Source organism: Capra hircus, chromosome 22, assembly GCF_001704415.2.
Source record: "Capra hircus breed San Clemente chromosome 22, ASM170441v1, whole genome shotgun sequence".
Taxonomy (NCBI): Eukaryota; Metazoa; Chordata; class Mammalia; order Artiodactyla; family Bovidae; genus Capra; species Capra hircus.
In genome coordinates this window covers 31,521,662-31,810,019 of record NC_030829.1, presented here as the reverse complement: position 1 = coordinate 31,810,019, position 288,358 = coordinate 31,521,662, and the positions used below count along the sequence as shown (strand labels likewise).

The window sequence follows — 288,358 nt, the reverse complement described above, 5'->3', positions numbered from 1 at the left end:
AAGCATTAGTAATTGGTCGGAGATTGGACAGTTAGAGAGGAATGAAGCTGGGATTCAGATCCAGGTCAGTGAACTAAAGCCCTTACAAATGCAAAAATGCAGGGGGGAACCCCAGGGTTCCTTATTTTCCTGGAAAATATGGAAACAGAACTTAAGATATTGCAGCGTTAATTTCAGCACTTTAGTTTAAATGAACCAATAATGTGTATCCCTCCCTATCTGTTTTCATTTCCCATCTTCAGTCAGTTACCATACTTTCTTAAGGACATATTCTACATGGATGCCCAGTCACAAGTTTAAATTTACTCACAAGGTATATCAACAACTTTACCTTATTATGTACTCTCAGGAAAAGAAAGGGAGCATTTTCAGACTATAGGTAAACCCACAGAGAGTAAAAAGGATGTGTCTTCAGGCATTGGATCCATAGAATCGAAGCATGTTCAGTCCTGGTTTGCACATTAAAGTGGAACAAACCCACTTTCAGATACAGCAACCATTTAATTTATCCACTAACTGGGACATTTTCAAAAGAGTATTGGACCGGACACTAGAACAGCAGGGCTGTCCAAGACAAATGAGGCTATAGGAACCTCTTATAAGAAGACTGAAAAGCCATCACTCCCTCAGCAAAGTCCCAAAGCAGGAGAGGAACAAAGTATATTAAGAAATAAAGGAGAAAGAAACACTTAGAAAACAGTAAAACTCAACTAGGAAAAATAAAGCCAAATGAAAAATCTATGAAGATTTAAAGTTACTTGATTGCAAAACAGTAGGGGGGAAAGGCGTGAAAAGTAAGAAAGTACACAAGAAAATACAGAGCTGACTAAGCCAAATGAATCTCACATCCAGCACCCATAAAACGAGCAGAAACAAAACTTCAGTCAGAGACAGTACCAGACCAATTAAGTCCAACGAAAACAACTTTAAAAGAAAAAGAAAATTCATCGTGAAGCTGGAGCAGCATCTAAATGAAAATCAGATGACTTGGGAGAAGGCAAGCCAGCAAATGACTCATAAAAATACCCCTTGAAAAGGAAAGTTAACAGAAAAACAGAAACATCCAAGTAATATGAATTCTACTAGTTCAGGATCTGGTCCAGCAGAAAGTTTCTTGTGGCCTATGGAATCTCAGACATAGGAAAGAATTGCCAGCCTTGCTTCCAGCCCAACTCACTGCATTGGATTGGAAAGGTTAGGTAGCTGGCTGGGGGGACTGTGTAGTGTGTGTGTATGTAGAGGCAGCTAGCTGGGGGGAATGTGTACTCCGTGTGTGTGTGAATGTGTGTGTGTGTGTGTGTGTGTTTGTATGTATCTAGAGGCAGCTAGCTGGGGGGAATATGTGTGTGTGTGTGTGTGTAGAGCTGAGCAAAATTTAGCAAATGAGTTACCTAACTCCCAGCCTCCCTGAGTCCATCTCAGTCCTTCTGCCTGCCAGACCCTTCTTCCTGGGCCCCTAAGGTGTTAAGGGCCTCAAGGCAGCATGGACTTAGAGTAAATAGCACCTGCTTCTTGACTGCAGATGTTACAAGGAGCAAAGATGGACAGAGACTGCACTCAGCACAGTTAATAAGGAAGGTAGGCAATACAGAAGGGCGACTGCTTTATTGAGCACAGCAACAAATCTGCACCATTTTGAGAGAACTTTTGCTTGCCTGGTGTTGCAGTGTTCTGTTGTGTATGTTCAGATTGTGATGGATTTCCCCATTTCATATTGGATGACTGCAAGAGCAAGGATTTGGGAATTTTAAATGCCTCAAAGCTTAGTTTTTTTCTGTAGTATAGCTGAGTGACCTTGGGCATATATGTATATACCTTTAGCTCTCCTGGTCTTAGTTTTCTTGTCTGTAGAACAGAGAAAAATATCTTGTCTTATTACTTGTGTAGTTCAAGATCCCCATCAGGAATTCCCAGGGGATTAATTCATCTACACCCAGTGTGTGTTCACAGTGGAAGTCATTCTTTCTTCTTGCCCATAGTAGGACAGAAAAGGTGAAGGGCGCAGAAGACTCAAGTTCTTAGTCAACAGTACTTAGCAGCCACGTCCGGACTGAGATCCAGGGCTCTTGCCTTTCCCTCCCAGCACAGATACTGTTCTCAGCCCTCTCTGCCTCCCTGTGCCCACCTCTGTATTCCCCCGCACCTGGGGTAGAACAAGAGCTCCCGATTCAAGTGAAGGAATGGCCCTCCCCTTCCCCTTTGGACTTGTCCACAACAGTGGCAAGGATTCCACGTATAGCAAGGCAAACCTGTAAATGCAGCATGAAAGACAGGTTAATGTGCCCCAGAGGCAGACTCTAATCTGTGAAGGCCGGGAGTCATGGACAAATGGCCCCTGATCTCTGTCCTGCTTCCTCCAAGGTTCCCCAGTGTGATGGAGCCCCTTGGCCTGGAGCACTCACCCACATCTTCAAGGCCTATTATTAGCTTTTCCCACTTCCCCCTTCTCTTCTTCCCCTGCTTCCTGGCTTCCACATAAACCACCTGCTCCAGAGTCCTTATCTCAGGTCCTGCTTTGGGAAAACCCAGGCAAGACGGCATTGATTTCTCTATCTCAGGTTTTGCTTTCTGCCTTCTGCTCTCAGAGCTGCAAATATCTCAACCCAAGGAAAGCATCATCATAAGGGCTCCATTTGCTGAGCACCGACCATGTGCTTAGCAAGGTGCAGAGGAGGGAAAAAGTGTAACTGCAAAGAAACTTTTCTTCTAATGGTGCTGCCATAAGTGTTCTACCTTCTTCCTCATACTGAGAGCAAAGATGTTTGTACTCGTGTTAAACAGTGGATGTATGTCTCAGGTTCTGTGGCTGCTCTGCTATGTGAGGAGGTGAAGGTCCTCTGTGAGATGGCTTCTTGTAGAGCAGAGCCATCTCTTGTAGAGCAGATACTCTTTATGGGTGTCTGAAAATGCAGACACAGATTCAGTGTTCACCTAAGGTGGGTCACGAGAGGCTAGAAACACAAACATTCAGGGAGAGGTTATAGGTGGCCGGGAGAAAGAAAAAGTAGATGAGGCTAGGGGTGGGAAGATGGGAGCTGGGAGGGGTTTACCCCCAGCAAAACACATCCGGTGACAGATTTCCATGAGGGATGTTTAATAAACCTTTAAGAACAGCTACGTTTACTCGGCAGCTGCCTTTCGCTGGGAGGTGGGTCCCTTCTGCTCCCCCCAGTTTTTACTGGACATGAGCCATACAGTTGCCCTGTATGGGGGACAAGTGACAAAATATTCCATATTTCTTTCAACATGGGACAGAGAAAAGAAAACAATAGCCAAAGACCAGTCACAGTCCATTGGAAAAGTGACCTCTTCCTCCCACTTGAAAACAGTCCAGGGAAGATAGACTTAATTTCACAGTGTAGATGGGAAGGTGGACTTGAGCCAGTTTTTTTTTTTTTTAAATAATTAGGGAGAAAAAGAGCTGTGTCTCGGGGTTTGGGTTTCACCAACGGCTGATTTACAAATTCACTATCTCACGTATTTCTCAGTGATTAACTGGTAATACGCATTTGATGGATGAGGATACTGAAGTTCAGGGGTGGTGAGAGTGACTCATATGAGGTCTGAAAGGTGAGATTTCAACCCAGGCCTGACTTTGAAGCCATACATCCTGGACTTGAATTATGTTAGACTAGAAAGGAATTCATATCTCACTGAGATTTGCCTGTCCCCTTTCGGATTGTGCTTTTTAAAAGCCAGTTTCATATGTTTTTCACATTGGCTAAAAGTATAAGATAAAAATGTTGAAGATTTATGAAACTCCCGCTTCTCTCTTCTTACCCTCTAATCATCATGGAAGAAATTAGTTCTTCCTTTCACATTTTATTCATCTTCAAAATCCTGCATGGGTCATAACACACACAAGCGCACAAAGCAGGGTCTGCTTGGGGGAGCAAAACCTGAATACGTGTCACTGCTTTTCTGCTGCATTTCCGTGGCTGATCACTATATAGTATGGATTGTATTAGAAACTACATCTGGCCCCATGGACTGTGGCTTTCCATGCACATATGTTCACTGCAACTAAAACACTAAATAGCTTCAAAGTTCCCAAGCAATTCATGTCATGGTCCAGGAGAAGACATTCATTCATCCTTTCAATCAAGAAATACTGAGTTCCTTTTCTGCAGTAAACAGTATAGAAGGCAGTATTTTGGGCACTTGGAATCAAATTAGACCAAACAAACAAACTCCAACAATCTCTGCCCTTGTGAAGTTAAAGGAAAAATACAGAAAACAAATAATAAGCATAGGAATAAGTAAATTAGGTAATATATTGCGAGGTGATATATGCAACAAAAAAGGGAAATGCTAGAACAGTGTGAAAGATTACAAGCAAGTGGGTCTAAGTTGCCCTTTTACAGAGGAGGCTGAATAGGATTCATTGAGAAGGTGACAATTGTGTAAAGACTTAAGTATTAATAACCCACAAACAAGACAGTCTGAAGCCCCCGGGGGGTCTTTCTGAGCTTGGCTTGGTGATGAAATCCCAGTCCAGAAGCCCTGCCTGTCTGATGACTGTGTCGTCTATGAAATTCCACAGGGAGGCAGCAGATCCTAGCCTTGGCAGCCTTGGGGACGGCAGCCTTGGGGAATTTGGACAATGAATCCCTTGTGCTTCCCAGTTGCACAGGAGGGACTCAAGAAATCTGTCTTTGACCTGCATGCTTGTCAAAGTATTTCTTATTTAGTATGTTTGCTGGATTTGGGTTCACGGCTCTTTGTAACAAAAGCAACAACAGTAGCTTTCACATAGTAAGATTTAGCTGTGTACTAGTGGCTTGTTGCAGTTACAGCCTTTGAGTTTCATCTTGTCCCCATTTCTCAGAAGGGGACTGAAGCTCAGAACCTCATCACAAGTGAAGGTAGGAACCAGGATTTGTCGTAGAGTTTTTGTAAAATCTTTGGCCCCTGAGTTGATAGAAGGAAGAAATTTTTTTTAGATTTGTTTCTGAAAGTTTCATGTGGGATGCTATTCAGTTAATTGAAAACTAGAACCCCAAAGATCAGCAATATCAAGATAACAGTAATAGCCATGTTTACTTAGTGGCACCAAGCTCTGTGCTAAATGCCTTACATACATTGTGTCATTTACTCCTTAGCTATTTGCTCACTTCATGATGGGCATTGTCTATACTGCTGTATCAGAAGTGATGGGCATTGTCTATATTGCGGTATGAATTTCCCTTCTAATAACTTTATTCATAAATGTCATACCTGATCCGCATCAATATTCAAGCAACCAAAAGAATAAAACGTGGAACAGAACTTGGACAAAACCTCCCCCTGGCATGTTAACCAACATGAGACTTTATGTAGTTTTCCATAATTTAAAAGGTAATTATCTATATCTGAAGCTATAGAAACATAATATCTGAGTATTACAAGTTTTTACTAAACAATGTAGAATAATATACTATGAAAACTTATGTTCCTCCTGGTCTTACTACTTAGAAAAAATTGCCAAAACAATATTTGGGATTTTTTTTCCCCTGGCATTTACCATTATAACTTCCATATTATATTTATACTATTAGTTTTTCACAGCATAGCTGTTGTCTCCTTGCTAGCTTGTTATTGCCCAAGACACTCCCAATTTTTGTTAACTTGACATTTTTGATTTTCTTCTACTGATTAATTTAGGGGCTTTGACTAATAGTATACATAAGTTTCCATTGTTAATATATCAAATTTTGAACATGTTTAGTAACATTTTCATACTCAGCAGAAAAGAAAATTCATGAACTCATTTATTGCATGTTTATTATTCTCATTTTTGTGGTCCGACTTTCTCCTATCTCTTATCACTCACTGGTCGAAGTTTACTCCACTGGAATTAATTCACCTCCAACACTAGTTATACCATCCATCCCTTCTGGGGAAACCAGAATGCACACCATTTCCAGAAATGGCGGGAGAAGCCAGAAACCATGGGCTGCGATTGGCTGACCTCACATGGTGTGATTGCCTGGCAGTTGCTTTAAAGTTCAGTGGGCTGAGGCCCAGGATGCCGCTGTGAGTCTGTGGAAATGAGGAAGCCTGGAGAATCTGAGTGTGTTGTATTAGTTGTGTTGCAACGAACACACATACTGTTGTGTTGCCCCTTTCTATGCATTTATTTATTCTTTTACTCATACCATATCTTCTTGAATATTATTAAGGTATTTACTGAAATTTGCTAATCTAATCTACTCCCTGAATGAGTCTCTAAATGTCTCTTGGAGATTCAGTTGTTCTGTTTATCTTGGCTCTTCCGTTTATTGGTTTTTCTCAGATATCACAGGCTTAGGTGCTTGTTTATTTTCATAATTGTGGAATGTTTATGATAACACAACAAGCAAACACTAAAGGAATGTTTACCATATGCCAGCAACTATTGTAAGCACTTTTTAGGATCAACTCCTTTAATTGTCGGCTCAGATAAAAAACTGGAATGCTAAGTGGACAATATAGGATTCAGTCCCCAGACCTCTGATCCTAGAGCTTGAACCCTTAACTACCACATAACACATGGTGTAGTATTTGGTTTGCTTTAGATTTTATTTAAAGTTTCAGAAATTTAAATTAGTCTGTAAGTGCTTGTAGGAACAACTAGTTGTATTCCATATCCAATCCCCTGTTCTTCCGTAACAGGAAATCTGTAGTCAGGCATGTGGCTGTCTCCGATAAACACTAATAACTGTGCTTAAGCTTCCTTCACAGCTCAATGTGGGCATGGAATAGGTTCTCACCAACAGGATGCAAGCACAAGTGTGACTGCTTCCAGGAGCCTTCCTGAAAAGACTGCAGGCCCTAACCTGTCATGTCTCTTTTTCATCCCTTCCCCACCTTATTGCCCTGGAAAAGGAAATGGCAACCCACTCCAGTATTCTTGCCTGGAAAATCCCATGGATGGAGGAGCCTGGTAGGCTACAGTCTATGGGGTCGCAAAGAGTCGGACACGACTGAGTGACTTCACTTTCTTTCTTTCTTTCCACCTTATTGGGAGAAAGGTGGTTTTTGGATTGCAAAAAGGAAGGCTGCTTCCTAGGGGTGGTGAGCTGGGAGGAGTTTTGCTCTCCTAAGTTTTATTCATGGAATGGAGCTCCCACACCAGAACTGAGGTATACTCCTATGAAATTTCACCTGAGCAACAAATAGACTTTCTCATATTTAAGTGATTGTTACCTGCATACATTCTGTTTCTGGTGTGAAAAATAGACTTTCTTACATTTAAGCATTGTTACTGGCATACATTTTGTTGCTGTTGGTGTTACTTGCAGCCTTGTACAATCCTAACTAATATTGTGCTGTAAGGCTAATGATGAAAAAAATAGGAGCTGTCTGATCCGTGTCTAGCTCACCAGCCATGTGCAACACTTTCTGCTATTTCTTCCTGTGTTTCCATCCACCTTTCTAAATGATTTGCTTTTGCTGCTTTTTCTATTTTTAAAAAATAATGGTATTTATTTATTGTTGATTATGCTTGGTCTTTGTTGCCGCATGGGTTTTTCTCTAGTTGCAGAGTGGAGGCTGTAGTTGTGGTTCATGGGTTTCTCACTGGTGACCTCTCTTGTTGCGGAGGATGGGCTGCAGGGCAGTCTCCCCGGATCAGGGATTGAACCCCTGCCTCTTGCATTGGTAGACAGATTCTTCACCACTGAGTCCCCAGGGAAGCCATGCTGCTTTTTACTGATGAATCAGTTTTGATATTTAATGATTGCCTCTTATGGCACATATGAACTTCGCTCTGTTAAAATTTTCCTTCATTCACCCTCCCAATATAAATCTATTACAATGTATTTAGTTAAATTGATATTCTGTAATTGTCTTGATATGCTGAACTGAATATTATCTACTGATAAGGCAAATTTTAAATTTTGGTTACATTTCTTCTTCTCTTTGGTGTAATTTTCCCTTTTATAATGGTAGGTTTTCTCCACAACTGTTAGGTTTTCCTTTAATCCTTCTATTGGACAGGTTTTTGCTCATCATTTTATACCTGAAGACTCTGAGGGTTTTTCTTTTTACTTTAATGATAATGGCAAACGTGTACATTTTGCCGGATGCTGAGCTTGATGCTCATTTAATGTCCAGGAGTGCCTGCTGTGGTCCCTACTCTACAGAAGTGGAGGCAGTAGAGCTTAAGTAGCTGAGATCACAGAGCTGGTGGGATACAGAGTCAGGATTCAGCCCCAGGTCATTCTGACCCCAGAGTTCACATACACCTTAACTCTCTTAATTAGGGAGGGGAGGAGGAAAAGAGGGGTGTCACCAAAATATATAAAATTCAGGGCAGGGTGAGACTAAGCAGACAGCAGAGATGCTGGCCTAACCAGAAAGGAAGACAGCTGTTATTTACCAGTACATACCAGATAAATATCAGCTCCATCTTAACCAAGAACTCCTGACTCAGCCCAAGATGGAAACACAGCATTTTCTTCTGTGTTTGTTTTTCTGTTACTAGTTTATAGAGTTACCTGGACATTTTGCTTTAAAGTAGAAAAAGGGCAAAGGGCAGGGGCCTACAGACCTTCATTTTCCAAGTTGAAAACTTGAATTAAGCAATTTGCTTATGGTCCCTCAACTAACCAGCCAAGAGAGTCTCAGCTTCCATAATCCAGACTCTCCTAACACTGGGACATCCTTCATGATTGCTCTTAAATTTACTGCCTCAATAATTTATGGGGCCTGGGGTGGGTGTTTTCCAAACTGAAATCCATGCACACACTGTAAAAAGATGATTCTACTTGTGTGTGCCTCTATCAGTCTCGGAGATGACTTGAGATGCTCTGATACTGGCACTTTTATTGAGAGAGATTTTGATGATTTGAGGGAGAACACAATAGGATCTTTAAAATTAGAGCTGTCTCAGAAGATCTGGGGACCTGTCTCCAAAATAGAGATATTGGAAGTAATGAGATTAATAATGAGACATTAATGAAGTAATGGCTTAACTCCTGCCAGTTGAGTCAGCCCCTGCCCAAGTGTAAATAAATAATAAATTGCAGGAATAACATTACCTGAGCCTCTAGACTATCCTCCAGCTGTTTGAAAAAGCTGTCTCTCCCTGAGGATCAGTCAGAGGGAAAATTTTTTTTAATTATCTTGAATTACTAAGATTACCATTTATTAGTGAATAATCATCCCTACTGGACTCTCAAAAGTGCTTAATTATACTTAGAGAATAATTTGCTCCAGCTTTAAAAATAAACTTGGATATTGCCTAAGTCCCTCTTAAAAAACCTCTATGGGAATTTGGTACCTAATATAAATGAAATCAATGTCTACACAATTCCCAGAGTAGCAGTATATCCTCACCCCAGTCTATAAAATGATATTATAATGCTTACCTCTTGGGGTTTTGGTGCAGACTAAGAGATGATAGTCAGCAACTGGCTACATAGCAGGATGTTCCCAAAGCTTCGCATATATATGTTAACACACTATCCTTGCAATGGCCCTACTGTGTGCATGTCGCTTCAGCTGTGTCAGACTCTTTGCAGCCCTATGGACCCTATTATGTGGGTAAAATTGTTATCTTTACAGATCCAGATACTTAGGCACAGAGAGGTTAAGTGACTTGCCTAAGTCACACTGCCAGTAAGAAACAGATCTCAGATTTTAACTCAGGCTGTTCAACTCCAGAGTTCATGCTCTGGGAAAGAAGAAGAAGGTTGGATTGGGATAGAAGCAAAAAGTGTTTGATGAAATCCCATGGGAGGTAAAAGCAGCCAGACACAGCAGAGAGAATAGTTAGGTTATGACTAATTGATGATACTAGGTGCTAGGAGTGTTTAAAAAAATGAAAGAGAGAAGGAACAGGATTTTCAACAGCTAAGGATCTGTGTGTCCCATCAGTACCTCCAGAACCCATGCTCACCGACGGGCCACACCCTGGGTGGGGGGTGTGGAGCTGGCAAGACCTCAGCAAGGAATGGCTCTATGGGGCCTGGGAGGCACCAAGTGTACCTTGACACTTCGCCCTGGAGCTCTGGCGACAGCAGATTCCTCTGCCTTGCAACATAGCAGGGAAGCAGAAAGCCTCTGACTTCAGCTCTTAAAAGAGCACTTCATTTGGCATTGGTTGTCCTAAATTACAGAGTTGATTTGACTTCTGTTTGAAGGAAACCAAAGAGCAGCACTCTCTTCCTACTTTTGTTCCCTTCAATTGGTAAGTAAGGAGAAGATGGACTCCTGTGAGAAAGAAGTAAATCTAAACAGAGTTATTTTTGTTGGTAAAGGTTAACTGAAGAAAGTAACCTGATCTGTAACCACTTATAGACTTCATAAGTATTCTGTTCAAGTCTAGACCTGGATGCATCTCATCAAGCAAGAATTCGCATTCATGGAATTACTGCTTTGCACTTTTCCTGGGACAGAGAAAGAACTTCTGAACCTGATTCCTGAAGCCAGTCCTGGGCTCTTCTCTTACATCCCTACTATCTGGTGGTAGGAACAGAGCTTAAAACACTCATTTCATCCCAAGTGCAGGTTGATCTAGAACCAGAAGGAAAAAAAATAGTTGAGAAGCATGCTGCTCCAGTCCTTCTCCCAACATTTATTGAGTGCTTTCTATGTGCCGGCCAACCTTCTCAATGCTTTCATTAGTTAATTCATTGAATCCTTGTAGTGACTAAATGAGACAGGTATAGTTATCACTAAGGCTTAAACTTTGAACTCTGTCTGGCTCCAGTCCCCACCCCACCCCCACGCCCCCCGCCGCATGCCCCCCACTTAACCATTTCCCAAAACTGCTTCAGAAATCTTACCTGTTTCTTGGGGTGGAAGGAAGAAGGGCTGGATCTGTTGCCTCATTACTGTTGCTGATACAACTATCGGGACTGGAGATTAAAGTTCTTATTATCAACCCTGATTGTGGGGCCAAGAAAGATCAAGTCATGACTCTCCCATCTTCAGTTTCTTCATATGTTAAGTGAAGAGCTTGCATGTAACAGGATGCTACATTTGACACTATTGCTGATCAGTTACAGCCAAGGTCTGCGGGGCCTGAAACTTGTACAGTTGAGGTACTCCTTTAAGAAAAAGAATACAAAAATCGCAAATAGAAGTATTGTGTATGAAAGGGAATACATACATGGAATGAGGAAAGGGAAATTTAGGACTCAAATTATGTTTCATTTATGGTATGCTCAGCTTCTCTGGATGATCTTTCTCTCAAAGCTTGTTTGGTTCTTTTCCTGCAGATATCCTAGGCTTTATGACCAATTATCATTCAGCCAGTCAGCATCTATCTTATACCTACTTATTAGATAAGCTGAGTCCCCTCTGAGCCTCCACCTGTCATGCACTAGAGTTCAAGACAAACTCTGTGGTTTAAGAAATAAATAGTCTTTGTTGGAGAAAGGAGCAACTTATACAAGATCAGCAAGAGAAGAGAAGGCCTGAGTCCCCACTCTCTCATTACTCCACAGAAGTCCACACCAGATCAGGGTATTCCACTGTATTCTCTCCTAGGGGGCAGGGAGCAGGTTTGAAATCACAGATTTTCTGGCACGGTGGTCTCAATTTGAGGATCAGCTATTCAGAAGGAGTGTTCTGGCAATACCAGGTGCCCAGCACCTGGAGACCTATGGGATGTTATACTTGGTTTCATGGGAAGCTGAGCTTGAGTGCAGCCCCTTGTTGCAGAAGAAAGGGGCATCTCTGATCTGATCCCAGCTAGCCCATTGTCCACTTAATCTGGAGTGAATATATATGATCTCCTCCAGACATTTTCCCTCCTTGCACCATACACTTGGTTCACACTAACTGATGCTTCGAAATGGTTTACTATACACTCTAGCATTTATTGAGCACTTAATACTGCTAATTGAAAAGACTCCTGCTGCTGTTGCTGCTGCAGTCGTTGAAAAGACTATGTCCTGGATAATTTCACTAACTCTGTGGGATAGGTGCTGTTATAAATATCATTATGATCTCCACCTTGTAGAGAAAGAAACAAGGTTTAGAATGCTCATGTATTTCATCATTATTCCACCTAGCACAAGGCAGGTGTAGAAATCTGCCTCTTGATTCCAGAGCCAGTGTCCCAAAAACTTTTTCCCATGGAAGGGAGGAAAAATCAGGATTAAGAAAATCAAGCTCAGAGATTGTCTCTAGAAAATCAAGCTCAGTCTTAGCTCTGGGACTAGCTCTGGCCTTGTGGTTCAGTTACTTCCAGCATTAGAGCTGGCCTTAGAGCTAGCATCATACCTGGGGGCAGGAAGGACCCCTCCTGCTGGATTTGGAGAGTGAATCAAAGGGGATAAATCTATAACTGGTAGCACCATAAAATGTTAATAAAGCAGAGCTTGTGTCTTTTTCATTTTTGGATCTTTGGTGTCTGTGTGGGTACTCAAATGATGGCTGTTTAATGAATGAATGAAATGAGAATTCCTGTTGGATCAAGATATAGAACTTTAACATGGGTTGGAAAACACAGGGCTTAAACAGATAAAGTGGACTCAATAATATCCTATTTTAGTTCACACGTCTTTGATAATAAGCCACTGAGGAGAATATACACAACAGTGTCACACATATTCACACACACACACACACACTCACACACATAGCACACCACACACACCATATACTGCAAATGATTCTCAAAGCTAAGTGTGACTAAATTACCTGGCAAAGCTTTCAGTGAGGCTCAAAAGCTTCCTTTCAAGTTGTTGCTAATACCATGCTACCAGATTAATTTTTGTAATTGATATGTCTTGGGTGTATCTTAGAGGTAAAAATCAAGAACTATGTTTCTTCCTTTCTCGCCTTTCCAGTGTAACTTTCAGGTACAAATATAGATTGAAGTGTTGCTGTTGTTAAAATGACACACTTTTTCACAAAGGCTAAGATTAGAGAGTTTCGGAAGAGAAATTTGCAAGCCCATGGTCCAGCCTAGGAACAGTGAGACATCATTCAGCACCCTTGAGTTTACTGAGCACCTACTATGCACTATGGATGAGTCAGAGAGGCATTATGAGGATATTCTTGTCTTAGTGTCTTTCCCAATGTCTTTAAAGAGACAAGGCCTAAATATAGGCATGTTTACTAAGGGTGCAGTTATTGCCTAAGAATTAACACTGCAACTAGTATTATAACTAATAGGGGTTTAAATAGTGTAACAATGTAATTGATCACATACCAAGATGTCTGGGCATTAGTAGTCTCCCATGGACGGAGGAGCCTGGTGGGCTGTGCAGTCCATGGGGTCACCAAGAGTCGGATATGACTGAGCAACTTCACTTTCACTTTTCACTTTCATGCATTGGAGAAGGAAATGGCAACCCACTCCAGTGTTCTTGCCTGGAGAATCCTAGCGATGGGGGAGCCTGGTGGGCTGCCGTCTATGGGGTCGCACAGAGTCAGACACAACTGAAGTGACTTAGCAGCAGCAGTCTTAGGATTGATTGAGTGGTTTAACCATTTCAGGGGTAGGAGTTTCTGAGATAGTTCTGGTTTTTCTTTTCCTTCAGCATCATGAGATATCTGCTACACATTTAGATAAATCCTCACATGGACATGTCTAAAAGCAATGAACAGGATATCTAATGAGAGAGATCTTCTTAAAGACTTCTCTCTTTGATCATATAAAGAACTTGTTGCCCTCCCAACAGGCTTTGGCCAGATCTGGACAAGCCTACTTGAAGGAAGTCTGAAAATAGAAGTATCTAGTTTTTTCAGGCTGTATGATAGGAGGCAACAAAGCAGTAAGGCAATTGGAAATTGGCCCTGGAAAAGACAACCCAGAGTCAGAAACAATGACTAAATACTAAATAACTAGAATAAACTTCAGTTCAGTTCAGTCGCTCAGTCATGTCCTATTCTTTGTGACACCGCAGACTGCAGCACACCAGGCCTCCCTGTCCGTCACCAACTCCCGGAGCTTACTCAAACTCATGTCCATCGAGTCAATGATGTCATCCAACCATTTCATCCTCTGTCCTCCCCTTCTCCTCCTGCCTTCAATCTTGCCTAGTGTCAGAATCTTTTCCAAAGAGTCAGTTATTTGCATCAGGTGGCCAAAGTATTGGAGTTTCAACTTTGGCATCAGTCCTTCCAAAGAATATTCAAGACTGATTTCCTTTAGGATTGACTGGTTTGATCTCCTTGCAGTCCAAGGGACAGTCAAGAGTCTTCTCCAACACCGAAGTTCAAAAGCATCAATTCTTCAGCATTCAGCCTTCCTTATGGTCCAACTCTCACATCCATAAATGACTACTAAATAACCATAGTTTTAACTAGATGGACCTTTGTCAGCAAAGTAATGTCTCTGCTTTTTAATATGCTGTCTAGGTTGATCATAGCTTTTCTTCCAGGGAGCAAGCGTCTTTTAATTTCATGGCTGCAGTCACCATCTGCAGTGATTTTGGAGCCCAGAAAAATAAAGTCTGTCACTGTTTCCATTGTTTCCCCATCTATTTGCCATGAAGTGATAGGACTGGATGTTATGATCTTCATTTTTTGAATGTTGACTTTTAAGCCAACTTTTTCACTCTCCTCTTTCACTTTCATCAAGAGGCTCTTTAGTTCTTCACTTTCTGCCATAAGGGTGGTGTCATCTGAATATCTGAGGTTATTGATATTTCTCTTGGCAATCTTGATTCCAGCTTCTGCTTCATCCAGTCTGGCATTTCGCATGATGTATTCTGCATATAAGTTAAATAAGCAAGGTGACAATATATAGCCTTGACATGCTTCTTTGCCAGTTTAGAACCAGTCTGTTGTTCTATGTCCTGTTCTAACTGTTCCTTCCTGACCTGCATATATAGATTTCTCAGGATGCAGGTAAGGTGGTCTAGTATTCCCATCTCTTGAAGAATTTTCCAGTTTGTTGTGATCCACACAGTCAAAGACTTCAGTGTAGTCAATGAAGCAGAAGTTGATCTTTTTCTGGAACTGTCTTTCTTTTTATATGATCCATCGGATGTTGGCAATTTGATCTCTGGTTCCTCTGCCTTTTCTAAATCCAGCTTAAACATCTGGAAGTTCCAGGTTCACATACTGTTGAAACCTAGCTTGGAGAATTTTGAGGATTACTTTGCTAGTGTGTGAAATGAGAGCAATTGTGCAGTAATTTGAATGTTCTTTGGCCACCCTTTTTGGGCTTCCCTCATAGCGCAATTGGTAAAAAATCTGCCTGCAAGGCAGGAGACCCTGGTTTGATTCCTGGGTTGGGAAGATCCACTGGAGAAGGGACAGGCTACCCACTCCACTATTCTGGCCTAGAGAATTCCATGGATAGTCCATGCGGTCGCAAAGAGTCAGACACGACTGAGCGACTTTTACTTTCACTGTCTTTGGGATTGGAAAGAAAACTGACCTTTTGCAGTCTGGTGGCCACTGCTGAGTTTTCCAAATTTGCTGGCATATTGAGTGCAGCACTTTCAAAGCATCATCTTTCAGGATTTGAAATAGCTCAACTGGAATTCCATCACCTCCACTAGCTTTGTTTGTAGTGATGCTTCCTAAGGCCCACTTGCCTTTGCATTCCAGGATGTCTGACTCTAGGTTGGTGGTCACACCATCATGGTTATCTAGGTCATGAAGATCTTTTTTGTATAGTTCTTCTGTGTATTCTTGCCATGTCTTCTTAATATCTTCTGCTTCTATGGTTAGGTCCATACCATTTCTATCCTTTATTGTGCCCATCTCCGCATGAAATGTTCTCTTGGTATCTCCAATTTTCTTGAAGAGATCTCTTGTCTTTCCCATTCTATTGTTTTCCTCTATTTCTTTGCATTCATCACTTAGGAAGGTTTTCTTATCTCTCCTTGCTATTCTTTGGAACTCTGCATTCAGATGGATATATCTTCCCTTTTCTCCTTTGCCTTTAGCTTCTTTTCTTTTCTCAGCTATTTATAAGGCCTCCTCGGACAACCGTTTTGCCTTTTTTGCATTTCTTTTTCTTGGGGATCATTTTAATCACCACCTCCTGTACAATGTTACTAACCTCCGTCTGTAGTTCTTCAGGCACTCTGTCTATCAGATCTAATCCCTTGAATACATTTGTCACTTCCACTGTATAATCGTCAGGGATTTGATTTAGGTCCTATCTGAATGGTCTAGTGGTTTTCCCTACTTTCTTCAATTTAAGTCTGAATTTGTCAATAAGGAGTTTATGATCTGAGGCACAGTCAGCTTCCAGTGTTTTTGCTGACTGTATAGAGCTTCTCCATCTTTGGATGCAAACAATATAATCAATCTGATTTTTGGTGTTGACTGTCTGATGATGTCTATGTTTAGAGTCTTCTCTTGTGTTGTTGGAAGAGTGTGTTTGCTATGACCGGTGTGTTCTCTTGGCAATAGCCTTTTCCTTGCTTCATTCTGTACTCCAAGGCCAAACTTGTCTGTTACTCCAGGTATCTTTTGACTTCCTACTTTTGCATTCCAATCCCTGTGATGAAAAGGAGATCTTTTTGGGGGTGTTAGTTCTAGAAGGTCTTGTAGGTCTTCATAGAACCGTTCAACTTCAGTTTTTTGGCATCGAACCCAGGTCTGCCACACTGCAGGAGGATTCTTTACCATCCGAGCCACCAGGGAAGCCAGCATAAACTTAGCTTTTCAATAAAGCTTTCTGCCGTGATTGGAAACACTTTATATTTCTGCTGTCCAATATGGTGGGTACTAGTCATCATGGTTACTGAGCACCAGAAATGCAGCTAGTGTGATTTAGAAACTGAATTTTAGTTTTCTTTAAATTTAAATAGTCACACAAGACTAATAGCTATTCTATTAGACAGCATAGTATTACAGAGAGTATCTTCTTGGAGGTCAGAGGCAAAACAGACACATTATTATGGATCAGAATAGTCCAGTGGCCTTCATGGAGGATGAGGAACTTGAAATGATTTGAAGGATAGTTGGGGTTTGGAAGTTTTCTAGGAGGGTAGACTTATCCTGAGACAGGGAGGCAGAAATAATAAGGCATTCTTAGAAGATGCTAAGTCAATCCACTTGTCAGAAGTGTATTTTTTGCAGAGGTCTGGGCAGAAAACTAAAAAGCAAGTTTAAATCAGGTGGTAGGAATTTTTGGACTGTGTACAGTGGGAAACTTAAGATGTTGAGAGAAGAATGAAATATGAGGTAGTTTTCTAAGCAAGAAACCATTAGCTTTGTGAAAAAAAAAAGAATTAGCCTGGTGATGGTAAGAAAGCTGGATAGAAGGCAGTTACAGCTGTGTTTCCCAAATTTTACATATTATGGCACATAAGAAAAATGGTGAGTATATTGCTCACTGGAGCAAATGGACAATACAGCTCCTGGTGGGGAGTAATCAGTCCAGAGACCCCAGCTCCAGTGAAGTGATCACTGAAATGTGACAACAAATGAAATAAGTAAAGAAGCAGGTATATAGACAGACAAGCTCTGAGGCTGGAGAAGACAAATAGGGAGGAGAAGAAAGAACATGATTTAGAGAGAGATACAAAGCAAGAATGAGGGCATGACAGGAGAGGAAGCAGACCAATTGGACAGATAGGAAAAGAACCAAGGTTGGGTCCATTTTTTTGAAAGAACATGTTTATTTTTAATTGGAGCATGGTTGTTAGAGATTTTCAAAAAAGAGCAGAGATTTTAAAGAAATACCCTAGTCAACCCTGCTACAACAAATGGTTATATTTTATAGGGTTTTATGTGTTTATTAAATCTCAGACTTTGTTTCTGGACTATCACTAGGGAATTCCCTGAAGAAAAACATTAGGCTGTCTTGAGTGATATAACTGTATTCTTACTGAAAGCAGTGGATGAAACAGCATTCTGAGGTCTGTTCTTCTCTTTATTATACCCACTAAATGCCTGCTAGTTGATCAGAAAGCTTAAACTTTCTGTGGTTGAGCTTTCAGTGTCTATTGGACTTATTGGAAAGAAGGAAGTTGTTGAGAATAAAGAAATGGTGCAAGAGAGGAGAGTGCTATTCATTTTAGGCCTCTTGGGAGAGATTAAACCTTAGCAATCTAACTCTCTGAAGTCATTTCTCTTGGGAGAGACAAACAACTAAAGACCGAAAAGACACAGTTCTTTGAAACATTGCAAAACACCCAATAAAATTGACAACTACAAAAACAGAATCATCAGTTATGCAAATATCTCTCATTTCATTGCTGTGGCGTTGGCAAGAAATTAGGCCAGACTCTCAATGATATCAGAATCTGTGATTAAAAACTCTGAACTTTATATTTGTGAGTTTTGCTGCCCAAGTCCATTTTTCTTTTTTTTAATCAGATAATAGCATGGTAATTTTGTTTTGGAGAAGCATCTTCTTCCCACTCTTAGTTTGTGTTGTTGAATGGAGCTGCTTTCACCTCGCCTTTACCCTTTGCTCCAGGAGTAGATGTGTGACAGAGACCCTAACCACAGAATATCACATCCATGCAATCATGGTAATATAGTCAAAGGTGAATATTTATCCTATGTCAGGCCAGTCTGGCTCAATCATAGCTAATTCTGACATTTTGCTTGAGCACCTGAAGAAGAGACATGATCCTTTTACATTGAATGGAAACTTGGGATGATGTAAGCCTGGAGCTGCCAGATGCCATCCTTGGAAGAGAAGATGTCTGACAGTACGGTCAACAAGGAAGAAAACTGCATGGAAGGATGATGGAGAGGGATCTCTTCTCGGTGACTTTTCCTAAACCTCTGGGTACAGCTGTGTTTGAGCTTTTTGTTTATATAAGCTAACAGTGTAGGGAGCAGTGTTAGTCGCTCAGTCCTGTCCAACCTCTTTGCAACCCCATGAACTGTAGCCCTCCAGGCTCCTCTGTCCATGGAATTCTCCAGGCAAGAATACTGGAGTGGGTTGCCATTCCTTCTTCAGGGGATCTTCCCGACCCAGGGATCAAACCCAGGTCTCCTACATTGCAGGCAGACTCTTTACCGTCTGAGCCACCATGGAAGGCCCATATAAGCTAACAGATATTCTTTATTGTTGAAGTCAGTGTGAATTGGATTTTTATTACCTGCACTTGAAAGAATCCTAAGTCATACACCCCTAGAGTTAAGTGTCTCCCTTCTAATCTGTTCATCTGTACCACGGTCTTTTCTCTTCACACTCAGCAGATTCATATGGTTATTTGCCTTTAGTGATTTCATTTTCTTACAGTATGAAATGAAGTTTGATAAAAGGAGAGATTACACTGAAAAAAAAAAAAAAGAACAGGAAAGCAAAGCTAAAAGAAACAGCAGCTCTAATTTATTTCTTTCTGAGAGTCTCAGGTCTCCTTGAGTGTTTTCCTGTTTTGGCTCTTCAAATCCAGCCTAAGCTAAAATGAAGCAGTATGGTAGATGCTGTTACACATACACACAGTTCCCAAAGACCCTAGAGGGTAAAGACCAAAAGGAAGCAAAACTAAAAAAAGATAAAACAGGGAAGCTGGGTTTGATCCCTGTTTTGGGAAGATCCCCTGGAGAAGGGAATGGCAACTCATCTAGTATTCTTGCCTGGAGAATCCCATGGACAGAGGAGAGCCTGGTGGGCTTACAGTCCACGGGGTCGCAAAGAGTTGGACACGACTGAGCGACTTTCACTCACTCGCTCACTTGAAAGAATCCTGACTCATAAAACACCAAGAAAATGTGCATGTATTAGTGTATGGAGATGGAAGAGCACCATATAGATCTTTCAACATAATTCTCAAGCAGTTGTTATATTGGGTCCACTGACCATTCCATTTTAAAAATGAGAACTCTGATGCTAACATGAATGTTTGTCTAATGACGAAGAAGGAAAAGAAGAAGTCATTTAAATTAGATGACAAAGGAGCTGTCAACAAATTAGTCTAGGATAGGCAAATCCAGTTCACCACTAGTTTTTGTATGTTATACAACTAAGGAATGGTTTTTGTATTTTAAATTGTAGAAAAGAAATTAAAAGTTGACTTTGATTTCATGATAATGCAAAAATTCTCTGAAGTTGCCACTTTGGAAGGCAGTTTGGTAGTTTCTTGTAAAGCTGCACATACCCTTACCATATGATCCAGCAGTCATGCTTCTTGGTATTTACCCGAAGAGACGAACACCTGCACACGGCTATTTATAGCAGCTTTAATCATGATTGCCCAAACTGGGAAGCAACCAAGATGTCCTTCAGTGGGCAAATGGAAAAATAATAACCTGTGTACATTCAGAAATGGAACATTATTCACCACTAAAAAAAAAAAGAGTTTTTAAGCCATAAAAACACTATTTTTCTATTTTTCAGAGCCAAAAAATGTGCGTGGAAATTGTATTAAAAAAAAACACCCTACCTAATAAGAGTTCTACTTTCTTAATTTAAAAAGTTTACCAGCCACCTCCTATGGACAGCCACTGGGCTTATGTGCTTATCTAATTTAACTTTTAGAAAGTTTTGTGAAATGGATGTTCCTTTCTTTGCTTTACAGAGAGGAATCTGAGACTGAGAGGGGCATAAGCTACTCCTATTCCCATGTGTTATAAAGCAGCAAGATGAGACCTGGAACTTTGTCTTCCATTTTTAAAAATCTAGGGTTCTTTCACAAAACGTGGTTCTTGATCTTTAAAAACTAATCTAGTGAAATGCTGTCTACATGATTTTAGGTTTAGATTTTTTCAACCCTCCAGAGACAAGGAGGAATAATATCCCACAAATTTCACTTCTTACCAGTGTACCACTGAGGAAGAAGGAGGAGAGACAAAACCCTCCAACATGTGAGCAGAGAGATGGGAGATGTATTATATAACAGGGCTATGACCAGAAACAATAGAAAATAGTCATCCGAACTGAATTCAATATCTGCTTATTATCTAAGTCTTTCTAAATTTCTCTCCTTGACAGTACCAATTAGCTACATCTCACGGAGAGATTTATAATCTGACAAGCTTGCAACCCTGGTAATTAGGAAACTCCTCATTATCACTCATCTTTTGAACAGTGCAGACTGGCAGGCAATTGTCAGGTTTAAATTGGTCAAGCTTTAAATTGGCCAAGGATTCCTGAAGCCTCTCCCTCATGTCAGTAGAAGAAGAAAAAAGAAAAAAAAACAACACCAAAAAACCCCCCTGCAGAATTGGGGGCCTCTTTCTTAACTCATTGAAATGGGATTCAAGCCACATAAGGGGATCATCTTACTAGCTGGGGCTAAACATCTACTCTGACCTCTGACATCCATGGTTTTTAATTGGTAGTCTCCATATAGCAGCCTAGATTTTTCAGTTTACATCACTCATGTCCTATCTTAATAAGTAATGAATTACTCAATGTATTGTAACTGTGAAGCAAAAAAGACAGCCACACTTTTAATGAATAATAATGGTGGTTAATATTTATTGAATTAAGCACTGTGTGAAGATCTTTCACATGAATTTCCTCAGCTAACTTTAGCAACCCCTCTCTAAGGTGGGTTCTCCAACTCTTCCCATTTTCAGATAAGAAAGCTGAAGCATAGGAAATGAAAAATAATTGTCTCAAGGACTCACTGTTCGAAAGTTACATGGCTGGAATTTGAACCCATTAATGACTGATTTCACAGTCATTGGCTATAAATATTAGGCTCTAGTACATCGGAAAACAAATCCTATGTTCCCAATGGAGCCATTTTCTGTTTGCAGGAGATGGACACTTGCCATTATTTTGTGGCTAAATGTCCCTTGGTTAGGGGGAAAACATTGATATACAAATGTGATGGAAGACCCTTCCTGGAGGGTCTTGAGGATTTTAACTGTTCTGCAGGAGAACATATAAGACTATCTTTTTCAATGAAAATCTTCATCTTTGCAGATTATGCTTCCTATAATGTCTATGTATTATTGCTTGGTTTTGGAGTAGAGTGGGTATAAGTGTATGTGTGTATAAGTGTAAGTATGTGTGTATAAGTGTATAAAAGTCAGTGGATACCTTAGTACATGCAAAATTCTAGAAATAAGGAAGTAAGTATTGAGGGAGGCAGCTAGTAGAGTTAAGGAGGCATTGCTTCTGGGGGTCAGAAATGAAGGACAGTGCAAGGAATAACTTAAAATTTTTAAAACTTTAAGGACTACCTTTGTTAGACTTTTCAAGTTATGTACATGTATTCACTTAATACACAATTTTCGAAGTCATGTAATAAAAAAGTTAGAAGTAGTAGAAAACGGCCTTCTCCATCATGGTAGTGGCAAGTGGTGAGTGCAGACATTCAGAACTGGATGACTAATGGAGATGGCATGCATTAACCAGCCCAGACTCGTGGAACATGAAAGCATTCCGAGAGTTGCTGGAAAACCTTGACAAAGAAACCCTGGTGAAGGAGTGAACCTCCCAAAGTCAAACAGTCATCACACACCACTTTCACATTTAGGTTCTGCAGTCAGGTCTGAAGCATAATGACAAGAGCCTGACATCCATAAGCACTTGTGCTGATGGCTGATTGCTCACTCAGCACTGCTCTGGTTCATAAGTACATATGATCAATTAGTGGTATCTGTCATGGGTACAGAAAGGAGGAGTGGCTGCGCATTAGCCTAAAGCCCATGTCTTCAGAATCCTTCTCAACTCAAGGCTCTGAGAGCCACACCGCCAGGGCAGGGGGCAACTCTGAAAGGCTGTTCTCATTCCAGAACTCCTCATAAGATTGACATCCCCACATACAATTTGCCATCTTAATGTAAAAGCCCACCTTCAGTATGTCAGCTTAGGTCCTTTCAGAAACAAGTACTAAAGCAGGATTAAATGGACAAAGTTCATTAGGAGAAATGTCTATGAGAGAGAATGGAGAGGATAGGTGACCTTGTTGCAAATCTGGTCCCAGTGAAAAAGAGAAAGAGGTTCTAAATGCAGTTCCAAGGAAACTTTGGCAAGACCATCAGGAGCCCTTGAGCCAAAGTTGCCCATCAAAGAAGCTCTGTGGCCTCCATGAACAGACCTGCCTCAGTATCCCTCCACACTCGGTCCCTGGCCACAGGAAACAGCATCAGCCCAAACACAGTGATGCGTGTCAGATACAGTGGCTGAGGCTGTGGCAACAATCCGCCCTCCACTTGGAGGTCTGTGGGTCACACTCCCAAGGGCAGCACACCCCACGCTGGCAGATGAAGAGAGCTGAGCAGGTTTCAGACTGGCTTGTGGAACTAGGTACATGAAATCACAGGTGTGGCTATGGAGTCACAAGGGAAGAGTGATGAACTGGAGTGTGGGCCAGGCCAGACTGGAGGGAATGGCTTACCGGTGTCTGCCTCCCAGAAGACTCACGATGGCCACTGCACGGGGAGAGTGGGACAGGAACTTTGTCAGCCTGGAGGAGGGCAGAGAGCTGAGAGGAAGGACTCAGAATCAAGGCTAAGAAGACTGGTAGCAATCCTTCCATGTGTTTGTCAAGGACTCCAGACCACTGACCCAGCATATTTCTGTTCAATGGCTCAAAGCTGCTCTACACAGTAATTATGTTAAAAGCTGCAATTAGTTTTTGCACTAACAACAAAACCCATTAATAAGCACCCTCTGAGTACTTATTCCTATGTAGTGGGCATTAGAAACACAGTTCTTGTCCTCCAGGTATCTACAGTGGAGTTGTAACATAAGCAAATTCAACCTGTGTACACAGCAAACATAGACACACAAACACACACACACGCCCAACAAACAGAAAATGATCAATTCCCTTTACTTCAAAGAAAAAGTTTTGCACAAGATAGCCCCTAAAAATTTGTTGTTTAATCTGCTATGCCATCAAAGAAACTGACTTCCAATGTTAGATAATACATTTTCAGACTCTAGTTATTGTTTTCCTCAAATTCATGACACAAGAAGCTTCCTATTTTGAATTCATATATGTCATCATATCTATAGAACTACACAGGCCTAATCACTTAGGTTATCAAAAAGCATCATTTGTTCCATCAAGGGCCAGCACTGGTCATTAAGGTATATCTGTTGTAGTTGATTCTCATTAAAGGTTATGGTCATTGATGCAACTGTGAAAACACGTAAGACTATAAACAGCCATCATAATTTGCTGCTGCTGCTGCTAAGTCGCTTCAGTCATGTCTGACTCTCTGTGACCCCATAGACGGCAGCCCACCAGGCTCCTCTGTCCACGGGATCCTGTAGGCAAGAATACTGGAGTGGGTTGCCATTTCCTTCTCCACATCGTAGTTTGAGGTACTTGCAAAATGCTTAAGGTTCTTTGTCCTATAATTCAGAATGTGGTGGGATAGAATGTCTTTGCCAGCTTCCAAATCTGAATATCTGATGAACAAACATTGCTGGAACAATTCTAAGTTCATCTTATAAATTAATAGAGTTTCAGTACTCTGTGAAGTATGAATTTGTTACCCATTGGACAGACAGAGCAGCTGTGTTGGAGGAGTTATTCAAGGTCACATCATGAGTCATGAGGCCATATCAGAACATGAACACTTGGCTTCATCTGTACTTTTTTTTTTTTCTTTTTTTTCATCTGTACTTTTATGTCCGATCTTATGTGTCATCTGGTCCAACCTCATGTTGCCAGCAGTGGTCTCCACCAAATCTAGACTCTAGAGATCAGTCAAAGTCATTGGCAGAAGAATTGTGTTTGTCATCGACTTTCTAAAACAAAGTCCAAGTGACTCTGCTATTGGTTCTTTAATGACACCTTTTTTTTTTTTTTCCAAACCTGCCTTCTGAATCTAAAAGGAATACAGAAAGGACTCAATTTTTTCACCAGTCTGGTAATTATAGTAAAATAATCTACCATTTTATTCATCTCTGGAAAAGTATTTTGCTTTCAAAAAAATATGAAGACCAGTTAAAAAAATAACAGGAATATATTCTTTGAAAAAGAAGAAGTCCCCAGATGACAAATGCTAAAGGTGCTGATCACTCAGATGCTTCTTATCCTGTCCAAATAACCCAGCACTTCCAGAGCCGCACGCTGACCCTGCATGCCTTGGCCACGGTCCTCCCATTAGCGCTGATGAACATCTGAGGGACCTGCCTGGCTGCATTCCCTTTGTATGTACTGAGCGAAGGACTCACAAAAAAAGGGAAACTCAAAGTCTTTGCTTTCCCTGGGAATTGTTTTATCATGTTTCCTTTGGAGTATATTCCTAACTATTGTATCAATAATAAAAAACAATGAAGTTTATAACATGCTACATTTGGGAGGATTATTCAGGGTTTGTCTAGGTTGTAGCACTTTGGGTTTCTTTTTTGTTGTTTAAATATTAAAAATAAGAAGAAATATTTGACACAAACCCAGTCCCTGAAGATATTATATCATTCTAACTATCAAATATAAGCAAGTTTAATATATGCTTCTTAACTATTATTTTTGTAAAATGTGTAACTCCTGAAATTTTCCCCACTAGCCTTAGCTATATTAATTTTATTCCAGCTATAAAAAGCAGAAAGAAAATCATGCTATAATTCCCGCTTCCCCCAAGCAGTTGTTCTTAGGTTCATCTTTAAGAATTAAGAAAAATATATACTGAAAATTGGGCTTCCCTGATGGCTCAGCTGGTAAAGCACCCACCTGTAATGTGGGAGACCTGGGTTTGATCTCTGGGTTGGGAAGATCTCCTAGAGAAGGGAACAGCTACCCACTCCAGTATTCTGGCCTGGAGAATTCCATGGACTATTCCTTGGGGTCACAAAGAGTCGACATGGCTGAACAACATTCACTTCACTATACTGAAAATTTAAAGTATTCAGAAAATCTGAAGAACGTAATTTTCATGAGGAAATAGAGTAAATAACATTTTACCTTAGAAAGTATCATGATGGAAAAATAAAACTTTTCAGTTTAACTCTTAAATAATGCCCTGCCTGTAAGGCAAGGGTTAATATGCCCATTTTATAAATTGAGATCAAATAATGGGCCCAAGGCTGCAGAGTTAGAGATAAGCCTTTAGATTTTCCCATAGCACTCTGTTTACAGCACCATCAAATTTGGAAATTAACGAAATCAATTTGAATTTTGAAACTAAACCAGATTCAGATCATTTTCTACCTTCCTCAGAATTCCTCTTCATAGTATGAAATGGCACATTATTGCATTTAGATTCCTAGCCAAAGGTGCTCAAATTGACCTCTGACATTTTAATTAGACTTTTTACTTACGAGGGGGAGAAAGGATACTTTTTCTTCTCTTTTTTCATGTATATCAAATATTAAAGTGGGTTTCCCTATTTTCTAGGGCTTCCCCTGTGGCTCAGCGGTAAAGAGTCCACCTACAATGCAAGAGACACAGGTTCAATCCCTGGGTCTGGAACCCACTCCACCCCACAGACAGAGGAGCCTGGTATGCTACAGACCATGGCGCCACATAGAGTCAAACATGTCTGAAGTGACTGAGCATAGCACAGCACTCTGTTTTCCAACCCTGAGCCGCACCCTTCTGCAGGAATGCTCTTTTCCATGGAGCTGGCAGGACTCTATAAAGGGTTCATGTCAGTGGTGGCTGCATGACTTCAATGGACCACCTGTAGTTCTGCACAGCCAGGGTTTGTAAGAGGTTGCTGTTCTCATTGTGCAGAATTTTTAAATTATTCATTTTAATCCTTCATTCTCCAGACCAGATCCTCATCCCTGGGTAGAGGTATAGATTTACACTTTCTGCCTTCCATCAAGGAAGTTAAATGGAGGCATACAACTGTATGAATGGATGTGTGTGTGTGTGTGTGTGTGTGCACACGTGTGTATGTGCATCTGTGTGTAGGGGATTTGAATCCTGGGCTCAGTTTTGCTTTTTGCTGACCCATTCAAAAGCTCAGAGGTCCTAATTTTGAACAGGTGCAATTAAAATTTTAAAAACCTTTAGCAGATATCTGTATAGGAAGATGATCTTACCTATCACGCTGTGAAAACTGTGTATGTACTCTTTTCAACATGTCATGCAAGAAAGATCACTGCAATGCACTGGGCTGTGGTTAGGAATGCAATAAAAATAACCCAAATTGTTTTTCTATACATTTTTTTATGGAGGAGGAGGTAGATGGTAATGAGTTTACTTCAGGAGAGTGTGATTGTTCAGTTTCTAAATTTGGTAACTTTCCTTTTTTTTTTTTAATGATGGGAATTGTCAGTGGGCTTCAAATAATTATGCTCATGTGGAGACTCTGAACACAATATTAATACTGTTTATTTTAAATAAGAGAAGGTCTTCAGATCCCTCTAGAAGTAGGCCAAGGCCTTTCTTATAAAAGGAATCCAAACTGAATCAGTTGCTACCACCTACAAAGGCTTCCCTGGTGGCTCAATGGTAAAGAATCTGCCTGCCAATGCAAGAGATGCAGGTTTGATCCCTGGGTTGGGAAGATTCCCTGGAGAAGGGAATGGCAACCCACTCCAGTATTCTTGCCTGAAAAGATCCCGTGGACAGTGGAGCCTGACGGGCTATAGTCCATGGGGTCGCAAAGAGTTGGACATGACTTAGGGACTAAATAACAACAAAGATTATGCTTTATATTAACATCATCCCCTTAGCAGAGAATCCAATTTTTAAATGTACCTCCTGAGCCTTATTTGCAAAATTTTCCACAGCCAGGCTCCCTCCTCTGAAAGTGAAAGTGAAAGTCGCATAGTTGTGTCCAACTGTTTGCCACCCCATGGACTGTACCTCCTCTAGATCCGCCACTATTCTCAGTATCTTCTGGAACCTTCCCTCCCTTGGACTTCTAGGAGGAGCAGGACCAGTGAAGGTGCAATCCTCCCTGAAGATGCAGCAGTAGACAACAGTATTCAGAGACGGCGTGTTTAATTTCTAAGTCTGGAAATCCCCCTCTTAAGAGTGGAAATAATAGTACCTACTTTATGAGGTTGTGAGGTAAAATAAATGAGGTAACTGATTAAAGGTTCCTTACCCAGACTTACTGTTCAGTGCATGTCAGGTAGCATTATTGTTGTGCTCAGTTCTTTTGGGGCCAGAGCTGACCAGACCATGAGTAAGGGAAAGCAGCATCCTGTGCCAACAATGTCATAACTTAGTAAGTCCTTAGAAATTTGGCTGACTCATACTAAGAGGAAAAGACCATTCTTTGTAGGCACTGAAGCTATAAGGTCAAGATGTAGAAGAAGGGTCACACTAGGAACTATGATGCACCACAGGAAAACTTAATCTTTAGACTTCTCTAGTTTCTGCCTTCTGTGAACACTTTTTGGACTATCCAAATTACTCCTTTAATCATACAGTTTTGTTACTTTTGACTTTTGAATGCATGCATGTTGGTTTTGTGTCCCTGCGTCATTTAGGGTCTAGACAAGAAAACTGAAGTTATTCTGGGTATATCCATTACCACCAATACCCTTACCTCAGGCCAAACTACAGGGAGGGAACACAGCCCCACCCATCAGCAGAAAATTGGATTAAAGATTTTCTGAGCATGGCCCTGCCCACCAGAGCAAGACCCACTTTTCCCCACAGCCAGTGCCTCCCATGAGGAAGGCACTTCCATAAGCCTCTTATCCTCATCCATTAGAGGGCAGACAGAATGAAAACCACAATCACAAAAAACTAACCAAACTGATCACATGGATCACAGCCTTGTCTAACTCAATGAAACTATGACCCATGCCATGTAGGGCCACCCATAAGGATCATAAGGATCCACATAAGGATAATCCACATAAGGATCCACATCCACATCCACATAAGGATCATGGTGGAGAGTTCTAACAAAACGTGGTCCACTGGAAAAGGGAATGGCAAAACACTTCAGCGTTCTTGCCTTGAGAACCCCATGAGTAGTATGAAAAGGCAAAAAGATATGATGCTGAATGATGAATTCCCCAGGTCAGCAGGTGCCAAATATGCTATTGGAGAAGAGTAAAGAAATAGCTCCAGAAGGAATGAAGAGACTGAGCCAAAGCTAAAACAACTCCCAGGTGTGGATGTGTCTGGTGGTGGAAGATAAGTCTGATGCTGTAAAGAACAATATTGCATAGGAACCTGGAATGTTAGGTCCATGAATCAAGGTAAATTGGAAGTGGTCAAACAGGAGATGGCAAGAGTGAACATCAACATTTTAGGAATCAGTGAACTAAAATGGAACAGAATGGGTGAAATTTAATTCAGATGGTGATTATATCTGCTACTGTGGGCAAGAATCCCTTAGAAGAAAAAGAGGGGTTAGTAGCCCTCATAACCAACAAAAGGGTCTGATGCAGTACTTGGATGCAGTCTCAGAAATGACAGAATGATCTCTGTTCATTTCCAAGACAAACCATTCAATATCACAGTAATCCAAGTCTATACCCCAACCACTAATGCTGAAAAACCTGAAGCTGGACCATCCTATGAAGACCTGCAAGACCTTCTAAAACTTAACACCAAAAAAAGATGTCCTTTTCCTCATAGGGGATTGAAATGCAAAAGTAGGAAGTTAAGAGATACCTGGAGGAACAGGCAAGTTTGGCCTTGAAGTACAAAATGAAGCAGGGCAAAAGTTAACAGATTTTTGCCAAGAGAGAACACTGGTCAGAGCAAACACCCTCTTCCAACAACACAAGAGAAGACTCTACACATGGACATCACCAGATAGTCAATACCGAAATCAGATTCATTATATTCTTTGCAGCCAAAGATGGAGAAGCTCTATACACTCAGCAAAAACAAGACTGGGAGCTGACTGTGGTTCAAATCATGAACTCCTTATTGCCAAATTCAGACTTGAAGAAAGTAGGGAAAGGAAAACACTAGACTATTCAGTGTTCTTCAGATCCCTTACAGTTATACAGTGGAAGTGATAAATAGATTCAAGGGATTAGATCTGATAGACAGAGTGCCTAAAGAACTGTGGACAGAGGTTAGTAACATTGTACAGGAGACAGTGATCAAAACCATCCCCAAGGAAAAAAAGGCAAAACAGTTGTCTGAGGAGGCCTTACAAATAGCTGAGAAAAGAAGAGAAGCTAAAGGCAAAGGAGAAAAGGAAAGAGATACCCATCTGAATGCAGAGTTCCAAAGAATAGCAAGGAGAAATAAGAAAGCCTTCGTAAGTGAACAGTGCAAAGGAATAGAGGAAAACAATAGAGTGGGAAAGACTAGAGGTCTCTTCAAAAAAATTAAGGATACCAAGGGAACATTTCATGCAAAGATGGGCACAATAAAGGACAGAAATGGTATGGACCTAACAGAAGCAGAAGATATTAAGAAGAAGTTGCCAGAATACACAGACGAACTCTACAAAAAAGATGTTAATGACCCAGATAACCAGGATGGTGTGATCACTCACCTAGAGCCAGACATCCTGGAGTGCAAAGTCAAGTGGACCTTCGGAAGCATCACTACAGACAAAGGTAGTGGAGGTGATGGAATTTCAGCTAAGCTATTTCCAATCCTAAAATATGATGCTGTAAAAGCGCTGCACTGCATATGCCAGCAAATTTGGAAAACTTAGCAGTAGCCACAGGACTGGAAAAGGTCAGTTTTCATTCCAATCCCAAAGAAGGGCAATGCTAAAGAATGTTCAAACTCCCACACAATTGCACTCATTTTACACACTAGCAAAGTAATGCTCAAAATTCTCCAAGCTAGGTTTCAACAGTACGTGAACTGAGAACTTCCAGATGTTCAACCTGGATTTAGAAAAGGCAGCGGAACTAGAGATCAAATTGCCAGCATCCGCTGGATCATATAAAAAGGAAGAGAGTTCCAGAGAAACATCTACTTCTGCTTCATTGGCTACTCTGAAGCCTTTGACTGTGTGGGATCACAACAAACTGTGGAAAATTCTTAAAGAGATGGGAATACCAGACCACCTTACCTGCCTCCTGAGAAACATGTCTGCAGGTCAAGAAGCAACAGTTAGAGCTGGACATAGAACAACAGACTGGTTCCAAATTGGGAAAGGAGTAGGTCAAGACTGTATACTGCTACCCTGCTTATTTAACTTATATGCAGAGTACATCATGCAAAATGTTGGGGTGGATGAAGCAGAAGCTGGAATCAAGATTGCCAGGAGAAATATCAATAACCTCAGATATGCAGATGACACCACTTATGGCAGAAAGTGAAGAGGAATTAAAGAGCCTCTTGATGAAAGTGAAAGAGGAGAGTGGAAAAGTGGGCTTAAAAACTCAACACTAAAACAACTAAGATCATGGCCTGTGGTACCATCACTTCATGCAAATAGATGGGGAAGCAATGGGAACAATTACAGAATTTATTATCTTGGGCTCCAGAATCACTGCAGATGGTGACTGCAGCCATGAAATTAAAAGACACTGGGAAAAATTGAAGGCAGGAGGAGAAGGGGTGACAGAGGAGGAGATGGTTGGATGGCATCACCGACTCAATGGACATGAGTTCGAGCAAGCGCCGGGAGATGGTGAAGGACAGGGAAGCCTGGTATGCTGCAATTCATGGGGTCGCAATGAGTCAGACACAACTGAGTGACTGAACAACAGCAACTAGGTATATCAAACAGAGGAATTAGTGGAGGGGATTGGTTACACAGGTGATGAAATAACTGAAAAATGATAGAGGGGACACGAGTTTAGAAATAGGTAGGAAGCTAGTCCTAGCCTTAGGACTGGAGAGAGAAAGTTTCCACATAAGTTATTTGGTATAAGTTAGTAGAACCCAATATCTGGGGCCTTATACTGGAAGCTGGAATCATAATAGGCTGCCAGGCAGGAACTAGGGTCAGGGATAGAGAAGCTTTCCTGTAGAAAGGAAGCTATAGAGCAGACACAACCATATCAGAGGTACCCTGTGACTCAGAGAGTCCAGGGAAAGAATAGCAACTTAGCTCTCCTCTAGTCCTTCGGCCTTGCGCCAGTGCCTCCCATTGGCCAAACTGCTTGAAAGCCAGAGGGCAACAGAGCCTGAGGAATGTTGTTGCCTAAGGAATGGAGCTGAGAGCAAAAGGCACAGGACCAACAAGAGCCCAGCCATCTACTCAGTGTCATCTCTGGTGTCTGATGAGTGTTCCCTCTCTGGTTAAGCATTATCCTCGTGGTGTGTGGTAGTTGCTTAGTCTTGTTTGACTCTGTGGCCCCATAGACTATAGCCCACCAGGCTCCTCTGTCCATGGGATTCTCCAGGCAAGAATACTGGAGTGGGTTGCCATTCCCTTCTCCAGGGAATCTTCCCGACCCAGGGATCGAACCTGGGTCTCCTGCATTGCAGTTGGGTTCTTTACTGTCTAAGCCACCAGGGAATGCGTGAATTATTGCTTCTGATGTGGTGCGATGCTCTCTCTACAGATAAGAGCCATGAGAAGAGGAGTACTGAAATTCTTTAGTCAAATTCAAGAGGACAGGCTTAAAAGTAAAAAGGATTATTTTTAAACCCATAGAATTCTGCAGCTTATGTCTGATGTTTTCCAGCTACAACCTGATGACTCAGAAGATTTGGGGAGGTTTTTCTTTTAGCAGTCTTTATTATTGATGTGATCAGCCCTCTTTTGAATCTGGAGGGGATGATTAGCAAGAGTCTAGCTGTGAGCTGAACACGATAACTTTGCACTTGGGAGGGATTCATTTTGCATCCTTTTTTGAAAAATTTAATTCTAACGTCCTACTTACATTTTATTTATTTTTGTCTGTGCTGGGTGTTCTTTGCTGCACGGGCATTTTTTCTCTAGTTGAGACTAGAGGGTGATGCCCGTGGACTTCTCATTGCGGTGACTTCTCTTGTTGCTGAGCGCTGGCTCTAGGCACTTGAGTGTCAGCAGTTGCGGCACATGGGCTTAGCAGTTGTGGCTCCCCCACTCTAGAGCATTGGCTCAGTAATTGTGGTGCACAGCTTAGTTGCTCCATGGGATGTGGGATCCTCTCAGACCAGGGATCAAACCCGTGTCTCCTGCATTGGCAGGCAGATTCTATACTATTGAGCCACAAAGGAAGCCCCTAATTTTGCATCCTTTATCTCAAGGATATTTTAAACAGTCTTGAAATAAGTGTTTTCACACAACCTGTGTTTGTGATGGATTCTGAAATTTGGATATGTTATGTATTTTCCAGTTGCTCTGATGTATGTGTGTGTTAATCATATCTATATTAAAATATCAAAGCAATTGAAAATCCCAGGCAGTTCTCACATTGTAAAAGCTAATTTTAGTATTTCTGTGCAGTGTCAGAAATTGTATTTTCTTGTAGACTGTTACTTTATGACACAGCTTTTGCCATTTCCATTGCCTCCTGGCAGAGAGCTAGATTTCAACAGTACTAGTCATTAATATCCTGCTGTTGCTGGACCCCAACTAGTAAAGTGAGCTAGATGTCTTCAACATCTGGAAACCCTAAGGGGCCTCCTTCCAAGCCTAGTATTAACTCATCCGGACACTTGTTTCTTTGTTCACGCTTTGCCTCAAGCAGTTCACCCACAGTGTATTTATTTTTAAACCAATCCTTGGAAGAGCTCTCACCTTACTGACAAATCAAAGACTTACTGAAAATATCCCTGGATGTCCACGGAGACGGAGGTTACATAGCTGTGAACTCCATTGTTTATAACATAACATGCTACAATTCACACATTTGTCTCTGAAGTCATCCCTTTTTTGGAAGGATCCTTCCTGCCATTTCTAGGTGGAATCAGTCTAGCCATGTGGATGTAGGTATAGCCTATTTTGGAAGAACCTGAGGAGGTTCACCAGCTCTGCACACTTTTGTCTCTCATCATCAGTTCCTGAATTTGGGGTCCAGAAGAAAACGTATATTTTATCTCTCACTCCTTTGAGAGTGTGAGGCAGGTAGAGTTGGATGCTGGAGGTGTGTCTGCCAGGGCCATGTTAACCCTCTTCCTCTGAGAAGTGTCTGTCTCCATACACGCAGCAGCTTGGACCCCAGGCAGCCATGTTTCTACAACTTGATTTTATCCACGTGAGGTGGACCAGAGTGGTCAGTCACATGACCCATCGAGGGTCAATGGGTTTCTCTGTCCCTAGAATTTACAACTGAGAGACTGTTCTTCAGGGTGGTCTGGTGGCTTGAGGAAGATGTTCAGGGGCCATTTCGGCCAAGGGCAAGAAGTTGAGGAATGACATGAAATGAGAGGAAAGGACAAAGAAGATAAGGCTAGAAAAGCCAAAAGAGGTGAAAGTATTTTCGGTGAGCCCATTATCTCTTACTGTACAATAAGTCACCCCCAAATGGCCAGCATTTATTAGCTCACATAGTTTCAGGGTTCAGGAATCTGAGACTGTATTTGTGACTCAGGATCTCTCACGAGTGTACAGTCAAGTTGTCAGCAGGGACTGAAGAATGCACTTTCAAATTCACCCGTATTGGCAGAGGGTTCAGTTCCTAGCCATATGACGCTCTTCACTGGGGTGCTTACTCGATGGAGTAACTCATCCCCCCAAAGCTGAGAGAGAGAGAGCATACAAGATGATTGTTGTTGCCGTTGTCAGTCGCTAAGTCATGTCTGACTCTATGCCACTCCATGGACTGCAGCCTGCCAGGCTCCTCTGTCCACGGAGTTTCTCAGGGAAAAATACTGGGGTGGGTTGCCATTTCCCCCTCCAGGAGATCTTCCTGACCCAGGGATTGAAGCCGGGTTTCCTGCATTGCAGGCAGCTTCTTTACCACTGAGACACCAGGGGAGCCCCACCCAAAATGATGTTGGACCTTAATTCTCCTTTAGAGTGTGTGATAGAGTTGGTGCCTCTTTCGAAGAAAAAAATATGGAAAGGGAAAAATAGTAACAATACAGTGAAGAAATATGGTAGACATCAGCTTAGCCAAGCAATCACGGTTGACATTACTAATGATCAATCATATTGATGTCGTATATTCCTGATGTGGTGTGATGAGAAGCTTATCTCACCTTGTCATATTCTTCCCCCAAATCCATAATCCCAGACTAGTTCTGAGAAGACAGCAGACAAACCCAAATTGAGGGACATTCTACAAGATACCTGACTAGTACTTTTCAAAAGTTATAAGGTCTTAAAGAAAAGAAAAGGACTGAGAAGCTGTATAGACTTTAGGAGATTAAGGAGATTTGATGAGTAAATGCATTGTAATATCCTGAATTAGATCCTGGAACAGAAAAATAGCATTAGTAGGAAAACTGGGAAAATCTGAATGAAGTCTGTGATTTAATTAATAGTATTATATGAATGTTAATTTCTTAATTTTGACAAATGTACCATGGCTATGTTAACATAAGAGGAAGCTGAGTGGATGCAATACGGAAACTCTAGGTACTATGCAAAAATTTTTTTAAAAAGTTACCTAAAAAAGTTCTCCAAAACCAACAAACCAAACAAAAAAATGTGCAAAGTGACAAGCCCTGGGTGACAGCAGACATTTTAGGAAGGAGATCTAGGTTAGGCTTACATATGGGTAGATGGAATAGTTCAAGAAGGCTGCTTTTAAAGGGAAAAAAAGGGGAGCTGGTTGCCTACAAAAGAGAGTGAAAAATATAGCTGTAGCATCATGAAACACTCAGACAACTTCTAATAGAATTGTATAAGCTCAGCAGAATGGGGTGGGTGTGGTGGTAGTACATGAGGTGAGAGAGAGAATGGCACAAGCAGTGCTAGAGAAATAGCCCTGGACTCTTTGCTTAGCACTGACATAGCACTGACTTTCGGTAGGAGACTATAATAGTAATCTTGGACTTCAACAATAAAATACCATAGACTGGGTGGTTTAAGCAAAAGAAATGTGTTTCTCATAGTTCTGGAGATTGATAAGTCTCAGATCAGGGTGTCAGCATGGTTGGGTTCTGATGAGGATTCCTTTCCTGGTTTACAGAAAGCCACCTTCCTGCTGTGTCCTCGCATAGTTGACAGAGGTGAAGAGAGGGCTGTCTTCTCAGAAGGGCACTAATCCCATCATGAGGCCCCCACCCTCACAGCCTCATCTGAACCCAGTTACTGCCCAAAGGCAGGACATCAACATAGGAATTTGAGGTGGAGGATGGACACAAACATTCTGTCTATAACAGAGATCTCTTATGCTCCATATCCATCATGGGTTGGAGTTGAGGGGAGGCTGTGTTCCTGTCAGCCTCACTTGGGGACCCAGGCCATAAGGAGTGGCTACCATCAGTGATTCCTATAGATAAGGGGAAAGCATGTGATAAATCACTTACCATTAAAAGCTTCTGCCCTTGGGGGAATCTCTGTAGCAGGAACCCATGGGTTGATTTTGTAGGGTACTGTTATTGGATGACTCAGCTCCAATTCCCCTCCCTCCTGGGGTTTCTGTAGGAGATTCAGCTTTCTGGATGAGAGAAGCTTTTTGGTCTAGCTTGGGTCAGCAGTTCACTTCCTTTGACCAGAGGGAGCTGGGTACTGTGACATGACTTGCTTTCATTCACATTTCTTTGGCCAAAGCAAGACAGGTGGCTCAGTCTAACTTCATGGGTGTGGGAAGTTCAATCTTACCACGTGCCTGGAAGAAAGAACTCTGCATTCAGATGCTTATATCTTTCCTTTTCTCCTTTGCTTTTCACCTCTCTTCTTTTCTCAGCGATTTGTAAGGCCTCCCAGGCAGCCATTTTGCTTTTTTACATTTCTTTTCCATGGGGATGGTCTTGATCCCTGTCTCCTGTACAATGTCACGAACCTCATTCTGTAGTTCATCAGGCACTCTTATCTATCAGATCTAGGCCCTTAAATCTATTTCTCACTTCCACTGTATAATCATAAGGGATTTGATTTAGGTCATACCTGAATGGTCTAGCGATTTTCCCTACTTTCTTCAATTTGAGTCTGAATTTGGTAATAAGGAGTTCATGATCTGAGCCACAGTCAGCTCCTGGTCTTGTTTTTGTTGACTGTATAGAGCTTCTCCATCTTTGGCTGCAAAGAATATAATCAGTCTGATTTTGGTGTTGATCATCTGGTGATGTCCCTGTGTAGAGTCTTCTCTTGTGTTGTTGGAAGAGGGTGTTTGCTATGACCAGTGCATTTTCTTGGCAAAACTCTATTAGTCTTTGCCCTGCTTCATTCCGCATTCCAAGGCCAAATTTGCGTGTTACTCCAGGTATTTCTTGACTTCCTACTTTTGCATTCCAGTCCCCTATAATGAAAAGGACATCTTTTTGGGGTGTTAGTTCTAAAAGGTCTTGTAGGTCTTCATAAAACCGTTCAACTTCAGTTTCTTCAGCGTTACTGGTTGGGGCATAGACTTGGATTACTGTGATATTGAATGGTTTGCCTTGGAAACAAACAGAGATCATTCTGTCATTTTTGAGACTGCATCAAGTACTGCATTTTGGACTCTTGTTGACCATGATGGCTACTCCATTTCTTCTAAGGGATTCCTGCCCACGGTAGTAGATATAATGGTCAGCTGAGTTAAATTCACCCATTTCAGTCCATTTTGGTTCACTGATTCCTAGAATGTCAACGTTCACCCTTGCCATCTCTTGTTTGACCACTTCCAATTTGCCTTGATTCATGGACCTGGCATTCCAGGTTCCTATGGAATATTGCCCTTTACAGCATCAGATCTTACTTCTATCACCAGTCACATCCACAACTGGGTGTTGTTTTTGCTTTGGCTCCATCCCTTCATTCTTTCTGGAGTTATTTCTCCACTGATCTCCAGTAGCATGTTGGGCACCTAATGACCTGGGGAATTCCTCTTTTGGTATCCTATCATTTTGCCTTTTCATACTGTTCATGGGGTTCTCAAGGCAAGAATACTGAAGTGGTTTGCCATTCCCTTCTCCAGTGGACCACATTCTGCAGAGTTCCAAAGAATAGCAAGAAGAGATCAGAAAGCCTTCTTCAATGATCAGTGCAAAGAAATAGAGGAAAACAACAGAATGGGAGAGACTAGAGATCTCTTCAAGAAAATTAGAGATACCAAGGGAACATTTCATGCAAAGATGGGCTCGATAAAGGACAGAAATGGTATGGGCCTAACAGAAGCAGAAGGTATTAAGAAGAGGTGGCAAGAATACACGGAAGAACTGTACAAAAAAGATCTTTATGACCCAGATAATCATGATGATGTGATCACTAATCTAGAACCAGACATCTTGGAAAGTGAAGTCAAGTGGACCTTAGAAAGCATCACTACGAACAAAGCTAGTGGAGGTGATGGAATTCCAGTTGAGCTGTTTCAAATCCTGAAAGATGATGCTGTGAAAGTGCTGCACTCAATATGCCAGCAAATTTGGAAAACTCAGCAGTGGCCACATGACTGGAAAAGGTCAGTTTTCATTCCAATTCCAAAGAAAGGCAATGCCGAAGAATGCTCAAACTACCACACAATTGCAATCATCTCACATGCTAGTAAAGTAATGCTCAAAATTCTCCAAGCCAGGCTTCAGCAATATGTGAACTGTGAACTCCCTGATGTTCAAGCTGGTTTTAGAAAAGGCAGAGGAACGAGAGATCAAATTGCCAACATCTGCTGGATCATGGAAAAAGCACGAGAGTTCCAGAAAAACGTCTATTTCTGCTTTATTGACTATGCCAAAGCCTTTGACTGTGTGGATCACAATAAACTGTGGAAAATTCTGACAGAGATGGGAATACCAGACCACCTAACCTGCCTCTTGAGAAATCTGTATGCAGGTCAGGAAGCAAGAGTTAGAACTGGACATGGAACAACAGACTGGTTCCAAATAGGAAAAGGAGTACGTCAACGCTGTATATTGTCACCCTGCTTATTTAACTTCTGTGCAGAGTACAGCATGAGAAACGCTGGACTGGAAGAAACACAAGCTGGAATCAAGATTGCCGGGAGAAATATCAATAACCTCAGATATGCAGATGACACCACCCTTATGGCAGAAAGTGAAGAGGAGCTAAAGAGCCTCTTGATGAAAGTGAAAGAGGAGAGCTAAAAAGTTGGCTTAAAGCTCAACATTCAGAAAATGAAGATCATGGCATCCGGTCCCATCACTTCATGGCAAATAGATGGGGAAACAGTGGAAACAGGGTCAGACTTTATTTTTTTGGGCTCCAAAATCACTGCAGATGGTGACTGCAGCCATGAAATTAAAAGACGCTTACTCCTTAGAAGAAAAGTTATGACCAACCTAGATAGTATATTCAAAAACCGAGACATTACTTTGCCAACTAAGGTCTGTCTAGTCAAGGCTATGGTTTTTCCTGTGGTCATGTATGGATGTGAGAGTTGGACTGTGAAGAAGGCTGAGCGCCGAAGAATTGATGCTTTTGAACTGTGGTGTTGGAGAAGACTCTTGAGAGTCCCTTGGACTGCAAGGAGATCCAACCAGTGCATCCTAAAGGAGATCAGTCCTGGGTATTCATTGGAAGGACTGCTGCTGAAAATGAAACTCCAGTACTTTGGCCACCTCATGCAAAGAGCTGACTCATTGGAAAAGACCCTGATGCTGGGAGGGATTGGGGGCAGGAGGAGAAGTGTATGACCGAGGATGAGATGGCTGGATGGCATCATGGACTTGATGGACGTGAGTCTGGGTGAACTCCGGGAGATGGTGATGGACAGGGAGGCCTGGCATGCTGCGATTCATGGGGTCGTAAAGAGTCGGACACGACTGAGCAACTGAACTGAACTGGAAAGAAGAAAATGGAATATAGGTGAGTAATCCTGAGGATCAGCAAGGAGTCCATGGCAGAGTGCCCGAGGGAATGTCACTGTCCTTCTGCCTTCTAATCCTCTTCTGTTTCCTCCTTTTTACTTTCTTCCTTCTCATCTTTCTTATCCTTATGTCTTTTTCATCCTTTTTTGTATCTTTTTCCTTATTCTCTTTCCTGAATTTAAGCAATTATTTTCTCATCACAAAGTGATATATTTAAGTTGCAAAGATTCAAATAACACTGAAACATTTTTTTTTAAATGCTTTTTTCCTTTCTTCTGCCAGAGATGACCACTCTTAACAGAATGGGGGAGCCTAATTCCAGGTAATTTTTTTTTTTTACACAATGCAATTATAAATATTACAGTACATTTTCAGATGACAAAGATAAGATCACACAGTACATAGCATTTTGCAAAGTGTGTTTTTATATTTAACAGTATATCTTGGACACTTCTCCTTGTGTTTAAGTCAAGAAACAAAAACAATGACTACCCAACAGTAACAGCATTCATTTTTTATTGAATAGCTAAGTTGTCCACCACACTGTTTTACGGATGGGGTTCTCACCATGAAACAAGATCCTGTTTCTGTTCCTAAGACTTTTATATTCTATTGAGGACAGATCTGTGCCTCGTCCTGCCTCTGTCATCAATAGCTGTGAGACCTTAGCAGGTGTCTTGGCATTATTGGGCCTGTGTGTGTGTTTGCGTTTTAAACAGCAAAAAAAAAAAAAAAAAAAAAGGGTGGGCCATGGGCCATGTATTATCACTGTGTCCACGGGTCTAATTCTAACTGTATCAGGACTTGTGTTTTCACTGTTGCGAACAATAGACACCGACTCTCACTAACTAAAGCAAAAAGACGGAATTAACTGGAAGAATATTGTTGAGACTTGGAGACCAGAAGGAAGAGTCAAATAATCATATCTGGGGAAGGGCAGGAACCTGGGGTTCTTGGGGGAATCTCTGTAGCAGGAACCCATGGATTGATTTTGTAGGGTACTGTTATTGGTTGACTCAGCTCCAATTGTCCTCCTTCCTGGGATTTCTGTAGGAGATTCGGCTTTCTGGATTTGAGAAGTTTTTTGGCCTAGCTTACAGCACTTCACTGCTTTGACCAGAGTGAGCTGGGTACTGTTGACTGACAGATGTACCAATACCACCTGTGATGGAGGTGGGGCAGTTCCCCAAAGGGAAAGGGAGGTGCTCTTAGGAGAAGAAGGTAGAAAGGAAGGAAGGCTGACTCAGTCAAAAAACGGTTGTAATTTCAAAAAACTGCACTAATTTCTTTTCCCCCATCCTGTGCCTATCTTTTTTTCCATTTCTTTTTTTTTTTAAAGTACAGTTGGTTTACAATGTTGTATTAGATTCAGGTGTACATAAAGTGATTCGCATTCTTTTCCTTTATAGGTTATGATAAGATATCGAGTATAATTCCTGTGCTATACAGTGGGTCCTGTTGATTATTTGTTTTGTATATAATAGTGTATATGTGTTAATCTCAGACTCCTAGTTTATCCCCCATCCCTTTCCACTTTGGTAACCAGAGGTTTGTTTTATCTGTCTGTGAGTCTGTTTCGGTTTTGAAAATGAGTTCATTTGTGTTACTTTTTAAGATCCCACATATAAGCAATATCATATGATATTTGCCTTTCTTTTTCTGACTCACTTCACTTAGTAAGTATGATCATCTCTGGGTCCATCCATGTTGCTACAAATGGCATTATTTCATTCTTTCCCTAATGGCTGAACTGTTCCTATCTTTTTCTCTCTTCTTTTCTGTTGTGAGTTTTCTGCTTTTCTTCTGCCGATCACTGTCTTAGGTTTGGCAGTCAGTGACAGGCTTTGTATAATTGAGTTTGTTGGGTTTCAGTATCTAGGGGTTTCTAATCTCTACTTTGAGGACTCTAAGAAAATGTCTTCTGTATTGATGTTTGAACTGGAGCACATTCAGCTGTTTTTCAGCACAAGGAGTCTCAATAATATTGCAGTACTCCAGGTCAGGAGGCAACAGTTAAAACTGGACATGGAACAACAGACTGGTTCCAAATAGGAAAAGGAGTGCGTCAAGGCTGTATATTGTCACCCTGCTTATTTAACTTATATGCAGAGTGCATCATGAGAAACACTGGGCTGGAAGAAGCACAAGCTGGAAGCAAGATTGCTGGGAGAGATATCAATAACCTCAGATATGCAGATAACACCACTCTTGTGGCAGAAAGTGAAGAGGAACTAAAGAGCCTCTTGATGAAAGTGAAAGAGGAGGGTGAAAAAGTTAGCTTAAAGCTCAACATTCAGAAAACGAAGATATGGCGTCTGGTCCCATCACTTCATGGCAGATAGATGGGAAACAGTGGAAACAGTGGCTGACTTTATTTTTTGGGGCTCCAAAATCACTGCAGATGGTTATTACAGCCATGAAATTAAAAGACGCTTACCCCTTGGAAGGAAAGTTATGACCAACCTAGATAGCATATTGAAAAGCAGAGACATTACTTTGCCAACAAAGGTCCGTCTAGTCAAGACAATGGTTTTTCCAGTGGTCATGTATGGATGAGAGAGTTGGACTGTGAAGAAAGCTGAGCACTGAAGAATTGATGCTTTTGAGCTGTGGTGTTGGAGAAGACTCTTGAGAGTCCCTTGGACTGCAAGGAGATCCAACCAGTCCATCCTAAAGGAGATCAGTCCTGGGTGTCCTTTGGAAGGACTGATGGTAAAGCTGAAACTCCAATACTTTGGCCACCTCATGAGAAGAGTTGACTCATTGGAAAAGACCCTGATTCTGGGAGGGATTAGGGGCAGGAGGAGAAGGGGACAACAGAGGATGAGATGGCTGGATGGCATCACCGATTCGATGGACATGAGTTTGAGTAAACTCTGGGAGTTGGTGATGGACAGCAGGCCTGGCGTGCTGCAGTTCATGGGGTCGCAAAGAGTTGGACACGACTGAGTGACTGAACTGACTGACTGACTGATGCCTTTCATGTTTTCCTAAACATCAGAATTGAAAACTCCTAGATTTACTTATAGCACTGTTTGTAACAGTGCAAACTCGATACAAAGAAAATGATCAAGAAGGAGTTGTTTATATAGTCAAGACATCTCTTGTATAGCTATAACATAGGGTCACTCAACTCTGTTTTTTCCCTCTTTAATTATTATTTAATCTTTGGAGGACCTGAGAATAATTGCTGGCTCCCTTTCTGGAAAAATGTGTGTACATTGTGCATATAATTTCTCATAAATGCTTTGGGTATTTTGTAAACCAAGTAAAAATTTACCTCTAAATCCAAGAATTGTTATGAACAACCACTTGATATGTTCTTGATGTAATGGAATACTGTTTAGGTTTAATCATTATTATGAGTTTATTTTTAATATAAAATGCTGTTCAGAATATACTGAAGAGAAATTAGCTACAAAAGAAGAGGCTAGCATGTGTGTGTGTGTGTGTATAGTAACATTTGGACAAAAGTTTGGACCACTGTCCAGGCAAATGATAAGTGTATTTCCCTCTGGTAGATCAACTACAGATAATTTGTTTAAATGATTATTGTAGTCTCCTTCTAGTCTTCAAAAGTGAAAATACATTACTCATGAAATTGTTAAAAAGGGACTATGATAAAGGAAATATATACTTTAATCACTTATGGCTCATCTGTTTCATGCTGTCTGGTTTTCCTGGCTCTTTGATTAATGGTAGAAATAATTGGGAGGCGTGGGTAAAAGAAGGTCCTATGTCAAGCACTAAAGATAATCCAAAATGTGTGATTTTGAAAGTGAATTTTTTAATAATTCCTTCTTCAGCCCCAATAATAGCTGTTAGTGGTTTAATTTATGTACACCATTACACACACACAGTTTGTGTCTTAAATGAAAATAGAATTGACATATATTGATTGCAGTGTGATTTTTTTTCATGTAAAATTTATGTTGGACCTCTTTCTCTGTCTGCTCATAGTGCTCAGTCTCAATTATTTTTAACACTTGCCTAGAATTCAGCTGTAAGAATCATCATAATTTATCTACCGCCCCTTTGCCATAGTCCCGGTTTTTCAAAATAATAAGAAACATCTCAGTGAAAATTCATGTGTACACATCTTTGCACCTTTGTGAGAGTATTTCTGTAATATAGATTCCTTGCCATGGAATTTTTGTTCTCAGTTTCCCCCCATGTAACAGGTTTGCAGAAACAGTGGCAGAGTACAAGGGGCTGAGTCATACCAGGTGGCTGGGGGTTGGAGGTACTTAGGATTCCTGCTTGGTCAACAGCCCAACTATTAAGAAAACATGACTTTCTGAGTCTGCAGCAGGTTGAAAGCGTGTCTGCTTTACTTTAATTGTCAGAGGAAAGGATATTACAGGGGGTGCAAGCGTGCACACTGTCCTTTCCTCTAGCTCGATTTCAGAGGCAGAGGAGCCTAGAGTCGATGTCAGACGATATGAAGGACAAGAAAGGTTGTCACTCAGAATGACTGTGTTTATAGTGCAAAGAGATAAGATCATTCCAAAAACTTCTTGTTTTGAGTTATTCAAGATATTTGGATTCATAATGGTAAATTTGGCCTCAAAGGTGCAAATGCTGTTTTATCCTCCGTTCCCCTAACTGCAGAGCTTTTTGTTTGTTTGTTTGTTTAGTTACCAAGTAGTATTTGACTCTTTCGCAACCCCATGGACTATAGCCTGCCAGGGTCCTCTATCCGTGGAATTCTCCAAGCAAGAATACTGGTGTGGGTTGCCATTTCCTTCTTCAGGGGACCTTCCCTGGCTCAGGGATCGAACTCGCAGCTCTCGCTGCATCTCCTGCATTTCAGGTAAATTGTTTACCACTGGGTCACCAGGGATGCCCATGAACTATCTCCAGATCAAAAATTACCACTTCTCAAGCCCTACAGAATCTTCCCCACCACAACAAAAAATGTTTATAAAAACCAAACTAAAATGTATCCATACAATAAGCCGCTATTCAGCCATAGAAATAAAGTTACACACAGTACCATTTAAATGAATCTCTAAAAAATGTTGAGTAGAAGAATCAAGATACACAAGAATTCACATTGTATAATTTCTGATTATTTATCTATCTATTTATCTATTATTTATTTATCTGTAACAAATGGCTCCAAAACCTCTTGCTTTAATACAACAGACATTATTACTGCTCATGGTTTTGTGGGTCAGAGCTGTAGGAGTGGCTTGGAGCGTTTCTGGCTCAGGGTTGCTCATGATGTTGTGGCCAAAGTCCTTTCGGTCTACAGTCTTCTTCAGGCTTGGCTTGGGCTAGGGATCCACTTCTAATGTGGCCCAGTCACAAGTCTGGCTAGTTGGTGTTGGCTCATGGTGGGAAACTTCAGTTCCTGTGTACATGGGTCCGTTGTACTTTCCTCATGGTCCGCACAGATTCAACAATCTGAAAGACCTAGATACAAGTTGCAGTTAACTTTTTTGATAGCCCCAGAGATGAATCACACAACCCGCCGTGATTCAGTGTAGGGAGAGATCACCAGGAGACCAGAATCACTGGAGGGCCATCTTGGAAGCTGCCTAGCCTAATTTCATATATCTAAAGCCCCCAAATAGACAAGAATAGACTGTATGGCTTAGGGTGGCATATTTAGGTGTTAAAACTGTAGAAGAAAAGAAGGAATGATTACTATAAAAGTGATTACCTCTCTGAGGGTAGAAGATATAAATGGACAAAGATCATTATTTGTAAAAGAATACATTTGTGGTTTATGTACTTTTCCAAACTGTAATTTATTTCATAATTGCAAGAAGAGATCTTAAAACAGAAACAGAAAGTGTTCTGTTCTCTTTGGACTGTACCCTACCAGGCTCCTCTGTCCATGGGATTTTCCAGGCAATATTACTGGAGTGGATTGCCATTTCCTTCTCCAGGGGATCTTCCCAAACCAGGGATTGAACCCTGGTCTCCCACATTGTAGACAGACACTTTACCGTCTGAGCCACCAGGGAAGTCCCTAAACAGACATCAGTGGATTCCTAATAATATAAAGTTAGCCAAGAATTCTTATGAGCTCCAGACAATATAAACCAAAGAGTATTATACTGATGCTTATTTAATTCTCACTACAGTGTCAGACTTTATTTTTTTGGGCTCCAAAATCACTGCAGATGGTGATTGCAGCCATGAAATTAAAAGACGCTTACTCCTGGGAAGGAAAGTTATGACCAACCTAGATAGTATATTGAAAAGCAGAGATATTACTTTGCAAAAAAAGGTCTGTTTAGTCAAGGCTATGGTTTTTCCAGTGGTCATGTATGGATGTGACAGTTGGACTGTGAAGAATGCTGAGCACTGAAGAATTTATGCTTTTGTGTGGTATTGGAAAAGACTCTTGAGAGTCCCTTGGACTGCAAGGAGATCCAACCAGTCCATTCTAAAGGAGACCAGTCCTGGGTGTTCATTGGAAGGAATGATGCTAAAGCTGAAACTCCAGTACTTTGGCCACCTCATGTGAAGAGTTGACTCATTGGCAAAGACCCTGATGCTGGGAGGGATTGGGGGCAGGATGAGAAGGGGACGACAGAGGATGAGATGGCTGGATGGCATCACCGACTCGATGGACCTGAGTTTGAGTGAACTCCGGGAGATGGTGATGGACAGGGAGGCCTGGCATGCTGTGATTCATGGCGTTGCAAAGAGTCGAACATGACTAAGTGACTGAACTGAACACCAATTTGGTACTATCACCCCATTTTTACATAAAACAAAATTGAGAATCAGGGTGCTTTAGGTATCTTACTCAAGGTCACACAGCTGGTTACTGGTGGAGCCAGAGATCATAGCCAGCCAGTGGCCCTTCTGATGCAGAAAAGGAGGTCAGAGTATTTGTTGTTGTTCCATCACTAAGTCCTGTCTGACTCTTTGCAACCCCCTGCACACAGCACGCCAGTCTTCCCTGTCCTTCCCTATCTCCTGGAACTCACTCAAACTCATATCCTTTGAGTCAATGATGGCATCCAAACATCTCATCCTCTGTCGCCCTCTTCTCCTCTTGCCCTATTTCTTTCACAACATCAGAATCTTTTCCAATCAGTCAGCTCTTTGCATCAGGTGACCAAATTATTGGAGCTTCAGCATCAGTCCTTCCAATGAATATTCAGGACTGATACCCTTTAGGATTGACTGGTTTGATCTCTTTGCAGTCCAAGGGACTCTCAAGAGTCTTCCCCAGCACCACAACTAGAAAGAGTCCTTTCTTCTGCCCTCAGCCTTCTTTATGGTCCAACTCTCACATCCGTACATGACTATGGGAAAAACCATAGCTTTGACTGTATGGAACTTTGTTGGCAAAGTGATGTCTCTGCTTTGTAATATGTTGTCCAAGTTTGTCATAGCTTTTATCCCAAGGAGCAAACATCTTCTACTTTTGTGGCTACAGTCACTGTTTAGTATACATTTAAACCTGTTTTTGTCTAAGTTGAACAAACTTTGGAAACCTTTTGTGAATCAGTCAACCAGTCTTTCTCAGTATATGAGTGGCACAGAGTAAGTACTACAAAGATATTTTTAAAATGAATAAAGAAATAAAGATTTAGTTATTTTACTTACTATATAAAAGTCTTATATGGAGTATGTCATATGCTAACCACTGGTTTATGTATTTTACAAGTATTAATCCCTATGGAATTAATATTAATTCCTTTCCTCATCTCTAAGAAATAAGTCCCTGGGGACCTCTTCTTCTTTATTTGCTCCTAGGCTGGAAGTTTTCTGTTTTTTTTTTTTTTTTCCCCAGCTACTTGACCTTTGATCCCCGGGGCTTAATATTTTAGCACACTACTTTTGACATATCAGTTCAGCAACAGCACACTGAGTCCTTACTCCTTACTGAGTTCTAGGAGGAAATAAAGACGAATATATTTTCATTTGCAACCTGACAAATGAGTCCTTGTCTTTTAAAACTTTTGACAATGTTTTGTGTTAACTTGGTTGGGAACATCAGATCCCTTGAGGTTTACCCTTGCAACCCTCACAACAGGAAATGTGCATGTATCTTGGCTTATTTTTATTTCTGATTTTAGTTCCTTTAATAAGTGCTAAATATGATTCATTCAGTTATTTTCCAGCATATTTTTCTAAATCTCCCATGAGCAAGTCTAAACGTGTTTGCTTGTTGCTCTAATGAAGAAATCTCAGTTTCCTTATCAACCGTGCCACTGGGATACAGGGTAAATTCTGCTTTGATAAATCAATTCAGACTAAGATAGAGCATTAGTGTTGGAGAAGAAATTAGTTATTTTGTTCCATCAATATTTGCCTAAGTACAAATGGACACTGTGGAAAACCTACTAAAAATTCTATTTTCATTTGCAATATCCTTGCTATCATTACAAAAAGGAACAATGTGTGTTTGCTAGAAAACATTTTTTTTTCACATGATAGGTAATCCATTCATTTATTCAATCAGATCAGATCAGATGAGTTGCTCAGTTGTGTCCGACTCTTTGCGACCCCATAAATTGCAGCACACCAGGCCTCCCTGTCCATCACCATCTCCTGGAGTTCACCCAAACTCATGTCCATCGAGCCGGTGATGCCATCCAGCCATCTCATTCTCCTGCCCCCAATCCCTTCCAGCATCAGAGTCTTTTCCAATGAGTCAACTCTTCGCATGAGGTGGCCAAAGTACTGGAGTTTAGCATCAATCCTTCCAAAGAACACCCTGGGCTGATCTCCTTTAGAATGGACTGGTTGGATCTCCTTGCAGTCCAAGGGACTCGCAAGAGTCTTCTCCAACACCACGGTTCAAAAGCATCAATTCTTTGGCGCTCAGCTTTCTTCACAGTCCAACTCTCACATCCATACATGACCACTGGAAAACACAGCCTTGACTAGATGCACCTTTGTTGGCAAAGTAATGTCTCTGCTTTTCAATATGCTATCTAGGTTGGTCATAACTTTTCTTCCAAGGAGTAAGCATTAGACAATTTTTAAACATTCATCGTGGGCATGGACCCAGCGTTCTGGGAGCTCATTGTCTGGGCAGGGAGAGGAGTGCACTGGGTGTGTGTGTGTGTGGTAGGGGGGTGGTGGTGATGGAGGAAGGAGGGGTTTTAGGGTGGTGGGAGCTGTGTACAGAAGTTAAGCAGATGACTACAGGACTGGGTACTGTAGATAGCGTATCTCGTAAACTTAGGGATGGGACCCTTAAACCAATCTGGGAACTTGGTGAAGGTTGGTGAAGGAAGCGAGGCTTCCTGGAGAAGGTAATATTTAAGCTGAGTCTTGAAGGAGTGTGTTGGGCAAAAGGGGAGATAAAGGTACTCCAGACAGAAATAGCCTGGCATATTCAAATTTTAAAATAAGGAAAAGACCAGATGAGATTTGTGTTTTAAAACGATTCCTCTTGGAAAAATTTCAAAAGCACACCTGCTTTTTGGCCTAGCAGTTTAATTTCTAGGCAATTATTGTGGATGGGAGCAAAGATTTAGTTACTTGGATAGGAGTGAAATTACCTAAAATAGTGAAAAATTGAAAACAATCTAAAAGTCCAGCAATACAGAAATTAGAAAAATAAGGTCTTGCAAATTTACTGAATGGAAAGTGTATTTTAAAAACATGGAAATGATGTCGTGGGCAAGGAAAGCTACTTATATTACATGAAAGGGAAAAGTATGTGATGAAATGGTATATTCAGTATGATATTTTTCTGAATATTTTTTGAAATTAAATATGTAATAATAACATGGTCGTGGTTGTTTAATCACTAAGTTGTGTCCAACTTTTGTGACTCCTTGGACTGTAGGGGCTTTGGGGCTCATGAGCTTCAAAAGGCATCCTTTTTTTTAAAAATAATTAAACAATTTTTTTATAATTAAACCATTGAAGTACAGTTGATTTATATTTTATTAGTTTCAGGAGTACAGAATAATGATTAAAAATTTTTAGAGATTATACTCCATTTAAAGTTGTTACAAAATATTGGATTTATTCCCTGTAAAAGGCACTTCTTTGCTTTGAATCTCTCTCCTGGACTAAACTTTAGTTAGTTGCCTCTGAATTCTCTTCCCAGTTAGACCTTGACTTTTGGATTTCCACTAGCATTGACCAGTTTTAGCAAGAATCCAGTCAAGTCAGTTTAACCAGCAGCCCCAACCCTGATATCTGATCACCTTCTTCATCCCTACCATCCCCTAGGAAATATCTGATTACCTAGCCTGCCTTCAGCAAGAATCCTGTTAGGTCAGTTTAAGCAAAGAATTACACTACCTTTTTAGTGATTTACTACCCACTGACCACCTTCTACACCCCAATACACATTCTGTTTCTTGGATATAAATCTCCAACTTTTTCTTGTTGTGTTTGAAGTTGAGTCCAGTGTGTTTCCTCTACTGCAAAACCTCACCCATTGCTGTTGTTCCTACACCTATGGCAATAGTCCCCCTGAATCATGTTGGGCTTATTATTCTTTAGTAAGTGCCAGAATAATTTTTCTTTAGAAGTTCTTAACAAGGTAAAAGTGAGAGTGGCTTGGTCATGTCTGACTCTCCGTGACCCAATGGACTACACAGTCCATGGAATTCTGCAGGCCAGAATACTAGAATACTGCAGTGGGTAGTTGTTCCCTTCTCCACGGGATTTTCCAAACCCAGGGACTGAAGCCAGGTCTCCTATATTGCAGGGGGATTCTTTACCACCTGAGCCACCAGGGAAGCTTCTCTTCAAACTCATTGCTTAGCTCTTAACCCTGGTGGCTCTTCAACTGCTGCACGGCAATCAGCTATTCTTGAGACTCATTAGATTTCCTTTCCTAAATTCATTTAAATCGCCCTTCATACCTCAGCCAGTCTTTTCCTAATCCATTTATGTTGCAATTTATATTCAGACCTAAGCTTCACAAATTTTGCCTTGGATTTTTTATTAATCATCTTCTTTGCTTTGTTCAAATCAGAACTCAGATAAAGCCTGCAAAATGTTTGAGTGATATGTCTCTTTTTTTCCAAAATCATTTTTAAAATGAGATTTAACTCATGTACCTAATATGTCTTTTAAATATTTAAAAATCTGTATAGCAGTTCCTCCTTCCCCTTTATTTCATGCTGTTTGTTTTTTTTTAAGATTTCTCAATGTCTTGTAGATTTCTCAATTTCTGAATCCTTGTGGTATTATTAACATATTTCTCTCTTTTTTTCCCCCTGGAAATTGGTGGTAGTTTTCATAGTTTATACATAGGTTTCTTTCTCTTACTCTCTCCCTTCCTTTTTTTCTTTCTCTTCTGTCCTTCTTCTCTCTCTCTCCTCCTCCTTTTCTTTTCTCTTTCCTTCTTCCCCGACTCTTTCTTTCTTTTGTTGCTTAGTCCCTTCTCCTCCAAGAACTATCTCTTTTTTTGCCTTCAGTGGTTGCTTCTTTTTCAGACACTTGTAGAATTTACCTATCACTTTATTTATCCATGAGATCATTTTCACTACTATTCCTAAAAAGTCAGGGACCCTATCCTGAGTACAGGGGATACAGGTGGCTCATTACTGCCGTTTCCCCCATAACTAGCATATAATGTGGTTGGCTCCACAAATAGTTGTTGGGATAAATGAGTATAAAGTATAAATCACACACCAGTTATCTGCTGCCTAACATTTGCCACCTTGGGTGTGGCTTCTCATTGTGCTACAAGCCCCGACTCAGCTCCTGAACTTTGAGCCTCTTGAGGGCAGGAAGTCAGATACATTCTTGTAGTCTGGGTACCTAACATAATACCATGTTCATAAGCAGTGCATTTTACTTTGAACATTTTTAACAGTTACAGCAAAAAGAAAGAAAAAATTTGGTTCATATATCTGAAAAGTCCAAGGATATCTGACTTCAGATGTGGTTGGAATGGGGAGCTGAAACGATGTTATTGTTATTTTCTGTTTCTCAATTTTGCTTGTTTCTGCTTCTTTTTGTTGATCTTGTCTCATTTTCTCTCATTTTTTATCAGCTTCACTGCTGATTAAAAATGGCCATTATTCTGTGACCATAAGTAATAAGCTCTAGATTTCCTTACCTCCAGCACTATGCTTCCAAGAATCAGACAGTCTTCCCAAGATGCCCCAGAAGAAAAGTCTCAAGGAGGACTTCTAGTCACGGTAGGACACTGTGTCCATCCCTCCAGGAATCACCATGGCTAGGAAAATGGCCCCCCTGATGGGCCAGGAACAGTCTCATAGCTACTCCTACAGGGTGGCAGATGGCACTGTCATCAATAACCCAACCATAGGTGATGAAAAGAGTCATCTTCCTGGACCGAGTAGGATGAGATCAGAACAAAAAATGAAGGAGAAAAAAATAGCAGCTATCTGTGTGTACCTCAGGGCAAGCTTACTTAGTTGGAGCTAAGTTCAGGTGTCTTAGCTTTCCTGACAGTTTATTCCCTTTTGGATTAGATCCCTTAGGTCTAGCAGGTCACTGTGGGATATAATGACAAAATGGACTATTTCATTATAATTCAAAAAGACCCTTGATCCTTGGAAGAAAAGCTATGATCAACCTAGACAGCAAATTAAAAAGTAGAGACATTACTTTGCCAACAAAGGTCTGTCTAGTCAAAACTATGTTTTTCCAGTAGTCATGTGTGGATGTGAGAGTTAGACTGTAAAGAAAGCTGAGCACCGAAGAATTGATGCTCTTGAACTGTGGTGTTGGAGAAGACTCTTGAGAGTCCCCTGGACTGCAAGGAGATCCAACCAATCTATCCTAAAGGAAATCAGTCCTGAATATTCATTGGAAGAACTGATGCTGAAGCTGAAACTCCAGTACTTTGGCCACCTGATGAGAAGAACTGACTCACTAGAAAAGACCCTGATGCTGGGAAAAATTGAAGGTGGGAGGAGAAGGGGATGACAGAGGATGAGATGTTTGGATGGCATCACTGACTCAATGGACATAAGCTTGAGTAAGCTCCGGGAGCTGGTGATGGACAGGGAACCCTGGCGTGCTGCAGTCCATGGGGTTGCAGAGTCGGACATGACTGAGCAATTGAACTGAGCTGAACTGAACCCGAAGTCCTTGATAGCCTTTGAAGGTCAACGGACTAAAATTAGGCACAAGAATCTTGTTTTCATCCACATTTTCTGTGGAGCAGATCAGTGGCTTTCCTCATATTAAAAGGTTTCCAGTGAACCAAATGATTAAGAAGATTCCAGTGTTTCTCAATACAGGTATGGATGATATTTAGATAAGAAAGTTTGTCATTGTGCAAGACATAAAGAGTCTCTAGACCATACCCCTTAAATTCCTGTAACACCTCCATGTTATTATGATATTCATCCCCTTCTAGTAGCAGTAATGTTAGTTGCTCAGTCTTGTTCAATGCTTTGAGACCCCATGGACTGTAGCTCGCTAGGCTCCTCTGTCCATGGGATTTTCCAGGAAAGAATACTGGAGTGGATTGCTGTTCCCTTCTCCAGAGGATCTTCTCAACCCGGGGATCAAACCCGGGTCTCCTGCATTGCAGGCAGATTCTTTATCATTTGAGCTACAGGGAAGTCCATATTCCAGTCACCTATAGTTGAGAAACAAGATGAGACCACAAGTATAGTCTCAGTGTTTCTTGCATGTTTTACGTTTCCTCTTTTTTCTGGCAGAGAATAACTTTTTTGTTTTTTTAACTTTAATGTCTAATTTCCAGTAGTATCTATCATGGAATCTGGGATCCTATTTCATGAGCACAAAATGCCTATTTTCCACAGGAGTGTTCAGGTTCTGTAATATTTTACTGGTATGGACCTAATGTGATGTTTCATCCAAGGCGAACTAGCAAACAGCCAACTCCTGGGAGGTACCAGTCATTAGTCTAGCCTCCTTAGGATTTTCTCACAGGATGATGATTTATTACTTTTGAAAGGACAAACTCACAAATGAAGTGTTAGTCTACGAAATATCTTCAAGATCTGGCAAATAAAACAATGACCATTGAGCAGCATTTTTATAGATTACAGATCATTCTGTTGCATTTGACCTCGAAACATCTTCAAAAAACAGATTTTGCAATCTCCTCTTTTATAGTTGAAGAAATTAAGGCTTCTAGGAATCAAGTGACAAGCTCACGATTACACAGCACTTTAGAGAAGTACTGGGGATTTCAACTGTGGGTCTTAGAACTTTAAAAGCCACCCTCTAACTCTCTACTTCCTCCCTGATACCTCCAAACACTTTTAAAAGAAAGAAAAATACCCTCCTGGAACTAATCAGAGGGAAAGACTGGAAGTTCAAATGAGCCATAACAGTGTCTGTTAATCTGTTACCTAACTGAGTGCCGGGAAGCTGTGGTGGGGGTGGGGGGAGTTGACACTTGTACATTTTATGTGCCCTACAGCTTCACTCCTGTAAAGTTAAGACGATTTCATTTGAAGTCCCAGCCAACTGAGAAATTAAAAGCAGACAGTGACGACGCCGTTTTGTAACTTTGTGCCTTTTAAAATTAACTGCACCTTTCAAGTGCCGCTTTGGATTAGAAGTGGCTAATTCGATAAAGGAGAGTCATTCAGCTGGATGAAAAGTATTGTAAAAGCCCTGACTGAGTTAGTTACAGGAAAGGGACGCACAAGAACAGTACTATTTTACTTAGAGAGTGAAGGAAAGTTCCTCCACGCAGTTCCAAATCGAGGACAGGTTGATTTGCCGCAGCAGCGCTGTAATACATGTAGCCTAATATAAAGTCTGTTTAAGAGAGACTTGAAGGCTGAAACTTTCTAGTGCCAAAACCCTTTACTATATGTATATATATTTTAACAAGGACTTGGCGTGCCCTCGCGAATGTGTGAGCTTGGAGGAGTGATGGTAGGAGAACACAGCTGAGTCCATTCTTATTAATATTAAATGGTCAAGTCTGTACCCTTGAAGCTAGTGGAGAGAGAGAAGGGAGAGGAGCTGCTGACATTGACAATGAATCCAAACAGGAGTTGCACTAGCGGTGTCTACCACGTTGCCTCTGCCCTCGCATAGCCTTCTGGGAATTGTAGTTTTGTGGCGAGCAGCTCCCCTGGCAAGTCGGGTATACTCGGCCCGGCTGTGACTACAGATCCCAGACGGCGCCGGGCAGCCGCCCCTCCCGTCCCGGTTCGAGTGTAAACTCCCGGCGCCGGGGCGGGCGGCCGCGCGCGGGCCAGCGGGCTGAGCTCTGCAAGGCTTGGGGGCGCACCGCTCGGGGGACCCAGGCCCCGCCACCTCCACTCCGACCCCGGGCTCGGTTCTCACTTTGGAACAGTGCGAGGACGGGAAGCTGGAGCCATGCAGTCGGAATCGGGGATCGTGCCGGATTTCGAAGTCGGGGAGGAGTTTCACGAAGAGCCCAAAACCTATTACGAACTCAAAAGTCAACCTTTGAAGAGCAGGTGAGTGGTGACAGCTGGAGGGAGGCGCGGCCCGCACCTGGGGGACCCGTTGCCGCCCACTCTGAGGCGAGGAAAGCAGCTGGCTCGGACTCTGGGACAAGGACCCCGTGCCCTTGCCCCGGGGCAGAGGGCGAACTGACCCCCGCAGTTGGGGGCCGTGCCGGCCGGACCGGTGCACCAATGAGGGTCTCCGCCCGAGCGCATTTTGGGGGTGCGGCGGACAGCCCCGGACAGCCCGCGAGGGCAAGGGGATCCCTCGGTTGGGGATACCAGCTGCGGAGAGCGGGTGGGGGCTGGGGAGTGCCCCGAAGCGGAGGTGGGGGAGAAGGAGCGCCGGGCCGGGACGCGGTCAGTGCTAGTTTCGAGTGAACCCCTTTTCTGAAAATCCCAGCGTGCTGAGAACTTGGGGGAGGGAGAGCTTACGGTGGATCGAGCGCGACGTTAGAGACAAGCAATTAGCTCCTGTGTTGTTGGCGGCTTAGGAGTCGGGCCCCTCTGGGAAAACCGACCTCGGGCCGCCTCCAGGTGAGGTTTCCCCAGCCCCGCCCCTGACCTTCCCGGCCGCGGCACCCCTGTGCGGGAGGGGCGGGGTGCGAGGTGGGGGGGTGTGTCTCCTTGTCCCGGGCTTTGGGGTCCCATTCAAATGCAGGCCTTCCCTGGAGGGGGAAAAAAAAAAAAAACCTTGAGACGGAGATTTGGCGAGTGACCGCTGTTGGGCCGCGACGTGTCTTTAATTCTCTGGGCACTTCTAAAACTGTTTGGGAGGAGAGTAAAGACACCTGCTGGTCTGGCATCCCATCACCCCTAGTGCTCACTTCTTACGCTGCCTCCACTCCCACTTGTCCGTTGGAGCAGTTTGGTTGTCTTTCTTCCTCTCTGTCCTGTGGCCACTCAGGACATTTCCAGTGTTTACTAAGAGAGAGGTGGTCAGTTGAGGCGCTGAGAGTAGAGAGGGTTTAGTTCCATCCCTCAGTTGTGAGGTAGCATGAGGCTGGAACTAGAAGCTTCAGCAGTGCTTCTGCATCCGTTTCAAACCTTCCTGCCGGCCCCTCACTGTCCATAGTGTTTGGGTGAAGGGGCCTGGCTGGCAGAGGGGGAGAGGGTCCAGAAATCATGGTGAAGGAAGGACTGAATCCGGAGTGAAGGGATGTGAGCATAGCTGCTGGGGCATGGGGGATTGGTACTTGTGCAGTTAGGTTCGTTTCCTTCAGGGCTGTGTCAGACTCTGAATCCACTTTGGAGAAGAAAATCTGCGGAGAGCACACCGACTGACGGGGTGGCTGAAGCAGCCTCTTGGCAGATGCTTCAGGGAGATTGGAAGGAAACCTCCTATGCAGTTAGTTGCCTAAAACCAGCCTTTAGTTAGTGGTTTCTCTTCATAATGGCTGTTTTGTGTGTGAGCCTAGATTGTGTGTGTTGGGGGTTGGGGGTGTGGAGTAATAGTGTGTAAAGGGTATTGTTGGTTATGCTCATTGGGGCTTTATCTGTATTCGGCTGAAGGGACCAGTGTTTTACCGAGCAGTCTCTGCTTTTGCTTCTATAAGCAAATGCTTACATGGCCAGAATGAGGGAGGGAGTGTGTGTGTGTGTGTGTGTGTGTGTGTGTGTGTGTGTGTGTAGTCCTGAAAGAAATGAATTAACCGGACTGTTTGGAACATTTTTGATGGTAGCTGATACATAACATTAAATAAATTTGAGAGAGTGAGGAAAATACCATCTGGAAAAACCCAAATGAATGCCATGAAACTCACGTTGGAGGATTTGGGGCCTGTTCTTTTTCAGAGTTGGCAAAAAAAAAAAAAAAAGACTTGCAAGGGTTGAGCATCCTCAGGAGCTAGCTTGCACGTGTAAAGAAAATTTCGGGGACGTGGGAAGCGCTGGTTTCACACGTTGAAGCTGGAAACAGGTGCAGGATGGAACCGGTGCACAGAGAAAGGCTAAATGAAAAAAGTTGTAAAACTTGTCTGTGGAGCAGACACATGCTCTTTGAAATAAACCAGTGAAATAAAATCTGTGAATAAATATATGGGGTTGGCAAAATTTCCCTATAGTACAGTTTTCCACAGTTTTCTGATGTATTGTCATCGACATCTGTTGTGTGACTTTGCAAGGGCTGCATGTTCAGGGCCTCCTCCTCGTGGCTTTTTGTCTTAAGTCTTTGCCTGGGCACCTCCCTTCTTGTAATCTTGGTTGGAAAAAGTTGAAATCAGAAGGGGAAGATGGCTGCAACTGCCTTGTCTATCAGATGTATTTTCTGGATTGTCTTTTGGAGTTGAAGATATCTCTAGAATCCTCCTGAAAAAGAAGACTGTTAATTGCTCAGTTGTGTCCAACTCTTTGCGACCCCATAGACTGTAGCCTGCCAGGCTCCTCTGTCCCTGGGATTCTCCAGACAAGAATACTGGAGTGGATTGCCATTCCCTTCTCCAGGGGCTCTTCCCAACCCAGGGATCCAACGTGGGTCTCCTGCATTACAGCCAGATTCTTTACCATCTGAGCCACCAGGGATGCCCCTAGAATCTGCCTACTTGTTACCAACTCCTCTGCTCCCACTTTGGTTCAGACTGCCACCTGGCCTCGCTGGCTAATTTTCTCTTACCTGTTCTCCTGCCTTTTTCCTTGCTGACTCTCAGTGGATTTTTCAACACAGGAGCCACAATGTCTATGTTAAAACTGGTTTTCAACCTGAATGGTGGCTTGCCCCACTCAGGGGTCATTCAGCAATGTCTGGAGACATTTTTGGTTGCTACAATGGGTGAGAGTTACTACTGGCCTCTAGTAAGTAGAGAATGGAAATGCTGCTGAACATTCTCCAGTGCTCAGGACAGTCTCACAATGAAGAATTATCTGTACCCAGATTGTTACTGCTGAGGTTGAGAAACCTCATGGTAAATCTATCACATCATGTTCTCTCTTCAGAACCCTCCCTGGTATCAGTAAAACTCGAGACCCTTAAAGTGGTCCAAGGCAGACCACTTTATGGGCGGGCTGCCTGTCAGCGCTGACTGTGGGTCTCCTGTTGCTGTTCCCCTGGCTCCCTCTGCTGCAGCCAGCCTCCTCACCATTCCCGGAACACTCCAGACCTCTCCACCTCTGGCCCTTTGTAAGCTGCACTTGCTGGGGCCAGCAAGTGCACTTTCTGTCTTTGTCCGGAGAGCAGTAGCGTTCATTCCCTCCCCAGCCGACTTCATGTCTTCCCTTAAATGTCATTCCTGCCTTGAGCACGCTCTGTGCTGTGGCTCTCCGTCTAAACTCTCAGTGTCCCTTGCCCTGCTCGGTTTTTCCCACAGTACTTACATTATGACCTAGTCTATCATTTTCTAATGGGTTCCAGTTATGCTATGTTTCTCTGTACTAAATTGCAGGGTCCAAAGGGATAGGGATTTTTGGGTCTTCCTGGTTTACTGTGATGCCCCCAGGACCTAGAACAGAGTTTCATCATCAGTGCTGTTGACACTTTGGACTGGATAGGTCTTTGGTGTGGGGGCTGTCCTGGGTGTTGCAGGATGTTTAACAGCATCCCAGGCTTCTTCCTGCTCAAGGCCATAGCATCCCTCCTCAAGTTGTGACATCCAAAAATATGTCCAGATGCCACCAAATGTCCATGGGACACAGACTCACCCCTGTTGCAGATGAACAGGCCTAGAACAATGCCTGGCACAATAGTGTTTTGTTGTTTGACTATGTGTTATTTTCTCCCTTTGTATTTCATTCTGGATGGGCCATTTGATTCTGGTTTTTGCATTTAAGGCTGCCTTCCTTTTAAAATAGGTATCCACCATGCTGTCTCCAAAGAGGAGTTTATATATTCTTCATCTGGACTAGGCTTAGATGTGCAAGTGTTTGATGAGGAAAGACAGTTTCATTCCTAACCCAGACCTCCTAGGCTTTAGGAATGTGAAGCCAGTGGATTTAGGTGATGGAACCCCACTTTGGTCACAGTGACTGGAGAAGCGGTGTCATAGAGAGACACAAGAGAAAAGGGTCTCCTGAAGAAATGTTTGCAGTTTGGTTCCTCCCCAAAGGTTTTTGAAACCTTGGTATATTCTCCTGGAAATGAGCCGCGAATGGTGGGTGGCAGAGGAAAGGTGCCAGATATGAGAGGATGAACCTAGATATCGCACATGGGCACAGTCAGGTCAGGGTCAGATGTGGAACCATTGAACCATCAGGGAAGGGACTCTCTGTAGGGCTTTAGGTCCCCCCAAAATTAAAAAAAAAAAATGTTAGCATCTTTCAGGTTCATAGTTCTTTTGTTTCGTTTCAGTTCAGTTCAGTTCAGTCGCTCAGTCGTGTCCGACTCTTTGTGACCCCATGAATCGCAGCACGCCAGGCCTCCCTGTCCATCACCAACTCCCGGAGTTCACTCAAACTCATGTCCATCGAGTCGGTGATGCCATCCAGCCATCTCATCCTCTGTCGTCCCCTTTTCCTCTGCCCCCAATCCCTCCCAGCATCAGAGTCTTTTACAATGAGTCAACTCTTCGCATGAGGTGGCCAAAGTACTGGAGTTTCAGCTTTAGCATCATTCCTTCCAAAGAACACCCAGGGCTGATCTCCTTTAGAATGGACTGGTTGGATCTCCTTGCAGTCCAAGGGACTCTCAACTTGGTGCTAAATTCTGTGGCTTTGTAGCTGCTAATGCCCTTTTCCTAGACGGACTTCAGAATTTATTTAATCTAATTCCAGTTTCTCCTCTTCTCAAAGTTTTAATAATGGTTTAGATAATGGTTCTTTAACTTCCCACAAATTAGAAATGGGAATGAAAATGAGTATTAGGTTTATATTGGCAGGATGAGATAGAGCAATGGTTCCCAGATGCTGATTCAGAGAGAGGTGTGTGAAATTGTTGTAGATTTGTATTCAGATGAAAAGAAAAGATGGTTGTGTCCAACTCATGCTCACATGCATGAATTTCCATGTAAAGTCACCACCATTTCTTGGATTTAGTCTGAGATTTTTCCTGGGCTTCCCAGGTGGCACTAGTAGTAAAGAACCTGCCTGCCAAGGCAGGAGACATAAGAGATTCAATCCCAGGGTCAGGAAGATCCCCTGGAGGAGGGCATGACAACCCACTCTGGTATTCTTTCCTGGAGAAGCCCATGGACAAAGGAGCCTGGGGGGCTACAGTTCATAGGATCACAAAGAGTCGGATACGACTGAAGCGACCTTGCATGCACCCACATCTTCCTATTAAAAATACCCTTTCATTTATAAAATGAGATGAATGATTGTTCATTCTTGGCAAGACGGAACTGTCCATCTTGTATTGATTTCGGAAAGTTTTCTTGATTTTTCTTTCTGTCTGATCTGTAGAGAATTACTTTACATGGAGATTTAAGAGGATTGTTCTGTCATTTCTGTCTGTCCCTAACAAGCTGAGTGACCTTGGGGAGGCTGGATGACCTCTAAACTCAGTTTCTTCATCTGGCAACTGAGGGGCCTGCCTCCTAAGGGTCTTAAGGACATTAATTGTGACATTGACTATGGAAACGTATTAGCATGATGCTGGGCACATATTTAGTGCTCAGTAAATGTTAGCAGATGTTCTTGTTACTTCTCTATTACTTAGCAGTGAGTCCTGACCTTCCAGAATGTGTTTGCATTTGGTTGACTCTGGCTTTCTTCTCTAAGGCCAGCGTTGTTATGCAATAAAATTATCCCAAGTTTAGTAAAATCTTTTTGCTTCCCCCTCTAATGAGGTGTTGCAGATAAATCTTTTGTGTTTTATAATTTTGATGCAGTCCTTAATAGTTTCTTTATGCTGGTTAAAAAAAAAACAAACAAAACATCTGTGGCATCATCACATACATACAGATTCATATTGTACACGTATATATTGAGTACCTGCAAATTCATACCGATGAATGCTATTAACATTTACTGAGGCTGCACTGTGTGCCAGCCCCCGTCCTAAGTGGTTTTACATGTGTTAACTTGCACAACCTGCTTGAGATGATAATAATAAATAAGAGCAATAATGTTGTGGTTATAATTTTAAAAACAAGTAACATGCAGTGGTTACTACATGCCAGGAATGATTCTGGGTATTTTACTTCTGTTAACTCAGTTAAGTCTCACTTCTACCTTGGGTGCTTGTATTTTTGCTGTTGACATTTTAAGAGAAGGAAACCAAGGCATCATGATTAGATGGGCCTGGTTCTGGCTTTGGTCCTGTGTTCCAGTGCACTAGTCTGGGCTGCCCTGTGAAAGGCACGGGGCCTGCCTGTGCTGCGCCTTCTCCAAAACTCGCCTCTGTAGTGGGAGGGAAGGGAACACACAGATCCAGCCAAACATACAGGACGGAGTGTGATAATCAGGGGCATGAGCCATGGGAACGTAATAGAGGAAGGGAAACTGGGGTGGAGTTTTGTCAGTAAATAAGGGGATTCGATTTTGGCATTGAATGTCAAGCAATACTCAAAGCATAGTTCTTTATAACATTAAATAAAATGTTACATGCCTTAAGGCATGATTTTTTTTTATATGAACCATTTTTAAAGTCTTTATTGAATTTGTTATAATACTGCTTCCATCTTAGCTCCCCGTTCAGGGATTAAACTCGCACCCTCTGCATTGGAAGCATGGAGTCTTAACCACTGCACCCCCAGATACATTCCTGCCTTTATACTTCTCACCAGAGTCCCAGCTCTTCCTCTTGCTCTGTGGTCACCTGGGGTGGCAGAGAATGGATGCACATAGACAGGTTCAGAAGTAGCCATGCTTAATTAATCACAGTGCCCGCGGCTTTGCCACTTAACTGATGTGTCTGTGTTCACAGCTGGACTCTTAGCCTCCTGGACTCTCAATTTCTTTACCTGTGAAGTGGAATCTACAGAAGTGTCCTCTTAGGGTTGGTGGAAATTTTAAAACTGAGATAACATGTGTAAATGTGCTTTGTAGCGTGCCTAGCATATGCTAGTAATATCAATTCCTTCTCTTCTATTTTACCATGATTACAATTTTCCCCCTCCGCATCAACACTAAGGCAAGTGCAGAATTATGTATCTGAAGCAAAATAGACAAGATTGAAGTACGTTAACCTGGCAGATGTTCAGATCTTATTATGCAGATTGCTTGTGTGGTATGATTAGATGGAAAACTTGATTAAAGTGGGATTCTAAGTGTTGGTTTTGTGTGTTATTGGAGATTTCCTTTTCCCGAGTACTGCTATTTATAGAATTATTTAAGTGTGTGTATGTGTGTGTGTGTTTAATTCCCTTTGAGTTCTGCAGTGCCGTTTGCACAGGCTGATGTTTATATCTGCTCCAGTTGTGCAAGAAGTGGAAAATATCCTTTTTTTAGAACAGGTCACATGTGCTTACTGTCAGGAATAGGACCTCAGTGTAAAAAAATGTATCTTGGGACAAATCAAAGTTACTAAATTTCCCCTTCCAACTGCTTTGTTTCAGAACTGGCAGTATTAGGATAAATAATAGGAGAAAATTTTGGCTAAATTGTGTTTTTTTGGTCATTTTTCAAGGACGGTAAGCAAGAGTTTCATTTGTTTTGTGTGTGTGTTTTAAGTATGAAATGTACTTTGCTGTTAGGTCTGTCTCAATCAAAGTAAATTATAAAAATATGTTTGACTCATCTCCAAATATGCATTATTTGGAGAAAACAGTCAGGAAGGCGGGTCAGAGATAGTCAGTGTAGTTGCCCCAAGCTTTTCATATTGTAAAGACAAATGTAGCGTTTATAAGGAGGTTTTTGTGAGTCTGGTGAACAGTGTGTACTTGAGGGCAAGGAATTACAGCAAGCCATGAAGGCTGCATCTTTCCTGAGCCAGCTGAGGGCGAGAGGACCAGCAGGCAGATCTGGGATCTCTGTTGAAACACCCACACCCTATTTCTGTTCCTAAGGACTGGGGACCAGGCCCCTTGTGTCTCTAGGTCTGGTCTTAAACATGGCTTCTTTCCTTCTTTGCTGCATCTTCCTTCCTGTGGCCTTTCAGGCATGCTCTGAAGGTTAAAGACACACACCTTTGGAGTGTTCGCACAGAGGTTGAACCAGGGCAGGCTGAGAGGAATGCAGTGCTTCAGGAAGTGGAGACAATGGTGAGAGAAAGACCCACTAGGAAGTAAATGATACCCCAAAGTCATGAGCCCCCGTTGTCCTCCCCAGGTCATTTCTCAAATGTCACTCAGTCGCTTTCAGCAAAGGCAGTATAACTTTGGGGTCAGAAGGACGTAGATTTGTTTTTTTTTTTCTTTTCTGTACCTACCTCATTCTCTCCTTCCTTACAACACTTATTTATTAAGTGCTTATCTTATGACAGCTCTTTGCTGGTGTAGGGAATCAAAAGTAGAATCAGATAAACTAGATGGCGCTGTCATCTTGGAGGTGGGAGATATAAACTGATAATGAAGCAAATAGATGAATAAGACAAGTTTTCATGCTAGGAAAATGAAATAGAATGTTATTGATAGACAGGGCCTGGGAAAGAAGGTGCTTTATTGGATGGGTCTTTAGAAATGACCTCATAGAGGAAGTGATTTTTGAGGCACCAAATGTCTGGGTTAAAAGCGCAGATCTTGCCGCTGCCATTCGCTAGCTGTGTGACTTTGGACAAGCTCACCAACCTCTCTGAGTTCCCTCCTCTGTAAGATGGAGTGAGAACTACTTTGCAAGGCTGCTGTGAAGATGAAAGGTAATGCATGAAAAGAGTTACTAAATGAACAGTGGAGAAAGACATGCAGGCATTAATCTTTACTGTAAATAAGTGTTTATAACTTAGTCTTAAATGTTTTTCTAATGTCCAGGGAGTCAGAGATTTATGCTTGTCTTTACAAATCTACCCCCGGACTAAACGTGGAGATGGGTCTTGATATTTTTATTATCCTTCCTTTCTTCCAGGATCGCCTTACTTGAATGGTCCCCTTGCTCATTTCACTTTTGTTGCATTGAGATCATTCTGGTCGGGTCATTCTTCCTTTATGTTTAGTTTAGGAACAGTTTTTGGCTGCATCTTTGGTGCAAAGGAGAGGGCCAAGTCACCTAGGATTAAGAAGTAAAGCCTGAGATCGATTTCAGCAAATACACATGCCCACCACAAAGAAATGACCCACGTAGAACTCCTGACTCCCTGGGCTGTTTTCAGCCCCTGGGTCACACACTTCCTGTCTACACTGATGTGAAAATGTCAGTGTTCCTGCAGAAAGTAAAAGAAGAAGCCTCTCCTCCCACACACTACTTCTAGCTTCCATCAGAGTTGACATCCATAGGCAATGGCGTGTTTTAATTCACTCCTTTACGAAAGAAATCTTCAAAGCATTCAAATGTCAGTAACTGTGTTCTTTGATTCAAGTGTCCATGGGAAAAAGGTCTTGGGTTGTGTGGGAGCAAATATTTTAAATCCAAACGTGGTAAGTTGAAATTTTAGGGAAGGCACTGGTAAAATCGTGTCTTTCTATAAGAAAATTGTGGGCTATTGAGCAATTTCAGGAAGGCTTCTGTGGCCTGCGCCCTTGCCACCCCCACCCCCGAGTGGGAGAACTTGCTGACACATTGACACACATTCCCCTACTTTCCCGCAAGGTCAAGAGCCGGTGGGAAGGGTGGTCGTCCCCACTGATGGGACCGTGTGTAGCTTTTGTAGGACAGGTTTTCTTTCTGGGAAGCTTAACTTGCTTCCATGGGAAGAAGATTTGAGGCAGAGAAAAGTTATTGAGCCCCGTGGTTGAGGTTGTATGTCAGATCAGGATAAAATAGACAGGAATGCTGTGCTTACTTCGGTACCTTTTCTGTGATATGTTCCTGAATATTAATTGGTCCTAAAAAAGCATGCTTTTCAAAACATACATTTTATTTTTATAACTGGAGATTGGAAACTTGATGAAGGGAAAAGCACACAGAAAACATAAGGATGATTTTCCTGTTTAACTTGGAACCTAGCGCAATCTCTATAAAGTCTACCTGTGCACCTCAGTGAGATGTGGCCACCTTGAACCTCTTGCCTGAACCTAAACAGTTGGAGGTGGTATTCACAGGCACTCCAATATTGTAACAATCCTTCTCTGTCAAGAGGACTGAGTATACTTCTGTTTAATTTTTTTTTGCATTTGAAATCTTTTAGCAAAAAATGAAAAGGTATTATTTCAGGGTCAGTTTGCTCTGTGTAAACTGCAAATAACTTGAGAAATAACTCAAACTCAAATAACTCATAAGTCTCAAATAACTGTATAACTTGAGAAAATTGGCATCTCAGCCAATAGAACCCTTTGCAACAAATTTATAATACTTGGGGCAGAGAATGGCTGTGAATAAGCATAATGACTGTGAATAAACATTAAAATAGTATTGGCCAGTTAGGATCATTTCCTTTTAAGGGAAAAGGATGACACCAACTATGCATTCTTGAAAAGTCTGTTCATTTTCCAAGGTAGAGTTTACAATAGCTTATGTAAAAGAGCCTCTAAAAATATAAACAGCTGGCACGATTCCTGGTGACATTCCAAATAAAAGTTTGCCCATTTGCTCAAAAGAAGCATGGTTAGAGAGTAACCTGTGAGAGAAACTGGCCCCTGGCTTGTGGTGTATGGGACAATTGATGGTAGACTTTCTGGAACCACATCTTGCATCACCTTGGCATGGTCATTTATCCACTGGTGTTTAGGTAAATAAACACTAATCACATCGAGATGAAGGCTAGAGGTATAAATGCTAAATGACGGGGTTGTGAAATGCAACTCTGTCGATATTGATAGCATGTGGATGCTTTATATCACTGTTGATTTAGAAGTGAATGAGAGAGAATTTGATGCCGTTTGCTTGATCATAGTATCGCAGTTGCTAAAATGCATGCTTTAATGGCAAGGGGCTGAATGGCAAGAGCAATTAATTGGGATTTGTTTCTGGAGTCAGTGATACACATGTCACTCTGCTGGCCGAGGTATCCCTCTTTCTCACTCTTGGTTTCATACACCTGTCATCTTTCTAATCAGATTTCACTGGCAGCCAGCTCCCTTGTCCTCATGTGTTTCCCCTAATGGGCACCTTTATTTTGCCTGCCCATAGTCACTTTTCCAAATTCTTGTAACAGCCCCTTGAGTTTCATGGCTTTGGGGTGGAGAAATCGATACAGGCTCGCCTCTCTTCTGTATCACAGGGATCAGTTTCAGGGAGTTACATGTGAAAGTGAAAGTGAAGTCGCTCAGTCGTGTCCGACTCTTTGCGACCCCATGGACTGTAGCCTACCAGGCTTTTCAGTCCATGAGATTTTTCAGGCAAGAGTACTGGAGTGGGTTGCCATTGCTTTCTCCAGGGAATCTTCCCGACCCAGGGATCGAAACCGGGTCTCCTGCATTGTAGGCAGACGCTTTACTCTCTGAGCCACCAGGGAAGCCTAACGTAATGAATCCCAGGATTTGCTTGGATGCTCACAGAGAGTCTCCTTTTATTTCCATTGATCTTGAACTTGGGAAGGTTGTTGTGTTTTAGAATGAAGCCCTAACTTGGAGGCAGGGAAAACTAAGTCCTTCTTTTGGGTTAATGTTGGTTGCTATAACAAAGTGGCAGATGATAATCATATAAGTAGTAGTTCCTGGTAGGCAGACAGCTTTCCTCCATGTGACAAATCAAGAACCCAGTCTCCTTCCATCTTCTGATTCTGTCATTGCCTAGAACCCTGGCATCTTTTGTGTCTGGTGGTGGAAAGGAAGAGGAGAAGGCGTAAGTTAAGTCCCAAAGTGACAGGCATCACTTCTGCTCAGATTCTCTGGCAAGGTCCAGTTTCATATCTAGGTCTGGATGCTGGGGTGGGAACTGGGAAAGAGAGACCCCAGCTGAGCAGCAAAACCTCTAACTTAGAAAGGAGAACCCACTTTTGGTGGTTAGCTAGCCATCATCACCATGGTCCTAGTAGGAAGGTTTTGGCTTCTGAATCGAGTTGTGCCTATCTTTGCTTAGGTTTATCCTTGGTCTTTTCTATTATTTTATTTTATATCTTCTTTTTCTGATTAAACGTGGTTAATTTAAATTTTCTGTCACTCCAATGAGGGCCACCCACGCTGATTCATTGTCTGAGCCCCACCTCTCTGTATTGATTGCTTCCTATTTCCAGTTCACTGATTAAAATCACCACCCCATTTCCGAACAACAACAGTACATCCACCACTACCACCATCACCTTAGTGCAATCATTTTCAAAATATGGCCTCCAGACCAACAGTTTCAGTGTCCCTTAGTAACTTGTTCGAAATGCTTATTTGCAGCCCCTACCCACGACCTTCTGAATCAGAAACTGTGGCTGGGGAGTCCCAGCAGTCTGTGTCTTTCAGTAAGGCCCCCAGGACATGCTGATGTGCACACACTTCCCTAATGCTTTTACCATAAGTCCTGTGTCTCCACATAGGAAAAATACCCTGGATTGGAATATATTTTGTTAAAAAAAAAAAATAGGGTGTTGCTTGTTATGGTCAGGCTAGAGAGGGTCATTGATAATAATCACATACTGATTTTAAAAAAAGAAAAAAGGAAAATTCCCTCTAGAATGTTAGTGATCAGATGTATATCAGTGAAACCTGGTAGGGTGCTGGGTTGTCCAGATGAGAGCTCTGAGTGACTTGGAGTTAACCTGGCTGTGCTTCCATAAGGAGCCCTCTCCCAGGTCTCAGAGGGCTATAGTTTATCAGAGATTTGCAAAGTGTGAAACTTGAAGCACACTGCAGTCACTTGACTGAATGATTTGGTTGAGAAACAGTGATGGTGGTTTTGAGTGTGCCCGCATGACCAAATTGTTTTCCACAGAACTTCTGCTGAATAAAATTTGAAATACGACTGTCAGCCTGTTTTCCTGTTGTAATGAATTCCAGACAGTTTGTAGAATGTGGGAGCTTCCAAAACAGAGGGGCGGGGTGACTGCGACCAGCCAGCCTCTGTTTAGTCGCATGTTAGGGTGTCCCGACATAACAGATTGTCCCCCTCATTCTGAATCTCACCAGGCCATCCTTCTCTCTAGAGGAGAGGGCATGGTAAGGCCAGTGTTATGTCAAATAAGCAGGGCCTATAGGGTAGATCTGGACTTCTTACTTACCAAGAAATTCAACCTCTTCTTATTTTTAATCCACTTAAACCCAAGCATTCTGATTCTTTTGTTTTTTTTTCTTTTGCTGCATGCTGACCTTCTCCAGACAAAAAGCCCTGATGCTTTTTTGGCAAAGAATCTCTTCTTATTGTAAACTGGTTAAGAGCTGTAAACAGAGAAGTCTTGAGTTCTGGGTTCAACCTTCAGAGTAAGAAGGATTTTTAACTTAAATTTCAGTTTGACCAGCTACTAGTTTTTTTTCCTCTTTGAACAAGTTATTCCTGTAGCCTCTGTTTCAACAGAGGACTAAGTGGGGTGAGTGGATAATAGTATGATCTAAGTTGTAGGATAATTGAGTGAATTACAAAGAAATACTTGACTTAATTCCCCAGCCCAAAGCCTGTGCTCAGTAACCAGGCTCTCACTGTGATTCCATCTTTGTCCACAGCACCAGCAGGGTGCAATGCAATGAATTTTTGACTTGAAATGAATTTTTAGTTTGAGACACTGCACTAAGGTAAAATGACTCAAAAGCAATGAGCAGGAAAACAAGAGGGTTCACAGAACAGAAGGGGAGTGGGGCTAGATTATCTCTTGGTTAGATGATCCAGAACCATCATTCCAGCCCAGGCCAACTCTAGCCAGATTCTTCTGTAGGGTTCTTCTGCCTTTTTTTGCTCTTCAGAGTCTTATATTGGCTTGACCCTGGGCTTCTAAATCTACTAACCCCGTGATTCTCAAAAGTGAAAAATTAAAAATGTTAAGTCTCTCAGTCATGTCCAACTCTTTGCGACCCCATGAACTTTAGCCCACCAGGCTCCTCTGTCCATGGGATTCTCTAGGCAAGAATATTGGAGTTGTAGCCATTTCCTGCTCCAGGGGATCTTCCCCACCCTGGGACTGAACCCTGGTCTCCTGCATTGCAGGCAGATTCTTTGCTGTCTGAGCCACCAGGGATTAGCATGAGGAACTTTGGGAGTAGCTGCAGGTTGAACAGTGGTAAACTCCGGGATGCCTCACAGAGAGGTATTTAAAGACAGCACGTGCTGTTTACGGGTTAGGGATTACTTTTGTTGCCAGAACAATCTTTGCCTTTATCAACATGTTTCCTTTCATCGTAATGATAGGCCAGCGAGGTGGAGGAATAAATAATGAGGTGCGCTAACTTAGGTTTCACAACGCTGTGTAGGGCAGCAGCCGAACTCCACGGTTGTGTCCACACGGGCGTCTGTCATTCCTAACTGTCACGTTTCGACTTGGCCTGTAGTGAGTTCCTGCTGTAGCTTTTCACATTTCACAAGAGCCTCGTTATACAGTTACCTTTATCCAGTAAAAGCTGTAATACCTCATGTTCTCAAATTTCAATATCTTTGTATCTTTCACTCTTCTAGAATTTTTTCTGTCCTAGTAGCACCACGTAGCTATTTTAGAGACTAAATATCCACACCAACATGATAGCTTGCTTTTCTTTTCTTTTTTCCAGCTTTATTGCAGTGTGATTGACAAATAAGAATTTTATATATTTCAGGTGTATAACATGATGCTTTGGTCTGTGTATACATTGTGGAACAATCAACCACGGTCAAATGACACGCTTTGCTTGAGCCTCACAGAGTTTCTCCCCCAAACTTGTGGCTAAACCAACCACTGGGAAGCAGAAAGGGAGATTAGCTTGAAGAACTTCCATCTTTCTCTGGAGGAGAATCACCATTATCTCGTCCACATAAGTGGATGCCTTCATCAGTTACAGCTTAGACTTGTTACCTGGGTAACGAGGGTCCCGGCTTCATTGGCTGGCTGGGAAGGTTTGGTGAGGCAGTGAGAGTGCTTACCTGTAGTAATGGCACAGTGGATGCTGGCTGTACCTGCTGCTGTACCTGCATTACTGTTACTCTCTGCCTCCTGCTCCACCCGAGTGCTGCTACTGGTGTCATTGCCATTATAATTTAGGAGTTTACACAGGAAACAGAGAAGTGGTTCATCTGTACAGGTGCTGCTGACACTACCATCATTTTGTCACCATTAAGCACATACAGTCAGTTTTCATGTGTTTGGGATTCTTGCAGTGAGTTTTCAAACCTAGACTTGCATTTGGTTGTCACCCAACAGTCTTTTTGACCCCTTACCCCAGCTGTTGTGTGTGTGCAGAGGAATGGGAATTAGTTTGATTCGCAATCAGTGGGAGACATTTCCTACCAGAAACCAGACATATATTCATACAAACACATATGGAATTCTCAAGGCAGCATTTTTCAGGGTATTTGCAGCCTTTTTGTGGTATTGTCTGGACTGTTTGAAATTTGGTTCTCTGCTCAACAGTCCCTTTCCTGAATTTTATAAAGAAACAGGGAAAATGACAGTTTCTCTCTTTCCATGTAATTGAAATCCACGCCCCCCCCCGCCCCCCCGCACCACATCCATACTCACACCCCCGCAGAAGTGAAAGAGGTGGTGAGTTGGATACTTGAGGGTGAGATCCAGTGTGTTTGGGGAATTCCTGAGCATAGCACAGGATGAAGCCTGAGAAGGATGGCCAGAAACTGCCCAGCCTGATGGATTTCTGAGCGCCTCATTTTAGTGAGCGAACAGGATGAATCGGCTGTGTAGGCTGGAGTGGAAAATGAAGACATGCATAACTAAAGGGAAGAGGAAATGGGCAAGGCAGTTTGGGGAGTTTTCAGAGTACATTTATGTCTTGGGTGTCTCAACAGATGGATGTGAAGAGATCTAACTCTTCCTCTATTTTCTTAGAGTCATGGTTTGGGAATGATTTGGAAGATCCTTGGGCAAATTTTCCTTTCCCATGAGGTAAAATGATATTCAGTAAATATTTATTGAGTCCACTGTGGAGTCTAGAGATGATGGTGAACAAAGAGGGTCAACCTTAAACTGCTGTTGCTTTTGGCACATGCATGGCTGCCCAGGGCTAACACGGAAGCCACAGCAGATCATCCTCGGCCAGAGGATCCCTTCCTGGCGGGGAAGAAAGGAGTGTACTTGGACTCAGTTACCCTGTGAAAGAAATATGCTTAAGTGACATATTTATTAAAGGAGAGTAGTGTGTTATTTGGGGCTTCTCAGGTGGCTCAGTGGTAAAGAATCTGCCTGCCCCTGCAGGAGATGCAACAGATGCAGGTTTGATCCCTGGGTCGGGAAGAGCCCCTGGAGAAGGAAATGGCAACCCACTCCAGTATTCTTGCCTGGAAAAATCCCGTGGACAGAGAAGCCTGGCGGGCTACAGTCCATGGGGTTGCAAGGAGTTGGACGTGCTGAGTAACTGAGAACACACACACACAATATGTTATTTAATCCAATATATCCAGTTATTACCAAGTCAAAATGTAGTCAATATAAATATTATTTTTTGATTGAGGTGTAATTGACTTATAACATTATATTAGTTTCAGGTACACAATGTAATGATTCGATAATTGTGTATATTGGAAAATGACCACCACAAGAAATCTAGTTAATATCCATCACTATACATAGTTACAAAATTTTTTTTTCTAAAAATTTTTTTCTTGTGATTAGAAGTTTTTAAAGATTTATTCTCTTAGCAACTTTTAAATATACAATACAGTATTTTTTGTTTTTTTCTAATTTTTATTTAAAAATTAATTAAAATTGAAGTATAGTTGATTTACAATATTGTTAGTTTCAAGTATACAGCATTATGATTTATTATTTTTGCAGGTTATACTCCATTAAAAGTTATTATAAGATAATAGCTATAGTTCCCTGTGGTATGCATATATCCTTGTTGCTTATTATAATACAGTATTATTAACTCTAGTCACCATGTTGTACATTCCATTCCATGACTTACTTATCTTACAACTGAAATTTTTTTTCTTTGACTGCCTTCACTCTTTTTGCCCACCCCCACAACCCCTGTGTCTGGCAGTCAACATTCTGTTTTCTGTATCTGAAGCCACCCCCCCTTTTTTTAAGGTTCTGTATGTAAGAGAGATCATAGATAATGTAAGAGATCATGTATAGTGTAAGTGAGAAACATATTTTAAACTGATTTCACTGAAGACAGGCTTTAGCTGTCACCTTGTTTGAAGCCCTTATTTAAAAAAGGACGTGTATTTTAAGAAATCAACCATCTTCTACCTATAAATATGTTGATAGGAAATATTTATTTTATTTCTGTCAGTTGTCACCTGAAAGAGGCCCCAGGAAACATGTAACTTGTAAATTCCCTGGGCACCTACAGAATAGTGAATGTCCAATAACAATTTCTTGAATAAAGAACGACCAATATAAATGGGCTTCCCTGGTGGCTCAGATAGTAAAGAATCTACATGCAATATAGGAGATCCAGGTTTGATCCCTAGGTCGGCAAGATCCCCTGGAGAAGGGAATGGCAATCCACTCCAGGGCATAGCCAAAAAGAAAAAAAAAGATAGATTCATTAACAGAGGAGCCTGACACGCTATAGTCTGTGGGGTTGCAAGAGTCGGACATGACTTAGTGACTAAACCATAGCATTGAACTAAGGGCTAACAGAGTCATGTCTGAAATGAGATTATCTAATACCTGTGCTTTCTCCATAAGATACCTCACAGTCTTCTCATTCTCAGCACCACTAGAGGACACCTCGGCCCTAGCAGGGGCTTCCCTGGTGGTTCAGATGGTAAAGAATCTGCCTGCAGTGTGGGAGACCGGGGTTCAATCCCTGGGTTGGGAAGATCCCATGGAATAGGAAATGGCAACCCCCTCCAGTATTCCTGCCTGGAAAAATCCCAGGACAGAGGAACCTGGTGGGCTACAGTCCATAGGGTCACAAGAGTTGGACACAACTGAGGGATTAAACCACCACAAAACTTGGGGGTTGTTGGTAAAGTTACCAACAGAAAACAAAAGAATGCAAATAGCGTAGTGCTGAATGAACCCCACCCCCACCCCAAGACACTTGTGAAAACTGAAACGAGGAGGCCAAGTGTTGCCTTGTTTGACCTCAGTTGGAAATGCATGTGTGCGTGACTCAGATTTCTCACTTCTCTGTCCACAAATGACTGTAAAAATGCTGCAAATATTAATTTTGGGGTTACAAGTAAGTTTTTGTGAGTCGGTAAATTTGCAAATAGGGAATCCGTGAATGATGAGGAGTGGTTGTATTAAAAACTGTTTTCTAGTGGTTCTTTCTCTGATCTAAAAAGCATCTCACTGGGGAACATATTTTTAAACACTGTCTGCTCTGAAATTGTTGTGGACTAAACTTGAAGCCACAATAATGAAACTTTTCCAGGCACCTGATCTTCTCTTTTTATGAGTTTATTTACAATAAAAATGGTTTATCACTTCCAGATCTTTAAAGTTGGGTGGGGCTGTTCAGATATGTATTTTGATATAATTTATTTTTATATAATTTCTGTTGTTCTTTAGAAGATGAAGAGTGAGAATAGGGACCAGGGAAAAGAGTACAGAACAATGGTGGCGACCACTGCTACAGAATCCAGCAGAAGGCAATAAAGATGGCTTAGAAATTCTGCAGGCAGTTTTTGAAGTAACCAAGCTCAGTTTAGTCATGGCCTAGAAGATAAAGGTGATGCTTTTGACTTCCCAGTGTATTGGAAATTAGCATATTTTAATTATAAGCACCGTCACTATTGTAAACATTAATTGAGTGCTTGTTGAGAATGCTTGGAATTCTTTTAAGAAGGGGGGAAGAAAAGAATTGTTTTCAGTAGGTCCAGTAGTTTCGAGTGGCACAGCAGATAGATCATACAGTTTAATAACAACAAAGAAACACAAACAAAAACAATAATAGCAGTAGCACCTAGCATTTTCAAAGTCCTTACTACAGACTGTGTCTTGTGTCAGTGCTTTAATCTCATCTGCATTTTGGAGACTGAAACCCACTGGGGTTAAAGTGAAAGTTCTAGAACAATAGAGTTAAAGTGTTGAACGTTGCTATCTTTTTCTGTGTTCCATCTGTACCTTTTGCACTTTTATAATGTATCCTTGTGTATTATAAAAAGAATGGCTTTCTTATTAATAGTTTGTGTGTGTGTGTGTATGTGTGTGTCTCCCTTTGTCTCTCTGTCTTAGTCCTGGGATAAGGAAGTTACCTGTGTAATTTTTTTTTTGTATTTTTCACATATTAGAAAAGTAAGAAGCCGAACTAGCAGTAATGAATAGCTCAGATCTAGTTTACTTACAAGTTTATTGAGACATCTACTAGCTCCATTTCCAATGCTTTGTATAATTTAATTCTGTGAGGTAAGTGTATGTGTGTTTAGTTGCTCAGTCGTGTCTCACTCTCTGTGACCCTATAGACTGTAGCCCACTAGGCTCCTCTGTCCATGGCGTTCTCCAGGCAAGAATATTGGAGTGAGTTGCCATTCCCTTCTCCAGGGGGTCTTCCGAACCCAGGGATCAAACCCAGGTTTCCTGCATTGCAGGGAGATTCTTTACCGTCTGAACCACCAAGGGAAGTCCCATGAGATAGGTAGGATCCCATTTTATAGATAAACTTAGGCTTGGCCATTGTAAGTCACTTGCCTGAAGTCGTTGAAATAAGGGCAGAACCAAGACTTAAACTGGAGGACTGTTTGACTTCAAAGCTTCCCCTCTTATCTGCCCTGCTACAGTAGTTGTTCAGTGTGCTAAGTCCTGCCTGACTCTTTGCGACCCTACAGACTGCAGCACGCCAGGTTTCCCTATCCTTCACTACCTACCAGAGTTTGCTCAAACTCATGTCTGTTGAACTGGTGATGCCATCCAACTGTCTGTTGTCCCTTTCTCCTCCTGCCGTCAGTCCTTCCCAACATCAGTGTCTTTTCCAGTAGGTCAGCTCTGCTCACCCTGCTGCAGTGGTTACTGTGTATATTGAGGCATGGAAGGGAAGGCTGGATAGGAAGAGATCAGGGGCAACAACTCATGTTGACTTTGGAAGAGAAACAGGACTAGGTGTCTGATGAAGTAAAGAGAGACTCTGGGTGTGGTTGGACATCTTAATCCAAGATAAATAGATCTATTTATTAAAGGTGCTCACCGAATGCTTGGCTGCCTTGTCCTTTGTTTTCAAAGCTGTTTCTGATGATTGAAAAGAGGTAGGCTGTGAAGGCTTCAAGAAAGGTAGCAAAAGATGGGATGGTGTGTACGTAGTCATTCACAGGGCTGTGGTGTGTAAGTTGTAAATTTTTATCATTCCCCACTAAAGATCTTCTTTGAATGACCTTAGTTGGTGACAGCAAAAAGTCTTGTCTACATGCCCATCCTTGTGGTCTCCCACTGAACACATATAGTTCCTAACATCTTGGTATTTTCTATTTGTCTCTCTCTCTCTTTTCCCCCTCTAACTTGACTTGTGAATTGCTTTTCGTGTATGTCTTTATGAAGTTGTAGCCAGTCTATTACGTTCTGGACTGTTTATCTTTGAATGCCAAAGGTCTTGAAACATCATAATATTGTGTAATGAACATAACTTCTGCCTTGACATGTGGGTGTTAAGAACATTAGTCATTGCAAAGTATTGAGTTAAATATTTTCAATAAAAGGATATAATGATCTAATAGAGAGGAAGATGTTATAAAAATTCTAATTGATGGCTTTAACGATGAACCATATACACAGTGGGTTCCAGCAGCAATGGGTTAGAGATTCTCAGAATGAATGTAAAGGCATTTTTATTTTTTATTAGTGGGAGAGGAGAAAGGCCAACAATAAAAGGAAAAAGCACTTAATGCTCATGTATACTAAGAAAAATGAAAACCATTTGAGTTTTCAGTGCTTCTGCTCCTGATTCAGTACCTCACATGTATCTTTAACTGCCATAAAAAGTGTTGGAGATTTCCATGAGATGTTATCAATAAGGACTTCTGGGCTGCGTCTTGTCAGGAAGCCCGTATTCTCGCAATGATCTGTTTTCTGGAGAGTGTCAGGTCATCCATTGCAACACCATCAGAGAGCCAGGGTTTTCCTGAGCAAATGAGCTAGGTAGGTCTTTCCTTGTTGAGTTGATTTTATGAAGAGTTTTGGTCAACATTAGTCATTATGAAACTATGTGCCTGCTGCCCTGATTTATCTCTGTAGACATCTCTCCATGGCAGAAGATGGAATCCTTGTCTCTTCATGTCTCTGGGCATCAGAAGATGTTAGAGTTATATTTGTCTGTTTCTTGCTAGAGAGTGTTGAGTGTGTGCTGGTCTTCTCTGAACTGAACAGGGGAACATTGTTTAGTAGAGTGTTTGGTTATCAGCACTCTCTTATTTGAGATCGAGTGGTTTAAATTGGAGCCACTGTGTGCTACCTGTCCTTTGCCTTGCCAGAAATGTTCAGTCATTCTGGTAAAAAACTTCTGAGCTAAATACCTTTTCTTTCCTAGAGAAGTTACATCCAAGACCTTGTTTTAATTTCAAAATAGAGAGCATAAATTATGTCTGTGGCTGCTGTTGAAAGTTTCTCAACAGACTGGCTATCCTCAAAGGGTGTCCGAGTCAACTGTAGCACTTATGGGAAAAATGTTCATCTCCAGTGTGATATCATTTACAAGTCGATAATTGTCTTCAAGATCAATATATGATATTTTGGGTGTTGGAGAGTGTGTGGAAGGGAAATCTCACATCTGTGGTAATATTTCTGGAAGGATTATTGATCTCTAGTCCTCCTATATGTGATTCTCAATTTATTTGCTATCATTGTTCATTGAATGTGTAGATAAGGAGGCTGTTTTGAATGGGAGCCAAGCAACCTGTTGATGTAAAGTCTTTTTTTACCTTTTATGATTCCCATTGTTAGCACCTCCCTCCTTGCTGGCTGGATTCCCTGTCATTTTAAGCAGGCAGCAATTACTGGTTTGTTCAAGAAGTTGGCTTCTGCTGCCAACAATCCTATTAATTATCACTTCATCTCTCATTTAGTCTTCTTGGTGTTGAGAGAGGGTGCATGTAAGCGTGTGGCCAAGCAGCTACAGTCACATCTCCGTAATCATCTCCTTTTTGCGACAGTTCAGCAGACTCAATGTTCAGCCAAAGGGCTGAGGCAGCCCTGGTGAGTCTTTTCAACTCTTTTGTAGGTTGTTCGGTCAGTTGAGTTTGGTGTGGTTTTCTTCTCCCTCTGACTCTGGCCTCAGTAAAACCTCTTGGTTGGCATTTGTGTGGGGAGTTCAGACCTGTTCCGGATCCATCTGTGAAGTCAGATGGGACACTGTGAAAATACTGGGATGATTTTCTCAGAAGCTGTTTTCTCTCTCTGGGGAAAAGGCGACCATGGAATTGACTCTTTGTCAGTCTTCAAAGAAGGTAATGTAAATAATAACCAAAGTGACTTCGTTTTTACAAGTTCATGTCGTTCATGAATGTTTTTTGAAAAGTGACACTCTTTGCGTAATGTTAAATCTTTGGTTCTTGTCACTCATGAATAGTTAAATTACTTTCTGTTTGTTTCCAGAAATGTTTACTTCACTTGTTTCAGTGATTTTTTTTTTCAGATATTCCACTGGATCGTTTGATTAGATTTGGAGTGCTTTTGCTTCCTTTTCCACTTTTTCTGTTATTTTTGGCAGTGATGGTGTTTGAAGCTGTTGAAGTGATTCATTGCAAAGTGAATTAATTTTCCACATCTTCAGATGTGTTTTCCAGTTGCCCCCAAGTTTCTTTTCCCCCCTCTCATATGATTCCCCATCCGCAGTTCTGTCATTCTTGCTGGATCCATTATAAATGCTGATGTCACTGAATTTCTTAAATTACAGCTGGTGGGGATTAACAGAAATTGTAAGCGAATACCACTTCCTCATTTTGCTATTTTCTTAACTAATTATTGTCCTTTCAAGTTCTGTAGGAAGATGGGGATTTGGAATTAAGTTCTCTGTCTTGATGTTAAAACAGCACTTTTCTGTTTTTGTTATTTTTCAAAGATAGTTTGATTTTTAGGATACTCCCTACCTAATGGTACTCTTTCTTAATCTCAGATAGACTTTCCCCACTTAGGATTTTGCACATCGAGTTGTCTTCTCTCCTGGGTAAAGGGTTTTGAATACTTCCCTTAAGTTTCCTTATATAGAATATTTTTACTCAACAGTCCTTCACCATCTACAGACTGTTAATGGTACTAGGTGAAGGGTTATGATGCATTGATTTTTCTTTTTCCTCCAGAGTCTTTTGTCCTTTAAGGAATGCCTGCCTCTGTCCCCATTCTTTTCTTATTTAGAATCTGAATGTTCTTGGTAAGCATTCTTGGTTGCTCCTTACCTTCAAAGATGAATTTTTCTGGCTTTGCAGTACCTGTTCTAGTGTTTGGAGCCTGGAGTCCAGAATGTCTTGTCACTCTGTGGCTTGATTGAGGGCTCCCTGAACCTTGTCTAGGAGTCTTTGGGGCGGGACTTTGGAGGCCACCTGGATGTGTGCGTAAATGGTGCTGGAGCTCTGCAGGCGGCAATATTGATCGAATTGCAGTCCATGGAAACAGAAATAGAAAGGGTTCAGCATTTGCACTTTCCTCTGGTGGTGTTTTTGCTTATTTTGTGTATTTAGAAAAGGCAGCCGTATGCAAACTGCTGACTTACTATTTTCCCTGGAATGGAAACCATTTGGATTATTTCAATGAGTTTTAGCTAAGATTTGTTTGTTCATAGTATTAGTTTTGATTTCTGATGTCCTTTTTATAATAAGACCCAAATGTGTCTTTTTACTCTATGGAAATAACGTGTTCCTTGGAGCCTTGGGATTTTGCAAACCATGAATTTGAAAAATCATGTGTTTCCTTCATAGTCAAAATGGAAACTCTTTAGTGAAAATTATAGGTAGATAATACTTCTTTTTGGGTCAATTACTTTCCTTGAAGAAAAAAGAAAATTTTTGGCTGAATTATTTAGGATTTCAGAGCAGTCATTTTTGCTGCTTAACTTTCCCACTAATTTTTTTTTTTCTCATTTTTAAAGAGAAAAAGATTAAACTGAGAAATTGCAGACCCAAAGCACATTAACTCCACCGTCTTATGTAAGATGGTGACTGGTTTTTTTGTTGTCTTTGATGATACAGTGGATTTAGTTTAACTTTTAGTGGTAAGATTTGGACTAGGTTTAAAAATAGAACTTCCTTACTGTAAGAACTATTATGCACTGGTTTGAGTTCCTGAGTATTAAGATAATTGTTTAACCTCTGGAAAACATGAATTATAGGGTCTCTGTAAGCTTAACTAACATTTCCTTCTAACATTGTGATAAGTTCTTTGATGATAAGATTTGGGAATGATATAGCTATCTGAAAAATATTTCAAATATCACTGTGGGGTTGTTGGTTAAATATGAGTTTTTAAAAGTTTGGATAAATAGAATAAAGAGACAGAAAGAATAGTTATAATATGGGTGAAATATTTGGAATTAGGTTTTTGGTTTTTTTTTTGGTGCACAGCATGTGGGACCTTAATTCCTCAACCAGGGATTGAACCTGCACCTCCTGCGTTGAAAGTGTGGGGTCTTAAACACTGGACTGCCAGGAAAGTACCTGGAGTTAGGTATTTTTTTTAAAAAGAGTTTTTATATTATCAGGGCAGTGTCACTACATATAATGGGAGTTTTCTAGTGGGGAGGTGGAAGTTGAAAACATTATGAAGTGGTAGGAGGAGTCACAGATTAGGCGTCGAGGAAACTGAATTTCACTAGGTTGATAACTCTGAATATTTTTGTTCATCATTTTATCTCAGCAAATGGCACCATTCAGAGCCTAACAGTCACTCAATAAATGTTGACTGAATGCCCGTATTAGGAGGCCTGGTTCCAGGCCCAGCTGTGCCATTCATTAATCACGTGACCCTCAGCTAACCATTCGTGAGGAGCCATGGCAAATATTCTGCCTACTGGTGCAGGAGACACAAGAGACGTGGGTTTGATCCCTGAGTCAAGAAGATCCCCTGGAGTAGGAAATGGCAATCCACTTCAGTATTCTTGCCTGGGAAATCCCATGGACAGAGGAGCCTGGTGGGCTGCAGTCCATGGGGTGTGCAAAGAATCAGACACAACAGAGTGACCACACACACACACACACACACACACACACACACACACACACAGTCTCCTCTTATGTTTAATCAAGGGGAAGGACTGGACAATGGTAGCTGTGTGGTGCTCTGTTGATTCCTTCCCCCAACTGCACCTCAGTAGATGTTACTTACAGTCACCTTTCTTTGTTCCATGAACCTAGAAGGAGCCTTGGGCCCTTCTGAATTCATTGCTCTAGGCTTCCATGTTTCACCATGGACACTAGAGGCGAAACTTATTTGCTCTCTCAGAAGTATCTTCTGTCTGAGGTCCCTTTACTATGGCTCCTGATTTGGGGCTCCTTGGTTTGTTTTTGACACCTCAATCCCGAGTACAAGTAGGCAACATTCTGTGAAGTTTCTTGGTCAGCAGGTGTTCACTTAAACAATGAAAACAACAGTAGCACACACCATTGTCCCTCCTTTCAATAATTGTTCTGGTAGATTTAGCAGATAAATATAGAACTTAATGAATGAGTCTGGACAATATTCCTCCAGTGGAATAAGAGATTAAGAAATGATTAGCTTAACAGAGTTTTCCACGTTTGTTTTCTACAACCCATTTATCCCTTGAGGAAGGGTTTGTTCGGTACTGACTGCCTTCCAGGCACTGTGCTAGGGTTACAATGGCTAGTCCATAAGACATGGGTTCTACCTTCTTGTAACTCACCAAGGTGAATGTGATGTTAGGTCTGTAATTATAGCTTTAGGGACAAAAGATGGAGGGGTCAGTTCCTCTGAAGGGAGAAGGAAAGAGTGAAATCTCATAGAAGAAAGGAAGTTTAAGTTTGTTGTCGAAAGATGATGGCCGAGCAGATGAGAGGAGAGCCTTCTAGACAGGACGCTTGGAAATACAGCCCAGCATTTTGCCTTTTGGACGTCGTAAACTTTTGAGTGTGGCTGGAGCACTAGGGAGCATGGGTGGATTTAAGCAGACGGAGAGCACTGTGGCTGCCAGATGAAGAGTAGGCTGGAGGGTGGCCAAGGTCTGGTGTCACGGAGGCCAGTTAGGATGGTTCCAGCTTAATAGCCTTTGTGAGAAATGGTGATGCACACGCACCATTTAACTCTGAAGGGAGGTCATGATTGTGAGAGGATACATACCTTGGTCACAGATTTTAAGGGCAATGAGGACAGGAGTAAGATTTGTGTGTACACTGTTTACTGGTGACAACAGTGACTGCTCATTCATTCATTTATCCATCACATCACTGGGTGCCTGTTTTGTACCATATACCCGGGAAGCACCATAGCGGATAAAGTAGACATGGTGTCTGTCCTCAAAAAGTCGATATTCTCACGGAAGACACAGTCTAGTATTCAGATGGTTATAGATTATTATGTATTTATAAGTTAAGTGAGAAAAATTCTGTGTCAGTTCTTTCCATAGACACCCTCTCCTTTTCCTGCAGCCAACTCATATTCTGATCAACATGTTTTCTGTTCCCTGTAGGAACTTTTGAGGGTAAAGTTAGATAAACATTGTATTATATATACCTTGTATCGCACATGCTTACACACACACACACTCACACACTCCCTCTCTCTTTCTCTGATTTAAGACATCTGTCTTCATTCCAGAGGTAGACAAACACTTCAAATAAGGCATATGAGAGTTCCCATAGTAAGTCTGCTACAGGTAAAGTTCTGGATACATTCTGATATTTTCTGAACTCTGATGTTTTACATGTGGTAATCCTGTTTGTTTAGTTCTAGATCCAAGCAGAAAAGTCTTCGCTCTTGTGATCTCTCCACACATAATTGGATCTTGAAGCTGGCTCTGGTGGCTGCTTCGTCTGTGTTCCAGGTTATAGCCTGTGTTTGGGATTCATGTACAGGAGGAAGAATTTGCCTCTAGGCAGCAAGACTAGTTGACATCAGATAAGTGGCTTCTTTAAAAGAGATGTTTTGGTACAGAAATGACAGTAACAACAAATTCTTCTCCAATTAGAACTCTTCTCTACATTCTCCATCTAACTCAGGATAACATTTAAGATTATAAGGAGTCAAAATTCAGCTGGATGGGTCTGATAAGAATTCCGAGGAGGCCATTCTGGGTTTAAGCACTCACTGTTCTTTGAAGATGAAGCATTCTGACATGACAGTGGTAATTGCAACTGGTTTTAAGTGGCAAAGGGATTTTCTCCATTTTGCATGAGTTGGAGAGGTTGTGTTTTGTTAGGGCTAAGACTGAATACAGACACTGCGAGCTTTAAATCCCAGCCACACTGATGAGCAGCTGTGTGAGTTTGGGCAAAATGCTAAGATTCTTGGTTTCTTCACCTGTAAAATGTGGCAGCTATTAAGCAGGTAAGACCTTTCATTAAACCTGTCTGTATTTGACTCTATGTCTACTAGTCTGTGACACTGAGCAACTTGTTTACCTTGTATCTTGCTTTCATTAATAGTAATAATAGTAATAGTTACTACTTCTTGAGGAGGGAGTAAGAATTAAATGAGATAAGGATTTGGCATAATACCCAACACATAGTACTCAGTATAACTTACTTGTTATTTTTCCTGCATCATTATCTCGAGTGTTCTGAAATGTTCTGTAATGCTATTTGATGACTAACTGTATTCTTTCTGAAAATTAAGCCATCACCAAACACATTCATTGCTCTGTGGTTTCTTCTTTCTTTCTATCTTTCTCTCTCTCTCTTTTTTTTAAAATTAAAATAAAATACCGTTTCTGAGTTTGGAGTAGGATTGCCAGATAAAATTCTGGATGTCCAGGTAAATTTGAATTTCGTACAAAGAATAATTTTTAGTATAAACTTTCTGCCAATATTTCATGGGATGCTTATACCAAAAAGTTATTATTTGATCACTCAATTTACATTTAACTGGACATTCTATATTTGTATCTGTAAGATCTTGCAACCCGAGTTTTGGGGTAATACCCCTTTTATGCTGTCATCCTTTTTTTTTTATTTTAACTCACTGAAAAGTATATGAATCCTTATGCAAACATAGTGAGTTTACTCACTTGGAACATGAGTTTAGAACTAGTTACGCAAATCTGATGGGACATTTCCTGTCTGTAGTAAACTCTCTCCTAATTCTTTAACAGTATGGGACCATCACATTGAGATTATGGTGACTCCTGAGTAGTCTGTAGTGAGGAGTTGCTTGAAAATTCTGAAGTGCTCTTGTGTCATTTCTCCCCAGAGGGAACTGGGTCTTAATCATGACACACTAATGGGGAGGTGTGAATTCCAAAGAATCCTGAAGACCTCATCATTGAAGGAAATTACCTCATTAGTCTTAGAGTTGCCTACCTAGGGATGATCATACCCAATGGCTGGCCTGCTTTTACAAAATAGGAAAATAAACACATGGAGTGGTTGGGTTAATAACTTAGAGTGATTTCATTATACTTAAAACTGAAGTTAATTTTTAAGTAGGTTTGGTTCTTAAGCTATTAGACTAGTTGGAGATGTTGAGAAAATTAAATCCAAGACTAAGACACTTTCCGTTCAACCAGCATTTATTTATAGTATCTCTTGGTTGTAAAGCAACTGCATAGGGGTAGCAAGGAATTGAAAAAGTTCCCCCAGATCCTTAGTGTTGAGTGGAGCAGTAACCATTATGACACAAGACAGAATAACTAAAGCCAGGATCCGGGCTAGTAAAGCCAGACCTCAGATGGCTGAATGTAAGCAGTGATTAAATCTGAAAAGCAAATGGAGTAGGGATGGATCCTGCTGTACTAAGAAGGGCTTCTTGGAGGGTCATACTGGAGAGAACTTTTCAAAGATGAGAATGATTTCATTTGGGAAATGAAGTGTTCTAGGTGTAGTCTTAGCATGAAGGCGGCTCCATTTTGAAAAGAATGTATTATTTGGACCTGACAAAAATATACCTAGCACCGCCACTGGCTGTGACCTCTTCTCTTTTGTGAGACTGTTTATGGTCTAGAATTTCCAGATCAGGAACTTGACTTCATGTAGGAGGAGCTGGACACAGTCCATGAGGGTTCCCTAAATATTTTTCTGTGCACCTGCTGTTGCTATGAGTGAGGTGGCCTGAGAGACCCGGGCAGCACTTAGCAACTCTTGTGAGTCACTTCAAATGCGCCGCAAGTCACTCCAGTTAAATGTGGGTTTTTCCTGACATGAGCATTTCCAGCGATATCTCTGGTTTCAATTGGGCAAAACCAACAGCAGAAGAATTCAATGAGAAGCTTTTTGTGAGGCCCTCTGACTTGCGGGAATATTTGCTTATGTGATTTTGGAGGCCAGCTTAACTCATTTCCTATTGGGATGGCATTTGTTTACTAGACTTGGCCATAGTCAGAGTTAATAGCCTTAATGGTTTTGAATGGTCCCAAATGGTTCTCCAGCAGTGCACCATTAGCAAGTGGGGAGGTTTATACAGATGGCATATTATAAACACGCACCTGCTTCAGCCTTTGTGGGTTTAAGAGAAGAGCTATCCCCATCTTAGATTTAACTATGGAAATATGGGGAACTGGAAAGTAAGAGTTATCATTTCAGTAAATGCTAGAATCTTTTTCAACAGTTCTTTTCTCACAATTTTGCCTTTTTTTTTTTTCTTTCTCTGAAATGATTCTGAAGAAATTAATGCTATTAAAAAATGGCTCTCCCTCATTTGGTGATTATAGAGATCACCCCTGATTCTCCAGGAAATTAATTAAAGCATAACAGGGGATTCACATTGGTAAACAGATCATAAAAAGGCGTTTCATGAAGAGCATTGGATTGGGTAGCTTGTCCAGCACACAGGAGGGCCCACTGAGACTGGGGATGGAAAACTTTAGTTTTCAGTTTATCTATTTGTTGGGCTGTCTAGAAATTAGCAAGGTGTTTAGTGATCCCTGGGATTTCATGTTTGTGAATTAGGGTTAGCCTGTGTCTTTCAAGTTCAGACAGGTAGTTCTTGGTGGATGTTTTTGCTATTTCAGGTTCTAGTGGGTAAAATACAGCCTGGATGCAAACCTTTATTGGATTCTTAAACATGAAAGACCATAACTGCTTACGTTCGCTTGAGTCTGTCTGAATGTTGTCATTGTTATTCCTTTCTTGATGAGTGGGCCAGATACTATGCAGTTTTAATATCTCGCCTTGATTCCTATTGCCTTGTTTTTGGCTGTTCTTAGTATCTTCCTTTATATATCTGTCATTAAGTTATAATTGAAGCTTGATGTTTTATATTTAGAATGATGCATGGAGGTTCAGCTGTGCCAGCCATTCAGGCTTCATGGCAAATGTTGGTTCACGCCAGAAAGTTTTTGAAATATGGTCTCTTTTTTGGGACGTCCAATCTGAGCAAACCATCCCCTTCTACTTAAGCTGAGGGGCACAGGGAAGCAATTCAGAGGTGATTTCAGCATCTCTCCATGTAAGAACGTCTTGTTGCTGATAAAAATTCTGGCTTGTTAGTTGCCTTTCTAACCAGGAGTCATGCAGCCTCACAGGGACTTGCTTTGACAAGTCTTCGTGTCACTTCATTCGTTTACCGTCCTTCACCCACAGTATCAGCGGATGCCAGTTCTGGAGTGGGTACATAGTGATGGTAGATGACACCCAGGCCACAGGCTGTTGCCCAGGGGCTGCCAGACCCTGTGAGGCATTTCACAGCTCTTGAATTCTCTGAATTTGAGCTTCTTTTGAACTCCATCCATCAATCCATATAACCAGTTATTCAACATATGTTTATGAGGTTTTTACTGTGTGCCAGGCACCCATCTAGGTTTGAAGAACAGAGCAGTGAGCCAAATTGTTGAAAATCCTTGTATTCAAGGAGCTTACATGTCAGGGAGGGGAGAGCTGTAGAAACAAATACATAAGTAAGTAAAAGACAAATGTTAAATGGCAATGCATGCTATAGAGAAGATACAGCATGGGTGGGTTTAGGGTGACTTGTAATTTAGCATTGTGTGGGCGAGGAAAGGCCTCACTGAGAAATGGCATTGGAGGAAAGATCTGAAGGAGATAGAGAGAATGGATCATGCCAGTATCTGGGGGCAAAGCTCAGCAGACAGAGGGAAGGATTAGGATGTAGGCCCTGGGCAAGAGGGTGCCTGATTCAAGGACAGCATGACTGTCCTCTTGGCTGAGATTGGCTGAGACTGGCTGAGCAAAGGGGTAAGTGGCTGAAATGGCACTAGAAGAAATGGGATCCAAATGGAGGAAGACCCTGTAGACATTTGTACACACTTTGCCACTTACTCATGAAAAATGGAGAGCCTTTGCCGATTCCAGCTAGAGGAGTAACATGATGTGATTTCATTGAAGTGGCAGCCCAGTGTGCTGGGGAAAACAATGATCTAAGAACTCAGAGATCATTTAAGTCATGGTTTTGTCACCAGGTAGGGGCATTTTCGTTCAGCATTCTGAGCTTCAAAATTTTTTTTTCTCTCCTTATGAAAACAAGGCTGGTGGAGTAGATAATTGCAAATGACCTTCCCCGGTGGTTTGATATAGCTTCTCTACGTTCATCGATTTTCTCCCCCTCCCCATCATCTTCATGTGTTTGCGTATTTCCTATTTGTGGCTGATTACATTTCTGTATATGCAGAGCAGGAAATTTTTCTATAAGCATCTCACACTGAAAACCTTGCAAACTATGAAGTAGTTTTATTTATTGAAGTTAAAGATGGCTTGCAGACTTCTTAGCCTGAATTAACACTTCAGGGTTATAATGCTTTATCATATAGCCTTAATACTAGTTTTTGGTTACACAGCATAGAGCTGATTTATTAATACCTCACTGTTACAGTGACCTATCGATTGAGGTAGAGTGATTAACAGGAGACAGTTTCTGTGCTCACTGAGTTGAGGAGGAGGAGACAGGTCTGGTTAAAAAAGTACCGTGCAAGGCGGTGTTCATGAAAGAGGGCAGGAAGTCATGGTCAGCCTGAGGCCCGTGGGAGTCCTCTGCAGACTTACCAGGTGAACTTTCACACTAGTATTCTTTCAGTTTGTCTGCACCATCCAGTTAGACTTTGTGCTATGCAAGGTGGGAGGTGCCAGAGGCCAGCAGCCTCTCTTCTACAGCCCCAAGCAACTTGTTTCTGCCCCAAACTTGCATCACACTGTTTAAGAGTTTCAAGGTCTTACAATTAACCCCCTTTAGGAGGCAGTATAGGAACCGTCTTTTATGACTGGAGAATGTCCTTGGGGCATCTCAACCTCCTCCTTTCTACCAGAATATCTCTTCCACTTCTTTTGTTGTTTTAGCATCTTATATAGACAGGTTCCCCTGCGAGGTGCATGGCTGGTCAGTTGCTCTGTCTCCCTTGTGGGGAAATATCGCCCCAGCCTTGGCTTATCTCAGGCCTCCCATTTGAACTCTTTGTCGAGTCAGTTGGAGCCCCAGGCATTTTTACCCACTGACACAATGTATTCCTGGTGTTCTATTAACTGCCCTTGTCTTGGATAGTCTAGGGATATTGTAAGTTTCCAGGTTGAGGATTCTGGATGCAACTTCCCAGGAGGCAGCAGGGCTGCTGCTTGGCCAGAGTGGTCCTTCGATTGAGGTCTCCTTGTGCGTTTTTGGGAGTGGGTTGCTGGAGGCGCTTCTGCCACCGGGAGTTAGCATAGTTACCAGTGCCAGGACTCTGAGAAGAATGAGGCCATCTCTTTAGCAACTAAGCTGTCCCTATGGTGGTGCTTAGGAGGCCGCTGACTGTGCCAGTGAACACTTTTGGAGCGACTGAGGCCCAGAAGGGTGAAACGACTTTGCCAGGTTAGTGGCTGAGCTGGAACTAGAGCCAGGAAGTCTTGACCCCCACGGCACTGTTTCCTTTTCGTCTTTTCTGCCTTATGTCTTTGCACACATTCTTTCTGCCATCTTGAACACTTTCTGAGCACTCTTTTGCCTACTGTCTGCTCCATTGTCCAGTCTCAGTTCAAAGGTTGCTTCCTGAGCCACCTCCTTGCCCCTCATCTGAATTAGCTTGCTGTGTTATTCTTTTATGGCTTCCTGATCTTTTCCTTCATACTAGTTACTTACATACTCAATTACTCACATAATGATACTGTATTCATCCATGTCTTCAATGTCTTGTCTTCCCAGTCCATGAAGTCAGCGAGTGCGGCTCTTTTGTTCATCATTGTGTTCCCAGAGATTAGCCCATGAATAGACATTGTATAAATATTTGTTGATTAAATGAGTCCATAAATGAAAGAATGATTAAAAGGCAGACTGCATTTTCTCTTGTCTCTTCATATTAAATGTCTGTGCCTATCCTGGCTAAGGGTAACAACTGTTATTGACTTTGTATATTATTGAGGATGCTGAGGATGTGATTTTTGTCTCCAGATGAGTCTGTGGCCTTGTGGAATTTTATTAAAGTCGTCTCTACAAAAACCAAAAACCCAGTGACACACACAAATCAGCTTTCTTTAATTTGTGTGGGCCTGACATGTTAGGCCATGATTTATCAGTTTATTTTGCTGTAGTTGCATTTTTTATTACTTAATTCTGTTTCCAGAAATGAGGTTTAATTTTTTTTGATACTACTCCTTTCATTTTTTATTAAAAATGAATAATGAAACAATTGCTTTTTCTTAATAAGATTCATAATGTGTTTTTTGGAGAGATTTGTTTGGGTTTAAATGATGGAACTTTTAAGTGGATAGGAATGGAACACCAAGAGGTACTTTCTGTAGAAGAAGGAGTAAAGTTTCGAACTGTACAGAAAAAAAAAAAGGCAACAACAGTAGACTTTCTCTGTTTTTAAAACCAAATTATTCCTAGTGTTCGTACTGAAAAGATGGTCTTTCCCCAAGCTAGGCTGGGGTGTGTAATTTATAGAGAAAGCATGCATTGTTCTGTAGTATGATGCACTGTGGTTGCACAGGCTCCTAGTAGATTAGCTCAAAGGTACCTATGAATAGTCACACCCTAGACTATACGAACTGAATGGTTTTTTTACAGAGGCGGAAAGTCTGATGCATACTGTTTCCCAGCCATTCATGCCTCAGGAAAGGAACTGGAGAGGTGGGGAGCAAAACCCAGCCGTTGCCCTTTGTATCCTCCAATGTGGCACTTGGCTGCATGACCCTAGACAGCTGAGTTAACTTCTCTGAGCCACAGAACCTCCATCTGAGAAGTGGGGATAAAAATACCACTTACTTCAGAATTATCTGAGGATTTCATGAGATCATATATGGAAAGTTTCACAATGCCTAGCACGTGATACATGCCCTGGAGATGTCATTACTTGGGGGACAACAGAGGACATGGTGATGGTTTAAAGGTTTATACCCTGGAGGTGCTGGCCTGGGTGTGAATCCTGAATCTCTGCAGCTTATCCTCTGGACCATTTTGAGCTAATAACTTGACCTTTCATGCTAAAGTTTCCTCATACGAAGAATGAGAATATAATAATACCTGCTATTTCAGGTTGTTGTGAAGATGAACTGTTTGTCAGCTCCTGCTACACGATAAATGCTATGTGGATGTTTGCATTTGTGATCAAGAAATCTGGCTTCTGCTGACGGATGGTCTAGGGTTATAAGTAAGGTTCCATCGTGTACCAGATATGCGACTATGAAGAAGTTACTAACTTCTCTGAGCCTCTGTTTTCTCTTTTTTTTGTAGTATATGGATGATTCTAATTGCAGTCTTAAGTTTTGTTAGAGATCAGTGAGATAATGTATGTACATAGTGCTTAGCATAGGGCCTGGACCATGGGAGTTCAGTTCAGTTCAGTCGGTCAGTTGTGTCTGACTCGTTGTGACCCCATGGACTGCAGCACGCCAGGCCTCCCTGTCCATCATCAACTCCCGGAGTTTACTCAAACTCATGTCCATTGAGTCGGTGATGCCATCCAACCATCTCATCCTCTGTCCTCCCCTTCTCCTTCTGCCTTCAATCTTTCCCAGCATCAGGGTCTTTTCAAATGAGTCAGTTCTTCTCATCAGGTGGCTGAAGTATCGGCATTTCAGCTTCAACATCAGTCCTTCCAATGAATATTCAGGACTGATCTTAGGATTGATTGGTTGGATCTCCTTGCAGTCCAAGGAACTCTCAAGAGTCTCTTCCAATACCACAGTTCAAAAGCATCAGTTCTTCAGCGCTCAGCTTTCTTTATAGTCCAACTCTCACATCAATACATGACTACTGGAAAAACCATAGCTTTGACTAGACAGACCTTTGTTGGCAAGATAATGTCTCAGCTTTTTAATATGTTGTCTAGGTTGGTCATAACTTTTCTTCCAAGGAGTAAGCGTCTTTTAATTTAATGGCTGCAGTCACCATCTGCAGTGATTTTGGAGCCCCCCAAAATAAAGTCTCTCACTGCTTCCATTGTTTCCTCATCTATTTGCCATGAAGTGATGGGACCTGATGCCATGATCTTAGTTTTCTGAATGTTGAGTTTTAAGTCAACTTTTTCACTCTCCTCTTTCACTTTTATCAAAAGTCTCTTTAGTTCTCTTTCTGCCATAAGGGTGGTGTCATCTGCATATCTGAGGTTATTGATATTTCTCCCGGCAATCTTGATTCCAGCTTGTGCTTCCTCCAGCCTAGCATTTCTCATAATGTACTCTACATATAAGTTAAATAAGCAGGGTGACAATATACAGCCTTGACGTACTCCTTTCCCGATTAGGAACCAGTCTGTTGTTCCACGTCCAGTTCTAACTCTTGCTTCCTGACCTGCATACAAATTTCTCAGGAGGTGGGTCAAGTGGTATGGTATTCCCATCTCTTTAAGAATTTTCCACAGTTTGTTGTGATCTGCATAGTCATTCTTGAGAGTCCCTTGGACTGCAAGGAGATCCAACCAGTCCATCCTAAAGGGTATCAGTCCTGGGTGTTCATTGGAAGGACTGATGTTGAAGCTGAAACTCCAATACTTTGGTCACATGATGTGAAGAGCTGACTCGTTTGAAAAGACCCTGATGCTGGGAAAGATTGAGGGCAGGAGGAGAAGGGGATGACAGAGGATGAGATGGTTGGATGGCATCACTGACTCAATGGACATGGGTTTGGGTGGACTCTGGCAGTTGGTGATGGACAGGGAGGCCTGGCATGCTGCGGTTCATGGGGTTGCAAAGAGTTGGAAATGACTGAGCAAATGAACTGAACATAGTCAAAGGCTTAGGCATAGTCAATAAAGCAGAATTAGATGTTTTTCTGGAAAAAAAAAAGGCAAAATGATTGTCTGAGGAGGTCTTACAAATAGCTATGAAAAGAAGAGAAGTGAAAAGCAAAGGAGAAAAGGACCATGGGAAATACGCAGTAAATAAGAGGCACAGCAAAGATTTTTGTTATTGTTATCACTGTCACTTGATTGTTTCCATTAAAAAGTTTTTATGGCTAATATGTTTCTGTCTTATATAAAATGTTTATTCTAAAATGAATTCCACAAACCCTCTATGGAAATCAATGTGATTAACATGTGGAAAATGATGTTGAGGTCTCTTGTTGATATATTTCTATAAGTGGAGCTATTTCAGCAAATTGAAAATACTCAGTAAAAGCCTCGTAATCGTGTGTTTACAATTTTCTGGGTCACGAAAGGTCAAAGTTAGTCAGGGTCAATGTTAGGTGGACAGTTTTATATTCATGGAAAATGACTCACAGGAAACGTCAGGAACTAAAATTTCCATAATAAAAAGACAAAAAAGCCATCTCTTAAACCATGTTTAAATTGAGTCTGTGTCTATTTCATATCCTAACTGGCATTGTGTTCATAAAGTTTTGACATTGTGTGAATTTCTGTTGTTAAATCTCATTTAGGGCTGATAATCATACATTATAACACACGTCACCGGAAATAATTAAGTACTGATTCCAGTGCTGGTAACATTTTCCACTTTAGTCATCTGGGTCACTGTGTCTACAGTATCCATATTTACACCTTTGTGTTGTTTTGCAATAGATCTTTAAGTTCAACTTCCTTTTTTAAAAAAGAAATAAAACCTAAAAAGGTAGGGAAGCAACAACATCATTTGTAATCCAGAACTATAAATGGGATTTGAGAAAAGCAGGGTGTTGTGTTATGTTTGACCTGGGAGTGCCTGGTGTTTCAATGGAAGGTGAGAACTTGCTCTGAGCAGTCAGATGCATGGAGAAATGCAAATGGTTGTACCTAGGTTGTAGATACTCTCAAGTCAAAGTATGGAGGTGCTAATAGAATTCCTAGATTCTGGAAGGATGAGTAAAGCTATTCAATCAGAAATACGTGGGAGAACTTCTTCCAGATGTGTGCGGATATCTGCTGAGAGTGTTGGTTGGTTTGAAGGATGCATTCTGGAGAGAAAGTTAATTTGAGTTCAGTGTCAATGGAGGATCTTTTAAGCCGTAATTAGGAGGGTGGTCTTTATTCAATGGCCAGTGAGGAGGCTTGGAAAAGTTTTATTTTATTTTATTTTTTTGGAAAAATTTTAAATAGGAGCCAAAGGATCTTGTTTGTGTTTCTGAAAAGGCTCTGTGGCAGGGCCATAGAGAATGGATTGCAGAAGGTGGTGACAAAGAAGACCAACTGAGAGTCGTGTACGTTGGGGATGATACAGCCCTGGACTAGCGTGGCGGTTGTAGAGATGGCTGGGGCTGAGACACACTGGGGATGAAGAAGCACAGCCCTGGGTGATCAGTTGGACATAAAGTGGAGAGAGTGAGGAGGAAAAGATGGCTTTGAGATTTCTCACATGGGCAGGTGGGTAGAACACTAGGGCTGTTTACAGAGATGAAGCCCTTGGAAGAGAAAGAGTTTGGGGAGAGTGGATATTCTTCTTTGTGCATGGGGTATGAGATAGAATAACTGACACTTGAGAGAGCACTGAGACAGGCATGATTCTAGGGGTAGAGTCAGTATTTCAGACAGGTTTACATTTTCATGCATGAAACGCAACAGCCAGCCAACATTCACCTAAACAGACGGGGATCCATTTGTCTCCCATACAAGAAACCCAGGCCTCTGTGACCCCTGCCATTCTTTTAGTGGTTCCATGATGTCAGAACCATCCTTGTAGTGATTTATCTTGGCTTTTCTTCTGTTGCTTTTCTTCTTGTGACTGCAAGATGGCTGCTTCTCCTCTGGGCATTCAGAATGAATGCCAGAGTGCTCAGTTCTGTCCTACTCTTGTGACGCTATGGACTGTACCCTGCCAGGCTCCTCTGTCTATGGGATTGTCCGGGCAAGAATACTGGAGTGGGTTGCCATTTCCTCCTCCAGGGGATCTTCCCAACCCGGGGACCAAACTGGGGTCTCCTGCATTGGCAGGCGGATTCTTTACCACTCAGCCACCTGGGAATCCCCTGGTGGTTTATGGGCAAGTTCAAGTGCCAGAAATTATATTTTGTTTGGATGCTTCTTGTCTTTCTTGCCCATCTGTACAGTATTAAATTGCAGACATCGTTAGAGTCTGCAATAGAGTCATCGTTTTAAAAATCCTGGTTATTTTTGACTAAACAGTTCAGTGGTCAGGTAGGAAAGATGAGATGCTCTATTTAACTACAGTATACCTAGTCAAATATGTACATAGACACGCCCACCGTTTCCTATTAACATGTACATTATGAAGTGTGTTTCAGCTTTAACTATATTTTTGTTTGTTACCTTCAAACACATATAACTCTGAATTGTCTTTAAAACATATAAACAAACCTTTTCCTTATCTGATTAAAATTCTTAACCTGTGGAAGACTTTTGTTCTCAGATTTATTCCATATCTTCCTAATTCCTTAAGCTCTCTCTCAGTGGACCCCTTTGGGATTAGAGCCAATGAGGAAAATTCTGTTTGGTATTCACTTACTGATATGCATTGCGTGTAAAAGCAGGGAGTGCGTGATGCAAAATGTCATCCCCTTTACTATGACTTTTGTATCTGTGAAGGATATAATTATTCTGTGTTTAAAACTAGAGAGAGGAAATGTTTGTTCACTCTTTCTGAAGGTAAGGTTATTGAGGGTATCGTAAGATGCAAATATTTGTCCTCTATTCTCTTCCCGTTTAACTCAAGAGAGTCTCCCCGTCTAATATATGCAGAGTTCTCCTAGTGACTGCTTTAGCTCAGAGTGGTTCTGAGAATAAGGGACTTTTCTGTCCCTGAAGTAGGGCAGGAGGTGCAGAGATTTTGGAAAAAGGCTTCTCAAGCTTACCACTATGCCATGTGATGTTGAGAATAGAATTTAACCTCTCTGAACTGATAGATGCTATGAAATTTGGGATGAGAGCAGGAGATAGTTGTATGGTCCCTACCACGTAAGTATAGAAAAAACAGCTGCAACAAGGATGGCTGGGTACCCTGAAGATGCAAGTAATATCTAGTGGGGAGTAGGATAAGGAAACTGGGAGACTGCTGGGAGACTCTAAGAAGGCCTTTTGGAGGAGAGGACTGGAAGCTCATGTATTTAATAGGAGAATGCAGAGGGATTACAGGATGGTGGAGGATGGCCCCAGGCTGGGCACATAGACATGGTGTGCAGCGTGTGTTTGATGCTTTCAGAGACTTTCTGTTTTCAATGATGGACAGATTGAGAAGAGCCTTGGAAGTCTCTCTGAGTTTGGACTTTGCTTTCTAGGTAATGGGGAACAACCACAGACACTTGAAAAATTCATACAAGTTTAATTTTGATAGAAGTGGATTTTGTGGGTCAAAGAATCTGTGCATTTAAGATGTCCATAGATTTTAAAAATTAAATATTTTGAGATTGTGGTAGATTCCTAAAATGTGTGGTTTTAAGAAATAACACCCAGAGATCCTGGGTGCTTGCCCAGTTTTCCCCAGTGGTACCATGCAGTATAATATCACAGCCAGAAATCCACTGAAGACTTTTGAGAACAGTCCACGATATGTCCGAATCTGTGTTTTAAATGGGTGATCATGGTAGTGATGGCCTGGAATGGATTGGAGGTACAACGTGGAGACTAGGAGATCCTTTGGAAGTTAATGATCTAAAAGAGGACGTAAAGACCATGGTGAAAGGATCGGATGGGAAGGGATACCTGAAGTAGTAATAATAGGATTTGGCAGTCATATGGGGGTAATAAGCGCATTTGATGCCTTGTGCAATTGCTCAGCAAGTAGGTATTGAGGACTAATTGTGTACCAGTCTCTGCTAAACATCGGGTTGAAAGGTGAGCTGACAAGAGAACAGGCACTGTGACTGAGGGGAGGTGGGCTGGTGAAGCTGTGTTGCTTGGGACAGGATAGTGAGTGCTTTGCAGAGGGGATAACTGCCACTCTGCTTCTGCTGGTTATGACCACGTGGGAATGTAGGTCCATTGTGATTGATAATTCTGGTTTCTCAGAAGCTAGAAATCTAGATTTTTATGTGAGATCTCCCAATTTTTAAATATTACCTAGTACAACTTGAAAAAAAAAAAAAACAATTAGCATTCACCTGTGGGCTTGATTGACTTCATTATTGCCAGTTCCTAGCCTCTCTTTTCTCAGTGGGATGTTTAGAGCTTATGTCAGGAATGTCTAGGGTTTATTTCAGTTATCCACTGCTGTGTAACAAAATCACCCTGTGTGTTAGTTGCTCAGTTGTGTCTGACTCTTTGGGACCCCATGGACTGTAGCATGTCAGGCTTTCCTGTCTCCCACTGTCTCCCAGAGTTTGCTCAAACTCATGTCCATTGAGTCAGTAATGCTCAACCATCTCATCCTCTGATGCCTCCTTCTCCTCCTCCTCTCAATCTTTTTCAGCATCAGAGTCTTTTCCACTGAGTTGGCTCCTTACATCAGATGGCCAAACTATTGGAGCTTAAACATCAGCATCAGTCCTTCCAGTGAATATTCAGGGTTGATTTCTTTTAAGATTGACTAGTTTGATCTCCTTGCAGTCCAAGGGGCTTTCAGGAGTCTTCTCCAACACCACAGTTCAAAAGCATCAATTCTTTGACACTTAACCTTTGTGGTCCAACTCTCATATCCATACATGACTACTGGAAAGACGATAGATTTGACTATACAAATGTAGCAGTTTAAAACTATGGCTGTTTTATCTCTCACACTTCTAAGGGTTGACTGGGTTTACCTGGGCAATTTTTCTGCTGGTCTTACTTGGGGTCCCTCATAGAGGTATTGCTTAGTTGTAGGCATATGATGGTCAGGGCTGGAGCAATCTGGAGATCTGTCTTGGGCCCTGATACAATTGGAATTTTGTCTTCCTGCCTATAGTTTCAGGGCCTCTGGTAGCCTTTCCCTGTGGTCTCTCTAGCAGGGTAACTGGATTTCTTACATGGTGACTCAGAAGATCTTCAGAGTAAATGTTCCAGAATTGAAAGAAAGCTAACAGTCTCACCGAAGTTAGGTCCAGAATTGCCAAAGCATCACTCTTTTTCTTAGTTAATGCAAGTCTCAGGCCAGCCCAGGTTTTTTGTGGGAGGAAACTACACAGGAGCATGAACACTCAGGCCTGTTTGTTCACTGACTATGGTTTTTAGAGACCACCTACAACTGAAGTCTCGATACCCAGATACTGGGGATTGTGTTGATCAAGATAAGTTGGCAGATCAGGGCAAATTCTCCTGCTTACCAGCCCCTATTCCTCTGAAGTTTTTGAGAATTTCCTGATACTAAGTTTCTTTTATGGTATCGGTGATTCTGGAGAAATTTAATTTTCAGTATGACATACTTTGGAACCATAAGTCATTTGTAGTTATTTGCTTTCTAGCCCTTTAAAAATACTACTACTACTAAGTGATGAGACAGGCTGATTCTGGTTTTGGTTGAGCGTGTGCTTTTCAGATATGCAGCAGTTTATTAATTAATGTTGATTTTCTGATCATGTATCCTTTTAGGAAGGAGGCCCTCAAATAAAGTCCATTGAATAAGAATCCCAAGTCTTTACTGTCCACCAGTAGGGACAGCTGTCCATTATTATGACACTTTTGAGTATTCCTGGAAGCAGCAATACAATTTGCAGGACCTAATACAAAATGAAAATGTGAGACCCCTGGTTTTAAAAGTAAGAATTTTAAGATGGTGACAGCAGATCATGAAACTAAGCCCAGGCCCAATGCACTGCGTACCTGTGCACCAGGCTGGCCTTGTGTAGCCCCTTGAACATGTGTGCAAATGTTGCCTTAAAGTATGTTTTCCCAGAAGAGAACCATTGACTCTAGTCAAATTCTCATTCAATTCTGACATGCAGAAAAGTTTTAGAAGCACTGCTTAGACAAATCAGAAAAAGTGGAAGCTTTGTGTCTGAACAGCCCTCTGCTCCCAAGCAGGCAGTATACCTTTTGGCCACAGCAACTGGTCTTGGCTGACATTAGGCTGAACATTCTGCCATGCAGATTCCTGAATTCCCGGGACACCAGCATTGTGGGGATGGTCTATGTGGCTGAGCGTTTCACAGGTTGTCTCCCTTTTTACTGAACTCTGTTTCTGAAGCATACAGAATAGATTACCTGTGCAAGCGATGGGCATTTACATTCCTTTGAAACAGATATTAGCCCCATTTGTTATGCTGGGGATTTGGGGATCAAGATCTCTGGGAGGCAGCCGGTGGACTCCAGATAAGGCTGCCGCATTGCCCAATTTCATAGGGTTTATGCCTTTATGAGAGCTGCCGAAACACGGTGCCATGGACTGAGTGGCTTTAACCAGAGAAATGTGTTGTCTCTGTTCTGGAGGCTGGAAATCTGGAGTTGAGGTGTCAGCAGGGCTGTGCTCTCCCCGAACGCTCCAGGGAGGGATCTGTTCCCGGCCCCCCTCCTGTCTTCCGGTGGCTCCCTAGCTTGTGGTGACGTAATTGCAGTCTTCACCTGGCTTCTCTCTGTTCACCTTTCCCTTCCTGTGGAAGGACACTGGTCATATTGGATTAGGGACCCATTCTACTCCCGTCTGTCTTCATCGTAACTAATGGTATCTGCAGGGATGTTATTTCCAAATAAGGTCACATTTGAGGTGTTGGGACCTCAACATAAAACTTTGAGGGGCACACAGTTCAACCCATATAAGGGGTATTTTCCAGTTGTGATTTAGGAATGGCAGCTCTAGGCATTCTGTACCGCTCAGCCCAAGTGGCCCTACATGGAGGGCTTGCCCTGGAAGAACCTCAGTAGTTAAGAGAGGTGTTTGCGAAGCTGACTTTTAATAATACATGAGCCACTTTGAATTACTTGTTTGGGCCCTTGACCGGGAGCATCATAAGCTCTTAAATTTTTTTTTTTTTAATCATCCCTGTCAATCAGTAGATGCGAAGGTCAAATTATTGTCATGCCTACATTCCTGACCCTTACAATAGAATAATAATAAGCTAACATTTATTGAATGCTTATTATGTGCCAAGAATTGCGTGTGTTATCTAATTTTATCTTCACAACAACTCTATTAGATAGTTACGGTTATTCTTCCAGTTAACAGGTGAGGACGCTGAGATCAGGTATGGTTGTGTGACATGCCCATAGTCACATAGCTAATTAAATGACAAGCTGAGATTTCAATCCAGTTCTGTCTGATTTCCAAATCCAAGCAACATTGCAGGGGGTGCACCCTGTATTTTTAGAGGAATGTTTGCATGTAACAGTTCACCATTTAAAGCCTGTTTTATCATGGGCCTTTTCTTTTTTCTAGATCATCCTAATGAAATATTCTCCATCTATGTTTGTTTGACTCAGGATTCTTAACCTTTTTCAGAGTAACCACCGGGCCTTCCATAGGTTTTATTTCTATCTACTTCAGTAAGTGTAGGAATTTTCAATTTGAATTAATTGAAATTACAAATGGTAAATGGTAGAAGAGATTATATTTTAGCTATGTTTTTTAAGAGATCCTTAAGAGAACATAAAAGTTAACTCATTTCCTTGACATTGGTGAGAATAGAGCCCTAAACCTCACTAGAGAATTCCCTAGTACTGATAAGGAAATTTATTCTCATCTCATTTATGCTGCTTTCAGTATAATGTGCTATATGGTGAGAGTGGAGACCAGTTCTCTCGAAAAACACATTTTTGCTTTCTTCCTTCTTTCCCAGGTAGCAACTACAATTTCTCTTTCTCTGTCAGAGTGATAGTCCAGTTAAATCCATGCATGTAGATAGATGGGTTCTTTCCTCCAAGTATGAGAACAGTGCTGTTTTGGAAGCAGAGACTTGGTATCCTCTGATGGTTTATTTTATTCTTGTTTAGTTGTTAAGCTGTGTCCAACTCTTTTGCAACCTCATGGACTATCGCCCACCAGGCTCCTCTGTCCATGGAATTTCCCGGGCAAAAATATGGGAGTGGGTTGCTATTTCCTTCTCCAGGGGATATTTCCGACCCAGGGATCGAACCCATGTCTCCTGCATTGGCAGGCAGATTCTGTACCACTGAGTCACCTGGGAAGCCCCTGTTGGTTTTTGGCAAGTTCAAGTGCCAAAAATTATATTTTGCTTCGATGCTTCTCATCTCTCTTGCCCATCTCTACTGTATTAAATTGCAGACAGTATGATAGTTATCTTTTTTTTTTTAATCCGTGTTATCCTTGACTGATAGTTCAAGTCAGGCAGGTAGGAAAGAAAGATGAGGTGCTTTATTTGCTTACAGTATTCCTAGTCATCTGTTTACATAGAAACACATATGTATATATGTATTCACACATACATATACATACACACATATCCGCATAAGTCTTTGTTAAAATGGCATGTCAGCTAATGTTGCTTTCAGACCATAAGAACTGAATATTTCCCGACTCTAGTTGAAGTATTTGTCAGGGTCTGTGGGATAACTTATTATACTTATCTGCAAGTTTCTGATAAAGGCTGTCTGGACTAATCCAGAATATGTTTCACCCCATGTGTCTAAAAGCAACGTTTCACACAGTGTATTCCCAGGATCACCTGCGTCAAAATCTCTGGGGGCATGGTCAAAATATGAATTCCTGGGTCCTGGTACTCCAGCCTCACTGGTCCTGGTACTGCAGCCTCACTGGTCCTGGTACTCCAGCCTCCACTGGTCCTCTGGTACTCCAGCCTCACTGGTCCTGGTACTGCCAGCCTCCACTGGTCCTGGTACTCGCCCCGGTCAGCCCGCCACTGGTCCTGGTACTCCAGCCTCACTGGTCCTGGTACTCCGGCCTCACTGGTCCTGGTACTCCAGCCCCACTGGTCCTGGTACTGCAGCCTCACTGGTCCTGGTACTCCAGCCCCACTGGTCCTGGTACTCCAGGCTCACTGGTCCTGGTACTCCAGCCCCACTGGTCCTGGTACTGCAGCCTCACTGGTCCTGGTACTCCAGCCCCACTGGTCCTGGTACTGTTTTGCAGGCCCTCCACTGGTCCTGGTACTCCAGCCTCACTGGTCCTGGTACTCCAGGCTCACTGGTCCTGGGTACTCCCAGCCCCACTGGTCCTGGGTACTGGCCAGCCTCACTGGGTCCCTGGTTAGCCCTGGTCCTGGTAGCAGCCCCACTGGTCCTGGTACTGCAGCCTCACTGGTCCTGGTACTCCAGCCTCACTGGTCCTGGTACTCCAGCCTCACTGGTCCTGGTACTCCAGCCTCACTGGTCCTGGTACTCCAGCCTCACTGGTCCTGGTACTGCAGCCCCACTGGTCCTGGTACTCCAGCCTCACTGGTCCTGGTACTCCAGGCCTCACTGGTCCTGGTACTCCAGCCCCACTGGTCCTGGTACTCCAGCCTCACTGGTCCTGGTACTCCAGCCTCACTGGTCCTGGTACTCCAGCCTCACTGGTCCTGGTACTCCAGGCTCACTGGTCCTGGTACTGCCCAGGCCCTCACTGGTCCTGGTACTCCAGCCTCACTGGTCCTGGTACTCCAGCCTCACTGGTCCTGGTACTCCAGGCTCACTGGTCCTGGTACTCCAGCCCCACTGGTCCTGGTACTCCAGCCTCACTGGTCCTGGTACTCCAGCCTCACTGGTCCCTCATGTTGGTACTGCCAGCCTCACTGGTCCTGGTACTCCAGCCTCACTGGTCCTGGTACTCCAGGCTCACTGGTCCTGGTACTCCAGCCCCACTGGTCCTGGTACTGCAGCCTCACTGGTCCTGGTACTCCAGCCCCACTGGTCCTGGTACTGCAGCCTCACTGGTCCTGGTACTCCAGCCCCACTGGTCCTGGTACTCGCACTGTCCCCCCCCACTGGTCCTGGTACTCGCAGGCCTCACTGGTCCTGCGCTCACTGTCCTGTACTGCAGCCCTCACTGGTCCTGGTACTCCAGCCTCACTGGTCCTGGTACTCCAGCCCTCACTGGTCCTGGTACTCCAGCCCCCCCCCCAGCCTCACTGGTCCTGGTACTGCCAGCCTCACTGGTCCTGGTACTCCAGCCTCACTGGTCCTGGTACTGCCAGCCCCTCACTGGTCCTGGTACTGCCAGCCCTCACTGGTCCCTGGTACTCCAGCCCTCACTGGTCCTGGTACTCCAGCCTCCACTACTGGTCCTGGTACTCCAGCCCCACTGGTCCTGGTACTGCCAGCCCCACTGGTCCTGGTACTGCCAGCCCTCCACTGGTCCTGGTACTCCAGCCCCACTGGTCCTGGTACTGCCCAGGCCGCCCACTGGTTCCTGGTACTCCAGGCTCACTGGTCCTGGTACTCCAGCCTCACTGGTCCTGGTACTCCAGCCTCACTGGTCCTGGTACTCCAGCCTCCACTGGTCTCTGGTACTCCCACGGCCTCCACTGGTCCTGGTACTGCAGCCTCACTGGTCCTGGTACTCCAGCCTCACTGGTCCTGGTACTCCAGCCCCACTGGTTCTGGTACTCCAGGCTCACTGGTCCTGGTACTGGCCAGCCCCTCACTGGTCCTGGTACTCCCAGGCCTTCCACTGGTCCTGGTACTCCAGGCCTCACTGGTCCTGGTACTGCAGCCTCACTGGTCCTGGTACTCCAGCCTTACTGGTTCTTCCACTCCAATCTCACTGGTCCTAGTATCCCAGCCTCACTCATTCTGGGTTTCTAGGAAACTGCATTTTGTTCGGCTCCTTTGTGATTCTTCACCACACCATCCTTTGAGATCCATGATGTGAAATGTATTAACAGGAGAATAAAGAGTAAATTTAATTTTCTCTGTCCTGGTTCATTTTCCTCTTTTTGTCTTCTTATTTCATGTCTTTTGTCTTCCGCCCCCTCCATCAAATATATTAAAAGTATTTCAAGAGCCATTCTAATGGTGTATTTTTAAAAATTGTTCATAAACGTCTTTTGTTTATTTTAGCAATATCATGATTCCATCTTTCCTTTTGTGGTGTGTACAAAAGGCGCCATTGGGGAAGAGTGTTGGTTTTTTTTAAATGCCCACTATTCTCCACAGTAAATCTCCAGGAAGGAACAACATGCTGTTTGTTCTTTTCTCAGGATGAACCGTGGCTTTCTTTGATAGTGGATATTGTCATCAATGGTTTCAGCAACTTATGACTCATCCTTTTTATAAATCCCAGAATTTAGTGCGTGCGTGCATGCTAAGTCTCTTCAGTTCTGTCTGACTCTGTGCAATCCCATGGACTGTAGCCCGCCAGGCTCCTCTGTACGTGGGATTCTCCAGGCAAGATTACTGGAGTGGGTTGCCATTTCCTTCTCAAGGGAATCTTCCTGACCCAGGGATAGAACCCGTGTCTCTTAAGTCTCCTGCATCAGCAAGAAGTTCTTTACTGCTAGAGCCACCTGGAAAACCCGAGTTTCTAGAGCCTGCTTTTTGGGGTGAGTGTAAGGAATCAGAATTCTCTGAGAAATGCTTTTGTGGATTTTCTGGGATCTCAGAATAGGCCATCACAACTCCCTCAGTGTATGGTGTCAAGAACTTAGGCCTCTAAGTATATGAAAGAGTCATAAAACTAGAGGTTTTAATGGATTGTTAGTAATAGGACATTTTTAACCAAAAGTATTCCTGACAGGTGAATTCCCTCCCTTCCTCTCCCGTATTAGAGAAATCCCTTTGTTGTGAAGCTGAACTAGCAAGATTGTCTCCACTTTAATCCGTAGTAAATAACTTGTTGGATTCCAAGAGAGTAGAAATTTTCCAGGTGACTCAGATGGATGCTTCTAAAGATATCCAGACAGTGGATTATCCACTGTCTAATCCACACAGTGATGTTAGAAGCAGATTCTTCTATAATATTCTTCTTTATTATAAAAGGAAAATCATCACTTCAGTGTTACAAAGTAGAGAAACTGTGTGGTGATTCCTTCTGAAGTGTCAGATTCAAGGTCTGTTTCCTCTTAGAGACCCTCAGGTTAATCTCCAGTATTTTGTATTCCAGCCTGGGAAAGACTGGCCTGGACTGTGGGCTCTTGCACCTCACTGTTTTTTTTTGTTTGTTTGTTTGGACTGGTTAATACAAGTGACAACCTGTTATTTTTTTGTCCAAGTGCTGTGGTTGGATTTTTTTCCCCCCCTAATGGTACAAATCTCTTATCTCCCTGCTGTGTCTCTTTGATGAAAGCTTTGTGCTGGCAGAGAACCCTTGGTGGCAGAGCTGGGCTGATGGACGTGGCCCTGACTGTAATTTGGGTTGTCCTGGGAGGGGTTTGAGCGTTTCTCATGAGGACTCAATGGCAGTGAGTCACGGTGTGCTGGGGTACTGGTGTCCTGAAATAACAGCTGTGGCAGCAGCAACAATTTAGTAGCAGTGGCTGGTTGAGCATTTATTGATGCTCCCACCTTGCCCATCACATGTGTTAAATAGCATTTTAATTGGCAGTAGTCCATGAACTAAGCTCCATCTTTCATCTCCATTTTACAGATAATTGTCTCAAAGACAGGAGACTAGTAAGAAGTAGAAGTGGAACTTGAACTCTGATCTCTTGGGTGGCCACACGTGTCCATTTAACAGCCACACTACATTCTTTCTGACTGAAGTACACATTGTTGCTAGCTTCCCCACCCCCTCTTAAATCACATCATAGTCAGTTTTTACTTAGCAACTTTTTTACTGAGTAATCCAGGGACCGATGACTCCCTTTCCTTATTTTTCATGAGTTTAGGTTTTAAGTGAGAGGGAAAGTGCAGCCTTGGGAAACTGAGCATGACCTTCAGCCTGAGACCATGTCCGTTTACTGAATCCTCGAGGGATAGAAGGAAGCTTGTCAGGGGGAGGGTTGGGTAAGAGAGAAAGAGGTAGACAGGTAGACACATCCAGGGAGATTTGTATCTCCTTAGAGGAGCAGGAGGGACATTAAGTAAAATTTAAGATTATAGTTCAGAGGTCAGCCAGGTAATAATGCTAAGGGACACTTTATGCAAAAAAAAAAAAAAAAAGTTCTCTGGTCAAGTAAATTAGGTAAACTACCTTCTAACATCCAGTTAAAAGGCACCAACAACCAAAACACCAAGAGCACCTCACACTTACTGAATGCTCCCTGTGTGCACTTTAAGCTCTTTGTTGTACCAGCGCTGTAAGATATTATTTTGGTCCCAATTTTACTGATGGAGAAAGGTCATCCTGCTATTGGGTGGCAGAGGTGGGAGCCTAACCGAAGCAGCCTGGCCTCAGGCACTGGACTCCCCCTCCTAGTGCCTCTTCTGGTGACATCTCCTGAGCGTGAATATATGTGCCAGGCCCCAGCCTTAGTTCTTGTGTGTGTTTTTGTTTACCTGTTTAACCTTCTCAAGCATCATAATGTGCATCAGCATATTAAAGGTTCTGAAGTGTCCAGCAGTCAACACACTTGTTAATCTGTGTCCAGTGTTTCTCAGAGTTACTTCACTACAGAATTCATCTGCCTTTGTCGAGGAGCAGGAGGAATGAAGGGAAAATACCTGTGTGTGTGCACTTGGGGAAATGACGACCAAGAGAATCATTTTATTCTGACTTTGCTTCCTCCCCAGTGCAGTTTTGAGACATGACTTATTTTCAAAACAGAGCAGACTCCCTGAGAATGTGGCTTTGTTCTGTAACTGCCCAGTGTTTGGTGACCTTCATCAGGGCTCCGTCTTGCTTCCCCCAGGGGCATGGATACCTGCTTCTGTCTACTTTATGGGAATCTTGACAGTAAATGACCGTAAAACTCTTTGAGCTGCTTTAAAGAAAGACACTATTGAAGTCCAGGGTCTTCATGATGTCACATCAAATATCCAGACTTCCTTCATTTTGGTTAACTTTGAAAAATAAATGTGTGTCCTAGCAGGACAGATTAACTAGTTTAGCGCATCAGAGGGAGGGAAGAAGATAGATCTGCAAAATGTTTATTACTCCCCAGAGTCAAATCTTCAGGCTCTTATAGCCTAGCGCAGAGATGCTTGGTTACAACAGGAGCAATGTTGATGTTGAGTTCCCCATAAGACTGTGGGAGCCTTATGTTTGTGTGACTGACTTTGTCCTTCCGAGATCCAAATATCTGAGGCCAGAGACCCAAATGCATATGTCTGGGCATGCATCCTTGCTAGTGTATGCTTTTTTAAAAGTTTTGTTTTAGCTGTATGATTGTACCAGTAAAAATCCGTTTTTATCAGTGTACTAGGTAAAAATCCGTTTAGCTGTAAATGACAAAATCCAGCTCAGGCAAGAAAGGAGATTTACTGGTTCCTTGAGGTGAAGAGTACAGGTCCTTTTAGGGTTGGTTTGAGCTTAGGGATGGTTTTGACCCAGAGGCCTGGTGTTAGTGTCATGGGCTTGATTTCTGTGCATCTACTGTGCCTTCATGGTGACATGTCACCTTTAGTCTTTTTTTGGTTCTATCTCATGTCCAGATGTCTACCAGATATTCCTGAGGCTACTAATTCCCTTTAGTTTATTTTTGGTTCTACTTCATGTCCAGATGTCTGCCAGATATTCCTGAGGCAGTTTATTCCCTCCACATCCAGAGATGAGAGAGATTGAGAGATTAGTTCTGGAGGCTGTTTCTGAACAGCAAGAAAGAAGATCAAACCTTTCTTATTACCCAAACTTAGATCATGTTCCCATACATCAGCCAATGCCTCTGATGAAGGAATGGCTTTAGACTGATTGTGCCATGTTCTGCTCCTCCATTCTGAGGTGGCATGTAACTTTGCAAAGGAGGTATGGAAAACCAGATGGTTTCCACATAAGTGAGAATGGACGCAGGGTTAAACTTTGAGACTCATGACACACTTTACCTGACAGTTTTCTCTTAGACACTCATGTTAGCAGTTACATGTGAAACTGGCCAGTTAATGAATAAAAGACCTAGGTCAAGATTTAACTTACAAGGGATTTAGTTTCAAGCTCTCTCTCTCTCTTAGTAATACAGGCTACACCAGACCAAATTGAGGGATTCTCTTCTTTTTAGCTTGTTGAACAGTGTGGTGTTTTGGTTTTTAATTTGTAAAGCATTAAATTGAGTCTCTGTCTGCCAGTGGTTTTTAATACCAAATGTGTTTTGGGTGAGTGAATCTGAGGTTTCATTAAGGCAATATAAATGACCCTAGCTTTATTACTCTCTTCTTCCTATTGATCTCAGTGTGACTGCTCCTTGCTTTTGACATTGAACTTCAAGCTTTACTAAATAAAGGATATTTGTTTCCACATTGGTCTCCTGGATGCCTGACATTACATTTTATTTCATAAAAATTATGCCACCATTAAAAATAAAGTCATTAATATTGAGAGGCATAAATTCCAAGATTGATAGTAGCAGCCGGAAGTGTACTGAGTGCTGACTGTGGGACAGGAAGGCACTGCGCTAAGGGCTTTATCTGCAATGTTCTGTTTGTTCATCTCAGTAGCCCTGGGAGATGCTATCATTACTTGCATTTTATAGTTGGGGAAACTGAGATTAAATAATATGTACAAGTTCACATAGAGAGAAAACTGTGGAGATAAAATATAGATCTTTTGACTCTGAGTCCTGTTCTCTTGATCACTGTTCCCTCCACTAGTTTCAAAGCCAGGATATTACATCCAATGTTAATTTGGAATGTTGGGAAAGTTGCATTATGTGTTTAAATCTTTCTGAAGTTAGTGCTTCTATAGACTAGTCGTGGTAGAGGATTGAAAAAGAGCATTTCCTAGCATGGATCTTGGAAAAACACCAGAGTTTTTCATAACAAATGTGCATTTTCCCTGATAGCCAAAACAATTTTGAAAAATAACACAATTGGAAGACTCATACTTCCTGATTTCAAAGTCTGCTACAAAGCTACAGTAATTTAAACAGCATGGTAATGGCATTAAGACACACAGATTGACCAGTGGAATAGAATAAAGAGCTCAGAAACAAACCCTCACATTTATGGTCAGATGATCTTTAACAGGGGTGCCAAGATTACAAAATGGGGAAAGGACAGTGTCTTTAACCAGTTGTGTTGGGAGATGTCCATATACAAAAACATGAAGTTGTGTTTTGCCATATGCAAAAATTAACTCAAAAACTAAGATCTAAATATAAGATACAGCACGGTAAAAGTCCTAAAGCAAAATATGGAGGAAAATCTTGATGACATTGGACTATACAATGATTTCTTGAATATGACACCAAAAGCACAGACAAGGAAAGGAATGATAAACTAGTTGGACTGCATCAAACCTAAAACCTTTTATGCATCAAAGGACATAATCAATAGATTATAAAGAGAAGCTATGGAATTATAGAAAATATCAGCAAATCATATATCTAGTAGAGGTCAATCCAGAATATATGAAGAATGTCTCAACAACAAAAATAATCAACCCAATTAAAAAATACATGAAGGACTTGAATAGAGATTTCTCTAAAGATGACATACAAATGACCAACAAGTATGGAAACAGTTCTTTAACATCATTAGTCATTAAGAGAAATGCAAATAAGTCACAGTGAGAGATCACATCTCACCTGTTAGGATGACTTTTACTAAAAACAATAGCGAACAACCAGCCACCCCTCACCCCTTAAAAAAAAAAACAAACCTCAGAAAATAACACGTGTTGGTAAGGATGTGAAGAAATTAGATATCTTGTACACTATTAGAGGGGGTTGTGAGATGGTGCAGATGCTGTGGAAAACAGTATGGTGGTTCCTCAAAAAATTAAAAATAGAACTGCCATATGATTCAGCAGTTCCACTTCTGGTATATATCCAAGGTAATTGAAAGCAAAGTCTTAAAGAGAGATTTTCACACCCATGTGCATAGCACTATTCACAATAGCCCAGAGAGAGAAACAACTCACATGTCTATTAATGGATGAATGGATAAACAAAGTTTGGTATCTACATAGAATGGAAGACTATTTAACCTTAAAAATGAAGGAGTTCTGTTACGTGCTACAACCTTGATGGCCACTGGTATGTGAAATGAGCCAGTTACAAAAAGAGAAATAGTATATGGTTTCACTTATATGTGATATCTAAAATAGTCAAATTCCTGGAAACAGAAAGTAGAAGGGTAGTAACCAGGGGTTGGAGGAAAAAGGGGATTTTTTTAGTGGGTATTAAGTTTCAGTTTTGCAAAATGAAAAAACTTTGGAGATTGGTTGCATAGCATTGTGAACATAATTAACACCATTGAACTCTTAAAAGATGGTAAATTTTATGATGTGTGTTTTTAAAATCAGAATTGAAAAAAATTGTATTTATCTTCTGGTACTGATTTAAGTACTTAATTGAGTTATTTGAACATCTTAAAGTGATAAACCCTGAGCCTACAGGCTGAATATGGATCACAGGTATTATTCATATCGACTCATAATCTTTTTTTTTTTTTTTGGATAAAATGTGAACCAGTGGTCATCATTTTAAAGAATTAGGAAATTTCACATTAAAAATCTCTGCTTCTAAGCTTCTCTTGGAAAATTGAAAAATCTGTACATTGGGCCTTGTCTAGTCAACAAATGATTGGAACTAAGGAGCAGCCAACCTCTATATAGACAGGGCATGAAACAGGCAACATTTTTTCTCATTCCCTTTTTTTTCCCCCTTATATCAAGTCCAAGGGCTCATGAACAATCCAGAGGTTAGGAGAGCCCACACTATGGAAAACCCATATATAACTTAAAATTGCCCCTCTGCACCTGCAGATTCATTCAACCGCATATAGTGTAGTACTCCAGTATTTACTATTGAAAAAAAGTTCAGGTGGACGCATGCAGTTCAAACCCATGTTGTTCAAGGGTCAACTGCTAACTTCCTGGTCTGTTTGTTGGTTTTAAATTAAACTCCTTAATCCCTAATGCCCTAGTACTACTGATACTGTACTGTGCGAGCTCTGCATGTCCTCCACTAATCAGTGTCTGCCTTTCCTAAGTAGCCTCTTCTGTTTTAGGTCTGAGAGTTCTGATCTCTTGTCTTTAAGAACAATATAGACTCAGTGCTTTTTTTTTTTTTTTTTTTCCCTTTTTTCCTTTAGCTGTTTTGCTTGCAGCAAATGTCCTACCAGTCATGTTCTAAATATAGATGTGTTAAATTTCAAATGTGAAAGTTTTTGATGGGTCTGAAGCCAGTTTGCTAATCAGGGCAAATGCTATGATTGGCGCCAGTGTTTACAGACCCTGGGGATATTGTGAAATCCGCCTTCGCCACTGTGATTCAGCTCGGGGTGGAAAGAAGCTCCCTGACCCCTGGAAAGTTCTCCAAGTTGTTTTTCTTCTCAATAGTGTGGTGATTCGTTGAATGTCATAACTTAGAAAAGTACGTGTTCCTTAGTTCATTTTACTAGTGCTGGATTACTATCAATAGTATGGTCATAAATAATTTTTGCAAGCAAAAACAAATCGTATTTTTTTCTGATCTTTTCATGTGCAATCAGTAAGGAAATGTCTGTCTATTGAAAGAAATCTAGAGACCCAAGGGCCTGCCTCTTTATATGAAATTAAAAATAGTTACTTGTGCAAAGTGTAAAAATTTTGGTTATTGGAAAGTTCAGACTGACCCAATTTTTAAAATCTTGTATCTTTTAAATCTAATTATTTACTCTTTAAAGATAGGGCTAGTAGTGTCCATTGTAAGGAGGGGCAAAATACTCGAGATGCATCAGTTGCCAAAATTTTCAAAGCTACTCCCTGCATAACATTCGTGTGTGTCTGTGTGAGTGTATATGCAGGGAGCATTATTAGAAATGCCTGTATGTTTCATGCTGGGTCTGTTTTGTTTGTGTCATAGAACTTGAAAAATTCATTTTCGTGTGTTGAATAATAGTGAGCAGCAGTGGAGGAGCCTTAGTCTCCAGTACCAGTAGAGTGGAGGTATTCGGAGAACTTTCTGATAATGAGAATTAAGGTAATTAAGTTGCTGTGCCCTGAGACTCTGAATCCTTATCTCCGCTTGCCAGAAGTGAGGCTGTCATTTAGAGAAGTGGGTGTCTCTGTTACTGAAATGAGATATGACTGTAGTTGATCCCATCACTCTTTGGTGCAGAATTTTTCACCCCGAGCAGCAGATCAGAGAAATCAAACAGAACAAGCCAGTTAAACCACACTGTTTTGCTGGCTGAAGGGACCCGAAAGTAAACAAAGTGACAGACTTTTGGAGTTCCTTTCCCAAATTTGATTTCCCTGTTTTTATCCATTAAATTGGTCAACAGCAGCACTCACTGGTAAAAAACAGGAACAACAGATTCAGGTTTTGCCATCAGCTACACTGTAGTGTTGTTCTCTCTCTTTTTTCCTTCCCCTCTTTTCTCTTCCTCCTCCCTTTCTTTGATCTTTCTCTCCCTCCCTCCCTTCCTCAGTTCAATTTTATATATATATATTTAAATTCAAAAGGAATAATAGCGTAAAGAAAAACATGTTAATTTTCTTCCTCACCATCTTGAATCCAGCCCTGCTAGAGAAATAATATTAATAATTTGTTGTGTATCATCAATCATTTCCTTGCTCAGGCAAACAAGATCCGTAGATAGAAAAGTTTGTTTGAATTTTTAGAAACTACTTAATCTGTTGATGTTTGGCTGCACTAGGTCTTTGGGACTTTGTGCAAGCTGTCTCTGGCTGTGGCAAGCAGGGGCTGCTCTTGTGGTGTGCAGGCTACTCTTGCTGCAGAGCACAGGCTGTAGGTGCATGGGCTTCAGTAGCTGCAGGATAAGGGCCCTAGAGCATAGGTTCAGTAGTTGGGGCGCAGGGACTTAGTAGCTGCGGGCAAGTGGGATCTTCCCGGACCAGGGATCTGAACTGATGTCCCCTCTGTTGGCAGTGGGATTCTTATCCACTGTACCAACAGGGAAGTCCTGTTTGTTAGAATTTTCACAGAAATGGCCTCATGTTGTGTGCTGTAACTTTACTCACCTGACGCTACTTTGTGGCTATCTCTCCAAATCAGTACCTTTACCTAAAAATCGTTATTTTCAGTGTGGTATATTTCATAGTATGATTTTATCATTCTTCATATAAATCCCCCGTTGATTAATTCAGTTTACAGATTCCTCCTCACCCCCCACTAAACAAATAGCGTTGCTTATTTTAACTGCATATATATATATATGTGTGTGTATATATATATATATATTTTTGAAAAACCTTTACCCTGTGTGATATTTGAAGAGGGAAGTTATAGGGCTTTTTGTTTTTGTTATTTGTTTTTATTGGGGTTATTAGTTACTTTACAGTGTTGTGTTAATTTCTGCTGAACAGCAAAGTGAATCAGTTATAGGTATACATATATCTACTCTTTTTTTAAAGATTTCCTTCCCACTTAGATCACTGCAGATCATTGAGTAGTGTTCTCTGCTATACAGTAGGTCTTTATTAGTTATGTATTTTATACATAGTAGTGTATATATGTCAATCCTAGTCTCCCAGTTCTTCTCTTCCACCATTGCTTGGTAACCATAAGTTTGTTCTGCACATCTTGACTCTGTTTCTGCTTTGCAAATAAGTTGATTTGTAACATTTGTCTAGATTCCACATATAGGTAATATCATATGGCATTTGTTTTTCTCTTTCTGACTTATTTCACTCTGTATGGCAGTCTCTAGGTCTATCCATGTGGCTGTAAATGGCATTATTTCATTCTTTTTATGACTGAGTAATATTCCATTGTATATATGTATCACATCTTCTTTATCCATTCCTGTGTTGATAGACATTTTATCTTGCTTCCATGTTTTGGCTACTGAAAATAATGCTGCAGTGAACATCAGGGTGCATGTATCTTTTTGAGTTATGTTTTTTTCCCCAGTATATGCTGAGGAGTGAAATTGCTGGATCAAATAGTAGCTATATTTTTGTTTTTTTAAGGAACTTCCATACTGTTCTCCATAGGGGCTTATCAATTTATATTCCCACCAACAGTGTAGGAGGGTTCCCTTTTCTCTACACCCTCTTCAGTGGTCGTTGTAGGCTTTTTGGTTATGGCCATTCTGACCGTGTGAGGTGATATCTCATTGTAGTTTTGCTTTGCGTTTCTCTAATAACTAGTGGTGTTGAGCATCTTTTCCTGTGCTTTTGGCCATCTGTATGTCTTCTTTGGTGATGTGATTTCTCTTTATTTTTGCTGATATGCATACCATACCATATTATATAGAACAGAGTTGCCTTACGTCATAAATCACATACATTTCATCACCTTTGTTTATGAAATAATTTTAATTATCTGTTGTTATTTTCTAAGGTTGAATTTAGTTGGTATTCCTTTGAAGAGTATGGCAGTCGTTCTTTTCAATGGAAAAAGGAGATATGATCTGACAGGATTTTTTCTTTCAGTGCCTTGAGGAATCTTTTGAAATGATTTTCCAGGTAGTAAAACCTTTAATGTCCTTTGGACTCACTGTAGTTTGTGAAGCTGACAAGCAACAGCTCTTTGGGATGGTTGTGAAACAAGTCCTGGGACAGACTGACTTGTTACTTAGTCTGCATCTGTTGCCTTGACAACAAACTAAACACTTAAAAATACTTCGGCAGATGCCATAAACAAGTGATGCTTGGGGGTTACACTATTAAAGCAGAAGCACCAAGACCTCATTTAGACAATAAAGGTTGCAGAAAAAATACCCACTTTTTAGGAGGTTTTTATTGTAGGTTTTTCTGTCTCTGATAAACACTAGATGCATTAGCAAAGAGAAAGTCTTCTGCTCTAAGTTGAGAAATTACTTTTAATTGCAGTATGCAGCAATTTGCACTGTATTTTGGCCCAAAGGATAACACATACCTCTTTTATTTGGCTTTCCTCAAAGCAGTTTAGTGCCATGCGAATGAAAACTGGATTAGATCTGTCACAGCAGCTGAAGGTTAGGGTGACACAGGGAAAGATAAAATGCCAATCTTTGTGCCTAAGTATTTTTTTTTTTTTAACCTGCGCTCTCACAGTCTTCATGTTCACAGAGGTACTTGTTGTCTGGGTGGTGATATCTACAAATCCTATAAATGAACATTTCTTATAGCATCTACTATTATACTAAGAATCATTCATTAAATAATTTGGGGGAGTGAATAATTTATAGAAAAAAAAGGATTCTTTTGGCCAAACAGGAAGAGTATTCAGTTTTGTTGGACTCAGTGGGAGGGAAAAACAATCCTGTTGCAGATTTCTGTATTTGAAGGGATACAGTTCATGATAGTTGAATAATTAGGAATTCAGGGATCCTCTCTCACACTTTTTTGTTTTCTTAAATTCTCATGATCTAACATTGTTCTGTTTGGCTATAAGTAACATTTATTTTCAGTTTGATTTTGAAATGCTGATACTTTCAGTGTAAGTGAAAGTCGCTTAGTTGTGTCTGACTCTTTGTGACTCCATGGACTATACAGTCCATGGAATTCTCTAGGCCAGAATACTGGAATGGATAGCCTTTCCCTTCTCCAGGGGGTCTTCCCAACCCAGGGATTGAGCCCAGGTATCCGCATTGCAGGTGGATTCTTTACCAGCTGAGCCACAAGGGAAGCCCTAAAATACTGAAGTGGGTAGCCTATCCCTTCTGCACTGGATCTTCCCCACCCAAGAATCAAACCGGGATCTCCTGCATTGCAGGCAAACTCTTTACTTTCAGTATACAAATAGTGAAAAATAATATAATTCCACATATCGCTTTAATTGTCAAGATCATTTCTTCTGCCTATCTTGGTGGAAATATTCAGTATTTTTTCATCTATAACCAAGGTTATCTTTATGAGCTGTCAGGGCTGTGGTGGCATATGTAATGATACAAATCTGGGACTCCCAGTGCTGTGGGTCAGAGATTACAATAAAAATACAAGTGTAAATTTCTGAAACAACGTGTACTCTATATTTTCCAGAGGCCTTTAAACAGATTATAGATACAGCAGTGACTCACAGTTTTAGTTTTTAATCAATCTCTATCTTGACTGAAAGACCCTCTCAAACTTGGCTGTCTTCATTACATTCAGATCCCACTTCTGCGGCTTACTGAGCTGGAAGCTGTTAATGGGTCTCGTTTATGCCCACAGCTGACAGGCCTCTGCCTCAGTTTCCCCATGTGTAAAGTGGTGATGCTGCTGCCCATTTGACACAATTGTTGGAAAGATTCAAAACCCAACTGCTTTTTAACATGCTAGCCCTGTTTCTGGCTCCTTAATAATGGATATTTTTATGTTACTTTTATGGTAAATAAACTGTGTTGTGTTTGTTAATCTGCCTATGGAAGCCAGGCAGATTTATTCAGTCCTTCTTGTATCACGTATCAGAGGCATGGAATCTCATCGAGGTCAGTGAACTCCCTCTGAGTCTCAGTTTCCTCAATGGTAAAATAAGAATACTAATATTTACCATTCAGAATTGTGAAGAAAAAAGACCATGTTTTTATAGTATATAGCACAGGTCTTGCCATGTCATAGCCATTTACCAAATGGTAGCTGCTGTTGTCACTGTCGTCGTTATTATCATTTTTATTATTTGACAATGTGTATATATTGCAGAATTTCTGCTACCGTTTCTATAGCCTAGCTACTGTTAGCTCTTCCTGGGTTGCTGTCATAGCCCTTTAACCCTTCTCCCGATGCTGGGATGAAGACCCTTCATCATAATCTGGCCTTGCCCTTCCCCTCCCACCTCAAATCCCCACTTGCTTTGCAATAGATCTTTCTGTGCTTTGGCCTCTACAGATTTTGTTTATTTCTTTCCACATGTTATACTACTTTCTTGCACAGGGCCCTTGCATAAGCTATTTTTCCTTCTTGAGCTAGTCCTCTCCTCTTTTCCCTTTCCCTTATTCTTCTTTACTTCCCTCCTCATCCCCTTATTAAATACCTTCATAGGTGCTTATACTTAATTCTTTAAGTCACTTGTCATGTTACATTTTGTTGTGCTCACTCAGTGAATTCCATCCCTCACCCTCATCCTCAGCTACAGGTTCTGAGAGAGGAGAGATACTGTCAGACTGGGATCACCACTGGCTCTGGATTTAGTTCCCCTTCATATGCATTTGTTGTGGGAGGGAGTGGATGACTGGATGCATGACTGAGGTGGGAATAGAAAATAACTGGGCAATATTTGAGGAAGCAGAGGCAGCCGTGGGGTGTGAGGTTCACCCCTGGGGAATTCAGGTTAGTTCACGGTCTGGCGTGCCACCGAGGAAGCGCAGTGTGTTTGTGCAGGGAGGAAAAACCGTGCAAATGAAGAAATGCAGAGAGGAAGGAAGAAGCTTAGCAGGAAATAGCTGTGGAGGATTGGAAAGAGGAAATAGCTGAGAAGTGACTTGATAGAAAATTGTGCATGTATTTCCTCTGCTGTATTTCTTATTTTTCTGGTTTATGCCTTTGGTTGTGTTTTTTGAGTCTGATTTGTAGCGTTCTCTTTTCTTTCCCCCTTAGGATGCCATATCAGTTTATTTACACAGACAAACCGATACACTAGAAATGAGCACAGGGACAATGGCAGTGCAGACTTGATGTCGTTTTCCCTTCATACGATGAACTCTTCCTCCTCTTTGTCAGTTTCTTTCTCTATCTTCGTATTTCTTCTGTCAAAAGTGCACTTGTGTGTGTGTGTGTGTGTGTGTGTGTGTGTGTGTGTGTGGTTCTCTACTCTGAAATGGATTTAAATCCCCTCCTTTGGCTCCCCTTACCCATTTCTAATGTTTAAAGATTCAGCACTGACTTCTCATTTCAGCTGTTCATGTCACTAATGACAGAGCGATTTTTCAGGGCAGAAAGCTCTGCTGAGACCACTGTCGGGTATTGGGTGGTTACAGGGATGAAGAACTAACTGCTTATCTTTGAGTGTTTTTCTTTTTTAGTCTCCAACCTTTTTTTCTAGTGTTAGGTTAAATTAACATATAATTCACAGAAGATCAAATTCACTATTTTAAAGTCTACACTTCAGTGGTTTTTAGTTTGACAACTTGTGCACTAGTTACCATTATCTAATTCCAGAATATTTCCATTATCTCCCTAAGAAGCCCTGTACCTTTCAGCAGTTAATTCCAACTTTCCTTTCCCCTGCCCCCTGGCAACCATTAATCTACTTTCTATGGATTTGCTTACTGGATGTTTCATATCAGTGGCATTAGGCAACATATGGCCTCTTATATCCAGTTTCTTTCACTTAATAATTAAGTTGTCAAGGTTCATCTTTGTTTTAAGTATGTGTCAGGACTTCATTCCTTTCTGTGGCCAAGTAATACTCCATCATAGGACTGTTCCACATTTTTTTTTTTTTTTTATTCTTCAGTTGATGGACATTTGAGTGGTTTCCACTTTTTAGCTGTTATGAGTAATGAGGCTCTGAGCATTTGTGTATAAGTTTTTGTATTGGAATTTATTTTTCATTTTTCTCAGGTAGTTACTTAGGAGTGGGATTGCTGTGTCATATTGTAAGTCTGTGTTAAACGCTTTGACGGACTCTTAGACTGTTTTCCACCGCAGCTGTACCGTTTTACATTCCCACTAACAATGTACTAAGTTTCCAGTGCCCAGTTTTTCCATATTCTTGCCAATGCTTCTTATTTTCAGTTGATTTTTTTTTTTAATTACAGTCATTTTAGGGTGTGTGAAGGGATCTTTGGACTTCCCTGGTGGCTCAGATAGTGAAGAGTCTGCCTGCTCTGCAGGAGACCTGGGTTCGATGCCTGAGTTGGGAAGATCCCCTGGAAAAGGGAATGGCTGCACACTCTAGTATTCTTGCTTGAAGAATTCCGTGGACAGAGGAACTTGGTGGGCTATAGTTGATGGGACTGCAAAGAGTTGGACACGACTGAGTGAATGTCTGACTTTTTAAATGGTAGTTTCTGTGGGACTTGATCATTTCCCTGACCCCCACACTGTCTCTTTCATTAAAAAAAAAAAAAGGTTATTGTTCTTGTCATTTTTATTAGGATTAGATTTTTGAAATGAACCTTTGCTAGAACTGAGGGAATCATGAATAGTATTTGAAATACTACTTTATAATTGGGAAACAGCATGCTTATAGAAGGTAACTGAACTGGAAAAGAGCAATTATGGCCTACAAATTAGGATTTTTTTCTACTAAAGTAAGCCTCAAGTAAATATTCTCATGTATAAATTATAGAAACATATTATTATACAGAAAAGTCAAAAAAAGAAATTTGGTAATAAAACTGCGTGTGTCTTCTGGTTTGGTTTCTTTTCTTTGTATAACTATTTTTTTAAACTTTAAATTCTTATTCTTCATATGCTCTTACTATGGTGATTTTTCATGTACAGACTAATCTTCTAAGATCTTTTAAATCCTACAGAAAAAGCTCTGCTAATATTAGCCAACCCGATTTTTTTTCTGTTGTTTCAAATGGAAGCATTATGGCCAAGGGCCCAGCATTGAGAAGCTTAAACAATTATAGATTCTCTTTCCTTTTATTCCTTAGATGTAATTTAGTATTTGAAAAAATAAAATTGCTCAATTTCAGTTGACATTCAGCTGTCTTAACCCCTTCTCATGTTCTCTATATGGCTTTTCATTGTAAACCTTGACAGTGTCAAATCAATAGAAATATATTTTTGTTATTCTCTAGTATAAGATCAAGACCATCACCCATAAACATGTAATGAGACTTCTTTTATGTGTGGAAACCAATCTCTGATCTTTAGGAACTTAACAGCTGAGTACAGAGCATTGATGCCAGTAGATGCTACAGACACAAAGTGTTTGCAGCATATATCAGGCAGGAGGCACTCAATAATTTTAAGGATGGAAGAGGCAGCTATGATATAATTGATATGGAAGATATAACTGACACAGGATTTTAAGACATCATTTCCAGATTTCATGCAGTAGGGAAACACCGAACTCTGATTATTCTGGGGAAAGAAAATTAGGAAAACACTGGAAGCGTACAGATACTTGTTAATGGCCTACTGAATGACAAGCTGTGTTTGGAGCTTGATTGCAGAGTATGGTAGGTGAGAGCTTGGGTTCGGGAAGTCAGATAGCTTCAGTTTGTTTCTTGGATGTGACAGCTTTCATTTCTGAGATTATGGTGAAAATGAGTGTCCACAGTCACTCATAGGGGTGTTGTGAGGATTGAAGGGGATTAATTTAAAGGACTCCCTCTATTTGGTTCCTGACACATAATGGGCACTCTAATAATATTTATAGTCTTCTTGTTGTCAGATTTTTTTGTAATTATAGTTATTTTACATATAATTATTACAACCATTACTTAAGAAAAGTGGTATTATACACATTAAAAAATATTTATTTATTTATTTTTGGCTCTATAACATCTTCGTTGCTTTGCATGGCTTTCTCTAGTTGCAGTGAGCAGAGGCTACTCTCTAGTTGCCATGCACGGGCTTCTCTTGTTTTTGGAGCACAGGCTTGAGGCATGCAGGCTTTAGTAGTTGTAGCACACAGGCTCAGGAGTTGAGGCTCGAAGACTCTAGAGTGTGGGCTCAGTAGTTGTGGCACATGGGCTTTGTTGCTACGTGGCATGTGGAACTTCCCAAACCAGGGATTGAACCCATGTCCACTGCATTGGTAGGCAGATTCTTCTCCACTGCGCCATCAGGGAAGTCCAACACACATTTTCAAATGAGAAAAACGAGGCTTAAATTATCAAGAATTTGCCTACAACAGTGGTTCTTACCTGGGGATGATTTTTGACAGCATCTAGAGACGTGACTTTGGTTGTCACAACTGGGGTACAGCGTGATATTGACATCTGGTGAGTGGAGGCTTAAGAGGCTGCAGAACATTCTACATTGCACAGGACAGCCTCTGTGACAAAGAGTTACGCAGCCCAAAACGTTGATAGTGCCAAGATGAAGAAACCCTGGCCAAGAGTCACGGAGCTTTTAGGAAGAGAAGTAGAATTTGAACCAACTTTTCTCAACCATATGTTTCTGTTTTCCCCCGAAACTTCTCTTCATGAGAATACAGGGAGTGACATAAAGTGAGTTTTGACAAGTCCCTTTAAGATGGGGTAATGGCTTGAGACTCAAATACAGCTTCATGAGAAGGTGACAGACCAAGTCCAAAGAAAGTGAGGTGATGTGGGAGGGAACCACCATCCGTTTATTCTTTCACTGTTCATTCGTTCAAGTATTGATTTGCTAGTCATGTTTTAATTCATGTGTCAGTCATTAATTCTCCACACGCTTACTGAGCACTGTGGGCTGTATTCTCATGCAACTTCTATTCCTCTAGCCAGACAGCTTGGAAATGGAAGAGAACATTTCTGAAATGTTGTATAAGAAGTGGAAAAAAAAAAGGTTCAGTATTAGAAAATCTAGTTTATGAACTTGTCTCACTTGAACCCTTACATTAATCTATTTGTTCATGGACTGCTCAAATAAATGCATGTATCCATGGTATCTTCTTGCTAGGAGCTGTGTTAGGTCCTGGTACTTATGCTCAAGAAAGTGTGTCTTCTGTTGTGTGTGTGTTAGTTGCTCAGTTGTGTCCAACTCTTTGTGACCCTATGGACTGTAGCCCTCCAGGCTCCTCTGTCCATGGAATTCCCCAGGCAAGAATACTGGAATGGGTTGCCATTCCCTTCTCCAGGGGATCTTCCTGACCCAGGTATCGAACCTGAGTCCTGCATTGGAGGCAGATTCTTTACCATCTGAGCCACCAGGGTGACCTTTCCATAAATCTTTATATAGCCTTCAGAAAGAAACTGCAGTTTTATCATTCTTATTACCAGTAAACATCTTTTTAGAAACAGAAGATGTATTGGTCTGTGTTTCAGACCGCTTTTGAATTGAGGTTTTTGCTGGGGGAAGGAAGAGTCTTTCTTGGATATCAAATGAGCCTTGTGGTTTACTCTTAATAATTATTTTAGTATGAAAGAGTTTGCTGGGCTTTGTGGGAAGTGTCATAAAATACCTAATTTCCCTCAAGAAAAAAAAAAAAAGAGCTGCCTGACTTCTAAAAAAGATTGGAATAAAACAAATGTGTCTTTTAAAAACTGCCTGTATTCTGAGGGAAATTCCTTTAATGACAGAAAACGAATGTACACACGTGTACACACACACACTCTCAAAGGGATACATCAAAAGCCTTGATTCTTGTTTTTTTTTTTTTTTTAAAGTTATAAAATAATAATATACTTACAGGAGACTTGGAAAACACAGAGCAAAGTTACACATAGTTCTACTATATATTACATACTGTTTTTAGTAGATGAGAATTTTTTGGAGTTTCAATATCAAGCTCTCAAAAATCAATAGAAAGAATAGAAAAGTAGAAGGATATAGTAGACCTGAAAAGCACTATGAACCAGTTCAACATAATTAAGATTTATACAGTTTTTTTTTTTTTCACAACAGCAGGGTACAAATTCTGTTCAAGTTCCCATAGACTATAAACGAGGAGACATTGAAACATATCCAGGGAAATAAAGCAAGGTGCAAAAGTTTCATGGTCTTAAATATATTGAAATCATACAGAGACTGTTCTTTCATTACTGTGGCATTATGTTAGAAATCAGTATCAAAAGATATGTGAAAATAACCCATATATTTTCAAGTATAATGTGACACATTTACCAAGAGAGATCTTTGACTTAGCCATTGAAAGCCTCAATAAAACAAACAAACAAGCAAACCTTGATTCTTAACAGTTTGTACTTTTATACCATGAAAAAGCAAGAATTACTGCTTGCATTATTATTAAGAATTTCATTGACTGAATAGCTCATTTTTTAAAAAGTAACCACAAATTTTCCCATAGTGATGAAGAGGCAGACAGTTTCTGGATACTGGGAAGTCCCTTCTTAGAAGTGTATGTTTATCATGGATGAGCTAGGCTAATTTTTTTTGTTTTTTTGGTTTGTTTCTTTTCTAATTTATATAGAAGAAAGAGTCTGTGAGGCAGATGTACCCTGTCCCATCCAGAAGGAAGGACTGAGTCAGCACCACGGAGCAGTTTCATTGGTCACTCCTTTGTAGTCTGAGCTGTTTAAACAGTTTAAAAGTATACGCACTGAACGGCTTAATTCTTCACTGAGATGGCCAACTCTACGATCTTTCTGGAATTCTAAAAATACATTACCATTTTTCATGACTACGGTATTTTATTTTGCTTCTTGATCAATTTTTGCTAGTTTGGTTTGTTCCTCCTGCCCCTCATGTCAATAGTTAATCTCTCTGAACTCTCTGCACAGTTTTGGAATTGAGCCCCCACCCACCACCCCCCTTTTTATTTTGAGTCCCCTCAGACCTTTCCCCATTATTTACCACTTACCTTTTTTTCTTCTGTGGTTCTTCCATTGTCTAACATTGAAAATGTTGTTGTTGTGTGTGTGTGTGTGTATGTTTTAATGTTTAAGTCTCTTAATAAAAAAATACACACTAGCATTTGATATTTTTGTGTATATTTTTTACCTGGAATTTTGAAAAGTTTATATACACGTGTAGTTAACAGTTGATCGTTTCAAAATGTGGTTTGCACTTGTAGCCTATGAGGGCAAGGTTTAATGGTATAATGCCGAATAACGTGTCTCCTTGCAAATTCTTTTTCTTCTGCGTTTCTAGAGCCCCTGAAAGCTCACGGGCTCCAGGCGCAGAGACCATCCTTGGGGAGGAAGTCCTGAGTCCACGAAAGACCCTGGGGTGTTGGCTGTCTTGTGGAGGGGTGGTGTGGTGTCGTCCTAAGACTTCACCATGCAAATCTTATTCCTTGAATTTGAAAACTTGTGAAGCAACTTTGTCCTACTTATTAGAACAGGGAAAGCACAGTGGGGTATGCATGGAGGCCTCAGAGCTGTAGTACATGTGTACTCCTGGTGATTCTAAATCTAGTTTTCAATTAAAGCTTGCCAGTTTCTGGGTGTATTGTAGAGACAGATGTTACCGGAATCACTCTCCGACTTTTCAAGCTTGTTTCATTTAAGCTACTGAGAACTGAGTCTATGAAATGACATAATTTTATCTTATACCTTTTTCTGACCTGATAATTTCCTTTTGCCTTCTTAGCTCACCAGTTCAAACTAAAAAAATCATTCATTCTATTGCCACACATGTAACATCCTCTGGATTTCTTCCCCATTTGGGATCTTTTTTTTTGTTCTTGTTTAGAAACTAGAATTTTAAAGTAATATTTTAACAAATATTCATGATTTTACCTATACTTTTTGAAGATCTGACTTAGTATTTTAAAAGTACTCTAACTAAGAACAAGAAGCTCTCTATAGTCCCCATGAACTCTGATGATTTACAAGTGTATTCTCCTTTTCTGGGGTGAAGGGAAAAAGAATGAGGCCTTTCCCTGACTCCCTGATGCTGTACTAAATCACAGCTTCCTGATGGTTTCTTTCAAAGTGATTAAGAATATCTGCGATCATGTATTTTCATCATTTACTTATTAGCTTGTGTATTGTCATCTCTTCCACTTGACAGTACATGCTATGCTGGCAAGAAGAATGTTAATTTTATTCACTGTACAGTAAGTCCCTTACAAATGAATGCGTTCATGTAATATAAGCTAGTTACGTGAAAAACTACCTTGCAGAAGCAAGTTTTGGGTATAGATTATCTGTTTGTAGTACTAAACATTTTTTCTTAAACTGAGGGATTTAGATTTTATGTTTTTAACTGAGAGGCTTTTTCTTTTTTTTAATGTTGAATTCATTTGATAATAAAATGTTCTTAACATTGAGGGTCAAGAGGCAGTTTATAATTTAAAGCTAAAGATTCTATCTTGAGAAAATATATTTAGTTTGCTATAAATTTGTGCATGTAACAATAAGACTTAATGGACCTTTATATGTAGGTCCTTGAACTCATATGCAGAAAATTCAGGCTTTTCTCTCTGAAGCTTTGTATAAATAACAAACCTCTGAGAGTTTGAAGATGGAACTCTTTAAAAATTCTGTGAGCCTATGGACTTGTAATTAAAATCACAATTATTGTTAGATTCGTTCTATGCGTAATTAAGGCAGGAAGAAAATATAAGCCAGTAAAATGAGTAATGCAAGGAAATTCTGATGTCCTGCTTCCTTTTGAAGAGGGTTTTACACGTTCATCCCTGTCTCGTTCTCTGTTGAAGATTCTTATCTTGGCTACGTGGATTGTTCAGAATTTTCAACGTAAAGAAAAACTATTGAAGTGGCCTGCCTTTTCTTGAGGAAGCTCCTCCCAAAATTATTTCTAGCCGGGCCAGATTCTCTCTCTTAACATTTATGATTTTCCCCAGTGTGTTGATTGGTGGTCTTATTTCCTGACTTCTCTTTTATATAAAATTCCTGTGGTGCACTGTAGCTCTCTGGAGCTGTGTTAGGGATGCCATAACACACCTCAGACCTGAGGAATGCTTGGATGTTATTTTATTGCCTTTGGCAGTCTGTGGATCTCTTACTTCTTTCAGTCTGATTAGTGGGGAATTCAGAGCTATAGTCAGGAGATAGTTCTCCTAAACTGTTACTGCTTTGATGGATTTAATGATCAAATGCTGGCTAGTGCCCAAAGCAGATATTTACATGCCCTATGCTTAATTCTACATTTCCCTTGTCAAAGATGGTTGTTCAACAAAGGCCTTTTATATTGGTTAAAGCCAATTAATACATGGAGATGTAATTTAATTTCTTCCTCACTATGGTTGAATATGAGGAGTCTTGATTGCCTACAATGACATATATACAGACAACACCTTCATTTACTAAGTGCAATAATTAAGGCAGAACATGTTTTTTTACTGCAGTTCTGTGGTAGAAAAACCACTTTGATACAAAGTGTTCTTTATACAGCCTTTGGGGTACGGACCTCATCAAAGCAGTTGATCTTCCAGTGACCCGTTTTGGAATAATATGGACACAATGGTGCTTCTCTAGAGTTGATCTGAAGTATTGTGTGTAACTAAGCAAAAATATTCTCAGTGCCAAAGGCTATTAAGACTTGGCTATATCTTTGATAGTTGTCTCTGTTTAGCAGTTTGGTATGTTGGAAAGCTACTTAGCAGATCTTTTTTTTCTTGATATATCTCAAGATTACATTAGATTTTATACTCATTAGTAGTTCAATCAGTATTCATTGATTACTTTATATAGCTGTTGTAGCGGTAGTTACTGGGAGTTCAGTGATGATCATAACTGAGACAACCATATATGTTTTAGTATAATAGGGTTTTTTGGGAAGGTAAAGGTGGTACACTTAGTAATTATTCTGCAGCAGCAAGAACTGGGACTATTCCATGAAAATTGGGACTAATGGGTTACCTTAGTTGACACAGGCATAGTCTCTGTCCTCATGCAGCAGGTAATCAATGAAGAGAATGAAAGTTAATCCAATAATCAGATATTAAGTACCAATTGATAGTTGTGAAAAAATTATAGAAGGCCATAGAGTAAGGGAATTTGACCTGGTCATGGGGTTAGGGAAGGCCTTCCTAAAGAGGTAAAATTTATGCTGAGTTCTGGTAGAAGTCCTGGTAGACTATTTCAGAAGGAAAAAGCATGTGCAAAAAGCTTTAGGGTGGGAAGGGAGTGTGGTGTGTTTCAGGAACAGTAAGACAGGAGTGATGCAAGCATGGGGCTCCATGTAGAGCACGTGCAGGATGAAGCTAGGAAGCTTGGTAGAAGCCCCACCACCTGGGGCCTTGACTGCCCTGGAAGGATTTAGATCTTTACCTCAACCAAAATGGAAAGCTGTTATAGAATTTAAAATGGTGGTGGTGGTGGGGGGTGGGGTCAAGTAGGTAGAAGGATCATATGATCAGGTTTGGATTTTGAAAAGATCCTTCGGGCTGCAGTGTGAAGAGATTGAGCAGGGATTGCCGGGGTAAAGCAAGGCTAGTGGCAAGAGGAAAATCTGGGGACAGTGGTGAGGTAGTTTCTGTGTTAGTCCAGCTGAGAGATAATGGGGACTTTAAAGTGAATCTGAGAGGTATCTAGGAGCAAAACTCAGAAGGACTTGGAAACAGAGTCTTATGGGCACTGAAGGGTGTTTGGAGTTGTTTTGTGCCCACCTGTGATGATACACAGTTCTCTTGTGTCCACTCAGCCTGTTTTATAAATTAAAATCAGCAGCACTGAGCAGAAACCACAGAACAGAAAGAGCTAGCTTCACTGACTTCTGAGAAGTGACTGGAGATAGTTCCTGAGAAGTCAGAGACTCAGAAAATATCTTAACTATTTGGCATCATCAGCGTACTCTGTAGTGTGTGGTGGAATGAGCTGTGTGGGGGGGAGAGTACAGTTCTCTACATTCTTATGCAAGAGTTGAGCTATAGAATGATCCCAACCAGTAATGCTGTGTCATTGACTTCTTATCCAGATCTCTCTTCAATCAGCCTGTAGGGCAGCATGACTAAGGTATCATTTAGGGTACTAGAACAATAATTTTCTAAATAATACCCTGGTGCATTGAAGGGGTTAAAGTAAGGATGCCTAGATGCTTCATCTATGATCAGGGTGCTGGATCAGATTAGACACTGGACCCAACTGGTTTATCACGTGGTTCTTATACAAGGCTGTTGCTCATCTTAAAGTGTGATGTAACACAGCTTATGAATTAAAAATAAAAACCCACAGGGTCACGTGAATGTGTATAAATACCAGGGAACTAAGTATATCTTTCTCTGTAGAACATAATGTTGTGGGTAGAAGAAGACTTTTGCTTTTGCATGTGGCGTAACACCAGGCTCAAGTCATTATTTATGTATTTGCCTGATGACGAAATAGTAGTTGTTAAGTAGCAGTTTGCTCTTTTGTACACCCTGGATTATGTCTCATTCATTCTGCCTTTATTGCTGATATGTGGGCATATTTTTCTTAGCAAAGCAGAACCAAGCCAGTTTCTGGGGCCATCTTGCAAAATCTTAGTTCAGATACTGTACTGCCAAAATCAGCAATAATATTAATATAAGAAACATTATGAAAATTTTAAGATGATATCTTGAATATTCTTCCAAAAATATTGTTTCAATTAGTCAAGAAGCACAGGTTCTTGCATGGGTTTCTCTTTAGTTTTTAGCTCTTTAATCTCAGCAAATTATGAGATTTTGCTCTATTTTATGCAAGAGATCCAGTTTCTATTAGAAGTTTTTTTTTTTTTTTCTGAAAAGGGCCACTATGAGAGATAAATAGCATTATTCATTCATTTGTTTGATCAAATGATTAGAGATGAGGAAATATGTTAGGAATTTTCATTTCTTCTACTGTTACCTCCTTTCTGGTTTTCTTTTATTTTTAGAGCTGAGTATATTAAGCAGCTTCATTTACCTTTGGTCCTTCATCCTGAGCCTGGTGTTTGCTAGCCAGGAGAATTTTATGTTGTTTTTCAAAAGCTTAGTCCAGATTTTGACAGCTTCTTGCAGGGTTTGATATTGAAAACAACTAATGTTTAGGAATAATTTAGGTGACTACTAAATTATTGACTACTGCTCACCAACTTATTCTTTTACTAAGCTTTGAGTCATAGTTTAGATTAAACATGGTTAATTTTTTCCATTCAGTTCTTAAAACTTTGCACACTGAGTTAGATACGTGGCTTGAGTTTAAACTATGTTTGCCATAAGTGGAGTTCCTGGATTACTGTCCAGTGTGAATTTGGACAGTCGAAAGATTTATTTGGTGGCAGTATGCTCAGATTTTGAAATTAAATAATAGAGCTAGTATTCAAAATGACTTTTTTAATGTATCAGTTTTTTCAAAAGAATTATTGAAATGTAATTGATTTACAATGTTGTATTCGTTTCTGGTATATAGCAAAGTGATTCAGTTATACATATACATATATTATTTTTCACATTCTTTCCATAATGGTATTATAGGATATTGAATATAGTTCTCTGTACTGTATATCATGTCCTTATTGTTTGTCTATTTTATATATAGTGATTTATATCCTGTAATCTCCAACTCCTGATTTACACCCCCCACCTTCTTTCCTCTTGGGAACCATAAGTTTGGTTTCTATGTCTGTGAGTTTGTTTCTGCCTTATTCATAAGTTCATTTGTATCATACTTTAGATTCCACATTTAAGTGATATCACATGGTATTTGCCTTTCTCTTTCTGACTTACTTCACTTAGTATGGTAATCTCTCGGTCCATCCACGTTGTTGCAAATGCATTATGGTTGAGCACATTTATTATCTGTAGGTTTTTAATCATGGTCATTCAGACCATTTTGAAGTGATACCTCATTATAGTTTTGCTTGCATTTTCTAACGTGCCTATTGGCCATCTGTATGAAATAACAGTTTTGATGTTTGCTCAAAAGATCAGTGTTGATTAATTCTCTGAAAAGACATATGATTTTGGCATTTTCTTTATGATAAGTGGAGCACATGTGTCACTCTGACTGTATTAGAGTCTTTCTTAGCTTAAAAATCTTCATTAGTGACAAGGAATTAATAATGCCCACCTTCGAGGGCCACTATGAGAGATAAATAATATTATTCATTTATTTGTATGATCACCAATCATTTGTTAAGCATCAACAGTGCAAAGTGCTGTATGGGATATGACAGAGAATGGCAATGGAGCTTATCATCTGCTTCATATTTGTTAAGAATATAGATGAATACTACATGGTAACTAATTGTTGATATCCAAGTTTTGTTTAAAACTTGTGATCTAATGTATGTTGTTAAATTACTATTTGTCTGATTTTGAATTTGGATTAGAGATGTTGAAGAATTTCTGTAGATATATTTGCACATTAATTTTAGGATTGTGAAGCAGTGATTCTGAACTCTGCATATTAGAATGACCTGGGGAGCTTTTTAGTAGCTACAGAACCAGTGTCAGGAGGTTGCCCTCAGAGATTCTGATATAATTGGTTTAGGGCAGGACATGGGGACTGGCATTTCTTAGGAAGCTCCTCAGATGATTTGGGCAGCCATGGTTGAGGTGTACTGCTTTAAAGGTAGGTATATTTCATGAGTATTTATACATTGTGGTTAATGATAGATTTGCTATTGACTTATCAGGATATTTAGCTTGATGTGAGCGAGAGCTCTGTCATTAACTATGGATTGACCAGTTTTGATGATAGGTTTCAGAGTAAAATATGTGGCTTCAAAGAATCAGATATGTGGACTGTAGGCATGACTGCCACGGTGCATCTCTGTGGCCTTAGTTGAGTCACTTTACCACGCAGACCTCTGTATTCTCATCTTTAAAAGGAGGAATTTGGTTAAATGTCCGTACTATCATTCAACAATTGTTATAATGTAGTACTTTAATGCCCGAGTCTATGAACTACCTATTGCCAGAATGGTTTCCTGCCCTGCCATATTGTTCTTTCCCTTTCCCATAGCTAATCAAACCAGTGGTGGACACCCAACCAAAGTTAGCCGGGCCATCATCTGATGAAGAGACAGCTAACTCACTCTTGAGAGAGTTTGAGTAAAGATATGAATGTTATTACAGTCTGTGAAGCATGGAAAGATGAGGAAGGGGTAGGGGAGCTTGGTGATTACCTTGGGCCATGTGTAGACTGAGGCTGACTGTGTAAAGTGAGACGAACTGGGGTGGGTGTGTGCAGCGAAGCACAGATGTCCTGAGAATGCAGTGAGACGATTCATGAAAGACACGGCAAGGAGAGCTTTGTCTTTGACCTCATCCCAGTTCCAGTCCCCAGGGACCTAGCTGTAAAATTGCTGTCCTCAGGTATCTGTTGGGTGGCCTGCTGTGTCCTTACTCTTTCTCCTTCCTTGTACTCCCCTCAGTGGGTTTCTGTCCCTGGTAACCCCATATGCTTCTGCTGCTGCTAAATCACTTCAGTCGTGTCCGACTCTGTACAACCCCATAGCCGGCAGCCCACCAGGCTCCCCCGTTCCTGGGATTCTCCAGGCAAGAACACTGGAGTGGGTTGCCATTTCCTTCTCCAATGCATAAAAGTGACAAGTGAAAGTGAAGTCGCTCAGTCGTGTCCGACTCTTAGTGACCCCATGGACTGCAGCCTATCAGGCTCCTCCATCCATGGGGTTTTCTGGGCAAGAGTATGGGAGTGGGGTGCCGTTGCCTTCTCCATTTGGTTAGTAGAAACTTTGGAGAAACAAATGGGGCAAGGATAAAAATAGAAATGGGGTAAGGAGAATAGCAAAATAGTGCAATATTGTGGAAAGAATGAGGATAGTAAGTTAGAGTAAGTTAGAGCTCTGTCCCAAAATAGCTCGGTGACCTTATCCAAGGTGCTTGACACTAGTGGGTTGGTCTAAAATGGGAATGGTGCAGTCTCATAGGCATGGTGTAATGAAAGTTAGATTACACTTACAGAAATGCTTTGAAAGGTAAAGGGGCATGTCAGTGAGGGGCTAGCAAGTTTTGAGATGTTTGCTCTCAGAGACAAGAGGTAGGACAGAAGAGAGGCCGAGTTATTAAATATGCCTGAATGACCAAGCTTTTTGATATTTGATTTAACTCTCAATAGACTATTTCTTGGGCTTCCCACGTGGCAGTGATGGTAAAGAACCCACCTGCCAATAAAAGAGACATAAGAGACGGGGGTTCAATCCCTGAGTAAGGAAGATCCCCTAGAGGAGGGCATGGTAACCTACTCCATGGAGATATGGGTCTCCAGTAGGCATGGCAGTGCACTGGAGAATCCCATGGACAGAGGAGCCTGGCAGGCTACAGTCCATAGGATTGCAAAGAGTTGGACACACTGAAGTGACCGAGCATGCACACACGCGAACTATTTCTTCCCTTCTGTCAATTTTTTATTTTCACAGCTTAATTTTTCTTTTGCTGGTTATTATTTCATTCTTAGAACTTCTAAATTTTTGTTGCCTAAATTGTCTGATAGGGTTTTTTGATACACATTTTTAGGTACAATTCATTTTTTTTTCATTAAGTTCTGTAGCGAATATGGGTAACAGTTCTGTGTATTATGAGCTAATGATGAAGTTACTGTTTTTCTTTGGCTTCAGTGAAGAGCAAGGATTGGGTCATGCGTGCGAAGGCTTTAGCTTGTTGGTTTCCTTCTTATCCTCAGTTGGCACATACTAAAATCATTTTGTTGTCTCCCACTCAGTGGGCTTGCCAGACAGTGGGAAAGGTTTACGATTGAAATCAGAAGGGTGTCCAGAGTTCATGACTGAGGGAAATTGGCCCTGCAGTAAACATACTTAGCCTGGCACAGACAGGATTTTCCTATCCTTCCTCATTACTCTAAAAAATAACTTTTCATTGACACAGTTGAGTAATTAAGAAAGAGTAAAATAAAAGGATGATTGGGTTGGTAGTAGGTAGAAAGTATACAAAGTCTTTCCTGTCATTTATATACATATTTACACTTAGTGTGATAATTTTTCCCTTCTGGAAGTACTGTTACCTTTCCTAATATATTTGGGCATGAACATCATTCCTTTCTTGGAGCCACTTATAAATTCAGTTTATATCAGAAGCAACATCAGGAGTTTTGATAGATTTTTTTCCCTATGCCATTTTTCCTTGCATTCCCGATTGTTTTCTGTTGCTTTAGCAGAAAAGGAAGATCACCAACTGCTGTTCCTGGATCTGACATTGGACCACAAAGTTTCTTGACTCATTAGCAGCTTTTATGGAGTTTTCTCATTGCCAAGTATTTAAAATTTCTTTAAGAGGTATTAAGTTTATTATGTCCAGTGAAGTATGAATGGACTATGCACAGCTTCTTTTTAAAGACTTTCTGGCAAGTTGATTAGAGTTTATAGAATGAAGTGTAGTGGAAAATCAGTTATTTTCTGAGGGTGCCTTTTTTTGGTTAGTGTTATGAGCAAAAAGTGAAAATGCTGAAGGATCATAGATAAAGTTCTGTAATAGGGCACTGGAAGAGGATTGCTGACTCGTTCTTTTTTCAGGACGCATTAACTACAGTAACTTGATGGAGGGCTATTAAGTATTTAAGTGCTGCTGGAAGATATTAGATGCTTATCAACATTGTGACTGAGTATTGTTTCGTTTAACCTTCTGTCCATGGGTTAAATAATATATGATTGGCTCCTATAAACCAGGATAAAAAACTACTGACCATTTGTCAGATCATTGGGTAACAGGGCAGCTTGCTGATTTCCCTCTCAAAGAATCAATTCTCTGTAGACTTCCAGTCATCTTCCCAGTGTGATGCTTTTGAAGGAACTGGCAACCCACTCCAGTGTTCTTGCCTGGAGAATCCCAGGGACGGGGGAGCCTGGTGGGCTGCCGTCTGTGGGGTCGCACAGAGTCAGACACGACTGGAGTGACTTAGCAGCAGCAGCCTTGAGGTATGTTTTTATAAAGTATCACTTAAGTACTGATTCATTGATTTATTCAGTAAGTCTTTTCCTTTTTCTCTGTAGTCTAAAATGTTGGTATCTTTATATCCAAATGTGCCAGCTATTAACTTACTGGTTCATGTGGAAACAAGTGCAAGGGACTTTCAGTGCAGGGGACACACTTTCAGGTGTCCCTTCCCATATTGGAATTCAGTTAATTTTCCAGCACCAGTATGTAGTAACACATACAAAGTGTTGCCAACTGAAGATGTTTACCTGAGCCTTGGTGTACTGGAATTTTTGGGGGGTCATGTTGTGCCCCTGTGACTGGTCTCAGTTGCTCTGACTTTACCCTACTCCTCCCAAAGCTCCACCTTCCCCCTCCCCCCAGCAAAAACAAGTATTCACCCTAAATCACAAAAGTTAGGGAAAAAAATTTAAAAAGGTAACAAAAGTTAGGAAACCTCTTCTAGGGTAAAGTTTTCTGATACACTGTATACCGTAGCACGTGGCTGCAGGCATACAGAGAGAGATGATTATGCCAAGACAGTGTGGCTTAAGACCTCAGGCATACAGTTCAGTTCAGTTCAGTCCAGTCGCTCAGTCGTGTCCGACTCTTTGTGACCCCATGGAATGCAGCACGCCAGGCTTTCCTCTCCATTACCAACTCCCGGAGTTTACTCAAACTCATGTCCATTGAGTCGATGATGCCATCCAGCCATCTCATCCTCTGTCGTCCCCTTCTCCTCCTGCCCTCAATCTTTCCCAGCATCAGAGTCTTTTCGTGTCAGGTGGCCAAAGTATTAGAGTTTCAGCTTCAACAGTAGTCATTCCAATGAATACCTAGGACTGATCTCCTTTAGGACAGACTGATTGGGTCTCCTTGCAGTTCAAGGGACTCTCAAGAGTCTTCTCCAACACCGCAGTTCAAAAGCATCAATTCTTCAGCACTCAGCTTTCTTCACAGTCCAACTCTCACATCCATACATGACTACTGGAAAAGCCATAGCCTTGACTAGACAGACTTTTGTTGGCAAAGTAATGTCTCTGCTTTTTAATATACTGTCTATGTTAGTCATAACTTTCCTTCCAAGGAGTAAGTGTCTTTTAATTTCATGGCTGCAAGCACGATCTGCAGTGATTTTGGAGCCCCCCAAAATAAAGTCTCTCACTGTTTTCCTGTCTATTTGCCATGAAGTGATGGGACTGGATGCCATGATCTTCGTTTTCTGAATGCTGAGCTTTAAGCCAACTTTTTTACTCTCCTCTTTCACTTTCATCAAGAGGCTCTTTAGTTCTTCACTTTCTGCCATAAGGGTGGTGTCATCTGCATATCTGAGGTTATTGACATTTCTCTGTGCAATCTTGATTCCAGCTTGTGCTTCATCCAGCCCAGCATTTCTCATGACATACAAAAACACTCTTATTAAGCACACTGTGCCAAGGGCTCAGAGGTTATCTCCTAGAAGCCAGTGAAAATCAATCCAGCAGACAGCCCTGCCTTTGAAATGTGCAGGGTTTGAGCAACCCAGGCCTGCTGAGTTAAGTCTCTCCTGCCCACAGGTCTAGTAATATTTTATTTGATGATCGCCATTGTGAGTATTACAGTGTATCTCTGGATTTTGTCACCGTAATTTACCCAGGGATCAGCTTGATTCTTTTGATGTTGTTTTAATTTTTTTGTGAGAGTGGATCTTGAGTAGTCTTCCTGTAGGCCTTGTTTATTCTCCAGAATGAAGTCTCTACTGAATAAAGCAGGTGTTGAATGAAGTTTTTCCACTCGGGCAGGTTGGATCTTGACTGTTTCCCAGTCTTTTGTGAGCTCTGAAAGCTGTTTTGCTTATAGCTTCCCAGTAGATGTTTTTTTCCTTGTGGTCATACTTTGGTAGCTAGTCTTTGCTCAGCCCGACAGAGTTTGACTCTCTGCATTTGTGTATTAACTAGAGACTCAAGGAGATCTATAAGGACATTTTCTGGGTTTATTATTATTACTGCATAGCTCCTTCCTTTCCTTGACTCTGTCCTACATATTCTACCCACCTGATTCTCCGCATATTCCAAACTTTCCTTCTCAGCTCATTGAGGCTCTACTCTGCCTAGGCTGCCCCTCTCTGTCTCACAGTCTGGAAAATACTTCTAGGCAGAACTCTTAGGTGGTTATATTTCTCATCTCATTTGTTCCTCTTCCTTCAGGAATCACAGTCCCAAATTGCTTATTGTTTATTGACTGGAAACTGTTGTTTCATATATTTTGTCTAATTTTCTAGTTAATTACAATGGGAGAGATAATGTAGTACAGGTTCCTGTGCACGGTTGAAAATGAACTTTTTTCTAATGTTCAGTTCAGTTCAGTCGCTCAATCATGTCCGACTCTTTGCGACCCCATGAATTGCAGCATGCCAGGCCTCCCTGTCCATCACCATCTCCTGGAGTTCACTCAGACTCACGTCCATCGAGTCAGTGATGCCATCCAGCCATCTCATCTTCTGTCGTCCCCTTCTCCTCCTGCCCCCAACCCCTCCCAGCATCAGAGTCTTTTCCAATGAGTCAACTCTTCGCATGAGGTGGCCAAAGTATTGGAGCTTCAGCTTTAGCATCATTCCTTCCAAAGAAATCCCAGGGCTGATCTCCTTCAGAATGGACTGGTTGGATCTCTTTGCAGTCCAAGGGACTCTCAAGAGTCTTCTCCAACACCACAGTTCAAAAGCATCAATTCTTCGGTGCTCAGCCTTCTTCACAGCCCAACTCTCACATCCATACATGACCATAGGGAAAACCATAGCCTTGAGTAGACAGACCTTAGTCAGCAAAGTAATGTCTCTGCTTTTGAATATACTATCTAGGTTGGTCATAACTTTTCTTCCCAGGAGTAAGCTGCAGTCACCATCTGCAGTGATTTTGGAGCCCCAAAAAATAAAGTCTGACACTGTTTCCACTGTTTCCCCATCTATTTGCCATGAAGTCATGGGACCAGATGCCATGATCTTCGTTTTCTGAATGTTGAGCTTTAAGCCAACTTTTTCACTCTCCTCTTTCACTTTCATCAAGAGGCTCTTTATTCTGCCATAAGGGTTGTGTCATCCGCATATCTGAGGTTATTGATATTTCTCCCAGCAGTCTTGATTCCAGCTTGTGTTTCTTCCAGTCCAGCGTTTCTCATGATGTACTCTGCATAGAAGTTAAATAAGCAGGGTGACAATATACAGCCTTGACATACTCCTTTTCCTATTTGGAACCAGTCTGTTGTTCCATGTCCAGTTCTAACTCTTGCTTCCTGACCTGCATACAGATTTCTCAAGAGGCAGGTTAGGTGGTCTGGTATTCCCATCTCTTTCAGAATTTTCCACAGTTTATTGTGATCCACACAGTCAAAGGCTTTGGCATAGACAATAAAGCAGAAATAGATGTTTTTCTGGAACTCTCTTGCTTTTTTCCATGATCCAGTGGATGTTGGCAATTTGATCTCTGGTTCCTCTGCCATTCCTAAAACCAGCTTGAACATCAGGGAGTTCACGGTTCACGTATTGCTGAAGCCTGGCTTGGAGAATTTTGAGCATTACTTTTTCTAATGTAGTTTTTATGTAATAGTTAAGATCAGGAGTTGATGTAGATGTTAAGTTTGGCCTCCAGCTTTTACTATCTTTTGATCTTTGGCAACTTGTTAACATCTCTCTGACTTGGTTGCCTTATCTGCAGAATAGACATAGGCGTATCTAAGTCACAGGGTTTTATGAGCATTATTTTTGATAGTGCAAGTAAAATGCTTAGTATAGCTCCTGACACATGTTAAAGCTCATTCTATGATGATGATGATAGTGATGGTAGTGGTATTCAGCTGTATTTGCGCCATTAAGTGAGGGTGTTACATGGGAAGAAAATGCTATTAGGTTAGAAATTCAAGGTACTGAGTTTCTTGTGGCAGTTAATTGTCCCTGAAGTGTGATAGGATCAAGGAGAACATGGACATTTTCCATCCTTCTGCTTGAAGAACTGTCAGAGAAGTTACAGAAAAATGCATTAATGATTTGTAGGTATGGTAGTCACATAAGTTGATGCTTGTTCTGAAATTACTCATATAGGGATGCAAAATTCCTGAAGAAAATTAACCTGATTACATCTTTTTCTAACCTGATTGTATCTTTAATGTTTTACTTCTTCGGCTGTGTGATAGGTGTGTTTATTATATTTGTCTTCATTTGGTGCAGCTGATACGATTCATAATTTTAAAAACCTGTCTTACCCCTTCACATAATCTTGACGTGCTTGTTTAAAAAACTATAGAATTAAACACACAAAGTGCAGTATGATGGGTAAGATAGGTCTCACTTAGGTCAAGTTTTAAAATATGGGCAGAACATTACCCTGTATTTATAATGAATGTGGGTTTGTGTGTGTGTTTGACTGTGTGTGTGTTTGAGTGTATGTGTGCATGAAAACACTGAAAGAAAACAGCGGTTCAAGAAAGCACTTTCTTTCTAAGGAGAGAATTGGATGTGAGGGAGAACAGGTAGGGGTAGAAAAAAGCCTTGAATTGAATCCCTGATGCTTTGTTTCTGACAAGAATTGAATCAGATATTGGAATAACATCTAAAGATCTGAATGGTGCTTATACCAGAATTTGTTACAGTCTTTGTTCGATATTTATCTTAAAAACAAATATAATAACAACAGTGTTCAAGTTGGAACTAAAACTCTGCTTCAGTGTCTTAGTTCATGTTTTATCAAGACTTTGGGGAATGTTTCCAGGAATATGGTTACAAAATTAGATATCGTCTTACTGCGGGACAATTGCAGAATATAAGGTTAGGCTTTGGGGCCAGAAATATTGCTCCATCTGTGCATATACTTGCGGAGGTTATTGTTAGGATAAAATTTGTTAGGTAAGTCTACCTCAGTGTGAATTTTCGGTATGGGTGTGCAGACACTCAGTCATGGGCCAGTCCTTGCGCTCCATCTAATCTCCTCTCCTCTGAGCTGTTCGAATCTTCAGACTCCGAGTTGGTGTCTCACTGCTAGGATGTAGTCTGTACAACTTAAAGGGACATATGAAACCCCCCAACTCCCTGCGTGCCTGTGTGGTTCAGTCATGTCTGACTCTGCAACCCCATGGACTGTAGCCTGCCAGGCTTATCTGTCCATGGAATTCTCCAGGCAAGAATACTGGAGTGGGTTGCCATTCCCTTCTGCATCCAACTCCATTGCTTCTCCTAAACATCATCTACTGTTTTTTGTTTTTTGTTTTTTTTTTTGCCATCTAGCCGCACTTTACTTATTTTCTTCTTCTTCTTTTTTTGGTTATCTCTTAGATTTCCTGTTCATTCCCTGGCTTGACATGTGACTACTTCATCTGTTTCCACTTAATTTCCCCCTTCATCTGTAACTCCTTCTCTGTTTCTCTCAATTTTCTTGGCTGACTCCCTTATATATGCCTCAGGTCTTTATGTATGTATGTGTGTATGTACCTATGTATCTATCCATTTGGGTTTCCCTGATGGCTCAATGGTAAAGAATGTGCCTGCAATTCAGGAGACTCAGGAGATGCAGGTTTGATCCCTGGGTCGGGAAGATCCCCTGGAAGAAGGTGTGGCAACCCATTCCAGTATTCTTGCCTGGAGAATCCCATGGACAGAGGAGCCTGGTGGGTTACAGTCTGTGGGGTTGCAAAGAGTCAGACATGACTTAGCAATTGAGCATGCACACACGTCTATCTGCTGTCTATCTGTCTATCATCTTTAATTTCTTGCCTCCCTCCCTCCCTCCTTCCGTCTCTCTCTTTCTCATCTGTCTGCTTTCTGTAATTCCCCAATATTGATGCCCACATTCTGACGGTTATTACTTACTTATTCATCTTCCAGCTTAGGTTTTAAGCTCCACTAAGGAGAGACCATGTTTGTTTTCCTTTTCCAGCACCTCTGTAGTATGTATGTAGTGTCTGGTGTAACGTAGCCACTAAATAAATATTTGTTGAATGAATACATCAATGAAGTACAGTTTGAGCTTTTGGCTTTCATATTCTCACTAGATATTTAAGTTCTTTAATGGAAAATACTGCATTTTAATAAAGTATTTGTGAATATTTTATGACTATTTTCATAAAATATTAAGAGCATTTGGAGTCAAAGGTATATTTTAAAGTCAGAGAAGTAATATTAGAATTTGTGGGCATTAAAATAGGTTAATTTTCTTTTAAAAATTGATTTTTAAATTTTCTAACAACTAGCGCATGGTTTAGAAAAAAAAATCAAAGAAGAGTGAGTGTTTCAAATGAAAATCAGCATTCATCAGCTTTGTGTTTCTAATCCTGTGATATTAATAGATTAAAATTTCAGTAAGATTCACCTTCAAGAAGAAATAGATATATATGTACGTGCATCAGAAGACTGCAGTGTTCTCAGAAATGTGACTACAGTTCTTCAGTTGAAGGTATGATGGGAATAAACAGTTCATACTGAAGGGACTTTTTAAGCCTTGATTTTTTTTTTTTTTTAAATGGCATATGAAGGGCACAGTGCCTCTTCCAATGTTAGCTTGTGTTTCCTTTAACCTTCTTCTTCAAAGGCCCATCCTAAAAAAGATTCAGCCCTGTTTTTTTTTCCCTCCTCTCTTTCAAAGACAGTATCTTAAAAATGGTACTAATTTAAGCCCTGCTAAATGTCCAGATGCAGCACCTGGGAAAAATGAAGTTCAGAAGTTCAGGATTTGGAACTTGCTTAAGCTAGGAGAATCTTCTTGCTGTGGTTGCATGTCTGGTTCTAGAAGCTGGTAACCTCTTTCTCATGGGCATCGTTCCATTGTAACAGATGGCCCCAAGTGTGGACGTGTCAGAGAGTGAAGCCCAGGTGTGAACTTGTCCAAGAAGTTGAAACTCTGCTCAGAATATCTTCTCCTGCCAATGATAGCTTTGTTGTTGCAATTAGAACTTTCTGGATTGGAAGAGTGAACTTAATGAAACATAAGAGAAGCTTTTAGAGCTCTGTTGTCCAATATGGTAGCCCAGGCCACACGTGACTCTTGAGCACTTGACTTGTGACTATTTCAAGCTGAGGTGTTCTCTGAGTATAAAATTCACACCTGTTTTTGTAAACAAAAACATAAAAACATGTAAAATATGACAGTAGTAATTTATATTTTTGATTGATGTTGAAATACTCTTTGGGGCACACTAGGTGAAGTAAGATATAATTAATTTCACCTGCTTCGTTTTTTTAAAAAATATGGTAACTAGAAAATTTTAATTTGCATATGCGGCTCACTTTATATTTCTGCTTGGCAGTACTGTTTGGGCTAGACTCTTAACCAGGGATGTACATGAAACTTGGTTCCACTTTGACATGACTGTTTAGTTTGATATATGTCAGTTCAGATCTGGAATGAAAACCTTGGACTTTCTACATTAGTTTCTTCATAACTTGCAGTTTAAATGGAGCAGTAAAAGCAGGAGTAGGATTTTTTTTTTTCAGTTGTACAAGAAATTTCTAGAGACTAAGAGCTTTGCAGAGCTAAAAATTCATTCCCATTGTTTTATTTTTAAGCTCTATTTTAAGTTCCTGCCAGGACGAAAATGTTCATTCCCTTTTGGGTTCTGATGGCCTGGTAAAAACTTCTTTGTAAACCCAAGGGATGTGATGGAATTGGCACAGGAGAAAATTAATTTGGTTGGGATCCATGAGTGGAGTGGAGGTAATGTGCAGGGCTTGCAGAGTCCGTCGTCATCAATCACCGCAGAGCCCCTGTAGCAACGCCGGGCTGCCTAGCACCCGGCCCCTTGGACAGCAGCAGGGCAAGATACCCCTTTCCCGAAGAGCCCTACTGTTGTGCCGTAGAGACAAGTGTTACCGTAGAGTATGTGCACAATGATGGGCCACACATATACACATTCAATAAAGTGGCTTGGCATCTAGTCCTGTGTGGGTGCATTTTTCTGGAAAAAAGTTAAATGGAGTTTTCCATAACTTTTTTTTTTCTCTCCTAAAGTGTGCGTTGTAGGATATTTTCCAACCCCACATGTTTCCAGTAACTTAAACTCAAAGCTCATAGCAATGAGGCACTTTCTTGTCAAAAGTGAGTCAAAAACAGGAACCTTTTAATTCTATCACATGATGCCGGATGTTATAAAATAGTAAGAGCAAGGAGTTCACTTTTCCCCCTTCTCAGTCCTCAGAGTTATAGCTGCTTGCCTTCTTCACCATTGAGGAAGCCAGGAATTCAGAAGTGTGGGTCGGATATTCTCCGTAGAAAATGCATTTAGGAGCGTACACTTTAACTGGATTATAAATAGTATCTGCCCTGACAATGCTGGGATTTTCTCAGCTTCTGGAGACATTGAAGTCTTTGTTTCATGGGTCACTGCCCTCTCCCCCACCCCCTAAGCTTGAGTCATAAAGCTTGACAAATTAATGAGGTTGCTGAAACTTAAAATCTAGTGAGTAGGACGTATGGGAAACAAGGAGAGATGGCAGGAACCATACACTTAGTCTCAAGATGGCTTCTCTCTTGCTGTCCTGAACTTGCTCACTTTGCATTTTATTGTTTCAGGCCCTTGAATTTATTGTTTCCCTTCAACAGGATCAAATTAGATTGAAAAAATTAGGAAAAAGTGTAAATAGGTAGCAGCAAGACTAATATTAGCTCCTGAATTCTCTATTTAGAATAGGAAAGAAAAAAAAAATCTATCCATGAAAGAAGTACAAGCCAGATTGCTTTGACTGTGTGTGTGTGTTTGTATTAGTTAGGGAACTAAGAATGGTTTTTTACAATGAATACTTGTTCTCAACCACTTAAGGTAAAACAAAACAAAAAAACATGCAACACGAGGCCTAAAATTACTACTGACTCTTGGTTTAGAATGTTTGCTGTGTAACACTTGATACTGGATATATAATCAATCAAATTTTATATATACAATCAATCAAAAGCCAATATAAAAATTCCTTTCTTGGGTTGTGTCAGTTCACCAAACAGATATTTCTTGAGTATTTGTCCCATTCCTAGCGCTGTCCTAGATACTGGGGAAATAAAGTTTAAAAAAAGAGAGACATTGCTACCTTCACAGAGCTTACCTTCCTATGGAGAAAAAAAAAGACTAAACCTAACCAAATCTAATGGAAATAAGAAACTGGACAACTGAATCCCAGGAAGGGAAAACAGCTAAGACAGGTAGAGAGCAACAGAGGAGCTTCTACGCGTCTCAGCCTCTGTTCTTCCTTCCCCAGACTGTGCTGCAAAACGGTGACGAAGTTATTTACCAGATTTTGAATTCACCCCCGACCCACCAACATAAAACATTCTTTGCTTGTCCCTGTGATTTCCTTACTAGTCTGTTTTATGTCTTTTCAAAAGTCTCTTTTTGCCCCAGTTGAAATTGATTATTCAGCTCAGGCTTATTGAGTCCTAAATTAGGTTGATGTTCACAGGAAGTATTTATTTTCATTCTGCTTTTTCAGTCAGCTTTTCTGCACCCTCCTACTTAAGGGTAGTTGCTCGTATGCTCCATACAGTTCTGTTTTGAACCTTAGTCTTATATGCTTTTTTCTCCCCTCTTCTGGAAATACGGCTTACGATTATTTTATTTCTGTTAGCATCAGGGTCTTTCTCCAGATCTGATGTTCCCTCAAAAGCCTGCATGTTGTGATCTGCACCAAAGTGAGTTAGTTATTGGCCAGTGTTTGCTCATATCCTTTATTTTGAATCTTTCCTGTTGTTGGAATCATTCGTGACACTACCTGATCATTAATCCTCTGCTCTGAGGATAAGAGTATGATTTTTTTTTTCTGGTTCCAAAGATGCACTCCAGCTTTGCATTTTGGTTGGCAAAATGACCAGAGCTTGGACAAAAGGCCATGAGTGACACACAAACACAGGCCTGAAATTATCATATTACAGAACAGTTACCACGTTCGTGTGAATGGCTAAGCAAAGGTCAAAAATATGAGCAACATTATTTATGGCTCAGAGAGTGATTTGATATTCAAAGTCTGTCATCATTTGTCAGAAGACTGGTATTATCAAAACAGTGCCAGGCTAAGGACTCTCTAAAAAATGATTTGAGACAAGCTCAGTATATAGTAAAAAAGAAAAGAAAAAAAAAAAAAAAGACAGTTTAGGTGTATCCCAGGAGACAAGAACTCTGCACCTGATGTGGAAGTAGTTCTGTTATCCTGCTGTTGTTGTCAGATTTGTTTGCCTCTTGACAAAGAATTTTTCCTTCTTCCAGATCAGTTTTGTCACCTTTAGCCAGGACAGTTCTTATAGGATGAAGTTAGCACCTGTGGCTTGCGTGGACAGTGTTGGGTTATGAGAACTTACTGCAATTGCTTGCTGTAGGATGTGTTCTAGTTATCAGTTTATTGTCTCCGAGGTCGACTTTCACCCTTTATTGCCTGCTGTGTGAAAATGGATCTGGACTCTGCAGATGTTTTTCTTTTGCCAGTTGGCACGATGTTAAGCTTTGTCAGGAGAGGGCGCTGGAGAGACGGTGCAAGGCGAAGGAGTTTTCCTTTCCGCAGCAGGTGTGTCTGCTCACCACAGTGTCTCTGGTGGGCCACCTCTCTGTGAATAGCCTTCCCAGGCACTCCAGAGGATGGAGTTCAATAAGTTCTGTAAGTGTAGGACCACAGTGAATTCCCCCCCATGCTGAGAGCTCCTGGATCTCAGCCCTGGGGAGGAGGACCCTGAGCCCTAAGGGTCGTGACCGCTCCTTATGTCTGCTATTCCTATATCAGAGTTTACTTCTTATTAGCTAATTCTCTGTGATAGTTAATAATTCCTTTCTTCATTCAAATTTATCTGGTTGCTGTCTCCTGATTGGATCCTGGCTAATACAGTGTTCCATCATCAGAATTAGGTTTCATTCTTGCTCTGCATGAAGCAGGTAGGTAGGAGAGTCTAATGAATTTGTACAAAGGAGCATGAAATCTGAATGTTATAAGCTGTTGTTACTTTCTCTGTGTTCTTCTGATTGAATGACCAAATCTTAGGAAAAACTGGAAGTCTGCAATTGTCTGTGGTAAAAGTGGAGGCCGGTGGTGCCAGTGTGTGTGCGTGCGTGCATGCTCAGTCGTGTCCAACTCTTTGCGACCCTGTGGACTGTGCTGATGATCCTAGAGTTAAAAATCCACACAAGGCTTTGTTGGACCTATTGGCCATTCTGCTTTGTGTGGGAGCTTCAGGATATGTGAACAAGGCTGCTGTGGGACCCCGTGGTGAGTGGTTTAATTCAGTTCCTGGGGATTGTCTGCCGAGCTGTAATATCTACATGGATAATCAGAGGTTGATTAAATGTATGTGTCAAGTCTGCTTCCTTCTACCCTTGTATCATGTGATAGGGTTGCAGGCAGTTCCCATTTTCTGAGTGAATGCTGCATCAGTGTGATACGAGCAAGAGTACAGCTCAGGGGAAAAAAGGACTAGAATGAGGTGCCATTGAGGATTATTGGGTCTGATTTCTTCCATTTTTGGATGAGGAAGCTGACCACAGGTGAGGTTAAATGCCTTCCTCTCAAGAGTGTGCACTGAGACAGCAGGGGAATACACCAAGACAGATATTTTTTTTAACTTCTAATCAGTTGTTTTCCCCCCAACTCCAATTTATTTTCTTTCAAATCTCTAATTATTTTTCTTTTTTAAATAATTACTTTATAATTGAAGTGCAGTTAATTTACAATGTTGTGTTCAAGTGTACTGCAAAGTGATTCAGTTATTTATATACATATACATATACATTCAGGTTATTTTCCGCTAATGGGTTAGTAAAATATTGAATATAGTTCCCTGTGCTATATAGTAGGTCCTTGTTGTTTATCTGTTTCATATATATAGTAGTGTGTATATGTTAATCCCACGTTCCAGATTTATCTTCCCCTCTCCCTCCTCGATTCCCTTTGGTAACCATCAGTTTGTTTTCTGTGTCTGTGAGTCTATTTCTTTTTTGTAAATAAATTCATTTGTAGCATTTATTTTTAGATTCTACATCTGAGTGATATGTGATATTTGTCTTTGATTTATTTCACTTGATATGATAATCTCTAGCTTCATCCATGTTGCTATAGATGGTATTATATCATTCTTCAAATGATTTATTTTCTTATATTTGTATTTAAGATTTCTAAAGCATGGGAAAATATAGAGTGCTTTATTAAAGAATATTTGAGCCTAAATACATTAAAAGGATAAAGTAGAAAGTGCCTTAAGGAGGTACATCTTCTTTTGATAAAAAATATTTTATTGAAGTGTAATGTATGTAGAGAAAAGCATACTTATTGTAAGTGTATAGAATGATGGCTTCTTTTTGGTAAATTGAACTCCTGTTATCCAGCTCTCAGATCAATTAATCACATGATATCTGCACCCCAGATGCTCCCTTCTTGTACTCTTTAGTCATCACCCCGCCCTACAGTAGCCACCACCCTGATTCATAACTGCATAGATTGATTTTGCAGTTTTGTGCTTTATAGAAATGGATTCAGTCATATTTAGGCACTTGCCTGTGCCTGACCTTTATTCATCATGATTATGTTTGAGAAATTCATCTGGGCTACTGTGGGTAGTTAGAGTTGGGTTTTTTTCATGATTATATGGTATTCCTTCAAATACATTTTTTTTTTTTTTTTGAGATTTACCCATTCTCCTGTTGATGGGTATTTAGGGAGTTTTTTAGTTTGGGGCATTTACAAGTATGAACATTTGTCTTCATTATTATTTTTTAATGTTTTGACATTAGAAGATAGATAAGTGTGAGGTTTAGGGCAAAAGCTTGAAATTAGACAAACATACTAACTTTGATCCTAGTTAAGTTATTTACATCCTTAAGCCTGTCTCCTTATTTGTAATGACCATCGTGACTAGTATTTCAGAATTTTGGAAAAAAATTGTGTGAAATGATGGATGCTCTGCACAGTGCTTGGTATATAGTAAGCTCTCAAAGAATAGAAGTTGTTAGTATTTTTCAAGTTAATGTTTTTTAAATTGTAACAAAGCCTCAAGATAATTCACTGTCTGCATTCTGTTGCTTGTGCATCATGTTTTTCAGAGCTTGTGCTTGTTTGTTTGCGTCTTCTTTATCTTCTCTCTTCCTTTCTCCACGCTATACGCATTGCCTGCCTGTTATAATCCAGGTGTAGGGGCAGGGATTGAAGAAGAGTTTCTAGCAGATTTCTTGAGTTACCGTCTCAGTTTTTGCCATGTAGGCTTACCGTTAGAATAACATTTGCTTTTTTTTCTTTTTCGCTTTGCCCAAAGATGCAAAATCCTTGCAATAAGAGGTTTGTATGCCTGAGCCTCAGTGACCTGTAAGAAATGAGAAATCAACAGTTTCCTTCTGTAGTTCAATAACCATTTACTCTTCCTGCCAGACGATATGATAGAAACGCTGTGGATCTTGAAGGCAACTGTCTTGAATCCCACCTCTAGAAAATTCCCGTTAGGAGTACTGTCAGGATTGTTCTCGCCTTCATTTATAATTGGCCCAAAGGTAGAGTCTACTTGCCTGGATGCCCCGTCAGTGAGTACTGACTTCGTGTTGGGCCTCAAATAGGCTTTCCTCTGGATTGTACTAATCCATTGTTTAGTTGGACTTTGGTGACAATCATTAACTCATCCTGATTTAAGGAAGCTTTGTGAATGATTAGAAATTTCAGGATTATGTTTATATAGTTTCAAAGGTCATATTTTTAGACAAAGGATAATTTAAGAAGATTGGCTAGTATCCCTCATCAATCTTAAGCTATTTAAATGAAAACAGGAAAGGACAGCCTGTTGACTTCTTAGGAGTGTCATACATCCGTTTTGTTTATAAATTATATTTAATCCTATTTTATTTAGATTATATGTATGTATATATGATAATTTTCAAATAGGTAATGTTAACAAGCTTAAAATCGGTAAAGGGAAACATTTGTGGCCCAATGTTTTTTTGGCCAAATGTTTTGATTATCATTTTAGTAGCATTTTAAAAACCTCTTTATACTAGTTTGGACAATAAATATGTTTCTGTAAAACTGCAGATATAAATATAGAAGATAAATATATAAAGACAATATTTATAAATGTATTAATATAAAATCACCATCTTATTTAAATATACAAAATACATCTCATTATAATCATTCTATATAATATAGGATATGTTATAAAGTGAACAATCTGTTTCTAATTTTTGTGCTTAAATCTTGGGATAATTTTAAGTGAGGTGTAGTCAGCGTTTTAATGTATTCTTGGAGTTTGATATTATGAGCATCATGGACTTGTTAATTTTATTCCTAGATAGTTGAAATAAGTATCTGACAGAAATGTATTAAGAAGCAGAACACTATTTTTCTCTATCAGCTGAAAAGCAAATGCGTTATTAGCATCTGAATTGCATGCTGAAATCTCCAACATACATGTATGTCTATCTGTGTGTTTAGTGGTCTGAGTCTTGCTACTGCAAGTGTGATCCATGGATTAGAGTGGTTCATGAACTGCATGTCAGTCATCAGTGAACTGTGAACAGGTATTGAGTGTTCAAAAACCTTTATAGCAGTTGGAGAGAGTGATTTTAGGTCTCTTGGTTCTCATACAGATTTGGGCTTGCGTATTTGTGTGTGTGTTTTGTTTTTCATTTGTCTTAGAATTCAGTTTTATTGTAGTTTACAAAAGTATTGGTCTGTGTTGGATTTGAAATAAAAGCAAAACAAAACAAAACAGATAAAGTGATGCAAACCACAAATTGCAAATGGTTTGAGAAACATTGGTGAGAAACCTCCATGAGAGGTTTCCACCAAGGCAGAAAGGTGGTATAATTTCTAATCTTTTTAAAATTAATTAATTAATTTTCACTGGAGGCTGATTACAGTATTGTGGTGGTTTTTGCCATACATTGACATGAATCAGCCATGGGTATACATATGTCCCCCATCTTGAGCCCTCTTTCCACCACCCTCCCATCCCATCCCTCTGGGTTGCCCAGTGTCCTGGCTTTCAGTGCCCTGTTTCATGCATCAAACTTGGACTGGTGATCTGTTTCACATATGGTAATATACCTGTTTCAGTACTATTCTCTGAAATCATCCCACCCTCGCCTTCTCCCACAGAGTCCAAAAGTCTGTTCTTTATATCTGTGTCTCTTTTGCTGTCTCGCACATAGGGTCATCATTACCATCTTTCGAAATTCCATATATATGTGTTAATATACTGTATTGGTGTTTTTCTTTCTGACTTACTTCACTCTGTATAATAGGCTCCAGTTTCATCCACCTTATTAGAACTGATTCAAATGTGTTCTTTTTAATAGCTGAGTAGTACTACATTGTGTATGTACCACAGCTTTCATATCCATTAGTCTTCCAATGTACATCTAGGTTGCTTCCATGTCCTAGCTATTGTAAGCAGTGCTGTGATGAGCATTGGGGTACACGTGTCTCAGTTCTGGTTTCCTTGGTGTGTATGCCCAGCAGTGGGATTACTGGGTCATATGGCAGTTTTATTTCCAGTTTTTTAAGGAATCTCCACACTGTTCTCCATAGTGGCTGTACTAGTTTGTGTTTCCACCAACAGTGTAAGAGGGTTCCCTTTTCTCCACACCCTCTCCAGCATTTATTATTTGTAGACTCCATGATAGTAGCCATTCTCACTGGCATGACATGGTACCTCACTGTAGTTTTGATTTGCATTTCTCTGATAATGAGTGATGTTGAGCATCTTTTCATATGTTTGTTAGCTCTCTGTATGTCTTCTTTGGAGAAATGTCTGTTTATGTCTTTTTCCCAATTTTTGATGGGGTCATTTGTTTTTCTGGTATTGAGCTGCGTTAATTGCTTTTATATTTTTGAGATTAATACTTTGTTAGTTGCTTCATTTGCTATTATTTTTTCCCATTCTGAAGGGTGTCTTTTCACCTTGCTTATAGTTTCCTTCATTGTGCAAAAGCTAAGTTTACTTAGGTCCCATTTGTTTATTTTTGCTTTCATTTCCATTACTCTGGGAGGTGGGTCATAGAGGATCTTGCTGTGATTTATGTCAGAGTGTTTTGCCTATGTTTTCCTCTAGGAGTTTTATAGTTTCTGGTCTTACATTTAGATCTTTAATCCATTTTGAGTTTATTTTTGTGTAAGGAGTTAGAAAGTGTTCATTCTTTTACAGGTGATTGACCAGTTTCCCCGGCACCGCTTATTAAAGAGATTGTCTTTTCTCATTGTATCTTTTCTTACATAGGTGTGATTTAGGACATGGAATACTGAGCTCTTGTTGCATCAAGCTTTTCTAATCCCTAGTTAACCACATCCCCTAACATTTCCAATGTAGCTGTTCTGTCTGTTTAATTGTAACGTTTTGAGCCTCTGATTTCTTAGAGTGATTTGCAAAGAAGCAAATAAATTCAATAAATTTATTTGCAAATAAATTCTTTGGACTTATTTGCAAATTATTTGCAAATAAGTCCAAAAAATTTAATCATTCATTCAGCCATTCTTTATTTATTGAGCATTTAACTGTGGACCAGATACTGTTCTGAGCATTGGGAATTCATCAGTAACAAAACAAAATGGAACAGAACAAAAAACAATTTCTCTTCTCTTCTAGCTTATATGAAAAGAATTGGAATATATCAATATGTGTGTACACATTTGTGTACACACACACGTATGAACTGCAAGGCGGTTGCTTGTGTCCACGTGCACCCAGCTCCCCTTGGGCTATGGCTGCATGCATTCCTCTGCTCTGTGGGTATTAAGGTCACTACTGATGTAGTTTTGTGTTTGAACCCTGTGACTACCAGAAAGTCCCCAGCGGACACATGTAGTTGGCTTCTCCCAGGGCTCTTGGTGCTTGAGCATGACCTCCCCAAATTGGTGAGGATAATGGAGCAAGTGAAGCCTCAGAGCCTGGAGGAACCTTGGTGCCCATTGTCCTGAAATGCTGTCCGCCTTTGGGATGTCATTAAATATAGAGTTTGTTCCAAGCTGTTTCTTTGTTTTAGCTGGAGGAACTACGATCTCCTGTAAAATGTTGTTCAAATCTTGGGAGTCTTAAGACAGAGATGTCAGCTTTCTGAAATTAGGACAGGCATTTAGGGTATATGCACTTTTTGGGATGAGGTCTTCTAGCTTTATTCAGCTTATACAAGTAATTCATGAACCTCAAAGCTGAAGAATCACGGATATCCAGTGGCCAAGAGCCTTTTGCAGTTTGGATCCTGTTATTTCATCTGGTTGTGTCTCTTCTTTTCTCCCTTAGTCTTTTCCTGCAGTGACTAGACCTGCTTCCTCAGTGTGGCTCCAGTGTGGCCTGGCCCCATCTGAGATGCTTGACCTCCACCCATCCACAGAGCTCATCTCCTCTCCTCCTTTAAGCTTTTGCCCTATTGTTACACTCTGGGCTTACCCTGACTACTGTTCAAAATAACATCCCTCTCCTGTCCCTATCTTGGTCCTTAGTGCTTTATTTTTATCCTGGCAGTTGCTGTGTTTAACAGATGTTGCTGTCTTTAGTGTCTTAGATGACTTAGTTATTTACTAACTTTATTGTCCCTATGCCCTTTCTCACCCAAATGTTGCATATAAGTAGAAACTTTTGTCTCCTTGTTCACTGTTGTATAGTGACTTCCCTGGAGGCTCAGATGGTAAAACATCTGTGTACAATGCAGGAGACCTGGGTTCAATACCTGGGTCAGGAAGATCCCCTGGAGAAGGAAACAGCAACCCACTCTAGTACTCTTGCCTGGAAAATCCCATGGATGGAAGAGCCTGGTAGGCTACAGTTCAGTTCAATTCAGTTCAGTTGCTCAGTTGTGTCCAACTCTTTGCCACCCCATGAACTGCAGCATGCCAGGCCTCCCTGTCCATGACCAACTTCGGAATTTTACCCAAACTCATGTCCATTGAGTCGGTGATGCCATCCAACCATCTCATCCTCTGTCGTCCCCTTCTCTTCCTGCCCTCAAACTTTCCCAGCATCAGGGTCTTATCAAATGAGTCAGCTCTTTGCATCAGGTGGCTAAAGTATTGGAATTTCAGCTTCAACATCAATCCTTCCAATGAACACCCAGGACTGATCTCCTTTAGTATGGGCTGGTTGGATCTCCTTGCAGTCCAAGAGACTCTCAAGAGTCTTCTCCAACACTACAGCTTAGAAGCATCAATTCTTCGGTGCTCAGCTTTCTTTATATTCAACTCACATCCATGCAGTTCATGGGGTCCCAAAGAGTCGGACACAACTGAGCAACTTCACTTTCTTTCTTTCACTGTTGTATCCCTGGTGCTTCATTCAAACAGTATCTAACACATAGTATATGTTCAGTGTATATTTGATATACATTGAATAATATGATGAATAAATATGGGGTCTGATTCTTCCTTTCAAAGTATACAACATGGAGTTTCAGTTCTTCCAGTTTAGCTGAGATTCCTTGTGTTGCTCTATGTGTATTTCAGTCCTGTTGGTCGTGGTTTCATGAATCTCAGTTCTTATGTTGCCATATATTAACTTTCAGTGTTTTCAATATTTTATTTTTCTTTCCATGTGTCAGTTATTCCCATGAGGCAGTTTTGTCTTTTTCTTACTGATTTTCGCTGTTTGTTGAATCTTATTTTATGCTGGACCCTCCAAGTGTTCATGGTTAAGACCTTAGACAAGCTGGAGAGGCCAGCAATCTCTGTCCCTCAGTTTATTCATCCGTATAATGGGAATAATAATAATATCTAACTTTGTAAGATTGCTGTGAGGATGAAATAAGATGATCCTTGCAAAATGGAAAGCACTGTGTCTGGTATAACTATTGATTGCATTAATTCTGATAACAGTATAAGTATATTATGGCTCAGCATAATGTCTGCATGTGGCAGGAACAAAGTAAATGACAGTTCTTGTTGTTACCTCCCATTGTTACCACCACTAATGATTCAGTCCCAGACAGTCATCAAAGAGCAGAGCATTAACAGAACGTTCTGGAGAAGGTTAAAGGTTGTCCTCCCTTCTCTTCCTTTTTCTCTTTTTCTTCCTCTTCATTTTCTATACACTGTTTGTCTACACTTTCCATGTGATGGAAGAGCTTTCAGGTTTGAAATTTATTCTTCACTATGCAAATCTGATCTTGGTTGTCACCATGATAACAGTACTCAAGTCTTTTTTTGGTGACATTCTATTTGAATGGATAGTAATAGGTCCTTGAGATGTATTTCCACATATGTATTTCACAACAGTTGGAATTTCTGGCAATGGTTTCATTTTTTTTTTCTTTTGGAGGGCATTTCAAGGAGCTGCCTTGTAAACTCTGAATGCCTGGGTTATTTGCATTCTGTCTTTTCATCCTCAATGCCAAGTTAATAAAACTGCCTAGATTCGATTCTTACAAGTAATCAACCAGCAAATGTTTATTAAGTTTATATATGGAAGACTTCTGTAGCTGCAGATTGGCATGGTGAATGGTGAGCGTTAGGAAGATCATTCTGGGGGCTGTGTATGTAAGTGGTGGTGGGGATGTTGCAAATCCAGCAGAGAAGGGAGGAAGGGGCTATATTGTGGGAAATGGTGAGAACCAAAAGTGTAGCAGTGACGTTGGGAGTGGAAGAGGGTGTGGTGCTCTGGGCGTGTGTTTTTTTGCTTTCTTAGGTACCACCAGCACCCTCCCAGGGCAATTGCCCCAACTTTCATTTCTACCAGCAGGGGCTGAGAGTTCTGAGTGGCCCGCATTCTTGCCAACACTTGGTTACTATTACTGCATAACAAATCATAGTAAAACGTAGTGGTTGAAAATAATAGCTATCGTCTCATTATCTGTCATGGTTTCTGTGGGTCAGGCATTCAAGGGGGCTGTCCTGGGATGTCCTGGCTCTGGACCTCTCATGAGCTTGCAGACAGATGGTGGCTGCCAGACTTTCTGAAGGAGGAAACCGTTGGTGGTCAGCGTATGTGTGAAAGTGAAAGTGTTATTTGCTCAGTGGTGTCTGATTCTTTGTGAACCCATGGAGTGGAGCCTGCCAGGCTCCTCTGTCCATGGGATTTCTTTAAGCAAGAATACTGGCGCGGGTTGCCATTTCCTTCTCCACGGAATCTTCCTGACCCAAGGATTGGACCCAGGTGTCCCACATTGTGCCAGATTCTGGTGGCGTCTGAACCACCATGGAAGCCCCGTCAATAAATACCTTTTCTAACAATCTCTCTTAATCTCAAGGCATAGGGCCAGACAAGGGTGAGTCAGGAGATGAAGTTCTGACACTGCCAAGGAATAAATGAGCAGTTATTGAGCATCTACCGGGCACAGACTTATGCAAACTGCTCTACTATGATGAGGTTGTTTCCTTCAGCATGATCTTTCCTCAGTTTGCTTCCTAGACAAGCCTTTCCTTAACAACTCTATATTTAAATACATGTCCTTCTTTATTTCCATCTTGTAGTTGATCTTCAGTTGCTAAGTCATGCCTGAGTCTTTTATGAGCCCATAGACTGTAGCCCGCCAGGATCCTCTGTCCAAGGGATTTCTTAGGCAACAATACTGGCGCGGGTTGCCATTTTCTTTTCCAGGAAATCTTCCCGACCTGGAGATCAAACCTGCATCTCTTGCCTTGGCAGGCAGAATCTTTACCACTGAGCCACGAGGGAAGCCATTTCCATCTTAATTGCTCAACTATCACCTCCATAGCCCTTTTTTTCTATTTACACTCTGTGTGTAGTTGTTTGCCTATTTATTACCTGTCCACCTGCCTTCCTCCACTCCTAATGCTAGACTGAGGGTTCATGATGACAAGGACTCTGCCTCTTTCATGTACATGACTTATATCCAGTAAAACTTGAGTTTCAGATAAAAATGAGTAATATTTTAATATAAATCTGTCCAAATATGGAACATATAAAAAATGTGAGTATATCTCAAATACTTAAAAACTATATCTGTAAAAATGTATGTCTCAAATGTGGAACATGCTATACTGAAATATGTCTGGTTTATTTGAAACTCAGATTTAATCTGATATCTGGTAGTTTTATATGCTGCATTTGGCCACTGAAGTACTTGGTATTTAGCACAGTTTGTGACATATAATAGAAGCTCAAATAAATGTTTGCATCAATGAATGAGCAAATGAAAGAGTTCATATCTTTTCTCAGGAACATTTTTTCCAGATAGATATTATTATTTAAAAAAAAAAATAATAAAAGGGAGCCCTTCTACACTGTTGGTGGGAATGTAAATTGATAACAGCCACTATGGAGAACAGTATGAAGGTGGCTTAAAAAGCAAAAAGTAGAGCTACCGCATGACCCAGGAATCCTATTCCGAGACATATACCTAGAGAAAACCGAAATTTAAAAAGATACATGCACCCCAGTGTTCGCTGCAGCACTGTTTACAGTAACCAGGACATGGAAGCAACCTAAATGTCCATCAACAAAGGATTGCATAAAGAAGATGTGGTCCATATATACAATGGAATATTACTCAGCAATACAAAGAACAAAATAATGCCATTTACAGCAACTTGGATGGACCTAGAGATTATCATATTGAGTGAAGTGAGTCAGAGAAAGGCAAATATTACATGATATCGCCTATATATAGAATCCTAAAAGAAAACCCAGGTACAAATGGAACTTAAAAACAAGGAGAAGAATGAATGTAGGAAACAGACTTATGGTTAGCAAGAGATGAGGGGTGGGAGAATAAATGGGGAGGTGGGAACTGACATACACATACTACCTATATAAAAATAGCTAACTAATGAACCTACTGTGTAGCCCAGGGAACTCTACTTAATGATCTGTAATGGTCTGTATGGGAAAAGAATGTAAAAAAACTGATTCAGTTTGCTTTATGCCTGAAAGTAACATAACATTGTAAACCGACTATGCTCCAGTAAAATTTTTTCAGAAAGAAAATAGGATTTGTGTTTGCCTTAATTCTTTAGTGTGTTATTGTTCAGTTGCTAAGAGTATTGAGTCTGTACTCCCAGGAGGCACTCAATATATGAGTGAATTAAAGCTCAGTTCTCTGTGTGGTGGGATTTTTACATGTCACTTTAATTTTATTCATAAACATTTTAAACATTTCTTATCATGAGCCGTTTTTATTAAAAAAATTTTCAAAACTTGGTAAGTAACTGGAAGAAAACCTATAGTGCTGGAATCCTTTATCCACAGTTCCAAAATTCAAAAGTTTCTGAGTATTGAATGATTTGTCTTTAATCTCATTTAGAAGAATTACCTGACCTGAAATGACATGAGGGTATTTATAGTCTTTATTAGCTCACTTAATTGAATATTCATATTTTCTGGCAGAAATATTAGTACATTTGATTATGAGCTGTTGCCCTGATGTCTCTAGGGATATCACACTCTGTATATACTTTAATGTGTTACAAAATCTAGAAAATTCTGACATCCAAGACTCATCAGTCCCCAGGAGTTATTCTGAAGAATGTTTGTGTGTGTGTATATATATACAGATGTGTACTGTGTATATAGAAATTTCTGAAACAATACATTGAATATTGTTAATCGTGATTATCTCTAAGAGAAGGGATTGGATGGGGATGACAGTGAAAGATGAATTTATGCTTGAATATCTTCTTCTTTAATATTTCTAATTATTATAACAAAGTGATTGCCTTTTTCAATGAAAAAGTAGAATTGGGTGGAGGTTTTATTTAGGAAAGTAGTGGTATTATTCATGTTAAAGGCTAGTTTATCAAACAGGCTATGCCTTTACAAATTAGTTCAGTATTTCTCTCTGCTGGCAGGGACCCAGAAAACGTTATGCACACACCATGCAGCCTATTGCCTTTTGGATAATGTATGCCTGGTCTAGTGACAGAGAATTTACATCAGCAAAAACACTAATTTTGCTTAAAAAAATAAAATCAAGGCACTCAAAAATGTGATGAGTAAATGAATCTACTGTTATTAGTGATGGGTTTGGCATGTTTTACGAAGTCTGAACGATTACTCATCCTCTGTACGTTTGCAGAAGTGGCTTCAACAAAAGCCAGATGCATACGTACTAGCAGGGGTCAGTAGGTGGATGAGAGGATTAAACCCCGTGAGTTTTTGGAGCCCTGGTTTGTAGCTGTTTTTGGCTTGTCGACAGGCTACTTTACTGAGTCAGCCTATAGGATGGCTTCCCAGGGTAAGTCTGATTTTGCTTTTCTGAGTTTAAAATATACGTGGTCAAGGAGAGCTGACTCGTTGCCTTTTGCACTGGATTGCTTTTGTTAACAGTGCCTGTGTTTCTTTCTGTGAGAAAGACATTTATCTTATTCCAGCATGTTCTGGTGTTCCTGCTACTGGTTTTTATGGCTTTACCTCACCTCCCCGTAGTTTTTAAAGTGAAATGTCTTGAGTGCTGAAAGGATTTGCAAGGGGAATTGCAAAGGTCATATGTAAGTTCTACGGCTGGCGTGTGGAGAGCAGTGTGATTGAACCAGAGCCCTCAGTGACCCTTTCTTTTCAAGAGGATGTTTCTAATAAATTAGCGTAGCGTGCTGTATGTGCCTGTTTATGACCTTAAAAATGGTTTAGTTCTTGCTGAGTGGCTATTACTGATGCTTTATGACATGTTATAATGGTTTCGACTTGCACATTTTTTTTGGATTAAAACAATGTCATGCATCAGTCAATGTGAAGTTCATTTTTCCTTTTTTTTTTTCTTTTAAAGGGACTCAGGAGAACATTCAACATTAGAATAAGTCCCTGGATTCTGACCTCAGAGAAGGTTTGGTTCTTGAGGTTAGAAGAAGTAAGGATTTGCCAAGCTCTTACAAATGAGCTTTGTAGTAGTTGCTGGTGAAATTATAAAACATTGCTTTTCCCACTAGATATTAAATGCCCCTTTTCATTAGCTGTAGTATGGGGAGCAAAAGCATGTGATTTTTCCTTTTTTTAAAATGTTTAACCGTAGCTACTTTTAAAAGGCAGTTTTCATTTTGTGGCTGCCTTTTTTCTCTTGTTTTTTTTTCTTCCGGTATCTAGCACAGTTAAGGACTTTATCTTTTTTGTATCTTTTTAGGACACTCTGGTGAATGATGGGGTCTGAATAGCTCTCTTAATGGAGGAGGGTACCGACAAGCCTGGGCTGGAGGGGCTGGAGGAGGCCAGCTGCATCTCTGCCCAGCGTGCTTGTGGCTATATTGCCCATGTCTCTGCCTCTCCAGCTCTCAGGCTGGAGGAGGTCACTGTGATGTGAGGACTGGGGCATGTCCGGGGCTGAGAGCTTTTCCGAGTGGCAGAGACATCTCTGTGGGCTCAGAAGGGGATGTGCCTCAAGATTTCTGTCCATTAATGTTTAGTACCCATGAAGGGGAAAATTGATATGCTCTACATATAACCCTTTCTCAAGAAACACTGATAGATAAAAAGGAGTAAAGGGATTGGAGTTGATTTTTTTAAAAAACATGCACATTAGAGCTTTAAAAAAATCAAAGCATTTATGTTCTTAGGGGAAGTCTGAAACCTAGTGCCAAGGGCTGCATGGGGTTGTAGGTTAATACGGCCCATCTTTTTCAGAGCATCCATAGTTCTCAAATATTTGGGATCCAGACACAAAAGGCTCAATAATTCAACTAGTCAGTAACTTAAGAACTGTTTCCTGCCGATAAAAGCAAGGAGATATTAGAGAGCAGAGTGTGAGATAAAATGTGAGGCTGCCTGGAGACCTCTCCCTTGCTGATGGTGAACTCAGACCATTCTCCTAGGCCTTCCTTCCAGGGGCTTGCAAGGATGTGGCTCTTCGGCTGAAATGTGCTTTGGTACAAAAGTTATGGGGTTCACGTTCGTCCCTTTGCAAACGCAGTCTTTCCAAGACTGCTTCTATGGGTATTCAAGGTGAATTGGTATGAGGTTTGAGAAAAGCCTGGGGGCGAGCTGGAATATTTAATCCACCATGTCACACACACATGGGTATTTTATAAGGAACAGGAATCTTGACTAGAGGCTTAGCTCGCTACCACCTGGATGGCTATCATAATAAGACATTGGTCCTTTTTCAATGAGAGAGACAGAGAAGCATGAAGTGTGGTGAAGACTGGCACCTGAATGGCACCTGAATATGTAACCCTGTGACCTTTGCCAATGTTCCCTCCCTCAAATAGTGGTTTAGCTAAGTAGTCAATTAAAAAAACTTATAATTGTTTTATTTTAAAAATGTTTTATAGAGAGGAGTAAAATCAGTGATTTCAGAGCACATTATGTGTCTGGATTATCTCACCTCTTTTGAGTTTTGTCCCTTGTTGCCCTCATTTCTTAGTCTTTTTCAGCATCTCATCAACTGACAAGATGCAACCCCAAACAGCTTTCCACACCTAGTTGCTTGTTAGCGAATTCAACTTAAATATGTAGAATGACATATATGTTTCAATTTGTGGGAAAGAAAACTCAAGAAAATATATACATACACATACACACACATATTTGAGCACAGTCTTTGATGCACACACACAGATATTTAGGTGTATCTGTATCTATCTTTATCTTCCTCGTAATTTACTCAACTCTTAAATCCATCATCACACACGCGCAAAATAAAATCTTAAAATAACCTTCCTGGAAGAAATAAAGAGGGGAAAATTAGTAGGCAGTCTTCATGACATTTTAATGTGTGTATTTACTACTTAGAAATATTCAAATACAGCTTTGTTTTGTATCATTAATTCTGGTGGTACAATATTTGAAAAGGTGACAGATACAAGGGCAGAATGCAATTCTTATAGCTGTAATTTGCAGGTGGCTGATAATAACAAGTCCATTTTCTTTTCCAAATGTGCTATTTATATAATTTATATTTTTAACCAATCTTAGAACTAGGTCAAAAATAGTAATTAATCTTAAGGGTAAGAAATGTTGCAACTATGCCAGATTTGGAAACTTTAAGAAAGTCTCTGGATGGCTAAGCCCAATCTATTGAATATTCTAATGTGCATGTAACACATTGCTCAGCAGTTAGTGCATGCTCAGTTAACTTTAAATAATTGAGTCAACTTGGCAACACTTTGTTTTTTTTTTTTAAAAGAAATGTACAGGGAGGCCTGGCGTGCTGCAGTTCATGGGGTCACAAAGAGTCGAACACGACTGAGCGACTGAGCTGAACTGAACTGAAGCATATTTAGTTAAGAAGTGGCAGGCCAGTTTTAAAGACTAGTTAAGATAAACAGGCCAGGCAAAATAGTGCATATAGCAAGGGTAGTGGTGTTTATATGTGCAAAGAGAAAAGACTGAAAGGAAGAACATCGAAATGTTTACTCTTGATGATGAATGATTTTTATTTTTTATACAGTTTTTTGCTTTCATGTATTTTTCCAAAGTGAGCACATGCATCCTTTGAAATGTAGTCCTTTCATGGCACATATTAGGCCTTACATAATAATTTGTTAAATGCTGAGTTAATTTATAATGGAAATGATACACATCAGATGTCAGTGATGTTGCCTGGAGTTGGGCAACACAACAGCTTTGAGGAAAACTTATATTCTAGTGAAATCATTTTTTCTTTCTTGAATAACATTTAGTATCCCAGTATGATCTGCTCTAATAAAACATATACATTTCTAAAAAAGACTTAAACAAACAAAACCCACTAGATAATGGGAAATCATACAATAGATAATACAGAGTCTATAGTGGCCCCTATAGTCTATAGGTGCACAATAGTCAAAAACTTCCTCAGGAACATAAAGATAGGAACCTTAGAAAAACAGTTTTACAATTGCTAAATGGTTAAGCAGTGTGCAAATACAACACAACTTTTCAAGCTTTGCCTTGAAAAGACCTAGTATTTTTTTTGTGAAGGGAGTTGTGGGAAGGGTTGCAGCTTGTATACTTTAGTGAAGCGGTATAAGTAGGCTTGTCTGAAACTGAGTGGGAAGTTGTAGCAAAGTACTGGGTGGTTGTGGTCTGTAATACACATGGTAACTGAAGTAGCAGGCAGATGTTTGCAGTGTGTACATCTTGTGTATTCGTACACTACTTGATTCAGTGGGGTGTGGTTTTCTGTGTTCACTTACTGTTGCTTGGTGACCAAACCAAGTTCACGTGGGTTATGCTCAGATTGCCCTCTGATGTATCAGTCATGTTTGAGCAGATTTGCATTTTCAAAATGAGCATCGTAACAGATCTAGCTCTATATGAAATAGATAAAATCAAGTTGCACCAGTTCTAGGCATGTCAAGAGCCTACTCTGGAACCCAACTGCCGTTTTAGCACCCCAGTGATTCCGGGGACCATCATTGTGTGGCCTAGAGATTGTGTGTCCTTTTGTTCATGTCCTGGAAGAGATATAGGACAATTTGTTTTTTTTTTTTTTTAATTACTCTTTTTGTGGAAACATTTGGTTGTACCATTGTATCCTTCCTTGGCTTGTGGCTAGTAGGTTCTTCAACATTCACAAACTTCAGTCCTATTACTAGATAGACTGTCTGGTAAAGCAAATGACCTTGAACTTAACAGGCACCTCATTCCAGGTCCTCACCAGGGAATCTAACCTTGTACATGATGCTACTCAATGCTTCTCAAATTGCTTCTGTGAAAAACCAACATTTATGGATTACCGTCTGAAGGATAGAGGTTCATCTGTTACTCTGAATACTCTGAAACAATGAGGAAGGAGGGCAGTGTCGTTAAAAAAGCCATTTCACAAGGTAGCTTTTACTTTGATTTGTCAAATAATGTTAAAGAAAAGCATGAGAGTTTTATATTTATCAGAAGGATTCATTGGTTATAAAGTAGGTAAGGGCAATCTACTGTAATATCTGTACCTGAAATAATCTAGACTAGCAGAATCTCTAAACCTGAGAACTTGTCCTGCCCCCATTTCCCCGTCAACCTCAGCAGTTAGTTTTATTACATGACACTTAGTATTTGATACTCTTAACCCCCCTGGAAGGTCATCATGAGATATAACCCATGAATCCTGATTATGTGGGGTACTTGTCTTGTGGATGGATATTCCAGTGTCTTCTTTATGAAGATTCTTGGAAGAAGTGTCTCTCTGGTTTTTATACCACAAATGACTGTACTTCTACTCAACTTTGGGTTTTTGTTTTATGGATACAGTTAGTCATGTAACTGATCATGTCTTCTTCCTCTTTATGGCCACAGGCATGTTTTCTTTGACCCATACTTTTTTTTTTTTTTTTTAACCAAAAGAAAAACTAGTTTGCCAACACTGGAAAATGAGATTTCTCACAAGTGTGTTTGGATTTCCAGCATTTACTGAAAAATCAGATCTGGCAGTGCTGGGATCACGTGTCTCCATGGCAACCGTGGGATCCAATAAAGCAATGCCATTTCCCTTACAACAGAGCAGGCACTCTTACCTTTGTTTTACCTCCTTACTTTAACTGCCCGGCCCTGGTAGACCTTGGACTCTGTGCCCGGTGGCTTTGAAAGCAATTTGTGACTTACCTTTAGAAAACAGGCAGGCTCCTATTTGCCTTTTGGGAGCTAATGTATTCCTAGGGTCATTTAATTTTTTTTTTTTTGAATTTTCTTTCATCTTGTTTTCTTCATCCATGCACATTCGTTTTCTGCTGTTTTATCTTGTGGGGTTGTGTGCTTTTATGTAAGCTGCCTTAAGTCTTTGAAGAGGGGGAATAAACAAGGTAGAAATGAATAAAAATAGAAGAGTGACTTTCCCCCTCAGAACGTCTTATTTTTATTTTTTGCCTGGTAAGAATTTAAAACAATTTCAGCTCTTTTCTGACCTATTTTAGAATTTCCTTGCTTTTAGTACCATTCAGAGCTCTGCAGTTCCTTGTTAGGGTTTTGTTTTGCTTTGGTAACTCTTCACAGAGACTCTGAGAAAGCATTGTTTTGTACCTAAGATTCATTGGCTTCCCATCATCGTGCATTAGGAACTGAAAACTTTCTGTTTTGAAAATAAGTTCATTTGTATCATTTTTTAAGATTCCAAAAATTCGAAAATAGAAGCAGATTCACATACCCAGAGAACAAACTTATGGTTACCAAGGAGAAGTATTGTGGGGATAGATTGGGAGTTTGGGATTGACATGTACACACTGCAATATTTAAAAGAGATAAGCGACAAGGACCTACTAGATAGCACAGAGAACTCTGCTCAATATTCTATAATCACTTAAATGGGAAAAAAATTTGCAGAAGAATAGATACAGGTAATGTATAACTGAATCACTTTGCCGTGTGCCTGAAACTAACACAGCACTGTTAATCATCTTAACTTCAGTATAAAATTTTTTTAAAAAAGAACTGAAAAGTTAGGTAAGTCAGAATATTTGTTCATGCAGTTCTAAGAGGGAAGATTAGGCCACCATGAACCTTCTAGAGTTTATCTGCCAAGTGCAAAGACCCCGAGAAGGTGCCATTCAGCACCCTGCCTGTGGCACTGCTGTGACTTCCGGGGACAGGGTCAGAGAAGTCAGTAGTCTTTGCTAGTCTGGGGACCTTCTGTTCTCAATCTGGCTGTTAGATGTTAGTGTAGCCTGCATAGTGTTGAAAACAACTCTGGACGATCAAAATGTGGTATCATTAATTTTTATACTCTCTTTAGTGTTTACATACTTCTTCGAAAAATCTGGAGACCCAAACATATGGGCCAGCATTCACCCTGCATGGATTTATGTCTAGTTCACCACACCTTCCCACTACCTCTTGTCTGGGTGACTCTGACGATGAATGCCGTGTCCCCGGTGTCCCTCCATTTCTCTGTATGTGACTGTTGTTGCTTAATGCCATGTCAACGCACCACCCTAACTCATCTGCTGTTTAGCATAAACCACACTGTGGCATGTTTTCCTGCTGTGGTAGTCACCTTCCCAAGCCACTCAGCTCTTTCCGTGGCATTCGTGTTTTGTGAATTGAATTTTGATCACTGTCTCTCTTCTCCCCGGTCTCAGAATTGCAAACTTCCTCAGCAGGAATGGTGTGCTACTGCTGCTAAGTCACTTCAGTCATGTCCAACTCTGTGCGACCCCATAGATGGCAGCCCACCAGGCTCCCCCATCCCTGGGATTCTCCAGGCAAGAACACTGGAGTGGGTTGCCATTTCCTTCTGCAATGCATGAAAGTGAAAAGTGAAAGTGAAGTCACTCAGTCGTGTCCGAGCCTCAGTGACCCCAAGGACTGCAGCCTTCCAGGCTCCTCCGTCCATGGGATTTTCCAGGCAAGAGTACTGGAGTGGGGTGCCATTGCCTTCTCCGGCAGGAATGGTATGGATGTGCCTAAAAGTGTAGTTCAAAAGATCACTGTGTTTGTGCACCCAACACATTTATTGAGCACCTACTGTGTGCCAGGTGCTGTTCCTATGCTAGGCATAGAGCAGTGAGTGAAATGGGCGCAGATACATACCTACTGGAGTTTACATCCTGTTAGGGGTGGTGGTAACTGCTGTGAAGAAGAAAGCCAGGAAGAGTTCCTGTTTCATTTGGGGCTCATAGGCTAGAGCTCAATTCTGAGGTCCCTTTTGAATAGAGATATGAATTCACTCGCTGAGTAGTGTAGACCAAGGGGATAGCAGTGAGAGTAAGATCCCCGAGGAGGGGCATACTTGCATTTGGTGTTAGGCATGGTTTTTACTTCAGTGCTGTGCTTCCTAATGGTATAAATAAGGGTCAGTTGCATTTGCGTCTGGACCATATCTGTGCACTCATCTCTAAAATGCAAGACTCTATATGAGGTTCACAGACACAAACTACTGTACATAAAATAAATAAGCAACAAGGATTTACTGTATAGCACAGGAGTTATACCCAATAATGGAATCTCATCTTTACACACACACACACACACACACACACACACACACACAATGAATTGCTATGCTGTACACCTGAAACTAAATACTAGTATTGTACATCAGCTACACTTCAATAGAAAAAAATCACATTAAAATGCAAGTTTCCACATTTAGGAAGGAACGTGGCTTCCTCATTAGTCTCTCCCCAAGGTCAAGTCTGGTCTTTGACTCTTGGTAAATGTTGAGTAAATATATATGCAATTAACAGATGGCCACATATATCATTATAGAAGGATTTGAAGGATCTCAAAAGCATAGTCTTAGCTAAGTGTATTTCACAGGCTCACAGATTAAAGACAATGAACATGACCAGCTCTGAAGCATATGTGCTAAGAGTTTCTCTTTAATGGTGACTCCACAGTTTTTATGCTCAGCAGGCTGCACGTACAGAGTACCACTGAGGAATATATATGACGGAGGAAAGGGGCCTGAACTGTGTCTGTGTTGCTGTATCTGTTACTATTCATTGGTATGTCCTGCCTCCTAGCAGAGTGCCTGTGGGCTTACAGTAGGACTTTAATGAACATTTGTTAAAGAGTGAATAAAATCAAAGCCGGCATACATTTTCACTTCTTTCATAAAGCAGTGTTGGAGTCACACTGCATTCTGCCTGTTTTCTTCCCAAGAAAGATACACTAGGACTAGAGAAGATGAGAAAGACCACAGCAGTGTCAGGATCAGACTGAGCTTTAATGTCTTACTTGCTTTGCTTCAACTCGTTTATTTACGTTCTTCATTTGCAGTTGGGAAGTGGAGGCTTAGAGCTAGTGGCAGATACAGTTAGGGTGAGTTCAGGGCTTGTGTTCTTACTCTTGGAATGCGTCACGTGTAGGGAAGAATAACTAGCAGATACAGAAACAGAGGTATGAAAGGAATTCAGCTCCACTATATTGGCATTAGTAACTGATGACTTTTAATGCTATTGGAAGTTTCATATATGACAGGTTTCAGATGGAGAGAGGGGTCTGCTTTGTAACTCACACTTACCTAGTTTGTGTATGCCTCAGAGACTGCGTTCGTGCAGTTTCTGGAGGATTGATCAGGTTTTCTGAAAGCCATGTGGGAACCCCTTCCTAACGTGAATCCTCGTTTTGTTCCACTAACGTGTGGATGATTTCTAAGTGTGACAGTTACATCCCTCTTGCTTCATAGCCTATCAGCTTTCGCTATCGCATTCATGTTTAACGATGTGCTAGCAACGCTGTCCTCTTGTCAGCCTCGATTCCTCCCTTCTGTCCCCAGTTCATGAACAAACTCTTCTACTTTAGTATTATTCTAGGGCAGTTAGGTTTTTTACTGCTTATTTCCATTTTCAGTGGTGTGAAATGATTTATTACTTTTGTGCTTTTGAAGGAGAACAGATTTAAAGGTGGAAGGAAGCTTGGTGAATTTCTAGACATCTGTTGAGTTCGGGAAGGACCACTGGAACCCCTGTTTTGTTTTCCTGTGTACGTGTGCTTTCAAATGAGGGGAAAGTTGTGATTTTTGTAGCAGGTGTCAGCCTCGATGGCAAGGGGAAGCAGATATCCTGGCCAGCTTTCTGGGGAAGAGGAGAATGGTTGTGTTTTCTCATGACTTTATTTTTCCAGTGCTGACTGTATGGCAGTATCATTCTGGCAAATATTGGCTGGCCGTGGAACATTTTTAAGTGCAAGGGTTTAATAAGTGTTCTGTCTATTACCATGGCTGAGGAATCAAAACAAAATACTCTCCACACAGTTCCTCGAGCATTCATGGATGGGTTCCAGTGTATTGCTTTTACGTTAGCTCCTCTATGTGTGAAAGAATCTAAAATAAAATATTACTGAAAACACATTGATTGAGAAGAGTAGGGTATAATTTTTTGTACCATTTCCCTTTTCTATACAGTAATGCCATGCCAGGAATGGTGATACAGATGAACTGCGTGCAGAAAGGCTGTGCAAGAATTTATGTCTTCATACTCTTGTTATGGACATGATAGTGTTGACAATGATATGTAATGTCTGTGTGTAGCTGTTGATAATCTCTGTTCTCACCTAAGAAGAAAGCTAACACTGGTGATATTAAAAACCAAAACAACCCCCTCCCCCCATTTATCCCAACAGTTGTCAGATTTTGTTTCCCCCCTACTCTATAGTGTGCTTCTCACGTATTTGTGTGATTAATGAGAATGAGTAATTGAGTAGAAGTGTATAAGGAGTTTATAAGGACAATGTTTTACTAGTGACTTTTTGCACTGGGGCTTTATTTGGGCAGAGATTCTTCTGCAGTGCTTCATGTGTCTTAAGAATGTAGCAGATTGTCCCAGACATGAATCAGGGAGTTCATTTCTGACACTATTTTGGAGGAGTTCTCTGTGGGAGTCTATGTTTGCGTCAGGCTGGGGTGAAAATGGCAGTGCTGATACTGTTAATAATAATGGCTACACTGTATTGAATGCTCACACATATTCATTGTATCAAGTACACAAGGTGCATTGTTCCATGGATTGTCTTACACCACCTGTGAAGTTGGGACTCTTCTCTCCATTTTACAGACAAAAAAACTGAGGCTTAGAGTGGTTTGATTATCCCCTGGCTGTACAGCTAATGAGAGGGGGCAGGCCTTGATTTTGACTCTGTTCTTTCCTTCCTCTCTCTCCTCTTCCTCCTTTCCTCTCTCCTTCTCTCCCTTTCCCCCTCCCTCCTTCTTTCTTTCTTTGCACGGGGCTTTATAGGCAAATCTTTCTTTGCAGGGGGCTTTATAGGCAAATCTTGTTTTCTTGTACTTCGATTTATTGCACTTTGCAAACATATATATATATATATGTATAATATTTTTTTGAACAAACTGAAGGCTTGCAGCAAATCTTCATCAAACAAGTCTATCAGCACTATTTTCCCAGTAGCATTTTTTCACTTTGTGTCTATGTCATATTTGGTATTTCTTGCAATATTTGAACCTTTTCACTATTTTTATATTCGTTATGGTGATCTTTAATGTTACTATTGCAAAAAAGATTTTGACTCACTGAAGGTTCACGTGGTAGCTAGCATTTTTTTTAACAATAAAACAGTTTAAATTGGTTTGTATATATTTATTTAGACATAATACTATTGCACACTTAATAGACTAGCATAGTGTAAACATAACTTTGGTATGCACTGGGAAACCAGAGAATTCATGTAGCTTGCTTTATTGTGATATTTGCCTAATTGCGGTTGTTTGAAACTGAACCCATAGTATTGCTGAGGTCTACCTGTATTTGTGTATTTTTATTAGTCTATAATATAACTTTCATATATACAGTATTGTATTTCAGCTTCTGTATACACTGCAGTGTGCTCACCACCAAATGTTTAGTTTCTATCTGTCACCGTACTGTTGGCCCCTTTACCCATTTTGCCTCCCCCTGTACCCCATTTTTCTCTGGTAAACACTACTTTGTTCTCTGTATGTATACTTCTGTTTGATTTGGTTTGTTCATGTTAGAAAAAATTTCACACACGAGTGAAATCTTATGATGTTTGTCTTTTTCCATTTGACTTATTTTATTTAGCATAATATCCTCAAGATCCGTCCATGTTGTTGATAATGGCAAGATTTCATCTCTTTTTATGGCTGAGTAGTATTCCATTGCGTGCGAGCGCAGGCACGCATGCACGTGCACACACACACACGTGCACACGCACGCGCACACACTCTCTCTCTCTCTCTCACACACACACACACACAGTCTGTCTCTCTCTAAGATGTGAACCCAGTTCTTTCTGACCCCAGAGCCTGGTCGGGTAGCTCATTCTCACCACATCCTTCCTAGAAATAGGAAACTCCTAACTGGAATATTTTAGCGATCTGCTACTTATTTCCCTGCTTTCTTCCTCTTTCCTTTTTAGGTCTTTTTCCTGCCACCAGCCTTCTGATGCATGCACCGCTTCACTGAAGTCCCCCTTCCATCCTTCCTTTTCTAGTGGACTCTTTTCTGGACTTCCATATCCTGAGCTTTCTTCTCTGAGTTCTCACAATACTTTGTTCCTTTCTTAATCAAAACACTTTGCAGCTAATAGTCAGCTACTTAAGTATTCCAGGGATTCCTAGGCCCCCAGTGTTCATTTTTGTTCTGTGCCTATGTGAATGTTTTTTCTTGAGACAGTCCATAGTTTTCATGAGTCTCAGAAAAGTATTTGACCAAAAAGATGAGATATTATTTATAGGATTCTCTGTCTTCCTCCAAGTAATGAGCACCTAGAGGGGAGGAGCATATCTGATTTGTATTTATTTTCTTGGATGGCTATAATGATACTTTTTTTTTCCCCGAGCACCTGGATAAATGAATGTCTCTAAAAGTAAGACCATGGGGATATGGCCTGGAGGTTAAGAACAGAGGATCTAGAGCCAGACTGTGCCTTGGATTGAATTTCCTCTCTGCAAACAGTCTAGCCAGTGATACAGTCACCTCAAAACCTCACTCTTCTCATTGGTAAAAGGAACATCATAATCGTGTTGCTGTTAGAGGGTTGTTATTGAGGAATACCTCAAGGCGTGCTGTGTAAAATGCCTAGCACAGGAGTACTTTGCATACTACCTATAATTAGCTGCTATTAATATTATTACTGAAGAACTTTGAAATGGGCTAGAGGATGAGTTTCTCTTGATTTTTCTAGTTACTATCATGGTAATATTACAAAAATATTTATCATGCCACTTTGCGTTTTCAGAGCTTAAAACCAGCATGCTTTCTCTAGTCAAGGTGACAGGTTCAGCTCAGAGACCTCCCTGAAATGTTGCTCTTGGGCATTTCCTTTCCCCCTGGCCTCAACCCTGGCTGTGTAGTGTCTTAGGTTCATGAAGTGCCAGCTAATGGAAATTTGTGATGTGGGCACTCTGCCCCCCGAGGATTTGGGCATATGCTTCTTTGTGTTTAAATCAACAGAAAAAAGTGCAGCTGTAGCCACCCTTCTGCATAATCGTTGCAGTAGCCTTTTTTCCTTGCATGTTCTTGGAACCCCTGAGTGCCAAACCTGTCACTTACTGTCCCCTCTGTGTGTCTCAGGTAAGTCCAGTAGGTCAGATGAAAGGCAGAGACCAGCAGGGCATAATCACTAGTCTACGTATAGCACTGATGAGTAGCTGGACACAGATCACGGCTTACATGTTATTTATAGTAGTGTGGCCATAGGGTCATGTTGGCAAGAAGCAGCCTTTAGAAAAGTGCTTTAGTTGGCCCATTAATGGTCACTAAATATAGAAAAAGCAGTTAGTGAAATCTCTTTACAGAAAATGTATTGTGAGCGGGGTGCATTGACATAAGGAGAAAAATTGTTGACTCCTATTTTCCCATAGTTTTTTTTTTTTTTGGAGTGTATACTTTGTCTTTACATCTCTGGTAACTGTATGACCTTTAGTGAGTTATTTGCAAATACTCTTAAAAAAAAGAAAAGTCTTAAAAAGCATGGTAACTTTATTCACAATCACCAAAATCTGGAGATGGCCCAAATGTCCTTTCACCTGTTAAAGGACACGTAAGCCATGGTTCATCCATACAGTGGAATATTAATGTGCAAATAGATACCAATACCTGCCACAGCATGGATTGAACTCAAATATACTTGTTAAGGGAAAGGAGTCAGACTCAAAAGTCTATGTTTTAAATGATCCCATTTATTTGACATTCTGGAAAAGACAAAGCTGCGGGAATGGAACAATAGGTGGTTTTCGGGGGACTGGGGTTGGGTGACGTTCTGACTCCAGACAGGCAGCCCAAGGAGTGTCTGAAGAGTTAAGTGCAATGGGTCAGTGTACTCTGTCCTACTGGCTTTAAAAGCTGTCTGGTAAACACCCCGAAATTTTGGTTTATTTATTTGACGTCTACGAGTTGGAGCTCCTTTGTCTCCTGTCTGGCAGAGCTGCTTAATTTAAAATAGTTCCTCGGCCTCAGCAGTATTGAACATTGAGGGCTGGATTGTCTCTACTGTAGGGGCTGTGCGGGACCCTGTAAGGTGTTTAATAGCATCCCTAGTCTCTATGTACTAGATGCTCATAACACCTGTCACCCTAGTTTTCAAAAAATCTGTATTGAATTTGTTACGATATTGTTTATGTTTTGGTTTTTTTGGCCAGGAGACATGTGGGATCTTAACTCCCAACCCGGGATGGAACCCCTGCCCCCTGCACTTAGAAGGCGATGTCCTAACCACTGGACTGCCAAGGAAGTCCCTGTGTCCCCATTTGTGACAACCAAAAGTGTCTCTAGACATTGTCAGATGTCCCCTGGGGACAACAGTGTCTCTTTGGAGAGCCACAATTTTAAGATTAGGATTCAGTGAAAAGGCATTGAGGTACCACGACTGACAGGTGAGAATCATCACTGTAACCTTCCTCTTGCTTCCCTGTGGCCCCATCCGGGCTCCAGGTTAGATAGAAGAATATTCTAGTCGGTTGGCAGGGGACCTTCCCTGGTCCTGGAGATCAGCCATTTCCTCTTACAAGTGCCTTGGCCGTTTGACCTCGTGCTGGTGTGTGCTTTCTCTCCGCTCAGGGACTGTGAGAGCCTAGAAGTAGTATCTGTGTACTTGCCGCTCCCTTGCTCTTACCCCTCCTATCCTAGAGGTCAACTTTTTGGGTCTGATGAGTCATGCTTACTGCATTTATAAATTGCTTCCATTTCTCCCAAAGCAAAGAAAAAAACAATTTTTTTTTTGGGAAACCAGTTTAAAAAACTATAATAAATACTTGTTACTAAACCAAAATTAAAAGTGCCAGTGAACTATAAGATGATCATATTTCAGACATATTTTTATAGCTTCGTTAATAGTTTGATATTAATTTGGGCTTAAGAGTTACGGGAAATAGGCAGAGTGGTGAAATGATGGGACCTTTTGATCTTTAAAACTGTGATCTTCAAAATTTTAAATATATTTAGGTGGTATATGGTTTTCCCATACCTTCTTTTTTTTAAAATTTTATTTAATTGGAGGATAATCACGTCACAATATTGTGTTGGTTTCTGCCATACATCACCATGACTCAGCCACAGGTATATATATGTCCCCTCCCTCCTGAACCTCCTTGCCACCTCCCTGTCCATCCCACCCCTCTAGGTTGTCACAGAGCACTAGGTGGAGCTCCCTCTGCCACACAGCAAATCCCCACTCACTATCTATTTTACATATGATAATATATGTGTTTCCATGCTCCTGTCAATTCGTCCCACCCTCTTCTTCCCCCGCTGTGTCTACAAGTCTGTTCTCTATGTCTGCATCTCCATTGCTGCCCTGCAAGTATGTTCATCAATACCATCTTTCTAGATTCCATATGCATGGGCTAATATTTTTTCATGTCCAGCACAAACCTGTGTGTGAATCCCAAAGCATTATAAAGTTGGCTCCATCTAGTGTATGAAAGTATTATACAGCTAGAGGGGGAGAAAAAAAAACCAAAACCAACAACTCCATTCTGGGGATCTCCTTTGGTACTTCATTATGAAATTAGATTAAAAAGGTAAACGAAAACAAAGATGGGCTATAAGCTGTATTTGTGCCCCAGGAGATAATGCAGGCCAAAGTGACCTTCACAGTGTGAGAGGAGAGGTTGTAATATATTGAAGCATCAACATCCAGCATGCCTGACATTTTGTTCTAACAGCCTTGCCTTTTCTTTTTCTGGACGGAGGTCTTGTTTACAGGCACTATCAACAATTGTGGCTTGTCCACTTCCATTGTGATATTCTCCGTCCTCCTTGGCCTGGCCCCTGGTTTTCCTGTATGGAATCCTATCTGCCAGTCATGTTCATTTCCCACAGTTAGGAAGCGATTAGGGCTAGGCCCATGTACTGTGATTTCAGAGCCCTACATGATTTCCTTTATCAGACTGGAATTCTTTGTAGCTGTTTGCTTCTCACTGCAATAGAGTAGCCACTATTTGTGGGCTGTGTTTGATCTGGTTTCCACGGAAGGGTTCTGGCACATTCTTCATTTCTCTTAATCAGGGTTCCCAAATTTGAGCCATACTCATCCTAACTTCATGACCTTTGCCCCCACATTCCATATGATGGCTTAAATAAATTAAAAATACATATTGAAAGGAAATGCCGTATTAAATGGCAATGACAGATGGATGCATGTGTAAAATAAATATAATGAAATTGGAAGAAAACAGTTAGATCCTTACTGGATGTGTTGTCAAGAAGGGCCTGAGTCTGAGATCTGAACTGTTTTTGTTACAAAGGGCAAGTATTGCAAGATTGAAGACATGATAGCATCAAACAGACACTTTTCGTGGGATGAAAAGAAATTTGAAAGGGCCTTTCTCCCTGGGTAATTCCATGGTCATTTAATGTGGAGTCTTTGTGTCTCCATTTGAGATCATCCTGTATCCCACACGTTGAGAAACTTTGCTCACAATTTGCCATCTTTTCCAGAGGAGTTTGTCATGCTCCCCCAAAGTCCAAAGCTTGTCTTCCCCTCAAAAGCCTTTTTCAATAATTCTTTATTTTCTGAGCACTGCTATACTTCTATTAACAAGAAGAAATTGTGCTGATATTCATATTTTCTCACTCTCTTTCCCAACTAGATTAAGTTAATTGAGGACAAGCAGTGTGTCTTTCTTTTTTGTTTCTAGTGAATGCCATTACTTTAACTCATGTTTGGTATAAATATTCAGGGAAGCCTGCTTCATTTCCTGCTTGTGTTTTTTTAAAGGTAGATCATAGTCAAAAGTGATCAGAAAATGCACCATGATCAATTTCATTATTCACTTAACCCACTGACAACTAGTTATTGGGTTCTTTCACTGGATCTGGAATTGTGTCTGGTTAAAGAATGAAGAGGGAACTAAACAGAATGGGTTATTCCTTCTTGGAATTCAGACACCAGTGTAGGGTGTGGGGAGCAGACAACTAAAGAGGCAACTCCAGTGCAAGGTTCTAATTTTAGAATTAGTTTGCTTTTGTGATTGTTGAGTGGCTCACAGAAACTTAGAGCAGAGAACCATAGTGAGAAGCATGTGGGCTCTGGAGTTTTCAAACTCTGAATTTGCAGTTCATCAACATTTTGATTCTGAGCAAGGTACTCACCTCACTCCCTTTCCCTCTGTTTCTTCATTTAAATAAACATGAGGTATGATATGCAAATAAAAGGCACAGTTATCAGTGTGATGATATGATGAATTCTCTACCTTCTCTCTTCCCCTGTCTCTTTTTGTAAAAAAGAGGCAGAGACATGATCTCATGATTTTTTCAGATTTTTCAAATTTTCTGCCTGGCTCACTAGGAAATGAAAATGCACTGATCCTTGATCCAGTATTAGAAAGCAAATGTTTTTGTTAATAGGAATGTCGTTGTAGATGGTGCTTTAAGATGGTAAATTCATGCAATTTCCAAATTACCTATTGAAATTAATACATGATTTGAGCATTCAGAGTTACTCCAAAACATTTCTGGCTTCATAATCTAAGCGCCATGGTGTATCATTAATGTATCTCAAGCATATTCTATAGTGCTTGGGACAAGTAGGTGCTCGATAAAGACTTGTTGAATGAATGAGTTTTAATAAGAATTTTTTGATTTTTCTAGCTTTTATTCATAATTTTGCCCATATGTATGTTTTTTCTTTGTTCTGAAATTTTTAGCATTTTATTATTGGAGTATAATTGCTTTGCAATGTTATATCTTTATCTTTTAAAAATGAACCAGTTTTACTTGATATCAGGAGCTTATTAATAAGCTTGATTGAAAGTGGTGGTGATTCTCTGCATCTCCATCACCAGCCTCATCTGTAATACCTGGCAGGTAATAAGTACTTGGTAAATGTCAAAGCAAGAATTAGCTCTGATAGGCATTATTTTTTTTAAGGACATATAGCTTAATTTTGTCTAGCAAAGATGTCTTTTTTCCTTTGTATCACTACATAGCAGTATTACTTGAAATTACACAGGCTATTAATTTAAAATATTGGTTATTTTAACATTTTACTATAACATAAGTATACACTTTGATTATAGGCAAGACTCCTTAGAGTGTAAGTTAGATGCAGAATGCTATTGTGTATCAAGTTTATTGTGATTGATTAGATTTAATCAACATACAGGAAGGATTCCGGCACAAATATTATTTTTCTCATTTCAAATCCTATTTGCTCAGCATAACTGAAACAGGATGTCATTAGTGGAGGGTAAGTATTGAGAAATGGCAACCTGCTCCAGTATTCTTGCCTGGAGAATCCCATGGACGGAGGAGCCCGGTAGGCTACAGTCCACGGGGTCGCAAAGAGTCAGACACGACTGAGCGACTTCACTTCAAGTATTGAGATGCTTTGGAAGTTTGGGAAATTTTGACTATTGACATAAATTTAACCTATGGAGATCTTTCTTTTGAACACCGAAGTTTGATTTGTTATATTTTGCTTATTTAGGCACATTATTTCCTTCATGACTTACGAATATGTTTATAAAGTTAAAATACAAATTAAAAAAGTATTTGACACATTGTCAGAACTGAAGGTTTCCTGGGCTAGCAGTTTTGTCTGTAGCTAAGACAACCATTAAAAAGGCATCAATAGTTGTAAACTATCAGAATAAGTTTCAGATCCCCATCAATGTCTTAGTTTTTGGTTTTTCATTATGAATGAATATGTTATCCACAAATATCTCTGGACCTTTTCTGAGCTTACATTTGTCTTCAATTGGCACACCATCTTCAAATACCATGTTTCAAAAACATTTTCACTTCTGTCTCTTTATAAATAATTTATTTACATTGGCTGTGCTGGGTCTTTGTTGCTGCACGGACTTTTTTCTAGTTGTGAAGAGGGGGACTAGTCTTTGTTGCAGTGTGCAGGCTTCTCATTGTGGTGACTTACCTTGTTGTGGAGATCGGGTTCTGGGGCACATGGGCTCAGTAGTTGCAGTTCCTGGGCTCTAGAGCACGGGCTCAGTAGTGGTCGGGTACAAGCTTAGTTGGCTTCGTGGCATGTGGGATCTTCCCAGTCCAGGGGTTGAACCTGTATCTCCTACATTGGCAGGCGGATTCTTTACCACTGAACCACCGGGGGCGCCCTTTCACTTTTGTCTCTTAATAATAACTTTTATTTGTCCTACAAGTTGAAGTTCTTTGAGGCTCCAAGGACTCACTTCTTGTGCCCTAGTGTTCTGAAAGTGGCCTTTTCCCTTGCATAATATTGGTTGAGTGCAATTTTTTTTGCAGGCACTGGACTAGGTACTTTTCATACCTCACTTCATTTAGTCACATACCCTACTAAACAGGTGATATAATAGCGATCTCCATTTTACAGATGCAGATTTCAAGACTCAGAAATGAAGTGAGTTGCCCAGGAATAAGCTACGAGGTGAACATAGTGCGTGGGGTATGTGTGTGTCTGCAGGCCACCGCCACACAATGCTGTCTCCAGCTGAAAGATGATGCTAAGTTTAGATCGTTAAGCAAGAGAGACTTGAGCAACTATTCACTTATTTATGAAATAGTGGACCCCTCACAGGCTAAAGACCGTGTCCTGGATTCTTACCACACGTTGTACAGACAAGAGTTATCACACCTGGTGCATTTTCATACCACCTTGCACCATAGTGTTGTGATTGTCCATGAAAAAAATGATCTCTACCTTTAGTTCAGGTTTTACAATACAAATAGGAAACCTCTGTGAATGGAACAGAAAGGCTAATTGGCAAAGTGCCTGTGTCTTCTCTGTCTTCATCGCTTTTCCAGTTCCCCTTGAGCCATAAAGGGTCAGGTGGTTCTCTCAGTTGCTGATATCCTGAGTGAGAATCTGGGGAAGGGAGGACTCACCTGCCTCCGTAGCCAGGACCTCAGCCCAGAGGGTGTGTGGAGGCCACTTGTCAGAGCTGAATTTGTCTTAACATATTTGAATATCTTGACTCTAGGGAAGAAGAATGAAACTGATGTCTTTCATGATGACCACAGGGTCGCACCCTCCTGTTTCCATTCTCAACACCATTAGGATAAGCAGAGACTCTATGGGCTTCTTTGCTATTCAGTTTAATTACTTAAAAAAAAAAAAAAGAAAAGAGTTACTACAGTGAAAGAGAAATTTGTATTTTTCTTTTTAAATAAGTTAAGAGTTCACCACTGAATTGAGAGGAAAACACTCAAAGTGATTTTGAAGTCCTGAAGTGGAAGATTTGACTTATTATAAAATCCTGGTGTGAATAACTTTGCACCCCTGCCTCCACGGCAACAGCCTTATCTTTTTCTATTTATTTACCTTGATAAGGAAAGTAATTGCATTTTTACTAAATTTCTTTTTTGAGAAAATGCCATCAAAGTGGCATAATCTCCATCCGTGTTTCCTTCTTCAAGTTTGTGTTGCCTCACGAACTTGGCTTTTTCTGTGGATAATGTTCTGCTTATTGCAAATACCCCACTGCCATTGATAGATAGCAAAGAAACAGCCTCCGAATTGCCTTTAATGGAGAGCAAGTATTTCTTTTGAAGTGAACTCTAACAGATAATATCAGAGAGCTCAAGGTAAGGAACTAATCTCTTGTATTGATTATTTATGAAAGACCAACTATTATTTCAAATATTTCTCCCTTCATTAATTGCTTAAAAGTTTACTTCAGCCAGCATTTGAAGTGCCTCTTTTTGTAGATTATATTTTGTATTCTCAGGACAGAGTTTTCTAAATAGTTTGGAAAAGCATTATTTTTTTTTTCCTCTAAATCTAAAGAGTTCTTTGATAATGGCAACAGGAGCCTAGATTAAATTTACCTGGGGTCATCTTGGTCTTGTGTGCATTTTCCTTTTCGCCCTTAAAGGGCTTTGTGAGCTCGGTACAATGAGCAGTCTTTCAGAAGATGCTGTCCCATCATTGTTATAGGGAGATTATGTTCTTGGTAGGAAAAAAAAAAAAAGAAAGAAACAGAATGAAAAAGATAAACTTGATTGAGTGGTACTGAACACTTATTTCTGCAGACACATAGTCATTAAAAATCTCCCTCAGTCCTGCTGTGAGTGTTTTCAAATTAGAACTACTGGGCTGCCAATTCCTGTAGCTTTGTATCCTCGTACTTTATCCATGAAAATAAGTTGTGTTCAGCAACTGGAAGCTTCCAAATGAAAAGTGTACAATCGTGAGCTGCACTACTGCCTGTTGACTTCCTAATTAATTAAGTGCTATCATCAAATTACATTTCATTACTCCGTCCTTACCTGATCTTTTTTTATTTGGTCACTCTCCCTTCTGTTCATCTTTCCTTCCACTCATCCACTCATCCATCGTTCACTGAACAAAAGTGTTTTGAGCACCTATCATATGCCAGACACTGAGAATGTAATACATACGAAGGACCCTTCCCTCCAGGATGAGCGACAAACAAACAAACAAAGCAAATGGTTATGAGTGGGATTAAGTGCTACAGAAAAAGAAGCATTTGCTGAGAGAGTAAGACGCAGAAGTGGATGTTGCTTCTCTAGGTAGGATGGCGTTGGGGAGGAAGCCCTCCCTGGGGAAGAGGCACAAAACCCATGAGGCCTCATCTGAAAGGTGGAGAGGAACCCCTGAGACTGCCATTCTGTCCCCCACTCCTAACTCTTAACCATGGGCCTGTGTATGTGAGTTTGGCGTTTCCCTGGGGTGAGCCCCAGAGAAGCAGAAGCTCTCATATCTTCTTCTTTATCTTCCCCACAGCACTGAGAAACATCTCTCAAATGCTGGCCACATCAGTGAATGTTTGAATAGAAGGGCCTTTTGGTGACATCTGACTTTCCAAAATGTGAGCATGATGGCATGTGGGGAAAAGAGCCAGATGTGTTTGTTACTCTGGACAGAAGTTTTTGAGTTTTGCAGCCACTTTCACGATACTTGTTAATTACCTCATAATACTTTCACTTAACATTCAAAGCATATCCATTGTATAATAATTCCAAGCGGACACTTTACACCATCAGACTATACAAGTAAAGACTTCTTATTTCAACAGATAAAGGGAACTTGAGAATCTTGGGTATTTTCCTGTCACTCTTGCAGAGATAATTTTCATAGAACATATTATATATAATTATGTATGTTGAAATACGGTACATAGCAGTGGTTCTGAAGCCTGACTTCATATTAGTCTTTTATGAGAATCTTTTTAAAAGATTGGAATTTGAAACAATGTTTTGGAAAGTCTCATTCAGTCATTTATTTAGGGGAAGATCTTTGACATTTGTATTTTTAAATGCTCCTCAGTTGATGTTAAAGGGATGATGGGGGAAGAATGGTCCCTAGGTCTTTCTGATAGAAATGCAGGTTTGGTGAACCATTGGCTGGGATCATAAGGAAACATTATGGGTAGATGCTTCCTAAATTGTATGTAGCAGGTAGTTCATGAGTCAGTATAGTGTTTGGCATGTATTAGATGTCTTCAACTGTTAATTATTGTTAGGGTGATGAGAAGTAGTTTATTGAAAAAAGCAATAGCTATCAGAAGGAAAGATGTAAGACAATGATGTGCTTTGGGGAAAATAAAACATTTGATACCCAAATAAAATAAGAAGGATTCTAACTGTGTTAAAAGAGTGGTTCTACTTTTCTTCAGCTGAGTTTTGGACAGGATAACAAGTAAAACCTCTTATCTCTTCTCTAACTCATTCAACATAGTGATTGAGTTTTTCCTTCCAAAAAGATTGAGGCCCAAAGTTAGTTAAAAAAAAAAATTGGCTGTCACTTGGATGTTTGATAGTTTTAAGTTCCATTTTTGTTACAGTTGTCTTTGGAAAAGGTCAGTAAGAATTCTGATGACTCTAGTTGATTTGCTGGAATTTGGGGCAAGGAGTAGCAGTTAAGATTTGAATTATATGGGAGTACAGGTAATATTTTTATTCTACACTCAGTGTTTCATGTTAAAAGTATTATTTTTCCTTTGTCTCTGTTACCAGTTTATTTTGTATTTAACTTTTAGGGTTTGTGTGTATATATTTCTTTATGTGTCTGTGTGTATGCACACATATACATTTATATGTGTATATGCACTTAGCATATATATCTGAATAGTACATATATGAACAAGAGAGTTGCTTACACATTATAGATTAATTCATTGTCAATGTATTTATTGAACGTCAATTGTGGATTGTTTATTCTACTATCTTCTAGGGATACAGTGGTAAACTGAACAGATATGGTTACTGCCACTCAGAAGACATTTGTTAAATGATTGTGTGACTGCTTGAGGGACAGGATTGTGGAAATGTATGTAACGTTTCATGAATTTTATAGCTTTTGTCAGAGGTGTATGTCAAGCTTTATTCCATTTGCTGACAGGTATTTCATTGCTATGTTCAGGGAGATTCCCCAAGAACATTTGCGTGATATAGGTATTTCTGTAGGTACCATGAATAAGTTGAACACATGCCCTGTGAAAGTAATTTTACTTAAAAATTTATGTAAATGGTCAATGGATAGCCTCCTTGGGTTGGTAGATTGTCCAGGACAAAATATCAGGTGATGTCATTGGCAGAAGCTGCCAGGGGAGAATTTGGCACCATGTGGTGTCCCTGTTGGAATGGCTGGAATTGATGCCATTGGTTTCACGATGAACATTTGAGAGCCTGCGGAGGGCACAGATTTTCCCTGTGTGTAAGCATGTAATAAATCAGGGTTTCATTTCAAAAACTTACTGGGAACCGTGTAACTTAATTCAGCTTCAAATAGTGTCCAAGGTGGGAGAGAGTCCAGCTTGGTCTTTTTAAAAAAAAATCATCACCTAAAGGTTCTGATTTGGTAATTTCCTAACCTCTCTGTTTTCTTTGATCTTCAAATTTCTCAATTTCCCCACCCCCCCTACTCTGTTGAATTTCCATTGGTTCTGTAGGTTAGTCGGTGTGCATCCAGAATAGACAGTTTGAATCATAATCGTAAGAGCTACTTTTTAAAATGAGAGCTTAATATGTGTCAAAGAAGGAAATTCCACTGTGGCTGGAGGGCAGAGAGCAAGGGTACAGCTTGCTTCCTTAGACTGTACCATGCATGTTACATATATTCATATATTATTTCCTTCAGTTTTAACAATAACCTATGGGATAGCCATTTATCATTTCCCCTTTCTCGGGCGAAGAAACTGGGGCATGGGAAGTTTAGTAAATTTGCACAAGGTCACAGAATTAGGAAGTGGTGGGATTTGAATCTGAATAAGTTGACACCCAAACTTGTGTTCTTGATTCATCTGCTCTACTGTGCTAGAGGGAGGAAAAGCAAGGTGTGGAGTAGGTTGGTAAGGGGAATAGTGTTGCATCTTAGTCATCTGTTAACGCTAGAACTCAGTACAATATCCAGTATGTAGAAAGTCCTCAGTAACTTGTTAATAATGAGCACGATTATTTTCATCAGGGATCTGATTTCCCCACCCCACCCGCATTCCTTCTGCATATTGGTCTTTAGCATTACCAGTAGTCTACCTGCTTTCATCCATTTCTCTCCACTGTTGTCCATTTTCCCCTCATCGCCTCCCCTCACCTCCATGAAGTATCGTCACCTCTGACTAGGACTATGGCAGTAGCTAATCTTGTTGCTCCTCTGGGTGGTTCTCAATACAGCAGCCAGAGGGACCTTTCTAGAAACACAAATCTGATCCTGCTTACAACCTCTCAATGGTTTCCTCTTCATCTTGGAAGAAAATCAGTGACTCTTCCCTTGTCTCCCAGGTCCTGATGGTCTGATGGTAGCCACTGCTTCAGTCTCATGGATCCGCATGATTCCCCTTGCTATCTGACCTCCAGCCACAGTGAAGCTTCCTTCTGACTCCCCGCTTCAGGGTTCTTGCACATGTTTTACCACTGTTTAGAGGACTCTTCTCCCATCCCCCCTTCACACCCAGAATTCATAACTGCTACACCCCACACACATCGAAGCCCAGAGGTCCCTGCTTAAGGGGAGCCTTTCCTGACCCTTACATATCAAGCTTTCCCAGTTCCTTGTCGTATTTATCACAAGTTACATTAAATACTTGGGTGATTATTTAAGATGTGTCCCGTTAGACTTGAAGCTCCAAGACTTTGCACAGTGCCTGGGATGTAGAAGGTGTTCCATAAATATTTATTCACTGAAAGAAAAAATGAAAAATGGACAAAGAATACAAAGGGCCAGGAATAGCTTGTCTGAAACTTCTGGCTGGATATTTCCCATTATTAAAGGGAAACTAAAGAAAGATCACTTCATCGCATGAAATTCAAGTTTGAGTATGGCTTATCGAGATTGCACTGTTTTCCACCTGTTTACTTTGAGGACAGTCTCAGGCACAGAGAAGTGAAGTAACTTGTCCAGGATACCCAGCTAGTCCATATCAGATGTCTTTGTTCTGACCTTTGAATTGTGTGTAGGGAGGAACAGACATTTTCATAAATCTCCAGGACATCTTTAATGTGCTGAGTCTGTAGAAGCTGCATCAATATTTGATGTTATTGACGCTGTCATGTCAGAATTTTAAAGTGTCTTTTGAGGGTATCTGTTATTATTGCAGTGAGTTCAGAGTTTAATTAGATGACAATTTAAGAATATGCAGAGGTATGGGCTAAAGATGTCCTAAAAGATATTGCCCACAGTAAGAAGCAGCTTGTGTCTGATTTCCACCAAAACTGAGCAAGGGATAGCACTCCTTATATTCTTGGGGTCTGAGGGTAAGGAATGCTGTCCAGATCTTGACCCTGTCAGCAGGAAAGCATGTTCAGTGAGCAACCTCCAGTTCCAAAAATGCTTTTGCACAGATGCAAAGCAGCTCGAGCTGTGTGATGAGCTGCTGCCAGAGGTCTCCCCAGTTGAGACGGGAACAAGCTGTCCCACAGCCCACCTGGATTCTGTGGTTCTTTTCGGTGTTGGAAATTCACCTGGATGTAAAATTACCTCTGCCTTTATGTTCTCTAATAACGCGCAGTCACTGCAAGCCCCCACCGGTACCCGTACTGGTGCTCGAGAGGGCTAAGTGAGCATCCCAGGTGTCGCCTGGCTGCTGGCTTGGGTTTCCGGTGGTGCCTTGGTCCTCGTGAAGCCCCTGTTGCAGGGTGAGGCAGCAGTTTTTTGTCCTGCAGGTACAGTAGGTACTGGATTAAACAGGTCTGCTGTTGCAGACAGACACCGGGCACCGTTGTAGCACGAGCTGTGTTTGGATTGGAGTTTCCAGGGCCTTATCAGGAGCCACCCCTAGTGACACAGCCAGTGCCAGAACTAACTTTGACTTTCACTCTTCGCCAAGGGCTTGCAGAACACCTTAAAGGAAAAAAGATGGAGGCGCTTAGAGTTCAGATGTTCATGCCTTGTTCCTTTGAAAGCTTTTATCTGTAAGTGGAGTTTTATTCTGGAAATAATCCTGGGACCACTTGGCAGGAGTTTTGTTTTTTTATTTTTTGTTTTTAAGGGGAGAACAGAGAAAGGGAAGGTTTTATCGGGAGTTAAAAATTCTGGAACTGTTACTCTGTGATGTGGCTTTAATCGGCTTCAGCTGTAACCTCTGGTAGGTGACTGTGACAAGGATAACAACTAATCTGTGGGGTGGGGGGATTGAAATGCTAGTCCATTAGCTCTGCTTTCTCATTTGAAATGGAATGTTGGTCTTAAATTAATCATGCCCCTAAAATGACTGCTCGAAAAATCACTGCTCTGAGTGAGAACAGAGCTTGATTTATGATTACTAAGGTAGTCTGAAGCTGGGCTTTGCGATGACTAAAAAAGGATTTTCTTCAGGAAAACGGGTGTGCTTAGTGACATTGGTCAGAATTGTCCCCTTGCAGACACTTTGGATTTTTTGCTTTCTCCTCTCCTCTCTACCCCAAACTGTGGAGTAGTACACTTGCATTAATAAACATTTCATTTGCATTTCTTTATATTGATTTTTTTAATCTCTTTGAGAGGAAAAGAAAACATCCAAACATCAGAATCATCTATCTGGCATAGAAATGTAGAACGAGTTTGAAATTGGCACTTTCAAAGAAATACTAAGATGGAGAAATGCTAAATGGATCACAGCTTTCTCCTATTCCACCCCCCCCCCCCCATTTCCTTCAATATTTACTTTCAATGTTAGGTGATAAGATTTGAAAACAATACTAAAAGCCATGTCCCTAAGTGAATAGGCATTCAAGCAAATCAACTTAAGCAAAAGCCACCTCTGGAGCTTAATAATTATTTACTGAACGTTCCTGGGTCATGAGAGAGGTTCTGATTAAGTCAGAAAAGCATTATGTTCAGCAGCTTGTGAAGGTGTGTTTAAAGACGGCAAGAATAATGGAAAAATACTAAAAGTAGCAGAACTATTTTTAGAATTTGATTCTTAAAAAATAAAATTCCCGTAAATGTAATTGTGGTAAAATTCCTAATGTTCAGTGGATACATCTTTAAAAGACTTTATAATTATTTAAATTGTTTTCTAATGTCTTGTTCTATTTTTGCTGTATGGTTTGCTTTTATAGACTTTTAAGTTGTATATGCCATTAAAACAGTTTAATTACACATCTCTCTAAAGTGATAGAACATTTTATGAACAGAGTATATACATTATTATGTATTTAAAATGTCATTAGGTTAGGAATGTTATAATTTTATCCTTTGTAAATCAGATACTAGTTCTCTGTGGTTTATATCACACAAGAATGTCCTCCATAACTTAGTAATTTTTGAACTATTATTTTTAAGCAAATTAATGGATGTTATAAATGGATAAAGCATGCCATTTAGCTTTAGGATAGTGGTGATGTCATCCTTGAATTTATATCCAAAATAATGCTTAATTTCAATTACTTTTATTTAATTGATTTCTTTTTTTTATGGTTGACTAAAATACTGGCCATAGGACCATGCTTCCCTTTATAAAGTCTGAGAAGGAAATTCTTAGCACATATCTTTGACAAAACTTGTTCACTGAGCTGTTGCTCATTAACTTCTTCTTGCCTCTTCTTTTGGGGAGGGTACACTCTGTGAATTAATTGTTTCTTTTGTATTTTCCTCTAGGAAAGCAAAGAAACATTATAGCAGAAGGCAGCCTTATAAGAATTTGGGTTCCTAGAGAATAATTTTTCAGTTTTCAGTAGTTCCAAGTTATTAGAAAGCTCAGAGTACCAATTTGGGAATTCAAGCCCAGCACAGAAGAATCCATTGCCTAACATTTACTTACTGTCTGCAGGGTGTGCTGACTACTGTCCTAAAAATCTTACTTGCATTAGCATATTCAGTTCTCATACTTGCTCTTTGACAAAAGTACTTTTCTCCTACCTCCATTTTGTAGATGACAAAATTCAGGTTTGGGCAGGTGAAAGATCCTGGCCACGTCTTATCGCTGAGAAACGATAGAGCTGGAATTTTAACAGAGGTATTCTGGGTACGTGGCTTCTGCTTTTCTCTTTTCCACTCAATGGATTTTCATTTCAGATACTGACTGAATTGGTGTTTCTTCCTGTGGCCTTTTAATTGTATTTCTCCAATGCTCAGATTTCTGAGTTATCCAAACTGTACCTCCTTTGTGCTTTTGAGTGGCTATGACTAATCCAGTGTCATAGTATTTGTCCATCAAATGGGTTTCCTTGTATCTGATTTACTATTGATGATAAGATGACTGCTTAGGGGAGAAGAAAGCTCTACTACTAAAAAAAAAAAATATATATATATATATATATATGTGATATATTCTGACTTGAGAAACCTTAAAAATATGGAGGAAAAGTTTGTCATAATTAAACTAATGCAGTTGGTCTCTAGAACTGAGATTTTTGGGAAAAGACTGTTCTCTGTCACTGGATGACTCCAGCAATGGTTTTTATTAAAGGTCTTCCAGCATTAAGGTTCTAGTGTTACCTGATTTTAGGAGGTGGGTTATTTGTTAGGATAGCGATACCAGATTTACTCTTTGGATAGATATTTATTTCATCCCACTATGTGCTAAATATTCTTTTAGGTACTGAGGAATTTAGGTGCTGCTGAATAAAGCATAGAAATCTCTGCCTTCATAGAGCTAGCTCTGTCTGGTCATGAGGGGATAGGAATGTTCCAGCTCTATCCTTAAGGCTGGGTCTCATCTTCATGGTCCAAAGTGGCTGCTAGACCTGCAGCCATTACAACTAAATTCTAGGAGACATGATGGCAAAATGGGTATCTCTTTAGGAAGAATCTTTGAACAAACCACGTGATCTTTCTGCTGAAGTCTCACTAGCAAAACTTAGTCATGAAGCTAGTCTACCCCCTGAAAAGGTGGGAAATGTGAGTGGCAGTGTATCAGCCAAAACAAGGGCAAAATAGAATGGGTAGCTAGATTGTTTCAGCTATAGTTCTTAGGCCAAAACATTGATTTTTTTTTTAACAAATAACTGATATTTTCTAAAATGACGCAAAAATGTATTATGGTTTGACAGAGCACATCCAACTGGATTAAACAGAAATGGAGATTGAGATTCCCTTGTACATCAGTGTATCCGCTGTCCAGGGTTATAAGGCTTCAGGGATGGTTTGATCCAGATGCTCTTTGTCATCCACATGCTGGCTTCTTCTACACTCCTCCGTCTTTCTAGGCCCCGGTTCCTTCTTGCAGTTCACATCACTGTTTCCTCTAGTTTGCCTTTCTTTCCACATAGGTCCAGGAAGTTCCAGACTTATATCCTACCATCTTTTCAAACCTTAGTATAAATAGAGGTCTTTTACCCCAGTACTTCTAGTCAGAGGCATTGGGCTGCCTCTTATTGGATCATTTTAGAGTACAAGCCCATTCGATGGGTATGTTGATTGATCAAACCCATGTTGTGTTTCTAGGTCTGGAGTTAGTAGCACCACCATAACCTGCCTCATGAATGGAAAGTGAAGGGGCTGGTTTTTCAGGGTGGAATTAGGGTACTTTCTCAAGGAAATGAGACAGGATGGTGAGCCAGCATAAGTAACATGTGACCGTCATAAATCATTACCACTGTTTGTAAGGCTGGCTTTTAGACCATGACAAGTGCATATACTCCCTGCTCCTGAGATCATAATTGGTACTTTTGTCTTGATTTTTACAGTTTTGCAAACTTTGCATCTTGGTTGATATGTCCTAGACATGTAGTAATTGCTAAGTGATGGCAGTCTAAGGCTTTTGAATCTTCTCTCACCTGTTGTGTTGCTATCTTGACACATGGACAGAGCATACCTGTGACTGGGGCGATTGTTCGAGTAGAGATAGAAGGCTTTTGAGTCTTTAAAAAGATCCTTCCAATTACTTCACACTCATGTCTGAATTCTCTCATTAGATTGTCATGGTGGTTTGATGGTTTAGTCACTAAGTTCTGTCTGACTCTTGTGACTCCATGGACCATAGCTTTCCAGGCTCTTCTCTGTCCATGTAATTTTCCAGGCAAGAGTACTGGAGTCGGTTGCATTTCCTTCCCCAGGGAATCTTGCCGACCTAGGGATAGAAAATGGGTCTCCTGCAATGCAGGCAGATTCTTTACCAACTATAGTTTTGGATAAAAGTTTGTTCCTTTTAAATTGCTCTAAGTGGGCTATATTGTTATGCCATATCAATTACTTATACCTTGTAAGGAATGGATTTTTCAGTCTTTTAAAATATGGCATCTAGATGTGAATGAGGTTCCACGGTTGGACAGTGTAAAGAGGAATTCTAGAGTGTGATCTAATGAAATGCAGCTGGATAGGAAAGATAGGGTTGAGTGTGGGGCTGTCTACTTTATCTGCATTATGACCTTTTGATAGGCTGCCAGAAATAATTTCTTAGAAAGGAATTGAGAGTGAAGAGTGTGGAAAGCCACGGTGGCATCTGTGGGAAATGGAGGACAGTTGTGGCCTTAAAGGAGGAAATGGCACCCTCATATCCTTGTTTGAAAGTAGCTTTCAGTAACAGATACTCCTTGGTTGGAATGTATAGAAGTAAGAAAATCTGTTTGGGAGGGGTGCATATAATCAGCTTGAAAAAAATCTGATGGTGAATATTGCCTGGAAGGACACTGGGCTAATATTATAGAGGTCTCAGACCTTTTGGGCCATATCTCCTAAAGTAAGTTTTTTCAAGCTGGCTCTCTCAACATATTTTAATTTACTTATAAATTTCATACATGTGTCACTATACTGATGCTATATTATGATACGTGTGTGTTCATTGCTTAGTTGTATCTGACTCTTTGCAACCCCACGGACTATAGCCTGCCAGGCTCCTCTGTCCATGGGATTCTCCAGGCAAGCATACTGGAGTGAGTAGCCTTTCCCTTCTCCGGGGGATCTTCTGACCAGGGATCAAACCTGGGCAGATTCTTTATTGTCTAAGCCACCAGGAAAGCCCAATATTATAATATACAACATATATAAAAATAGAAAATAAAAATGATGGGTAAATTTTATATAAATTTCAATCTTTTCTTCCTGTACTCCAGGGAATCTTTTTGTACCTTCTTTTGAAGATTGTTGGTATATTATGTTTCTTTGAAAAATACTGATATAAGTCTTCCAATGCTTCTTTTTGATTTTTATCTCATCAGTTATTGAAGTTACTCTTACTGGTGCCTGTCAAAGGTCCAGCTTAAAGAGTATTAATCCTAAATAGATTCAGAGAGACTACGATTCTTTCAAACTAATTGGATTCCAGGTGTTGAAAAGTGACGATTTTGGATTTTTAACTTGGCAATTCTTGCTTTTTTAGAACACTTTCCTCCTTATGCACAACAAAGAGTAAAGAACTCCAGAGGATGGGCGTGCAGTCCTCTCTAGATACCAAGCCGGCCTCATGTCTAGCAGAACAGGGCCCTTGGAAGACCTTCAGATATTTGTTGAAGGAAAGAAGAGGAGAAAGACAAGCTGCACTTTGCAAGCCTTTTTATTTCCTCTGTGCCAGAAACCTGTAGCATTTCTTGTCTGAGCTGATAGTGTTACCAGGAAAAGCTGGGCATTTGGCATGTTTTCTTTCTTTTTTCTTGACCACTGCAACCAAGGTTGGTGATGGCTGAAGTCCACAAGATTTCCACTTTTGAAGCCAAACTGTGAAATCTGATTCTTTCACATTTACATGAGTTATACTCTCAGTTATTTTAAATGAGATATATGTTTATCATATGTATCATTTATCAGATATACCATATATTTCTTATATATATATATATCATATAGACAAGTACCAATATATATTCTTATTGGTACTTGCTTCTGCCATACATGATGAAAAAGTCATCTCTACACTTATAGAGCAATGACTTTGGAAAGAAGGTAAAGGTTAAGATAATGGAAATAACTGATCCTTTGAAAACATTAAATACTAGGACTTTCCTGCTTGGTCTAGTGGCTAGTACTCTGTACTTCTGGTGCAGGGGCCCAGGTTTGATCCCTGGTCAGAGAAGTAGATCCCATGTGCCGCAACTAAAGAGCCAGTACAGCCAAATAAATAAAATAAATATTAAAATGTTAGATATCCATACTGCCATTTAAAAAGACATATCTGTTTACTGACTCTTACTTTGGTAATTTATACACTTGGACTTACTTTCTTTTTTTTTTTTTTTGGACTTACTTTCTAAAGACTCTTAACAGTCTCTTTTTGCTGACAGAACAGCACTTTTGTAGGTCCGGCCTGTAGGTTCTTATGTAATCCTCCTTATGATAGAATAGTTATGTTGTAACCATAATGATTCATTGGCAGTATCTGGACAGATTTTTTGTCTTGTTGGTTTTATAGCCCATTTGGCAGGAGTAGGTGGTCCTTCCTATTTCCTTCCATTCACATGTTGGGTTCGGCATCAGAAGGACTCTTCAGAGCTCTTGTAGGAGTTATCAGAGGCTGGGAATGGAATGTGCATTTCCTCAGACATGGAAGAAAGTGTTCTGGTCTAAGAATGAAAGATGTGAGTTCATGTCCCAGTACTCCTACCAAACAAATGGACGATCTTGGGTGTCCAAGTTTCCAAACTTGGCATCAAAATCAGTGGCATAGTTTTTGTAGACATACTGATTCCTGGGCTTTACCTAACCTGAAGTCAGAATTTCTTGGAATGGAGCCTGGGCATTTTGGCTTTAGGCAGGGTCCTCAGCTGATCCTGTGGCAGTCAGCCTTCTGCATTTGGAAACCCTAGTAGCTTAACCTGTCTCTGACATAGCTTTCTTACCTGTGCATGAGGTTAATTATCATGCCTTCCTGTGTCTTCACTGTCTGTGTGAACATCAGCCGCTGTGCTTTCTTGGATGTAATTACATTGTATCCAGTGCAGGCAGATGCTAGGCTTTGAGCTCTATCAACTGAATGATTATAATGAAGATGCCTTTTTCCTGGAAAAAAATACTAGGAGTTTTACTTTATATCTTGTGAGTGAATTGCAGGATAGATTATCTTCTCTCCACCCCTTCAAACTTTGTCAAATTCTCTGAATCAAAAAGGGATTGCCTAAATCTTAAAAAGCAGATATGCTATGGTCCAAGCTTGCATACAGGCTTATAAAAATTCACTTTCTTGCATAAAAAAGAAGTAGCTTGTTCATGGTTTCATGTTTTCTGACTACTACTTTTTTTAACTCTGTTTCAGTTTATCCGAATTGTGTTTTGGTTATTGTGCTAAGCTTTTTACCTCTGTTACAAATTTTAATCCTCCTTCTGATGCTGAGAGGCAAATGTATTAAACAATCTATACATAAAGAAAACCAAAGCTTAAAGACGTTGACTGACTTGGCCATCGTCACAGGTTAGTAAAGGCCAGGACTGTATTCTGCCTGAGGAACTGATGAAAGGTAAGGCAAGGGAAAGTTCATCAACTCCTTGAGCCTAGAAGCTAAGTTGCAGCTTACAGCTAGATTCATGTCTTGGATGATTGTGATATGGAGACCAAAGACTGATTCCTAAGGTCTGGTGAAGGGGTATTGGCATCCCTGTGAAAGGTGAGGGTTGGTCAGACAAGTGTTGTTTGGATGGCGAGATACTGAATTTTATGAGATTTCTGATAAATTTAAGTCGCTGGTGAAGGCAGAGGAATTAACTCTTTGAATTTAGGGATATACCAGTGATTCACAGAGCACATGTCCAAATGTCTCTTATCATCACAGAGAAGGGTCAGGCTTTGAAGGTTAAAAATGTAAATTTAGCCATCAAGTTAGGAACTCACGTCATTTTTATGGCTACTTAGCTAAGTGTCCGTATTCTATCTGGTGTGTTATCACTCTAACTTAGCTGGCATTCGCTCCCTCAGTCATTGTTGTACGTTTAGGAGGTGGGTTTTGGAGAGGTTCAGAGAAGTTGAGTGGCTCATTAAAGATCAGATTGCTCATCAGTGACTCAACTAGAAGTTGTGTCCCATTGATGGCCATACTCCTTGAGTCACCACTGAGCAATTCCCAGTTTTCAGGGAAGTTGCCTGGTCTTAGTGATGTGGGTAAGTGCCAATTAAGGCATTTGCCTCCCCTTCAGCTGTCTTTCAAAGGGTGACTTCTTGTGGTGAGATATATACCTTCCCACATGGAACTAGATAAGAGTCCAATAATCTAGATAACTGACTTAATTTTAAGGCATCTTAAAAATAATTACATGACCCTGCCTTTTAAACTCATTGAGATTAGAAACCAGGTATTCCCAGCACCTGGCACAGGGGAAACCCTCAATAGCCGTTTGTTGAATAAATGACCTTTAAATAATCTGATTAAAAGGAATCAGACTGATGAAATTAGGATTACCTAATGCACATTGAGGTTCATGGGCCCTGGATGAGTTCGGTCAGCTTTTAAAACCAAATACCTTGAGGCAACTCTTCTTATTATTAGTAGTTGAAGCATCAGGTCCTCATTTTAAAAATAAGCTGTTGGCTACCTGTAATGTTCTCACATAAAACTCGACTTTGAGTTTAAAACTTGCTCATGTGACCTGCTAACATTTTGATGTGTAGGTATTTTTGTTTTTGTCGATAGGGTGATAATTGCAGATTCAATTATTTCTAAGAGGAAGTAATGTTTAAAAGATCGAGGAAAGCTGACAATCTGAGAGTCATCTTTAACATGGAAATATCCAGTAGGGTACGTGTGCAGTGAAGTGACTATTTTTCCTTTTTGTTCTTTGAGAAGACTTTTTCAAATGTCAATTAGCTGAACCTTGCGAGATTTTTTTTGTGTGGGGTTTTAATTTATTTATATGGGTCTACCATATAAATATGTAATTTTTTTCCTAATAGGATATTTCAGTAAATGTTTTAAATGATACTGTTGTTGATTTGAAAGTCTGCAGCCTTAGAGTTTGATGACTAGTAATTTTAACTTAAGATGTCTCAAGAATGCTTTACTGTTAATTGAAAGGATTTTTTTTCCCCCAGTATCACAGCCAATGGCTTGTCTTGAGCAGCTAATTAGTGCGATTTTTCCACAGCTGCATTTGCCAAGGCACAAAGGTTTGCTCCTGGTTTTATCAAAAGGATCAGTCTCTCTGGGAATGTTTTAACCTGACAGGCTTTGAATAGCAAGACCATCTATTTATTTATTTATTTTTAAATAGCCTTCTTTTCTGGGTTTAGGAAAGTACGTTTGAACACATACTCAAAAGTGAGAAATACATTTTCTTTTGGTGCTCTTTTAGCAGAACCTGAGCAGGTGAACGGAGTGTTTTTGAGAAATGATGGGGTATTTTTATGGTGTAGATGAATGCATGATATGAAAGTAATAAACCGGGTATTAGCATTTTCAGTCTTTGTATATCTGTAGGAAACTATAAAGGAAAGAGGGTCTAAGTCTTCTGGGATGCTGAGGACTTCCAAAAGAACCAGTGTGCTGGATACAAGTCAGCACTTCCCTATCCTATTGTCAAAATGCTGTCTAGGATGGATCTAGTCTCTTCTAGCCAAATGGTGACTTTGATCACTCAAGTCACTTTTTCATGCTTATAAGTTAATTCATGTTCCTCATGTTTTCAAATTTGTGGCATATATCCTGCCACTGAAAAAATATGGTGACATTATGGTTTATAGGGGAAGAGTAAAGGGTAAGAAATTTACCTATAATCCCACTCCCACTTTGGCAACTCTCATCCTTTCGCTAGTCATGTGTGTATTTGTGTACATACGTATACTCTACTTATTCTAGATTAGAATGGACATCCACTTTTGATTTTACTTTTTAATTTGTCTTAGGACATGGATTTTGTACTTTGCTGTGTGCTGAGCAATTTTTAAAAAAAGGTATATTATCAAATCTATATGTATCATAATTTACTTTTTTTGTTGTTTGGCTGCACTGTGTGGCGTGGGAGATCTTAGTTCCCCAACCAGGGATCAAACTCGTGTACCCTGCATTGGGAATGCAGAATCTTAACCACTGGACCACCAAGGAAGTCCATAATTTACTTTTTTTAAAACCTGTTTTATGCTTAAATCTTTTGAATGGTTTTATTTATTTCCTCAACTTTATTGAGGTGTAATTAACAAAATTATTTAAGATGTACAATGTGATGATTTTTTACATGTGTTACCTCACGTGGTTACTTACATATTTTTGTGTGTGATGAGAACACTTAAGATCTGCTCTCTCAGAAATTTCAAGTGTACGAGGCAGTAATGTTAATTATAGTTACCATGCTGTGCTTTAGATCCTCAGAACCTACTCATCTTGTAACTAAAAGTTTGTATTATTTAAGTCACATCTTCCCTCATAATTTACATAATCACGCCCATGTTAGGGGACAGAATACTGTGCAATTTGTCAATAGCTTTGTAATGTTAGGTTTTCCACGTTTTGAATTATTTTCCTAGGAAAGTTATCTATCGGTGAAATTTCTGAATCAGTTGATAGTATTGTCAACTTGATAATTGATAATATTAGATAATATTGACATTGATAATATTAGAGGATTGTGGTATTATATTCCAGCAACAGCTCACGGTAGCATTATCTTTGTACTTTTTCTTGTAGTAAACATTTTTTTAAGTTTAATCATACCTTTCTAATATATTGTATAATTACAATACATTTAATATATTGTATAGTTTTAATTTACAACCATAAATATATCTCTATACCATTTTTTATGGCTATATATGAACAGCATTATTTTATATGAACTTATCACAGTCTATTGAACCAGGTTTCTGTGCTGAGTAATGAGTCAAATGCTAGTATAATTTTTATTATATAGTTTTCTGGAACTCTGTGAAGGTGAAATGCAAACATTTCTTTATTCTTTAGTACTTTTTTTTTTTAACCTGAAGAATTTGAAAATTTTTATCTTTAAGGAGTTTATAAGGCTGGTCAATAATTTAAAGGCTTTATTTTGCCTTTGTTAGAAGATAAGGATGATATTGGGATTTATATTCAAGGAAAGAAGCTTAAAGGTAAAGATACTTCTCTGGAAGAATAACTTTGATTTGAATATAAGTACTTCCTAAATATTACTCTTTTTTCTGTTTCCAGGTACTAATTAAGTTTTTATATTCTTGGCCCTAAACTGTTTTTTTTTTTTTTTTAAGAAAATGATATTACCAGATGCAAAATTTCTAGATAATAGTAATTGCAGCAACAAACATTTATTGAGGCAGTACTGCATAGCGCTCGTTGTATTAAGGGATTTGTGTGCATTATTTCATTCATTATTTTGTTTAATCCTCACAAAATTCCTAAGAGGAAGGCCTTTAGAGTATAAATGATACAAAAGACATTTTAAAAGCATCTCCCATTTTGATAAATGGATAAGTAAGTTAAAATATTGTTATTCCTCTTTTTCAGACATGGTAACTAAGGCAGAGAGAGGTTTATTGTTGATGTCGTAGATCTAGCAAGATAAACAATAGAAATCTGTATTTAGGAAAATCAAAAAGTCCTTTCTTCTTGACTTGTGACAAGTATTTAAGCTTTTTAAATGATTTTGGGTAGAGTAAGCGCCAGCACCATTAGAGGCAGGCCTCATGGGGAACTCTTAGAATGCGTGTTGGATAGGACTTGCCAAGAAGAATCAGAAGAAAAGACTGCACAAAGAAACCCAGGCGAAGAAGAATGGAGTTGCCAAACTAACTTGTCTTCTGCCCTCTTTCTTGAAGACTGAGGTTGAGTTCAGTGTTAAGATTCTGGTCCAAAGGCTTCTTTAATGACTTTCACTTGTATCGTAGAAAAATTTCCCCATGATAGAGTTCGCCTTTTCTTTGAACTATTGGGTGTTAGTAAACAGTTTAGATATCTTCAAGGAATTTAGATAGTGTACAGGAGAGTAGTTATTTGGCTAGATTCGACTATAAAGGGAAATCAAGCAAATTATTTTTAAGTGTGAAACTCCGGGTACCATTAAGATCCCTTGCTTCTTGGCACTTCATATGGCAGCACTATATTTGGTGGTGATGAGTAGTAGGCGATATAAAATGTCAAAAAAAAATAAGCTGTATGATAAAAATGCCTGGATGCAATCAAGCCGACTTATTTTAATTCAACTACTGATGACTTAAATCCTGTCAGCTCTTGATTTTCAATTAGGTGGAATACTACTCTGCGATCTGATTATATTTTGCACAGGCTCATTTCATAGTTTGGTGCGATTTAGGATACCCCAAAATGCAAATGAAAGGTCTCATTAGGAACTCAATGTGTGTTTTTCTGTTTCCCCATAGCAGTTCCGAGGAGCATCCTGGGGCCTCCAAGCCTCCGATAAGCTCCTCCAGTATGACATCACGCATCTTGCTACGCCAGCAACTCATGCGTGAGCAGATGCAGGAGCAGGAACGCAGGGAGCAGCAGCAGAAGCTGCAGGCGGCCCAGTTCATGCAACAGAGAGTGCCTGTGAGTCAGACTCCAGCCATAAACGTCAGCGTGCCCACCACCCTCCCCTCTGCCACCCAGGTGCCGATGGAAGTCCTTAAGGTATGTGAGTGTCACTCTTGTTGGTTGGGCCAAGCCTTCTTCTTCAACATTTTCCATTTTCTAGGTGTTTTATTTGTCTCATCATGTTTATTTGGTTATATTGACCTATCTGAAACATATTTGTAAATGTCAGCTCCATTGATTCCTACATGGCTTTGTATTTCCAAAGAAAGATTCCAACTAACTGTAAATTTAATAGTAACCCTCACTAAATGGGGGAAGAGTGTTGATGTCCCGTGAGAAATTACCAGGAGGTTATAGATGGTTTTTATAATGATATCTTCCCATCTTTCTTTGGGAAAGTTTAAAAATGTACAAGTTATCTGAAATGAACCTCTTCTAATAACTTGTATATATATATATATATGTGTATATATATATATGTATTTTTTTTTTCCCCCAAATACATTCCATGGCCATTCTTGAGTTTTCTTTTTTCTTGAGTAAATCATCTTGGCTGTAGAATCTGACTTTTAGAAAATCTCTTTGGATAGAAAATGGTAGAAGAGTTTAGCTTTAATAACCAGACTGCATAATCTTTTAACTGAAGTGAGTTGTCTGTTTTGGGTCCCTTTGATTTCTTGCTAGAGTAGAAACTGCAGGAGCTTGTTAGCATCATTCTATCCGGGACATATAGCTTCCTAATTACTAGGGAAAGTTGTAACAAGTCTAAGAATAGAATTCCATCTCACACATGGGTCCTGCAGTCACATTGGGAGGTACTCCTTTAAACATTCCAACTCTTGAATGTGACTAATGCAAGTGAAGTTAAAAGAAAAGTAAAGGGACTTCGTTACTTCTTAATTTTTTAAATCCCATTACCTAATTGATCCATCCTGAAGAGTCCCGAGTGTTACTGTTCATTAAACAAAGTGAACTTTACCCGCCGGGGATTCATTGTTGGTCTTTGCAATCATTCCTGTGCTCAGAAAAGACATCTTTCACTATTTAAAGTTTACTATGAGAGCAAATGGGATGCTGTATGATAATTGGGAAACAATCTATGATCTCTACCAGGAAGAAGGAAAGAGATTCTTTAAAAACAAAATTTAAGCCAGTTGTTTTCTTATTTGTAAAGACTCTTGAAATGTAGTGATGGAGTACTGAAACTGTGTCATAGAGACACTAATATTAAAATTCTGTTAGGATGAAAAAGATTGCAATGCTTTAGCAGAAAATTTTACTCTAATATGACTGAAGTTCTGAATATTGCCACACCTAGTGTATATTTTATGTACCCCACCTTCCAAATAAAGGCAAGTTTTTCTCTTGGAAGTAGATTATACGTTACACTTTTTGTTCTGCTTGGGTGAAAATTGGCAACCAGTGGGTTTTTACAGACCTAAGGTTTATTTAAGATTTGTCTGCTGTTCGCAAGAATCATAATTTTTTTTAGCTGTATCTTAGATTATTTAAAGTTATATGAATTAAGTAATAATAAATTATAGAGAAATGTCTCTTTTATTTACTTTAGTAGTCTATTTTTTTAAGCTGAAGAACATTTTAGAAGAGATGACACAGATTTGTGTTAGTAGTGGTTTATGTCTAAATCAAAGGTAATGTTATTAAAGTATAATAGTTGAAATCTATGTTCCTATTAAGGTGATTATATCTGATGAAAGAGAAATTACCTGAGTATGTTGAAACATTATTTCCATTTCATTTGAAAAATGGACATCATTTTTTAAAGTTTTTATTACTTAAAATATGTAATTGTGATATGATTAAAATTAAAATCTATACTAATTGGTTTTAATAATATAACCATTTTTCCTTAAATGTTACTATGTCCTGGTAACACTAGCCCTTAACTCTATTGCTTAATTCAGTTATGCTAGAAATATGTCCAAAATTAAAACGCAAATATATTGTTAGAACCCGGTGACTTAATCTAAATAAAAATGAACAAATGGTGAATGTATATTTCATACGGAATTAGTTTATCTCTAACTTTTTATACTTCAGTTATATAAAGTAGCAAAGTATGTTAAGAGGTGTAGGGCATAGCAATATGGGTAGGTTTGGTAGCTGTTTAGAGAGATTTTGTATAGTGTCCTTATGTGGAGGACCAAGCAGAAACATGATTCCATATAAGGTGGCATTTTAAGAGCTTCAAATTACATTTTAAAGGAGAGTATCATATACATGATTACTTCAAGTACTTAAATACTTAGTACTTTATAAAAATAGTTTGCCTATTTTTGGAAGTTTTGTGGATGGAAATATTATGAATCATTTATTACAGAAAGGTAAGTGAGAGAAAGATGGTCATTTTTTTCTTTTCTCTTTTATAGTTTTTAAATCATAAGCATATATTATGAAGTAAATGGTTAATAGAAAAGCAGTTAATTTGCTTAATGTTGACCCACATTTCTATGAATATACATTTTCAAGGAGTAGCACCGAGTGTACTGATTTATGCATAATGATACAGATGATATTGAATAGGTATTTTTTTCTAATAGTATAGTCTCAGTAAATTCATCATTTAAGTCTTAAAGATTTAAGTTGCTAGAACAGAACATACCTACTTCTCAGTGGAGGTAGATGTGTGCAGTCAGACGTCTAACGTGTGCCAGAGAATCCTGGGTAAATCGCTCCCGTCTCTCACTGGTTTAAAAGAACTTGATAGAAAAATCACACACACAAACGCATGTTACGAACATTTTTGCTGTTGGTGCGTTGAATGATTTTGAAAAGCTCAATTAGTATTGTCTGGTTAATCCCCTTTCTTTTGCAGAATTATGCTTAAAATATGAAGGTTTATAAAGCATGCTTTAAATTGTTGACCTCTTCTAGTAAATTTAGGACTAGTGTTTGGAAATCATAGGGATTGGAAATTTGCATTACTCATTTCCCATATGGTTGTCATTCAGTCCGTAAATTCATGAAACTTTGCAGGATTAGCCTCTGGTTTCTACATTGATTTAATTAATTTATGATTTTTTTTTATTCCTATTATTGGTTTTTATTTTAGGTGACATGGAGTGGTTAATTTTATTGTTGTATGTATTCACATAGTGGATATATCCTCTAGGTTTCTTAAGAACAGCTCTATTCAATTGGGTATTATAATTTAAGGATGCTTCTTTGTCATTAATTAACCAGTATCTGGAGTGCATAGTATATATTTCGCAATAGTGAAAATACGCACTCTGTATTTCTCACTGTGGATTAACAAACTGTATCATTAAGAACCATTAGTAGAAGTAGTTTCTGCCACAGGTAGTTTTACTGACAAGCAAACCTGAGATCTGAAATCTGACCTGGCTCCTTTTAGACACAAAGAGAGGAACCGGAGATAGGCCTTGTGGACATGGTCTCGTGGCTGAAGAAGCATCACATTATCAACCACTGCGTCTTCATCCGCACATCCATCAAGCATGCATTTTCCCTGTCTCATCTCTCTAACTCTGACTGATTATGAAAATACCTGATTGCTCTGATCTTGAACTAGCAGGTTCATCAGAATTGCTCCCCCTCCATGGACTCTGACAGTGTATAGTTGAAAACAAGAGTTTATAGTTTGAAAACATTTACCTATTTAGAAAAGTATAGGGAATTTTCAAGGATTTCCCTCTCTGCCTCCCTTCCTTTTTTTTTTTTTTTTTGCTTTTTTCTCTTTGGACTTAAAAAAATTTTAAAGCCAGGGTATTCTCTTGGGAATAAATTGTATATTGAGTCTTTCTGTTCTCCTTAGGAGAAAGATTATATGAATTTGAAGGAAAAAAATAGATATTTTTGGTAACTTTAGGATATCTTTTAAATAATTTCAAGAAATTTATTTTTAGATTTTTTTTCTTTTCTTCCAAATCATCTCAGATAACCCAAGGAATTAGATTACTGCAGAATGAGAAGTGATGCTTGCTGTTCATCAGGTATTAAAACACATTTTTGCCAGGGCCCTCGATCTTGTGAACTGAATTCACATTGGTAATTTTCAGTGATTGACTTACGATGTGGCACCTCATTTAAATAGTGATTCTAGCAACCCAGGTTGGAGGGGTGTTCTGCTTTCTTGTCACCCTGTCTGACAACCTGTATTCCATGAAATTTCACCAATGGAGGAGAGGGTGGCTGAACGAATTGCTGGCCTTTCTCTGTAATTTATGAAATCTACCTGATGTTGAATTGTCAAGGTATGGCTTATTCTTTAGGTATAGTACAGAAACTTGAAGAAGGTGTGTGGAGTTATGAGTGAGTTGGCAGGTTATATTAGAAGAAGGAACGGCTCCCAGGCCCCATTATGCAGTTGATTTTCTTCCAGATTTATTTAGGCAGGAACACAGAACCTTATAAGCATCATATTGACCAAAAGAAGTGGGAAGAGATGCAGTGTGTCTCAGTTCAGCTTGCCTTTATCCCCTTAGTTAGGGGATCTTGCTAGAGGTGCTGACCACAGAAGAAAGGAAACCTGAGAATTCTTCTAATCCCATAGTCCATGGGCCAGCATATATTTTTGTTACCGGTCAGTGTGACTTACATGAACATTCTGTGAGCATCAGTTTCAGGACTGTTTATGAACTTTGGTGTCCTTTTGTTTTTGGATCAAACACTGTGTCTACAAGGCCACATCTCTCGGGGACAAAGGGATTCAATTTCCAGGTTCCACAAACATGTTTTCATCCTCCTATAAACCTCCTTCCCCTCAGAGCCTTTGAATCTCTGGATTGTTATCACTTTGTGTTCACATAAGGTAATTTTCTTTCCCTGTAAAACTCATTTTTGTTGGAACTCTACTCAGTATTCTGTAATGACCTATATGGAAAGAGAATCTAAAAAACAGTGGATATATGTATGTGTGTGTGTGCTCAGTTATGTCCGACTCTTTGCAGCCCTATGGACTGTAGCCCACCAAGCTGCTTCGTCCATGGGATTTTCCAGGCAACAACACTGGAGTGGGATATATGTATATGTATAAGTGATTCACTTTGCTGTACACCAGAAACTAATACAACATTGTAAATCATCTATACTCCAATAAAATAAAACAAAAATAATAGACAGTACTTGTTAACTGAAAGCTGATCTAAGCAGTGTGGAGGGAGATCCAGCAGGACACTAGGGCGCAGCTTTCCTGACTTCTGCTGCTTTCCCTTTGTGGGAGCGAGGTCTGAAGAAATGTATTAGGCAGTTTTGATCAGGCAGATGTAAACCCTATCTTTATTTGTTCACCTTTTCAGGTGAAGTGAGACACATAGTTTCTTTTCTTTCTGAAAGAGAAGTATCTTGTCTGTACTTTTGAGAATATTGCTTTAAACTTCCTGTTCCTTGGGCAGAATGGGGACTTCTTACCCTGTGTGCTGGAAACACTTAGATCATTCTGGTGATACGTGTGCTCCAGTTTGCCTTGGCAGTGCCTGGCGACCCATTTGCTTCCCATGCAAATGCGATGCCTACCATACCACCGTAGGTAAGGAGTTAGTAATCTACGGGCTGGCACAAGAACGTTCTCCATAAAGTTGCCTTACATCGGGGAAATCTAAATCTAACTTAACCCAGGCTAAGTAGGGCACCCACCTCAGTAAATGTGCATTGATTAACCTCACACATCTTTTCTGTCTCCGCTGCTTTTAGTAACTAGGAATGAGCAGTGAATCCTGGCTTAAAGAAAATCATCTTTGCTTAGATTTTTAGGCCTGGCCCACTTGAAAGAGCAGCCCTGTGGGGAGCAACTATGTAAAACAAAACAGTCAGCCTTGATATAGCTAAGCCTACGAATTAATTCCGCTTTTCTGGAAACACTGAAATATCAGCTGTAATTCCATATTCATTTGGTAATGTGCATGCATGTGTACATGCTAAGTTGCTTCGGTCGTGTCCAACTCTTTGTGACCCTATGGACTGTAGCCCACCAAGCTGCTCTGTCAATGGGATTCTCCAGGGAAGAATACTGGGGTGGGTTGCCATGCCCTCCTCCAGGGAATCTTCCCAACCCAGGGATTGAACCCGTGTCTCTTATGTCTTCTGCATTGGCAGGTAGATTCTTCACCACTAGCATCACCTGAAAAGCCCCTCATTTGGTAATATTGGCACACAAGATGGAAGTGATTTCTTCCACTATGAGTGCACAGCCATTTTTATGTGGCTGAGGGATCTCATAGAATCTGGGTGGTGCAATCTCAGGGTGTGGGTCGGGTCAGCCGTGTTCAGTGGACACCTGAGCCATGCAGGTTTGGGAGGAGGGTCACCTTCTTTCTAGGGCCAGGGATTTTTCTTCTCAGTGGGCTCGTTTGCTATCACTGAAGTCACCTTGTGGGTTTACACGAAGGGCAGCTGCTCAGCCCCTCTTTTTCTGCTGGTGAAAGAAGCCATACTGATAGGTGCAATCTCTTCTAATTTACAAAGTTCTCATAATCCTAAAACTGGAGGTCCAGGGCCTTGGAGTGAGAACTGAAAATTGGAGTGGGCCTTTTGTTTCTTTTAATCTACCTTTGAATGGGAATTTCTTTTCAATATGATATGACGTGTATTTCTTAGCCCGGCTGATATTGTCTCCCAGGGGAGCAAAAATTGGCTCTTGGAAGGCAAAAAATATAAGGTGTTATAATAGTTTGTGATCCTCTAAAGCAGGAGTCCCTAGCTTCTGGGATCTAATGACTGACGATCTGAGGTGGAGTTGGCATAATAATAATGGAAATAAAGTGCACAATAAATGTAATGTGCATGAATCATCCTGAAACCTTCCCCTTCACCTTCCCACTCTTGGCAAAATTATCTTTCACAAAACTGGTCCCTGGTGCCAAAAAGGTTGGGGACCGCTGCTCTAAAAAGGCATAGTACGTAAGCAGATATCCAGTATATGTACCTGTTACAGTTTTCTTGGTTGGGGATTAGGGGAGAGGTAATTAGGGGGAACAAGAAGGTCTAAAACATCTGCTTAAGCGGGTGGTGATGAAAAAACAAAAAAGATTTGAGAAACATTTCCGGTTCTGTGCTGAATTCCTGTTTGGCATCTTTCTTAACTCCCTTCTTTGTGTTCTGTTTAGAAAACACTTAGGCTCTGATGGATGTACCGCCTGCCTTCCAGCTAGTCTGTTTCTCCCAGAGAACTGTTAGACTCACAGTCATGGTTGGCATGTCCAGCATCAGGCAGTCATTATTAGTATCCCCATTTCACAGACGTGGAAACTGAGGTGAAGGGGTCAAATAGCTCATCGGAATTGGGTGAAACAAGTGGTACAGTCAGGATTTGAACTCAGTTGGATTTCATGGCACTAATTGCTTAATCATTGGTGGTTGTTCCTCTCCTAGAGTGAATGACCTGAAAAAGTTTAGGAGGCAGAAGTAGCAATGTTTAGTTTCTTAAGTGGCATGGTAACCTGGTACCTGCAGCAAATATAGGAACTACTGGTGTAACTGATACTACCTAAAGCAGCTTTGAGGAGGACAAGCAGTGACTGCACAGACATTAATTATTGGCTGTATTAGATGTTAAGCTGAATCCTTTTTGTCAATTATATTATGTATTTCTCTAGCAGCCCTGTGGGATAAGTAGGATAAGCCCAATCTTCCCCATGGGGAAACTGATGCAAAAAGAGATTGTCATTGAAGTCACACAGTTAGACTCCTCAGCCTCCGTTGCATGTGTGTGTGCCCAGTTGTGCCTGACTCTTTGCCACCCCATGAACTGTAGCCCGCCAGGCTCCTCTGTCCATGGGATTCTCCAAGCAAGAATACTGGAGTGGGTTGCCATGCCCTCCTCCAGGGCATCTTCTGACCCAGGGATCAAACCTGTGTCTCTTGCTCTCCTGCATTGGCAGGCATGTTCTTTACCACTGTGCCACCAGGGAAGCCCACCTTATCTACTTATCAGCTTACCTTATCTGCTTATAACCACATACCTTGCTTCCTCTCTCTTTCCTACAGAGTTCAAGAACAGCCTCTAAACATTTCAAAAAATCACCAGTAACAGACTATGTCAGAGCCAAGTGGGAGGTTGAAGAGAAACTACAGAGGAGTCTCACAGGCTTAATGGAAGGACACATGATCTTAAGCGTTTGAAATTAGTAAGGGGACATCCATATGGAATAATTAAAGTGTATCCCTGAATTGCCACTATATGCCAGATGGCAGACCTGGACTATAGAAAAATACTGCCTAGCCAGATCGACCACTGTGGTAATTTATGGTTTCATTATAGTCATCATTATTGGTCAGAATATTGAGATATTCTATAACAACATCCAGAAATCATAACTCAAGATGATTTGCATTCGAAAAAATCCCGTCTGCCAGGCTAATCTTATTGACCTAATTCATATCTTTCATAGTTCTGTATCGATAATACATTTATATTGTTGTAAAGGATTTTTGAAATACCCAATTTGGTAGAGTCAGTACATGTGTTTTAATATTAATTTTCTGCTGGGATTATGGTTGCATTTAGAATTTTTCTTCCCCGACCTCACTGCGGTATTATTACTTCTGTTGTATTTTAGCACTTAAAACTGGAACTTCAGTTCTGGTTGTTTTTCTCGTTGCTTTTAAGTGAATAATGTTAGCTGTCATAAATTTTATATCACTGTATGTTAAGGTCATGAATCTTCTTCACAAATGTTACCTATGTAATCCCAACAATTAAAAAAGGGACTTAGATTTGAAAGACCATCTTCTATAGGTATGCTCTTGAATAACAGAGATGGTGAACACATGTAAGCAAAATCTAATTTTAACATTGTCCTACTAAAATAAGGGGGTGGGATCTGTGTTTAAAAATATGTAAATTAGTAAGTGGTTTTGCACAAGGTTAGAGCTGCAATCAGTAGTAGTATCTTGGCTCTTGCCCTGAATATGTCTCTTGTTATTGACTTCTTTGAGCATCAGCCTCAACTTTAAGAAAAATTTAACTCCCAACAATACACTAGTCTTTCAGACCTTGTTTATAAAGTTAGATGTTTTTTCCTGTTAATTTATAGTTTTGCAAAAATGAGATGAATTAAAATCGGAGCATATGAAGTAGATAAAATAGGAAGTTACTAAAGTAGAGAATGATCCTAGAAAAAGAGTTGTAGTCACTGTTTTAAAAACTAGAGAATATTCTAGAAAAGGACCTAGATTGTTTTATACCAAATTGTTCTTTCTTGTTACGTCTGGAATGAGTTTTTGGATTGGAGATGTTGGTGGTCAAAGGCTTTATTTACTTATTTTTTTAACCGAGGGTTAAAGATGTGTATGTATGCATATACATTCTTAATATAATTAAGTGGGCTTCTAATGCATTTTATTAGGAGTCTTAGGGAAGTTTTTTTCACCTATAAGTCTTTCGAGCAACCCAGTTCTTCTGTTAGGTGAGTTTACTAGACATGTGCACATTGCATAACTCCCTGTTACATGTGTTCCCTAAAGGAAAAATAGCAAGGTGTGAGGATCCTGAAAATTAAGTTATTAAAAAGATTTGAATCACCAGTTTGTGAAAAAGGGATTCAGCATTGGGAACTCATGTACACCCGTGGAGGATTCATGTTAATGTATGGCAAAACCAATACAGTATTGTTAAATAAAATAAAAAAAAAATAAAAATAAATAAAAGTTAAGAGGCCCAACATGAAAAGTAGACTTCAGATTTCTACTACCTTACCATCAGGCATAACTTTGTCATAATCTGCCCTGTTGGCCCAGCGTTTTGTATAATTAAAATTTAGGAGCTAGAAATTTTGTTAAGACTTAATTAGAAGCGACAAACCAGAGACATTCCTGCTGGTTAGGAAAGGCTTAAGAAATTCTTATTGGCTAAATTACAAATATGTAACATTTTTTTCAGAACACTGCATGGTAGTTCAGACTGCCTAAAGGTGACAAGATTAGGTCTGTTTTTCTAGTGAAGTAGTAAAAATTAGATTAATAAGTACCAGGCAAAGAACCTTTTCTTTTTTTTTTCCCCCGAAAGGAATCCTACCTTGAGTACTTCTGGCTGTGGCGATCGGTGCTTTAATTAGCCACATGTTCTTTTTACCTCCTGGGAAATAAGTATGGGATAAAGTTGGGGATCAAGACATAGACGCACATTGACTTAGCACACGCCGCTAAGTAATTCATCAAGGAATGTTGGTAATTAGTCCTGCCTCTTTCAACTCTTGGCTTATTTCATAAAACCAGTTGATTTAAAATAATGCCTGCTGATTTATTACCAACACATTTCAAGACTGAGACTTGGCTCTTAACAAAAGCAATATTGTGCAGCGATGGAAACGCGCCCTCTTGTTTTTGTGTTTTTACAAATTCTGAAGTCCCCTATTAACTTTGTTGCATTTTCTTTTACCCCATTCAGCATTTTCTTGGGCTTTCTTTTGTCTCTTGGTGAAGAAAAGGGGGGAGCAAATTAGAAAAAAAAATTCCAGGCTTTTAGAGGTTTTGGATGTGAGGTGCTTGTCAGAGTATATTGACTCAGTGTGATTTGATGGAATTTAATTTGAATCCTTCGTCTGGTAAGACAGGCTGTCGTGATGGCCTTTGGTCCTCCTGCATTGTTAAGTGTTTGGTGATATTTATGACAGCCAGGTTAATCTTAAAAGATTGAATTTATGAGAAGTACAGAACCTTATGACTTCAGCCTTGTAACCTTGGTATCCAAACACTGCACTAAGTTATTCTCTGGATGCCAGATTCCCCTTAATGCCAGCTGATGTACTTCATTATACTTTGAGATGTGACTATAATCAGCATCCTTGTTGAAAAATCTGGGATTAGATTAAATGACTCAAAATTGGAGCATATGAAGCAGATAAAATAGTCTCCAATACTTAACTGGGTGACCTTAGACACATTTCCTGTTCATTCTGGGTCTCAGTGTCCTTATCTGTGAAATAGAAGTAATAGTGTCTGACCTGGAGAATTTCTGTGAGGGTTAAATGAGATAATTCACCTAAAGCAGCACTATCCAATAGGATGTGAGCTGCATGTATAAATTTAAATCTTCTAGTTGTTGTTGTTTAGTTGCTAAGTCGTGTCTGACTCTTTGCGATCCAGTGAGCTGTAGCCCACAGTAAAAAGAAAGTGATGACATCAGTTTTAATCCTGTGTATTATTTAATTCAGTATATCCAAAATGTTATCATTTCAACATACAATCAATATAAGAATTACCAAGATTTTTGCATTCACACTTTTTTTTTCTATATTAAGTCTTCATACTAAGTCTTCAAAATCAAGTGTATATTTTACACCTATAGAGACATTGCCATTCAGATGCTACATTTTCATTGAATTACTCCATCTGTTTTGATTTTATGAGATTTACAGTTGAAAAGCTAGATTCCTATCCACTCACTGACTTCCAATAAGTAAGTTGAATATAAATCTTTAAATTAAAATGAAATTCTTGAAGAATTAAAAAATTTTTGAAATTCTTTAAATTTTAAAGAATTTTTAAAATCCTCATCACCCTGGCTACATTTCCAGTGCTCAGTAGCCCATGTGGCTGTGGCCTCTGTCTTAGTACATATCTAAAGCATTTAGTGCCATGTTAGGTAGATGGAAAATGCTCAATCAAGGATTCTGCTGTGTCGTTGTATAATAATGAATAATATTAATACAGTAATTATTACTGCCAACTCCAAGTTGCCATCTTTATTTGCTGCCATTATACTTATGCAACACGATTGCTTTCCCACTGCCTTCCTTCCCACCAAAGAAGATCAAACCATTTTTAGTCATTATTTTCATTCTCACAACCCTTTGGAGCCCAGGTTAGCTGATGTATCTCAGATGTGGCTGATATTTTCTGTCAAAACACCCTTTCCCAGGAGGGCACAACAGAGTCACCCTTGGAAATACTGCATTTGGATCCTTCTCTGCCAACCACCTTCCATTCAGGCCTGAGCCGTGACAGCTCTTAACTTGTTAGTCACACATCTTACTCAGACTCTCAAAATCCAGTTTCTTCTCAAACCTACACACATCACACTTAAATAGCACCTGTGTGGTGTGTTAAAGCTGACTAAAGCCTCAGGAACATATAAGCATCTCATCAGTGTTCGTGGTACAGAAAGAGACATTGAAGGAAAAGGGTGTCAATTAATCCTAGTTCTTCTTTAAATGTATATTACGTAGTAGCTGAATGAACAAGTAAGATGTTGAAACCTACTTTTTTTTTTAAAGGAGTTTTATACATGATTTTTGCTTTTGTTAATGTTGCTGAGGATGTTTCTTTTCTCAGTTAACTTGCAGTATATTTTTAGGAATTTTCTGCGTAGCTGATAATTCCATGAAACGTTTTTTTCTCCTTATTTACCAGGCACCCAGGATTTCTGTTTTGATACTAGTTTCTGACCATTTATTAAACCAGGAAAAAAACACATCTGAAATGATAATTTATATATTTTTAGATACTTTGTTATTCTTAATGCAAATAATGAGTTGATTATACTGGAATTAGTAAACTCTGTTGGAAAGATTTAATGTGTTCTTCATATAAAAACTAAGAGCCTGTAAAGTTGCATTTTTGTTCAGTTGCATAAGTGAGAAAGTCAAAGGAGTAAAAATGTTAACCATGCAATGAGTTCCAGAAAGAAAAATCTTTCTGTTGTCAAAAGTTATGATTTCCTGAGTTTGGAGTTACATATTATCTCAATGTTTATTATTTATTTATTTATTACTTATTATTATTATCTTAATTTTAAAATAATATAAGTTAACAAACATGCATGGTACCATAATGTTAATTTCAATTTTCTCAGTAGCTTTCCAAATTTATATTAATATCATATACCCAAAGAATTTTTCCAGCTCATTAATTACAAAACACTGATGGAATTCATAATACAATGTTAAGAGTATGGGATGTCGTGCTGATTTTTACTGACACTTAGGGCCCCTAATGTCTCATAGACAGGGGAGTTAGGACATTCTGGGAGGATATTTCATTTTGATGTAAAATTTTCATTCAGCTTGACATGAAGCTAAGGTATATAGAACTTAACTTTAAAAGGTGTTTTTGGGAAAGTTTTCTATAGCTCTGCTGCTGCTGCTGCTAAGTCGCTTCAGTCATGTCCAACTCTGTGCGACCCCATAGACGGCAGCCCACCAGGCTCCCCCATCCCTGGGATTCTCCAGGCAAGAACACTGGAGTGGGTTGCCATTTCCTTCTCCAATGCATGAAAGTGAAAAGTGAAAGTGAAGTCGCTCAGTTGTGTTCGACTCTTAGCAACCCCATGGACTGCAGCCTACCAGGCTCCTCCATCCATGGGATTTTCCAGGCAAGAGTACTGGAGTGGGGTGCCATTGCCTTCTCCGTAGCTCAGTGGGTCTCAAAATATAGTCTGGGGTCTGGATCCCCTGCATTATGTGGGAACTCTTTAGAAACACAGATTCCCTGAGTTCACTCCACACCCATTGAGCCAGAAACCCTGAGGATAGAGCCCATTAACTTGCTGTAGCCAGCCCTCTGGAAAATTCTAATGCAGACTCATGTTTGAGAATCAGTGCTATAGAAACCTGGACGTTAATACGTAAGAAACATAGGAAAGATTGAGAAATGCTAATGCAAATAAAGTCGGCCTCTTAGACCTAAAGTAAACATATAAAGAGTTATGGAGAATCTCCAACAGTGGTAAAATTGGTAGGCACTTCATTTGAGGAGAGAGGGGAAGAGGAAGACAAGCAAAGGAAATGTTTCTCTCTGGTAAAGTTGATCAGCGGAAGTTGCAAAACATCCAGTAGCTCTCTGTATAGTCTTTTGTACATGGGGTGCATCCCATTATTTGCAGATATTTTCACAAAGTTGATAAAACTAAATTAATCATCCAAAATCTTAGGGAGATGAGTTGGGGATAAAACAATAATAAGAAACTAAAATTATACAGTGGTTCCCATTTTAAGCTGCAGAAACCATTGTAACTTTGTAGGAACTCTGAGGCATGAATGAATCCATTTGTCCACCAACATTTATAAATAAAGTATCCACCTTACTTACCTAGACATCTCTTCTTCAAATAAACATTGATGCCACTGCAGTGAACAAAGTACAAATTGATACCAAGGCTATATATTTCATTTTATTCTTTATTTTTACACATTTTCTTGATCAGCAAAAACCGAAAGCACAACTCTAATCAAACAGGGCCTGGAAATAGTTGACTTAAAAAAAAAATGTTAAGAGCTACTTCTTTTTAGGAAACTTTCTTAAACTATCAAGTGTCACTTCAGCTCTACTTTGGAATCTACTTTCCTCTTTTTCAAATTGAATGTAGTTAATGGCAACACAGACTGCCCTTTTCAGAGTCCCAGGGACCCTAACATCTATCCACAAGCAGCAGGCCCTTGATGGTTAGTCTCTGACATCAAAGGTCTTTACTGATGTGGCCATAGTCTTCACTTGGCCTTTTACACTGGGCCACTGACATCAACAGAAAGTGTTTTCTCTTCTTTTTCTTTTTCCAGTATTAGTTTTCCACTGGAAGGCAGTATATCCAGTACATGAAGCCAACTTGCCCCCTGGGTTTGAATAAAACAAACCTTCATTTTTGGAAGCTCCACAGGAAAGACCAACTCTTTCTAATACTGGAGTCCTTAATTTGCACACCCAGCACATGGACCGAAGTCCAGCCTTAGAAGAAGCATGGCTCACATAAAAGCCATGCAGTGCCCTTGTCTTCCACCAGAAGACGTGGATTATCTTCTTACCTCCCTTCTCTTAAGAGGAGGAAATCAGAAATAACCTAAAGATACCTCTTGCAAACTTCTGCACTGATCATGAACCTTCTTTCCCACACCTACTTTACTTTTCTGTTAGGGTTTCCATTTTTCAGTTAAAATTGATTCAAAGAACTCTTGCCTCAAGGTATTGTTTGTAGGCCACACCTCTGGTTGCTGTGTACATGTTTAAAGGCTTCAACCCTGGAGTAAGATGGGCAGCGCCCAAATCCTTTCTGAACCACAGTGAAAAAGGATAGTAGAAGTCCCTACCTCATAGGGTTACTGTGAGAAGTAAGTGACATGATGCTTGCAAAGCACTTAGCACTGTGTCTAGCACAGTACTTACTAATTTTGATTACTGCCATCAGCATTTCCACCAGAGTCACACACTAAGTCCTCGGTGATTGAACCACTGATGGGTTCTTGAGAAATGCTCAAAACTTTAATGTTTTAGCAAAAAATGAGGGAAGTTGATCTGGAATTAATTTCTCTAGACGTAGATGGGGTATATAAAGTTTCTTTTGACCAATGATTATTGAGTTACATTTTAGCAGCAAGGAATTTTTGTTCTTAAAAATCACCTGATTATGCAGGTTCCCTTAACAGTGATTTTTTTTTTCCCTAAGGAAGGCAGTGTAATTCTTGACCACAGTTTTTAACTTCTCCCCAGATTTTACCCATTACTTAAAATTCTTAGAATTTGATTTGATGATTGACAGCCAAGTTAGGCAACAGTTAAATCCCTACCTATAGAAAATTCTGGGAAAAGTGGTTAAAAGTGGGGCTAAATTTTGAAGACATATTAATAGGTGTCAAAGGCTGTGAGAATGTTCTGATTCTGAAATTAAACTTCACCTTATAGGTTGATAAATCATCAGTTTTGGATCTTTAACTCTGATTAAAAATAAGTGATCATATAAATTTTATTAGCGGTTCACTTTTGTAAGCATTATTATTTTTAGGCAATTAGAGATTCAAAATACATTTAATCACAGCCTCTCATCTCTGAGCCCCAGGGCCCACTTTGTAGAGCCAGTCAACTGATGCGAATCATTATCTGTGTTCAGAAAGTTTTCATCACTAAGCAGACTGCATATGTATTTTTATATAGTCTCTAAGTGCTTTGATTCATATGCTCTGGGGTTATCTGGCTTCTTCTTTACATGATCTGCCTTTTTTCCCCCCTAGTCTAAGATCTTGCTCTCCCAATACCTATTGCTTATAACATATATAATTTTAATCTTTTTTGTTTCTTACCTTTCAGAAGCATGTCATCTTGAGTATTCTGTACTTACTACTAACTGCTTGTTGACCTTTATTTTTGTTATTAAACCACTTATCTTATTTCTATGACATATGATTCTTGACTTAAGAAGAAAGGCCATTCCCTTCAACCTATCTTACAACATCGACTGCTTAACAGTCGACACTACAGGCCTGAAATCAAACATCCATGAATAGTATCCATGCCCAAGTGTGGACCTGTAGTATGACCTTGGAGAAGTTGCCTTTCTGGGCCCTGGTCTCCCCATCGGACTAGCTGGTCTCAGAGCCTAACTGACATCTAGTGAACTGTCTCTACTTTTTCCTTGAGAGATGACCACCTATAGATGACCGAAATTTCATTCACATTAAGATGAAGATCACAAAGGATGACTTTAAAAAGTCCTTAAAAAGGAAGAAATATTAGAATTGTTTTAAATAATAGATACACAAGAAAGACAGTTCAGTGTATATATTGCTTAGAGTTTCACAGTTCTACCTGGGGGTGGCAAAAAGTCACTTGACAAACCTCTTTTGTTGTTATTTAGTTGTTTTATTACTTTTGTCTTTGTGTGTTTTTAATATGATGGTGATGGTAATCCTGGATATCACTTCTTACATCTTTGAGACTTTCTTGAAGGCCTTTTAAGCAGAGACTCTCAGCATAAACTTATTGGAAATAGATGATGAGGAAGTTGAACAAACTGCCACTAGTTTTTTATACAGACATCTTAAAATCCATGTTAAATATTTAATTCTTAGGTTTCCAAAATCTGTAACACAAAAAGCCATTTCTGACATAATTTGTGTTATAGAATGTCCTATAGCTTTTAGTTCTATTTTAAGCAGAAATGAATTGAGGCTGAAGGTGTCCATATTGATGAGTGGGTACCAGGTCAGGATCACGTGATTCACTTCAGTTCAGTCGCTCAGTCGTGTCTGACTCTTTGTGACCCCATGAACCACAGCACGCCAGGCCTCCCTGTCCGTCACCAACTCCCGGAGTTTACCCAAACCCATGTCCTTGAGTTGGTGATGCCATCAAACCATCTCATCCTCTGTTGTCCCCTTCTCTTCCTGCCCTCAATCTTTCCCAGGATCAGGGTCTTTTCAAATGAGTTAGCTCTCTGCATCAGGTGGCCAAAGTATTGGAGTCTCAGCTTCAACATCAGTCCTTCCAATGAACACCCAGAACTGATCTCCTTTAGGATGGACTGGTTGGATCTCCTTGCAGTCTAAGGGACTCTCAAGAGTCTTCTCCAACACCACAGTTCAAAAGTATAAATTCTTTGGCGCTCAGCTTTCTTTATAGTTCAACACTTACATCCATACATGACTACTGGAAAAACCATAGCCGTGACTAGATGGATCTTTGTGGACAAAGTAATGTCTCTACTTTTTAATATGCTGTCTAGATTGGTCATAACTTTTCTTCCAAGGAGCGAGCATCTTTTAATTTCATGGCTGCAATCACCATCTTCAGTGATTTTAGAGCCCCCAGAAATAAAGTCTGCCACTGTTTCCACTGTTTCCCCATCTATTTGTCATGAACTGATGGGATGCTATGATCTTAGTTTTCTGAATGTTGAGCTTTAAGCCAACTTTTTCACTCTCCTCTTTCACTTTCATCAAGAGACTCTTTACGGATTCCTGTTGATGTATGGCAAAACCAATACAATAATGTAAAGTAATGAGCCTCCAATTAAATAAATTTATATTAAAGAACAGAGGCTCTTTAGTTCTTCTTCACTTTCTGCCATAACGGTGGTGTGATCTGCATATCTGAGGTTATTAATATTCTTCCTGGCAATCTTGATTCTGGCTTGTGCTTCCTCCAGCCCAGCATTTCTCATGATGTACTCTGCATATAAGTTAAATAAGCAGGCTGACAATATACAGCCTTGACGTACTCCTTTTCTATTTGGAACCAGTCTGTTGTTCCATGTCCAGTTCTAACTCTTGCTTCCTGACCTGCATACAGATTTCTCAAGAGGCAGGTCAGATGGTCTGGTATTCCTGTCTCTCTCAGAATTTTCCACAGATTATTGTGATCCACACAGTCAAAGGCTTTGGCATAGTCAAGAAAGCAGAAATAGATGTTTTTCTGGAATTCTCTTGCTTTTTTCCACGATCCAGTGGATGTTGGCAATTTGATTTCCAGTTCCTCTGCCTTTTCTAAACCCAGCTTGAACATCTAGAAGTTCACAGTTCACGTATTGCTGAAGCCTGGCTTGGAGAATTTTAAGTATTACTTTACTAGCGTGTGAGATGAGTGCAATTGTGTGGTAGTTTGAGCATTCTTTGGCATTGCCTTTCTTTGGGATTGGAATGAAAACTGACCTTTTCCAGTCCTGTGGCCACTGCTGAGTTTTTCAAATTTGCTGGCATATTGAGTGCAGCACTTTCACAGCATCATCTTTCAGGATTTGAAATAGCTCAACTGGAATTTCATCACCTCCACTAGCTTCGTTCATGGTGATGCTTTCCAAGGCCCACTTGACTTCACATTCCAGGATGTCTGGCTCTAGGTGAGTGTGAGTGATCGCACCGTCGTGTTTATCTGGGTCATGAAGATCTTTTTTGTACAGTTCTTCTGTGTGTTCTTGCCACCTCTTCTTAATATCTTCTGCTTCTGTTAGCTCCATACCATTTCTGTCCTTTATTGAGCCCATCTTTGCATGAAATGTTCCCTTGGTATCTCTAATTTTCTTGAAGAGATCTCTAGTCTCTCCCATTCTGTTGTTTTCCTCTATTTCTTTGCACTGTTCACTGAGGAAGGCTTTCTTATCTCTCCTTGCTATTCTTTGGAACTCTGCATTCAAATGGGTATATCTTTCCTTTTCTCCTTTGCTTTTCACTCCCTTTTTTTCACAGCTATTTGTAAGGCCTCCTCAGACAGCCATTTTGCTTTTTGGCATTTCTTTTTCTTGGGGATGATTTTGATTCCTTTCTCCTGTACAATGTCACGAACCTCTGTCCATAGTTCATCAGGCACTCTCTCTATCAGATCTAGTCCCTTAAATCTATTTCTCACTTCCACTGTATAGTCATAAGGGATTTGATTTAGGTCATACCTGAATGGTCTTGTGGTTTTTCTCACTTTCTGCAATTTGAGTCTGAATTTGGCAATAAGGAGTTCATGATCTGAGCCGCAGTCAGCTCCTGGTCTTGTTTTTGCTGACTGTATAGAGCTTCTCCATCTTTGGCTGCAAAGAATATAATCAATCTGATTTCAGTGTTGACCATCTGGTGATGTCTATGTGTAGAGTCTTCTGTATATATATTTGGTTATTTTTTCTTTTATTTTACATACTAATACTCATTTTAATTCTCTTGAGAGAAAGAGAGAATTGACTATTTTTCTCTCAGTAGCTTTGCTTCTTTTCAGTCTTTCCTTTCCCTGCCCTTGGAGGAAACCTTTGTAGATGTTAATCTCCCTCCCTGTCTCCTCTGCTTTGCTGTCTTCTTCCCTTCCTCCCTCCCTCCCGCTGTCCCTTCCTTCTCTCTTTCCTTAAATGCCCAAATCTGGAATTACTTGGCTTGCCTTTGAATCCCCAGCTTTGTCATTAGTTAATTTGAGGCAGATTATTTAGTCTCTGGTCTAAACGTTAGTTTCCTCACCTAGAATATGGGTATAGTGTCAGTATATTCTGGTGGCTCAGAGGTTAAAGCATCTGCCTGCAATGTGGGAGACCTGGGTTCGATCCCTGGGTTGGCAAGATCCCCTGGAGAAGGAAATGGCAACCCACTCCAGTATTCTTGTCTGGTGAATCCCATGGATGGAGGAGCCTGGTGGGCTACAATCCACGGGGTCACAAAGAGTCAGACACGACTGAGCAACTTCACTTTTTATTCTGTTTTGTTTAGTATGTTTTTTTAATGTGAATAGCTTCAGTCTTTTTGGCAGATAAAGACCTCATGCTGCTGTAACACAAAATTCCTTTTGTTCCTTTTCCACAGCGTGTAAATGTTTGAAGCAGTCCAGCAGCAGGGTAAGCTTTATGATATTTAAAGAGAAAGCCTTAGCTGTTGATGAAGACTTTACCATAAGCCAAGTATCTGTTCAGTACAAAGCATCCGCCGTTCCTGCAGTTTTAGTAGCATTTGCTGCTAAGTCACTTCAGTCGTGTCTGACTCTGTGCCACCCCATAGACGGCAGCCCACCAGGCTCCCCCGTCCCTGGGATTCTCTAGGCAAGAACACTGGAGTGGGTTGCCATTTCCTTCTCCAATGCATGAAAGTGAAAAGTGAAAGTGAAGTCACTGAGTCGTGTCTGACTCTTCGCAACCCCATGGACTGCAGCCCACCAGGCTCCTCCATCCATGGGATTTTCCAGGCAAGAGTACTGGAGTGGGGTGCCATAGTAGCATTTAGGCTTCAAAAACTGCTTGCTTTTTCGTGGTTCTCCATTCTCTGAAGAAGATTTGAGTGCAGGCTGTAGAGACATCTCTCTCTGTATTATCACAATGCACTCACAACAAAGGCTGTAGCCAGGATCAGATTTTCATTTTTAAAGAAATAATCTACATTAGAAATACTTACCTCCTAAGGTCTACCTTTTTGAAGGGAGGGAAGCTGGTGGCTCAAGGCTGAAAACTATCTGTGAAGGTGGCTGTAAACACCAGTAGAAATTTAACCAGCTAGTGTGGAATTACAGTTAACTGATTGTCATTATGCATGCTCTGGTTACAAAGGTCCTGAGGTTTCGAGGAGTTGCCCCTCGCCTTCTCTCCTCCTATATGTCATGTTATTCATAGCTTGTGATTCTGCAGAACGTGACATTTTCCCAGGACTTATAGATGGAGTTAGAGCAGGAACACCTGACTCAACTTCAGAGTTGTGATCATGTCATGAATTGATGTATGTGAAGTGCGCAGCACAGCTCCTGAGGTGGTTGCCTGTGCACGGAGTCTTGAAGGCTAAATAGGAAAGAAGTCTGCACAAATATGAGCTGGTGCCCTCAAAGCCTTCGAATGCCGCAGGGTTTCCCTCTCTAGCGATGAAGCCCGTCAGGCTGCCCTGTGGGGAGGTGCTCTGGGCGCACAGAGGGCCTGCAGTCCTGCCTCAGAAGGTGAGGAACGAATCCTTGGAGAGGTTTGTGTTGAGGGCAACCTTGGCGAACAAGTAGGGCCATTCCAGAAGGGCATGAGGAGAGGAATGAACTCGCAGTTCGTGTTCTAGATTCTGGGGCGATGCAGTGACATGAAGGATAGCGGAAGATGAGACTGAGAGAGCTTTGGGAAGTGAAGCTGCTTTGGGTGAGCAGGGGCCACGTGACAAAAGGCCTGAGGTGGTTGGATCCAGCGCAGCGGGTCTTGGGTAGGCACTGAAGACGTGCGTTTGTGTTTGTTTTCGTGTGTTTCTTCACTTATTTTCATTTTAGAGAAAGAGAGGGACGGATATCAGGTGGATGTCTCTGGGCACTGGTGGAGGTGGGAGATTGATCTGTTTTAGAGGAGTATGAGGCTCTAGGGGTGGGGGGAGGCTATTAAAATAATTGGGGGAATCAATTATGAAAGCATTGACTCTAAAAGTCTTAGGAGACATAGGAAGAAAGCATTAGTTTTTTTAAAAATTAAAGGGAATGGAAACTTATTAGATAAAAAGGAGAAGGAAGAAAACATAGTGCTATATCCATTTACATATAAGGAAACTGAGCAGAGATTAAGAAATTGGTCTAAATCGGGGGGCTGCTTTACAGGACGTCCACAGGACAGGTTCTGCCTACTGCCTGCTCTGTAAAGTCTTACTCGAATGTAGCCATGACTGCTTTCACACTACAGTGGAAGGTTGAGTAGTGCAACAGAGAATTCTTGGCCCACTAAGTTGGGTCATACTGTCTGGGTCTTTGGAGAAAAAGTTTGCTGACTGCTATTCTCTGTACATGGTGTAGTGGTACAGCTAGGATTCAAATAAACTAGAGTTGGAATCTTCTCTCTTTTGTTCACCTCTGAGCATTGGAAAATACCCCAATGCTGGGAAAGATTGAAGGCAGGAGGAGAAGGGGAGGACAGAGGATGAGATGGTTGGATGGCATCATGACCTGACGGACATGAGTTTGAGCAAGTTCTGGGAGCTGGTGATGGACAGGGAAGCCTGACATGCTGCAGTCCATGGGGTCGCAAAGAGTCGGACATGACTCAGCAGCTGAACTAAACTGAGCATTTTACATTATATTCAGTGTGTAGTAAAACCTCATAAAACAACTCTTAATGAATGAGTGAATAACTGAATGAAAAAACTAGCAAAGGTAAATCATATCACAGAAATGATGCATTGTTGACCAAGTACCAGACAAGAGAAGGCCACGGTGCTATGGGAGCTGGGAGGATGGGTGTAAAGAATCAGAGAAGGCTTTCCTGTCTTCACCTGGTCTGTGGTCTGAAGAGTGAATAGATTTCAGTTTGACAGAAGGAACTGCCTGTGCAAAGGCCCTGTGGCAGCAGAGAACAGGATAGGTGTGCAGGGGTGAGAGTGAAGAGATGGGCAAAGTTCTCGTGATCTGGATGCAGGTATCCATCTACTTCTAGAGCCAAGTCTGAACTTGAGACTTTTGATACTCAGTAGTGTGTGTGTGTGTGTGTGTGTGTGTGTGTATACACACACACATATATGTAGTGGTCTATAGTCTAGCACTTTTATCCTGAGAGAATTATGAGCTCACTGGAGAGAGTGTTGTGAGAAGAGATGTGCGCCTTGAAAAGAACTCTGGAACACACAACTAGAGAAGGACAAAGTATGGAGAACCTATGAAGAGATGCAAAAACTTGGAGCAAAACTTGGAGAACCTAATGTCACAAAAAAGTTTTGAGGTGGAAGAACAGCTGATCAGTTGTAGCACTTGGGCAAGTCTTCAAGTGTCCACCAAGTGAAGGGTTGAAACGTCCATTGGATTGTTTCACTGGAAGGTCAGCTGTGACCTTTGAAAGAATAGATTGAGAGGAGTGGAGGAGGAAAGATGGAGCTGTCAATTTGTAGGATGAACAGAGAAGAAAGGGAAATGAGTATATATTCATTCAATGACTGAACAAATAGTTACTGAGCATCTGTGTATAGGGTTCCAGTGTTGATCAAAACCAGACATAGTGCTTGTTCTCCTCCCTGCCATGTTCAGACCCTTTGCTCTTTGCTTCCATGGTTGGCTGACCCCTTTCCCAAGACACCCACTCCTTCTTTGCTATTAAAACATTTAGGCATGTAACTTGGTGGGCCAGGAGCCATCGTGAATCTCTGGGGCAACTTGAGAAGACTTACTGGAAAGTTGTGGAAATAGACTTAGTCACACAGTTCTCCCAGCACCACTCCCCAAAAGCAAATGGACAATTTAGAACTCAAGTGTGAAGGAAAGAAAGAAGGTTCTGTGAGCATATATAGCAAAACAGCGGGGAAGAGTTTGTGCGGGGAAGAATTCCCTGAAAGTGATCCTGGAGCTGAAGGAAGCGTAGGTGTCAACTCCGTGAGGTCTTGTGGGGAGGTCACATTTCAGGATGTAAAGGGAAGCTTATGGCCAGAAGTCCCAGAGCTTAAGGCTCTGTGGTTCCAGAGGGCTTGGCAGCTCCAGGAAATAAGAAACTAAATCTGGGTGGTTGTGGGCAGAGAGTGAGGCTGAGAATTATACAGTCCAAGGCTAAAAGGTAGGCAGAGCCACCAGGGCCTTGCAGGCCATCTTTAGGATTTATGTCTTTATCCCAGGAGCAGTGAGAAGCCATGGAAGGATGTTGGCCAGCGTCAGCAGACTTAAGTTTTAGAAAGTGTGTCTCCTGTTTGTAGAGAGAACGTGATCCTGTTATTCCGTTCTGAGCCATCACGGGCAGGTAATGTTTAGAGGGAGTCTCATCCTGGGGTGGGGGTCAGTCCATCCTATGAGAGTGTGTGCACCGAAGCTCTTCAGGCAAACACCAGCTCCTCTGCAACCCCTGCTGCCTTGGCAGAACAGCATCAAAGTTTCTCTTGGAATCACTTGGAGAAAATTCACCTGAAGAGAAGAATGCCTTTGTTGACTGTGTAAACTCAGGAGGCCTGGATTTCTGGATCAGCCAATTGCAGGCAAAAAGAAAGTAAAAATGCAGGTGACTTCTGACAGAAATGATTTTAAGGGCCACTGGCTTTATTTAGGCTTGAGTTTCTCTGGGTGGTGTCCCTCTTTGGGGTCTAACTGGGGACATGACCTTAGAGCAGACACATGTTTTCAGAGATTTGCCCACTTCTGTACTTCTGTTTTTAGATCTGATGAATCAAGAAAGGCTTGTTGAGAGTAACTTAACATAATTTCCTCCAAGAAGTCTGTGTGTTAACAGGACTTGACTTTTGCTGGCATGGGGGGAAGGGAGGAATGATGGATTTTCAGAGAAGATCCTGGCGGGTAGTGGTGGGGGCTTTCTCTGTCACCTTTCAGATCACAGTCAGTGGGCGACCCCTTCCCCTGCTCTCAGTTAAGGCTCACTTTGCCCAGCCCTGTTGCACCTGTGTTATTTTTTTGCATTAATGATAGTCTTTCTCCACAAAAGTAAAAAATGTGATGCTTCCTTTCTTGCTTGTCCTATCTTCTCCTGTTTCTAAACCCTCTTTCTCTCTCTCTCTTTTTTTTTTTCCAAGAGTTCCTCCTTAATTAGTTTTGCATAATACATGTGGTGCCTTCTTTATCTGAATTTCTTTTCATCCTTCCTGGTGCTGATAATCCAAACACCTCCCACAGCTTTGTTCTCTGTGCTTCTCCTGGTTGACTCCTGAGGCGACACTGGCTGACACTTGGTAAACCAGTGACCTTGTTTTGGGGCTAAAGTTGACAAAAAACTGATAGAAGAGGATAAAAAAGGGTGGATGGAAGTATTCGGCCAGCCCTTTCTTCATTAAGGACGAAGCAGCTTAGGTGAATATAATAATAGGAAGTTATGTTCTGAATAGTTGGGAAATATTTGATTAGATACTTTAAGAACAAAATAACATAATTAAGGCATATAAAGGATGAAGGGCAATGCTCTCTAAGGGAAAAATGTGATAGACGGACAGAGTAAAAAGTGATTATACACTGTCTACTTTAAAGATAGTCCTCTCTGGGAGTCCTGCATTTGTTACTATTGAAATTAGAAGAATTTGCCTGGGAAAGTAATACGTACATAGGAAAAGTGGATTTAATATGTTAGGCACTAGAAGTCCCATTTTGCATATCTCTTCAGAAAAGTTGTCTCAATTAAAAGGGGAAAAAAAAACACAAACTTGTGAGGATGGAATGAGATATGTGTGAAGTACACTGAGATCTTTGGGTGAAGTTGTTACAGTGTAACTGTATGACTTGGGTTTTGATTGTAATTTCAAGCATTATATCCTTAGATCAGCTGGATAAAAGAAATAGCTCTTTAACCAAATAAGTAATAGGAACCAAAGTAATTTAAAAAAAAAAACTTGTGATCAGTCTTTTTTTGTTGTTCTTTTTAATACAATTTTAAAGTTTACACTCTGTTTACAGTTATTGCAAAGTATTGGCTATATCCCCCATGTTGTACAATACATGCTTGAGTCTTTATTACACCCAATATCTTATACCTCCCACTCCTCTACCCTGCTATTGCTTCCCCTCCTCTGACTGGCAACTACTAGTTTCTCTGTGAGTCTGCATCTTTTTTATTATATTCACTAATTTGTTGTATTTTTTTTTTTATTCCACACGTTAAGTGATGTCACACAGTATTTACCTTTCTCTGTCTGCCTTATTTCACTAAGCATAATGCCCTCCAGGTCCATCCGTGTTGCTGCACTTTGCAAGCTTTCATTCTTTTTTATGGCTTGCGAGTGTCTGTGTGTGTGCCCACACCCTGTTTATTGATTCAGCTTTTGATGGATACTTGGCAGTTGTAACTAATGCTGCTATGAGAATCAAAGTGATTTTTTTTTAAATCCATTATATCTTCAGGAAGATTTTGCCTCTGTGTTAAAATTAGTAATATTTAACTTTAATTTCAGCATTTTTCTTTAGATATGAATAGTGTGTTATTAATAATGCAAGTATCCTGGCTCTTTTTTTAAGTCATGTTTTTTATAACAGTTTTTACAATTTCCATTTTGCCAAAGTTAAGATTAATTTCATGGGTTTGAGCACAGTTTTCTATTTACAAACCCATTTTTTAGCCATTATGCCATTGACTCTACTCTTTTGTTCATCCTCCGTCCTTCTCCCAACCTGCATGATTCAGACATCTCTATGAATGGCTTTGTCAGAGTGCACTTTGAGTGAATAGTGCATGAGCCCATGGAGGTTAGCTATCACTAACCAGTCGCTCATGGTCTAATCAGCTGTTTGTTAGGACGCTTGGTCCTGTTGTGTGAGTTGCTCCATACTTCTTTACAAGTTGTAACAAGGTGAAGAAACTAACTAAATTGTGAAAACAAGCATTTGCTTGTCACCACCCATCTCATTTGGAGAGTTACAGGAAAGCCACTCAAAGTGGCACTCTGAGTTTTTGAAACATCGTGTATTTTGAGCATGGCTTTCTAGCCTATAAAATAGATAGCCAACAAGGACCTGCTGTATAGCACAAGGAACTCTTTTCAGTATTCTGTAATGGCCTATGTGGGAAAAGAATCTAAAAAAGAATGGATATGTGTATATGTATAACAGATTCACTTTGTTGTACACCTTCTGAAACTAATGGAATATTATAAATCAACTATATTCCAATAAAAATTAAATTAGAAAAAAGAACTCATATGCTGTAGGCAGTTAGCAATTTATCCCAGTGTGAGTCACCCTTGGAAATGCAAGCATTACTGATTTGGAGTTGGCCCCTCTGTGCCTACATGTGCCTACATGAAGTATGAAAGGGTTAATCACTCAGTCGTGTCTGACTCTTTGTGACCCCATGGACTGTAGCCTCTGTCCACAGAAATCTCCAGGCAAGAATACTGGAGTGGGTTGCCGTTCCCTTCTCTGGGGAATATTCCCAACCCAGGGATTGAACCTGGGTCCTTCTTCATTTCAGGCAGATTCTTGACCGTTGGGGCCACCAGTGCAGACCCTAGTAGAAGGAAATGGAGCTCTGGCCCAGTCTGCCGTGGTAGGGGCAAGCGGTGGGAATGCTGTTTGCTTTGAAACCATTTGTGTTGGAAATTGACACGTGTGACCCCAATCCAGTTGGCGGTGGAGAAGGGCCTTGGCTGGTAGTTTGTTACCCATGCTTGGTGGAAAGAAAAGTGGATAGGTGGCCGTTGGTGACCCTGAAACCTTCTACAGCAGAGTCATAATATCCGTGAGGAAGAAGTGCATCATGTTGTGCAGTTGTTCCTTTTTCTTGTTTTTCCCTCTGTTTCTCCAGTGATGGGTTCTTTCTTAGGCATCCTCATCTTTCCATTTATATAAGTTCATGATCTTTGCATACTTAATATGTTTATTCTTAAAGTTCAGTTTTGCGTGAGGACATGGATCTTGGCTTATTGTTGGGACTTCAGCATATAAAATAGTACTGGGTCATACCATGGACTCAATAAATATTTACTGAAAGAAATTTCAGTTTAATCCATGACTCAATCTTTACTTCTTGATTTTTGTGTTTGAGTGATCTAGCTGTCCATGGGCTTGTGAGGATGATTTATATTTTCCTCTAAAGGAAGGGTGAAACAGATAGCTCATAGGTTATTCTGGTATAAAACAGACCCCTTTGAAAACCAGCCTGAGGCTTTTTTTTTTTTAATATAGTAGACACTGGTTTGATCTTCTAACAAAAATACTACTTTTAATTACTGTGCAGTCTTTGTTACACTTATAACCTCTGGAACACCAAAATGGCAACACATTCAAGTCTTTGCCTTTAAAGATCTTGCCTTTGTAGTTGTTTATTGGCAGTTCATCATATTTAGCTGGAATTATATCTGTAACATTTTAATATGTACTTTATGTTTTCAGGTAAAAAACAAAAAAACCTCAATGTAAATGGATTTGTTTTTGAATTTTAAAATTACTTTTTCATTTTACAAAAGTACAGAATAATTAAAATAATGCAATAATGGTATTTTCTATGAAGTTTCATCATTTCTAATTTTGTTTGTGGAGATTATAAATTATGATCTCTTGAGTCTTCAAAGAGTTTAGAAATTTGATTTCCCTTTTAAGTCGACCACATTTTCTGGGTTTTAGTTTCAATTATTTTGAAGCCATAGAGATGAAAATTCATTGTGTATCATAAGAACAGTTTTCCCTAGGAAGTGGATCTAGTTGATGGTTGACAGTAGTGATTTCCAAACTAGCTAATCATTGAGATAGCTTGGTGAGGTTTTAAAAATAAATATAGCTATATTTAGACCTAGACTTTGGAAGTACCCTTTCAATCTTTATTTTTTAAAAAATTCCCTCATAGTTTCTGATGACAAGCAAAGTCTGGTTTGGAACACTGGGTCCAAGAATTCAAAGTCATGAGTGTGATTGGTCTGTTAGCCTATTGATTGTAGTCACTCCCTTCTGTGGCCAGAGACTTGCTTCTGACCGTGAACCGCTCATGGATGACGAGGCAGATCAGGTCCTCTTCTCTGAAGACAGCTTATTCCTTAACTACTTCAAGCAGCAGCCTGATCTCTGGGAGCTTCTTTCTTAAATTTTTTTTTTTTTTTGACCAGTGGTTAATGGAGTGGTATTGTTGAACTGCCATTGATGGAGACACAGTGGTCCTTTCCATTGACTAGAGTTGGAATTCAGAAACTCAGTTTCCTTCTAAAAGTCATAACTCCTAACTCTGCCTTGGTGTAGGAGATGTTTCAGGAATATGTGAGCAAAAAGCACTGGTATCAGATTGCATGGAATTCTGCCTCTCCCATGTCCTAGATGTGTTTTCCCATTGGCAAAATGGAAAATATGTGATGGAAATCTTTAGAGAGTTATAAAACTGAGTTTGCTTTATCAAAAGTAGTTAATAATGCCATAAAGCAACAATAATAATAATGAGATATGAGATATATGATATAAGATGAAATAATGCCTATGCATGCAAATAAAGTGTTTAGTAAATGTTAATGGTGGGTTGTTTGTCTTTATTGTTTTAAGATTTTTAATGAGCTTGTTTTATCATTGTTTCATGAGCAACATAGTAGTGTTATCGGTGTTTGAGTGACGTTTCTGTCCAAATATAAGGAGTGTGTTGCTTTCTTGTTTTATGCTATTGTTTTTCTTGAGGAGATAAATTCTTCTTCGAGAGCTCCAATTTGCCCTGCATTTGCAACGTAAGGTTTTTCTGTAGTTCCAAAGAAAGAGCCGAGGTAATGGAGCAGTGACATGGTTGAGTCTGCATGAAGGTGACTCAGTTTTCAGCCCTTGAGGTACTTGAGCATCAGGTGTGGTGATGAACTGCATTTCGTTTCTGATAATGCAGCCAACTGTTTTTGGATATAAACAATAGCACAGCTCATTGGACAGGAGAGTAGAGCCGGCAGTTCCACGAGTGTCACTGGCGTGTAAACTAAGCCAGTTATATCATCCTAACAAACGTGCTAAATAGCGTGATGAAATAACAGGCCCTTGAATTGTCTTGGTGCTGCTGCCTATTCAGTCTTTCTGTACCCAGGATGACAAGAAGGCTGTGACCAGCTTTCATGGATGCAATATAGATTTGATATTGCGCTTTTTATTGACTATGACACGATGGATTTGGGCACTTTAAACGACAGAATTCTTCCTCCTTTTGAAATGTGAGTTAACAAAATACTTATTCTTGGGGAGAAATTGTCATCACGACCTTCTCCATTTGTTTCCACTGTGGTTACCTTCCCTTCTGCTTCTTTATCAGACAGACAGACACACACCCAAACACAGTCCATACTCATCAATACTTGCTACCAGAATTGAACCATTTTGTTTTCAAAATAAGATTTTGCATTTCAGAAGAAGATACATAAACTGGGCCACACATTGAACACCCTCCAGTAGATGACCTTGACACTCTTTTCTATATTTGTTGTCTGTGTAGAAATGATCAATTCCTCTGACTTAGGGGTGCTTTGTCCAGTTGTGAAGTGGCAGTAGTGACGCTTACTGGCCCCACGGGAGCATTGAGTTACTGCCATCTCTGTGCAGTGTCTAATGAGTAAATAAATGAGCAAGGGTGACTGCTAAAGGCTGGATGTTTTTGCATGGGTGGACTGTAATAGTTGACCAGTTGTTTCAGTAAGAGACTAAGAGGAACCCCAAGGTTGTCTTCCTCTAGGGGGCTTAAGGCATCCCTGGCGGCTCAATGGTAGAGAATCTCCCTGCCAAGTGGGAGACAAAGTTTCAATCCCTGGATTAGGCAGATCCCCCTGGAGAAGGAAATGGTGACCTGCTCCAGTATTCTTGCCTGGACAAATCCATGAATAGAGGAGCCTGATGAGCTACACAGTCTATGGCATCACAAAGAGTTGGACATGACTAAGCAACTGAACAACAACAGGGGCCTTAACCTGTAAAAATCATAAACAGTTCAGGATAGTTCATTATCCATTCAGTTTTTGCAGTGTCATTGGATACCTGCTATGACCACTGTGTTGTACCAGGCACAGGAGGTGTAAAGCCTAGTTTAGTAGATTCTGATGGAACAGAAACATCGTAAAATAAGTGTCTTTCCTTATATACCAAATCATGCTTGTATTCCATGGGTCAAATGCTGTGCAACACATAGATACAAACACGGCTGCTGAACATCATCAGTTGTTCTTTTTCTTCTTTTTTTTCTCTATGAAGTTGAATAGAGATACTTACTACCTGCTTCCATAGATTACATTTAATTGCAGTATGCAGCCCAGGGAGAAATGTTAGCAGTTCATTTCACTTGGTTCCATCGGGAAGAAGTTATTTGGGAATGCCTTCAATTGTGATTTTTTCCATACTGTAGAATTCTTTTCTAAACCACAGCTTGTATTCCTTTGAACACAAGAAGTGGACATCATCACCAGGCATAATAAAAATGAGTCATACCATATAGTTCTGTTTGTATGGGAAGTTCCTAGTGAATGTTCCCCTTTATATACATGTAAATAAATATATCTGTATACATATGTACCTATTTCTGTATTCATTATATGTATTTATAACATATCTATACATATGTATTTATAAAAGGAGTCAAACTGTAGCTCTGTGTTAGAGTTTTTAATAGCTAGTGACATTAAGCAACATTGGTTAATTTTAAAAGAAATGTGTTGACAGCACATTGGGAGTCCTGCAGAGTTGTTAGGTAGATAAGAGAACCAGACTTGGAGCCATGAAGCTGAAGCAGTACTTCAAACCACAGCATGGAATTGGTCTGCCTAACAACCACTGAGGGAGAAGGCAATGGCACCCCACTCCAGTACTCTTAAATCCCATGGATGGAGGAGCCTGGTGGGCTGCAATCCATGGGGTCGCGAAGAGTGGAACACGACTGAGCAACTTCACTTTCACTTTTCACTTTCATGCATTGGAGAAGGAAATGGCAGCCCACTCCAGTGTTCTTGCCTGGAGAATCCCAGGGACGGGGGAGCCTGGTGGGCTGCCGTCTATGGGGTGGCACAGAGTCAGACACGACTGAAGTTACTTAGCAGCAACAACCACGGAAGCCTACCCTGTTGCCCCTGGTACACCAGGAACCCAGTCTTCTCCCACCACGACCATCCCTGCTAATGCCTACTACTTATGTCTAGCACCTGCATCCTCTGCATGTACATCTGATTGGTGGATCCTAAGTCATGTGGCCACTCCTGAGCTGAAGGAGAGGCCAGAAAAGAATTATGATTCCCCACTTCTCTAGTAGAAGGCTGGCTCTGCAGCCAAAAGAACTTGGCTAACGGTTTTAATAATCATACCAGAAAGTTTGAAAGGTAGAGAAGATGAAAATATCATGTTCCATTATTCATATATAAAAGTATTGTAATATGTAATTTTCTTAGTTTAAAAAAAATCAAGGTTTTTTGTCAGTACAATTATAGGTTTTATACTTTTACATATACATTTTGTTTTCAATATTGTGTGTTTTTGTATTGCTGTTTACATCCCTTATGCATCCTTTTAAATAGTTGCATAATAATAAAAACGAATGTACTTTGTGATTCTTCTCATGCTGGAGATCACTGATAACATTTTCATTATTATGAAAAATAATATGGTGAATATGTTCATGTCTAAAGCTTTTACATCTGGATATTGGATTTAGGGGTTAAGAGCCCAGGGAGAAATCTTTAGGGAAGATGGAGCCTGGGTCTTTTTTGACCAAGATAACATTTGTTCCAGTCCTACTGACATTGATGGTGACCGCATTAAAATTCTAGTTTGATCGGTAGGAAGATAGATGTTATAATGCTGTCAGGATTTATCTCTCAGTATGGAATTACTTCTGTGGTTTTTCTTTCCCTTCCCTTTTCTCATCTTTATGTTTAAAATTTTCTCCAACCATACATGTTACATTTTTAAATAATAAAAGTGATAAAATATTTGTTTCCTCCCTAGTCTTGAGGGCAGTAATAAATTCAATACAACCCCTCAGTGGTTTTTCTCTGGTATGTTCCTTCTTGTGGTGACAATTTTGGAGGTCTTTAAGCAAGCGTATTTTCCATATCACTTGTAGCAGGGCATTGGTGACTCCTGAGAAGTGAACCCTCGATGTATCCTGCTTATTTTGGTTGGTTTGGAACACAGCAAACTTGGGCTTAGATCTCTGACTGTGTGAGAGCAGGTGAGTGATATTAGACTAGTTATTTAACCTTTCTCAGTTCCCTCATCTGCAAACCAGACGAGTGAAAGCACTTACCATTGCTATGAACACCCAGTAAGGTCCTCATCTATGAATTCTTGAGCCTGCTCCTTATACAGAAGAGTTGCTCCACAGAAGTAAATTTCTTTTGTAATTTTCTTTAAGCAGAGAGGGTAAAAATTGTGTTAAAACTCAGTGTCCTAGCCTCTCCCATTTTGAATGTGGAACATTGCACAGCTTGTTGTTAAGTGAATAATCGTATTGTAAAGGCTTCCAAAGTGGCTCAGTGGTAAAGAATCCACGGGTCATTGCAGGAGCTGCAGGAGATGCTGGTTTGATCCTTGGGTCAGGAAGATACCCTAGGGGAGGACATGGCAACCCACTCCAGTATTTTTTCCTGGGAAGTCCCATAGACAGAGGAGCCTGGCGGGCTCCAGTCTGTGGCATTGCAAAAGAGTCATACATGACTGAGCGACTAAGCGCGCGCGCACACACACACCCACCCACACCCACACACACACACACCCCCACACACACACCCACACACCCACCCTCTAAAGGAAAACCAATAAAAAATATTGCACTATCTGGCCTTTCATGACATGCTTTTCCTTAATCATTTCTATTTTTTCAAGAAAACATGTCCGTCTTCCCTCCCTCTGTCCTCTCCTCCCTCCTTCTCTCTCATCATTGTATATCAAATGATAATTTTACAAACATATTCAGTGGTAAAGTTATTAATATGAGTGCATTATTACATATTTCAGTGCTAAAGGGAGAGGAGACAACACTCAAATTCAGGCATCACAACGCAAGAATTTTCTAGAGTGCTAATTAGATAAAACAGACAATATAAGGCATCTTCAGTTTGGTAGGTGAGATCACTTATTTTGCTAAAACTAAGAGTCCATTTATGGTCATTTAGAGCCACATTTATGTGTTGGAAGCATCATTTGAGACAAAAGATTTTGGAGATGAGTTTAATGAGTGCAGTTTCTTCCACTTTAGCTTTTGTTTGTTTATCCTTCTGAGTATTTTACAGAATTTTTTTTTTCTTTCAATGTAGAGGATGAAGAGGCAGATAGCAAAACAAAACTAGAGCTGAAATCTTTAAGACCAAAATTGAAAATCATTAGAATTACTTTTTCTAATAAACACTGAGGACAGCATTTGTGTGTGTGTTTATACGTCTAAAAACTATTTAAACTTTTTTTATGACTTTTTGAAGGAAAATTGCTAAGATTCATCAAAATAGGAATAGCATATTCAGCCTCATTCTCCCCTACTATTTAGCTTTAAAAGATACCAGTGTTTGCGTCACTTCTATTTTGACCTTTTAAAAGCATTTAGAAAATAAAAATCTATGTGTCATATAAAAATTATAAATTAATATATTTTAAAGTTGTTTTATTTATATACACACATATTGTTTTCTGGCTATACCACGCAGCTTGTGGGATCTTAATCCCCTGACCAGAGATCAAACCTGGGCCCTCGGCAGTAAAAACATGGCATCCTAACTACTGGACTGCCAGGGAATGCCCAGATGTTGTTAAAATACATTGAAAAATAATTCCTTTTTAAGTATATAGGAAATGAATAAACGAAAACTATTTTTCTTGTTATTGTTGTTTAGGAGGGTAAGGAGGATTTGTGTGAAACATTGTAAAAACCAACAGCTGATGAACTCTGGCTTTGTTTGCAAGTGCAGTAATGTTCCTTTAATATTCATCAGATAGAAAAGACTTTTAAGTGATATTGCCAAGGTACTCACAGTTGCCAGTGCACTCAGATGCCTAAGCAAGTTTCCGGTGTGCTTTTTGAATCATTACAAATGTTTATCTTTATTCTGTGTAGTTTTCGGGCATAGTTGATCATTATTTTGTGATATTGATAGTTCTCATTTTACCTTTCCCTCCCCACCCGATCCTGTTACTGTCTAGAGCTCAAGTCTCAGATTTTGAATTAAGTTCTTCACAGAGATGATAGGATTTCTTCCTCCTTCCATTTAACTGAAAAGTGTCCTTCACATGTTCAGTTCAGTCGCTCAGTCGTGTCTGACTCCGCAACCCCGTGAATCGCAGCACTCCAGGCCTCCCTGACCATCACCAACTCCCGGAGTTCACTCAGACTCATGTCCATCGAGTCGGTGATGCCATCCAGCCATCTCATCCTCTGTCGTCCCCTTCTCCTCCTGCCCTCAACACCCCCCGCCCCACCACCCCCCAGCATCAGGGTCTTTTCCAATGAGTCAACTCTTTGTTAAGACCAGACGTAAAATAACTGTTGACTTTGAAACTCAGATGGACTTCCCAGATGGCACTAGTGGTAAAGAACCTGCCTGCCAATGCGGGAGACATAGGAAACATGGGTTTGATCCCTGGGTTGGGAAGATCCCCTGTAGGAGGGCACGGCAACCCACTCCAGTATTCTTGCCTGGAGAATCCCATGGACTGAGGAGCCTGGCGGGGTATAGTCTATAGGATCGCAGAGTTGGACACAGTTAAAGAGACTTAGTACGCACGCATGCTTGAAACGCAGGAACACGAAGAAAGCACGTCAGTTGTTTATGACATAGCTACACTATTCCTTTGGCTTGACTGGTTTGTTGCCCTTTTTTTAATGAAGTCTACCCTCAGAGGTTTGGGGTGGTGAATCGATACAGCATCTGTTAGCGTAGGGCTTCTCCAATATTGGGATTGGGGCCAGGTCATTCTCTGTTGTCAAGGGCTGTCTTGCGCGCTGCAGCATATTAGCATCATCGCTGGTCTCTACCTATTAGATGCCAGTAGCAGCCACCCCCTGTCCAGCTGTGACAACTAGGCATGTCTCCAGACATTCCCAAATGTTCCTCAAAAGGAAAAATCGCTTGTGGTTGAAAACCACTGTTATCAAGGGTTGGACCATCTAAAAATGTGTACATTTGTGTGTGGGTTTCCCTTTCCTCTGTCCCCACCCTAACCCTCCGTTTGTAAGCTGAGGAGAGGAATGACGGGGTTACTTTCGCATTAGGATAGATCCCTCTTTCTCTCTACTACATGTAAGATACAGACTTTGGGGAACTGACTAACCCATTGCCTTTCTTTTTTTTTCCAAACCAGATAGTGCATTGGGCCATTTAATCAGAGTAATCTGCACACTTCTCTTCCCTAACTTTTTTTTCTCCTGATACGGGTTTATAATTAGGTATATGGCAACTGGCATTTCAGTGATAACAGTGGCTCATTTTCTTTCTTATAAAAGACATCAGTCACTATACTGTACACTGTTTTAACCTTTCCTTTAAAAATCCCATGATACAGATGCTTTTGATTAACAAAAATTCCTTTTGAGTCTGAAAGATTCTTTTTGCCTGCCAACCCCTCCTCCCCCGTTCCTGCACACATCCCCCCACCTCCCGCCAGAAAAGGAAGAAGGAAAGGAAGCAGCATCAACCCTTTAATTATTCCAAGTACTGAGGCAGCTTTCCCATAAGAAATTTTCCCTTTACTCTATGCTGTAAAATTCAGTTTTCATTCTATTCACTTAGGAATCAGGTCGAACATTGGCCTAGCGTCCATGCAGGCGATCATCATATGTTAAAGAGAAGCTTATTTATAATGAAAGTGTGAAATCAGGTTTTCAAGAGAAAAGCATCCTACAAAGCTACAGTTTCACATGCTATAGTTTCACAATCAATGCTACTATGCTGAAATATAAATTCTGCAGATAACTCAGCACATAGTAGTATTTAGTGTAGTGGTTGGGAGTCAGCCTCAGATTTCTTATCCCTCAGTTGTGTCTGACTCTTTGTGACCCCGTGGACTATACAGTCCATGGAATTCTCCAGGCCAGAATACGGGAGTGGGTAGCCGTTTCCCCTAAAACGGAAATAATAACAGCCCTTATCTCATAGGGCTGTAGTGAAGATTAAATAAGGAAATCTGTTGAAAAATCTTAGGTGAATCACCTGATATACGAATGCTCCCTGGTATATACGTGGTATATAGACAGGGCTTGGATATATAGGGCTTCCTTGGTGGCTCAATTGGTAAAGAATCCACCTGCAATGTAGGAGACATAGGTTCAATCCTTGGGTCGGAAAGATCCCCTGGAGATGGAAATGGCAATCCCCTCCAGTATTCTTGCATGGGAAGTCCCATGGACAAACACAAGATTCAGATACAACTTAGTGACCAAACTACCCCATGTGAGTGCTCAATAATTACTTCATTTTCACTTTTTAATAGTCTTTCTTTGTTTTGAGAAACCCCAGTATATTCTCATATTCTTTCCTCTTTTCAAAATTCCCATTTCTGTTCTCGAAAGAAGTATTTCGTCCCTTTCCTCCTTATCCATTTTATCCATTGTTTTGTCACCCAAAGAAATTCACATTGGGCTATCTCAGTTACAGTATTGGTTTTGTATAGATATGTCCCATCTTTATACATTGTTATGGTTTTGTAACAAATTTTAAATCCCTCTGAGAGTTTGCATTGTAGAGTGTGATAAATCTTTTTTTTGGCAATTGAACTTTTTTCTAAGGAGGAAAATACAGTTCCTCCTAAATATAGTTCAAGTTTCAGTTGCCTGTTTGTTTTTTTTTTTTTTTCTTCTATGACACAAATGTAGACCACTGGCCATTTGGTTTGAAAGAGGTAGTCCTAAGTTTGACTAAAAAGGGTATGGTTTGAGTTTTGTTCCCTCTGCACAAGTTAAGAGAACATCCCCTGGAGGAGGAAATGGCAGCCCATTGCAGTATTCTTGCCCGGAAAATCCCACAGACAGAGGAACCCGGCAGGCTACAGTCCATGGGGTCACAAAGAGTCAGACACAGCTGAGCACACACACAAGTTAATTTTAAAACATTTCATTTTTGGCTAAAATATAAGTCAGTGAGAATACTGCACAGGCAGATCCAGCTTGCTCTGTTAACAAAATGTTTCTCCCAGAGGTGCTCAGGATGACGGCACTATAGAGGAATGACTGGTTCATGGTGAATCCATGATCTACTCATTGAATGTCGAGTTAGCTCCCTTAGAAGAAAGCTTCAGGCAAAGATCCAGAATGGCAAGCAGAAAACAGCAGACATTTAAGCTTAAGGTATATCAGACTGATCAATAGATTGACCAAGTGCTTGCTTAGTAAATATGCTACCATAGGACTTTTCTTTTTATAGAAAATGAGTACAAATGATGTATCAGGTATGTACATTTCTTTGTGCTGTATGAATGCAGATAGATTGATTCAAACTTAAATAAAAGCAGAGAATAATATAATGAGCCCCTTATATACTCACCACTTAGCTTCAACGGTTTTCAACTAATGGGTCATCTTGTTTTCTGTATATATCTCCTTCTTACCTGCAAATTATATATGTAATTTCATCTTTATATGTTTTCTTGTTAGACCTCTTCTAGAAAAATCGTAGCCAAAAGTTTTCATATAATGTTTAGGGGTTTCCACTTTCCCTGAGGCCCCAATTAAGAAAGAGTACTTGAGCTAACGCCTTTGGAAGTGGGAGAGAAAAAAAGATTTCACAGAGCCTTCTGTATGATACTCCAGTCAGCAAATGTCCAGTGCTCCCAGATTCTTATTTCTCCTCTTTTAATCTTACCTTTGGCATCCATCAGTGATATTTGAATCAGAAAAAGATAAAAGGATACCTGAAAGAGGCTGGACTGCCCCCTCCTTTTTGCCCTCTCCACCTGGAGAAGAGAATGGCAACCCTCTCAAGTATTCTTGCCTGGAGAATCCCACGGATAGAGGAGCCTAGTGGGCTACAGTCCATGGGATCACAGAAAGTTGGACATAACTGAGTGACAAACACTTCACTTCTCCTTCCAGGTGGCTTTTTCTTTCTTTCTTTCTTTCTTTTCTTTTGAGCCAGATGAGTTAAATGATCTAACACTGATCTACTTGAATGTGAAAACAAAAAAATCCAGGACTAATAATAATGGAGAGCGTTATTAATTTATTGATCACTTTCTACATGCTAAGCACTTCTCATGCATTTTATCACTTAAACTAATCAACAAAATGATCAACTACTAGGTGGGTAGTATTTGTGAACCTATTTTATAGATAGAAAAACTGAGGTTCACAGCATTTAAGCAACTTGCCTAGGATTTGAGGTTGAATCTCTCTGAGATTTTAGCCAGATATAAGACAAGGCTGCCTTTCTCCATTGCACTGACCGTTGGCCATACATTAGCTTGTGTGTTCCAACCAGGTGTACGTGGGGTATTCTGCCACCATGTACAGCATGTATAATTACTTTCCATGTTGATATGAGACCTTTCATAGCATTGTGTAAGAAAGTTCTTTATTCTTAGATTTGATGGAAGCCAAGAAGCAGCTGGAGACAAGAGGTAGCAGCTCATGTATCTCATATCCAACTGTATCCTAATGAGTCCAAGGTATCATCAACTATAGGGAGCTACTGTTGTAATAAATTCGCTAAGTCACATCCGACTCTTTTGCGATCCCATGGACTGTAGCTCGCCAGACTCCTCCATCTGTGGGATTTCCCAGACAAGAATACTGGAGTGGGTTGCCATCTCCTTCTCCAGGGGATCTTCCTGACCCAGGAATTGAACCTATGTCTGTGGCATTGGCAGGCAGATTCTTTACCACTGAGGCACCTGGGAAGTTTGACATGTAGCTATTTGTTGTTGTAGGTATTCAGTTCAGTTGCTCAGTCGTGTCTGACTTTTGCGACCCCATGGACTGCAGCACACCAGGCTTCCCTGTCCATCACCAACTCCCAGAGCTTACTCAAACTCATGTCCATTGAGTTGGTGATGCCATCCAACCATCTCATCCTCTGTCATGCCCTAGTCCTCGCACCTTCAATCTTTCCCAGCATCAGGGTCTTTTCAAATGAGTCCATTCTTCGCATCAGGTGGCCAAAATATTGGAGTTTCAGCTTCAGCATCAGTCCTTCCAGTGAATATTCAGAACTGATTTCCTTTAGGATGGACTGGTTGGCTCTCCTTGCAGTCCAAGGGACTCTCAAGAATCTTCTCCAACATCACAATTCAAAAGCATCAGTTCTTTGGCACTCAGCTTTCTTCATAGTCCAACTCTCACATCCGTACCTGATGACTGGAAAAACCATAGCTTTGACTAGACAGACCTTTGTTGGTAAAGTAATGTCTCTGCCTTTTAATACGCTGTCTAGTTTGGTCATAACTTTTCTTCCAAGGAGCAAGCGTCTTTTAATTTCATGGCTGTAGTCACCATCTGCAGTGCTTTTGGAGCCCAGAAAAATAAAGTCTGTCACTGTTTCCATTGTTTCCCCATCTATTTGCCATGAAATGATGGGACCAGATGCCATGATCTTCGTTTTCTGAATGTTGAGCTTTAAGCCAACTTTTTCACTCTCCTCTTTCACTTTCATCCAGAGGCTCTGTAGGTATAGGAGCCTCCTGATTATTCCTCCTGTGTCCACTGTTCCTTTACATCCATGTAATCACATGACTGATATTTTACAAATGTTCATCAAGTCTTGTCACTTCTGTGCCTAAAATCTCCCCAAACCTTCTCATAAGTAGCAGAGAAGAAAAATCAAATTCCTTTCTGAGGCCTACAAAGCTCTATAATATCTGGCCCCGACCACCTGTCTCAGTTTATGTGCTGACCTAGTCACTGCTCCAGCCCCTCGGCCTTGGATATTGATGTTATTCTTATTCGTCCAAGATGCCAAGCTACTTCCAGCTCAGGTTTAAGCACCTCTGACTCTCAACATACCTGGTTCCTTCCCATCATTTGAGTTTCAGCTGGAATGTCCCCACTGCAGAGTAGCCTTCTTTTCTCCAAGTGGCTTACTTTATCTTTTCTGCTTAGTACTTGAATCGCTGTGTGAAGTTCTTCTTTCTTTGTTGACTTGTTGCCATCGTGTTTGTCTTTGCTTCTCCAGCTGCAGTATGGCTTTTGTGGGGTCAGGAGTTCTGCCTTAGTGGCTGCTTTATCCTCTGAGCCTCCGTAAATGCTAGTTGAACGAATGGCTAGGTTGTTTGGTGGGGTAGTTATAACGCACCTGCACATAAAACTCTCAGTCAGAAAGTACTTGTGAGCTGCTGCTATCAATTGTTGGAGTTGTTCATTCTAGACTGGAATTCGCTTATCACATAATGTGTACAAGAGGTCTTAGGAATTGCCCAACACAGTGCATTTCCTCAAAAACCAGGAGGACCTCCTTGGTCTCATGATCCAGGCCCTGAAGTCCGTGTTATTATGAGGCGGCTGCTTTTTGCCAGCTTTCAGCTCGTGTGGACTTGACCTTCAAACCGGCAGCGTTCAGCTCTCATTTCTGGCTGACCTTTTGCTTAGGCCTAGGGCAATGTTTTCATCTCTGTCAAACTTGACCACTGCCAGTTTCTTAAAGAGTGTCTGTCCTTCTCAAAAAGAGTTTTGCCGCTTGTGCCGTAATGATCTCTAATACCCGATAAACTGCAAACAATAGGGGCATTTAGGGGGAGAAATGCTGAAACAAAAAGGCGTCTGCAATTTGGAGGCAGTGCTAAACTGGGGCATAAAAAAAAGTTATAACACGTGGAATGCGGCACTCACAATTCCCATTGGGGTGGGGGCAGCTGGACAGTCCTTACAATGAGCTCTTATTATAAGAACACCACGCAATCACGTAATTGCAGCCCTTTAGAAAACCGTAAAAATGTGTCAGACATTGTACAGACTGAAACAGTCTGGGCTTGATTGTTAGACCAAAAATTTCAAAAGTAGCAGGGTCTTCTTAATCTAATCTAGTATTTAAAGAAAACAGTTGAAATGAGGCAGATTTCATCATTACATAATGCCTTCATGAGTTTATTTCTGGTTTTCAAAATTTTTAGTAGAGAAATTCTGCCTGAATATATTTTTATTTGTCCAGATCCACAAACTTTAATTTTTGTGGAATTTATAGATTTTTTTTCTTAATTACAAAATTATCATCATGTACAATATTGTAGTTGTTGTTCAGTTGCAAAGTCGTGTCTGACTCTGTGTGACATAATAGAAAATATTTTTAAAAACCAATAAGATAACAGTCATCTATACTTTAATCATCCTGAGATAGTCATGATGAAGATTTTTGTTGAATAATTTGTAACTGGTTTGTGTGTGTGTGTGTGTGTGTGCATATGTAATGAAAGCATCTTTAATTCAGTTTAGGGTCACAGAGTAGGTAGTGATTCTAACTTGTTTTGTGTTCCTACTTATATGATAAACTTTTCCTCTCATTAAATAGTTTTATAAACACATTTCACTGTCTATATTGTGTCCATCTATTTGAGGGCAATTCCCCCCTCACCCTAAGGACATTTAGAATGTTTGGAGACATTTTTGAATGTTACAACCAGTGTTGAGGAAATGGTTCCATTGGAATACACTGCACAGAGGCCAAGGATGTTGCTAAATACTCTGTAATACACATACAGCCCCACAGCAAAGAAGTACTTGGCAATAGCATCAGTAGTGCTGAGGTTGAGGAACCTTGAACTCATATAGCTCCCTCATAATTACTTGAATGCATTGCTTTGTATTGATATTAATTTCCAATATTTTGTTATTTGAGATTAGTGGTTGGCACACTTTCTTTAAAGGGCCAGGTAGTAAATACCGTATGCTTTGAAGGATGTAAGGTCTATTACCCAACTCCAGTCTAGTATTGTAATAGCTTGAAAACAGTTGTAGACTATATGTAAATTAATGAGTGTGGCTATGTCCCACTAAAACTTCATTTACAAAAATAGGCAGTGGGTCCTAAGGCAGTAATTTGCCGTCTTCTTTTTAAGGTAATGCTCTGCTGGACCTCTCTGTTCTTAAATCTTTGCCCTTATATCTGATGATTGCCTTAGAAAAGTCGTGTAAAATGTGAATTGCTAGATGATCGTGTGCTTTTAAAAACTTAGTATCAATTCATTTTCTCACCTGTATCATATGAGATTGTTCATTTAGTGTATTCTAGTCCCACTTATGCTACCATCATTTCATCGGATTTGGGACTACCTCCTGGAATATGGAATGTGAAAGGCTAAGGAAGTTTGCCAATTTAAATGCCTTCAGGAGTCAAGCAAATTAACGAGTAAATCAGGGCCATTTTAAATATCAGAATAAGGAGTGATAACCAGAGATCAAATTGCCAACATATGTTGGACTATAGAAAAAGCAATGGAATTCCAGAAAGACATTTACTTGTGCTTCACTGAATACCTGAAAGCCTTTGACTATGTGGATCACAACAAACTGTGGAAAATTCTTAAAGATATGGGAATACCAGACCGCCTTACCTGCCTCCTGAGGAACCTGTATGCAGGTCAAGAAGCAACAGTTAGAGCTGCACATAGAACAACAGACTGGTTCCAAATTGGGAAAGGAGTATGTCAAGACTGTATACTGTCACTCTGCTTATTTAACTTATATGCAGAGTACATCATGAGAAATGCTGGGCTGGAAGAATCACAAACTGGAATCAAGATTGCCGGGAGAAATATCAGCAACCTCAGATATGCAGATGATACTTCTCTAATGGCAGAAAGCGAGGAGGAACTAAAGAACCTCTTGATGAAAATGAAAGAGGAGAGTGAAAAATCTGGCTTAAAACTCAACATTCAAAAAATGAAGATCATGGCATCTGGTCCCATCACTTCACAGAAAATAGATGAGAAGAAAGTGGAAGCAGTGGCAGATTTTATTTTCTTGGACTCCAAAATCACTGCAGATGGTGACTGCAACCACAGAATTAAAAGACACTTGCTCTTTGGGAAAAAGCTATTACAAACCTAGATAGAATATTAAAAAGCAGAGACAGCACTATGCTGACAAATGTCTGTATAGGCAAACCTGTGGTTTTTTTCCAGTAGTCATGTATGGGATGTGAGAGTTGGACCATAAAAAAGGCTGAGTGCTGAAGAATTGATGCTTTCGAACTATGGTGCTGGAGAAGACTCTTCAGAGTCCCTTAGACAGCAGGGAGATCAAACCAGTCAATCCTAAAGGAAATCAACCCTGAATGTTCACTGGAAGGACTCATGCTGAAGCTGAAGCTCCAATACTTTGTCCACCTGATGCGAAGAGCTGACTCATTAGAAAAGACCCTGATGCTGGGAATAGGATTGAAGTCAGGAGAAGGGGGCGACAGAGAATGAGATAGTTGGATGGCACTGTCAACTCAATGGACATGCGTTTGAACAAGCTCCAGGAGATAGTAAAGGACAGGGAACCCTGGTGTGCTGCAGTCCATGAGGTCACAAAGAGGTGGACGCAGCTTAGTGACTGAACAAGAATGTGGCAAAATGAAGAGCAAGTCACATCAAAGGAAGGCAGCTGCTTCTCAACTCTGCCCCCTACTGGCCCACTGTGTGGTTGTTCATTGCCGCTGCTGCTGCTGCTGCTGCTGAGTTGCTTCAGTCGTGTCCGACTCTGTGCGACCCCATAGATGGCAGCCCACCAGGCTCCCCCGTCCCTGGGATTCTCCAGGCAAGAACACTGGAGCGGGTTGCCATTTCCTTCTCCAATGCATGAAAGTGAAAAGTGAAAGTGAAGTTGTTTAGTCGTGTCGCACTCTTCGCGACCCCATGGACTGCAGCCTACCAGGCTCCTCTGTCCATGGGATTTTCCAGGCAAGAGTACTGGAGTGGGGTGCCATTAGGTCTTTATATTCAGAGAAACCAGACGTCCAATTTTAGTATGAAAACTCCCAATTTTTGATTAAATAGTCTGTAGGCCATTAAGCCATACCTGTGGACTATGCCCATGGACCACCATCTTCAGGACTTCTGCCTTAATTGTGACTTATCAAGAGGTCTACAGTGTAGTGAAAGTTGCTCAGTCGTGTCTGACTCTTTCCAACCCCATGGACTGTACCATCCATGGAACTCTCCAGGCCAGAATACTGCAGTAAAGTGTTAGTCACTCAGTTGTGTCTGACTTTTTGCAACCCCCACGGACTGTTGCCCGCCAGGCTACTCTCTTTGGGATTCCCCAGGCAAGAATATTGGAGTGGATTGCCATTCCCTTCTGCAAGGGATCTTCCCAATCCAGGGACTGAACCCAGGTCTCCCGCATTGCAGACAGATTCTTTACCAGCTGAGCCACAAGGGAAGCCCAAGAATACTGGAGTGGGTAACCTATCCCTACTCCAGTGGCTCTTCCTGACCCAGGAATCGAACTGGGGTCTCTTGCATTGCGGGCAGATTACCGACTGAGCTATGAAGGAAGCTAGAGATAGAGACAAATGTCCAGGCTCTTGGCCATGTGTGTTAGACATTCAGGGCCCTAAGCATCATGAATAAGAGCTATAAGAGTTGGCAGTCTTTGGGTCTGCCTTCACAGAAAAGGAAGTTTTGTAACTCAGATTAGGGAGGTGCACTGTGAATCATCTGCCTGGCTTGGAGACATTTCCTCCAGGGTTTTCTGAATTAGTCAAGAAGAAAATCAGTCTGCCACTTCTCCGTTCTCTCAGGACTTTTCCAGAATCTGCCAGGACCCTAACCTCCAACCTGTCTGAGGCCCTAAACAGTCTGATGCCCTTTGTCCTTAGTTTTCTAGTCTCTCCCCTCATTCATGCATTTCAGCCCCACTGCCTCCACTCATCGATTCTCTACATATTTGCTGAGCTCCTACTATGTGCCAGGCCATGTTCTGGACACAGAGAACAGGATAGGGGTGGGTGGGGGCCACTGGTGGGGAGGGGATTGGGGTTTCTAAATTCTTGAGATGGTTATGGGAGATAAGATCAGAGAGAAATGACCCCAGGATGGAGGGGTAGATGGGCACAGTGGGCTGGAGTCTTCAAACTTTGTTGTGGATAAGAATCTACTGGGAGAGCTTGGTAAAACATCAATTTCTGATCCTCGCTCAGAAATACTGATCCATCACTTCTGGTGTGGAGCCCAAGAATGAGCATGTCTAACAAGCCCGTGGACAGCTCTGGTTTAGGGACTTGTAGACCAATGGCACCCCACTCCAGTACTCTTGCCTGGAAAATCCCATGGATGGCGAAGCCTGGAAGGCTGCAGTCCATGGGGTTGCTGAGGGTCGGACACGACTGAGCGACTTCACTTTCACTTTTCACTTTCATGCATTGGAGAAGGAAATGGCAACCCACTCCAGTGTTCTTGCCTGGAGAATCCCAGGGACGGGGGAGCCTGGTGGGCTGCCATCTATGGGGTCGCACAGAGTCGGACACGACTGAAGCGACTTAGCAGCAGCAGGCCATTGTAAGGAGTTTTATTTTCCTCAGAGATAAATAGGGAGCCATTGGAGAGGGGTTCTTTGTGCACAGGAATAGTATGATCTGACATGTTTTACAAGGATCACACAGTATATTGAACATAGGCTGCAAGAGAGCACATTGTAGGTGGAAGAGTCAAGAGGCTTTTCAGTCACCCAAATGTGAAATGATGATGGCCTAGATCAAGTGGTAACAGTAGAGATGATGAAAATTAGTTACATTTGAGATATATCCTAAAAAGAAAACCAGTGCCTCTTGATGGATTGGATGTAGGGTGTGAAGGAAAGAAATGAATTGAAGATGATGAAGTTGACCACAGTTTTGGAAATGAGCAGCTAGGCTGAACCAGATGAAGGTTATTTATTTATTTTACTTTCATATGTTTCGACATAATGGAAGAATGGGATTGCCATCTACTAAGATGGAGAAGAGCATGGCAGGAGCTGATTGGGAGGGGAGGATGTCTGCAGTCCTCTCAATGGAGTAGGCTGGTGGAGGTGACTGTGGAGTTCAGGACATCTGAACCAGGTGTTTAAATCCAGGAGCCTGGCTCGTCACCAGGGCTGTGCTTCCAGAGAGAGGAAGTCAAGCTGTGAACCCTAGGGTGCTCTGACATTTAAGAAGGAGAGAAGAGGAGAAAACTAGCAAAGGCCACTGGGAAGAAATGATGAAAGAGGCGGGGCAGGAGAAAACCCAGGCAAATGTCAAACCCTGTCAAGAAGCAGCCAAGGAAAGTGTGTGTGAAGAGCCTCCTTACTCTTCCCTGAACACGAGAGGCTTGTTCACACCTGAGGACTTTTGTACTTTGCTGGATTGCTCTTTCCACCCATCTCCTAGCTCATTCTCTTTCCCCAACTATAGACCTGTACTTACATGTCACCTTCTGGGTGAGTCTTGCCCCTGAACAGCCTGTGTCTAATGAAGACAGTTGCCTGGCATCTGGCTGGTAGACAGTATTTGGTGAGTGAATGGTGAAGATATAACTCTTTTGATGGGAGCAGAAGTTGAGGTGAAAATGTGTTAAAGCCTTGCGCTCAGGGTGTGGTGTGGTTTATCGACCAGCAGGGTAGACTTCCCTGGGAGCTTATTAGAAATGCAGGGTCCTGGGCCCTACCTAGACCTACAGAATCACACAGCACTTAATAAGATCCTAAATGATTTATTTAGGCATGAAGACTTGCACCCAACCCTATATTTAGTTCTTTTTTGTGTTTGGCGAGAGGACAATTGGGTATACTCTGAATAGTAGCAATTCAATATAAGAGGTTAAACCTGTGAAAATCTGAAGAGTCTATAGTTCCTTCTGTATTTAATCAGTTGTCATCATATGATTGTAAAAAATTGTGAGAAGAAGCTTTCAAGAATACTTCATAAGCTATCCAAGAGATTTCTGAGCTTTATTTTAAATTGACCTGAGCTAGGAGTGAATATAAAATGCACAGCATCAGGTACATGGTACACAGTTGTGATTGAATGAATGCTAATTCTGTTTTCTGTGTTTTAAAAAAAATCCTGCTATATTTAATACGATATAACCGTGCATAATGATTTATATGGTCCTCAGAATGCAGGACCTGTAAATGCATGGTTTTCTCTTAAAGTGAGTAATGGATTAAGTTTATTGGGTCTTGCTGCTTCTCCTATAGAATTTGATTCTGTAAGTGGTGTTTTTAACCTGGGATTATTCATACTCTGCAGGCAGATGGCTGCCACCCTTTAATCTCTCATATTTCTATTTGGCTGAGATAAACACTTGATGTTCTTTTAATACTCAGACCTTAGGTTTATTTTAGTCTGAGAGAGAACAAATAATATATATACTATGAGTTTTCTTACAGTCATACTTCCTTTTTTTTTTTTTAAAGACTGCTGAATATTGTTTTTCCTAAATACCAAGCATGCCCACTTTGCAGTTTAGAGTAAGTCCTGTATTTTATAGGTCATTGGTTTAGGATAAGAAGCTTGCTAGGAACTTTTGGTAGGTCAGTCCACTTTATTCTGTTACAACATCACAGTTTTAGAAAAATAGATTTGCTTACCATTCCTCATGCGCACATTTACTACGCATCCGTCTGAATTCAGAGAGCCTACAGAGTAGTAAGCCAGGAAGTGGTGTTAAACTGTGCAGATCAAAAACAATGCAATATAAACTCATGCATATTTTTGCATGCATAGGATATCGGAGTACACTTCTGGATGTAGTTTTATCTTTGTCTCTTTACTTGGTTCAAGTCCTTGATGGAAATTGATCAGCAGTGAAGGGGTTCCATCATTTGTTACTGGACACAGGAGGCAAGGCCCTGAGGTTGTTTTCTAACCCTGGCGAGCCTTTTCACTTTTCCTTTTAGAGTTTGTGTTTTATAGCCTTTAAAATAGGGATAATTAAGCATATCCTCTGTTCTTTTGTCCAGTTATTTGGAAAAACAACTATAAAATTATTTATACATATTGAATTTCTCTTTTGAAAAAAATCACCTCATTCTTCAAATCTTGCTGAAGCTTCAACATAGTAGGAAAACTGAATTCTAGATTGGTAAAACTTTCTTACAGAGCAAGAATTGACATTTTCTCCAAAAACCCAGATAGTAGATATTTTAGGCTAGGAGCCACGTGGGCTCCGCTGCTATAGTGTGGGAGCAGCCGTGGACAACATGTCAACGAATGGAAGGGGCTGTGTGCCAAGCAAACTTTATTTATGGACATTGAAATTTGGATTTCATAAAATTCTCATGTATCATGAAATATCATTCTTCTTTTCATGATTTTCAGCCAGTTAAAACTGTAAAAATCTATTCTTAGTGTTTAGGCCATGCAAAAGCAGAGAGCAGGCCTAATTGGGCTGGTGGGCAGATCTCTGTGATAGGGAAGAAGACCTGGCTATATCAACTGTAATCACTTATTTAAGTACTGATTTTTTTTTTTTGCATATGATTTTTAAAAATTGAAGTGTAGCTGATTTACAGTGCTGTATTAGTTTCAGCTGTACAAGAAAGAAAAATCTGAAAAAGAATATATGTGTATATTCTTTTTCAAATTCTGTTCCATTATAGGTTATTACAAGATATTGAATATAGGTCGCTGTGCTGTACAGTAGGACTTTGTTGTTTATCTGTTTCATGTATAGTTGTGTGTTTCTGTTAATCCCAAACTCCTGATTTATGCCCCCAAACCCTTGCTTTTCTTTTTGGAAGACCGTAAGTTTGTTTCCCATGTCTGAGAATCTGTTTTCTGTCTTTTAAATATACTCATTTGTATCTTTTTTTTTAGATTCCTCATATAGGTGATAACGGCTTCCCAGGTGGTGCTAGTGGTAAAGAGCCCACCTGCCAATGCAAGAAATATAAGAGACATGGGTTCAATCCCTGGTGTGGGAAGATCCCCTGGAGAAGGAAGTGGCAACCTATTCCAGTGTTCTAGCCTGGAGAATCCTGTGAACAGAGGAGCCTAGCAGGCTATAGTCCATGGGGTCACACAGAGTCAGGCATGACTGAAGTGACTTAGCACATATAACTGATACTATGTGGTGTTTGTGTTTCTCAGCTTACTTAGTATGATAAACTCTAGGTCCATCCATATTGCTGGTTGTGGCATTATATTATTCTTTGTAATGCCTGAGTGGCTCAGTGATCAGTGCAAAGAAATAGAGGAAAAAATAGAATGGGAAAGACTAGAGATCTCTTCAAGAAAATTAGAGAATCTAAGAGAACATTTCATGCAAAGATGGCCTTGATAAAGGACAGAAATGATATGGACCTAACAGAAGCAGAGGTATTAAGAAGAGGTGGCAAGAATACACAGAACTGTACAAAAAAGATCTTCACGACCCAGATAATCATGATGGTGTGATCACTCTCCAAGAGCTAAACATCCTGGAATGTGAAGTCTAGTGGGCCTTAGGAAGCATCACTATGAACAAAGCTAGTGGAGGTGATGGAATTACAGTTGAGCTATTTCAAATCCTAAAAGATGATGCTGTGAAAATGCTGTACTCAGTATGTCAGCAAATTTGAAGAACTCAACATTGGCCACAGGACTGGCAAATGTCAGTTTTCATTCCAATCCCAAAGAAAGGCAATACCAAAGAATGCTCAAACTACTACACAATTGCACTCATCTCACACGCTAGTAAAGTAATGCTCAAATTTTCTAAGTCAGGCTTCAGCAATATGTGAACTGTGAACTTTCAGATGTTCAAGCTGGTTTTAGAAAAGGCAGAGGAACCAGAGATCAAATGGCCAACATCCGCTGGATCATCAAAAAAGCAAGAAAGTTCCAGAAAAACATCTATTTCTGCTTTATTGACTATGCCAAAACCTTTGACTTTGTGGATCACAACAAACTGTGGAAAATTCTGAAAGAGATGAGAATACCAGACCGCCTGACCTGCCTCTTGAGAAACCAATATGCAAGTCAGGAAGCAACAGTTAGAACTGGACATGGAACAACAGACTGCGTCCAAATAGGAAAAGGAGTACATCAAGGCTGTATATTGTCACCCTGCTTATTTAGCTTATATGTAGAGTACATCATGAAAAACGTTAGACTGGATGAAGCACAAGCTAGAATCAAGATTGCTGGGAGAAATATCAATAACCTCAGATATGCAGATGACACCACCCTTATGGCAGAAATTGAAGAAGAATTGAAGAGTGTCTAGATGAAAGTGAAAGAGGAGAGTGAAAAAGTTGGCTTAAAATTCAACATTTAAAAAACTAAGATCATGGCATCTGGTCCCATCACTTCCTGGGAAATAGACGGGGAAACAGTGGAAACAGTGGCAGACTTTATTTTTGGGGGCTCCAAAACCACTGGAGATGGTGACTGCAACCATGAAATTAAAAGATGATTACTCCTTGGTAGGAAAGTTATGACCAACCTAGACAGCATACTGAAAAGCAGAGACATTACTTTGCCAACAAAGGTCCGTCTAGTCAAGGCTGTGGTTTTTCTAGTTGTCATGTATGGATGTGAGAGTTGGACTATAAGGAAAGCTGAGTGCTGAAGAATTGATGCTGTTGAGCTGTGGTGTTGGAGAAGACTCTTGAGAGTCCCTTGGACTGAAAGGAGATTGAACCAGTCCATCCTAAAGGAAACCAGTCCTGGGTGTTCATTGGAAGGACTGATATTGAAGCTGAAACTCCAATACTTTGGCCACCTTGTGCAAAGAATAGACTCATTTGAAAAGACCCTGATGCAGGCATTGAAGGCAGGAGGAGGAGGGGATGACAGAGGATGAGATGGTTGGATGGCATCATCAAGTCAATGGACATGAGTTTGGGTAAACTCCGGGAGTTGGTGATGGACAGGGAGGCCTGAAGTGCTGCAATTCACGGGGTCACAAAGAGTTGGACGTGACTGAACGACCGAACTGAACTGAACTGAATGCCTGAGTAATATTCCATTGTGTATATATATACAACATCTTTATCTCTTCATCTGTTGATGGACATTTAGGTTGCTTCCATGTCTTGACTATTGTAAATAGTGCTACCACGAACCTTGGGGTGCATGTATCTTTTAAAATTAGAGTTTTCTTTTTTCCTGGATATATGCCCAGGAGTAATTTTGCTGGATCTTCTGACCGCTCTGTTGTTAGTGTTTTTTTGTTGTTGTTGGAGAAACCTCCATGCTGTTCTCTGTGGTGTGTATACCAATCTACTTTTCCAGCAACAGTGTAGGAGAGTTCCTTTTCTCCATGCCCTCTTCTGGGATTTGCATTTGTCTGCATATGGTTTTGATTTTTCTCTCTTAGGTCAGGATTTGTGTCCTTGTTGTCTTTCTTTTTTATTAAGGAGAACGTTGTCCAGGTTGCAGTGAAAACATTGCTGAATGAGAACTTGCATTCTGGGCCGTTGTTTTCATTCATGGTAATATTGTAATTGTGGGACTGAAAAGAATCTTGTCACCTCTCATACGTGACCCTGGGCAAGACTTTGGGTGAGTCATTTCAGAATGCTAGCTGTTTCAGAATGTTCTGTTTCATCATATTCTAAGGGATGATGATTACATTAGTGACCATCTCTGTACATTGTCCTGTAAAAATAGTATGAAGAGAAGAGTGGTTTGGGGGGTGCTGTGGTGTCTGTGCTTAGTCACTCAGTCATATCCAACTCTTTGCGCCTCCATAGACTGTAGCCTGCCAGGTTCCTCTGTCCACAGGAATTCTCAGGGCAAGAATACTAGAGTGGGTTGCCATGCCCTCCGCCAGGGGATCTTCCCAATCCCGGCATATAACCCAGGTCTCTCCAATTGCAGATGGATTCTTTACTGTCTGAGCCACCAGGGAAGCCCAAGAATACTGGAATGGGTAGCCTATCACTTCTTCAGGGGATCTTCCCAACCTAGGAATGGAACCGGGGTTTCCTGCATTGCAGGCAGATTCTTAACCAGCTGAGCTACCAAGGAAGCCCTTGGGGGTGGTAATGGATAGCATCTGATTGAATTATAATCCATTTTAATATTTCTTTTACTTACTGAACAGAAGAACACATTCTCTCTCTAAACACAAAGTGAGAAATCTGAAAGTTTTGTTGACTTGTTCAAAAAGTAAAATCCATTATAAAGTAAAAGAATTATGGGACTATTCACTCAATTTTATTTTATTCTGATCTACAAATAGTAGAGGTAATCGAAGTGCAGTGGATATCAATCAGATGGGGTTTTTTCTTTGCTCCGGTGAATTCTTTTGTCAGCCAGTTTGATGGTATCTGCAGGCACTCTCTTACACTGATGTGCTCCAGGGTCTCTTTAGAATGAAACTGATGGGAAATAGCCTGTCAGTGTCACCTGGGAAGTGGTGAGACTAAACGGTGACAGCTAGAAAGTGATTCATTCCCAGTCTTTTGCTATCAGTTCAGGATCTGAATGAAGGAAGGAAAAAGGGAAAAAGACAGTAGTAATAAGAAGAAAGAAAAGTTTCAAAGCCATTGGATTTTTGCCCTTGACCCAGATAGCTACCATACTAACTTATGTGAAATATAAGTTATGTCAATAAAGTATGGTGTTTTGATAGAGTGAGAAGTATTCCAGCTTTATTTTGTGGTCTGCACCTCAACTGCTCAACAATACCCAATTTTTGGCATCTGAATTCCATAATACAGTTGGCTTGAAGGACAAAAACATACAAAAAATTACCAGGAAATCATACCGATGTTTAATGACACGTGTTTTCATTTGCATCCCTGTTTGGCTGTTTAAAAATGAATGAGTGGGAAATCACTAACTAAAAATCTATGGTTTAGGACAGTTGAAGACAGAACGTTACATTTATATGGCTTTTACTATAGCGAAAGGAGAGACTTCCCCGATGGTCCAGTGGTTAGGACTCTGTGCTTCTAGTAGGGGGTGAGGGTTTGATCCCTGGGCAGGGAGCTAAGATCCCACAGGCTGTACAGCATGGCCAAATAAAGCAGTCAAAAGACTATAGTATAGAGCCTCATAATAATGTTGTGGAAGTTGAAACTCCAATACTTTGGCCATCTGGTGCAAACAACCAACTCATTGGAAAAGACCCTGATGCTGGGAAAGATGGAAGGCAAAAGGAGAAGAGGGTGGCAGAGGATGAGATGGTTGGATATCATCACTGATTCAATGGACATAAACTTGGGAAAACTATGAGAGATAGTGAGGCACAGGGAGGCCTGGTGTGCTGCAGTAGTTGGGGTTGCAGAGTTGGACATGACTTAACAACTGAACAACAACAAAAGCAATGCTATGAGAAATTAGGGTTATTAGTGTTTTGAATGTGAGTGACTTGGTTACACACCACCAACACAGTGGGCAATAGCATGGCTAGGATGGGCTGGATACAACGCTACAGGCAGATCAGAGCTTCTCAAAGTATCATCCAGGAACCCTGGGGGTCTCCAGGACTCCTGCCATTCCACCAGGTCAAACATACTTTTATAATAATAACAAACTTATTTTCCTTTTTTAAAATGCTCATCTCTCTGAGAGTACTATGCCATTTTATGTTAGGGACTTGAGCATCCTTGGATTTTGCCATCTGCAGAGGTCCTAAAACCCATCCCTGTGGATTCCGAGGATAACTTTATACAGAAGAGTTTTACAGAGGCTACATAATGTGTTACAAAGTCATTGTTCTCATGTCCAGCGGACTATATGCTAGTGAGTTATCTTGTGTTTTAAAATTTTCTGTTTTAATTCCTAAGATGATAAATATGGATAGATATAACCCATACAAACACAAGACACTTAAGAGTTTAAAAGGGTCCTAAGGCAAAGAAATGGCAATCCACTCCAGCACTCTTGCCTGGAAAATCCCATGGTCGGAGGAGCCTGATAGGCTACAGTCCATGGGGTCACAAAGAGTTGGACACGACTGAGTGACTTCACTTACTTACTTACTTAAGGCAAAAAAGAAAATTTGAAAACTGTTGTTTGAGATGGATTGCTAAGCCTAGTAGAAGTGTGGTTTCGCTTAATGCCAAAAACAGCTCTAGCAGGCAATTCCTGTTATCACCCTCATTGAGCATATGAAGTGACGAAGGCCTGGAAAGCTTAATATCGTGCAGAAGGTCACATAGGTAGTAAGTTGCGAGGTCTGAATGTGATCCCAGGTTTCTAATACTTAATTCTTCGGCTGACTGTGCCAGAAGCCATGATGTGCCTCTCAGAGAGGCACCAGGAATGGAATGGCCTATATTTGACACTAATGTTTCAGAAGAAGAACTAACTTCTAAGAACCTTGGTGCTCCTGCCGGGCCCCAGAATATAGAAAGAAAGATTCTCCTTCTGGACAGTGTAGAGCAGAGACCACATTTCTGCTGAGTCTAACCAACAAGTGTGTTTGATTTGTCTTGTACAGTATGAAAAATCAAACAATTAGGTGTCATTTTCGTAATCTGGGAGTTTGCATTGAAAAAACAAGTTCAGGTTGCAGGCTAAACTGAAAAATTGAAAAAAAAGCCTAACTCAACTGGAATGGTGTTCCCACAGGGCCACAGTCAGTTACAGATTATGTCAGCGTTTTTTTTGTTTTTTTTTTGTTTTTTACATGAAGCACGTGGACTCTCTAGTTTGCCACAGACCTCACCGCTCCTGTGAGGTCTGTGCATAACCCCACAGATCATGACCTCCTTTATGTCACCTGTTTCAGGTGTTGAATTGGTGATGTCTGGGGATGTTCTGTCTTCTCCATAATGGTTATAGCCAGTCTGTTCTTAACTTACTTCAAAAGACACTGACAGTAGAAGGGAAACAATATATCCCACTCTGACCACCTCAACCTGGTTGTAGTAAAGACCTCACTCTCAGTGCTGAACAGACAAGTTGCTTTTTTCCTTACTAAAGCCTGAAATTCTGATTCATTTAAAGAATAAGGATCTGCCAGTGAATTAACATTTATTTTTAAATGTGCAGCCCTTTCTTTTTTAAGTGTAATAGTGAAATAAGCACCTTACACCCATTGCCCTCATTTGATGTTTATTTTAGTAATGTCTATTGTCCTCATCATTATCATGTCTGGACCCTTTATGAAACTTAAAATGTTTCTGTGCACGTTAGATCAGTCATTTGAAACAATTTGAGATTGTCAACTAAAGGACTTCATTAGCCTGGGCATTTGGACAAAATTATTGAATTTTACATTCTTATACTTAAAATATCTCACCATTTCAGCAGTGCCTATCAGCCATTATCATAATTTTAAATATATATCTGTTTGTGTTTTCCTTCCTTTGCTTCACCCCAGACTCTCAGTGTCATAAAGCTGACAATTGTATCTACTTTCTCACAATGTACATTCTTTGCCTGGAACAGCGTTTAGCGCATAATAACATTAAATAATGGAATGAATAAATGAGCAAATATACAAATACACCAGTTGTGTATATGATAAGTATATTCTTCTCTAGCACCAAAAATTACATTAAAAGATTTTCAGTGAAAATTGTTATGCTTCCTAATTTGAGGACTAAATTGGGGAGATGTGTATTTCTTATTTTCCACGTAAATATGTATCCGAAAGTGCCTCTGTGGATATATGTATTTTTCCTTTTCTATTTAGAAAAGCTCCCCCTTTTCCTAATGCAAGGTCAGGAGGAAATTTACTTATCTATCCAGTTAAGAATAAGATGCACCTTGAGACCTGGATGCAAGATGAGACTGCTGAACTCAAAAGTTCATTAGGGACTCCCGCATACTAAAGGACACTCTTTCTGTGTTTGGAAGGGGCTGAGTTACTCAGCCATTAGCAAAGTCTCATGTGTAGCTTTTAGGCAGTGTTCTCCAAAGAGGGCATCTAGCTCTTAACCTATTGCTGAAAGAGAAATAGCATTGTCTATTAATACTACTGGAACTAAAGATGAATAGTGAATTGGCCTTGATCTGACAGCGAGTTTGACTTTGATAGCTCATCCCTTAAAAAAGGTTCTTTTATATTTATGAAAAAAAAGCATGACGTCAAGCTGGGTGGGATGGGGGGGTTGATATCAATATTTAAGAGCAAACTCGTAGGGCTTCCAAAAAAAAAAGCCCTTTGTGTGAACTCTTTTTTTTTTTTTACATGCATAACTAATTAGCTTAGGTTATTATAAGCAGGGCTGCTGTGATGAAGTTTCCGGTGGTATCTCGGGACACCTTGTTTATAGTGCTTTCTCTATGCCAGTCTACGAATCGGAATTACAGAAAGTAGAGGGAACGGATAGTCTACTGTTTCTCGTTGGATTGGGGCCACTTAAAACGTGGTTATGCTGGAAATGCTAGAATATAATCACTATCAGGTGAGCTTTATTCTTCTATTCAGTCTCTGAAATGTAATTCATAAATCGAGTGTTTCAGCTTTTCGTGTTATTGTAGTAGACACACAGTTTTCAGTTGGTACGTGTCCTCCCATTTAATGTTGTTTATTGTTTGATGCCATAAGCAGGAATCCAATGTAGTTTTGAACAGAGTAAATATTAGTAGGATTTTTCCCCCCTGTGCATGGCTGTATTCTCCCTATGACTCCTATTCATAGCTTGTAAGATTAAATTGTGTTTCTCAAGTAAAAAGTGACTATATTGAGTATCGTTGATTTTGTTTAAAAGCTTCGTATTCTCTATTAATGTCTTATAAGAAACAAGGTGAAAATATTCTGGTGGCTTAATATACATGCCTTTAAAAACACATCCAAAAAAGAACAAACAAACAAACACATCTATGGAAGTGTTTTTGTGTTTGAAAGAAACTACTTCATGCGGAACTGCTTTTTATGTTGAGTTTGAGATCTTAATTAAAATATTGAATACTCATGTCCCAATGAAAGTGGGAAGAATTAATCTGCAACTGGTGGATTTAATCATCAGAATGTTTCTGTTTATGTTCTACAACCGTTTTATAGTTGTTTCTAAAGGAGGTTTTGTTTTTGTGTTTTTAAACAAAACAGAACGCTATTATATTTGCCAAAGAAAACTGAAATAAGTTATACACCTTCTTCTAGATTATTGTTTTGATCTTAATAAACTCAGGTGTGTTTGAGAAAATTTTTACCCTACAGATAGTTGCAGCTTTTTAGCTATTATGCATGAGAAGAAGGGCACAAGGTTTTAAAGAGATGGACCGTTAATTAGCAGGGAAATGAAACCAGGCAGAGTATTAACCCAAATCCAAAGAGTTAGCCTTTAAACTTCAGTAATAGCAAAATCCATCAGCACAGTGCCTGGTACCTAATAGGGGCTTAATAATCTATTCTGTTGACAGACTGGCTTGTCTCATGTTTGTGCCTGAAAAGAAGAGCTGTCCAAAACTCACCAATAACAGCACTTTCTTCTCTTCCCTCCATGGCTATGTTCAGGTGCAGACCCACCTCGAAAACCCCACCAAGTACCACATACAGCAAGCCCAAAGGCAGCAGGTAAAGCAGTACCTTTCTACCACTTTAGCAAATAAACATGCCAACCAAGTCCTGAGCTTGCCATGTCCAAACCAGCCTGGCGACCATGTCATGCCACCAGTGCCGGGGAGCAGCGCACCCAACAGCCCCATGGCTATGCTTACACTTAACTCCAACTGTGAAAAAGAGGTAATTCATGTCTCCTCCCCTCTCCTTTCTCTTACACTGAATGACTGTCTGTCGGATCTCCCTCCTGCACTTGATTGTGGACTCCAGTCTGTCCGCGTGGCCACCTTCACCGGCCTTTGTCCCAGACTCCCCATGCTAGCTGTCATCCTCCAGCCTCTGGTCCCCATCACTGTCACTGGGTTATTGGGTTATGGCTCCAGGCAGGGGACTTGGCCCCCTCGGAGCAGAACCCGGAGGTGAGGACCCTTTTTCTCCTATCCCATTTCCGCTTGTTAGCTGAGTGTTCTCTTCCGTGCCTTTCCATTTACAAAGCATTGAAAATGCAGGGAGAGAAGGGAAGGTGGAAAAGGGATAGTAAAAATAGAAAAGGTGTCGGACAGGCAGTTTAGAAGTTCTGCTTGCTGTGAGTGTCTGGAATATTATTTTTATTTCTCCCTGAGCTGGAAAGGAAAAACGAAAAAAGCACAGAGGGTGCATGGCTGGATTGGAAGAATATAGTACCTGAGAATCTAACAGAAAAGCAAAGATTTCCTTGCTAGGTGTATTTGGTTTCCTTAATAAATTGCTGCTGCTGGTGAAAGCTGCTTTTTATAAAGGCTGGGTTGGAGACAAGACTCAAATATACCTCAGAGCTAATTGTGGCACCAAAATTTGAAGCCTACCTAAAAGGCAAGTTGTGATTTAATGCCTGTTTTTTCCAAAGTATGAGATGATGAGCATCATTTTAATGGAGTTTGACTGTCCTCTGAAATGTTCATGTGATTTCAGAGGTAACCCTTCTGAAGTTTGGTTGATTTTAATTTCTAGAGGGACTAAATCCTCTCCCTTTTGCCCAAACCAACCATCTTATTTTTCTCTGTCCATGCTTGTCATTTGTCAGACTGATCTGATGGACGTTCTTTCTTCATTATTTCACTTCTTGGTCACATTTCACTTTACTGAAGAGCTTAGTTCATCTTGTTGCTACACCATCAACCTCGTGTGAAAATGTCACTGAACAGTCACTTGCAAATCCAAGTCATGGGCTGATTTTGCTTGTGTTTTTGCAGGGGTTTTATAAGTTCGAAGAGCAAAACAGGGCGGAGAGCGAATGCCCAAGTATGAACACACATTCACGAGCATCGTGCATGCAGGTACTGAATGACTCGGCAGCCCAAGGATATAACACTTTGTAATGAGGATCTATATTTGTGGCTAATCACACCTTCTTAATGACTTTGGATTTTTGCCCCCACCCCCATTGATTTTTTTTTTTTCCAATTGAGAAAGCTATGAACAGTGCTGTTTTCTTCATGATGTCTCATGATTTAAAAACTACTAGGGAAATGATACTAAAATGCATTTTCCCCTGAGTTGCTGTAAGGTGTTAAACAATGCTTAAAATACATAAATTTTAATAAATAAGATGTAAACTGCTGTACTTCATTTAGATACCATCATCAAAGTATGTCATACAAATTTATGGGCTAGCAACTTGGACAGAATATCTGTAAAACCAAGATGTGTGTATGTGTAAGATCTATATAGTTTTATAGTTTTATAAAATGAAATCCCATGAAAAATACATTTGGAAACTTTATTTATTCATTTAATGATAATTCATGAATATTTTCCCAAGCAATGAAAAGTTCTTCTGCGGCATCCTGTTTAATGGATATATAAATTATGTTACATCCATTTATTAATTATATTTTATATTTTAAATGTGTGCATGGATATATAAGAGGAAGAAATTTTTTTTTTGCTTTTTATCAACATGTATGACTCTTTTCATAAAAGAACAAATTATTTTAAAAATTCTCTCACACCAAAGCCACTAATGTCCTTTCCCTGAAAAAAAAAAAAAAAGATTAAACATTTACAAAGAGAGGTTGCTCATAAGTCTTCTGGCCCATTTTCCAGTTTGGCAATTCACTTGGAATGTCATCTCTTAAATAGGACATACAATTGGTATACCTGGAAAGGAAACAGTATTGGCAGTTTCTCAAAACTGACCTCCATTTATTCTTCTCTGGAGTCACTCAGTGACACTCATTTTTTGAATGTATGCTCTATTCTTGGCACTGTGAGCACTTCATATGGTTTGTCCTGAAATCTCACAAGAATCCAATAAGGGCATGAGTATTATTAACTCCATTTTACAGATTGGCACACTGTGACTCTTAAAGATTAGGGGCAATGATCCAAACCAGAAAGTGGGAGAGCCAAGATTCTGACAAGCCCCATGATGTTGAAGCCTGTCTTCTTTAACTGTGGCAAAAAGGCACACAGGGGCATCCCTCTGAGTTCTGAGCTTTCACTGTGTACTTGTGAAGCACTATTAAGACCCAAGCAGGTGTTTGCATGCTCGCATGCACGCACACACTCACACACACACCACACACACAGACATACCAATTAGATCAAATACCTAAGATGTTTACGAAGAAATGTTTTCACAGACTTGTCTTTGCAACTGCTGCAATGCACATGTAATCACTGTTGTTTACTATCGTGACTGATGTTTTGGTACTTCAGAAATAAAATTGATCTAGAGGGAATGTCAGCTCCACGACTGTAATGATAACCTCGTCCTGGCGCTCTCCTCCGGGAGTGCGAGCCCACTGGCAGGCATACAAGGAGAGACTTAGTGTACAAGTTATTGTAAGACGACTGCAGGGTTAACCAGTGGCCTGGGAGCCACAGTGCCCCCCACACCTCTATGGGAACAAAGGGTTGAACAGCCATCTGTGGTTTTTTTTTTTACTCCAAGGACGGTGTGGGAAATGTACTGGATGTAAATTTAGATGAGAAAAGGAAAAAGCAGCTATCGTTCAAGATGAAGTTTCCTGGTTCCTCTTTCCTGTTTAGGGCAGGCGGTTTTATACAACAATTGAAAGTTTAGTTCAAACTGTGGCTCTAACTCTTCTTTGATTTGTGACTTTGGGCAAGCTGTTTCCCATGTATCTCACCTGAAAAATTGCTGTAATAATAGCACCTATTCTGGTAGGGTTATTGTCAGGGTAAACCAGTTAGTCCATAAAAAGCCCCGAGCCCAGTGACTGGCACCTAGTAATCACTATGTGCTGGTTGCGTATATCCTCCTCCTCATCACCCGTTAGCATTAATGGTCTTCAATAATGTACTCCTTTGGAGAGGAAGAGGACGGTTATCTCTTAGACTCTACTAAAGAGTGTTACTTCTTTAGATCAGGAAAGACCATGGATCTCGCTTTGAATTGCTTTGCACAGTTTTTGCTTATATCTATCTCTCTTCCATTGCCTTTTTCCCTCAGATGGATGATGTAATTGATGACATCATTAGCCTAGAATCAAGTTATAATGAAGAGATCCTGGGCTTGATGGATCCCGCCTTGCAAATGGCAAATACGGTATTGGTGATCTTTTTATTTTTCTAAAAGAAAAGCTTGAGATATTATTTCCCATGTTTTTTTCCTGTTCCTGAATTTTCAGTTTCTCTTTGCAAGTGATTCTTTGAGAAGTTAATTGATGAGGCAGAGAAATATCTCAAGATCACAGATAAATGACTCAGACATTAGAAATTAAGGATTTCTTGTGAGTTTATCAGTAACTCCATGATAAAGCTCTGCAGTCCCTGTAGTCCAAGTTCACTTTCAATAACATGCTAGGTTTTCTAACTCCCCTCGACATCTGATGCCCAACTTAGTATACTGCTGCCAAGGGAAATACTGCGTGCTATTATTTACTGTATTATTTACAGTGGTTTTCTGGTCAGCCTGAAAACGTAATGCACTTTTTAAAGGAGATCCTTTACCATTGACAGGTGATTAAGTGACGTTCAGTTTGCCCCTTTTCAATGGCAAATTTATTCCAATTTTAGTTCATTAAGCAGGGATCATATTTGCTCTTCTCTGTTAAGTATTCCCGGAGAAGGCAATGGCACCCCACTCCACTACTCTTGCCTGGGAAATCCCATGGACAGAGGAGCCTCGTAGGCTACAGTCCATGGGGTCACTAAGAGTCGGACACGACTGAGCGAGTTCACTTTCACTTTTCACTTTCATGCATTGGAGAAGGAAATGGCAACCCACTCCAGTGTTCTTGCCTGGAGAATCCCAGGGACAGAGGAGCCTGGTGGGCTTCCATCTATGGGGTTGCACAGAGTCGGACACGACTGATGCGACTTAGCAGCAGCAGCAGCAGCAGTTAAGTATTCCTCTCTGCAGTTGGAGCCTTGCCTGTAGAGTTTATTTTCTTTCACTCCTTCCATTTGGGTCTTACTTGGTTCTTGCCCTCCATTTTAGGGTTAGGAAAGGTTAGCTTGTGTTGCCCTAGGTTATACAGCTCAGATGTGTCAGAGCTGGGACACGGTACATCTTTGAATGCCTGCTGCTGCTGCTAAGTCGCTTCAGTCGTGTCCGACTCTGTGCGACCAGAGCCCATATGCGACTCTGTGCATCCCATAGATGGCAGCCCACCAGGCTCTCCCGTCCCTGGGATTCTCCAGGCAAGAACACTGGAGTGGATTGCCATTTCCTTCTCCAATGCATGAAAGTGAAAAGTGAAAGTGAAGTTACTCAGCCGTGTCTTGACTCTTAGCGACCCAATGGACTCCAGCCTACTAGGCTCCGCTGCCCATGGGATTTTCCAGGCAAGAGTACTGGAGTGAGGTGCCATTGTCTTCTCCGCTTTGAATGCCTTGTCCCATCCTTTTCTGTTTTCTATACAAGCAATGTTGTGAGACTATCATATTCTTTAGTAATTAGTATGTTTTGGGGGGTATACTATTTTTACTAACATTTAAATTTCACCAAGGGTTCAAGAATATGCTAGCCTTCTGTTCAGATTTTTGAAATGAAAATAAAATGGACAAAGAGCTTTAAGGATGCAATATATTTAACACTGCATAATATATTCACCAGCTGGACAATCTAGGGGGTGGTGTAACTATACACTGAGGAGACAAGCCCTGGAATTGGAGGAAGAACCTACCATTCAGCACTAAACAGAGGACTCTGGTTGCTGATAGAATCTCCCCTTGACTTCAGACTTGACACAAACCGAGCAAATCTATCAGTATACACAAACCAGTGAGTTCAGGACAGTTACAGGATAGATTGGCCAGAGCTAATTCGGATTGTGGGAGCCAGTCTCAAGCAAGCAAGATTGGTTGCAGGATGGAGTCATCTTTTAAAAACTGCTAATTTATGGGGTCGCAAAGAGTCGGACACGACTGAGCAACTGAACTGAACTGAATTTCTACGCAAGTTCCTAAGATGCTTTTCCTAAGCAGGGTAGTAATTGGTTTCTAAAAGATTAACTTCCATGGTGTTAAAGAGGGTGAAAGGGAGTTGTTGCTAGTGGTTATAGAAATTCAGATTTGCAAGATGAACAAGTTCTGGAGATGTGCTGCCCGACAATGTGAATATACTTAATGCAATTGAACTATACACTTAAAAATAATTAAAAATGGTGAATTTAGATGATATTTTTTTAACCACAGAATTTTTTTTAAAGACTAAATTCCAATGATAAATTTCCTTGGCAAGGGAATGTGGTAGCTTTTAGTTATTTATACCAAAATCCCTAGAAAACCAGTTTTTTATAGTTACATTTTCTTTTCTGTCTTGATCCAGTCCTTTAAGTCACCTTCTTGAAGTCTTGAGGAGTAAGCACTCCCCTCAAAACCTCTGAGTTTTTTCTAGAGTGTTTAGTTTTGTCAATTTACTACCCGTTTAAACTCACCCCCCATTTTGAAAGAACTAAATATTATTTCTAACAAATGTTCCCATGCCAAACTTGTCCCACTCTCTTTGAGCCCTGGGTCAGCTGCTGTGGAACCCTCTTGCTTTCAGCTTTATGCATCCGTGAGGCAGACGGTGCCTGTCAGTAGTCAGAATCCTAGGACAAACAGGAGCAAAAACCTTGGAGGAGCTTACGCTTAGGAATTTATATTTTTACATGTACCCATGGGGTTGCTAGGAGTCAGACACGACTGAGCGACTTCACTTTCACTTTTCACTTTCATGCATTGGAGAAGGGAATGGCAACCCACTCCAGTGTTCTTGCCTGGAGAATCCCAGGGACGGGGGAGCCTGGTGGGCTGCCGTCTATGGGGTCGCACAGAGTCGGACACAACTGAAGCGACTTAGGAGCAGCAGCAGCAGCAGCAGCAGCAGCAGCAGCAGCAGCCCCCTTGCAGCACTAATTAGCAATGGCCAAGTCATTTCAGAAGAACTTTACAAGGGTGGTAATTTTCCAGTGGCATCAAATGAATACCTGCGCATACTCAGGAGAACTGTAGGATTGACATGATTCTTTTAAATTGTTCTTTTTAAAAAAGTTTTCCCCAGTGGTAAGGACCTCAGATGTCATCTGATCTAACCTAGTACTCACTGCCTTAATTTCCTCTTGCATATCCTTTGTATTCCCCTCCAAAATATCAGGCTTTCAGCTTCTTGAAACCTTCCAAATCCACACTCACAAGTGAAGCAGTGTAACACAGTGGTTGGGAGCTGAAGATTTATCATCAGACCTGGATTCAAATCCTAACAGCCTGACCTTGCACATTACTTAGTGTCTTGAAGTCCTCCATTTCCTTTTTTGTAAAATAGAACTGATCATTGTTTCTCCTTGACATGGTCATCTCCTAAATTATGAATTGTTGTTGTTTAGTCATTGAGTCCTTTCCAACTCTTTTGTGACCCTACGGACTGTAGCCCACCAGGCTCCTCTGTCATGGGATTTCCCAGGCAAGAGTAGTGGATTGGGTTGCCGTTTCCTTCTCCAGGGGATCTTCCTGACCCAGGAATGAAACCCCTGTCTCCTGCATTGGCAGGAGACCCTTTACCACTAGCCCCCTGGGAAACCCTAAAGTATGTACAGCATTTAGCATTGGAAACATAGCTTGTACTCAACAATGTCTAAATTATTATATATAATTTATTATAGTTTAAATGATTTTGATAGTATTTTATCCAGGTGATATTCACTCAGCAACTGTAATATGCCGACTCTATGTTAGAATAATATCATACTCAATAATGGAAATATTTATCATAGTGAGTCTCTCTGTGGATGTGGATCCCAGTTTGCCCCGCGGAGAACTTGTCCTGTGACAACCCTCTGAAGACATGACCTTTAGACTGAATACCCGTGTCTCCTCGGTCAGTCTATGGTGGAGTAGGTATCCTAGTCCGATTGCTCCTGAACTCACTTTAAGATTGATTTGGCCTTTATTAGATGCCTCATATGTGACCAGTGCCGGGTGAGGTGCTTTGGATGCAGCTGAGTCAGGTCTCCTTCCTGGTCTCACTGGGCTGACAAGCTTAGAAAAGGAGCCCACTTCAGACTTTGAATGGAGAAGGATGTTTCAGAAGCAGAGAGACCATCTCAGGGGAGTCCCCAGATGAGAAGAATCCCCAGGGCAGACTTTGATTAATTCCCAGTCAAGAGAAGAGTAACCTGCAGCACCCTCAGGGGTCACTGACTTTGTCCTGGTCCCCATTTCTCTTCTGTGTTCTGCACATCAGAGCTTTCCCACAAGAAACTGTTTCGGCATTTTACAACTGGCAGAAAGACACAGTAACACAGAAGCGAGGAACACAGACTCTCAGCCAGACATCTGACTTCAGTACGCACTCTGGAGTGAGTTGTTTGTCTTTGCCTCACTTTCCTTTGCTGGAAAATGGGGATAATAATAGCATCTAAAACAAGAGAACCTATGCTGTTAGTTACTAGCTCTTATTCTTGATAAAATTGGGCTTTAGTTGTCAGAATTAAATAACAGGACCACTACAACTTACTAACATGTTAATTTTTTCCCCACAGTGGAGTTTAAACTTAATATTCTGTATGTTGGACATTTTTTCCTTTTAGTTCATTCTTTGAAATGGTCTATTTCAAGTTAACTGTTTTAAAAAATAAAGTGGAAGGAACACTTAGAGAGGAAACTATCCTAGAGAGGAAACTATCCTAAGGGAATTGGAGTCTAGAAATAACTATTCTGAGAGCACAAGGGCCCTCTTGTACCATCGCAAACAAAGAATAAAAGTCCCAGTTTCCTTGTGCTTACAGTACTTAATTGATATTCAGAGAAGGGGACCATCCAGGGAGAAAAAAAAATAATAACATTTCGCAATTATCATTTACTTGGAACAATATTCATTTTGGTGGAGCAGAACATTGAAGAACTTGACTCAGACAAAGTTTAGGGAACATACGCACACGTGTCTACCTTCTCTTTATTTGTCCTAATGGGACTGTGTCTTTTACTGTCCATTGTACAGCTCGTGCACTGGAAGTGAAATCTTGTCCATCAGGTTAATGTGCTGGATAAAAACCCCGCAAAGACACAATATATTTATGTTAACAGAAGTTGTGCTTCCTCTTCCTTAGCTTTTTTTAAAATATAAATTTATTTATTTTAATTGGAGACTAATTACTTTACAATATTGTATTGGTTTTGCCATACATCAACATGAATCCGCCACGGGTGTACACATGTTCCCTATCCTGAAACCCACCCTCCTCCCTCCCCATCCCATCCCTCTGGGTCATCCCAGTGCACCAGCCCCAAGCATCCTGTATCCTGCATTGAACCTGGACTGGCGATTCGTTTCATATATATTATACATGTTTCAATGCCACTCTCCCAAATCATCCCACCCTCTCCCTCTCCCACAGAGTCCAAAAGACTGTTCTATAATACATCTGTGTCTCTTTTGCTGTCTCTCATAGAGGGTTATCGTTACCATCTTTCTAAATTCCACATATATGCGTTAGTACACTGTATTGGTGTTTTTCTTTCTGGCTTACTTCACTCTGTATAATAGGCTCCTGTTTCACCCACCTCATTAGAACTGATTCAAATGTCTTCCTTAGCTTTAAAAGTGTTATTTTGACCTAGTAATGAAGGTAACTGGGGGAATTTTTCAAAATGAGAAAGGGAACCACTGAATTCCTAAATTTGCATGGCTAGGAGACTGATTTTTAATTAGAAATCCATATTCTGATTCAAATGTCTTCCTTAGCTTTAAAAGTGTTATTTTGACCTAGTAATGAAGGTAACTGGGGGAATTTTTCAAAATGAGAAAGGGAACCACTGAATTCCTAAATTTGCATGGCTAGGAGACTGATTTTTGATTAGAAATCCATATTATTTTAATCAGCCTCCCTTTGAGTAGCTTTCATAAATAACAGCTGTTAATATAAAGCACCTAAGCCATCATTTAGAGCAGTCTTTCAACCTTGGTACTGTTGACATTTGTGATGGGTAATCTTTTGTTGTGGAGACTGTCTTGTCTGTTGTAGGATGTTTAGCAGGGTCCCTGGCTTTTACCCACTGGAGGCCATTCACACCTTGCCATCCCACAGTGACAACTCAGAAGGTCTCGAGACAGTGACAAATGTCCCCTGGGGAAAAGGGGCAAAATCACCCCCAATGGAAAAAGGTTTGGAATATGGAGTAGTCACTTTAGCCACACACATCCCCTCATTTCTGTGCTTAGATCTGCATCGCAATCCACGGGATGCTTGGCAATTCATATGGTGGATAGTTTTGTTAATCAAAGTGAAAATTAGTTTGCCCCCAAAACTGTGACTTCCCTGGTGGCTCAGACAGTAAAGAGGCTGCCAGCAAGGCAGGAGACCCAGTTTCGACCCCTGGGTCGGGAAGTTCCCCTGGAGAAAGGAATGGCAATCCACTCCAGTATTCTTGCCTGGAGAATCCTCATGGACAGAGGAGCCTGGCTAGCTGCAGTCCGTGGTGTCACAAAGAGTGGACATCACTGAGCGAAAAAACCGTAGACAAAGAATATACTTTCAGGAAAACCTCACTGGACATGAATTTGAGCCACTTTGGGAAATAGTGAAGGACAGGGAAGCCTGATGTTCTGCAGTCCATGGGGTCGCAAAGAGTCTGATACAACTGAGTGACTGAACAATGAAACATAGTTTATCAGTCACTTTAAGAGCAGGTACTCTGTTTCACTCGTGCGTGCGTCTTCAGTCATGTTCGACTCTTTGTGACCCCCATGGACTGTAGCCTGCCAGGCTCCCCTTCCATGGAATTTTCCCGGGAAGAATACTGGATTGGGTTGCCTTTCCCTTCCTCAGGGGATCTTCCCCACCCAGAGATCGAACTCGCATCTCCTGTGTCTCCTGCATTGGCAGGCAGATTGTTTATCACTGCACCACCTGTTTCACCCACTTTATCTTGTCTACTTTTTACAAAACCCTGTGAGATGGGTGATATGACTGCTACTTTTTCAGAGAGGGACATCTCACCTCACAGAGTTGAATATCATTTGGCACGTCAGGGACAGGCAGCTTCTAACCTGAGTCACTGGCTCCTTACCCCAGGATGTAAATGACTGCCCCGTTCATTTGTAAATTTGAGTATCCACAGTTAGTGAGCACCCGGGTTTTTATTTGTTCAGGTTCATTTGGAGATTAATTGAAAATTGCAGTTTCTAATTGATTATTATCAGCAGGTTGATCCTGCCCTCCTCCCAGTAATACAATTAACATGCGATATGAACCTCCTATCAAAAACTTGCACTCAGAGCAGTACCTCGATGTTCCTTTTTATAAAGTCAGCGTGATAAGTTACACAGAGTGCCTTTTAATCTCTGTGCCTGGCTCAGAGTAGGCACCCACAAAGTAAAGTTTTTCTCAGCAAAATACCCCAGCAGGCTCTATGATGCCCACTCCTAACCAGCAAGATTGGAAAAGCTGCCGAAGCGAGAAATCTTTTCAAGAACTCTCCAGAGGGTTAGAAGCTGCCTTTTCAACTGGAAGTAATGATGTTTGACCTCAGTGGAGTGCCCGATAAGGCGTCTTGTTCCGAAGATTTTAATTCATCTCTCTTTTTGGTCAGCCCTGCTGCCAGTCCACACGGTCTTCTCTGGGAGTTCTTAAGCCCTACTCAATCCATTTCTTTCTCAGTTCTCCCCGCTTCCACCCGACTTGCCCATCCATCTCTCCCCCACTCTTGCGTTTGTGTCTCTCTCTTCCTGTTTCCACCCACCCCCTTGTGTGTTTCTTTGTCTCATCCCTAGTTTTCAATTCTTTTCACCCTCTCTTTCTCTTTTTGTGAGTCTGCATTTATTAAGTATATGTACACATACCATCTTCCTTTAGATTGTGGTTAGAAAATATATTCTTATCCTGGAGAAGTTTATAATAGTACATATCTGTTCAGTATCGATCCAGTGATAACTTAGAGGTGTTTTTTGAAAGTTAGTTGTGTTTATCACTTGCCTATTATTTATTCCTAACAAATTATCATAATAACCCAGTTGTATGTTTTGCACACAGTTTGCACATGTGATCTTTATTTCTCAAGCCATGGAAATAATTGTTTTTAGCTTGTGGCATTGAATCTCAAGTCACATTATTGGTTTATTAATACCCAATAGTTCTTTCCAAGTCTGAAATTCTAGAAGGATAGGAAGATAACTGGAGCAAACTCCAGGAGACAGTGGAAGACAGGGAAACCCGAAGTGCTGCAGTCCATGGGGTCTCAAAGCGTCAGACATGACTGAGCGGCCGAGCAACAACAAAGGAGGAAGATAAAGCTTTGGAATCTCGAAGTCTTATCAGATGTCACACCAGCTTTATAACTCCTGATTCTCTGACTGCAGTGCTGTGTTGAGACATTTGAGCCTCTTTCACTTTGCTGTATTAAGTTGGACAAGAATAAAACTAAACACAGGGCAAGGCTGACCTGAGAAGATGACCTGTTTCATATAAAACCACTAAGACAGCTAGTAATCATAGTCACTTATTTATCAGTTCCTTAGCTAGAGGCCCTTGAAATATGGTTCAAGGGCATTTTACATTATCACATTTTCATATGTATACGTATAGTGAGATATGTGTAATCCATTTCATATGCATAATTTAGATGCTGTCTTCACAAAGGAACAAAAGGCTGAGTGCAGAAGAGAGATGTGCTCTGCTGATCTGTCTGTTCAAACAGCCCCCAGCCCCAATCACACCAGAGCAAGTGTCACATTAACCTGTTGGAAACTTCCCCCATCTCTCTACCTAGGGGTTTAGCTCATAGACTGTTTATTTAGAAGTCATGACAGGAATACAATACCTGGTGGCTCCCAATGAGAGGAAACACATTTGAGTCTATCTTTATTTCATGGTATCTTTTAATCTGTATGTTAGTGGTTATTTGAAAGAATGGCACATGCTGTATTGTCATGTAGTCTCTACCAGGTACATCTGCGTTCCTGAGTATTTTAATCAGACTTAAGCGCTATCTACACTTACTTTTCTCAGATTGGAGTAAAAATCAGAGTGTATAATCAAGTAAAGGAAGGGCTTAAAGACATAAACTCTCACCTGGTAATGATAGTTTCACAAATTATTCGAGTTGAGCTGGAAATGGGAAGTTTCTGCCATGGAAGTAGTGAGATCACTTAACTGTTTTCCAACAATTAATACTTAGACCTTTATTTCAGGGAGTGGGAAAAGGAAATGTCTTGGATCTCATATGTTTATAAAACTGGGTACATCAAACTCATAGCAGAGAGCTAGTCACAGGGAAATGCATACGTGACAAAGGGAAGTCACTGTTGGAATAAAACAGATTCACTGCTTGAAAATAATTCAGTTCAGAACAAGAGACAAACACTCTTAAGCTCATTTGGAAAGGCTCAATATTTCTTTTTTTTTTTTTTAAGTGTTAACATTTTGTTCTTTTATGAAAGTCAGTGGGCTCCCTCTTGTGGCTTTGTGGAAGATTTCAGTTTCAAGGAAAATACCTTTTTAGTATAATAGTAAGGATATCATTTCTTTTCCAATAAGAAAACACTTTTCATTACTTTGCTTTGTAGAGAGAGAGAGAGGAAGAAAAGGAAAGAAGAAAGTTGACTTTGGTGCGAAACCTCACTTGGCTACAAAGCTATGCCACATAGAACATGACTAATAATAGCCAGTATTTACTGCACATCTACCATAAGCTACTAGATGCTATAGATAATGCTGCTGCTGCTAAGTCGCTTCAGTCGTGTCTGACTCTGTGCGACCTCATAGACGGCAGCCCACCAGGCTCCCGCGTCCCTGGGATTCTCCAGGCAAGAACACTGGAGTGGGTTGCCATTGCCTTCTCCGATAGAGTCCACCACATTATCCTTTGTCTCGATGCTCACGATAACCCTATCAGATGGGTTGTATAGTGATTTGATGTGTGTGAGATTCTGTCTCCTTTCCTGTCTCTAAGGGAACCCCTAAGGAGACCATATATCTGCGAATGAATGAAATGATAAACATCTCATTTCCTGTATTAACAAATATTTTTTTACATGAAATCATTTCTTTTTTAAAAGCCAGTTTTTGTTGGAGTCTAGTTGCTCTACAGTGCTGTGTTAGTTTCTGCTGTGCAGCACAGTGAAGCAGCTGCACAGGTACATATGTCTGCTCCCTTCTGGACTTCCTTTCCATCCAGGTCACCCCAGTGTGCTGGGTAGAGTTCCCTGTGCTCGTCAGCGTGATGTTCTCATTAGTTTTCTGTTGTATACATAGTATCAATGATGTATATATGTAAATACAGTCTGGAATAGAATACGGGTTTTGGCTGACTAATTTAGGAATTGTTCAGTGATTCACTTCCATTCCTGTTTTCTTCTCTTTCCAGTTACCTGTCTCTGGAAACTTGATTGACCTTTATGGAAATCAAGGCCTGCCACCCCCAGGCCTCACCATCAGTAACTCCTGCCCAGCCAACCTTCCCAACATAAAAAGGGAGCTCACAGGTAAATACTCAGCACATGTGCCTCTCGCTGGAGGTTTTCTGTTCATGTTCTGTTCAGCAAAGTTATCCAAGTAGTGACCTCCAGAACTATTTCCAACTCACACACATATGTTTTCAGGTCTGTGCAGTGGTTGAAACATTGAGCTATGTTTTAGCGTCAGGTACTTATACTTGAAAATCCTGGTTTCCAGTATTACTTGAGATGCTGGGAATCGGGTCCCCATTCCTCTGTGACTGGCATCATTATGTCTGTGGCCGCTGTCCCCTTTGGGCTGAGAGCAGCAGGCTCCCAGTCTGGATTTTTTCCTGGCCCTTAGTAGCATTTGAGTTTGAGAACTCATCTGAATTTTCCTTTGACACACGTTCAGACCCACAGCTGGGACAGACTAAGGACATATTTCTTACCTCTTAAGATGCTTCCTGTTACTTTTGCTCTATCACGTGCAAAAGATTCACTCACAGAGTGAAAAAATAATTTATCAAATGGAGCAATGGGTATCGTTTGCTCTTGAGGCAAGTGTGAAATTACCTGTTTCGCCATTTTTGTTTAACGCTTTAGGGAAGGCATTTGGCCATTAAAACACGATGAAACTGCATTAGAACTGGCATTCTACCCTGCTGGATTTTATGGCCTTCAGCTCATCCGAACCCTTTTTATTATTTGATCCTTGCATCCTACAGGATTCGGTGAATAGACTGAGACTATGGAATATAGATTTGGTGCAAAAAAAAATTCCTCTTCTATTCAAGTGTGTCTTTGAAAGAACAAAAACAAAAGTTCAGAAAATTGTGGGAGGAGAAAGACATTAAAAAAAAAGACATTGATTTGGTTTTTAAAAAGATGATTAATACATAAAAACCATCAAAAGCCAACAAACACCTAGGTATTGTACCAGGAAGTAATAATACAATGAAGTTTTAGAAAACATAGCTAAATGAAACTTGTATTTAAATAAGGATAAAATATGGTTAGAGTGACATGCATAAAATTCTTGAGTGTAAAATGGGGTTTTGAATTATGTATATGATTGTTTCTTCAGAAATAAAACCACAGCAACAAGGGGAAAGAGGACATAAGAAATGGGTAAAGAGGGTGTACATTTATTAAGTTTTTTGAAAAACAGATATAACAGACACTACCTCTAGAGTCACTGGTATCTTAGAAAGTGACCAATCTAGTCTGGACAAGGGTAAAATGGCAGGAAAAGGAGAAAAGGGACAGGAAATGAGGTTCTGAACACTGATAGCTCGGGAAGCAGCACGCTATACACACAAAAAAGAGGCTTACAAGTCAGCAAATCTGACCTGATAATATATAATACATTGTAACAATATAATAAATATGCTATAAGCTAAGCTAAGTCACTTCAGTCGTGTCCGACTCTGTGTGACCCCAAAGACGGCAGCCCACCAGACTCCCCCATCCCTGGGATTCTCCAGGCAAGAACGCTGGAGTGGGTTGCAATTTCCTTCTCCAATGCATGGAAGTGAAAAGTGAAAGTGAAGATGCTCAGTCGTATCCGACTCTTAGCGACCCCATGGACTGCAGCCTACCAGGCTCCTCCATCCATGGGATTTTCCAGGCAAGAGTACTGGAGTGGGGTGCCATTGCATTCTCTGAAAAGATATATATTTTAAAATACAATTCTGGATTATGATAATGTAATGTTTTTATATCACTTCTGAAAGGAAAGTAACAGAGGTTCCTGAATCCCCAGGATTAGTCAAGCAACCTGATTTGTTTTTCTTTGTTTTGTTTTACTCTCTGTAAGGCAGCTAATAATCCCTTATTGCATAGATCGCACCAGAGTTGCTATGCAAACAGATCAAATGGAGTTGTCACCAAATGCCTCTGTCCCAAATGCCTATTTTTATTTTTGTAAACTCAGAGTAGTAAATAGTTGCCCTAGAAGTCATTGAATCGTTTCATTCTAACAGGTTCTGATGGAACCTGGCTCAAAGTTCTTAAATAATGAGTTCATTTCCATGAACCAGTTAGAGATCCAGTTTGGGAGCTTCTTGGCTCAGCTTCTGTCTCAGTGTGTTAACACATCAAAGAAAGACTGAAAAGTGCTATTTCCTGAAAAGAAAATTTGACTGCTGACAATACTCTATTGACAGCAACTTCTCATAATCTCTGGTTATTTATTTTTTTGTTGTTCGTACCTGTCGTTCCAGCCTGTCAGACATCTTTGTTACTGGTCTTCTACCATTTTGTAGAAGCTAAAATTTTGCATTTATTGGATATATATTGCTTTTGGAAAAAAAAAAAAAAGGAAGTCTTTGATTCAAAGTTAAAAATTTTTAAACTGTTTTTATTTATAGTTAAGTCAGATAAACATCCATCTGTTTAGACAATGAAGTGTTTTTTTAGTTCACACCACTCTGTTCCTTGAAAGGTTCTGGTTTCTAATGACTTCATTCATGTGCACAGCATGTATTTTTCCCACAGAGTCTGAAGCAAGAGCATTGGCCAAAGAGAGACAAAAAAAGGACAATCACAACTTGAGTAAGTTGGTTTTATGTTTATTACATTGGAGTTGATGTTCCCCCTTATATCAAAGAGTTTCCAGGCATTTTGAAGAGAAATTGATTTTACCTGTTAAAGGTTTATTTTATGGAAGAAAATTGTTTTTTGAAGAGTCCAAAGTATATACTTTGCCTCACATTTTAATCTCAGATTAAAGTGAATTATACACACACACACACACACACGCTTGTTTTCAGTATCTTGAGGACTGATGTTTTTGCTTTTTTTTGTAAGAGGGAATCTTGATCCCTGACTACCCAATTATAAGTTGCTCACACTGGAACTTAACTAACAAAAGGGGATTATGGAATCACCTTCTCCAGTGAGATTTAAAAGAAAAAAAAATGAAACATGTGGAGGAGAGTCATTGAGTGAGGTGAGGTAGCCTCTCAAATTTCTAACTTTAACTGTGGTTTTAAAAAGTCTTCTATCAGTAGAATTATGATTTGTTGTATAACTTTCTATGAGAAAGTGATTTTTAAAAGTCTAACAGTTCTATAAAATAAAAATTTTAATTTTTTTTAATAATTAAGAAGCATTAAAACAAAAAATAGAAGTCTTCTAACATTTAAAATTACTTTCTTACATGCTTAATTTACTCTTGATCACATCTTTATGCTTTTTTCTATGAAAATTCAAGATTTTTGTTACATAAACAAGTTCAAGAGGCTGCAAAAAAAAAATATTGGGCTTGGAAGTAGAAAATTGTGTCTGTGTGAATTCTCATCTCAAGATCCCCTGTCCTCTTTTTCCTAAATTGATTTTTAAGGATGAAGTTATGTATAAACACTTTGTCCATGTAGAAATGATAGGATAAGCTCACAGTTCTTCTCTGGGCTCTAAAAATAATCATTGTTGGTTTTTTTTTCCAATTTGTTGTTTGTCTTTGCAACCTTTTCCTGTGTATTTAAGAATACACACCCTTATGCATGCAGAGATTATAATAGAATGATTTTGTCTATGATTTAACACAAATAGTCTCATATTGATGCCTGGTTTTTCACTCCACAGTGTGTCCTAAAGACCTTTTGCTATTACTCATCTAGATCTATCTACCTTTTAAAAAAATTGTTGCATGGTGTTCCACATGTGACTTGTGATATTTAGTAATCCTCCTATTGCTAAGTGTTAGTTCTGTTTCCAGTTTCTCCCTATTATAAACAATGCCACAGCGAACATTTGCAGACATGGCTCTCTGTGTACAGCAGAGTTAGTTTCTCCAGGGTAAATGCTAAGAAATGGAATTGCTAAGTCCTTAGGGGAAGGTGGTTGTGTCTGTGTGTTTTCTTTGAATAGATCCTGCTCTTCCCAGTTACCCTTTCACTTAGAGGAAACTTTTCTCACCTATTAACCAAGAGATTTTGACTAATATTTCTAAAGTCTCTTCTGGTTTTCAAGTAACTTTACTCTAAGATATTTCTTCTTTTAAAATACATTAGAAATGAGATAATGAGGCAGTCTCTAAAGCTTCTCCTATACTGAAATGTGGAAAACTAAGTTGGATGTTGGCAAGAACAGTATCCGCCTTTACTTTGTCACCTGAACTCTCAAGTTCAGGGTTGTCTGTAAAGTGCAAATATTATCAGTTCCAACTCTGAGGACAGTAAAGCAGTCTTAAGATTTCGTTGAACTGTTAGAAATTAATACTCAAGGTTCACTTGCCCATTGACTTTTCCTCTTCTAGGAATTTATCTTGTAAGAGTTCCTGACAAAATGAGCTAAAGATTACATTCATTTATTCATGCGTAACTACTTTTTGAGCCCCATTGTGTATAAGACACTTTTCTACAGAGGTGAACCAGACAGGCAGATTTGTCCCCTGTCCTGAGAAGCTTACATGTAAGTCAGGGGCAAACAGAATGGGAGAGCAAACAGATTCATGCAGATGGTGTTTTCAGCATAGGCTAAGTACTGTGAGGGGAATAAAAAGTACATGTGACCACTAGCAAAAGTAGTCATTATACCTTTGAAAAAGAAAGAGATTGGAAATAGTCTAAATATTTATCAGTAGCGTATTTGTAAAAAAATAAATTATGGTATATCCTTATAAAGGACACTCAGTGGCTCTTAAGAAGAATGGTGTTGGTCTGTTTCATCTGTCTGCAACGAATTACTGAATGAGGAGAGCAAACGGCACAATGATATGTATAGGATCCCATTATGTAAAAGGAACACACTGTGTATGCGTGTATGTGTGTGTGTGTGTGTGTGTGTAGAAGATCTAGGAGTCAGCCTTGTCACTGGCAATTTCCTCAGGCATATAGATGTTGGATGGTGTGCAGAGTTGTTTTACTTTTTTCTTTACACATTTTTGCATGTTTTGCCATTTTTTTCAAGCTGGTATCACTTTTATAGTAAAAACATAGTTGAGGGGGGAGGCACTGAATTAAAAATAAAATGTAGTACATACAAATGTTGATGATAATAGGTATCAACAATACGCTGTTAAGTGAGAAAAGATAGATGCAGAATGGGTTTTCGTGTAATTCTGCTTTAGTGATGTTATACTTTATTCGGTTCATGGTTGTTGGAGGCCTAGTGTGTGCTAGGCTCATATGGGTACTTGGAAGGCATCAATGACTAAGCATATATAAATAAATAGAAACAGGCAAATGTTAGATGGTAGACAGGTCTATGATTAAATGAATGAATGAATGAATGAATGAAATATATAGATGTTAGATGTCAGAAAGTCCTATGAGGAGGCAGAGTGCAGAGAGGGGAGTAGAGTGTTGGGATGGGTACGGGAGGAGGTGGGTCCCTTCTAAATAGGCAGTCAGGGAGGGCTCATAGGTAAATTTGAGTCACTACTGGAGGAGGGTGAGGGCAGAGCCATTCAGGTATCTGGGGGAAGAGTGTTCCAGGCAGGGGGAACAGCAATATGAGGTCCTAAAGTGGGGAGTGTGTCTGATTTGGTTGAGGAAGAGCAAGAAGCTCATGAAGCTGAGGATAGGAGGAACACAGATGAGCCACAATAAAACGTGATCAGAGGAGGAGAGGAAGAGAAATGAGATCAGAGGGATGGGAACTCAGAGATCCTGTAGGACACCTCAAGGGCAAGCGATTGAAGAGTTTTCAGCAAGAGATTAACAAGTTCTGAAAAACAAAACAAAACAAAACAAGCTCTGACTCATGTTTTCATAGCTTATGCATTGTAGATAGACTAATGGGGATAGGGAATGAAGAGCATGGGTGAAGCAGAAGTACCACTTGGGAGGACTGCAATAATCCAGGCAAGAGATGCTGATGGTTTCTATCAGGCAGCAGCAGAGATTTGAAGTGGGCAGCTTCTGGAAATATTTCAGAGATAGAGCCAGCAGATTTTGATGATGGATTGAATATAGGATGTGGAAGAAATAGAGCTACAGAACTGATTCTAAGTTTCTGCCCTAAGCAACTGGACAGATGGAGTTACAGTGAGGTAAGAAAGCCCCGGGGTGAAGCTTATTGAAAAAAGGAAGATCAGGGGCTGAAGTCTGGAGTGTCAGGGCTGCCCATTGCACCTTTATATGGAGGACTTCCATATGACCTTCATAAGTCTCTAGTAGTAGATTTGTGAGTCTAGAGTTCCAGGAAGATGTTTGGGCTGCAGATACGATAGTCATCATTGTATATGTGGTATTCAAAACCATAATAGTAAATGAGGTTACCAGGAATTGAATGTAGATTAAGAAGATCCCCAACATCTGTTTCCTGGGTGCACCCCTAGGCCACGTGTGTGCTTTTCTTAGAACATAAAAATAATCACCAAGGATATGTAACAAATTTTACAGTGGTGGTATCAGGCTCATTAGAGACTTTTATTTCATTTTATGTATTTCAGCAATGTTTGATTTTTTTATGAATATTATATGCTTGGAAAAAGAAAACATGTCATGCTTCAGAGTTTTGGAAGGTTAGCTAGATCAGAGGTCCAAAAATTTCTTCTTCAGAGCCAGTGATTATCCCTAACTGTTTCTATTTTATAAAAGTCTGATGATAAGACTGTGTTATGCATAACTGATTTAATCTTAGAAATAATCACTCAGCTAAGAAAAAAATATAATATGCACTGAGAAAGTAGTGAATAATACTATTTATTGAGCATGCAGAATGTTAGTGAGTCAAATATAAATATATATTAGGTTTTGTATATGCAAAGTAAAATATTAATACCTTTAATCCAGTTTATTAGACTTTAAGTTATTTGGAATTTCTTTTCAGACTAGGTAAATTTAAAACATTTATTAAGTCATATGCCTACTATTTCACCCCCCTTCCCCCAAGAAGATGATTATTCAGTTCAACATACAACTGGATTTATAAAAGAAGAATGCTGTTAGGATGCATAGTATAGTTGAAGATGCTTGACTTCTAGGATGATTTTATTCATTATTGTAGCCAGTGGACATGTCTGCCTGTTGAGCATTTGAAATGTGCCTACTTCAAACTGTGATTTGCTGCGAGTATAAAATGCACGCTGGATTTTGAAAAGTTAGTACAAATAAAAGGATGTTAAATATTTATAAATTTTTATATAGTCCACGTGTTGATATTATAATGCTTTTGATATAGTGAGTTTAATAAAAATATTAAAGCAGATTTCACTTCTTTGTTTTTACTCATTTAATGAGACTGCTAGAAAACTAAAAACTACACGTGAAACTTGCAGTATGTTTCTGTTGGGTATTCCTGGACTGGAGGAAAGGTTTTTGTATGGCCTATAGTCTGAGAATGTTTTTTTACATTTTTAAATGGTTTAAAATGCCCGAAGAATAATTTTTTATGACATGTGAAAATTATATAAAATACAAGTTTCAATATCTAGTGATTCTTTTCAGTAAACTTGCATCATTGAAAATCGTGTTCAGTTAATATTAGTACATTTTGAATTTTGTCAACACAAAATTTATGGAAATCTGTTTTCTCTTTTGCTGTGTAGGTACTTAATTATATGCTTATTTTTGCTGTTTGGCCTACAGAGAGCTCGCTATCTTTGCAGAAAACTTGCTGCCCCTGGTCTGGAGGCTCAGGGTCAAATACTGGCTATTCTCCACCTATTGTGTCCTCATCAGCTCTCTGATATCACCTAGGTAGTTTTGTCATTTGTAACTAAGGATGGTAGCTCTAGTTTCAGGAGTTACTAGGGTCAAATGAGAAATTATAATCTCAAGGCTTCATAAATGATACAGTTCTGTACCAAGGTAGCTCATCTTTTAAAGGGCTTTAACCTCAGTACCAAAAACAGGAAAGTAACTGGGAAATATAGATTCAGGTTTTCATTGTCCCAACCAAGCAGAGATAATATACACATGCCTTTAATGAGATGTGCTAAATGCGTCTATGGCACCATTACTAATAGCCCTTTCCTGTGCTCTTTTTTTGAAGTTGAACGAAGAAGAAGATTTAACATAAATGACCGTATTAAGGAACTAGGTACTTTGATTCCCAAGTCAAATGATCCGTGAGTACAATTGCATCATATATTTTTTCATACCTTAGTGTTTTTTCATATGTTGCAAAAAGTGTGCAGATAAAACTAAAGACGTATCCCTTCTTCCTTTGGTTTCATTTATGCATACCACCTGCTCCTTTCTTTTGGTTGGTTTATCAAACTAAAATCTCAAGAGACCTGAACTGAGTTGTTCAAAAAGATTATTGGACATGAGCTGTTCAGCTTTGGAGGTGGGAAGGTGGCTTCCTGAAATCTGAGAATCTTTGACAAACACTGAACTACTAAAAAAGTTATTTTATCAGTTCATACTGGACAGAGACTTCAGTAGGTGATAAAGCAAGATTTGTTGGCTATTTATTTGCTTTTAAGCTCATACAATATAGGCACTGAGAGCTGATATTGGAGATTTCAAGTTTAACAATCTTCAGTAGATAAAAAGTCAGTTTCCCCCCCCCCCCAAATTATATGCCCTTTGTTTGTTTTACCAATCAAGGGGAAAAAAAGAAATTGTTAATCCTCTTATAAGCATCGGTCAGCTAATTTGGATTTCAACTTCCAGTCTCTAATGCACTCTTTCAGAGATAACGGTTGTAAAGATAATTTTCCTACCAGCAATGTCAGCAAATAGGACAACAAATACACAATTTTTATCCATTAGAAATTGGCCCATTTGAAGTAAAGGGCTCGAAGATGTATACATTTTAATGGCTCCCACAGGCATTCTATGAAATTAGCCTCTGAATATGACCTTTTAGCTACCTAATAAAATGTAAAGATGAAATCAACCATTATTCATGCAAGGCTTATTAAATTTGCTATTCACATTATTGTCAGAGAATTTGTGACAAAATAAAACCATTGCCCATTCTAAGGTGGTTTTGATGAATGTTCAAGCAAAGTCTCCATCATCAACATTTCACTTTCCCAGGTTTCAAGGAAAGCCGTTTTGAAACTCAAAACATTCAAATTCTCAGTTCTGCAGCACAAATGCATCCTACGAAGGGGCTGTGACCTTCATTTCCTATAGTCAGTCTTGCATGATAGTTGAAATTGAATTCCCATTTTCCTGTTCTTTATCAGCTTTCACTTTTTAGCATATTCTTTTAAACTGCAGCACATGGATCTCTTTAGCAACATATTATGAAATTATGGGGCTGCAGTGAAAGCCTCTATTTGCATATCTTCTTTATTGTATTAGAATACTTATGTGTTTATAATCTGAACTGATAACAATCTTTAATTGTAGGCATTGTTTTAAGATACAGCAGACCGCATCTGTTCTGTCCTAAGCCAGGTTTCTGTCACAGACCTTGGGGCTGCTATAGAGACATAGTCAAGCTGATCACAGCCCCACACCCTCTCCTACCCTAGACTAGGTCTGCCTTGTGTGAGGAAAAAAAAAAAAAGGATTGCTCTCATTGCAAAAAAAAGAAAAAGAAAACTCCAAAGCATAATTAATTAATTGGGTCTCACAAGGAAGTGAAACCCAAGGTAAGTGATTTTAATTCTGTGCTTAGTTACTCAGTCATTCTGACTCTTTGTGACACCATGGACTTCAGCCTGCCAGGCTCCTCTGTCCATAGGGATTCTCCAGGCAAGAATACTGGATTAGGTTGCCATGCCCTCCTCCAGGGGATCTTCCCAACCCAGGGATCGAACCCAGGTCTCCCGCATTGCAGGCGGCTTCTTTACCAGATGAGCCACCAGGGAAGCCCAAGTGATTAGAGTCATCACCTCTTAAAACCAGAGTATCTGCTTTCATGTTTAATTACGGGTTTCTCACCTTATTGGCCTAGTGAAGGCATCTTTCAGTATAATTTTATTTCTCTCTGGCTGCTGAGGCAGGTCTGTTGTTTTCCTTTAAGCCTTGAACAGGTTGGGTTTGTGCTCACTCTTAGCATCTCAGGACACCTCCCTGGGTTGCCATTTTTGGTGCCCAGACCCCAGAGATCAGCCCCAGGGAGTTCTCCAGGGGCTGTAACTCAGCATCTCATGGGAGAGCTTCTGTTTTGTTCTCCATCTAAGGCATGTGAGGATCAATTACTTGGTGGCTTGTTTTAATGTTCCTCCATTCACACATCCCAGCTGATACTTCTGATCTTTGATCAGCTATAGATTATGGGGTGTCCCTTATAGCTCAGTTGATAAAGAATCTGCCTGCAATGCAGGATACCTGGGTTCGATTGCTGGGTCAGGAAAATCCTCTGGAGAAAGAAATGGCAACCGACTCCAGTATTCTCACCTGGAGAATCACATGGACAAAGAGCCTGGCAGGCTGCAGTCCATGGGATTGCAAGAGTCAGACATGACTTAGCAACTAAACCACCACGATTCACATGTCCCAGCTGATACTTCCAATCTGCTTTTAGCAGCTTTAGATTATGGCACAGGAGGTTTTCCATACATAAAATTGTTTTTGGCTTTACCATTGTCATTATTATCATGGATATTTTCTATAAAAGAGCTCAGGTTAAAGCATATAGAAATATCACTGTTTAGTTATAATTTTATTCTTAATGATTTTTCTGGGGCACTCTTAAGTTTTTCAACTCGCTTTTAGCTACATCTTCCCTGGTGGCTCAGTTGGTAAGAATCTGCCTACAATGCAGGAGACGAGTTCTATCCCTGGGTCAGGAAGATCCCCTGGAAAAGGAAATGGCAACCTACTCCAGTATTCTTGCCTAGAAAATTCCAATGACAGATGAGCCTGGCAGGCTACAGTCCAAGGGGTCGCAAAAGTCAGACATGACTTAGCTACTAAACCACCAACCTTACCTACACCTTAATGGCTTTTTTAATGTTCTCATATAGGAATGCATTAGAACGATAGTGTTTAAAAACCCAAAGGCACCAAGCTCAGGCTGCCTGCGTTTGAATTAGAAAACCTGTTAGATGTGTGACTTGGGGAGGAAATTTTCCCCAAGTATTCCATTTTTCTTACCTGTTAAAAAAAAAAAGGAGGGTGGGGAGCAGACTATTTCTATCTAGTCTAGTTGATTTGAGGATTCAGTCTCTTGAGAGGAAGGTGGTTTAGGGGATGGAGTCTGGCACCAGATTCTCCAGGCTTCCTGGCTCGACCATTTCCTAGCTGTATACTTAGAGCAAATTATTTAACCTGTCTGTGCCTCTGTTTTTCAGTCTATAAAATGGGGATGATATTAATGTCTACCAATTGAGGTGGTTATGATTAAATGAGCAGAAAACCACTTTAAAAAGTACCTGTCAGGCAGCAAATGCTATTTAAAGGTAGCTGTGGTAATTACGATGTTGAATCCTAGCACAGTGCCTGCTGCATTGTTGGAACTGTATTCTAGAGTTTTTTCAGCATACTCATATAAAGGGTCTACTTTGATTCTAGCAACATACCTGTGGGGCTGCTCACAGAAGCATAGCATCACCATTTTATTGATGAGGACGTGGAGACGGAGAGAATTTATAACCGGCCTATGAATATTCGTGATAAAACCCAAGGATGCCACTTTTATGATGCATACAATTAAGTAGTGGGATCTCACAGAATTTTTTTTAACTGTTTATTATTCTGTGTTAATTTTATAATCCTAGAAAGCTATTGCTATTGAATATAGTGTTTAAGAATATTGACTTTGTCATCAACAGACCTAAATTTAAGTCCTGACTCTGCCTTCATGTAGCTCTGGAATGGAAGGCTATTTGAATCATCTCTGATTCAGCACATGCCCAGTAGCCCTCCTTCGCCAGGCACCTGTCTGGTTGAAGTAAGATAAAGTAGAAGATGTGAGTAGACTGTGTCCAGCACATAACTAGCACTCAGTCAATGGCAGTGATTCTCAACTTCTAATTGTTATTTCATCTTGAGAAACTGAATGCTCTGAGTATTGAATTTTCATGGAGCATCCAACACTAAAACTCTGTTTCCTTCCATTTTCATTCCAGAGACATGCGCTGGAACAAGGGAACCATTTTAAAAGCTTCCGTGGACTATATCCGAAAGTTGCAACGGGAACAGCAACGTGCGAAAGAGCTTGAAAACAGACAGAAGAAGCTGGAGCATGCCAACCGGCACTTGTTACTCAGAATACAGGTACCCGGCATGCGCAGGGTGGAGGTGACTGGAGATGGAGAAGATGGGGTGTAATGAGCCATAAGGGCCTGACTTACGTGAGACCGTCTGTGCTCATTATTTGTGGATTCTATTTTGTGCTTTTGTTTCCGTGCAAAACAGTTATTTGAAACCCTCAAATCGACTCTTGTGACACTTACATGCTCATTCACAGACGTGCAGAGTGGCAAATGTGGCTTAGCTGGTGTGTTTATTCCAAGTTAAGGTTGAACAATGCTCTGTCTTCTTCTTTCAGTTCATACTATAAACAGGTGTCCTTTTTGCTGTGTTTTCAGTGTCCTGTTGTTCAAATTTTGTGGGGTTTTGGGGTGATTCGCTATTTAAAGTGGCCGGTGAGCATGGCCCTGAAGTGCTTTCTCATCTTTCTGAGCACAGCAAGGCTGTGATGTGCTTTATGGAGATACGTTTCATTCAGGCATGAGTTGTGGTCCTCTTGGCCTTGAGTTTAATATTAATGAGTCAGTGATATGTTGTAAAGAAGTTGTCGTTAAACAGAGACACATAAAGTTACATGTTGATTAGTTGGTGAAATGTTGTGCCCGGATGCTTTATCGTAGTTGTTTAGTCACTAAGTCGCATCTGACTCTTTTGGACTGTAGCCTGTCAGGCTCCTCTGTCCATGGGATTTCCCAGGCAATAATACTGGAGCAGGTTGCCATTTCCTACCCCAGCAGATCTTCCAGATCCAGGAATCAAACTTTGGCAGGCGGATTCTTTACCACTGAACCACTGGCGGAGCTCATGTTCAGATGCTTGCAGGAAAGTAATCCTCTGTTTTCACCAGGAGCAGTGGTTCAGCATTCACTAATTCAGTGTTCATAGCAGCTCTGTGGCACATAACTGTCTTTGACCAATCATGCTCGTGTGATAAAAAGCACCATAGACTGAGGTTTACACATCAAACATTTATTTTTCACGGTTCTAGAGGCTGGGAAATCTGATCCTGGCCGTTTCATTGTGGGATTGAGGTCCTGCTTCTTAGTTCATAGATAGCTGCCTTCTTGGTATTACTTCACACTACAAAAGTATTGCGGGATCTCTCTTTTATAAGGGCCTCATCCCATTCGTGAAGGGCCCCTGCTTGTGACCTAATCACCTCCCAGAACCCTGTCTCTAAATACCATCCTATTGGGAATTGTTTCACCATATGAATTTGGTGGGGGCAGGGGCACAGATTTTACTCCATAGCTATAACTACTGCAAATCATGACAACTCACAGTAGTTGTTAAGTACAAAGGTGTCTTAGTATTGAAGGAGGCGCAGTCCATGGTCAAGCTCATGTTTATAGGGAACCTGGGGACACCTTGAAAATCTTATCATCAGGATATAAATTATAGAAATTGTTCCAGATAATGAAGTTTTCCATATGTATCTTTGACTTGCTCTTAAAGGGAGAAAAGTGATTTTAATAATACTTGGACTTCTTATGTCATTCCATTGAGGGAGCATACATACCAATGTAAGCATGAGATGAGGGACCCCTTGCATATCAGCTCCTAATGGTTCTTTGTCATTTGGCTCTTCATGCTAAATATAAAGATGCAACTTCCTTTCAAACTATCTTGGAGAAAGAAAAACTGACTTTTTGCTTATGATTAAAGGAGTTGGCAAGAGTCATTTTACTTTACTTGCTCACTTTGAACACAACCAATGAATAAGGGTTGATGACATTTTATCTTCTTGAGTAGATATACCTACTTGTACCCAGTTTTGCCATACACCAATGGTTTCTTTTTTTTTTTTTTTAATTTCATGTTTCCAGTGCAAATAATTGTGGAATAGCAATGCAGAGTATGGCACTTGAAAGGCTATCTAGTGATGTTTATACCCCGACATTACATTTACTTAACAGAGCAGATTACTTATGATCTCGGATCTTGTTAATGCCCCACAACACTGTCAACATTTCCAGATATCACATCTCTTGTTTCACTGCAGTAATCTTCAGTCCCGGATCAGAGGTGCAGAAGATGGTTTTCTTCTTGGGAGAGCATTTTAGAATCTTGGTAGTGAAACAGAGGTTATATGTCATTTGGAAATCCCCCTTGCCCTCTTCTCTTTTTTGGCTTTTGCTGCTTGCTTTATGTAATTAGCCAGAGGTCTTTTGGTCTCTTATACTTTGTATATATACCTATTTTTAAAAGCAACTCATACTAATGTGTTATTTCTTTATACAAGTATTCAGTTCAGTTCAGTTCCTCAGTCGTGTCTAACTCTTCGTGATCCCAAGGACTGCAGCATGCCAGCCCTCCCTGTCCATCACCAGTTCCCGGAGTTCACTCAAACTCATGTCCACTGAGTTGGTGATGCCATCCAGCCATCTCATCCTCTGTCATCCCCTTCTCCTTCCGCCTTCAATCTTCCCCAGCATCAGGGTCTTTTCCAGTGAGTCAGTTCTTCACATCAGGTGGCCAAAATATTGGAATTTCAGCTTCGGCATCAGTCCTTCCAATGAATATTCAGGACTGGTTTCCTTTGGGATTGACTGGTTGGATCTTCTTACAGTCCAAGGGACTCTCAAGAGTCTTCTCCAAAACCACAGTTCAAAAGCATCACTTCTTTGGCACTCAGCTTTCTTTATAGTCCAACTCTCACATCCATACATGACCACTGGAAAAACCACAGCCTTGACTAGATGGACTGTTGTTGGCAAAGTAATGTCTCTGCTTTTTAATATGCTGTCTAGGTTGGTCATTACTTTTCTTCCAAGGTCATTACTTTTCTTACTTTTTGTCTTTTAATTTCATGGCTGCAGTCACCATCTGCATCTCAATACAAATATTAACATATAATAACTGTTCTGAAAGAGAGGCTAGGTTTAACGAATCAATGATATTATTGTAAACAAGATGTCTTTAAACAGAAACACATATAAAATGAAGTTAGTTACATGTTGATTGGTTGGTGAAAGGTTGTGCCCAGATGCTTTACTGTGGTTGTTTAGTCACTTGGGTTCCAAATATATCCATTCATGTGAAATACAAATACTGTGAAAAATATGAATTGGAAATTGCATGGTGACTATGTCTTGGGTTTCTCCCAGTGCCAGTGAAGCAGCCGTTAGAACTTATGTGTATCATGGAAAGCATTATTAATTAGGAAAGCTCTGTCATGCAGTGAACCTGAATTTTCTAGATGAGACTTGTCACACTATTTAACAATCTAAGTAAAAGTTTAATTGGCTGGTAAACATTTTTAATTAAACAACAAAAGATTAGAATAAGACGTGTGCCTCTATTCATTCAACTTTTTTTTTTAAGACATACTACAAGCGTGGGGGCACTGCTTTCATCATGTGGGTGTAGATTTACGGTAGTGCATGTGATCAGCTTGAGCCTAAGGGATTCCTTTCATTTTCACCCTAAGTGATGCATGCAGAAATGTTCACAGAAGAAAGACCATGAAGCCTTAATATCACTGGGACTGGAATTTTATTATTAAACAGCCCATGGTTTTCAAATGATGCCCAGGGACACTTGTGTGTCGGGAAATCACATGAAGGAATATGCAGATAGTGTTGTGACATCTCAGACTCCCGTCTTTCACTTGTACTGAATCTAGAGAATGTCCTTGGAGATCAGACAGCCTTTCATACAGGCTGAACATGACATGTGTTTCTAGGCTCGTGGGCAAAGGTTGAGAGGTTTGACCTGTTGTGTCCTTTGCCTTCTCTCCTGATGCAAGGTGTCTTGCTTCAGATACATAGTCTATTATTTTTATTGTATCATAAAACATAGGAAGATAGCATTGGCACATAGGAGCAAATGTTCTTTGGGATCAGTTGTCTATACGGTTCATTTTATGGAGGATCTAAGGATACTCTTGTATCTTGGGCTTCCCTTGTGGCTCACCTGGTAAAGAATCTGCCTGCCATATGGAAGACCTGGATTCGATTCCTGGGTTGGGAAGATCCCCTGGAGAAGGGAAAGGCTACCCACTCCAGTATTCTGGCCTGGAGAATCCCATGAACTGTATAGTCCACGAGATCGCAAAGAGTCGGACACGACTGAGGGACTTTCACTTACGGATACTCAGGAAGGGAGACAGGAAGGAGCTTGTTTGAAAGGCTTTCCCTGTTTGTGTCTCTGTGTCCTTGCAGTGCCTCATGATGAGGACCCACCCTAAGGATCTCATTTTAACTTAATCACCTCTTTAAAGACACTATCTCCATGTACTGTCACATTCTGAGTTACTGGAGATTAGGATTTCGGCGTATGACTTGAGGGTGATTGTTTTTTAGTCACTAAGTCATGTCCGACTCTTTTTCGACCTCATGGACTATGACCCCCTGAGCCCACCAGACTCCTCTATCCATTGGATTTTCCAGGCAGGAATACTACGGTGGGTTGCCATTTTCTTCTCCAGTCATTTTGGGGAGGGGACACAATTCAGTCTATAGCAGGAAGGATGTGATTGTAGGAAGAGATTGTTCCTCTTACACGTAAGAACTTTTTTGTGGAATTAAAACAAAATAACTCCCTTTGCCTTGATGAGATGGGTTAAATGATATGACTTTAGTTACTCGTATGGCACTGTCATAACTTCTGCTATTATTATCCAATCTTTATTTGTTCCCTGTACCCTTAGTATCACAGTAACCTTTTCATTGCACCTTAAGCCAAAGAAATACCTACCATTTCCTTGTTAGGTCTTAACAATTTAGTAACCATTTCAGAAGACAAAATGTATAAATTGAAAGAAAAATCATATTTTCATTTTATTTTTAAATAACCATGTTACTACCAGTGAGATGTGTGTGCCTCTTGGGGCACGGCTTCTCCAGCCTTGGAGTCATTTTGGACACTGTTACCCTCTTTCCCATTCCCCATTTATTTTCAGGCAGGACTTGGTTTTTCTGTTTGTTTTCTTTTTGAGTCACAGTAACCATCTGAGACCTGGCTCTGTGTTGATATGATATGATGGAAAGAGTGTAGCACAATCTCATACTGGAACTATGAAACTATATTGAGTTTGATCATTCTCACAGTAAGGTGCATTTCCCTTGAAACTTTAAAATAGTCCCAATATCCCGGGAGTTTATTGTAGTACCCACGGATATCTCTGCACAGTTTAGGGACTGTGGGACTATATTATTTACTGAATATTTTCCTTTAATCACCTCACATTTTGACATTTTGCTTTTATATTTTTTGACTTATCTTCACTGTGAACATTAACATATATGAGAGACTGTCCTACCTAATATATAATAAATCCATATACCACCTTAAAAATCATTTTATACATTACCAGTGATACACTGTACTTAAAAAAATGACACTTATTAATTTGAAATAGCAAAAAAATGTTTATTTTAATAATTTATTGTCTTCCAAGTATATGATTAAAAAAAATACTTTACTTTTTATAACAATTTTAGGTTCAGAGCAAATATGACCTAAAGTTGTAGATAGTTCTTATATACTCCTACTCCTGCATATATGCAGCTTCCCCTGATATTAATACCCCCCACCAGAGTGAGACATTCTAACAGTGGATGAGTCTACACTGACACGCCATTATCACTACTTGACCTAAGGATTGACTGTTAGCGATGCACATCCTTTGAGTTTGGGCAAATGCATAGTGACAGATAACCATCATTATAATATCACGTTCAATATTCACTGTCCTAAAATCCCCTGTGCACCACCTTGTTAAGTGTCTGACTTCTGTTGCCCTTTTAGGAACTTGAAATGCAGGCTCGAGCTCACGGACTTTCCCTTATCCCATCCACGGGTCTCTGCTCTCCAGAGCTGGTGAGTCGGATCATCAAGCAGGAACCCGCTCTTGAGAACTGCAACCAAGACCTCCTCCAGCATCACGCAGACCTCACGTGTACAACAACCCTGGATCTCACAGATGGCACCATCACCTTCAACAGCCTCGGAGCTGGGACCGAGAGCAGCCAGGCCTACAGCGTCCCTGCAAAAATGGGGTCGAAACTGGAAGACATCCTCATGGACGATACCCTTTCTCCTGTTGGCATAACTGATCCACTTCTTTCCTCGGTGTCCCCCGGAGCATCCAAAACCAGCAGCCGAAGGAGCAGTATGAGCATGGAAGAAACTGAACACGCTTGCTAGCAAATTCTCCCTACTCTGTTTTCTCACAAACTGCTTCCTTTCTTGATCAGCAGATTTAATAATTTACCTGAAAGGGGTTTTCTTGATCATTTTCTTTTAATATGAAAAAAAATTTTTTTTTCATGCTCTATCAATAGCCCAGGATATATTTTATTTTTAGAATTTTGTGAAACAGACTTGTATATTCTATTTTACAACTACAAATGCCTCCGAAGTATTGTACGGTCATGTACAGTATCTGTGAACTGAATACACCCAGACTTTAGCTTTCAGAGCAAGAGGATTTTGGCGTCAGAAAAATTTCTGTCCTTTTTTATTCAGGGGAAACTTGGTTTGCTATCTGTATGCCTGCAACTTGCTTGGAAGTGAAATGTAAAGTTTAATTGAAAGAATGTAAAGCAACCAAACAAGAGAGAGAGCGAAAGGGAGAGAGAGCGAGACAGAGAGGAGAGGGGTGGGGAAAAACAGAAGAAAAAAGGAATCCGTACTAACCTTTTTCCATTTTGTAAGTGTATTGATTCATTGGTACTGCCTTAAAGATACAGTACCCTTTTAGCATCATTTAGTCTTTATACTGCAAATTCTTTAAAGAAATACTGTATTCTGTAAAAGAAAAAAAAAAAAAATGCAGCCATTTTCATGTGGATTGTCTGGTTAGAAAACAACCAGTACCTTAGGTGCAACTGAATTGAAAGGAGATATAGGCCAAGGCTCTGAAACATGGAGTCTCGTCTTGCTCGTCACTCTGTGCTCTGTGACAGGTTTCCTCATCAGTGAACGTGATTCAGTTTTTCATGAGATAAATTTTATTTTGCAATGATCATTAATGTCCTCTCAAAGCAAAATATTGAGGAGCACTGAAAGTTGTTTTTTTTTTTTCTTTTTTTCTCAATTTCACTTTTGATAAGAAAACCAAACTGGGCACGTTTCTAATTGGCTTTACTATTTTTATTTTTAAATTATGTTTTACTGTTCATTTGATTTGTACAGATTCTTTATTATCATTGTTATTTTCATTATGTTTGTATTAATTTGTAAGAAAATGCATCTTAAAATGGCAAGTTTTCAATATTTTTACAACTCACTAGTGGTTTTCCGCATTCTTTGTACACACATGAAAGAAAACTTTTATGCAAGGTCTTGCATTTAAAGAGAGCTTTGTGAATATTTTGTATATTACAGTCTCACTCAGAACTGTTTTTCCACACATTTAAGGTGTAGTATAAATAGGCTAAAACTGGCTTTCAAAAGAGAAACAACTTACATATTTATTTTTAGTGATATAAAACTAGCAATATTCTTGGAGAATGATAACCATAGCGTTAATATGCCTGTTATGGTAATTTAAATTGGGGTTTATTTCAGCAAACCTGAATGTTTTTTTAAAGAGAGAAATACTGTATTGGCCAATTACTGTTACTTGATAACAATGTTTTAACAAACAGCAATGTTGTAAAGTTAGTTTCAGTGCATTATCTACTTGTATAGTCCTATGCAATAACAGTAGTGTTACATATATTCTATCAGGCCTAGATGTTTTATACAGATGACATATGGTGTTAAGAGGCAGGCTGTTGAATGGAATTTCTCAGTAGCAGCCTACGATTGAATAGCAAGTGGCATAAAGCATATCCATTCAGAATGAAGTGCCTTAAATATAGCAGTAGTCTCTAGCACTGACTGAACTGTAATGTAGGAGAAAGTTTCAAGATGGTATCTATAATCAAGAGGGACGTGTAGCATGGTGCCTACGTAGACAATAGAAGAGCTTCCAGTTTTCCTGCAAATATTTTTAATATGGAATATATTTTAGTGACAGCGTGCCAACTTCTTTCATCAGGAAACCTTATTCAGGAGGGTTTTTTGTGTTTGTTTTTTTAAGAAAAACAGTTTAAATGTCAAATGTGAATTGGTGATGGGTATTGGAGGGTTCAGGGGGAAGGAGTGATTGTCAGATACATGAATGGATGGCTTACATGAAAATAAATCAACTGCATAGTTCCCATGCACGTTGGGCAATGAGAATCCTTGGAAACATTGATGATGCTATCAGTTTTATAGCTTTATGACTTAAGGGGGTAGGGAAAATTAGTTCCCATTCTTTCAACCCCTCTTAATTGTATAGCTCTTTTCCTAGAATAGTGATGCAAATCTGCATGAACAGCTAATTGTACCATAGTGTTCATTGATACAATCATAGCATTGTCTATTTTTTCTCTTCATATTTATATGGGGGGAGGGGAGCTGGGTGCAAAAGTCAAAGATTGCAATGGTATGATGCTAGTTTTCCTTAGCTGATCGTGAGAGTTCTTAAAAATAGAGCAAGGTTGACTCACCCATGGCCCAGGGAATTTGGCCAAGGTTAAGCCAACTTATAGAAAGCTTTGTTGAAAGAAAGCCTGGCATGTTGCACCACTGCCCTGACACTCGCAGCTCCTGAGCTCACCATTGCCTCCTTCTCCATCCCCTTCTTAACAGTTTCTGGGAGGGGACAGGTGAGCAAGCTCAGGAGAATGCTGCAACCTTGGGGGTGGTTTTATTTATTTCTTTTTTGCCAAATAGAGTGCACATATGTTTTAGGGACTAGCTAAGCCAAGAGGTGGTGGTTTGGGCTCACTGTTTGTGACAAGGAGAATGGTCCACACCACTCCCCCCATCCCTGAGTGCACAATTGTGACTCGGGGTTGGGCCTCCGTATGGAGTAACCAAAATGCCAAACTTGTACACCTGCCTCTGAGTATGGCAATGGAAATACCAAACCTTCTGACTTTGCCAAAAAACCATACAACCAACCTGGTCATACATAGGATGACAGAGTTCTTTCTGGTTGTTTTAAAATATTAAAGCAATAAGAACAAATAAAATACATAGGAAGTTAAAAGATATAAAATAAAGCACAAAGGAATGCACTTATTAATATTTTTTAAAAATGCACTGGGGAAAGTTGATGTTGATAACAGTATAAAAAAAAACCCTATTTCTTGAAAAAATAAATGACAAATGACTGTCTCTTGCGGACGCTTGGTACTGTAATGTTAATACTAGTCACCTGCTGTTGGATGCAGCAATAATTTCTGTATGGTCCATAGCACTGTATATTATGGATCAATATTAATGTATCCAGTGAAATAATTGAACTGTTGTTCTTGATAGCCTCATTAAAGCATTTGGTTTTTCACATAGTGGTGGCCAGTTGTGTTTGGTTAATGCCGATTTTGAATATTGTTTGCCTTATCAAAAAAATAGTGCACAATTTCTTCTGACTTAATAACTAACAAATTGCGTGAAAAATTTTAAAATGCTGGTAAGTACTTTTTAAAAAATTATTTTAAATACCACTCTAAGATACTATTTTTTGATTACTTTATGACTTGCACTCAGATGAACTGTAATTATCCAGTTTTTTCCCCCACTCTGAATTTGGGGAGTTTTTAAAGTCCCAAATGCCAAGAATTCATTTAGATGTAGGAGCTTATTTTAAATGTTTCAGTGAAAGGTGGCTTTACAAAGAGAGAAATTGTCAGAGAAACTCTTGCATATTTACAAAAAAGGTATTGGGTTTTTAAAATACAAATTTGTGATAATGAAACCTTAGTATACCCAGGTTGCCAGCTCCTGGCTGGCTTTTTTTTTTTGAAGTACTTAATAATCACTTGATAAATGTTGAATTTGAATTAGAAAGTGTCAGACAAAACATGTCTCTATTCCCTAGCTAGACCTTAAACTTCTGCCCTTTAAAAAAAAGTCATCTGGTTTAACCTCTGGAGAAAATGAGCAAGAAACTTCCCGTAACATTTCTAATTTGATTGTCAGCTTTTTCTTAAGCTTGATTTTTCTTTTCCCCCTTAAATTGTAATATACAATAATCGAGCCTTTTCTTTTTCAGAGTTAGTTGAATCATTTATATTTTCCATAGACATGTGATTGTGTGATGTCTTAAAAAACGTGTAAAGTAGGAAGATTTCCTATCTGAATGAGAGAATTTTCTGGACCACAATGAAAGCAGGTAAGGTGAAAGTTGGGGCTTTTCACCTCAGGGAGCCTGTACCTGGACTTTAACCCAGATTTCTGACCTGTCCATACACACTCACTTCACAATCTATAAGGATCCTCAATCTCTAGCTCTGTGCGCCCCTCCCCACCCCAAATTGTTATCTTAACATCAGACATTTGTCTACAGCTTGTATAATTGTATTTCATATGCAAAGAGTTACCTTTCTTAAATCTTTATTCAGCAAACCGACTTAAAAAGCAAGTAGATTGATCCATGAAATGGCAAAGCATAGACTTCAGCTAAATTTACTCATTTGAAATCTTATCTCTGCCCATTTCCAGCTGTGTGATTTTGAGCAATTTACTTAGCTTCTCTGTGCCTCCATTTTCTTTCTGTTCATTGGAAATAATAAAAGCAGCTACCACAAAGTGGTCTTGTGAAGAGTATTCAAATCAATGAGCTAGAATTTTTGCTTGGCAGCACATGGTAAATGTTCAATGTGTATAGCTATTTGTATATTATCATCATAACCACTTTCATTATTAAAATGGAAGAATACTCCCGGGTCACCTCAAATCATCATATGTGTCAACAGAAGCATGCACATTTTGAGAAACTCTATATTTTAGTATATGGCCGATGTTTGTGTGAATTGGCAAGGTGATGGAACCCACAGGCTACTTTGGAGAAGAGGACATTATTGTCTCTAGGATCCAGGATTAAAATATTTTAGAGCACTAGCAATAAATCCAGTTTACTACGTTGTGACAACATCTTCAGCACAAATGACCAAAAATATAACTTGTTTTAAACCTTTCTGCTCTGCACATGTGCCTCTGCTCTGAGAAATGCTATTTCCAGAAAATCTACCTTGCTGAAACTGGAATCTCTATTGTATTCCTTAGAGAATTATTTTTTTAATCCTTTATGATACACACAGGTGTTATGTATCTAAAGAAAGGTATCTTGTCTATATCCTATCTGTTCACGTGTCTATCAGTATGTAAATGTTTTTCAGGTTTTTATTTTCAATTATACTTACATTTGATGACTTCTTTCGAGCACCATCTGAGGAGTTAATCTTGCTAATCCAGCCAACATAAATGAACCTTTAGAACCACTGTGTTTTTATTTTTTTGTGTATGCCAAGATTTAATGCACAGCCAAGTAGCATGAGGAAAGCTCATTTAAGAGGAGTGTTGTAAAGTTAGATTTTCATTATATTTAGAGAGAGATGGCAATGATGTCTTAATTCTCTGCTGCCACCTCTGAAGCCCAATAGCCATGGTTTCGTGTCCTCACCCATGCTAACATGAATCTCTGTCACGTACAGCTTGTGCAGAATATAAATGAAGAAGCTTCCATTCCATTCCCAGTTTTCCCAAGAGGCACATACCTCCCCCATCCCACCAAATACAGAGTACATTTACCATATTAAAATTGTCAGACTTGTTTATATATGAAATTTAGACATGGCTAATCTTATTTGTGTTCAATATTTATAGATCTTTGGAGCCTATTACCTCTACCAGATACACTGGAAAGTAATATGACTGTACCCAAATCCAAATAAATCTCAGCAACATGTCTAAATGGTAAAGGCAGTTTGCTTTTGAAAAATTTGCATTTTAAATTTCTAATTATGGAGTCAGCTAAAGTTATAACCAAATGGGTGCAATTGTCACTCAAAGTTCCTTACATATTATTCAGACAGCAAAATCTGTGTAGATAGAAGCCAGTAAACTAGTGTTTCCCAAACTTTGCTTTATGGAACTCATTCCACAAGCTGTTCCAAAAGTTGCTTTGGGGAATAAGGGTTTGGAGGTGGGGGTAGGAAGCAAAATGGAAATATAGTTAACTAGGAAATATAGTTAATTTTCAGAAAGTTCACTTTGGGCAATACCATGTTAATCCAATTACAATAGTTTTCTACTGCAAGACTTTTCACATTCTGAAATATGAAAATGTGCGTGAGGGTTTTCAGGACTGGAAGAGTATGTAATATCTTCTAATCTTTCTGACTGTGTGTGTGTATGTATGTGTGTATAAAATACTTGTTAATAGTTCCAAAGAATGTCATTTGGAAAATTCAGGAGATTTTGAAGAAATTATATGGAGTTGATAAGGAAAATTTCTTCTGTTTTCCTAAGGTAAGTGTGTTTACATTTGTTTATTGTGTAGGATGAAAATAGGATGAAAATGCTGTCATTAAAACAT

General features: G+C 40.3%; 1 protein-coding gene across 7 annotated transcripts; it reads left to right on the top strand.

The window, feature by feature from the left end:
* MITF (melanogenesis associated transcription factor) lies at positions 54,429-285,329 on the top strand. 7 transcript variants are annotated; one of them, XM_013973641.2, is made up of 10 exons: positions 54,429-54,718; positions 192,207-192,453; positions 250,039-250,266; positions 251,316-251,399; positions 253,541-253,636; positions 263,878-263,995; positions 266,447-266,503; positions 271,892-271,967; positions 275,874-276,021; positions 281,749-285,329. In XM_013973641.2, the coding sequence occupies exons 1-10, from the start codon at positions 54,615-54,617 to the stop codon at positions 282,145-282,147; spliced, it is 1,557 nt and encodes a 518-aa protein (XP_013829095.2). In that variant the 5' UTR covers positions 54,429-54,614; the 3' UTR covers positions 282,148-285,329. The 7 variants fall into 7 exon arrangements, with proteins under 7 accessions (XP_013829095.2, XP_005695797.3, XP_017922650.1 ...); XM_005695740.3 differs by having other exon boundaries at positions 54,430-54,718; positions 192,204-192,453; XM_018067161.1 differs by lacking the exon at positions 54,429-54,718 and adding an exon at positions 54,914-55,066 and having other exon boundaries at positions 192,204-192,453.

Bases quoted from the DNA above. Each gene is read 5' to 3' on its own strand.
- MITF (XM_018067157.1), top strand. From the start codon at position 76,477: ATGATTCCCATTGTTAGCACCTCCCTCCTTGCTGGCTGGATTCCCTGT. The intron at 76,746-192,203 runs GTGAGTCTTTTC...GTTTCCCCATAG, and splicing joins AAAGGGCTGAGGCAGCCCTG to CAGTTCCGAGGAGCATCCTG. The intron at 271,968-275,873 runs GTGAGTACAATT...TTTTCATTCCAG, and splicing joins ATTCCCAAGTCAAATGATCC to AGACATGCGCTGGAACAAGG.